At 45.8% G+C, this 253828-nt stretch overlaps 4 protein-coding genes across 5 annotated transcripts; 2 read left to right on the top strand and 2 right to left on the bottom strand.

The window, feature by feature from the left end:
* Window positions 1–41489: 41489 nt before the first annotated feature.
* On the bottom strand, window positions 41490–45847 carry LOC142830689 (uncharacterized). The gene is made up of 2 exons (XM_075937144.1): window positions 45609–45847; window positions 41490–42908 (listed from the first exon to the last, which is right to left on the bottom strand). Exons 1-2 carry the CDS (start codon window positions 45683–45685, stop codon window positions 41708–41710), a joined length of 1278 nt encoding a protein of 425 aa, XP_075793259.1. The 5' UTR covers window positions 45686–45847; the 3' UTR covers window positions 41490–41707.
* Window positions 45848–76938: 31091 nt separating this feature from the next.
* On the bottom strand, window positions 76939–227376 carry RGL1 (ral guanine nucleotide dissociation stimulator like 1). 2 transcript variants are annotated; one of them, XM_014575423.3, is made up of 19 exons: window positions 227287–227376; window positions 192809–192967; window positions 172583–172693; window positions 145733–145941; window positions 126575–126652; window positions 114558–114742; window positions 111163–111287; window positions 110024–110239; window positions 104935–105038; window positions 103342–103426; window positions 97877–97966; window positions 96293–96379; window positions 94023–94055; window positions 92312–92433; window positions 91586–91675; window positions 88046–88232; window positions 83083–83334; window positions 80796–80910; window positions 76939–78611 (listed from the first exon to the last, which is right to left on the bottom strand). In XM_014575423.3, exons 2-19 carry the CDS (start codon window positions 192851–192853, stop codon window positions 78424–78426), a joined length of 2322 nt encoding a protein of 773 aa, XP_014430909.1. In that variant the 5' UTR covers window positions 192854–192967; window positions 227287–227376; the 3' UTR covers window positions 76939–78423. The 2 variants fall into 2 exon arrangements, with proteins under 2 accessions (XP_014430909.1, XP_006126974.1); XM_006126912.4 differs by lacking the exons at window positions 192809–192967; window positions 227287–227376 and adding an exon at window positions 173715–173953.
* On the top strand, window positions 221635–223239 carry APOBEC4 (apolipoprotein B mRNA editing enzyme catalytic polypeptide like 4). Its single transcript, XM_075937113.1, is given in 3 exon segments — window positions 221635–221752; window positions 222382–222983; window positions 222985–223239. Coding segments are annotated over 3 exon segments (975 nt in total).
* Window positions 227377–227597: 221 nt separating the features above from the next.
* On the top strand, window positions 227598–233372 carry ARPC5 (actin related protein 2/3 complex subunit 5). The gene is made up of 4 exons (XM_075936786.1): window positions 227598–227837; window positions 229961–230033; window positions 231345–231521; window positions 232119–233372. The coding sequence occupies exons 1-4, from the start codon at window positions 227695–227697 to the stop codon at window positions 232179–232181; spliced, it is 456 nt and encodes a 151-aa protein (XP_075792901.1). The 5' UTR covers window positions 227598–227694; the 3' UTR covers window positions 232182–233372.
* The last annotated feature ends 20456 nt before the right edge of the window (window positions 233373–253828 follow it).

Consider the following 253828-nt stretch of genomic DNA (forward strand, 5'->3'; position numbering starts at 1 on the left):
ACACTGCTCCGGTTCCCCCCTCCACTGCACAACCGGCGCCAGCACCACTAGACCTCAGTGCTCCGAGCTCGCTGAGTCCTGCTCCACACTAGAGTTATTCTGAAATACTAAGCGGCATGTCCACACTCCCAAGCCTGTTATTTTGAAATCTGGGCTCCCGCTTTCCTCGGGGAACAAGCTTATTTCAAACTAGTTACTGTGGGAGTTATGATTTCAAGTTTAGTTATTTTGAAATAATTTCCTCGTGCAGCCAGGCCCTGGAACTCTCTGATCATTCCCATACGGGGGCTTTCCCTTCTGCAAACTGTCCTTCCCCTGGTGGTCCCTGCAAAGGCAGTGGTGGCCTGGAGGAGAAATGGCTATTTTCACAATGAGCAGCAAGCTAGTAGCAGCATTTCCATCTGCTTCCTGGCTGGGTAAGCCACTGCTGGGCCAGACCTGCCCCGGTTCTGAGGGAAGCATCTTCATGGCTCTGTTCACATCCCTAAGGAAGGAAAGGCCCTGGGTGCTTGCACAGTTTCCCCCTCCTTGGGGACTGGCCCAGCACTAGGCCCAGCTCCTTCCATCCTGAGATTTAGTTTCCCTGGCGCTCTCCCACTGAAGGCAGGCAGTGTCGCACTGAACACTGCCACCAGCTGGCCAGCCAGGCACAACATGGAGGTCAGTCTGTCCTGCTGGCTGCAGACCTGATTATGGGAGTTTTTCAAGAGGGAAAAACAACAATTAGTTTGCACCAGATCCTGGCAATTCATAGCCCTGGAATGTCTGGGTTTGTGGTGAATGTAAAGAAATTGCTTGAGTTCTAGCATCTCTTTCCTTACAACTTAAATCCTGCTGGAAACCCCTCCCCCGAGTCACTCACTATGGGCCGAGTTTCATGACTAAGCTACTTTCTTCACCCTGGGGGGTGAAGGATGAGCCACATGGGCAGCAGCACAGTTGTTAGTTAGGGGAGGGTCTCACAATCTGAAATGCAGGATGGATTTTAGTCCCTGTTGACATTTAAGTGCACGTGTTATAGATGTGACTTTTGTCCAGGGCTGGGCCCAACAGGTATTTCTCTCCTGCCCACCCAGTGGATTAGCAAAGACAGCAGAGGCAGAGTGAGTGTAGCACAATGTCTCTCTCTCTCACACACACAGACACAGACACACACACTTTCTCCCTGTAGCCCCAGCCCAACCCCTTCCTCCTGAGACCCTGCACCTTCTGGGAGGGCTAGAGCCAGCCTGCTACCACATATCAAAATTTGTGAACTGGGTCCCCCCTGAAAACTTATTTCCCACCATTGTGCCTTTTTCAACATCCCTTCAAAGATGCCCCAAAGCAGCATGGCAAGCCCCCCGTCCTATTCACCCGACATTCCCAGTCCAAGAGCTCTCTGGCAAAGTTCCAGGAGTCCAGCTTAGCACCATGCAAATTGAGACTATGCACAGCTAGTCAGCTTGCATCCAGTTCTATGTATTATCAGACCTGCTGACAGACAGTAACATGTCTTCTTTAGGAAAGAGCACAACGTTATCAGCAATTGTTAAAAAAAAAAGCCAACCACCCGCTCCAATGTACAGATCATTTAGAGGGTGGAAAAAAATCTCTTTACATTTCAGGCCAGGAAGACTTTTTTCCCCTTTTTCCAAAAATGTTGTGTTGTACAGTAAAGGGTATGCATGTGTTCATTCTAACCAACATGTGCTTTGGAAAGTAGGTGTGCATGAAGGAACAGCCTAGAAAAGACCAGGGGAGGGGAGTGAGCTCCACATGTGGAGTGGAGAAGTACAAGCATGTGACAAACAAAGCCATATATGGAAAGGTTAAATCTGATTGGTTTAGAGGTTTGTGTTATGTAACTTGTTATGTAGCCTCTTATATAATTGCCATGTGCTATAAAACAGCAAGGGGAGGGGCTCCTTGCTCGAGGGGCTCTGGCTGATTTTGTACCAGGGACTCTCCCTTTGTCCCAGTCAGTTGTCACAGTCTCATTGTCCCGGATCGTGGATGTCTCTGTGTCACTGAGGTAACCTGCTGCCCTGTGGAATGGGTTGGAGAAACAAGCAAGGGCTCTGCTGAGAAGGCTTTCAAGTCTCTGGGCTCACAATATTCCTTGTATTTCTCTCTAGAGAGTGTGGGGTTAAAAAAAAGAAACCAACAGCGATTAGTGTTATGCAGCAGCACAAGGACAACTATCTGGAAAGGATCGCACACATCCAGCTCAGAACACACCTGTATAAATACAAAGATTCTACACTGGGAATTGTGGAAAGACTTTTCTGGTGTAGGAACCAAATACCCATGGCCGAAAAAATTCACCCAGCCCCACCATGCTTGCTTTGCCTTTCCATGACTTATGAGCTAATCTGCTGAACTAGGACCAGTCGGTAGGGTTAGATGCTCATCATCTGGGCAAAATAACTGAAAGCTTGAGGTGAACTGAGCAGTGAGGATAGTATTAGTCCTTTTGGAAAATATATTTTTATGCAAGAAAAGAAAGGATCCCAAAGAATCACAAAGAAATTCAAAAGACACAAACTTTGCTCCCAACTAGAAAGCAACCAACTCTGCAACTGGACTGTCATGGCTTCTTCCCCACTCTGGGACGATAAATGCAGGAGTGGGAGTCAGGAAAAGTACCCAAAACCCTTATCTACCAGGCTTTGGCATAAAACTTCCTCCCAAAATCTTAAAGTGTACAGATATCAGATCCAGTTTCCCAAACCATATAATGGATTTATCTAAACTTTACCCTACTTACAGAAAGTGAAGAGTGAAAAAATTCCTTTGTCCCAATTTGAAATTCCTACCTACGTTTCCATTGGCTGCCTGACACCTGGTTTAGGTAAGGGACATAGTTAACTCCTTAATCCCCAGGATGCTGGCTAACCCTCCTGATCATGACAGAGAAATGCAGTTATTTGAACAGCATATTTACATAACAGTGTTTGGAAGCGTATCAGGCCCATCTGGAAATTCTCCTGGGACTGTAGACCCACGGTGACAGAGATTCCTGGGAGTTGGCATTCGATATGCCAATGAAAAATTCATTCTTCATTTCTGATTTGCACTAGTTGGGTGGGATTTTTAGAGGAGTTCAGGGTTGGCCTAACTCAGCAGCCACTGAAGTCAGTGGTAAAACTCCCCTCGTCTCCCATGGGAGCAGAGGTAGCCGAGAGATAACAGAGGTTACGTCCATGCCACCAGTTTTCTCACAATCTCCACCAGGCATCGGTTCCAGCACAGCTCTGCCAGGGCTCGCAAACTGGATACTGATGTTTCAAATGCCACAACTTCCAATCCCCTCTAGACCTGTTTAGGGCCACCCAGTGGTTACGATCACTAAGCCTGTATTCAGGACAAGATGACAATTGCCAAAAGGGACCCTGCAGTACCTGTTGGAAATAGAGACCAATGATGCTGCACCCCAAGTTCTTGTAGGGAGATGTCAGACTGGATAACTGGCCTCTTTGGGAACACAATTACAGGGAATTTGAGGAGAGCATTTAAAAACAGTTGGCTGGATTTGAATTTTGGAATTACTGTGGGAAAGCTAGCTTAATGAATAAGAATTTGCTGTGAAATTAGTGATGTGAGTTATTCTGTCTTTCGGTAACTAATCTACTTCTCCAAAATCTCATTTTGATTGTTGCATGGAGCCTTTTTGATATTGCAGCTACACAGCACTTGGCAGCTCCCTCTAACAGTTTTAATTGGTAGAGGCTAGGATTTAGGAACAAAAGAAAGATCTTGAGAGAGTCTTTAAAAGAGGCTGTTGGCTATGGGTGGAAGGAGGTGTGAATGATGTGCTGAAAAAGTAACACAATTTCCAGTTGCATTGTCCTTAGAAGAAATGTCTGTCTCTCTTTTTAGGTCTTTTTAGGTAATAGATTCCAAATGTCTAGAACTAGTTCACAAGGTTTTATCAAAGAGAGTGAACCGAAGATAATGGCCAAGTTTTATAAACAGCTACTGCAAGAGTGAGGAGTGCTTGCAGGAGATGGCAAAAGAGAATGGTGACTGAATAGTTAAGGAAACCAATTTATCTTTTAAAAACAAAAGAATAAAATCAGTGTTCTTTTCACGTACTAGTGCATGTCTACACTGGGGCGTTATTTCAAAATAACAAGGCGAGCATCCACACTATCAAGCGTGTTGTGGAATAAGCTTATTTCAATATACCTCCATTATTTCAAAATAGTTACGAGTTATTCTTCTTCGCAAACAGGAGATATTTCAAAATAATGTATTTCTAATTGACCTGGTATTGTAGACATAGCCACATGGACTAATCACTATCAAAAGATGTTGAGTGTAAATGACTGTTTTAAAAGGTAAAAAGCAGTTCCCCTATGCACCAAGGAGTTCAGTAGAAGAGCAGCAGGATGTGCCCTAGTGGGCTGAAAATACTGGTCGGTGCCAGAGTATTAGAAGCTAAACTACAATCCCTCTAATATTTCAGAGCTGTAAATGCTCCAGCCTTGCTCAAACTGCCTGTAGAGTTTGTTCTTGTGAACGTTTCCGGGATTATCTTTTGACATCTCTTGCTCTGTCAGACTTGTCTCCCCTTGGAGTACTGTTTTAACCCATCCTTCTTTTTCAGCAGTGTTCAGACTCTGGAACAGGGGACATCACAGCCCTCTCAGATGGTGGCATCCCAGCCTTCATTGGGGACATCGCAATCCTCTCAGGTGACGTCGTCGCAGCAGCCCTCTCGGGTGTCGTCGTCGCAGTTCTCCCAGGTGACGGTGCCTCAGCCTTCTCAGCTGTTGTGGCCAGACCCCTCTCTGGTGCTGGCATCGCAGTTCTCCCGTAAGTCAGTGCTGCTGTCCTCTCAGGTGGTGACACTGAAGCTTGCCCGGACAAGAGTGCTGCAGCCCTCCCAGGTGTTGGCATCCCTGCCTTCCCAAGGGACCTCCCGTGTGAGCGCTTCCACGGCTCCGCCGCCCGCTCCTCCTCCCCCCACACCCACTGCTCCGGCTCAGCCCTGCTACCGTCGCCTGTCTACCTTATCGAGCTGGAGCCACCGCCGGTTGCAGCAGAGCTCGTCTCTCCTTTGCGAGCACAGCACAAACGCGGAGACAGTTCCGTTCCACCTGCCCATCCCTTCTTTTTCCCGGGTGACATGGTTGCAGAAGCCATCCCAGAGGACACCGGGTGACAGCGCCACAGACCTCTCAGATGGAGGCATCGCAGTTCTCCAGGGTGGTGGCTTCGCAGACATCCCAGGGGACGTCGCAGTCCTCCCGGGTGGGAGCTTCCCTGGCCCCGCCACCCGCTCCTCCCGTCCCCACACCCACTCCTCCGGCTCAGCCCTGCTGCCGTAGACTGTCGAACTTATTGAGCCAGGGCCCCCGCAGGTTGCAGCAGTGCTCCTCTCTCCTTTGGGAGCGCATCTCAAGCCAAGAGAAAAATCTGTTCCACCTGCCCCGGGCGAAGATGGCTGCTGAGTCGGCGGGTGGAGCAGAGGGGTCACGCGGCACCGCCATGGCCCTACCGCCCATCCGGCCTCCCGCTGCTGCGGACTCTGGCCCCATCACCACCCATGCGCAGCCTAAGAAACAGGTGGCTCCGAAAAATCCAGCACTGCCTCCCGGGGAAAGAAATCCATGGGGGGCGCCTCAAGCAGGGACCGGCCCCTTGCCCAATTCCCACCTCTGCACCTCCCAGCAGCAGCAACAACAGCTACAACCGCAGCCACCGCAGCAGCCACGGAGGTCGAGCCCAACCCGTACCCGCGGCCGCTCCCTCAGGAACCCAGGCGTGGTTGCGAGGCCGGAGCTGGTGTCTGCAGTCCCCACGACGCAGTACACCATCAACCTCGCAGCCAAGGTGACCTGGCTGCTGATGCGCCGCCACCTGGAGAACCAGTGGGGGTGGATGAATCCCTTCGGCGGTACCGGGCTCCTACAGGACTCCCAAAGCAGGGCCGGCCTGGACCTGAGCTCATTAATGAAGATCTCGCTGGTGAACGCACAGAACCGCTATGACGACGAGGAGTACGAGGAGTATCCAGCGCCAGGGGTCGTGGACCAGGAGGTGGTGCGCAGGTGCATGGAGTGGCTGTGCAGGGTGGAGGACACGAAGAGAGAGGGCCAGCTGGAAACCCTGCCCCACCTGGATGACCCCTGAGAAGAGAGGGGCGGAGAACCATCTCGCCGCTGCTCCTCGCTGCAATAGCCGAGGCTGCCTGTGTGCTGTGCCTGGGAGCGGAGTTCACCTGGTCATGTGACCGTCCCATCCCACTCCACACGTTCGTGTCTGCAGACGTGTTCAGAAAAGGGTCCGTTCTACGTAAACTGGTGGAGTAGAGGGCAGAAAATAAATACATGTTCACCGTTGCTACGGCCTGTGTATTTTCATTCAAATGTTGTGGCATTTGGGGAGAGGAAAAATTGGAGCAGGCTAATAAGTGTTGCACACATGCTTCTCCCGATCCAGCTGCGATCCTGGATGTTTTTCATCTGAAAGCAGGAGCCTAGCAGGTTTAATAGATGATGGACAGGACTGGGACGTTAACCCCTGTACTTTGGGGGGTGTTTAAATGTGACCAAACGTGAGCAGAGAAATGTTCTCAGCGACTTAACTTACTGTAACACAACAGGGGCTTCATATTCATATTTTATTCTCTTCTGAGATTGAAAGATAAACAGTGATTAGAGAAAGATAAGGATGGGCCGATTAAGAGCTGGAGAATGTGCAGGTTATGTTGAATAACCTTCCTAGATTAAAATGTCTGGAAGATAGATAGCTCTTACCCGGACATACAGTTTGGGCAAGGGGTGGGTGGGAGAGGAAGGCATTGTGCATCATCAGTATATGAATGGTCTAGCACAGGGCTACTCAACATGCCGTCCATGGGCTGACGCGTTTATTTGCAGCCTGTGGTGCAGTTTTGGGTTTATGCGGGGCTCAACATGCGACCCAGAAGTGGAAGCCAAAACAAAAAAGTTAAAGAGAAGCTAGATAATTTCATGGAGGTTAGGTCCATAAAAGGCTATTAGCCAGGGGATAAAATGGTGTCCTTGACCTCTGTTTGTCAGGAGCTGGAGAGGAATGCCAGGAGACAAATCGCTTGATCATTGTCTTCGGTCCACCCTCTCTGGGGCAGCTGGTGCTAGACACTGTCAGTGGACAGGATACTGGGCTAGATGGATCTTTGGTCTGACCTAGCACGGCCATTCTTATGTTCTTATGTTATGTTCTTATTTTCTTAGTAGTTAAATTCCTGGGACTGTCATTGCTCATTAAAAGTGCATATGGGTGGAAATGGGGTAACTATTGCATTTTATGAATATCAGCAGAACTGACTTAAATAGGGCCTGCATGTTGTATAGTCTTGCTTTAATCTTTGTATTCATGCCTGTCAGTTTGAGAGAAGCTATTTGCATATGTGTATGCAACCACATTTCATTTGGGACCCTCAGCATGTGCTGTGAGTATCACTGTGGTCCCCAGGGTTTCCAAAGTTGAATAGTCCTGGTGTAACCCCATCACATTATGTCTAAATTAAATACTTTCCAATATGTTAAAGGGATCTTTCCTGGTTAAAAAATACATTTTAAAGTTGCTACACACTAAGGGTATGTCTACACTACAGCACTAATTAGAAGTAAACGAATTCGAATTAGTGCATCTAGACCTAAAAACTAATTCGAATAATCGTTTTGCTAATTCGAATTAGCATGTCCACAGTGAGTGGACCCTGAACCGAGGTTAAGGCTGGCCGGAAGCAGTGCTGGCAGGGCATCAGGTTAGGACTTAGAGTGTGGAGCTGCTGTCTCAGGCTAGCCGAGGTCTGTGCTTAAAGGGACCCGACCCCCACCCCAGACAGACAGTTCTCAGGGTTCCCCTCTTGCTTGTCTAACTCGATGAGGGACAGCAAAGCAGTCCTGTCTTGGAGTGCCCTGAGTGCCCGCACTCGGCGCATCGCAGCACTCAGCCATCAGCCCGGCTGCACTTGCTGCAGGCTGCCATCTGGGGGGCGGGGGTCCATCGGGGGACTGTCAGCATCCAGGTGGCCCTGCAGGAGAGCTTCCACCCCGAGGTGCCTGCAGAGCCACCCCAGTCTTCCCCATTGGGGGCTCGTGCCCCATTCCTCCCTCATCTTATACTTACCCCTCCCTAGTCCCCCTTTCAGATTTAAAAAATAAAGGACACGTGTGTTCAAAAATAGAAACTCTCTTTCTTTAACAAAACTGGGGGGAGGGGGATTTACCTCTGGGGAGACAGGGAAAAGGAGGTGGGAGAGGGGAAGAGAGAGGATGGGAGGGGGTAGGGGGAAACCTGGGAGGAGGGAGCTGGAAGGGAGAAGCCAGGGGAAGAAGGAGGAGGGGAAGCCATATCTTGAACACTGTGTACAGATGTGGTCTCCTCACCTCAAAAAAGACATTTTGGCCTTGGAAAGGATTCAGAAAAGTGCATCTAAAATGATTAGGGAACAGGTCCCATATGAAGAGAGGCTAAAGAGGCTGGGACTTTTCAGCTTAGAAAAGAGGAGACTGAGGGGGGATATGATAGAGGTCTGTAAAATCATGAGGAGATGGATCTCTCCCCAGCACTGACTCTTGCTCCCCCACCCTTGCTGTATCACTAGTCGACTATCCGATAAGCTTGTGTTCATCCTCTAGTCCACTAGTCACTTCTATCCCTAGCTGCCATATGAAGCGAGATTAACAAGGAATTGTCCTCTAAGAGGAGATGGGGTATGTGGAGATACGAGAGAGGTTCATCAAATCATGACTGGTGTGGAAAAAAGGAGCAAGGAAAAAGTCATGTACTTGTTCCCATAAGACAAGAACTACAGGTCACCAAATGAAATTAACAAGTAGCAGGTTGAAAACAGGTGATAGGAAGTATTTCTTCCTGCAACGCCCAGTCAACCTCTGGAACTCCCTGCCAGAATATATTGTGAAGGCCAAGACTTTAACAGGGTTAAAAAAAAAGAGCTAGATAAATTCAGGGAGGATAGATCCATCAATGCTCATTAGGCAGGATGAGTAAGAATGGCGTTCAACAAAACTCTATGCTAAAGACTTGTTTCCTGGTTTAATTCTGACACCCCTACCAGCCATACTGGGTCAGACCAAAGCTTCATCTAGCCCAGGAGTTAGCAATTATTTTTGAGCGGGGGCCACATCAAAAATTTTTGAAGTGGAACGGGCAGGGCCAGATCCTCATTGCTGTGGGGGGAAGGAACACATCGAGTCTTTGCACCGCCAATTGTTCACAACAGCTGGCTGATCCCTCTAGGTACCTGTGCCCCTGGCCGTGGGAAGAGACTTCATGAGCTTCCTCCAGATGCCCCCGAGTCAATCGGGGCCTAGGGGAGCATGTGAAGTCTCTCACTTCCTGCCCCCACCCTGCACGGGAGAACTGCTTAGAGTCAACTGCCAGCTGAGCAGCAGCTAGTGGTAGACTTTAAGATCTCAGCTGGAAACTCTGCCCCACGTGGATGACCCCTGAGCCTGAGGGGTGGAGAACCATCTCACCGCCGCTCCTCGCGGCAATAGCCGAGGCTGCCCGTGTGCTGTGCCTGGGAGCAGAGTTCATCCGTCCTCTCCGACACTTGGTCTTGTGACCGTCCCATCCCGCCCCACACGTTCGTGTCTGCAGACTGAGCCACGAGAGATCGGAGTTTCAGTGCCGGGTTTAACCTGTGAGGAAACGGACTCACTCTGCCCAGACAGAGGCGAGGGACAGCTGTCCGTGCGTAATGTGCTGGGACCCACAGGGCTCTGTTCTACGTAAACGGGGGGAGGAAGAGAGGGGACAAAAGAAATACATATTCATCGTTGCTACGGCCTGTGTATTTTCCTTCGCATGTTGTGACATTTGGGGAGAGGAAAAATTGGGGCAGGCTAGTGAGTGTTGCGCACATACTCTCCCGGTCCAGCTGAGATGCTGGATGGTTTTCATCTGAAAGCAGGAGCCATGAATTTAATAGATGATGGACAGGATCTGGAGTCCTTCCTTAGAGCTTCCCACTAGCTCCTGCCAAATTCCCAAGGAGCCCCTTGCCATTCCACACTGCTGCCTCTTTATCAGGCTGGAGCTGGGCTGCAAGAGTTTAAAAAACATCTCCCCTCACAGATCGGCTGCCTATCACCCTGTGCTGCTGCCTCAGAGAAAGAGGCTGCAGCCCCATGTAGGAGGGGCCCAAGCTTCCAGACCTGGTGTGAGCTGGAACTGAGCCAGACTGCTGCCCAGCTGGCTAAAAAATTTACTGGCAGGACTGGGGAATACATGTTGGAAGTGTCTAGACTGGCAGGATTTTGAGGAAATACTTTTAATGGAAAAGTTTTTCCGTTAAATGTATTTCCGCAAAAGCGTGTCTAGATTGGCACCGATGCTTTTGCGCAAAAAGTGCTTTTGCGCAAAAGCATCCGTGGCCAGTCTAGACACTATTTTGCGCAAGAAAGCCCCGATTGCCATTTTAGCCATCGGGGGTTTTTTGCGCAAAACAGTTTTTCTCTGTCTACATTGGCCCTCTTGCGCAAGTATTTTCCCGTTCAGGAAAAAGCAAGAGGGCTTTTTCCCGAGCGGGAGCATGAAAGTATTTGCGCAAGAAGCACTGATTTTGTACATTGCAAAGTCAGTGCTCTTGTGCAAATTCAAGCGGCCAGTGTAGAGCTGGAACTCAGCCAAACTGCTGCCCAGCCTGCTAAAAAATTTGCTGGCAGGACTGGAGAATACATGTTGTCTATAGCATTAACTTACAAGCTTTTGCTTATTGATTAATTGACTACACTATTGCATCCCTAATGGATAATAAAATGAACAATAGTTAAGCTCCACTTATCCACAGTTCGGGAATTAGTGATTATCCTTAATTTTGCTTAGTATTTTTTATGTCATGTCAGCATTTTTAATTGGGCTGCAAAGATAATTGATAAATGTTGGACTCCTGGACTCCACAATTCATTGCAAATGTCAAATGTTGTATCTCCATGTGTAACCTCATATGAAAACCTTAGCACTCCTATAAAATCTATGGGCACAATTGTCATAAAGAGTGCATAGATTAGATTGCATTTTCTGTATGCATGTCTATCCATCGTCAGTGCTGCACTGGAACAGTTGCAATGGTACAGTCAGGCCTTCCATCAGCATCCTGTTGTGCAAACTGCCTCACCAACCCCTGGCAAACTTAAGAGCTAGTCACTATGGGTATGTCTACACTAGTTCGACTAGGGTGGTTAATGTAGGCAACCGAAGTTGCAAATGAAGCCCGGGATTTGAATTTCCTGGGCTTCATTTGCATCTTGCCGGGCGCCGCCTTGCCAGCACAGACTAGGTGGAACGAGGTGAACTGGTAGTTCGGAATAGGAAGCCTAATCCGAACTACCTAGTTCGTGCCGCGTGTAGCCACGGGCACAGAGTCTGAACTAGCGGACATTTAAAAATGGCAGCGCCCGGCAAGATGCAAATGAAGCCCAGGAAATTCAAATCCCGGGCTTCATTTGCAACTTTGGTTGCCTACATTATCCACCCTAGCTCGAACAAAGGTGGTCGTGTAGACATACCCTATGGTCCACTGCAAAGTTTACATTCTCATATAGAGGTAGCCTTTAATATCGTATGTGAGTCTATGTACAAAACTAACTACAGAAGCTACAGCTACTTCCAAAGACACTTTACAGTGCTTTTTGAAAAAAGCACCGAAAAGAATGGTAAACATTTATGACACTTCAATTTTAAATATTTTCATCTTGGGCTGAACTACACCCTAAAATCTATTTCTGAGAAGTGAGGTAATGCACATTCAGCTAGGTCCCATACAATTTTCAACACACCACTTTTCCTATATTGAAAAACCATTTTCTGAATTGAAAACTGTAATTTGGAAGAAATTTGGACCGAAACTCTCAATTTTTTAAAAGAGAACTGGAAAATAACACGGCTTAGCCAAAGCAGCCTCTGCCTGCCACCCCACCTCTTTCTCCCCTCCCCACTACAGGCAGTGCCTGCGCTGGACGGGCTGGAGCAGCTCCTGCTGGTGATGGGCCAGAGTACCCTGCGGGAGCAGCCTCTGTTTATGGGTTGCCCAGCCCAAGGAAACAGTCTCTGGCTGTAGTTCCCCCATGTCCTGGAGGGCTGGAGCAGCCCCTTGCCTGGGGCAGGTGGGGAGCTGCTGCAACGCCCCCAATGGTTAAACATTCATGTCCCTAATGAATAGTATCAGCAGAACATGTAATAGGTTTAGATTTTTTAAAATGTTTCAAGCCACACAGCCCTGGTGCTGTAAATGTGCATGTGACTCATTTTACTCCTGTTGATCAGTTCCACTGATGAATACAGAATGTCTTGCAGGATTTTCACCAGGGGTGCTTGCTTAGATCCAGCTCCTGAGGTTTGGGGCTCCCCCCCCAGCTTTGAGGAGCTGCAGCGCACAATCTACTAGTCTGGACTCCCTCCCCCCCCTTTTAGTAGAGGTCATGTTAGAGTGGCCTTTTTTTGTTGCACTTCTCACTTGTGTACAGCCCCTGACTGACTTTTCTGTGCGTCTACTGCCCCTGACCCAGCAAAGGTTACAGATCCCTGAGTTTGGATCTTTAACAACACTTGCAAAAATATATCACATGCAAACGAGTAAATGTTTGTGCTAGTGTGTTTCCTAACTGAAAGAAAGGTGAGTTGCAAAATGGCACACAGCTATTTGAAGATCATAAAGCAGTTGATTGAGAGAGAGAGAGAACAGGAAGGTACCAGGATCTCTATCAACAACCTGTGCCACAGCACTGCTAGGGTATGTCTACACTAGCTCGTTAGTTCGAGCTAAGTAGGCAAATGAGGGCAACCGGAGTTGCAAATGAAGCCCGGGATTTAAATATTCTGGGCTTCATTTGCATGTTCCCGGGCGCCGCCATTTTTAAATCCCCCTTATTCCGAACTAATTGCCCGCGGCTAGACGCGGCAGTTAAATGTTAATTCGATCTAACTCCTTACACTACACACACTGTGGGCGGGACTGACATTTTTGGCATGTGCCCCTGCAGACACGCACCTCACAGGGAACTGGGGCCAAGGGAGCAGCTAAAGATCCTGGGAGCTGGAGGCCTTTTCCCCTGGCGCTTCACAGGCCTGTAACTTGCTTCACTGAGCCAGAAAGTTCTGGTGCAGTGAAGTGACAGTGTAAACCAGGCCTGGGCAAAGTATGGCCCACCAAGCCACCAGATCCAGCCTGCAGAGGCAGCAGGGAGCTCCGGGCAGGCTCCCCTGCTTGTCCCGCATGCCGCTCACAAACGCAGCTGCATGGCCCCATTTCCCTTTCTAAACTGTAATCCTGGAGGGGAGGGGAAGGAGTTTCAGGCGCTGCCCCCAACCCCAGCATGATCCCATTGGCCAATTTCTGGCGGAGCTGCCTGTTAGAACAACAGGCAGCCACAAAGCACTGTACTCCCTCTCCTCCTGCTCAGTTATTCACACAAGCACGTGGTGGGGAGGGCTGGCTGGATGGCTGAGACATGGTTTTAGCTCTGCAGGCAGGCTGGTTTGGCTGCTGGCTGGCAAGTCTCCTGCCTAGAGCCTGCCTCTGGTACCCCAGCTCTCTGCCCCCTGCTCCTGCCTCCCTCCTGCCCCCATATCCGTCCCCAGATGTGGCATCCCAGTCTCCTTCCCAAGGTCTGACATCCCAAAACCCTGCACCTCAGTCCCCTGCCATAGATCACAATTGCTTCCTTCACCCAAAGTCCTTCCCAGCCTCCATTCTTCCTCCTGCACCCTAATCTCTTACGCCAAGCTCCCTTCTGCACCCCAGATCCCAGACCCCGCACCTCCATTTATACCATGGAAGAGTGCAGCCCTTGACCACTTTCCAAAGTTTTAGAGTGCTCCCCCGCCAAAAATTATTGTCCACCTCTGCCTTAGACTTTAGTCTCTGAGGGTATGTCTACACTACAGAGCTATTTCGAATTAGTTTATTTCTAATTAGTTAATTCGAAATAAGCTAATTGGAAATAACGCATCTAGACCCAAAAACTAATTCGAATTAGTATTTTGCTCATTAGAATTAGTGAGTCCACACTGACTGGATGCTGGGTCGCATTTAAGGGCAGTTGAAACTGGTTCCAGCAGGGCATGAGGTCAGTAGTTGCTTTGTGTGGCTGCTGCCTGAGGCTTGTACTGAAATGGACTCCCCTGGACAGCCGATTCTCAGCCTTTTCACTTGCTTGCCTACCTCGCCGAGGGACAGCAAAGCATTTTCCTCTCAACCGGTCTATTTTGGTCATTCTCATTGAGGACACCGCTGCAGTTGGCACCAAGGAACCCGAGCTGGCCTGGGCATTCTGGTGCAGTTTTTGGACTTGTTGCTGCAAGCCTGGCCAATGGCTGGAGGCTGCCTGATGCCCTCTGGTACACATCAGACCCCTGCCCATTCCCCTGGCCTCCCTGGGAGCCATGGAGGAGCCGCAGCAGCACCCAGATACCAGCATGCCCCGCCATATCAGGCGTCTGGACACCAGCAGAGACTGGTGGGACCGCATCGTCCTGGAGCGCTGGGGAGACCAACAGTGGACCCAGAACTTTAGGATGAAGAAGGACACCTTCCTGGAGCTCTGCGAGTGGCTCACCCCTGTTCTGCAGTGACGGGACACTCGCATGAGGCCCGCCATTCCCCTCCACAGGTTGGTGGCCGATGCCCTGTGGAAGCTCTCCACGCCAGAGAGCTACCGATCTGTCGGGAACCATTCAGCGTGGGCAAATCCACCGTCAGAGCAGTGCTCATGGTGGTATGGCCCTAACAGGCCACTGGGCCAGAGGGGGAAAGGGGTGCAAGGAGGAAATCAGCTGCCCCAGGGAAAACAGAGGGGGGGGAGGAGGTGAAAGTGCCCCACAGGGGAGGGTTTGGTATGTCCTTTTCGTATTAAATGCAGCCCGCGGTGGCCAAGATTGCAGCGGGGGTTGCTTCTGGGCATGGGGCGTGGAGCAGTGCCAGGGAACGAACACTCCCAGCCACATGGCCACTCCAGTGATTCTCGGTTTGGTGTGTCTCTCTACAGGTGGTCAAAGCCATCAACTGGGTGCTGCTCTGCAGGGTGGTCTGCCTCACCGACCTGGATGTGCTCATACAGGGGTTCGGCGCCCTCGGCTTCCCCAACTGCAGGGGAGCGATCAACGGGGAGCACATCCCCATCCGTGCCCCGGAACACCAGGTCTCCCTCTTCATCAACAGAAAGGGCTACTTCTTGGTCAGCCTGCAGGCCATGTCTGACCACCGGGGCCACTTCAAGAACATTAATGTGGGCTGGTCCGACAAGGCACTCAATGCCAGGGTGTTCGGCAGCTCCTACGTTTGCCAGAGACTGCACGCCGGGACCTTCTTCCCCGACCGCCACATCAGGGTCAGGGACATGGACATGCCCGTGTGCCTGTTGGGGGATGTGGCCTATCCCCTACAGCCCTGGCTGATGAAACCGTAACGGGAAACCTCAACCCCTCCCGACAGGCCTTCAATGCTAGGCTCACCAGGGCCCACATTGTGGTCGAGGGGGCCTTTGAATGCCTGAAAGCCCGATTTAGATGCCTCCTCAACCGCCTCGACCTCGCCAAGCACAATATCCCTCCCATGGGGGCAGCATGTTGTGTGCTGCACAATTTATGTGAGCGGAAGGGGGAGGCCTTAGAACCACTCTCTAGCTTGATGGGAAGGGCACTTCCCCGAGAGATGGCAGATGCTGTTGAAATCCTTTCTTCCCTCGGGCAGAGGTGAGGATTTCAATGAGGGTTTCCTACACCCTGGATATCGGTCTCATACAGTAGGCCAGGCCTGGGCAAAATCCAGCCCAGCAAGCCACCAGATCCGCCCACAGGCGCTGCAGGGAGCCCCAGGCAGGCTCCCGCTGACTTTGCCCACCTGCATGCCACTCAGAAATGCAGCTGTCGAGGGGTTTTGCTTTAAAATCTGTGAGCCTGGAAGGGAGGGGGAAGGTTTTCGGCGCTGCTCCCGCCCCCCCACAATCCACTTGGCCTGTTTTTGGTCAGACGTTGGCCAGTGGGCGCTACCTGTTTCAGTGAGAGGTGGTCAAGAAGCACCATGCCCCTCCCCCTCAGGGGCTAGGTCACAGAACACATGGCTGCAGCCTGTGCAGGACGGGGCAGGCAGGGAGGCTGCTTCAGGTAAGTGCTGGGCTGCTGGCTGGTAAGTATCCTGGACAGAGCCTGTCTCTGGCACTGCAGCCCCTCCCTCCCCCAACCCTCTGCCCCCCATTCCTATCCCCTCCTCCTCTAACCGAATACTCTGCCCCCCTCCTGCACCCATACCTCCCAGATCTGGCACCGCAGTCCCCTGCCCTGGCTCACACCCTAAACCCCTGCACTTCAATCCCCTGTACCCCCTCCTGTACCCCAATTCCCTCCCTAGGTCACAATCCAACCCCCTGCAGCTCAGTGCAGTGCCCCACGTTACAACCACTTCCTTCACCCAAACTCCCTCCCTCGCCCCAAGCTCCTTTCTGCACCTAACCTCCATCCCAGACCCTGCACCTCCTTCATTGATATCACGGGAGAGTGTGGCCCTTGGCCACTTTCCAAATTCTTGGAGTGGGCCCCCATCAAGAATTATTGCCCATCCCTGCTGTAGGCTGAAGAGAAGGGAAGTTGTCTCCTTCGCAGGGGCGGATATACGGCAGGGCAAGCGGGGCGGCTGCACCGGGCTCCGTGCTGCAAAAAGCCCCGCGCATGCGCCGTGGCAAAGGGGGGCCCCGCAAGATTATGCTGCCCTGGGCCCTGCAAAACAGTCATCTGCCCCTGCTCCTTCGGGCCCTCCACACGCTATTTTGTATGACTTTGCCTGAGTGAGCCAAGGTGGTAGTTGGGAGGTTGCTCACACACCACCTGCTGGACAGGACAAGGGAATGTCTACCGTGGATTGTGAATGGCTTTGGGGAGCATGCAGCAGACAGATGACCAGACACCTATTCATAATTAGATAGCGCTGTGCGCGCTCAGGTAGGGGTTAGGCATCTGGATGCCAAGAATGAGGCTGCAGTGTGCATGCCTAGAGAAAAAAGTTTTTTTTGTCTACTGCACAATTAACGAATTTCATGTGTCTTAACATTTCTAGACTGGAGAAGTAATGCTTCAGAGCATGTTCATTTACCTGGTATTTACTTCAGAGACAACGCAATTGACTAAGGCAGTTGAATTGTTTTATACTTGCTAAGTGATTTCCCAATAAAATGATTAGTAATATAAAGCTTTGTAAATTGTTCAATGCTGGTTCTGAAATTTGGCTCATGTAATTACAAATAATATTTTTGTTCTCTTCTTTTTACTGTCTTGTTTATCTTCTGTTTCGTAACGTTCCGGTAGTGAACTGTAAGGGGACATGGCAACCAGCTTACAGCTTTATAAGAGGAGAACATTTCCTCCTCTTCTGAATAGTCATCAGCCGCTGCACTGTAGGAATCAGATAATCATTTTAAAAGATGTCGAAGTTGTGAGTGAAATACTACTTTAAAATGGGATAATTATTTGCATTCTGGGAGAATAGTTTTATTTAATTAAAACATGCCAAATACATGCAGAGAGTGACAGAGATCCAAGTGTTTTGGGACAATTTCAGTTGATGAAATCCTCTTGTCTATTGTGACTTGATATTGCTGTTTCTTTGTGTATTTCCTGTGAGGGATCACACGCCTCCGCCTGCCACTAGTTCAGTTGAGACGAAAATTACAAAACAAATAAGGAAGCAGTAAACTTCTAAGTAGCTGCTTGCTATCAAATACAGAATATTGGACGGGGAGTTAATTTTCTGCCCCAGACCCTTATATAGTAAGTTACAATGTTGAAGACCTCACTGGAGAGTGAGTTCAGTTGTCTCAGGCAAGTCGTTACTGGACATTCTTTCCTCCTAAAAAGCCACCTTAAAATTAATTGGCCATGACTTGGATGTAGCAGTGTACACGTTTAACTGATGGGCCTGGGGTCATAGGTGTGATGGACCGGGCCGGTTCTGGGCACAGCTGAGGGCATCCGCTCAGAGTGAATTGCTCAAATTCTGGGCTCTCTCTAGCCCCTAGACAGGAGGCCTTCCCAAATAAGCCACAAACAAGTCTCACAGAGCACTTCAGCTGCCTGCCTGAAGCCTCACGAGCAAAACCCCTCCGACATTGCACCAATATCCATTCCCCAGATGGCCAGGGGCCTCATACAAAGGTGAGGGGGTTTTAGAACCCAATTTCACCAACCCCAAACAAGTTTTGCCCGGTTCCAAGAAACCAGCCAGAGTTCCCAGGCCAGTTTACACTCTGGATCTTACCCACAAATCACGCTGAGCCAATCCTTTAGAATCTAACACCTAAAGATTTATTACTACAAGAAAAAAAAGCATGAGAGTAAGGCTGTTTAAGTATCATACATTACATGCATCGAATCTCACTGGCTTGCAGCAGAGCTGTTATAGCTGCTGGCTTAAAAGTCCTTGGTGCACATCCTATGCTAGGATGGGTCCACAGTTCTTTCCGGCTCATGATTCCCTGCGAGGCCGCATCTGGGTTCAGAAGCAGAGCTGAAGACCAAGATGGAGTCGGCCACATGGTCTATTTATACCTCCTTCCAGGTTTCTTCTAAGCTGGCTAGAGTCACATGGCCAGTGGCCAGGTGTGTCTCGCCTCCAGCGATCCATTGCTCCCTGGAGACTTGCTCATCAGTATGTCCATAGGCAAACATTCCTGTCCTATTACTCAACGACATACAGAGAAACTTCCAGTCTCCATACAGAGTACATATTAATAACTCCACACACAGAATTATGCACATATATGAAGAGCAAATACAGAACCAGTAAAAAGTAAGCTTTTGTTTGACACCTCACAGGGCCCGCTTTGTGCCACTTTTGGGGCTAACATCCTCCTCCCTCCCCTCCCCATGGGTGCAGCAGAGATCTGTCTGCTTCCCTAAACTTCAATAACGTGACATCCCGACCGCAAAATTGATGCAGGAAGTGATGCTAGTAACATCACTGATGGCATCACAGGCCTCCCCATGTTTTCACTCTGTGTCATCACATGTTCTAACCCAGTGGTAGAAACAACAGTCCAGCGCTGGATGAGTGTTTGAGAACCCAGTTTGCCTAAAACAGACTTCATTACTGCAAAGATGAAGGAAAGAGATGCTGGAACTCAAGCAGTTTCTTTACATTCACCACAAACCCAGACATTCCAGGGCTATGAATTGCCAGGATCTGGTGCAAACTAATTGTTGTTTTTCCCTCTTGAAAAACTCCCATAATCAGGTCTGCAGCCAGCAGGACAGACTGACGTCCATGTTGTGCCTGGCTGGCCAGCTGGTGGCAGTGTTCAGTGCGACACTTTCTGCCTTCAGTGGGAGAGCGCCAGGGAAACTAAATCTCAGGTTGGAAGGAGCTGGGCCTAGTGCTGGGCCAGTCCCCAAGGAGGGGGAAACTGTGCAAGCACCCAGGGCCTTTCCTTCCTTAGGGATGTGAACAGAGCCATGAAGATGCTTCCCTCAGAAACGGGGCAGGTCTGGCCCAGCAGTGGCTTACCCAGCCAGGAAGCAGATGGAAATGCTGCTACTAGCTTGCTGCTCATTGTGAAAATAGCCATTTCTCCTCCAGGCCACCACTGCCTTTGCAGGGACCACCAGGGGAAGGACAGTTTGCAGAAGGGAAAGCCCCCGTATGGGAATGATCAGAGAGTTCCAGGGCCTGGCTGCACGAGGAAATTATTTCAAAATAACTAAACTTGAAATCATAACTCCCACAGTAACTAGTTTGAAATAAGCTTGTTCCCCGAGGAAAGCGGGAGCCCAGATTTCAAAATAACAGGCTTGGGAGTGTGGACATGCCGCTTAGTATTTCAGAATAACTCTAGTGTGGAGCAGGACTCAGCGAGCTCGGAGCACTGAGGACTAGTGGTGCTGGCGCCGGTTGTGCAGTGGAGGAGGGAACCGGAGCAGTGTCAACACACCCAGCCTTGGATGCAACGTGCGTCACACAGGAAGATGCTGCTCCGGTTCCCTCTCTCTACCCCTCAATCCTTGGAGTCAATGGACGCCACCACCTGCAGAAACTGCATTTTTGGGGTCCGGTCAGTGCATTTTTTTTCTGATTAAATATTGGATGTGTAACCCCTCCTGTTGGCTAGCCCAGTGTGAGGTTATTCAGCATAGGGGAAGCTTGTGACTTCTTACACCACCCTGTGTGTGTGTGGATGGAGGTACTCGGGGGCAGCCTGCATAGCATCATCTGACGGGGCAGCTTGTTGCAGGCTATTTATCCTCTAGGCTGGCCCATGCATTCTACCCTCTACATTCCTCTCCCGGGCCAACTGACGCCGTTCTTCTTGCAACTGTCGGAATATCATGTCGTGAGGCTGCAAAGGTGCCAACCTGTTCCGCACTTCTCGGTCCCGGATGCCCCGCATGAACTGTTGTGTCAGTTTATAGTCCCGATCAGGGAAGGGTCGGCCCTGTTGCAGCTTCTCCTCTACTACCCGCAGTAAGGCTTCTAACTCGATGGCATAGGCTGAGGCTGTTTCTCCAGGGCGTTGGCATCACTCATGAAAGTCTGCCATGGGTCCAATGATAAATGACAGTCACTGTATTCTGCTCTAAGCTCTCCAACAGCTCGGGCTGGAAACTGCTCCTGAGGAGGCAGATTAAGGACTAATTTAATGGCTCTCCCACTTAGGTATCTGACAAGGGTGGGGAACTTCAAAGGCTCAGGAATGCCAATGGCTGCTAGCAGATGCTCTATATCTTTTATCCAGTTCTCAATGTCTACTCTGCAATCTGTGCCACCACTGAAAACAGTCACCCCACGGATTTGGTGCTGTGCAGGGAGGTACGGCACTGCTATGCTCTTCCCTAAGGTTACCCCTCCAACAGCTATATCCTCAGCCACAGGGATCTCTAGGCCACGACACCCATCGGGGGTCTCTACTTTCACTGACACCAACCCCGGGTCACCCGCTCCCCCACTCCCCCCCCCGGGATCCAAACTATGAGTCCATGCTGTCCTGGTGTGGCAGATTCCTAACTCTGTGCAAACTAATCAAGCTTCCCCTATCCGAGTCACGGCACCAGTAGCTAAAAAATGTAACCCCTCCTCTTGGCTAGCCAAGTGTGAGGTTATTCAGCATAGGGGAAGCTTGTGACTTCTTACAGCACTGTGTGTGTGTGTGTGTGTGCGTGTGTGTGTGTGTGTGTGTGTGAGGGGGGGCTAGGCCTGAGGCTACTTGGTGTGCTCTGCGTTGTGTATGTGTGAGTGCACCTCAGACCAGACCCACTCTGACAAATCACCAGGAACAGGCTTTATTTTGTAAAAAACATAGAAGAGGAAAACAGTTCAGCAGCCCCTTCTCTCAGCATGCAGTCTGTGTGCTGCTTCTAGCACAGTCCTTGCTGAGACCCTGCTGGGGGCAGAGGGCACATATCTGTTAGATATCATGTTAGATATCTTCTAACATGCACAGTTTTTAGTCCAGAACTTGTAGTTCCCAGGGCTGCTGCAGAAACACACTGGACCTTGGGCTACAGATACCAGCTCCCCCGCCCCCCCAACCTCAGAGGCTTATGACAAAACTCCGTGAGACTTCTGCACCTGTCCTGATGTAGCACAGTTGTGGACTGAATCAAGCTGGATGTAAAATCGCTTTGGCTTCATTTTAGCACTTGTCCCCCGCTTTCTCCATGAGAACACCAGAAACCCAGCCCACCACCCACGGATGCCTTATCCTGCCCAACTTCAGCATGGCACCCACTTCAGCCCTGGCCAGCTGGTGGTGGGTGTCCAGCAGTGTGAGGAAATGAGGAGTTTGGGGGAATCCAAGGGGGTGGTGTGCAGAGGGGGCACTCAGTGCCCCAGGATGGTACCGGTTACAAGTGACAAGAGGAGAGGGAGTGTGTTGTTGCAAAGTCCAGCCCAGAACTGTACAGCCCTAGTGACTGACCAGAGGACACAACTGGTCCTGACCAGACAGACAACGGGCAGCAGAGGGGAGACCCGGGCAACAGACCCAGCTGGTTCCAGCAAGGGGAGAACTATGGGGAGAGGAGAGCGACCCAGCCAACCCTGTTACCTGGAGAGAAGACAATGGGCAGGGGAGGGGCTGGTGCTGGGGATACTGGGGGCTCTGACGTTAGACTGTGAGCGCTGTCGGGGACAGACAGCAGAGCAGGAAGGACTCAGGTAGCTGCAGGGGAGACCGATGTGTAGGGCTGAGGGCCCAAGCCTAAGAGACGCTTTGCTGTCTTCAGGGCCGGCCCGTGGTATTCTGGTGTGTAGGGTAAACTGAGGCAGCCCATGGTATCTTGCTGAGAACTGACAAATTCAAATCTCAAGTCGCCAGCCCAGCCCTGGGAAGCATACAGTACAGCAGCTACTGGCACCCTGGTTCCCATGGCAACCACATTCCAAAAGGGCCTCACTTCGATAAGGCCGGGACCAAACGACCAAGCACCCGCGCAGGATTGTTTTTCATTGTCTGCTTTGTTCCTCGAAAATAAACTTGGATCCCAAAGATCGCGCCAAGGCAATACCACCCCCGCAGGAGACGCGTTATATTTCCAGCCCAGAAAATGACCATCAACTTGCCTTTGTTTATGTTGGCTTCTTTAGCGTGTTAGGAATAACGACCTGGATTAGTGATGACATGTTGAATTGGCAATGGGCGGAGATGCTGTGTAACTGGCGTAGACCATTGGCTTATGCGCATATCTCACTTCCGCTGCTAGAGCTATCAAATCTCTTCTCCTCCGTCCTTCTGCTACCTATATAATCTAATGTATGTTTTGGTTAAGTTAGTGCTCTTTGGGCTAACCCCCTGGTCCACACTCCACCAGCGCTGTGTGTTCAATAAATCCTCTGCTTGTTTTCATTTGCATCAAGTGTGTTCAAGAATCATTCCCACACTGGACACGGGCGTATGGCACCGACCCTGGGCATGCAGGTTTAACACAAAAGGAAGCTTTTCTTCACACCACACGCAGTCGACTTGCAGAACTCCTTGCCAGAGGAGATTGTGAAGACCAGCACTTTAATGGGGTTCAGAAAAGATCTCTATAAATTCATGGAGGTTAGGTACATCAATGGCTGTTAGCCAGGATCAGTAGGAATGGTGTTCATAGCCTCTGTTTGTCAGAGGCTGGGAATGGCGGACTGGAGAGCGATTGCTTATTGTTACTTGTTTTGTTCGCTCCATCTGGGGCATCTGGCATCCACCATTGTCAGAAGACAGGATACTGGGCTCCACGCACTTTTTGTCTGACCCTGTATGGCCCTGTGTTCAGACATTCAACCTGTAGCAAGTACTAACGAAAAAGATTAAGCACCACTGTAGTGAAAAGTGGTTCAGTTTAATGCTTTTCTACTTCAAAATACTCCTACACACTAACACCCTGGGGGTATATCTACACTACAGCATTAATTCGAACTAAGCTAAACTAGTTCGAATTAGCGTTTTGCTAATTCGAACTAGCATGTCCACATTGAATGTACCCTGAACCGAAGTTAAAGCTGGCTGGAAGCAGTGCCGGCAGGGCATCAGGTTAGGACTTAGCGTGTGGAGCTGCTTCCTCAGGCTAGCCGAGGGCTGTGCTTAAAGGGGCCCAACCCCCACCCCGGACAGACAGTTCTCTGGGTTCCCCGCTTGCTTGTCTACCTCGATGAGGGACAGCAAAGCATTTGTGTCTCAGAATGCTCTGCTTGTCCTCCCCTGGGTTACCACAGCACTCTGCACCATGGAACCAGACCTGCCCCCGGGGACTCTGCTGCGTCTTGCGGACACGTTGCCGGCAGCCTGGCTGCACTCTCTGCAGGCTGCCATCCGGGAGGACCACCGAGGGGATGTCAGGATCCAGGGGGCCCTGTGGGAGAGCTTCCACCCTGAGGAGTGCTAACAGTCTCCCCGGTCTGCCCCACCGGGAGCTCATGCCCCATTCCTCCCTCTCCTCCTTCCACTTCCCTAGCCCCCCTTCCTCATGTCAAGTAAAAGACACGTATTTTCAAAAATAACAACTCTGTTTATTGAACACAACTGGGGAGGGGGAATGAAACTGTGGGGAGATGGGGGAAAGGAGGCGGGAGAGGGCAGGAGAGAGGGTGGGAGTGGGGATGGGGAAAACTGGGAGGAGGGAGCTGGAAGGGGGAAGCAAGGGGAAGGAGGTTTGGTCCAGAGTGGCGACCTGGGGGAACCTGGGAAGGGCTAGCCTCCCACTAGTTCGAATTAAGTGGCTACACAGCCCTTAATTCCAACTACTTAATTCGAACTAGGCGTTAGTCCTTGTAGAATGAGGTTTACCTAGTTCGAATTAAGCGCTCCGCTAGTTCGAATTAAGTTCGAACTAGTGGTTTGCATGTGTAGCGCCTATTAAAGTTAATTCGAACTAATGGCTGTTAGTTCAAATTAACTTTGTAGTATAGACATACCCAGGAAGAGTTCGCCCTAATCATACACCAAAAATTAAAATGCTAAACCATTGTAATAGTTGACTGAGAGTGACACTTCCTTCTTACATTATTTCACTCTCTGTGGAAATGTTTAGTTTAAGTTTTAATTGGGATGTTAAAAGGTAATTTGGGCTGGGGGGCTAACATGTAACTGCTGAATTTTTCAGCGGTTACATATTTACATGTCAGGGGAAAGTTGGCTCCACAGCAGCTGGTGTGTGCGGAGAACCTATTTTTAAGCCAGCTTCCTGTGCACACTGGCTCCCTCCTTCCCTCTCCTCCCAACCCTGGAGCCTCTGATACAGAGGCGGGGGGTGGCTGGCATATAACAGTGAAGGTTAACAGTAAACTATCACATCCCTACTTTACAATTCTCATTTTAAAATATCCTCCCAGAATATCCCCCTGCGCAACCTAGATGACGATCAAGAGTAACTGCTGCAACCATTTGTCACTATTTAGTACTAAGCCATCCACTTACAATATTGTGGCATTCTAATTCATTTAAGAACATCTGACACTTTCAATCAAGTTAACAATGAAACTTTGCTTTGTTTTTCCAAAACAGTTTCCTAATCAATATTACATGAAGAATAAAAAAGTTATCAAAGCTACATCATCATGGAAAATATTGTCTTCTTATTCGTCAGTAGCTGCTTCAGTTCTTCTGCATTAAGAAATGATTAGGCAAAATTTTAAAATAGAAGATGAAAACCAGTTCTGGAACTTGTCTATAGAGTAAAGGCCATAATCGCTTTTCTGGTTGATCTTTTCTACGTACTGCAGAAAAACTCCATCTATCTGTTGGCATAGTCTATATGTAACAACTTAAGAGTAATAAATTTTTTCCTTCCCCAACAAATGGAAACAACATTTTGTTTGTTATGAGGGTCTATTCTGTTAATTGTATGGCTTTGAAGGTATTTGCACAAACCTAATTCACAAATGCCACAGTAACTTCATATTCCGGCAAAGAAATAGTAACCTATTTTACCTCTTCATTGGGAAGTGACTTAATGTAATCGCGCATTAAACCTGTAACAATACATGTTTTGATAAGACATTTAAAATAGAAAAGGCATACAATGCTTGGAGAAAAGAAATTCACTAAGACTTTTAGGGATTGGTACCGAGTCCCACAAAATATATTGGCTATATGGAAACACATTATTAGCTAGATTTTTGCCTCCATCCCCCAAAGAAACACTGTAACCCTCTCTGAGAAGATGTTTGTGTAATGTGTTTTGTAAACACTACTATCGACCACAACTACGTTCTCCATCTTAATTTTCCGATCAAATAATTAAGATGTAGACCTTGATGGCAATATTTCCAGGCATCTCCTTTCTGGAGACTGAAAGAATTGGTCTTTTAAAATAAATATCTCTCGTTTCCTTCCTGTCAATCTAATGTTAATATTTCCATATTGAAGTGGTATTATTTCTTTCAAATTTCATTGGCATTTAAGAAAAATTAATATTTTCAAGTTACTTTGCACTAAACAGAAATGGCTCATTTCGTTTAACATCTGAATCTGTCTCCAGTTCATTTGGGCAACCAATGCTAATAGTCTTCTTTTGGGCTGTTGCTTGCTCATAACGTATATAGCTTTATTAAGTCAGACCTCTGACATTTGGATTGCTTTTATTTATAGAAGTCTTAGTTTTAATACATTGAATATATAATTTACAGAGAAGGGTTGTGGTTTGATGAATTTTATAGTAACCTCCAAAATGCTAATATTTTAAAATATACGCCCCGGGGCTGGTCTCAGAGGCCCTGGGGTGGCGGAGACTTAGCATCCCCTGCACCCCAAGAGCAGCAGCAGCCGTGACGGGCTGACACAGTGAGCAGCCTGGGGGCAGGGGAACTTAGCAGTGGGAAAGTCTAGAGCCAGTCAGCAGAGAAGTGGAAGTGACCTCCCCAGGTCCAGCAAACTCCTCATTCAGGACCACGTATTAGATATTGAGCTATGCCTAGTTTCTCCTTACTGGCTATCCCGCCCTGGCGGTTAGCCTTCTTAACCTTGTTTTCTTTTTACGTATATGGCTTCAAACCTTTTATTATTGGTTTTAACTTCCTTTGCAAGATCCAGCCCTGCCTGGCTTTTGGCCGGCCATTCTTCTACTACACTTTCTAACCAAGGAGTTGGTTTTCATGCTGGTACATCTCTTTTCCCCTGCTCGCAGGATTTCTACTTTCTCTTCATAACATGCTTGAGATCTTGCTCACTCTGCTTGGTCTGCAACTTGGATTTAAATTCCAAACCTCTTCCACACTCAGATCCTCAAGTTCTTTGCTCCAGTCCACTTCCAATACTAATTCATATATGTTTTCAATTTAGTCCTTTTGAAATCAAGAAACGTAGTTGCACACTTATTTTTATTTATCCTTCTATTTCATTTCAAATAGCTCATGATCACTTCAACCAAGGTTTTCCTCCTATAACCAACTTTTCTATGAGGCCTCACTCCTCAATATCAAATTTAATATAGCACCACCTCTTCTTGGAATGGTGAGTTTTTGGTGAAGAACTTTGTCAGCTATCACACGTCCAGGAAAACTTGAGCCCTGCCATTATTAGGAGCACTTCTTCTTCATTCTCTATCTTGGAAATTACAGACTCCTATAATCCCCTTAGTGCCAGCAGTATCTATTTCAGTAAAGTATCAGAGGGGTAGCCGTGTTAGTCTGAATCTGCAAAAGCGATGAGGAGTCCTGTGGCACATCTGACGAAGTGGGTCTTTGCCCACGAAAGCTTATGCTCCTACACTTCAGTTAGTGTATAAGGTGCTACAGGACTCCTCGCCGCTATTTCAGTAAAAACATTAGAGATCTTTATCCAAATCCAAATCCGATCCTGGTGGTCTGGTAGCATAACCCAACCACTGTCCTTGGGGAACCTAAGGTAGCTTTCCCCCCTTCTTCCCTCTCTTCGCCCCCCCCCACTCCAAAGAGATTTTGACCCAGACTGTTTTATCGATTCCATCACTTCTAATTTCTTCACAATTTATCTTCCCATTAATACACAATGCTGCTCCACCATTTTTATCTTTATTTCCTGAATAGCACATGCTCTTCAATACCTATGCTCCAGTCATGACTACTATTCCACTGTTTCTGTTATCCCTATAATCACTTCCTGTGCCAGTAGTTCTAGTTCCTCCCGTTCGTTACCCACACATCTTTGTTGTTTCTGCTTGGCTTGCCCACATTCTTCCTCAGATTAGATTCAGTCATTCTACAGTCAATATTGCCTGTCTGTTAGTGCAAATGCCATTGAAGCTATCTTTCCTCTTAATGTCTGTTCTCCTACCCACTGCTGTTCCTTTTCTCCATTGCTATATTTTCTCTCTTGATTTTATTTCCAATCAATATTAGACTGAGATGACAAGTCTTCATGAGCATCTCCGAATTGTCTCTGGAAGAGGCCTTGTGTCAACACAGCTGGGAAGGAGATATTCTTAAATCTCAGAAAATATTGTTGGCATATGCTGCATGTACACTACAGGACAATGCCACCATAGTTTCCATAACGTGGAAATATTCCTACCATTTGCAGCACTGTGTGCTCGCTGTTGCTGAGCACATTCAGGGTGTCTCTATATAAGTTGTACTTACTGCTTTAATTTAGGGATGAAAGAGACTAGTTGAGTCACTACTGAACTAGTTGCTTCCCCCCCTCCCCTGGCTGCCGCTGGGAGAGCGGTGGAGGTAGAAGTGCAGCATGGAACTGGGCATGAGCTGGGAGTCAGCTGTCTCAGCTCCTACCCAGTCCCAGACCACTGGCTCTGCTTTTTAAATGGAAATTTCATCAACTTCTCAATTAGTTGATCATCCATAATTTAGAATCCCTAGTTTAATTATATGACATAGTTAAGTGATAAAACTGCTAGTGTGGGACAGTGAAAGCAATGTAATAGTGCTCTGTACTGATAAAGCTATTCCCACACATAAGAATAATCCAGCTCCTAATCAAGGTCCCATCCCATTAAACTTAATGCTATGCAAGTATGTAGGTATGTCACCTCTGCTCTGAACAGTTTATTCAAAGAAAAATGACAAAAGAGATTTTAAGAGGCAAGGAGGAGAGAACACGAGTAAAAAACTGAATCATGCAGTTACACAGATTAGGTATGTTGCAGCCTTGACACTCTAATCGTATTTCAATTTCACCTTTCCTGTAATTTCTCCACACCCAGCCTTCACTGCGACCTTGGAGAGAGCAGTAGACGTATGCGTGGAATGCTTCATTAACCCATAAGGGATTGCATGGACAGAATGGGCGTGTTTATAGAAGCAGACAAATCAGTCTTTACAATTTGCATGAGTTTGTTCCCCTACCTACTGCATAAATGAGTTAGAAAACAGGGATGTTACTTAACTAGTCGAGTAACCTCATGAATTCTTAGTGGTTAGTCGACTATTCGATAAGCCTCAGGGGCAGGGCCAGCAGCAGCACAGGGTGCCAGTCGGGAGGCAGTCTGAGAGAAAGCCAGTTTAAAAGCCAGCTCCTCTTGGGGACCAGACGCTTGTTACCCTGTGCAGCTGCGTCTGATAAAGAGGCAGCAGTGCAGGGTGGCCGCAGTCTCTGTCTGGGAGGAAGTGGTCTGAGCTCCCGGACCCAGCGTGAACCAGAACTGAGCCAGGCTGCCTGCCCGCCCGGTTCCTAATACATTTTAAATTCAGAGCCATAGTAGGGGTAGGGCCCGGACCCGGCTCAGCTAGGCTGCTGGCCAGCCTGATAACAAATTAATTGGTTAATCGACTACACTATTAAATCTATTAAATCCCTGATAGAAAGGGCCTTGAAAGAAAGAGAGAAAAAGCAGTCAGCTGGAGCAGACTCTATATCCATTTGCAGGATCTGGCCCTTCAGTGTTGAGCTTAGGACAGGGGTGGGCAGTAATTGTTCCCAGGAGCCACTTCAAAATGTTTTTAAATTTAAACAGCCCCAGGCCACAACTGGTCTGTATGTGGAGGAGCCCCGGAGCCCCGTTGCCCCCCTTCCCACTAGGCACCCATGCCCTGAAGAGGCTTGGCATGCTCCCCCACCCCCAGCACAATCATGGTTGGCCTGAGGGAACACAGGAAGTCTCCTCTGCTCTGCTCTCCCCATGGCACTGCTGCTCCTGGCAGGGCACAAGGAGGCTCCTAGCCTGTGGAAGCCCTTTTGCCCACACTCCTGGCTTAGGAACTGTCTGGAAAAGCAACAGCATCCTCTGAGGGGTGCAACCTCCATGTAATTCAGATAGTTACTTAAGAGTACACAGGCTGCCCATCTCCTAGAGCTGGGGAGGTCATCAAGTCCAGTCCCCTGTCTTCACAGCAGGACCATGTACCATCCCTGACAGATTTGCCCCAGAGCCCTAAATTGCTTCCTCAAGGATTGATCTCACAGCCCTGGGTTCAGCAGGCTAATGCTCAAGCCATTGAGCTATCCCTCCCCCACTCTTGTGCTGGGGAACAACGGACTCTTGACTAGGACAATTCAAGGATTCCAGCGGGATTAGGAAGACTGCATTCTCTTTATTTGGTACTGGTGAGACACCCACTGGAGTAGTCTCTTCAGTTCTGATATCCCACACTTCAGGAAGGATTTTGATAAATTGGAGCGGCTTCAGAGGCGAGCAGGAGAATGCTTGGAAAACATATTCTAGTGAAAGGCGGAAGGAGCTCAACCCTTTGGCTTAACCAAAAGAAAGTTAAGAAGTCGCTTGATCAGTTTCTAAGTACCCACGTGAGAAGCAAAAAAAGGGCTTTTCAATCTAACAAATGTATGACAAGAACAGAGAGCGACAAGCTGGTGCTGGACACTTCAAGCTAGAACGCACAGGGTACTAGTTTTAAAAACAGTCGGGGAATAACCATTGGAGGAACTTACCCCAAGCCCAGGTGGATTCTCTGCCATTACTGACAGCTCGGCTTCCCCATCAAATTATTCTAATTCTCACAGGAATTAATTCAGGAGATCATACTAGACCATCCCAGAGGTCTCTTCCAAATTTAGTGTGTGTGGGGGGGAGAACGAAAAGGGAAATACCTCCTCCCCTGGGGGGGGCCTAGTGTGGAGGGGGGATGAAAAGGGAAATCCCTCCTCCCCTGGGGGGGGGCCTAGTGTGGAGGGGGGATGAAAAGGGAAATCCCTCCTCCCCTGGGGGGTCGTGCGGGGGAGGGGGGAATGAAAAGGGAACTGACTCCTCTGGGAGGATTGGACTCGTGCCCTGGCGTTAGCAGCACCACAAAGTAAGGCCCTGAGCTAAGCGGCCAGCGGGAGGAAACGTGTCCCCCTTTTTCCATCCTGGCGAGCACAGTGCTCCCCGCTTCCCTCCCTCAGGCCTGGGCGAATGTGGCTCTGCTGCTTTCGGAGCAGTTTCTGTGGCATTTTCAAACCTGCAGCGGCCCGTGCCCAGAGGGAGCCGTTAGCACATGTGGCGCAGTTGGTGTCTGAGGCGCAGGCGAGGGATGCACCCGGCGCGCTGCTCCAGGACGCGACATGGGAGGGGGGATCAAAATGGGCCCGCGAGGGAACCCTTCTGGACACCGGAGCTGGAGAGAGCGAGGCCCAGGCTGCCGCGAGGGACAGTAGCGCTGGGAAGCTGCTCCACCAACTCCGCTAGCCGCATCCATATACACATAGCTTCTCTCAAACTGACAGGCATGAATACAAAGATTAAGGCAAGACTACACCATGCAGGCCCTATTTAAGTCAGTTCTGCTGATATTCATAAAATGCAATAGTGACCCGATTTCCACACTTATGCACTTTTAATGAGCAATGACAGTCCCAGGAATTTAACTACTAAAACGCATACCAAGAGCAGACCATTATATTGACTATTTTTTTGTTTTGGCTCCCAATTGAGGGTCGCATGTTGAGCCCTGCATAAACCCAAACTGCATCACAGGCCACAAAAAAACAGGTCAGCCCATGGACGGCATGTTGAGTAGCCCTGTGTTAGACCATTTACATACTGATGATGTACAATGCCTTCCTCTCCCACCCACCTCTTGCCCAAACTGTATGTCCGGGTAAGAGCTATCTATCTCCCAGACATTTTAGTCTAGGAAGTAAATTAAGGTTATCCAACATAACCTGTGCATTCTCAGGCTCTTAATCGGCCCATCCTTATCATTCTGTAATCACTGTTTATCTTTCAAACCCAGAACTGGATAAAATCAGATGCCTGCAACAGATGAACAGTCCCGTTCACAGTTCCCAAGGATCTGCTGTTGTAACACAAAAGGCTTTAATTATTTGTTCAAATAAATTAAAAAAAAATTTCTTTATGTGCAAATACAAAATCAATGGACCCTTCCTCTATTTACAAAGTAGTGTCTTCTAAAAAGGAAATCAGTACGTTTATCCTGCTTCAGTAACTGACCACTGTCTCGAGTCTCTGTACTGCAGAGAGGATTTTGTTTTCTTTTTGTTTCACTGCCCTTTGTTATTTAATACAAAGACACTTGTGTGATAGTTTCTGATAAAGGCTCTATAATTTTAACAAGTTTCTTCATCTTCTCCTCCCTAACCAGACCCAGAAATGGTAAACAATTCCGGCAAGTGTCAGGAGTCAGTTTTTGCTACAAAGAACACTGGCATGAATATGAAGCACCTGCTGCGTTACAGTAAGTTAAGTAGCGAAGATCATTTCTCTGCTCACATTTCATCACATTTAAACACCCCCAAAGCACAGGGGTTAACGTCCAGATCCTGTCCATCATCTATTAAACTCGTGGCTCCTGCTTCCATCTGAAAAACATCCAGCACCTCAGCTGGACCGGGAGAAGCATGTGTACAAGACTGAATAGCCTGCCCCAATATTTTCTCTCCCCAAATGCCACAACATGTGAATGAAAATACAGAGGCCATAGCAACGGTGAATATTTATGTATTTATGTCTGTATTTCTTTTCTCCCCCTCTTTATGTAGAACAGACCCTTTTCTGAACACGTCTGCAGACACGAACGTGTGGAGCGGGATTGGACGGTCAGAAGAGCAGGTGTCGGAGAGGATGGATGAACTCCACTCCCAGGCACAGCACACGGGCAGCCTCGGCTATTGCCGCGAGGAGCGGCAGCGAGATGGTTCTCCGCCCCTCAGGCTCAGGGGTCATCCAGGTAGGGCGGGGTTTCCAGCTGGCCCTCTCTCCTCGCTTCCTCCACCCCACGCAGCCACTCTGTGCACCTGCGCACCAGCTTCGGGTTCCTGATCCCCGGTGCCGGATCCTCCTCGTACTCATCGTCATCGTAGCGGTTCTGCTTGTTCACCAGTGAGATCTTAGTTAATGAGGTCAGGTCCAGGCCGGCCCTGCTCTGGGAGCCAAGCAGGAGTGGGTGTGGTTACAGGAGGAACGGGTGGCGGGGCCAGGGAAGCTCCCACGCGGGGGATTTGCGACATCCCCCGGGAGAGCTGCGGAGCCACCATACGGGGGAGATGCGATGTCCCCTGCGATGGCTGTGATGCCACCACCTTAGAGTGGTGTGGTGCCACCACCTGAGAGGTCTGTGGCTCTGTCACCCGGGAGAACTGCGATGTCCTCTGGGAGGGCTGCTGCTACATTGTCACCCGGGAGGGCTTCTGTGACGACATCACCCGGGAGGGCTGCGACGCCACCACCTGGGAGGGATGCGATGTCCCCAATGCTGGAGTCTGAACACAGCTGAAAAAGAAGGGATGGGTTAAAATAGTACTCCAAAGAGAGACAAGTCTGACAAAGCAGGAGATGTCAAAAGATAATCCCGGAAACGTTCACAAGAACAAACTCTACAGGCAGTTTGAGCAAGGCTGGAGTATTTACAGCTCTGAGGGTACGTCTACACTACAGCGCTAATTCGAACTAACGCGTCTAGAACTAAAAACTAGTTCGAATTAGCGTTTTGCTAATTCGAACTAGCAAGTCCACATTGAGTGGACTCTGAACAGGGCTTAAGGATGGCCGGAAGCAGTGCCGGCAGGGCATAAGAGGAGGACTTAGAGCGTGGAGATGCTGTCTCAGGCTAGCCGAGGGCTGCGCTTAAAGGGTCCCGACCCCCACCCCGGACAGACAGTTCTAAGGGGTGCCCCGCTTGAAAACCAGTCCTGGCTTGGATTGCCCAGAGTACCCACACTGGGCACATCACACCACTCGGCCATCAGCCCGGCTGCACTTGCCGCAGGCTGCCATCTGGGGAAAGGGGGCAATCGGGGGGCTGCAGGAGAGCTTCCACCCCCAGAAGCCCGCAGAGCCAGCCCAGTCCTCCCCATCGGGGACTCGTACCCCATTCCTCCCTCACCTCCTTCCACTTACCCTTCCCTAGCCCCCCTTCTTATTGATGTACAAAATAAAGATAACGTTTCTTCCAACATTGACTCTGTCTTTATTGAACAAAACTGGGAGAGACTGGGAAAAGGAGGTGGGAGAGGGGAAGAGAAAGGCTGGGAGACGGGAGGGCAACTAACATGATCAGGGGTTTGGAACAGGTCCCAGATGAAGAGAGGCTACAGAGACTGGGACTGTTCAGCTTAGAAAAGAGGAGATGGAGGGGGGACAGGATAGAGGTCTCTAAAAGCAGGGGTTTGGTGGAGAGGGTACATTCAGAAAAGTTCTTCATGAGTTCCCATAAAGAAGGACTAGAGGACACCAAAGGAAAGGAATGGGTAGCAGGCTTCAAACTAGTAAGAGAAAGTTCTTCTTCAGAAAGCAAATAGTTAACCTGTGGAACTCCTTGCTGCAGGAGGCTGTGAAGGCTACAACTAGAACAGAGTTTAAAGGGAAGTGAGATCAAGTCATGGAGGCTGGGTCCATGGAGTGGTATTAGCCAGGGGGTAGGAGTGGAGTCCCTGCCCAAAGTTTGTGGAAGGCTGGAGAGGGATGGCACGAGACAAATGGCTTGGTCACTGTCTTCGGTCCATCTCCTCCAGGGTCCCTAGGGTTGGCCGCTGTCGGCAGACAGGCTACTGGGCTAGATGGACCTTTGGTCTGACCCAGGACAGCCATTGTAAGCTCAGGGCTCAAGGTCGGGGTCTCAGTGGAACCCCTTGATTTTCATGCACACCTACTCCTGGGTGGCCAGGCTGGCAGCTCTCCTGCCCTAGACGGCCACTTTCCTGTGCCTAGTGCGGAGATCGTGGACGAGGTCCACGATGTCCGCACTAGCCCAGGAAGATGCCCGCCTCTTGCGGTCCAGGGCAAGCTCCTGGGAGCCGCCAGCCTGGTCCCGGGAAGAGGGGGTGGGCTGGGGAACATCGGGTGGGTGGCTCTGTGCCGTGCCAGGTGCAGGGTCTGCTCGCTGGGCGCTGGCAGGCTTGCACCTGGCATGGGCACCGTAGCCAGCCCGTGCCCCTTTAAGGGGTCCGGGGCCGGGAGGGGGGCATAGAGTTTCCTGGACTGCAACTGGGGCGAGTGCGCCACTTCCCCATCCTTGTTACAGCTCTGATGATCCCTTCTACATATTTTGTTGGTCTTTAAGGTGCTACTAGACTATTCGTTGTTTTTTAAGGTGAAGACCTGTAATCAATAACCCACACTATATGCAGAACAACCCTATTGAAGCCTTATTGGCACTCTGCTCAATCTATTTCTATCAGGCCTACATGTAACACTCTAAAAAACTAAAAAACAGCTTTCAAGCAATCCATGATGGGGCAGAAAATATGCCTCAATGTTTTATTTTTTTCCACAAATAAATGATTTTCCCGCACTCTATATTACACTCAGTCCAGAAAAAGTATACAGGCCCAGCACTGGCAGGAGTCTATTATGAGCCATTAAAGTAAAATAACTTGTCTCACTGAAGACCTGTGACTTTCCCTGTCCTAGTGCTCTGGTATCAGTGTTTCTAGCCTTGACACTTCACCATGTGCGAGTAATGTTGCCATTACAAAAGGGAATTATGGCCTGGATTTGTAAGTCTACTGTTCCTTTTGCAGCATACAAAATAAAACATCATAAAACAATATGTATGAATTACACAAGCAAAGGAAAGTCCTGAAAACATTCTAAACATGGTTACAAACCCTAATGTGGTCAGGGACTTGGAAGTCATTGTCTCGAACACCATGGAAGGGGGCTTTTAGAACTGGCAACTGTGCACTAAGAATCACTTCTAAATGACAGGGCTGTTAAAGGTTTCTTTCCAATGTTTAGTTGGGCTTCCTTTTGTAGTTTTGTGTTGTTTGCTTGTGTATGACGTATAACGCAGACCTGAAAGACTAGGTGATGCTCACTGGTAACCAGTTACCTGGTGCCCAGCCTGATCAGAGCAGCCTTGCCAGGCTACGCCACAGGGTGCAGTCCAGGCCAGCTGGGCCGAAACAAACCTCTTCCCGCAGTGTGGCAGGCTCTAAGCAGATGGGCAAGAGCAGCCTGACCAGGCCCACGTGTAGTTTAACCCAGTGTTACTCAAGCGGTGGGTCGCAACCCCCAGGGGGGTCACAAACAACTTAGAGGGGTGGTCGCAGCTGGATTTGGTTTTTCACTTGCGACCCCTCCCCCCGGGCCGTGAAGAGCGACAGGGCGGCGGAAGGCAGCTGCTGGCTAGCCGCGCCGCATGACTGTCTAGCCGCGCCAGCTAGGGAGGGCGGGGTCCCTAAGGCAGCGGGCTGGGGAATTGGGTCGGGGCAGAGGACCCAGAGGTAAATAAGGGCGTGTGGGGGTCAGAGGAGGAATCAGAGGAGACATGGGAGAGGAGTGGAGGACGGAGGAGAGGAGAGAGGGAAGGAACCAAAGAGAAACGGAGCGGAAAAGAGGCGCACAGGAGAAAGAGACGGGGGGAAGGGCGTTGAGGGCTGCAAACGCCTTGAAGGAAACCCAGGAGGGCAAGGAGTTTGGTGAGAAGGGGGGAAGAAGTGACCCAGGGCAGTGGGGGAGGGGGTCACACAAATTCATTGAGCCTTTTAGGGGGTCGTGGTATCAAAGTTTGAGAACCCCTGGTTTAACCAGTTAATATTTTCAACAGGATTTTACATCCCCAGTTTTACAAAAACTTTCCGATAACTAATGAACATTTTGGAGAATTGCACAACAGATCAGGACGTCCAAGTCAGAGCTGATTGATCTGTTTTCAGTCTGTTGGCTTTTGTGATGTCATGGCTTGAGTTGTCCAGTCATGACCATGTCTTCCAGGCTGAGAACTGAATTTCTTGGCCCTCTTCAAAGAAAAAAGAGCAAATGGGACAAACTCTTTTTTTCTTTCCTGGTAACGTATAGATAATAAGGATGTGAAATATCATTTAATTGAATAGTCAAGTACCCGCATTAATTTTTATTAGTTAGTCAACTAGTCTATAGTCCCTGGGGGGGCAGGGCTGGCAGCCAGTGTGCTCCTGCCACATTCCTAAGGATCCCCTTGCCATTCCACACTGCTGCCTCTTTATCAGGCTGGAGCTGGGCTGCAAGAGTTTAAAAAACATCTCCCCTATGGCTTCTATCAAAGATGATAGTTAAAGTCTCAGATATCTCCTATCAGCCCCTTTGAGTATTCTAGGATGTATTTAGTCAGTCCCTGGTAACTGGAAGACATCTAAGTTTTCTAAGTAATTTTTAACTTGTTCTTTAATCTTTAAACTTACCCCATTTCCGCATGTTAGGCATCCACCGCCATTAATCTTTTGGGTGAAAATCAAAACAAATGTAAGGGGACTGTTCCTCCTTACTAAAACTCTGTGGGAGTTTTTGGTTTGCCAGCTCCCAGTATCTGAAGGGGAAGAGTTCATGAGACTGACTGACCCCAGAGACAATGGAAAGCAGCCAACACTCCAGCTCAGCCTGATTGACAGATTGGACAGGCCAGTGAGGAAGGGGAGAGGCCAGGCCCCGTCCTCCCTGTGAGCTGGGATTGTTCTGGCTCTCTCTCTCTCTGAGCAAACAAGCGGTGTGCAGAAGAGGTCCTGCAAAGACAGAGAGCTGAAAAGAGCAGTGCAAGCTGTATGAAGAAGTCCTGCAAAAGGAACAGAGAGCGGAGACACTGCTAAGAGGAGTGCAAGCTGTGCTGAGGGGCAGTTTTTGCGGCCGCAGAGCCAGGCATACAGGGCACAAGGAATGCAGACCCTGTGTTGAGCAGCAGACTGGCAGGGCCCAGTGAGCAAAAAGGAGCAGAGTAGCAACGCAAGGAGCTGGAACTGGCCAAGCAGCACAGCCTGCAGCTGGATGTGGTGAGCAGCTGGGACCAGCAAAGTGTGGGGAAAGGCCCTGGACTGGGAGAGGGGTCTGGCCACTTCGAGCTTGAGACTGTGTGGTCACTACCAGAGCTAGCGTGTCCTGCCTGAAGCCCCCCCTGCAGCATATCCAGGGCCTCTAAGAAAGAGACTGTGGACTGTCCTTATACTCTGCAGGCTGATGTTTTGATGTCCCTGTGCTACAGAGCAGAGCTGTGTGTTCTCATTTAACCATTCTCATTTTTTTCTTATTCTTTTCTCTTTAATCCGTTGTTGTTTAATAAATTGTATTTGCTTTGAACCTTATGAAGTGATCACTGGGCCAAGAAGGCCTCCGGTGTAAAGAGAGCACCTCGGAGTGGGGACACCCTAACTCCTGCCCCTAGTGACTACAAGGTCAGGGATTAAGCCCCAGGAAACCTGGGCCCAGCCTTGTTGGGGTTTCAAGGGCTCTGCTACTCAGGAGAGTGGAGGGGGAGCCCTCAGGATCAGGGAGCCGTGGGGTAAAGGAAGTGGGAGCGGGGACTCAGATCCTTTCGCTGGTTCATTTCACCGGGGTGTATAGAAGCCAGGAAGGTTCCCCACAATAGCGGGACCATTCCCCCGCTTACACAAAGGTCATTAACACCTCTGTCATTTGCCCATTTCCAAGTTTTCTGTTGTTTCTGTCTTCATTAAGCAGTTGGTCTACTCTGTCCTGGGTCTTTCTCTTTAATATATTTGTAGAAGGACTTCTTGTTACCCTTGTCTCTAGCTAGATTGAGCTTGTTTTGTGCCTTCGCCTTTCTCCTCTTGCTCCTGCATACATGTGTGTTTGCTTATATTCAGCCGTTGTCAATTGATCTAGTTTCCATTTTTTATACGACTCCTGTTTGGTTTTTTTAGATCATATAAAATCTTCTGGTTGATCCAAGGTGGACTCCTGCCAGACTTTCTGTCTTTCCTACAAAATGGAATAGTTTGCTTCTGGACCCTGAGGGTATGTCTACACTACAGAGTTAGTTCGAACTAAGCTAATTCGAACTAACGCATCTAGAACTAAAAACTAGTTCGAATTAGAGCTTCCACCCCCAGAAGCCCGCAGAGCCAGCCCAGTCATCCCCATCGGGGGCTCGTACCCCATTCCTCCCTCACCTCCTTCCACTTAACCTTCCCTAGCCCCTTTTCTTGATATACAAAATAAAGGACAATTGTGGTCAAAAATGGAATCTGTCTTTATTGAACAAAACTTGGGGAGACTGGGAAAAGGAGGTGGGAGAGGGGAAGAGAGAGGCTGGGAGAGGGGAGGGCAACTACAATGATCAGGGGTTGGGAACAGTTCCCATATGAAGAGAGGCTAAAGAGACTGGGACTTCTCAGCTTAGAAAAGAGGAGACGGAGGGGGAACAGGATAGAGGTCTCTAAAAGCAGGAGTTTGGTGGAGAGGGTGCATACAGAAAAGTTCTTCATTAGTTCCCATAAAGAAGGACTAGAGGACACCAAAGGAAAGGAATGGGTAGCAGGCTTCAAACTAGTAACAGAAAGTTCTTCTTCAGAAAGCAAAGAGTCAACCTGTGGAACTCCTTGCTGCAGGAGGCTGTGAAGGCTACAACTAGAACAGAGTTTAAAGGGAAGTGAGATCAAGTCATGGAGGCTGGGTCCATGGAGTGGTATTAGCCAGGGGGTAGGAGTGGTGTCCCTGCCCAAGGTTTGTGGAAGGCTGGAGAGGGATGGCACGAGACAAATGGCTTGGTCACTATCTTCGGTCCATCTCCTCCAGGGTCCCTAGGGTTGGCCGCTGTTTTAGGGCTAGCCTCCCACTAGTTCGAATTAAGGGGCTACACAGCCCTTAATTCAAACTAGCTAGTTCGAACTAGGCTTAATCCTCGTAAAAGTTTGGGGGTAAGATTTCCCAAATGATCTTTCCCCTGATTTCTTTATCAACATTTGGGTGGTGGCAGCGGAAGTTTTATTCCCAAGATCTAGGTTTTTAAGATTTTGAGGGGAGTTTGATCCCAAAGCCTGGTAGATAAGGCTTTGGGGTACACTTGCTGGCCCCCACTTCTGCATTTATCATGCCAGAGTGGGGAAGGAGCCATGACAATAATATTAGGTGAAATTCTGGTTCCATTAAAATCTGAGATACAACTCCCTCTGACCACAGCGAAACCAGGATTTCACACACTCTATTTTATCGTTACAGCATATTTGATAAATTCACGTTAACATGTTCAATCAAATGTATTTCTTGTGAAAGAGGTTTGCCAGAGCATCTTAGAAAATTCATAAGTAAATACTTAAGATAGTGAATGATAGTATTGTTGTGGCAACAAGTAGTCGAGAAGGCTATTGAATCATCTTGTTTTCACACGCTTAACTTTCTTTAAACACTTACCCTTTCAGAGGCTGTACTGCCCTCCGAACCAGGAATATTTTGGGGCACCCCTCCAACACTAAGAAAGCAAATAGGGAGCCCCCTTGAGCTACTCAATCTGTGTGGATTGCTTATGCCTAATGCCAGCACTGCCAGGATTTCACACACTCTATTTCACTGAAACAAAAAACAGGACTATGTAGCACTTTAAAGACTAACAAGATGGTTTATTAGGTGATGAGTTTTTGTGGGCCAGACCCATTTCCTCAGATCAAATAGTGGAAGAAAATAGGCACGATCATACATACCAAAGGATACAATAAAAGAAATCAACACATATGAAAAGGACAAATCAAATTTCAGAACAGAAGGGGGATGAGGGGTGGAGTAAATGTCTGTAAGCTAATGATATTAGAGGTGATAATTGGGGAAACTATCTTTGTAATGGGTAAGATAATTAATGTCTTTGATCAGACCCAAGCGTGAAGTGTACAATTTAAGCGTTTTTTAAATTAAATACTGTTTTGCTGTGACTTTAGGTTTTTGAACAACATGGCACACAGAGAAAAGGTTCTCACTAACACTACAGTATGATTAGTGGGTAGCAACTTTAAACTGTCGGGTTTTTTTACCAGGACAGATCCCTTTTAACATATTGGAAAGTGTTTAATTTAGACATACGGTGATGGAGTTAGATGAGGGCTACTCAACTTTGGAAGCCCTGGAGGCCACAGAGATACTCACAGCACATGCCTAGGGCCCCAAATTAAGTATGGTTGCATATACGTATGCAAATAGCTTCTCTCAAACTGACAGGCATGAATACAAAGATTAAGGCAAGACTACACAACATGCAGGCCCTATTTAAATCAGTTCTGCTGATATTCATAAAATGTAATATTTACCCCATTTCCACCCGTATGCACTTTTAATGAGCAATGACAGTCCCAGGAATTTAACTACTAAAACGCATACCAAGAGAAGACCATTATAGTGACTACTTTTTTCTTTAGGCTCCCACTTGTGGGTCGTATGTGGAGCCCCGCATAAACCCAAACTGCACCACAGTCCGTAAATAAACGGGTTGGCCCACGGATGGCATGTTGAGTAACCCTGTGCTAGACTATTTATATACCGATGATGCACAATGCCTTCCTCTCCCACCCACCACTTGCCCAAACTGTATGTCCGGGTAAGAGCTATCTATCTCCCAGACATTTAAGTCTTTGAAGGAAATTTAGGTTATCCTCATTCTCCGGCTCTTAATCAGCCTATAATCTTTCTGTAATCACTGTTTATCTTTCAAACTGAGGAGTGAATGAAATATGAATATGAAGCACCTGTTGTGTTACACTAAGTTAACTAGCTGAGAACATTTCTCTGCTCACGTTTGGTCACATTTAAACACCCCCAAAGCACAGCGGTTAACGTCCCGATCCTGGCCATCATCTATTAAACTTGCTAGGCTCCTGCTTTCAGAAGAAAAACATCCAGCACCTCAGCTGGAGCGGGAGAAGCACTGACTAGCCTGCCCCAATTTCTCCTCTCCCCAACTGCCACAACATGTGAAATGAAAATACACACGACATAGCAACGGTGAACATGTATTTATTTTCTCCCCCCACCTCCTCCTTTCTATGTAGAACGGACCCTTTTCTGAACATGTCTTCAGATACGAATGTGTGGAGCGGGATGGGTCGGTCACATGACCAGCTGTCGGAGTGGATGCATGAACTCCGCTTCCAGGCACAGCAGACGGGCAGCCTCGGGTATTGCCGCGAGGAGCGGCGGCGAAATGGTTCTCCGCCCTTCTGTCTCAGGGGCCGTACAGGTGGGGCAGGGTTTCCATCTTGTTCTCTCTCTTCGCTTCCTCCACCCCGCGCAGCCACTCTGTGCACCTGCGCACCAGCTCCTGATCCACGACCCCCGGCGCCGGATCCTCCTCGTACTCCTCATCATCGTAGCGATTCTGCTCGTTAAGCAGGGAGATCTTCATTATCGAGGTCAGGTTTAGGCCGGCCATGCTGCGGGAACCCGGCAGTAGCCCGGTGTCGTCGATGGGATTCTTGAACCCCCACTCTTTCTCCAGATGGCGTCGCAGCAGCAGTCTGGTTGCGTCGGCCGTGAGCTTGATGTTGTACTGTGTCGCTGGGACTGCTGCCTTCGGCTCCCTCCTCGCCGCAGCACCTGGGTTCTTGACAGAGCGGCCGCGGGTACGGGTCGGGTTCGACCTCTGTGGCTGCTGCGGTGGATGTGGCTGTAGCTGCTGCTGCTGCTGCAGGGAGGCGCAGAGGCGAGAGTTAGGCAAGGGGCCGGTCCCCGCCTGAGGCGTCCTGCGCGGATTCCTCTCCCTGGGTGGCGGTGCTCGATTCTTCGGAGCCACCTGACTCTTAGGTGGTGCACGGGTGGTGGCGGGGCCAGAGGCCACAGCAGCGTGAGGCTGGATGGGCGGTAGGGGCATGGTGGTGCTGCGTGGCCCCTCTGCTCCGCCCGCCGACTCAGCAGCCAGCATCGCCCGGGGCAGGTGGAACGGAACTGTCTCCGCGTTTGTGCTGTTCTCGCAAAGGAGAGACGAGCTCTGCTTCAACTGGCGGTGGCTCCAGCTTGATAAGGTAGACAGGCGACGGTAGCAGGGCTGAGCCGGAGCAGTGGGTGTGGGGGGAGGAGGAGCGGGCGGCGGAGCCGTGGAAGCGCTCACACGGGAGGTCCCTTGGGAAGGCAGGGATGCCAACACCTGGGAGGGCTGCAGCACTCTTGTCCGGGCAAGCTTCAGTGTCACCACCTGAGAGGACAGCAGCACTAACTTACGGGAGAACTGTGATAGCAGCACCAGAGAGGGGTCTGGCCACAACAGCTGAGAAGGCTGAGGCACCGTCACCTGGGAGAACTGCGACGACGACACCCGAGAGGGCTGCTGCGACGACGTCAACTGAGAGGATTGCGATGTCCCCAATGAAGGCTGGGATGCCACCATCAGAGAGGGCTGTGATGTCCCCTGTTCCAGAGTCTGAACACTGCTGAAAAAGAAGGATGGGTTAAAACAGTACTCCAAGGGGAGACAAGTCTGACAGAGCAAGAGATGTCAAAAGATAATCCCGGAAACGTTCACAAGAACAAACTCTACAGGCAGTTTGAGCAAGGCTGGAGCATTTACAGCTCTGAAATATTAGAGGGACTTGTATTTTAGCTTCTAATACTCTGGCACCGACCAGTATTTTCAGCCCCTCAGGGCACATACTACTGCTCTTACACTGCACTCCTTGGTGTACAGGGGAACTGCTTTTTACATTTTAAAACTGTCATTGCCACTCGACATCTTTTGATGGTGATTAGTCCATGTGGCCTCATTCACACCTCCTTCCACCCAGAGCCAACAGCCTCTTTTAAAGAGTCTGTCAAGAGCTGCTTTCTTTTGTTCCTCAATCTAAGCCTCTACCTCTATCCACAGCAGCAAGTGGTAGAACACAGGCCAATCTTCCACAGAAATATTATGCAAGCCTGTTTCCAAAGGGTGAGCACACGACAGTGTAAAAATGTAGCCACCATGGTGTTTTCTTAACAGAACATGCAATCATCTCCCAAAGATCTGAGTTAACATGCACGTGAAGACACGCTTGTTTCAGCTAAATCTGGAGGAGACAGAGCTACTGCTGGTGGAGAGAGGGAAACAAAGAACTTTCAGCCACCTAAAAACTAGGACCTAGGCTGTCTACTCTGGCTTCAGGATCCTCATAGTCTTGTTATGCCTTAATCGCTGAAGTTGGTAAAAATGTTTCAACCACAGCTTGTCCCTAAAAATACTTTCACAGAAGCTAAGTACAGTATATTGAACATATTGCATATAGCAAATTCATTTACGTGAACCTCTGAGGAGCATTTTTTCAAAATACCAATAAAATTAAAGATACTTTAAAGCAGGGATGGGCATTAATTTTTGATGGGGAGGCTGTTCCAAGAGGTCAAGGGCCACAATTCTCTATGGAGGGGAGGTGGGATCTGGAACAGAAATTGGATGCGAAAGGGAGCTGAGGGTAGGGTTCGGGTGTGCAGGAAAGAGTATGGGCTGTGAGGGAAGAGGGTTGGGGTGCAGGAGAGGATTCTGGTCTGGAGGAGAGGTCTAGGAGGGGGTGCAGGATTTGGGAGGGACCAGGAACAGGAGGGATTGTGACCTAAGGCGGGGAGTTGGGGTGCCAGAGTAGGCTCTGGCCAGGAGGCACTTACCTAGGCGGTTCCAGGCTAGCTGCTAATGGAACCCTGTGCCAAGTTCCCTGCCTACCACAACCCCAGAGCTCAGAGTGGCTGCTCCATGTGTCTTTCTGTGGGGCACAGTGGGGGGAGGAGAAGGAGGCTCTACATGCATTGCCCAGGCCCTCCAGCTATTACTAGGGTTGCTAGGTGTCCTGTTTTGAACCGGACAGTCCAGTATTTGAGCTGTTTGGGAAACAAATTGAGAAGATGTAGATGAGAAAATATAAAATGTCTGGTATTTTCTAAATGAGATGTAATGGAGATTGTGATGTAATGTCAAGCGTGTCGGGTATTTTTGCTGAAGTCATCTGGCAACCCCTAGCTCTTACACAGCAGAGCCCCACTTGTCATGTCAAATTGGAACCTGGACCAAACTAGATGATCAAAAATTCAGATATTCAGGAAGGACACTCTCTAAATGACTTAGCCACCTGCATTCTGCTACAAAGACCTTTTACATCTGCACTTGAAAGGGAATCCTCTGAACTGTCATGCATGTTAAAATTCGACACTTGCCAACAAGGACTTAACAAGTCTTTGAACTTTCTCACCCATTACCAAGACAGTTTCCCCAATTATCACCTGTAATACCATTAACTCACAAACATCCCACTCTCCCTACCTTTAATATCAGCAATTCACAGACACTTACCTTCCTTCCTCCCCCTTCCCACCCCCCCGCATCCCCCTTCTGTTCTGCAATGTGATTTGTCCTTTTCATATTTGTTCATTTTTTTTAATTGTATCCTTTGGTATATATGGTTGTGACTACTTTCTTCCACTATTTGATCTGAGGAAGTGGGTCTGGCCCACGAAAGCTCATCATCTAATAAACCATCTTGTTAGTCTTTAAAGTGCTACATTGTCCTGCATTTTGCTTCAGGAGAGTAGGGAAGTGTGAGGCCACAGCGCCATCTAGTGGCCATGGGAGGGTTGCCTGCTGCTGGCCCTGCATGCGCTGGTTATTAGGTCAACATGGAAAGCTGCACAATGGAAGGCTGGAAAAATGGGGCTCTACTGCACCACATCATCTGTAAGGACTCCATCTAATAGGGCACCTCCTATTATACACTCCTGGCAGTGACACACACACACACATACACACACACACAGATCCTCAACCTCCTTAGCAACAGGGCAGATAGTTGGGTGGAACAATCTACTCCTGACAGAATCAGGAACTTCTCAGGCCCAACCAATGTAGAGAAGCTGAACAATTCCCCAAGCAGATGATACATTCTGGCTCATATGCTGGGTGTTAAAGAGAACAAAGTCCTGAGTCTTCTCCTTATCACTATCTCATCCACTCAACAGTGAGACTCTGGCAGGGCAGGAAGCTATGGGAAAAGGGAAACAAAAGACACAAATTCCACTCTCCCCAGTGGTAAGGAACAAAAATCCTAGGTGGGAAAAGAAGAGTTCCAGATAGGTCAGGCAGCACCAGCACCAAATCTATCACAGGCTCTTACCTTCTCCGCAGAGATGTGTCTCTTTTCTCAGAATTGGATTTGTATAACACTCCAAGAAGATTCTTCTTAGTGTTCATGTTCGAGGCCTGAGAGCACTCAAGGTAAGAAGACCAGACCTCGAGATGACTCCCGTCCGCAAAGCTACGGGAGTCTGAAATTGCCCCAGCCCCGCATCCTGTCCTACCTGGCCGTTGTCATGGAGTCTCTGTGAGTTCACCACCTGGCAACGTCCTTTAACCAATAAGCGGAGATGCCGAAAAAGGCCTTGTGATGTCACCTCCACACCCTGTCCTGCCCCTGGCCAGCCCCTCTGCATATTTGAGCCTCTCCCCCCTGCATTACCCCTACTCACTCAATGTTAGTGCTAGGAATCAAGCAGGCTGCACATGGAATCATCAGAGGCTGCTCAGTGCCACATGTACTTGGCAGATTGTAAGGCCACAAAAGACCAATCACCTAACCCAAGGGTGGACAATAATTTTCATCGTGGGGGGGGGGGGGGTCACTTTAGGAATTTTAATATGTGGTCACAGGCTGGTTTTGGGCCCCCTAGAAGGTTCAGGGACTCAGAGCCACAGAGAGAGAGAGAGGGAGTTAGGGATGTTAAATTTAAAGAGAGTTCAAAATGGCCACCCTTAAAAGGAGAATGCCTGCTCTCCTGATAAAAAGGAAACCTGTTTGTTTTTTTCCCTTATCTTCTTTTCCTTGTCCTTTTTGTTTGCTTAGTTTTCTCAACAACTTTTAGATAAGTAAATTATTTCCATATGCCTGAACATAGGTATCCTATCATTAAGATTTATATTATCTAACCAGTGTTAAAAATAGGACGTATACATCCTCCTCAAAGTGAACACTCCTTAATAGCGGTATTTTCTTCCAATAATCTTTTTAATGCACATTAAAACAAACCAATACAGAAGATACGTTATGCAATGCCACTTTGTAGCACCACGTAATAGCTCTGCCAATTACTTGTCTAAGACAGACAACACAGGAACCTCTACTTGGGATGACATTTTATACTAGTACATATTTCAGTTACCTGAAAAGGAATTAGGCTCGTACAGTATTAAAACTACAGGTCAAAATAATCATAGGCGTCTTGGGCTTTATTAAAGACATTTTTATATTATCTAATCCAAACTCAATTGAAACAAGTCAACTCATGTTTTACCAGATCAGCATTCAAATAAGGGAAAGGAAAAGCTGGGGACCAATAGAAAAGAGGTGCCGGTACTCCAAGTTCAAAGTTTTTGAGGGAAAGAAAACGGGTTAAAACATAAAATCAAAAAGTTGTTGAGCAAAGACATTGGGAGGCAAGCCAGCCCAGGAAATAGGTGCTGGTATGACAGAGGGGAATCCCATTTAATTAAAGTACTATCATCACAAGAAAGCACTGGTTCTGAATATATTGGAATGTATTTGCGCCTACTAAAACAGCAGAATGAATTAAACCGATTTGAACAAAAATAAGCCTGCAACTGAAACATGGCTGTGAACATTTAGAATGTTAAAAATCTGACTGGAGAAGTTGGGATGCATCAAAATTAAGAGAACGTCTTTTAGTATTTAATTTTATATTATTTCACTGCTTTCAGCTCTCTTGAGAACAGTCCCCCCGCTTGGGGCTCTTGTACGTTTCAAAAGCAGAATCACAGCAGAAGCAGCGGGAGTGGAGCCTGTTTCAGTCCCCGCTTCCTCTGTTTCCCGCTGTATCTCTACCTCCCCTGTCCCCCACAGAAACAGGACTGGAAAGAGCCAGCTTTTAAGCCAGTTCTCTCTCCCACCCTAGGTACATCACTAGTCGACTATCCGATAAGCTTATGCTCAACCTATATTCCACTAGTCACTTCTATCCCTAGCTGCCATGTGAAGAGAGATTAACAAGACTGGGAATTGTCCTCTAAGAGGAGATGGGGTATGTGGAGATACGACAGAGGTTCATCAAATCATGACTGGTGTGGAAAAAAGGAGCAAGGAAAATGTCATTTACTTGTTCCCATAACACAAGAACTAATAATTTTTGACCGGGAGCCCCAGGCTGCCCCAGAAGGGGCTGGGCCAGGACACTTCCCGTTTCCCCACCCACAGATCCTGATAGCTTTGCGGGGGGAAGGGGAAGGAGCACATAAAGTCTTTGCACCACCAATTGTTCACAACAGCTGGCTGTTCCCTCTAGGTACCTGTGCCCCTGGCAGTGGGAAGAGACTTCATGTGCTTCCTCCTGATGCCCACGAGTCAAACAGGGCCTAGAGATGGGGAGCATGTGAAGTCTCTCACTTCTGAGCTGCAGCTAGTGGTAGACTTGAAGTGCTGAGCCCCTTGCAGAGCCACAGGAGACTTCACATGCTCCCCCTCCCAAGCCCTGATTGGCCTGGGGGCGGGGGTGGAGATGGAGCAGTCTCTTCCGGCCCTGCAAAGAGCATCCCTGCACTCCTTGCAGGGTGGGAGGCAACTTCGTGCACTCCTGCAACCCCAGGCCCTGATTGGCCTGGGAATATGAGGAGCAGAAGGGCCTCTGTGGGCCTGGTCAGCTCACTTGGTGGGCCAGATCTGGCCTGCAGAGGGCTTTTTGCCCACCCCTGATGTAGCCCAATGTCCTGTCTCCCAACAGTGACCCATGACAGGTGCTCCAGAGGAATGAACAGAACAGGTAATCATCAAGTGATCACTCCACTGTCACCAATTGCCAGTCTCTGACTGACAGCGGCTAGGGACACCGTGTATGAAGAAATACTTCCTTTTGTCTGTTTTGAACCTGCTACTTGCTAATTTCATTCCGTGACCTCTAGTTCTTGTGTTATGCTGTTATGTTACCCTGGGACGCAGTAACAAATAATTTAAAACCCTAATTGGACGTGCCCTGACTTAGATTATGGATGGTAAATGTCCCAAGTCCCAGAAGAAGGGATCGCCTGAGGCCGATTACTCGTGGCGGTATCTGTCACCGGCGCGTGGTTTTCAAATAAAACTCCAAGTCTCAATTTAGGGCCAAACCATATATTGTCAATTTAAAATATAGAACAGCATGTAACAGCAACTCAATCCCCAATCCCCAGAGATAAAGCAGACAGTAAAGACCCCTAGACAAACAATAGGATTATACTTTACACGCACACTTGTGGCCTAAGATAGTTGAGGCGCTCACGACCTCTATGCCTTGATGTCGCAGGATCTGCCTTCTGGTCGGGCGGTGGATGAGGAGTGAACTATGGATCGAAGACCTTCCGCTCTCCAATGATAATCCAATGGGATCCGACAGGTTTCCCCCGGGAATTCTCCACAGGTAAATAAGAAAACCCCAAACACCCTCCACACTCACACCCACACTACACTGTCCAGGCTCACGCTCTCACACTCTCTCACTCCTCCAGCCCACCATCCATGCTACTACAGAGAGACATACACAGAACCAAATGCAATCAGGAACCCAAACAGAAAAAGGACCCCCCCAAACTGCTACTGAACGGGGGTATTTAAGCACTCTCCGGCGGGAAGATTCCAAAGGGGCTGAGTGCACTCTTTTGCGGGTGGGGTGAATAACATTCTGAACCGTGAGCAGCTATTTTGAGCCGAGTGCAGAGCAATTAGAATGGGGTGCAGAGCACTAGTACCGTGTGCAACTAGGGAAAAGGCGGGAACCCCCCTCTTATGGCAGGCTTCCTTAGTTCGAATTAGCATTGATAGTTTGATTCACTGCCTTAGGGTACGTCTAGACTACCGCGTTTTGTCGACGGAAGTTTTGTCGACAGATACTGTCGACAAAACTTCTGTCGACAATTTGCGTCCAGACACATGGAGTTCTGTCGACAAAGCGGCTTGCTTTGTCGACAGAACTCCATAGTCTGGACGCAGTGTTACAGGCAATAACACCTTCTGTCGACAGAGTTCTGTCGACAGAAAGTGTTATGCCTCGTAAAATGAGGTATACCAGCGTCGACAAAACCGCGGAGTTCTGTCGACGTTATGTCGACAGAACTCCATGGTAGTGTAGACGCTGGTATTGTTTTGTCGACAAAAGTCCACTTTTGTTGACAAAACTAGGTAGTCTAGACACACCCTTAGTCTGGTCAGGACAGCACTCATAGCACTACAATTTCCCATCCGCACAACCAATAAACATATAACATACAAACTGAGGTAACAGTTATGGGAACAAGTAAATAACTTTTTTCTTGTTCACTTTTTCTACACCGGTCACGATTTTATGGACTTTTGTCTTATGCCCCCTTAGTCTCCTCTTTTCTAAGCTGCAAAGTTCCAGTCTTAATTATAACCTGTTAATGGTAGACATTTCAATTCAAACAGTTACCCTCCGTCCAAAAGGTAAGATATATATAAAATATGGGGGCTACATCTGGCTTTTCAAAATTAGAAAGTTGAAAGAGTGTGATTTAAGAAAATTACACTTTTGAAAAAAATTAGGACTGAACTGACTAACTTATTTTTGTAGAAGGAGCTCAATTAATGGTGACTCATCTTGCATAAGGAATATATGAGAGACTATACCTGCAAAGGAGGAAAAGGTACTTAAAATTTGAAATGTTTAATTTCTTTTCTACATATCAATTCACTATGGCCGTGTCCAGACTCAGGAGTTTTTTCGGGAAAAGTAGCCTTTTCCCGAAAAAACTTCCCCTGCGTCCAGACTCAAGCCGCGTTCTTTCGAAATTATTTCGAAAAAACGCGGCTTTTCTTTCGATGGCGGTAAACCTCATTTCACGAGGAAGAACGCCTTCCTTCGAAAGTTCCTCTTTCGAAGGAAGGCGTTCTTCAATGTAAAGAGGCTGTCTTCGAAAGAGAGCATCCAGACTCACTGGGTGCTCTCTTTCGAAAAAGCGGATTTTTCTTTCGAAAGATCCGCCTGCAGTCTAGACGCGCTCTTTCGAAAGAGCCTCTTTCGAAAGATGCTTTCGAAAGAGGCTCTTTCGAAATAAGCCTGCAGTCTAGACATAGCCTATTTTTGTTGCTGTCTGCTATAATAAACCATGTAATAGGATTACATATTCAAATTATATCCACTTCACGAATTCTTCAAGAGCTAAGTGTACTGCCAAGAGATTTTCTTTTCTTTTTTATCAGTGTTGCTATATAGAACTTAACTTTCACTGACTATGAATTCTACTACAAAAGAGAATATGGAGATTTACTATCACCTAAGATTCTCAACTTGGATCCTGGAAGACTGATAACATCCCTATTCCATATAGTTGAGTAAAGAGGCAGGTATTTAACTAATCGAGTACTTAATAGAATTATTGACTACTTGATTAGTTGATAGGCAACGTGGCTCATGCCATTTTCTTCCCACTGTGTTTGTGAGTGAGGCTTTAGAGAGGGAGTTCTCCAGGTAAAGGAGAAGCAGATACAGGACTCTTGAGGAAGTGAGTGTTGTGTTTGGGGCTTTCTTGCTGTGTGCTGAGCTTGTGTTTGTGACTGAAGGTTGGTGTGAGGTTTTTTTTTCCCCATGTCCCCTTTTCCCTCCCCCTCTCCTTCACGGAGTGTGTGCTATGACTGTTAGGTGGAAACTGTTGGCTTCTAATTAAAGTTTGAATTCTAGAAGGCTCTGCTTATTGGCTGAGCCTTGGTAGGTGGAGGGACTTTGGGTCAGGACCCCACGCTGTCTAAATTTGTTTTTTGGTGTTGAGAGTTTGTTTGGGTAAAGAGCAGCTGTAATGAGTCAGCTACAGTATGAAAAGCTGGACAGAGAGGGTCTGGAAGTCTTGTGCTTGGAAGGAAGCATTGCATTTAATGAGGAAGTTTCTAATCCAGAGCTGGCATCTTTGTTAATGGCCAGAAATGCTGCAGAAGAAATAAGAGTGCAGGATCCAGTGAGGAGAATGCAATTTAAATATAAACAAGAAGTGGAGTTTTGTCTGCTAGCAGAACAAAGAAGACGGAGGCTAGACCGAGAATCTGCTGAAATAGAACAGAGGCTAGACCGAGAACATACAGAGAAAAAGGCAAAGTTGTACAGAGAAATCAGACAAGCTGAGGAAAAAGCTTCTGGATTTGGACTTCAGCCTAAGAAAACAGAAGCACAAAAGATTGATGTATATCCGTGTGGGTATGTTGTGTGACTATGACATGGCAAATGGTTTTAACCCAGCAAATAGTATAATGTTGTAAAGCATGTATGGGGGCTGTGAAGGGGGACAGGTGACTCTGGGAAGTTTTCTGGGGCTGGTCAGTCTTACTGTAACCAAGGGGAAAGTGTCTCCAAATGTTTGTCTGTGCAGGGGGGCAGTGAGCCGGTAAGTGAGGGCCTGTCTACTGCCTCAAAGGCGAGGCTGAAATCAAAACCGTGGTGGAAAAAGGCCAGACAACAGGGAAGGGTTTCCCTAGGGCAGTCTGGAGTGGCTGGCCAGAGTGGAGTTTTAGCTAAGAAAAAAGATAAAGTTCTGGAGAGTGGTGACTCATTGGCTAGGGATGCTTGTGAAGCTACAAGTTTGATACAATCACCTCTGGATTAAACAAAGACTATGAATGGCTTGCTAACTACAAAAGCAGCTTCTCCTCTCTTGGAATTCACACCTCCAGATCAGCTACTAGAAGTGGGCCTCATCCTCCTTGATTAGATCCACCTCGTCATCTCCAGCCGGATTCTGGCCTGCATATTTATACCTGCCTCTGGAAATTTCCACTACATGCATCTGACGAAGTGGGTCTTGCCCAGGAAAGCCTATGCTCCAACATTTCAGTTAGTCTATAAGGTGCCACAGGACTCCTCGCCGCTTTTGTCAGGAGCTGTACTAAACGACATATGTTATGTAAAAGGACATTGTAATGGTGCTATTTCATTATTAATGCATGTAACGGATCTTGGAACTTCTTACAGGGCAAAAAAGGTTCCAGCCAGAAGGTGTTGTGTGAGAAGGGAAACTGAGGCACACCACCATTTTGTCTTCATGGCTAAATGCAACGATGTCTACACTATTTGGGATAAGAATACTTGCATTCACACAATGTTAATTGTTCTTCAAAGAATTGCCAGAGCTGGCCTGGATAAATTCACTATTTTCCTCAGCTCTGGGCAAAACCACCTGACACACTTAGGGATCATGCTGCAAAAGCAGATCCAAGTAGCTGTGGTTCTTGCCAAGTTCTACCTTGGGTTGGTGCAAGGACATGTCTATCGCTAGGACAGACCTAGTATGGATGCTCGCTTTGTTATTTTGAAATAACGCCCCAGTGTAGACATGCACTAGTACGTGAAAAGAACACTGATTTTATTCTTTAGTTTTTAAAAGATAAATTGGTTTCCTTAACTATTCAGTCACCATTCTCTTTTGCCATCTCCTGCAAGCACTCCTCACTCTTGCAGTAGCTGTTTATAAAACTTGGCCATTATCTTCGGTTCAGTCTCTTTGATAAAACCTTGTGAACTAGTTCTAGACATTTGGAATCTACTACATTTAGGTACATTTAAGAGAGACAGACATTTCTTCTAAGGACAATGCAACTGGAAATTGTGTTACTTTTTCAGCACATCATTCACACCTCCTTCCACCCATAGCCAACAGCCTCTTTTAAAGACTCTCTCAAGATCTTCTTTCTTTTGTTCCTAAATCCTAGCCTCTACCAATTAAAACTGTTAGAGGGAGCTGCCACGTGCTGTGTAGCTTCAATATCAAAAAGGCTCCATGCAACAATCAAAATGAGATTTTGGAGAAGTAGATTAGTTACCGAAAGAAAGAATAACTCACATCACTAATTTCACAGCAAATTCTTATTCATTAAGCTAGCTTTCCCACAGTAATTCCAAAATTCAAATCCAGCCAACTGTTTTTAAATGCTCTCCTCAAATTCCCTGTAATCGTGTTCCCAAAGAGGCCAGTTACCCAGTCTGACATCTCCCTACAAGAACTTGGGGTGCAGCATCATTGGTCTCTATTTCCAACAGGTACTGCAGGGTCCCTTTTGGCAATTGTCATCTTGTCCTGTATACAGGCTTAGTGATCGTAACCACTGGGTTGCCCTGAATAGGTCTAGAGGGGATTGGAAGTTGTGGCATTTGAAACATCAGTAACCAGTTTGCGAGCCCTGGCAGAGCTGTGCTGGTACCGATGCCCGGAGGAGATTGTGAGAAAACTGGTGGCATGGACGTAACCTCTGTTATCTCTCGGCTACCTCTGCTGCCATGGGAGACGAGGGGAGTTTTATCACTGACTTCAGTGGCAGCAGAGTTAGGCCAACCCATAAGAATTAATTTTTCATTGGCATATCAAATGCCAACTCCCAGGAATCTCTGTCACCGTGGGTCTACAGTCCCAGGAGAATTTCCAGATGGGCCTGATATGCTTCCAAACACTGTTATGCAAATATGCTGTTCAAATAACTGTATTTCTCTGTCATGATCAGGAGGGTTAGCCAGCATCCTGGGGATTAAGGAGTTAACTATGTCCCTTACCTAAACCAGGTGTCAGGCAGCCAATAGAAACGTAGGTAGGAATTTCAAACTGGGACAAAGGAATTCTTTCATTCTTCACTTTCTGTAAGTAGGGTAAAGTTTAGATAAATCCATTATATGGTTTGGGAAACTGGATCTGATGTCTGTACACTTTAAGATTTTGGGAGGAAGTTTTATGCCAAAGCCTGGTAGATAAGGGTTTTGGGTACTTTTCCTGGCTCCCACTCCTGCATTTATCGTCCCAGAGTGGGGAAGAAGCCATGACAGTCCAATTGCAGAGTTGGCTGCTTTCTAGTTGGGAGCAAAGTTTGTGTCTTTTGAATTTCTTTGTGATTCTTTGGGATCCTTTCTTTTCTTGCATAAAAATATCTTTTCCAAAAGGACTAATACTATCCTCACTGCTCAGTTCACCTCAAGCTTTCAGTTATTTTGCCCAGATGATGAGCATCTAACCCTACCGACTGGTCCTAGTTCAGCCGATTAGCTCATAAGTCATGGAAAGGCAAAGCAAGCATGGTGGGGCTGGGTGAATTATTTTGGCCATAGGTATTTGGTTTCTACACCAGAAACGTCTTTCCACAATTCCCAGTGTAGAATCTTTGTATTTATACAGGTGTGTTCTGAGCTGGATGTGTGCGATCCTTTCCAGATAGTTGTCCTTGTGTTGCTGCATAACACTAATCGCTGTTGGTTTCTTTTTTTTTAACACCACGCTCTCTAGAGAGAAATACAAGGAATATTATGAGCCCAGAGGCTTGAAAGCCTTCTCAGCAGAGCCCTTGCTTGTTTCTCCAACCCATTCCACAGGGCAGCCGGGTTACCTCAGTGACAAAGAGACATCACGATCCGGGACAATGAGACTGTGACAACTGACTGGGACAGAGCCCGTTCCTGGAAGTCCTGGCAACAGGGCCAGATCCACAGCAATGCCCAGAACAAAGATGCCTTGGTCCCCCAGCCATCTCTCGATGCATCGTCCTCGAGGGATGAACTCTGACTGCCTCCCCTCCCCGCTGAGTGACTCTGACAGCAGCAGCCGCAGAACCTGCCTCACAATTTCGCTTTCACCTTGAAGCTTCTAGAGACATTAACGCGGTCGCCTTCTCGCCATCTTGAGCGGCAAAGAAAATTGGATCTCATGGAATTCAAGCAAATTGGAGCAGCAAAGTTTGGTTTAGTGCAGTTACAATGCTGTGCCTTAGCGGTTTCAGTTTTAATAATCTTTTAAAATCCAGTGTGCTTTTTAACACTGAGGCCATTTCTGTTTTTTTAATAAGAAAACCAGGAACATGTTAACGGTGTCAAGTCTGCTGTACTTTGTTGGACGGCTGCATGAGAGTTGTGTATTGCAGGACAAAAATGCAACTTGCCTTTTATAGCTGTTTTACTGTGACAAGTGATCTTACCCTGTTTTGTATGAGTTCCAGTGTACTCAGTATTGGGTAAGATGTCAGCATAGTAAACCATGTATGTAAGTGTCCTAAATGGCAGGTGATCTGGTTTGCTTTTAGATTTTTCTGATGTAGATTCAGATCTCTTTGTGTTGTTGGGATTTTGTGGTTCCCAGAGAGTCAGATGCTGGGCAGAATCAAGGGTCTTTGATACTTCAATTCAATTCAACAAGACTTTATTCACTGTGCACGAAGGGAGAGTCCCTGGTACAAAATCAGCCAGAGCCCCTCGAGCAAGGAGCCCCTCCCCTTGCTGTTTTACAGCACATGGCAGTTACATAAGAGGTTACATAACAAGTTACATAACACAAACCTCTAAACCAATCAGATTTAACCTTTCCATATATGGCTTTGTTTGTCACATGCTTGTACTTCTCCACTCCACATGTGGAGCTCACTCCCCTCCCCTTGGCCTTTTCTAGGCTGTTCCTTCATGCACACCTACTTTCCAAAGCACATGTTGGTTAGAATGAACACATGCATACCCTTTACTGTACAACACAACATTTTTGGAAAAAGGGGAAAAAAGTCTTCCTGGCCTGAAATGTAAAGAGATTTTTTCCCACCCTCTAAATGATCTGTACATTGGAGCGCGTGGTTGGCTTTTTTTTTTTAACAATTGCTGATAACGTTGTGCTCTTTCCTAAAGAAGACATGTTACTGTCTGTCAGCAGGTCTGATGATACATAGAACTGGATGCAAGCTGACTAGCTGTGCATAGTCTCAATTTGCATGGTGCTAAGCTGGACTCCTGGAACTTTGCCAGAGAGCTCTTGGACTGGGAATGTCGGGTGAATAGGATGGGGGGGCTTGCCATGCTGTTTGGGGCATCTTTGAAGTGGTGTTGAAAAAGGCTCAGGGGTGGGAAATAAGTTTTCAGGGGGGACCCAGTTCACAAATTTTGATATGTGGTAGCAGGCTGGCTCTAGCTCTCCCAGAAGGTGCAGGGTCTCAGGAGGAAGGGGTTGGGCTGGGGCTACAGGGAGAAAGTGTGTGTGTCTGTGTCTGTGTGTGTGTGTGAGAGAGAGAGACTTTGTGCTACACTCACTCTGCCTCTGCTGTCTTTGCTAATCCACTGGGTGGGCAGGAGAGAAATACCTGTTGGGCCCAGCTCTGGACAAAAGTCACATCTATAACACGTGCACTTAAATGTCAATGGGGACTAAAATCCATCCTGCATTTCAGATTGTGAGACCCTCCCCTAACTAACAACTGTGCTGCTGCCCCTGTGGCTCAGCCTCTTCCACACCCCAGGCTGAAGAAAGTAGCTTAGTCATGAAACTCAGCAGGATTTAAGTTGTAAGGAAAGAGATGTTAGAACTCAAGCAATTTCTTTACATTCACCACCCACCCAGACATTCCAGGGCTATGAATTGCCAAGACCTGGCACAAACTAATTGTTGTTTTTCCCTCTTGAAAATCTCCCATAATCAGGTCTGCAGCCAGCAGGACAGACTGACGTCCATGTTGTGCCTGGCTGGCCAGCTGGTGGCAGTGTTCAGTGTGACACTGCCTGCCTTCAGTGGGAGAGCGCCAGGGAAACTAAATCTCAGGTTGGAAGGAGCTGAGCCTAGTGCTGGGCCCGGCCTTATCGAAGTGAGGCCCTTTTGGAATGCGGTTGCCAGGGGAACCAGGGTGCCAGTAGCTGCTGTACTGTACGCTTCCCAGGGCTGGCCTGAAGACTTGAGATTTGAATTTGTCAGTTCTCAGCAAGATACCATGGGCTGCCTCAGTTTACCCTACACCCAGGGCGCCAGAATATCTCGGGCCGGCCTTGAAGACAGCAAAGCGTCTCTTAGGCCTGGGCCCTCAGCCCTACACATCATTCTCCCCTGCAGCTACCTGAGTCCTTCCTGCTCTGCTGTCTGTCCCCGACAGCCCTCACAGTCTTATGTCAGAGCCCCCAGTATCCCAGCACCAGCCCCTCCCCTGTCCATTGTCTTCTCTCCAGGTAACAGGGTTGGCTGGGTCGCTCTCCTCTCCCCATAGTTCTCCCCTTGCTGGAACCAGCTGGGTCCGTTGCCCGGGTCTCCCCTATGCTGCCCGTTGTCTGTCTGGACAGGACCAGTTGTGTCCTTGCTAAAGGTGCAATCCATCCCCTCATCCAGGTCATTAATAAAGATGTTGAACAAAACCAGTCCTAAAACAGATGCTCGGGGCACTCTGCTAGAAACCGACCGCCAACCTGCCATCGAGCCGTTGATCACCACCCATAACCAACCAGTTTCATCTCTTAACCGACCAATTTCCTCTTTTGTTACTGTCAAGGCCCCAATTTATAGCCAAAAAATCTTTGTTCCTCCCTGCACTGCTAAATTTCATTCCATTCCAGTTTTGAAGATCATCCAGACCTTATTGCATGATATTGCCAATATGGAGAAGGACCAGAATACCTCTCATCTTTTTACAAAATACAAGACTATGTAGCACTTTAAAGACTAACAAGATGGTTTATTAGATGATGAGCTTTCATGGGCCAGACCCACTTCCTCAGATCAAACAGTGGAAGAAAATAGTCACAACCATATATACCAAAGGATACAATTAAAAAAATGAACACATATGAAATGGATAAATTAAATTTCAGAACAGAAGGGGGATGCGGAGGATGGGGGGGGGGAAGGTAAATGTCTGTGAGCTAATGATGTTAGAGGTGATAATTGGGGAAGCTATCTTTGTAATTGGTAAGATAACTAGAGTCTTTAAGACCCCGGTATAAAGTGTCAAATTTTAGCATGAATGACAATTCGGAGGATTCTCTTTCAAGTGCAATCTTAAAAGGTTTTTGAAGCAGGATGCAGGTAATTAAGTCGTTGAGACAATGTCCTTTCTGGTTGAAATGGCAAGAAACTGTTTTTTCTTTGTGATCCTATCTAATATCTGTTTTGTGCGCATTGATCCTTTGGCGAAGTGTCTGAGATGTTTGTCCAATGTACATATCATGTGCCGAAAGTGTCCGTCTGCTAGCATAAATTATATTTCTGGATGCGCAGGAATATGTGTTCTTGATCTTATAATTCACTTGGTTAGGTCCAATAATGGTATCAGCAGAGTGAATATGTGGATTTTGTTTCAGCTACACCAGACTAGCACGGCTACAATTCTATCACTATTCGCATCTTTTTGTCATCTGCAAATTTTATGAGGATAGTCCCACTTCTTGTGCCACGAGCATGAATACAAATGTTAAACAAGATTGGTTCCAATACCCACCCTTAAGGAATTTCACTAATAACCTCACTCCAGCCTGACAGTTCACCGTTCATTATAACCCACAGGTTCCTTATCCATCTTTCAAGTCTCATTAATTCCCATCTGCTCCAATTGAATGATTTCCAATGTATCTATCAAATACCTTACTGAAGTCCAGGCAGATCAAATTTACTGCATTGCCTGCATCTAAAAAACCCAATCTTCTCAGACAGATCAGGTTGGTCTGGCACACCCTGCCTTGTGTAAAACCATGGTGTATTTTATCTGTTACCTTACACCTCAATTTTCTTAACTACTCTTTCAAAATTTGTTCCAAGACTCTGCATACAATGGAGGTCAAATTAACCATCCTATGGTTTCTTAGGGGACAGGGGAATTTAGCAGTGGGAAAGTCTAGAGCCAGTCAGCAGAGAAGTGGAAGTGACCTCCCCAGGTCCAGCAAACTCCTCATTCAGGACCACGTATTAGATATTGAGATATGCCTAGATTCTCCTTACTGGCCACCCCGTCCTTGGCGGTTAGCCTTCTTAACCTTGTTTTCTTTTTACCTATGTGGCTGCAAACCTTTTATTATTGGTTTTAACTTCCTTTGCAAGATCCAGCTCTGCCTGGCTTTTGGCCGTCCATTCTTCCGCTACACTTTCTAACCAAGAAGTTGGTTTTCATGCTGGTACATCTCTCTTCCACTGCTCGCAGGCTTTCTGCTTTCTCTTCATAACATACTTGAGATCTTGCTCATTCTGCTTGGTCTGCAATTTGGATTTAAATTCCAAACCTCTTCCACACTCAGATCCTCAAGTTCTTTGCTCCAGTCCACTTCCAATACTAATTCCTGTTTTCAAGTTCGTCCTTTTGAAATCAAGAACCTTAGTTGTACACTTACTTTATTTATCCTTCTATTTCATTTCAAATAGCTCATGATCACTTCAACCAAGGTTTTCTCCTATAACCAACTTTTTCAAGAGGCTTCACTCCTCAATATCAAATTTAATATAGCACCACCTCTTCTTGGAATGGTGAGTTTATGGTGAAGAACTTTGTCAGCCATCACACATCCAAGAAAACTTGAGCCCTGCCATTATTAGGAGCACTTCTTCTTCAATCTATATCTTGGAAATTACAGACTCCTATAATCCCCTTAGTGCCAGCAGTATCTATTTCAGTAAAGTATCAGAGGGGTAGCCGTGTTAATCTGAATCTGCAAAAGTGGTGAGGAGTCCTGTGGCACATCTGACGAAGTGGGTCTTTGCCCACGAAAGCGTATGCTCCTACACTTCAGTTAGTTTATAATGTGCCACAGGACTCCTCGCCGCTATTTCAGTAAAAACATTAGAGATCTTTATCCAAATCCAAATCCGATCTTGGTGGTCTGGTAGCATAACCCAACCACTGTACTTGGGGAGCCTATGGTAGCTTTCCCCCCCTTCTCCCTCTCTTTGCCCCCCCACTCCAAAGAGATTTTGACCCAGACTGTTTTATCGATTCCATCACTTCTAATTTCTTCACAATTTATCTTCCCATTAATACACAATGCTGCTCCACCATTTTTATCTTTATTTCCTGAATAGCACATGCTCTTCAGTACCTATGCTCCAGTCATGACTACTATTCCACAGTTTCTGTTATCCCTATAACCACTTCCTGTGCCAGTAGTTCTAGTTCCCGTTTGTTACCCACACATCTTTGTTGTTTCTGCTTGGCTTGCCCACATTCTTCCTCGGATTAGATTCAGTCATTCTACAGTCAATATTGCCTCTCTGTTAGTGCAAATGCCATTGAAGCTATCTTTCCTCTTCATGTCTATTCTCCTACCCACTGCTGTTCCTTTTCTCCATTGCTATATTTTCTCTCTTGATTTTATTTCCAATCAATATTAGACTGAGATGACAAGTCTTCATGAGCATCTCCCAACTGTCTCTGAAAGAGGCCTTGTGTCAACACAGCTGGGAAGGAGATATTCCTACATCTCAGAAAATGTTGTTGGCATATGCTGCATGTACACTACAGGAGAGGACACGAGTAAAAAACTGAATCATGCGGTTACACAGATTAGGTATGTTGCAGCCTTGACACTCCAATCGTATTTGAAATTCACCTTTCCTGTAATTTCTCCACACCCAGCCGTCACTGCATCCTTGGAGAGAGCAGTAGACGAATGCGTGGAATGCTTCATTAACCCATAAGGGATTGCATGGACAGAATGGGCATGTTTATAGAAGCAGACAAATCAGTCTTTACAATTTGCATGAGTTTGTTCCCCTACCTACTGCATAAATGAGTTAGAAAACAGGGATGTTACTTAACTAGTCGAGTAACCTCATGAATTCTTAGTGGTTAGTCGACTATTCGATAAGCCCCAGGGGCTGGGCCAGCAGCAGCACAGGGTGCCAGTCGGGAGGCAGTCTGAGAGACAGCCAGTTTAAAAGCCAGCTCCTCTTGGGGACCAGCTTCTTGTTACTCTGTGCAGCTGCGTCTGCTAAAGAGGCAGCAGTGCAGGGTGGCCGCAGTCTCTGTCCGGGGGGAAGTGGTCTGAGCTCCTGGACCCAGCGCAAACCAGAACTGAGCTAGGCTGCCTGCCCGCCCGGCTCCTAATACACTTTAAATTCAGAGCCATAGCAGGGGTAGGGCCTGGCCCCGGCTCAGCTAGGCTGCTGGCCAGCCTGATAACAAATTAATTGGTTAATCGACTACACTATTAAATCTATTAAATCCCTGATAGAAAGGGCCTTGAAAAAAAGAGAGAAAAAGCAGTCAGCTGGAGCAGACTCCATATCCATTTCCATTTGCAGGATCTGGCCCTTCAGTGTTGAGCTTAGGACAGGGGTAGGCAATAATTGTTCCCAGGAGCCACTTAAAAATGTTTTTAAATTTAAATAGCCCCAGGCCACAACTGGTCTGCAGGTGGGGGAGCCCCGTTGCCCCCCTTCCCACTAGGCACCCATGCCCTGAAGAGGCTTGGCATGCTCCCCCACACGCAGCACAATCATGGTTGGCCTGGGGGAACCCAGGGTATGTCTACACTACAGAGTTAGTTCGAACTAACTTTCATAGGCGCTACACTAGCGCTCCGCTAGTTCGAACTAGGTAATCCTCATTTTATGAGGATTAAGCCTAGTTCGAACTAGCTAGTTCGAATTAAGGGGTGTGTAGCCCCTTAATTCGAACTAGAGGGAGGCTAGCCCTCCCCAGGTTTCCCTGGTGGCCACTCTGGCCAACACCAGGGAAACTCTATTGCCCCCCTCCCGGCCCCGGACCCCTTAAAGGGGCATGGGCTGGCTACGGTGCCCGTGCCAGGTGCAAGCCTGCCAGCACCCAGCCAGCAGACCCTGCACCTGGCACGGCACAGAGCCACCCACCCGATGCCCCCCAGCCCTCCCCCTCTTCCCGGAACCAGGCTGGCAGCTCCCGGGAGCTTGCCCGGGACCGCAAGAGGCGGGCACCCGCCTGGGCTAGTGTGGACATCGTGGTTCTGGTCAAGAATATTCAGAGGCCTATGAAATTAGCCCTTGTTAACTTTCCTTAGCATAATGTTGACCAGGCCTTGTTTTTTTCTGGGCCCAATAATAGAGAAGTGTGGCCCTTGAACACTTGGAACGTCCTCCCTATCAATAATTAATGCCCATCCCTGCTTTAAAGCACCTTTAATTTTAATCGTATTCTGATAAAATGCTCCTCAGAGGTTCATGTAGATGAAGTGGTTACATGGAATATGCTCAATATCCTTTACTTAGCTTCTATGAAAGTATTTTTAGAGAAAAGGTGTGATTGAAATATTTTTTTCCAACTTCTGCTAGTAAGACATAACAAGACTATGATGGTCCTGAAGCTAGAGTAGACAGCCTAGGTTCTAATTTTTAGGTGTCTGAAAGTTCTTAGTTTCCCTCTCTCCAATAGCAGTAGTCAAAGAGGGTGAACTGAAGATAATGACCAAGTTTTATAAATAGCTACTGTAAGAGTGAGGAGTACTTCCAGGAGATGGCAAAAGACAAAGGTGTCTGAATAGTTGAGGGAACCATTTATCTTTTCAAAAACTGAACAATAAAATCAGTGTTCTTTTCACATATTAGTACATGTCTACACTGGGGCGTTATTTCAAAATAACAAGGCGATCATCCATATTATCAAGCCTGTTGTGAAATAAGCTTATTTCAAAATACCCCCATTATTTCAAAATAGTTACGAGTTATTCTTCACAAACAGAAGATATTTCAAAACAACTTATTTCTAACCGACCCGGTAGTGTAGACATAGCCACATGAACTAATCATTATCAAAAGATGTCGAGTGCAAATGACTGTTTTAAAATGTAAAAAGCAGTTCCCCTATTCACCAAGGAGTGCAGAGGAAGAGCAGTAGGATGTGCCCTAGTGGGCTGAAAATACTGGTCAGTGCCAGAGTATTAGAAGCTAAACTACAAGTCCCTCTAATATTTCAGAGCTGTAAATGCTCCAGCCTTGCTCAAACTGCCTGTAGAGTTTGTTCTTGTGAACGTTTCCAGGATTATCTTTTGACACCTCTTGCTCTGTCAGAGTTGTCTGTCCTTGGAGTACTATTTTAACCCATCCCTTCTTTTTCAGCGCTGTTCAGACTCCAGCATTGGGGACGTCACGGCCCTCCAAGGTGGTAGCGTCACAGAAGCCCTCCCGGGTGACAGTGTCGCAGCAGCCCTCCCAGAGGACATCGCAGTTCTCCCGGGTGACAGCGCCACAGACCTCTCAGGCAGTGGCACCACAGCACTCTAAGGTGGTGGCATCGCAGCCATCGCAGGGGACATCGCATCTCCCCTGTATGGTGGCTCCGCAGCTCTCCCGGGTGGGAGCTTCCCTGGCCCTGCCACCCGCTCCTCCCGTCCCCACCCCCAGTCCTCCGGCTCAGCCCTGCTGCTGTCGCCTGTCTAAGTTACTGAGCCAGGGCCCCCGCCGGTTGCAGCAGTGCTCTTCTCTCCTTTGGGAGCGCATCTCAATCCGAGAGAAAAATCTATTCCACCTGCCCCGGGCGAAGGTGGCTGCTGAGTCGGCGGGCGGAGCAGAGGGGTCACGCGGCACCGCCAAGCCCCTACCGACCATCCAGCCTCCCGCTGCTGCAGCCTCTGGCCCCGCCACCACCCGTGCGCAGCCTAAGAAGCAGGTGGCTCTGAAAAATCCAGCACCGCCACCCAGGGAGAGGAATCCGCGCGGGGCGCCCCAGGGAAGGACCGGTCCCTTGCCCAACTCCCGCCTCCGCGCTTCCCAGCAACAGCTACAACCACAGCCGCCGAAGCAGCCACGGAGGTCGAGCCCGACCCGTACCCGCTGCCGCAACATCAGGAACCCAGGCACGGCGGCGAGGCCGGAGCCGGAGGCTGCAGTCCCCACCACGCAGTAAACAATAAACTTCTCGGCTGAGGTGACCAGGCTGCCGCTGCGCCGCTACCTGGAGAACCAGAGTGGATGGATGAATCCCTTGGGCGGCACCGGGCTCCTGCCGGGCTCCCAGAGCAGGGTCGGCCTGGACCTGACCTCGTTAATTAAGATCTCGCTGGTGAACGCACAGAACCGCTACGATGACAAGAAGTACGAGGAGGATCAGACCTTTCTCCAGGACAGCAGGGATGGATGGCGATAGGTCTGCTGTTGTGACCTGCAGAGCGTGTGCCATGTTTGTCTTCCTCCCGGAAGAAAGAATGGATTTTAAGCAGGCTCCCTGCAAGTACCAGTTCCAGAGGAGCTGCCTGACCCCCCGCGCATCTACCTCTGATACAGCCTCCCCACCCCCGCGCTGCTGCCTCTGTATCAAAGACAGAAGTGTGGGGAGACGGGGGGACCAGTACATGCGAGAGCCAGTTTTAAATAGGCTCTGCCTGCATATCTGCTCCCAAAGAGCCGCCTGGCCCCTGCAGCCTCCCCACTGCTGTTTCTCTCTGATACAGAGGCAGCAGGGCAGGAGGTGGGGAGTCGTGCGTGTAACCACAAAGGTTAACCTATTATAACCAGATTCAGGAGAAGGACGGTGGAGCTAAGTTTGCAGGCAGAACAGCTGTGTGGTTCCTCTCTCCAGGATGCAGGAGATGGAAGTTAAGCTCCCGTCTCTGGACATGGTGGACACTCATAATCAATCAGGGTATGTTTCCACATGGAACTAGATATCCAACTCCCTGAGGGTATGTCTACACTACCCCCCTAGTTCATTTGCATAAAGCCGGCCGGCGCCATTTTTAAATGCCGGCTAGGTCGGACCCCGTGCCGCGCGGCTACACGCGTCACGGACTAGCTAGTTCGGATTAGGCTTCCGAACTAGCTAGTGGAACGAGGCGTACAACTAGTTCAGACTAGGAAGCCTAATCCGAATTAGCTAGTCCATGCCGCGTGTAGCCGCACAGCACGGGGTCCGACCTAGCCGGCATTTAAAAAGGGCGCCGGCCGGCTTTATGCAAATGAAGCCCGGGAAATTCAAATCTCGGGCTTCATTTGGAGCTCCGTATGACTACATTACCCCCCCTAGTTCGAACTAGGGGGGTAGCGTAGACATACCCTCAGGGATTTGGATATCTAGTTACATGTGGAAACAGAGGTTGGAGGTGGACAAAGGAGAGACTTGGGAGTCTACAGCTTACTGCTCTTCCCCCGCTGAGTGGGGGAAGGGGAGAATTCCAGGGCCATTGTGAGCCAGGGAGTCGCACCCAGCCAGCCCTTTGTCCTGGTCAGGCCAGAGGATTCAGGTTATGAGCCCACAGGACAAGGGGGAGGGGCAGGACTTGCTTTGGTGAAGACGACTCACAGATTAAACCTGAAAGGCCAAAACTGCAATGGTGTGGAGCCAAAGACGTGGCCTGCTGGAGAATGTTGTCAATATACACCTGATATAGGATTCTGCTTCTAACAGATGTTAATTCTTGTAACTGATGTATCATTATTGCAGAGAATTGTAAAGGTATACAACATGCATGATCTTACGGAAATACCATGTAATCTGTCAGGAGATGTACGAAATGACAGGTGGCATGTAAAAGGACATTGAGATGGTGCATCCATGGGGTGGGGGAAGGTATTAGCCCCAAATTGGCACAAAGAGGGCCGTGTTAGGTGTCAAACAAAAGCTTACTTTCTACTGGTTCCGTGTATGCTCTTCATATATCTGTATAATGTCTGTGTGTGGAGTTATGAATATGTACTCTGTATGGAGACTGGAAGTTTCTCTGTATGTCATTGAGTAATGGGTCAGGAATGTTATGGACATGTTAATGAGCAAGTCTCCAGGGAACAATGGATCTCTGGAGTCCAAAGATGCACCTGGCCACTGGCTGTGTGACTCTAGACAGCTTGGAAGAAACCTGGAAGGAGGTATAAATAGACCATGTGGATGACTCCATCTTGGTCTTCAGCTCTGCTTCTGACCCCAGATGCAGCCTCGTAGGGAATCACGAGCCAGGAAGAACTGCAGACCCATCCTGGCATAGGATGTGCACCAAGGACTCGTAAGCCAGCAGCTATAACATCTCTGCTGCAAGCCTGCATCGAGAACTGGGAGATTCAATGCATGTAATGTATGATACTTTAACAGCCTTACTCTCATGCTTTTCTTTCTTGTAGTAATAAACCTTTCGATGTTAGATTCGAAAGGATTGGCTCAGCGTGATTTGTGGGTAAGATCCAGGGTGTAAGTTGACCTGGGAACTGTGGCAGGTTTCTTGGAACCGGATAGAACTTGTTCGGGGTAGGTGAGATTGGGTTCTAACACCCGTCACCTGTGTATGAGGCCCCTGATCATCTGGGGCATGCATACTGGTGCGATGTTGGAGGGATTTTGCTCGTGAAGCTTCAGGCAGGCAGAGCAGGAGGTTCCAGACCATAAGGACAATGGTCCACGAACTGCAGTCCGCCCCTTTGACTATGGCGAGGCAATGCCTGAGGCTGATAGGCCATATGGCGGCGTGTACCTACATTATGAGGCACACCAGGCTGCAACTATGGCCTATGCAGGCCTTGCTGGTGAAGGTGTACAAGCCAGCTCGCAACTGTATAGACAGACTAGTCACCGTTCCTCCCGATGTCCCGTCGGCCTGGAACTGGTGGAGGAGAGAGGGCGAGGTGTGCAGCGGAGTTCTGTTAATACAGCCCCTTCCTGCACTGCAGCTGGGGACGGACGCCTCAGATGCTGGATGGGGAGCCCACCTGGGGGAGCTTGGGGCACAAGGTATGTGGTCCGAGGCAGAGAGGAATTGTCATATCAATGTCAAGGAACTCAGGGCATGAGGCTCGCATGCTTGGCATTCCTTCCCCATCTGCGGGGCGCCTGTGTGTCCGTTCTTATAGACCACATGGTTGCCATGTATTATATCAACAGACAGGGTGGTGCTCGCTCCTCTCCCCTCTGCAAGGAGGCGGTAGCCCTCTGGGAGCTCTGCATTGCACACGATGTCTTTCTGCATGCAACTTCTCTCCCTGGGGTTCACAATACACTAGTGGACCACCTCAGCAGGGCCTTTGCAGCCCACGAGTGGTCCCTCAAACAGGAAGTGGCCAGCTCGCTTTTCCACAGGTGGGGGACTCCCCTCCTCGACTTATTTGCTACGAGATGCAACAGGAAATGCCCCAAGTTCTGTTCCTATCGGGGGCTTCTGGGGGACGCCCTGAGGTTACGGTGGCCGAAACGTCTGCTGTACGCCTTCCCCTCCTTTCCCCTCCTTCACGAGGTACTCATAAGGGTCAGGCGTTACGGAGTGACACTAATCCTCATTGCGCCAGCATGGCCTCGCCAACATTGGTTCACCACCCTCTGGAACCTCCTCGTGGAGGATCCCATCCCGCTTCCCTCGGTCCTGGACTTGCTGACGCAGGATGTAGGGCAGGGCCTCCTGTGCCATCCGGACCACCGCTCCCTGCATCTCACAGCCTGGAAGATCAGTGGCTCAGCGGGGAGGAACTCCTATGCTCTGAGCAGATGAAGAGGGTCCTGATGGAAAGCAGGAAACCCTCCACCAGGGCCAACTATGGAGCCAAATGGTGCAGGTTCTCGGCTTGGGTTGCCAAGAAGGGTGGGACCCCGGAGTATGGTCTCACCCAGAGGATTTTAGACTACCTCCTGGACCTCAGGCAGCAACGGCTGTCCTCCTCCTCAATTAGGGGCCACCTGGCGGCTATTGCGGACTTTTACCAGGTGAGGGTGGCTGCTCGGTATTTGCCTTACCCATGGTTAAGAGGTTCCGCAAGGGGTTGGACAGGCTGTACCCCCACATCAGACAACCTATCCCTCAGCGGGACCTGAATCTGGTTCTTTGCAGCCTCATGAGGGCCCCATTCGAGCCAATGGCCTCCTGCTCCATATCCCATCTGTCATGGAAGGTGGCATTCCCGGTAGCCATCACTTCAGCCAGAAGGGTTTCGGAGTAACATGCCCTGTCCTCAGAGCCCCTGTACACAGTGTTTTCTAGGGACAGAGCGACCCTGCAGCCACGTCCGGCCTTCCCGCCCAAGATGGTGTCCCCCTTTCACATGTCCCAGGAAATCTACCTTCCGGTGTTCTACCCAAAACCATACGCGGACGGGAAAGAACAGGTCGTACACATACGAGATGTCAGGAGGGCACTTGCTTTTTATTTGGAAATAATGAGACAATTCCGTAAGTCCACACAGCTCTTTGTCTCCACAGCTGAAAGGATGGAAGGGTTCCCCAGTGTCAGCGCAATGTCTGTCCTTGGGGATTACTGCTTGCATCGGGGCATATTACGACCTGCAAGGGAAGCCAGCGCCCCCAGTTACGGTCCACTCGACCTGGGCATCCTCCACAGCCTTTCTGGCACAGGTGTCAATCTTGGACATCTGTAGTGTGGCCATGTGGTCATCGGTTCACACGTTTACTTCCCACTATGCCTGTAGTTCTCCACTGGTGGTCCATGGTGACTTTTTCGGTGGTCCACAGGAACATTATCCAAAGTCACACAGTGTGAGCAGGCGCCGCTGTTAGGCTGTTTTACGCCGTGTTCACAAGCACGCGGCACGTCATCCATAGCGACACCTAGGATGCAACCGCGTTGTGTCACCAGTAACTTCCGTCTGAGGCTCTGAGCATCAGTGTAGCTGCCGCTGTCGTGCTGAGCGGTTGCTGTGTCGTTCGTCCTGTGCTACATGTGCTGGAGGTGGTCCACGAAAATTTTTTGATTGGCCTGGTGGTCCGTGGACTGAAACGAGTTGAGGACCACTGCACTATGCAATCATGCAGCAGGCTAGACAGGATGTAGCTGTAGGGGTAGCAGTGCGGCAGTCCGTTTCTTGCTAGGTTTCTGACCCCACCGCCGTTGGTATAGCTTGAGAATCACTTGGTGGAATGGACATAAACAAGCACTCGAAGAAGAAAAAACTGTTATTTACCTTATAACTTGTTCTTTGAGATGTATTGCTTATGTCCATTCCATTCCCGCCTGCCTCCTCTTTGTCGGACTGTCCAGCAAGAAGGAACTGATCGGGCGTTGGGGCCAGCAGGACTATATATGCATGGCTATAGCGGCACCACTGTAGGGAGCTCCCTAGGCTGGCCCAACAGGTACTGCTAAGGGTAAAAAAGTTCCGGAAATCGTGCACGCAGCGTGCATGCACCTAGTGAAATGGACGTAGGCAAGCACTCGAAGAAGAGCTCTATAGATAAGTTCCACAACTGGTTTTCATGTTATATTTTAAAATTTTGCCTAATTGTTTCTCTATGCAGAAGAACATGGGTACCTACTGATGAATAAGAAGCCTAATATTTTCCATGATGACGTAGCTTTGATAACTTTTTTATTTTTCATGTAATATTGATTAGGAAAGTGTTTTGGAAAAACAATGCATATTTTCATTTTTAACTTGATTAAATGTGTCAGGTGTTCTTAAATGAATTAGAATGCCACAATATTGTAAGGGGTTGGCTTAGTACTAAATATTGACAAATGGTTGCAGCAGTTACTCTTGATTGTCATCTAGGTTGCGCAGGGGGATATTCTGGGAGGATATTTTAAAATGAGAATTGTAAAGTAGGGATGTGATAGTTTACTGTTAACCTTCACTGTTATATGCCAGCCACCCCCCGCCTCTGTATCAGAGGCAGCAGGATGATGGGGAAGGGAGGAGGGAGCCAATGTATGCAGGGAGCTGGCTTAAAAGCAGGTTCTCCGCACACACCAGCTCCTGTGGAGCCACCCTCCACCGGACGTGTAAATGTGTAACCGCTGAAAAATTCAGTAGTTGCATGTTAACCCCGCCACACCAAATTACCTTTTAACATCCCAATTGAAACATAAAACAAACATGTCTTCAGAGAGTGAAATAATTTAAGAAGGCTGTGTCCCTATCAACTTTCATAATGGGTTAGCATTTTAATTTCTGATATATGATTAGGGCTCAGACTTCCTGGGTGTTAGTGTGTAGGAGTATTTTGAAGTAGAAAAGCATTAAGCTGAACCACTTTTCACTACAGTGGTGCTTAATCTTTTTCGTTAGTACTAGCTACAGGTTGAATGTCTGAACACAATATGAGAAGGACCATACTGGGTCAGACCAAAGGTCTGTGGAGCCCAGTATCCTGTCTTCTGACAATGGTGGATGCCAGATGCCCCAGAGGGAGCGAACAAAACAAGTAACAATAAGCAATTGCTCTCCAGTCAGCCATTCCCAGCCTCTGACAAACAGAGGCTATGAACACCATTCCTACCGATCCTGGCTAACAGCCATTGATGTACCTAACCTCCGTGAATTTATAGAGATTTTTTTCTGAACCACATGAAAAGTCCTGGTCTTCACAGTCTCCTCTGGCAAGGAGTTCTGCAAGTCGATTGTGTGCTGTGTGAAGAAAAGCTTCCTTTTGTGTTAAACCTGCTGCCTATTAATTTCATTTGGTGAACCCTAGTTCTTATGGGAAAGAGTAAATAATGTTTCCTTATTCACCTTTTCCACCCCGGTCATGATTTTATAGATCATGCATCTCCTCTTTTTCTAAGCTGAATAGTCCCAGTCTTTTTAATCCCTCTTCATAGGGGACCCGTTCCAAACCCCTCAGGGTTTTTGTGCCCTTTTCTGAACCTTTTCCAATGCCAATACATCTTTTTTGAGATGAGGCGACCACATCTGCACATAGTATTCAAGATGTGTGTGAACCATGGTTTTATAGGGCAATAAGATGTGCTATCTTCTTCTCTATCCCTTTTTAATGATGCCTAACATTCTGTGGGCTTCGACTGCTGCTGCACATTGAGTGGATGTTTTCAGAGAATTGTCCACAATGATGCCACAATCTCTCTTGTGTGGTTAGAGCTAAATGCGCCCCCATCATACTGTATGGATAGTTGGGATTTTTTTCCAATGTGCATTCCTTTATTTATCCACATGAACTTTCATTTGCCATTTTGTTCCCAAATCACTTAGTTTGGTGAGATCTTTTAGAAGCTCTTCACAGTCTGTTTTGCTCTTAACTATCTTGAGCAGTTTAGTGTCACCTGCATATTTTTGCCACCTCACTGTTTAGCCCTTTCTCCAGATCATTTATAAAATAGGTTGAATAGGATCAGTCCCAGTACAGACCCTTGGATGACACCACTCATTACCTCTCTCCATTCTGAAAACTAACCGTTTATTCCTAGTCTGTTGCCTGTCTTACAACCAGTTATCAATCCATGAGAGGACCTTCCCTCTTATCCCATGACAACTAAGAACATAAGAACTAATTTGTCTAAAGAGCCTTTGGTGAGGGACCTTGTCAAAGGCTTTCTGGCAGGTGAACAAAGCCCATAGGTAAGTGAAAGACATCAAGACCTGGGAGATGGCTCAAATGGAGGGAGCAAGGGCTATAATAGCAGAGTAAGGAGAAAGAAGGCAGAACTGGGGGGCAAAAGTCAGATCAGTGTCTTAGGGTGTGTCTAGACTACTGAGTTTTGTCGACAAAAGTGGATTTTTGTCGACAAAACTATACCAGCGTCTACACTACCGCTGAGTTCTGTCGACATAACGTCGACAGAACTCAGCAGTTTTGTCGACGCTGGTAAACCTCATTTTACGAGGCATAACACCTTCTGTCGACAGAGTTCTGTCGACAGAAGGTGTTATTGCCTGTAGGGTTGCGTCCAGACTACGGGGTTCTGTCGACAAAGCAGCTTGCTTTGTCGACAGAAATCAATGTGTCTGGACGCTCTTTGTCGACGGAAGTTTTGTCGACAGATACTGTCGACAAAACTTCCGTCGACAAAACGCGGTAGTCTAGACGTACCCTTAGATCCCCATATACAAATGCAAGAAGTAGGGGAATAAGCAGGAAGATCTTGAAGTGCTAATAAACAAACAGAACTATGATATAGTTGGTAGCACCAACTTGGTGGGGCAATACACACAACTGGAATATTGATAGAGAAGGAGAAAGCTTGTTCAGGAAGATTAGGCACAGAAAATGGGAGGGAATGTCGCCTTATATATTAAAAATATATACACTTCGATTTAGGTGGAGATGGACACAGGAGACAGACTTGTTGAGAGTCTCTGGGTTAGGTTAAAAGTGGTAAAAACAAGGGTGATGTCATGCTAGGGGTCTAATACAGACCACCTACCCAGGCAGAAGGGGTGGATGAGGCTTTTTTTAAACAACTAAAAAAAATCATCCAAAGCACAGCATTTGGTGGTGATGGGGGACTTCAACTATCCAGGCATCTGTGGGAAAACTAACACTGCAGGGCATAGATTATGCAATAAGTTCTTGGACTGCACTGGAGACAATTTATTATTTCAGAAGGCTGAGAGAGCTACTGGGGGAAAGCTGTTCTAGATTTGATTTTAACAAATAGGGAGGAACTGGAAGACAGCTTGGGTGAAAGTGATCATGAAATCATAGAGTACATGATTCTAAGGAATGGTAGAAGGGGAAAAACAAAATAAAGACAATAGATTTAAGGCAGATTTTAGTAAACTCAGAGAGATGGTAGGTAAGGTCCCATGGGAAGCAAGAGTAAGAAAAAACAAGCAAAGAGAGCTGGCAGTTTTGTAAAGGGACATTACTAAGGGCCCAGAAGCAAACTATTCCACTGTGTAGGAAAGACAGAAAGTATGTCAGGAGACCACCTTGGATCAACCAGAAGTTTTTATATGATCTAAAAAACCAAACAGGAGCTATATAAAAAGTGGAGACTAGATCAATTTGCAAAGAAAGAATATAAGCAAACACACATATGCAAGGGCAAGATTAGAACGACAAAGGCACAAAACAAGCTGGCTGTGTCTACATTGGCACCCTCTTCCGGAAAAGGGATGCTAATGAGACCAGTCGGAATTTCAAATGCCCCGGGGATTTAAATATCCCCCGCGGCATTTGCATGAACATGGCTGCCGCTTTTTTCCAGCTCGGGGCTTTGCCGGAGAAAAGCGCCAGTCTAGACGGGATCTTTCGGAAAATACAGCCTTTTCCGGAAGATCCCTTATTCCTCTTAAAATCAGGAATAAGAGATCTTATGGAAAAGGTTTTATTTTCTGAAAGATCCCGTCTAGACTGGTGCTTTTCTCCGGCAAAGCCCCGAGCTGGAAAAAAGCGGCAGCCATGTTCATGCAAATGCCGCGGGGGATATTTAAATGCCCGCGGAATTTGCAATTCCGACTGGTCTCATTAGCATCCCTTTTCCGGAAAAGGGTGCCAATGTAGACACAGCCACTCAGTCTAGCTAGAGACAAGGGTAACAAGAAGACCTTCTATAAATATATTAAAGAGAAAGATCAAGGACAGGGTAAACCAATTGCTTATTGAAGACAGAAAATTTGGAAATGGGCAAAATGGCAGAGGTGCTTAATGACTTTTGCTTTGGTTTTCACCAAGATGTTTGATGGTGATGGGATACCTAAAATGCGAATGCTAGTGGAAATGGGGTAGATTTAAAAGTTAAAGAACAAGTTACAAATTACTTAGAAAGGTTAGATGTCTTCAAGTCACCAGGGCCTGATGAAATGTATTCTAGAATACTCAAGGAGCTGATAGGAGGTATCTGAGCCTTTAGCCATCATCTTTGAAAAATTATAGAAGACAGGAGAGATTCCAGAAGACTGCAAAAGGGCAAATCTAGTGCCCATCTATAAAAAGAGAAATAACCCAGGAGACTACAGTCCAGCCAAGATTAACTTCTGTACTAGGGAAGATAACAGAGCAAGTAATTAAGGAATTCATCTGCAAACATCTGGAAGATAAGGTGATAGGTAACAGCCAGCATGGATTTGTAAAGAACAAACCATGCCAAACAAATCCAGTAGCTTTCTTTGACAGGATATCAAGTCTTGTGGCAGGACCCAGTGCCGTCTAGGTCAGTGGTTCCCAAACTTTTTGGCATCACGCCCCTCTTTTTGATTTTTGAGAAACCCTCACGTCCCCCTTCCCCAAAAAATAGCAGCAAAACTTGGGGTAGAATTGATGGGATGTGTGTGGTTGGGTTGCCTCGCACCCCCCCTAGAATTTCTTCATGCCCCCAGTTTGGGAACCTATGGTCTAGCCCATCCCCGACAGATGCCTGTCTAACCTGCTCTTAAATATCTCCAGTGATGGAGATTCTACAGCCTCCCTAGACAACTTATTCCAGTGTGTAACCATCTCGACAGTTACCTAAACCTCCCTTGCTGCAGTTTAAGCCCATTGCTTCTTGATCTATCATCAGAGGTCAAGAAGAACAAGTTTTCTCCCTCTTCTTTGGAACACCCTTTTAGATACTGGAAAACTGCTATCATGTCCCCCCTCAGACTTCTCTTTTCTAAGCTAATCAAACCCAATTCTCTCAGTCTTCCCTCATAGCTCATGATTTCTAGACCTTTAATCATTTTTGTTGCACTTCTCTGGATCTTCTCCAGTTTCTCCACATCTTTCTTGAAATGCGGTGACCAGGACTGGACACAATACGCCAATTGAGGCCTAAACAGCGCAGAGTAGAGCGGAAGGAAGAATGACTTCTCGTGTCTTACTCACAACACTCCTGTTAATGCTTCTGTCATGATCAGGAGCAGTGTTAACCAACACCTGGTAACTAAGGGATTAACTCAGGAAGCTAGCAAAGGTGTCAGTTAGGGGAGGTTTGGGCAATCAGCCAATAACAATACAGGTAGGAATTTCAAACTGGAAAAGAGGGGTTTTTTTCTCTCTCTTTTCTTGGTATGAGATCAGAGCAGTTTCTCCCAGGTATTGAGGGAGATGGGAGACACTTTCTCTCTCCAAGAATGGACTTCTTGAAATGAGTAAGTAGGGAAAAGTTGAGATAGTCTGTCAAGGTTTATTGTTTTCCTTGTTTGGGGGTTTGGAAATCATTTCTGAGGTGGCTAATTGGTTTTCTCTTTTGTAATGAAGGATTACAGCCCAGGGACTTTCCCTGAGACTCTGTATTGCGGCTATTTTCCACAATGTATTATGCTTGCAACAGTAGTTTTGTTTTGATAATAAAAGAGTTTTCTTTTTATTCTAATTAACCGGGATTGGTTGATTGCTGTGTCATTAGGATTAAGTGCCGACTTACAAGGGAAGAGTCTTTTGTTGTCTGTGGATTTCCTCTGTTTACCCAACTCCAAGTAAAATGGAGGTTGGGGCAGGAGGGAGAGCTTTACCTTCGGGAGGGGACTCCCAAGTGATCTCTTCTCTGATTTTCTTGGAATTACTTGGGTGGTGGCAGCGAAGACCCAATCTTGTCTTATTTTTGTTTGTTTGTTTTGGATCTCTAGGACTGAGATTGAATAAGTTTGTCTCTGGGAATCACAGAGGCAGGTTTTGCAAAGGCTATCCTGCTAGCTAGCCCCCAACTCTGCACACAGAGGCTACGTCTAGACTGGCATGATTTTCTGGAAATGCTTTTAACGGAAAAGTTTTCAGTTAAAAGTATTTTCGGAAAAATCGCATCTAGATTGGCAGGATGCTTTTCCGCAAAAGCACTTTTTGCGGAAAAGCGTCCGTGGCCAATCTAGAGGTAGTTTTGCGCAAAAGGGCCAGTGTAGACAGCAGAGATTTGTTTTCCGCAAAAAAGCCCTGATCGCGAAAATGGCGATCAGGGCTTTTTTGCGGAAAACAAATCTCTGTTGTCTACACTGGCCCTTTTGCGCAAAAGTCTTTCAGAAAAAGACTTTTGCCCGAATGGGAGCAGCATAGTATTTCCGGAAAAGCACTGACGATCTTACATGAGATCGTCAGTGCTTTTCCAGAAATTCAAGCGGCCAGTGTAGACAGCTGGCAAGTTTTTCCGCAAAAGCAGATGATTTTGCGGAAAAACTTGCCAGTCTAGACACAGCCAGAGTGTCAGGTTGGGGAACTGAGCTGCGACAGCAACCAGAATCATGTTTGCTTTTTTTGCAACAGCGTCACCCTGTTGACTCATATTTAGCTTCTGGTCCACTATGACCCCTAGATCCGTTTCTGCAGTTCTCCTTCCTAGACAGTCACTTCCCATTCTGTATGTGTGGAACTGATTGTTCCTTCCTCAGTGGAGCACTTTGCATTTGTCCGTATTAAATTTCATCCTATTTATTACATCCTATCTTGTCTCACTGCAGAATGAAACAGATTCTTCCCAGCACACTTATTCCAAACTTCTTCACGAGCGGCGTGGGAACAGGAACATGCTGATGTGATGTTTGTTCCAACTTCCTTTATTAACCCTTTTCTCCCCCTTCTCTTTTGCAGTGGCTCGTTACTCTCAAGCAAACTGTAGACTGTAGATGCAGTTGTTTGTGCTTTGTGTTGATCAGAAGTAAATGCTTTTTGTAAAGGAGATGCAAATTTAATGCACTTGATTTTTGTTACACATATCAAAGAGGGAGAAAAAACTGCACCTGCCTGCATGTTCCATTCTGAATTCATAAGTCAAAAAATAGCTGACGCTAGTAACTTTTTGGAGAAATCACTTTTAAAACTGACCCTCTTAAACAAATGAAACCATTTTTACCCAACAGAAGTTTCTTTCTCTGTGAGAAAGGAAAAGACATGTTCAACAACAGAACCTTGGCATTATAAAGTCCAGATTCTGCAGCTCTCTCTATGTATTGTGCGGGTAAATGGCTTTACATTTCATTTTGTATAGACTTACTGCAAAACTCACCCCCACATTCATGCATTGCCTTCAATGAAGTACAAAGGAAACTGGATGTTAGCTTTGTTGCAAACCCTGACTCACTTCTAGACACATCTAAGACTCAATTCCAAACTTGGCCTACTCACCCCGGAAACAAAAATACAACTTGAATTTAAGATACCCAGACCACCAAGAATGAGTTAATTGCCTTTCAAATGGGAATAATAATTTTGTACACAGTAAAGATTCAACATCATTTAAGACATTTATTGGTACATCATGGCTGTTTGGTAATGGAATCTAGACCCAGCTTTGAAAATTAGTGCTACAGAACTGGTAAAACATGTTCTATATGCATATAAAATTCATTGTCTTGGTTTATTTAATCAACCCTAGCATTCTGAAAGGACAATCTATTCAGTGTGTGTTGCTTACAATCCAATATGTCATTTATGGCTTTTAATTAAAATCTTTTATGTGACCTTTCAATGATGCTTGTGTTCTGAAGGGAGACTCAGATCTTCAGAGTTAAGAAATGTGTTATTTAAAGTGTCAGAGAATAGCAGCTATGGGAGCCTTTACAAAAGGTTAAATTCTTTATTCCATCTGGAAAGATGTACCATGTCAGGAAAGTATTCAGATAACAGAAGCATATAAGAGAGAGTCATGGTTGAAGATTATGTATATAAATGCTACAAGTTTATAGGATCTGTGGTAATTCTGGGCACTGAATAATAAACATGTCTCTCTTATACCACTTTTTAAAAAAAAACAAGGTAATAATCAGTGTGGATGAATGAAGAGGGACTGCACATTACAAAGAGGTACATCAATGAATTTGGAGAACATGCAAAAGGCCTTGATTCTTGTTAAACAGAGTAGCTAAGCATAAGGAAGAATACAAGATAGTGGCAATAAGAGGAGAACAAAGCCCAGACAAGCAGTGTTGGTTGAGTTTACTTGTCTTGTTCATCCACAAAACGTGACATTCATCAAAAAGCAGCCATGGCCCATTTTCTTTGGAAAAAAACCAACATGTATTTTCTGGCTTTGCACAACTGCAAATAATGTTTGTCAGTTCTGTGAAACCAACCTACGTGCACACAATTGCATTCTTCCTTGTGTCTCTAGCCCAGCATTTTGGGAGGGTCTCGACCCTTCCTTCTTCACAGATGTGAATGCCTCCTAGAGGCAACACTTATCAAGACACAGTGAGGAACTAGCAGCCATCAACTCATCGACACCTTTTGGAAATCGGTGTTATCATTCAGTGGACGGCTGGTTGGATCCTCCCACTTGATTCAGGTGGAATTTAATTGCAACACAACAGTTTTCTTCTCCAATGTATAAAAATAAATTTAAAGTTCTGTTCTAGGTAATACTGGCACAAAGGAGAATCTGTTTTCCAAGGAGGCGATTTAGTTTACGTGGAATTGTTAAGACAAGTTTGGTGGTTCCATTTTTCCCTGTAAATGCGACCTCACCTTCTTAGGCCCATGTGCAAAATATATTTCCATAATGACTCTTCCATAAAAAAAAAATCTCTTTCTCTCTCTGGAGATGTTTATCTCTACCTGTATCTATGGTGAATGCGCTCTTTGCATTCCAGCCTTACATGTTTCCAAAGTCAAACATTGCTACATTCATCCTCCATGACTTGGTAATACTGGATGGTATCAAAGGTCTTTTCTTTTTTCCAAACGAAATCTCCTTTGTGTTAGCTCTTTCTCCTCAAAGTGTAATTTTGCTGTGTCTGTTAGTCCAGCACCCCCTTTTGGCAGTTCTGGGAAGCGTCAAGCTAGATCGGCTCCGCATCTTTACTTGCCCATCAAGGGAGTTTTTTTTCCGGAGGATGAAGTCAAAGTTCACCTGGCTGTTCATGGCATAAAATACATTAGCACTGTCTGGGATGACTAACTCTGTAAAGAGAAGAAACAAAGTCAGTGGTGAGGTGCTGTACTATTGAGACTAGCTGGTTGCAACGCTCACATGCTGCTTTGGTTTGGCAACAGTGGATTTTGTCCTCTCACACTTTCCCCTTATGAATATGTTATGAGAAAAAACTAAATTAAAAAAGATTTAGGTTGTAAAAAATCAAGCCAGTTGTACAACTTTCAAGTGCATTTACTAGTTGCTCATGTGTCTATATTTCAGCTCTTATGGAGCTATCCTGTGCACTGTGTGAACCAAGCCATGTGTATGTGTGTGTGTGGAGGCGGGGAGAAATAGGATTTGATCATGTAATTCAAGACAAGCATAATGCAGATGAACAAAGGGTCTGCATTAGGACTGCATAGACAACTGTAAATCTGACGTTTCCTAACTGACCAGTGCTTGGCTTTACGATCATAATGTGTTTTAATGCACTTTGTATGCATGCGGCTTGAAAGGCTTTGGGTCTGGGCATGTCTTTTGTGTTTTTATTAACAGAATTTGGTTTTTCCCTTTTACATGCAGCTGCAGCTGTGTTCAGTTATTTTGGTGCTCCTCTGTCCTCAACCCAGCCTCCAAAAAACCACAGACACTATTAGACTCTGATCCTGCAAGCGGTCAATGAGTAAAGTATGTGCACAAGGGAGTTTGTTGGACCTGGGCCTGGCTATCCCACGGCAGCTCTGTCTGACGACTGAAACTGTACTTTTCAGGGCAAGCACTACATCACCTTGAGCTGCTGCCACTCTCAGCACATATGGCCCCCACAAATGCTTTTCTCTGTAGGAAGATCTAGTGGACAAAGAGACCCAGGGAGGTGTCTCCGTGGGATAATATACCAAGAGGAAAGAAAACGTTCCAGGATGACTATGTTAAATTATGAAGAAAAGTCCCTATCGGCCTGCACCTGGTTTGGGAACTAAGGGGTGCCCATGTCATTGCTATCCTCTATTAGGCACAGATATAGGTGGTGATCGCCAGCGTGGCTGTAGATGTTGGATGTGGAGAAGATTTCCTAAATGCCATAACGTTATCCATATCCAATCCGGGAAAAATCACGAAGATCACAAAAAGGGCCATAACTCACTCTTTAATTTTGACCAACAATGGCAGAAAGCTTCAAAATAAACAAATAATGCACCAGTGCACTCAAAATAGAAATGTTTTGCCAAGTTTCAGCCCCAGATGATCTGTGTGCATTGTCCTGTACTTTTTTGCCTTCAGTTGAAGTAAAGGTCTGTCGTTTCATAACAGCATGAATCTGCTTGCACCACGTAATACCTGGTGGGCTGGGGATGAGCAATGTTTTGTTGTCTGGTATTTTAATGGAGCTATACAAATAATAAGACCTCTTACCTCCTAATTACAAAACATTTTTATATTATCTGCTCCGACAGAGATACAAGGCTAAAGTACGTGTGGCACAACATTAATGATCATCTATCACCGAATGCTCGCTCCTTCACGGGTCTGTATTATATGGAGAGGCAGGTAGGCTCCGCTCTGTTCCACCATGGAGGGAAATCAAATGGCAGGGAAGTTGGATGACCAGTAGGTGGGGGTGCAGGGCAAGGAAAACCTGCATGCTAACCCTCTGTGGGAGGCAGGCTTGGCTGAGTGAGGGGAGTCAGGCTCTCTGTGCTGTATACCAGAGAATTTTCATGGTCAACTGCTGCAGAGATCTCTGCTGTTCAAGGCAGGAGAAACTTACCCGCTGTGGCTTGTACATACCATTGACAAGGTGGGAACACATTTGTGGGGAGTCCAGCTCATGGGAAACTGCCTTGCTGTCAGTGGAGGGGCAGGGTGGGGTATGCTGCCAAGCAAACTGTGTGTCCAGGGATACCAGGGAAATGGCCACGTGCTCCCTGGGAAGCGTTGGGCAGCATACACGCTGCAGGCCGCATTCCCAGCTCTTTGTCCATTCCCATGTGGCCCTGACTTCAAACCTCTTTACACGCTAACACTGGGATCTGACTGTACATTCTCCCCATCTGCACATGCTCATGTCCAAAGCGGAAGCAAAGCCAGTCATGATCAGCGGCTCTATGGTAGATCTACCGTGGCTGTCAGAATTAAAATGCTCTGTGTTTCTGAAGTTGCTTCATAGTCACTTTCTTCCTGAAAAGTCTGAAGAACTTTTTAAGCAGCAAGCTGCTCTGCTTTCTTACCTTTGTCCTCGGCGATGACCTGAACAAGCTCATAATCCTCGACTGGATCAGCCTCTAGGTTGTGTTTTGACATAGCTCTCTGAATGACAGCTGGAGTTTTGTCTTGGCTGGTTAACTGGAAAAAGAATTTTGCAATGATGGGTTTTTCTTTTTCCCTTTACTCATTATCTAAACATTGTACCTGATGTATAAAAGTTTGCTTTGAATTAATCACTAAGTCTGGGGGTGAGTTTTGCAAAGCACTGAGAAACTATTGCCTCTTAGGAATGAAATAGAAGCAACTAGTGGGTAGAGATATGAAAGGTTAACCAGTTAACCGGTAAACATCACCCTGAATGGGTGATGCTTACCCGTTCCAGTTAACCACTGAGGGCTGGAGTGGCTCCCTACCCGCTGTGGGCAGAGGGCTGCTCCAGCCCCACAGGGGCTACTCTGGGTGTCTGGAGCAGTCCCTCTTTGTGGCAGCCCAGCCGCGGTAGGGAGCTGGGGCCAGAAGCTGGCAGAGCCAGCCCCACACTGGGGGCCAGAGTGGTGAGCTCCCATTCAGTCGGTTAACTGGTTAAAGGTTGGGTCAACCTAACATTTAACTAGTTAACTGATTAACTGGGATTTTACATCCCTACTGGTGGGCACTAAACTGTGCTACTTGTGACTTTTTTGAAAAGTCAGTTTTATTCAGGAAGATGAATAATGCACCCGCTGAGAGAGCAGTAAATAACATCACCAGCTCCCTTGAGCAAATGTGTTTGGAGATGAGATGTCATTTGTATGAGCCATAAAAATTCCACACAAATAATTTCTCCATCTGTTGCTCATAGACAGCAATTAATTGGGACTCTAATGGGGCAAATGCTTACTTTGAAATCTTGGGAATATTTTTTGGCCTTGTATCTGGTTTGCAGCCTGCCATGGAAGTGTCACATGGTCTGGATTAACCTAGGGCCCTGTCTGAAACACACTGAAATCAGCAGAAAAATTCCCATAGTGTTCAGTTAGATTTGGTTCAGGCCCATAGTTCAGTTTGCTGCTCCTGAGGGATCAATTCCTTTAAAAGAAAAAGTGTCCTGCAAGTGGCAAAATATTTGATTCACCCATTTAAGATATCGAATTTTGGAACTGTTATGGAATGAGGTTTAACTGTTAATTCGAACTAAGGGGTTTATCTTGGACGTGGGTAGTTATTCCGGGCTAGTCAGTTTCCAAAACGGCGACTGCCCGGGAACATGCTAATGAAGCACGGGATATTTAAATCCCGCACTTCATTTGCAATTTCGGTCGCCCTCACTAGCCTCCCTAGTTTGAACTAGGGGGCTAGTGTAGACGTACCCTAAGTCTTCTCAGTCCCTAGTATAAGAGACCACGATGAAGGCTGCTTTCTTCTATGTCTAGAGACGGAACTTTCCTCTCCAAAACCAACACTAGACTTGCTTATCATTTTTCATTTGGAGAAAATCTGAATGAAGTCTGGACATTTTTCAAAATGAAATTTTCCAAAAAATATTCTGATATTCTTGTTATTTTCCCATTTTTAAAATGTTCATTCTCAAGTTTCCTTTATTGTTTTTCATTGTTTATGATTTGAGGAGCATGGGGGTTCCATGTGTCATTTTGGTTTTCAAGCTTCAGGACTCATTAGCTCAATCATGTGGTGAGCTTTTTTTTCAAAATTGAAAATATTTATTTTTGAAAATTGTATCGTCTTTGAGATTGAAAAAAAATATTGTATTACAATTTTTGAAAACTGCTGGAGAAATTTTGATAAACTGAAAACAGATCACTTCCAAAATCCACACAACAAAATCCCGTTTGAAGTTTTCTCAAAACTTATTTTGATTTTTCAACCAATACTAATAAATACACATAAAACTTTAGATTTTGGGACAAAGATTATGATAAAAACCCAGATCTCATAATGGTGGATGCATGAGAAATAGAAGAGATATGGTAGAAGGTTATTGTATTATAACACCACCTTCCAATTACATGCCCTTTGAGAACTCTGTAGGCAAGTGCTAGGTATTAGTCATATAAGAGGGCTGCTGACCAGTGACGATTGCCCCAGTGCCGGGTGATTTACACAGCATTTTGGAACAAGCAATGAACTGGAGCTAACTGAAACCCCAGAGGGATTTCAGAAGATGGACTGTACTGGGAATATTGGAATGCAGGAATCAAAGGCATGACATGGCCCATAGCCCTTGGCAGCTTTGATTTGCACCACAACTGTTACCCTAAACAAAATCACATTGGTAATGACTAAAAGATTTAGCTCTTCCCCGTCACTGACCATGATGCTCTTGTACATGTTGCCATTGTTGTCTTCTATGCTGATCCGGATTATGCAGGTGTCTTCGTTCTGCTGGTTGTAAACGGGAGGCAACACTGTTGAGGTAATGGACGTGACAGAGATGGAGCGCTTGTGGATCTTGGGATTGGAAGTTAAGGAAGGAGGGGGTGAGATAGTGTTGGTTAAAGATGACACCCCTGAGGAAGACGTGTCCATGGAATGGATGGAGGAACAAGAAGAGGATTCAGAGAGCTAAATAATGAAAAATAAGAGAAAAACATACAATTAGAAACACAGTCGTGGAATATTCATTTCTAGGGTGGGGGCCAGGCAAGAGAGGCACAATCAGGAATTCAGTTACTGGAAAGTCCATGCCAGGTTCTCTAAAGTTCTTAGTGGCATTCTCACCTCCTCTGTTCACATTAACAACCATTCCCAGCCAGTCCTATATGGGTGCTGCTGGACTCCACTTTGACTATACCAAGGGTGACCAAACTTACATATGACAACCTGCAGAAGTCTGAAAGGCAGGCTGCACCTGCTGGGGCTCTGGCTCCATGGGGCAGTGGGCGTCAGCCCATGTAATGTCCCTCCGTGCAAGGAATGGGGACTTCCTGCAGGAGTCACCTGCTACTGTGGAAGCCCAGAGGCCCCTCTCCTGGGTGGGCAGCAATCAGAGGTGACGCATGAAGGTACATGTGAGATGACATGCCATTGCCCCCCCAGATTTCTGGCAGGCTTTGCTGACCCTGCTCAATCACATGGTGCTGCTGGGGCCCTCTCCCTGCATGGCAGCTTCTGGAGCCAGTAAGCCAGGACCTGCAGCCATGGGGAGAGGCTGCAGCAAACAGCTGAGAGCTGCAGGGAAAGTGGCTGCTTATGCTGCTGTCTCTTCTGGCTGAGCTAAAGCAGCAGCTCTGAGCCATTTGCTGCTGCCTCTCCATGCAGAGCTAACTCCTGGGAGGAGCTGCTGAGGGTAAGGCCAGGTCTATGCTACACTCGGCAGGTTGGCTTAAGAGACGCAAATCCAGCTGGAGACGGCATTCCTCATCTCCGCAGCGGGAGGTGGATGGGAGCTCCCATTGGCTTCCCTTACTCCTTGCAAATTGAGGAGTACTGCCGTTGATGGGTGGCACCCTCGGCATTCGGTTTAGCAGGTCCTTACTAGACTCGCTAAATTGAACACCAGCAGATCGATCTCTGTGCAGTAAGTAGAGACGTGGCCTGAGAGAGGGCATGCCTAGGGGAGCCCATGACTCAAGCAAGGGAGTTGAACCTTTAAATTGTCCTTCCCCCCTTCGGCAGGCACTTCTATCCGGCAGAAGCCACAGACCCCACGACTCTGCTACAGGGGATCAGCCTCAAGCTCTCCCCTCAAATCTCTTTGGCAGAGAAAGGGGTGCACGGGGGGCTCTGAACTAGCCATGTGGCTTGGAAGCTGCAGTTTGGCCACCCCTGCTATATACACTTTGGCTACGTCTACACTGGCATGATTTTCCGGAAATGCTTTTAACGGAAAAGTTTTCCGTTAAAAGCATTTTCAGAAAAACGCGTCTAGATTGGCAGGACGCTTTTCCGGAAAAACACTTTTTCCGGAAAAGCGTCCATGGCCAATCTAGACGCGCTTTTCCACAAAAAAAGCCCCGATTGTCATTTTCGCGATCGGAGCTTTTTTGCGGAAAACACTACTGTGCTGTCTACACTGACCCTTTTTCGGAACAGTTTCCGGAAAAAGACTTTTGCCCGAACGGGAGCAGCATAGTTTTTCCGGAAAAGCACTGATGATTTTACATTAGATCGTCAGTGCTTTTCTGGAAATTCAAGCAGCCAGTGTAGACAGCTGGCAAGTTTTTCCGGAAAAGCGGCTGATTTTCCGGAATAACTTGCCACTGTAGACACAGTCTTTACGTTTTCTGCTGCTTGTTGGCAAACAGACCAGCAGGTGGCAGCAGGTTTAACAAATCAAAGGGAGCTGTGGGATGCCAGACTGCAGAATGGAAGTGGCTTGGGAAGACGCCCGGAAGAGCAGGGATAGCACAGCAGAAATCTCTGGCATCACGCCTGGAGCACGGGCCTTCCCAAAGAGCAGTGGGCTCTTTTATTAGGAGAAACACAAACAGCCAAATAGCCCCCAAACAAACGTTTCCTCACTGGCAACTGAGGTGGCAGGCTGGTGCCCTTCTTGCTCTCTCGGATTAGCTGCTGTCATGTGCATGAACCTGGCGGTAGGGACTCCAGAGCTAACCACACACATGCAGTTTACAGAGGCCAGGAGGGTACCGTTTCTGGGCAGAGAGTGTTCCAACGAGCACTGCCCGCGGTAAGGAGAACTAGGGGATAGGGGCAGCTCTGCCCTCCATACTTGCACACAGCGGCAGGCGACAGCAGAGGGTGCTTGTGCCACACAGAGTGCTGCTTAGGGAAAGCAGTTCCGAAGGCCACACCCCAGGGCAGTGGTCACCAAGCGGTAGACCAGGATCGACTGGTAGATCTTGGCGCCTCTGACAGGGGATCCTGACTGGTTTGGCCAAGAGGCTGTCAGGAGCTGGCACTTCAGCTGCCCCTTCCCCCACTACGGCGCACCTCCTGCCCTTTGCCTTGGAGCTGCCCCCTCCCCCAACCTCTAGCTTGCTGGGTTGGGCAGGGCAGGGGAGGAAGAGAAGGGGGAGCTGATCTCAGGGTGCCCCTCTCCCACCCTGCATACTGTCTCTACAGAATGGGGGCGGGGGGCACAACAGGGCTTGGGATGAAGTTGGTTTGCTGGCTGCTTTTGGGAGTGGTGCAGGGCAGGGGTGAGCCTGCCTTAGCCCCACTGCACCCCCCACCCAGGAACCACCGGAGGCAAGTAGGGCCCAGCTAGAGCCAGCTCTGAACCCCGGCCCCAGTTATCAACCCCCTCTGGCACCCCAAACCCCTGCCCTACCTCTGAGCCCCCTGGACCCCAACTCCCTTACAGAGCCTTACCCTGAACCCGCTCCTGCACCCCAACTCCCTGCCCCAAGCTAAGTGTTCCTCACACTCCAGATCCCTTAGCCCAAGACCAGACCCTGTGCCCCAACCTCCGCCCCTGCCTGGTGGAAGGGAGGGAGGATGGGGAAGGGAAGGAGGATGCAGTGAGCAGGGGCAGGGCCTCGCAGAAGAGGGACAAAGGAGGCGGGGCCAGGCTATTAGGGTTTGGATTGCACTTAAATTCAAATACTGATCTTGTGCTTAAAAAGGCTGGAGAGCCCTGCCCTCAGGGCACAGATGCCATGACGGGAATGCACATGTACAATCACTCCAAGAACTCTTCCACTGAAATAAGGCTCCGTACGACTCCCACCAATTTCATTAAAGCAGTAGAGTTAAACCGGTGCAAGTTCTTGTGTTGACAACAGGCCCTCACTGTTGATTTGTTCCTTCTCCAATTCCTCTGATGGCTTCTCATTTTAATATTTTCTTCTCTCCTCCCGCTGGCTTGGGGGAGGCTCCCTGGGACCAATAGTATGGCCCGTATATACCCTATTGTGACTCAGATATGTTCCGACATTTACCCACGCCCATTTGTGTCACGGCTGCAACCCACTTTCCCGCATCCTCAGCTTCTACTGCACAATGCCTTAGGCCTTGTCCTTGCGGCCAAAAAGGGGTGTTTTTACCTCAGAATAGCACGAGCATTAGCTGTCCTGCTATGTTAACTGCATGGTGAAGAGGTGAGGTCACCACAGGCAGCAGGATAGCACTGGCCTCACCTAGCCTCCTCATGGTAAAAACTACAGAAGCCCTTCTCCCTATGAGGGTTTTCAGCCACTTAGTTAATGCAGATGAGCTCTCTCACTGGAAAAACTTGGCTTTTTCTGAAGGATGATCGGACTTTCTGCTAAGCCCCTGATTCGGCTACTGATTTGTCTCTTGTGGAAGCAGCTGCGTGAAAATGGCTAGGTCCTAAGAGCTCATTTAACCTGAGATGTTCTAGGCTCTGCCTCTCATTGCCATTTTCCTATTCTCCGGAATGTTGCAAACTATCTGCTATATGCACACACGCTTCACTTTGGTTTCCCAGCTATGGGACCAACAATCATCCCATACTGTTATATTACCATAAATATACCATTACAGACAGCTCAGTCACTCACACAACTGGGCTGGGTCTAGACTGGCCAGTTTTTCCGGAAAATCAGATGCTTTTCCAGAAAAACTTGCCAGCTGTCTACACTGGCCGCTTCAATTTCCGCAAAAGCACTGACTTCCTACTGTAAGAAATCAGCGCTTTTTGCAGAAATACTATGCTGCTGCCGTTCAGGCAAAAAACCCTTTTGCACAAAACTTTTGCGCAAAAGGGTCAGTGTAGACAGCTGAGATTTGTTTTGCGCAAAAGAGCCCCAATTGCAAAAATGGCGATCGGGGCTTTTTTGTGCAAAAGCGTGTCTAGATTGGCCGTGGACGCTTTTCCGCAAAAAGTGCTTTTGTGGAAAAGCGTCCGTGCCAATCTAGACGTTCTTTTCCAAAAATGCTTTTAACGGAAAACTTTTCCGTTAAAAGCATTTCCGGAAAATCATGCCAGTGTAGACATAGCCCTGGTGTCTTAAGCGAGAGAGATAGAAAGAGAGAGCGAGCGAGAGAGAGAGCAGTGTGTTGTTAAATGGACACATGATAGCCTAACCCCAACCAGATCCCCAAAAGAAAAGCTGATGCCAGGAAATTAAAAACTGTTCCCGTGTTCATACTATAGACCTGGGAACACCAAAAATCTACTGATAAAAGGAATCATGTAAAAAGCCTGACCTGGATCTTTTCTACTTTCATCACGTCTATTTTTAAGGATACTCCCGTTCCTGTAAGAGCAGTGCCTTGGTCAGCTATAACAGCAGACATGAGTGTGCAATGCACTTGAAAATTCAGCTATTGCTTATACTACAAGCATCAACAGTTCTTCAGGGGTGTTCCTGCTGCCTGCCTTCTGAACCAATGATCTAGACTGTACCTTTTTCTGAGGCTCATCAGGCGTGTCTATGGGGGTGATGCACACGTCTTCACCCTCAGAATGGTTCGACTCACACGAGGATACGCTGACGGAATCCATGCTTTCTCCAGAGCTCCCGCCGGGAGTGGATTTGGGCTGCTCTTTGGTGGGGGTGCTATTGGGGATCATATCTGCTCCCAGAAACAGTCTGCCAAAGAATACAAAATAGACCAGGTCAATAATACAACTACAGACTGTCATGGGACGGAGCAAAGAGAGGACACTTCATTCGAATGGCCCCATTGTGCCCCAGCCCCGGCCTCCCGCCTCCAGGCACCCTTTAGGGAGGGTGTGGAGGGAGGCTGAAGCTTTCATTAGGGAATAAGGGGAAGTGCTGTTTGCTGCATTCCTCGCTCTGGCTGGGGAGCGCAGGGGGCAGACAAACCTGGACCTACTCCAGCCGAGGGACAGACACCCCCCTCCCATGACTGTGCCCATTACAGCAGCCATGGAGAGGCTGACCCCAAACTATTGTGGTGAGAGAGGGCTGGGACAGTCCTCTCTCACACGGCCAGCCTGCACACTGAACCCCTCATGCCCCGCCCCACCCCAAAGCAAGGATTTAAATGAAGCAGGGACATTTCCATTTTATTTTCCAAAAAAGCAAAATTAATTGTGGAAAGGACCCAAGTAACACTGGGTAAATCTTCTAGTCAAACTCAAGGGTAATGTACTAGATCAGAGGTGGGCAAAAGGGCCTCCGCAGGCTAGATTCAGTCCGCCAATTAAGGCCTGGGCGCAGGGGAGTGTGCGAAGCCTCCTTCTTCCCTGCCAGGAGCACATGGTGCTTTGAAGTACCGCATGCTGCTCACCAGGCTGGGGAGAGAGCGAAGAGGCTTTGTGCACTCCCCTGCCCCCAGGCTAATCACGGTGTGGAGCTGCATGAAGCTTCCTTTGCCCTGCCCCGGCCCTGGAAGGAGCCTGCAGCACTTCAAAGTGCCATGTGCTCCTTGCAGGGTGGGAGGAGGCTTCGCGCGCTCCCCTGCCCCCAGGCCCTGATTGGCTTGGGGGTGGGGGAGCGTACCAAGCCAATTCCAGGGCAAGGGTGCTTAGTGGGAAGGGGGGGCAAAGGGGCTCTCCCACCTCCAGACCAATTATGGTCTGGGAGTGGGTAGCCCCTCCCCTTCCTGTTTAGGCCCCGCCCCTTCAGGGATGTCCCGGGGCTACTTCAAAATTTTTTGAAATGGCCCCCGGGGCAAAAATTATTGTCCACCCCGTACTAGATGGTGTAAGTTAGACTCCATTACACTCTTTAATTCCCTCAGCGCACATCTACATTGCTGGGAAGATCGATGCTGTGATGTTTGATCTTCCAGCGTTTGATTTAGGAGGTCTAAGGGGGACATGCTAAATCGAACACTGAGGGCACCACCGTTGACACTGGTACTCATGGCCATTGTGAGGCGTAAGGGAAGTCTAGGGGAGCATTTCTCTCATCAACCTTCTGTAGTAAGGATGGCACCAGAACTCAGCTTATGGTACATCGACTCCAGTACATTATTTACCTTGCTGGAATTGCGTACCTTAAGCCAGCGTTCCCTCATGGTGTAGACCTGCCCCTAGACTCACTGCCAAATGAGTGATTAGTGTGGTGTAACTTACTTCCCAACGAGCTGGAAGAAGGTGTAAGTTAAAGTAAGGTGCAGGCTACTTCAGCGCACACATTTCTACACTCTCCTGTTAGTTTTTCTTGACCTTCTGACCTGTGAATTACAACATCTTACAATCTTTTGCATGCAGACGGGCGGGAGGGGCAAATTTCAGAAATGAGTGTAAAGTTTAAGACACGTCAGTGAGTGGATGAGAGTCTAACCGAATAAAGGACTCACACTAAGTCTATAGAGACAAAATGAATCCCTTGTGTGACTTTAATGATTTCAACAGGGTTATACCAGAGATTAATTTCTCTCTACAACTCTAATCTAATTTAAATACAGAATGTGGAGGCCAGAAGATGCACATTACATTATTGTATATTCTTCAAGATTCACTTAGATTCACAGATTCACCTCAGAGTTTGGCTCTAAGTCAATCTAAGGAGTCTAGAAGAAATCCAATTTGGTATAAGAATGTGTTGAAGGGGTGAGGCAAATTAAGTTGGTGCTGAAATGACATCTCATCAGCAGACAGAACCCAGAAAAGTGCCACAGAACATCCAGCAAAGAATCATGCCAAGTACTGTTACAATCTTCATTTGCAATATATATTCAGATTGCAGGTACCACAAGCTTTACAAGAAAGACTGCACAGCAAACACACACATCTCACCGTATCTATCCTATGCTAATTTACAAGAGCTACAGTGGAATGTGGTGGGAAACGGAAAGAGAAGCTCAGCTCTCAACAGACACTGAGCATACACAGTCCAGGCAAAATGCCAAGGAGAAAGAATTAGACAACTTGATTCAGACACAGCAACTTCAGTCTCCTACTCTCCCATTCCCACACCTCTTCACAACCAATTCAAAGGGACAAAAACAAACACACACATCCTCCTGTCCAAACAGCTTCCCTGATCTTACCAGGACCAGAACTAACATACTCAGCCACCAAGTGTCTATTGTGGAGGATCCTAGATTGCCACAGAGCTTGTGTGGAATATATGGTTTGTTCACTGTTCTGAGAAACCCAGGGAAAGACCAAGGCAGGAAGGGAGGTGTTAATAGGCAGGTTTTAGTCTTCACATGCATTCTGATATTGGCTGTAAAGCTGATCTACCCTCTGGTCCTGACCATGTCATCTCTTCCGTGAATATTTTCCTGTCATCTCTCATATCACGCTCACCTTGGAGGCTCTACATTTTTCCTGAACTCCCTTGATTTCTGCTCCCATTCCCCCACTTACCCTGTGTTGCTTCCAATCCTCTCTCATTCTTTCCTTTCTCTAATCTTTGTTTCTTTTGTCAGCTCTCTGCTCCATGCTCTTTCTCCACCTCCCCATACCCTGGTGCTTGAATTGCTAAGCAACGCTGCACGCTCATCTGCGTGAATTAGACCGAACATCTGACTGGGACAATAGCACGTACCTACCGTATAGGCTGAGTTGCAGATTATTTAGATTACTAGGTGTGGTCCTGTTGTGGGTGGCTCTAATTTGCATGTTAAAACTCTGCAGGAAATTTTCTCTCATTCACTCTGCTTTTGCATCAGTGTAATTCCATTGTATTTGGTGACTTTATTCCTGACCAACATCAATGTCACCGAGGTTATAAGCGGGCCCTAAATGTGCTCCTTCTCCTACAACCCAAAAAGGCTTGTAATCATGGAATGATTTGTTTTTAAACTTTTTTAGCTATAGTCATCCTAAGTAATACTTGGAACAATAATCAGTAAACGGTTGCAGGCATAATTAGCAACTTTTAGTTTAGCAACAATGTCTTGTTGAAGAGATCAGATTCTCTGTCAAGTTCCTCGTCTGGTGGAATACATATTTCTTGTGATTTATTCACGTCATTTCTCTACTAATTTGCCAGATGCCATTACCCCCTTCTGCCATACTCACAAGCTGAGTCTTTTCACCATACTCTTCCGAGGTTTCGGTGACGTAGTATTAGTGTCAGCAGCTGCTTCTATCTCACACGAGAGGCTATAACTACACAACAAGGAAGATTTATTTATTTCAGGGAGTTAAATATCATTTTATCATCACTCAATATGGCCTCAGACTAGAAATAATTTAAACAGAGAGATATTCAGTTTCTCCAACTGCAATAATAGGTTATTGCAAGGCAGCACAAATAAACATTTTACCTTTTTTTACAATAGTTTCAAAAGAATTCAAATGGGTTTTTTGATCATATTAACCAGCTCATAAAAGCATTTTAAGAAAAGGGATATTCAGTGCAGCACAGGACTGAACACGATCACTGTGTCAGTTGAAACCAGTGTCCTTTGACAATGAAATTTACAGTGCTCTGAAGAAGGTATCATAGGTTCACACCTCTATGTAACACTGAGTGTGTACGTGAGCACATACATGGCCAACAGACAGATGGGTCAGATGCAACATGCTATAACATTTCAAAGTTGAAAACCAAATTTCCAATCTCAAAACTGCTATGTGTTAACTAGGTTTTCACCAGCTGTATGACATAAAGCACACGTTCATGCTGTTCCCTTGGTTTACAGTATATTTAAGATGCTGTGAGAATATCTTAGCCAGACACAGCTCACAGAGATGTGAGACTGGATGTGAAAAAAGCTCCCTTAGCTGTATTGACAGCCTCACCTCTCCTCTTCTGTTAATAGCCGCTGTCTCCGGAACCATCGGATGAATTTTTGGTCTGGCATCATGCAATAGCTATTACAGGCAGATTGCAAGAGCTTAATTTGGGCGATTACTTCAAACTCCTAAGGAAAAAAATAAGCAAATAGGAATTTTAATTAGAAATCACAACAAGGCCAAACACAGACTCATTCAACGTACAAAGCAAGGATAAATGGACACGACACATGCACCAATAATCACAGGACAAACTAAAGACTGCTTCATTCTTAACTGAATACCCAGGCAATTTTAGACAACTGTGACACAGTTTTTCAACGACAAAACCCGTCTTTTGTTTTCCCCAACAGGTTTTGATGTTTGAAGTTTTATCAAAGCGCCACAGATTATTACAATATGGAAAAACAGGACAATCCTGCCTTTCAGCGCGGTTGATTTTGAGAGAGAGACAAATTCTACTGTGAGTTTTGCACTGGCATAAGATGCCAAAATGACAGTGTTGCACACTAAAGTCATAGCCTCGAGCCATCATGGAAAACAGCATGAAAGTTTCCCTGTGTTGTCCCACTCACGCATGGCTGACCCAAATGGACCCCCTTTCCATTGAGAGTTCATTGTCTGTGCTTATTCGGCCCTTTTGTTGCTGAGACTACAAACGAGGGTGCTCACTAGTGCTGACAGTGATGAAGAAATCTGCCTTGTACAGTATGCAGCCAATTATATTTGTGAGGTGTGAGTGTGAAATTCCACCCCTGGTGCGCATGAGTTGAGAGCTCAGATTTGGAATTGTTTTACACACGCTCTGCTGCCACGTAAATTACAGCACAGGGGGAAGGTGGCGCACACTCAACACCTAGGAACTGGACTGAGATTATCAACCAGGTAATGGAAACAGCTTTCATTTATTACCAATCTGGACTTAGACCCAGGAGCTTTTGTGCCCCACTAAGCAATACCCTGAGCTGTCCAGTCATAACTAAAAGGCAAGTTTAAAATCTGGTTTATGGAACTGGGAAATTAGTTAAAAGTAGGGAAATGGGCCCTATCACAGCAAAATCGAATTCCGCACTGAGTACTGTGAAAGGAGATTTGCTGTTGGCTTGACTTTATGCAGACAGATGTGACTTTATGTAGACTGCTTTCTACATGGCTTTTCTTTTCCTCTTTCTGTGCAACCAATGCAGAGAAGACTGAATGGGCAGGCTGACAGCATTTATTTCTTCACCCCGTATCACCCCTTCATTCTCCTCTGCATCCATTTTTTGGCTCCAGTGAAGCAGAATAATGAAGCAGACTAAGGAAGTGGATGAGACTCATGCTATGCTTCTGAAAAGGCATACCTCACTTTCTAACAGGCCTGTCTGTTTTGAGACATTGGCTTCTGAGATGACAGACTTCTTCCACTGATGCTCATGGCAGTGAATGTACAGTCTTCATGCATAAATGTCCGATAAGTATACTGACTGGTGCACAGGACTTCCTTTCCCCCTGTACCATCCAACTAATTAATGACAATCCTTCCTTCACTGCTCATCCTCTTTAGGCTTGGGTGGGCTCTCACATACACTACCCATCCTTGCCGGTAAACTAAAGTTTATAGTTGTTTGGAATGCACCAGGCTAAATGAGTAAGTCCCTACCCTAAAAGTATAATAGAAGATTCTCTGCAAAAGGGTGGCAGTAAAATGCTAGTGGAGGAAGAAGTTCAGACTTACCCGTCTCCTCTTCTCAAAGTTTATCAGCCCACCCTGGATGCAGCAAAGAAAACAAGGACCAGTGTAAGAATCCAAAGTGCATATAGTCAATGGCAGGGTAATACAGTCGAAGATCAGAAATGCTGAATTCAAGCAGGTCCTGAGTTTTCTGGCCGGTAAAGAATTTGGGAATTGAACACTGGTCCCTGCAGGAGAACTGCCCTAGGCTGCCTAGCAGTCTGATTAAGAAGAGCATGTTTCACGATGTGCACTGACAGAGCTTTGTGTGAGAGAATTCTGCTTGACTTCTGCCAGCACAAGAAATGGCTCAAGCTAGTATTCCCAAATCTTGAGTTTGTTAGCACCATGTGAACACACACAACTGGCAAACAAACCTAGTCTGTGATTCTGAGTCACAGCTGCTTCCATTAGATCAGCCATGCAAAACTACAAGAAAGTTTACCAGCCCAGCCAAGAACTTTCTAGCCCATCTTTGCTACAAACACCAATAGCAAAATATTTAAACTTGAATACCGAAAGCGTAGCACCTAACTCCATATTTAAAGGATCCCCATAATGTGCTGATTTTCAAAGGTGTTGAGTACTTGCAGTTCCCAATGATTTTTCTAAAACTTCTGAAAATCAGGTCATTTTTATTGTTAGGTGCCTAAATACAGATTTAGCTGCCTAACTTCAAACAGCAAAGTTTCAAAATTCCGGACCAACATTGCAACCCATTTCCCCACGGTCTCTCTCATCACTCCTCTGACACACACGTCTCATTCACTCATAATTCACTTGCGATTTGCCCGTTTCTGACCTTCACATTTTCACTCTTTGAAATGCTATGGAGCCTCTGTTTCCTAGGCAGGATCTCTGGGGCCTGTCCTACACTAAGTCTGGCCAAGCTGAGGAGGAAGGGCCATGAACTAAGACCATGCTGAAGAACTTAACTACAGGCAGTCCCCGGGTTACGTTCAAGATAGGGACTGTAGGTTTGTTCTTAAGTTGAATTTGTATGTAAGTCGGAACTGGTACATATTGTAGGGGAAACTCTAGCCAAACATTTCTCCAGAGCTCAATTTTATTCTCCCACACCTCACTTCCCTCAGTCCTTTATTCTCAAGCTGAGGTGTCTGCTGAGAAAAGCCGCTCTGCGTCTCCCTGGTCTGCTGGGGGGGGGGGCGATAGCTCCGCGTCTCCCTGGTCTGCTGTGGGGGGGAGGCGCTAGCTTCGCGTCTCCCTGGTCTGCTGGGGGGAAGCAGCTAGTGCGGGGTTGCCTCACCCCGTTTGTAAGTAGGGATCCGATGTAAGTCGGATCCATGTAACCCGGGGACTGCCTGTACTCAAGTTGAAGAGCTGAATCTAAGACAGTGTTGTGGTGTGGAGTTTCCCAGCATGGAAGGAGGATGTTTATATTTTTCATAAAGTTTTAATTGAAATAAAATAATAAAAAAATATTTTTACTCTCATTAAGGTTTTTCAAACAAACCATAAATTTTGAGCATAAACCACCACACTTAAGAACAGGAGTGGGCAATCATTTTTTACTGGGGGCCACTTCAAAAATGTCTGAAGTGGCCCCAGGGGCGGGGCCAGGACACTTCTGTGCTTCCCCGTCCACAGACCCTGACTGGTCTGGGGGTAGGGGGAGTGCGTGAGTGTGCAAAGAGTGTGCGGTGCTTAGAAGCACTGTGCTCCTTGCAGGGTGGGAGGAGACTTCATGGGCTCCCTCCACCCCCAGGCCAATCAGAGCTTGGAGGTGGGGGAGGTGTGTGAAGTCTCCTCCCGCTCTGCCCCCATCCTGCAAGAAGTACACGGTGCTTCTAAGTCTCCTCCCACCTTGCAAGGGGCGCAGTGCTTAGAGAGTCAACCGCCAGGGATGACTCTAAGCACTGCACGTTCCCGGTCCCTAGGCCCTGATTGGCCTGGGGGCGAGGAAGCGGCAGGGCCTCCGCAGGCCAGATCAACCTGTTTGGCAGGCTGAATCCAGCCCGCAGAGACCCTTTTGCCCACCCCGTTTAAGAATGTCCTCATAAATAAGCTCCATTATTAAATTCAGTAGAGCTCCTTTTTTTCCTAATAAAAGCATTGTTCATTCTGTCCATCTACATTTTTAACATCACAAACTCCTCTCTCAGTTTGTCAATGCTTCATATGAGGTGGTGAGAAATTAGCAAACCATACAGGACCATCAGGATTTCTACTCAGTGGTGGCTAGTAAACTTGTTGGTCCAATTATCACAACAGCAGGGAGAGGGATTAGAACTCAAGAAGCTGCACAAACCTACCTCGATATAATCCTGCAGTGCTGTGTCCAGCATGGTCAAGTCTGTAAGAAAGGTGCCAAGGTAGGGGACCGTACCCTGCATGACTCCCTGCAGAAAATCAGAGCAGTCTCTGGTTAATTGTCAGAGAAAGGCTATGAATTCCAGCTGGTACATTTTGATATAAAATATTATAATGAGTAGTCAGCCAAAATCCTGCAGCAAAATTCTGGGCCTGATTCTGTTCCAGTTAAATCAATGGGGATTTTGCCATTGACTTCAATAACAGTGGGATAAGGGTCACTGTTATTCACATATCCATGGCCTATGCAACACTAACTCCTGCACGCAAAATCTTTACTGCCCTCCCACAGGCGGAATATGCCAGAAAGAGCTCAAATGCCAGCACCTCACAGCTTTTTTCAGACTGTGCAGCTGTCTCCAACACTCTGGAAACTGTCTTTTCTACGGCTCATCTTGATGGCTCTTTATTTTACAATGAAGTTATCAAATCACGTGACTGCATTCACATTTTTTAACTCTGAGCTGGCTATGTCTTCCTTGGAATAGTCACTGTGATCTAATTAACTCAAGACTCAACTTTTAATCTTCCTAAGCCTTCTCCATTGTTTGGAGTCTGAGTTGTTTCTACATCTGTTAGGAAAAATTCTCTCAGCTACTAAGACCAGCAAACAGCTTTGTATATTTTCCAGTCAACCAAAATGTAATTTTGGTCTCCATTTCCCCCAGTTTCCACATCTCTTCTCCTAGTCCGTTTATCTGAGAATACTATTGATCTGCAAATGTTCCACTCATTGTTTCACTGGGTAAAAAAAAGTTTTCACTGGCAAAAATGGAAACAGGCACGTCTTATGAAATTATCTCCTGTAAAAATCTGTGCAAATTCCATAAACATTTCTCAAAAATCCTGGGATTGCTCAAAAATCTGGAAGTGTCTGTGTTTCATGAGCTCACTGAAGTAATGAAATGTTCCCTTTGACTAGAACTAATTTTCCTATAATATTATCAAATGTTCGGGTTTTTTGCAGCACACATTTTACAGAGTGAAAATTGATTATTTTCACATAGCTTTGTTTCAAATGCAACAGAGATTGCTACGGGAGTCTGAGTACCTCTTCCGGGCTTGTCTCCCTAATATCCTGGGCCCTGACATGGCTATGACACCTCTGCATACCATAATGCTGTTGCAGTTGGCAGTTTAGCACATACCACACACACTGTAGTACATAAAGATGTATTACAAGCTCCAGTTCATGTTCTGTTATATACTGTAATGTCTGTTTATTAATACACAGAAATGTAAACAGAAAGACTATATGTGAAAGAGGACAGTGTTAAGGCTGAGGGTTTAGTCATCACTGTTTATGTTCCTTAATACTGTGTCCTTGACTGATCAACCTTGCTGTTGTATTAACTCTCAGGTTTTGCACGGGATAGTACAGGTTTTGCAATCTTTAAGTGTATAATGTGCCATATGCTCTATTTCTTAAGATGCATTTCTGGACTTTGCTTCTGTGTATGATTCATTAAAGACAGCATTATCACATGCATAATGTCCGAGCTTAGAGAACAGAATGCTGCACACACCATATCTTTCTGTAGCTGAAGCCGCCTTTGAGTCCTTTTCTGGTTCTCTTTCACGCTACTGTCCAGATTTGCAAACTTGGATGTTCCTTCCTATGGGGGGAACGCAAGGGCAGTTAATGGAGGACATAGTGCTAGGACTGAAATACACACAAATTCAACCAACCAAGCCCAATCCACACTGCCCTGAGATTCAGTAATGCATGTTTAACTTTTTGCTTGTTTAAAAAAAATGTTGAGGCTTCAGCATTTCTGGGGTTTATTGGAGACAATTGTACCACATTACCATAAGGGATTTTGTCTGCAAAACAGTTCTGGCCCTGGCAAAGCTCAGAAGAACCACAAATCCCTTGATATTTCCAAATTCAAGAAGCTTGAATACATGTCATACATTTGGATTCTCATTTGAATGCAGCCCCTGGGTCTTTTGTCCTTAGACCACTAACTTAGTTCACAATCATCAGTTTTGCAAATAAACATCTTCCCTCTGTTAGGTAACACACTGGTGGCTTTCTTAATTTTAACACAGTGACTCTATGATATGATGACTAACCTCTATGTTTTTCCGAGCAATACAGAGACATTCAGGAAAGAAAAGTGATGCCTAGCATAGAGAAGGTTGGTGCTGATTGGACGCCTAGCATAGAGAATGCTGGAGAAAATGAGGTAGGTTCAGAAGTTAAAATAGGAAAAGAACAAGTTGAAAATTACTTAGAAAAGTTTGATATCTTCAAGGCATTGGGGCCTGATCAAACGCATCCTAAAATATTCAAGGAGTTCGCAGAGGAGATATGAGAGTCATTAGCTACAACCTTTGAAAATTCATGAAAGATGGGAGAGATTCCATAAAATTGGAAAGCGTCAAATATAGTGCCCATCTATAAAAAGGGAAATAAGAACAACCCAAGAAACTACAGACCAGTCATCTTAAATTCTGTGCCAGAAAAGATAATGGAGCAAATAATTAAGGAATCAGTTTCCAAGCATCTGGAAGATAATAAGGTGATAAGTAGTAGTCAGCATGTATGTGTAGGGAACAAATTGTGTCAGACCAACCTGACAGCTTTCTTTGGTAGGATAACAAGCCTTGTGGATGAGAGAAAAGTGATAGATGTAGTATACCTCGACTTTAGTAAAGCATTTGATACAGTCTCGCATGACTTTCTTATCAATAAACTAGAAAAATACAACCTACACAAGGCTACTATAAGGTGGGTGCATAACTGTCTGGATAATCGTTCCCAGAGAGTAGTTATCAATGGTTCACATTCATACTGGAAGGGCATAACAAGTGGAGTTCTGCAGGGATCAGTTTTGGGGATTGCTTCTGTTGAATAGCTTCATCGATAATTTAGATAATGGCGTTGAGAGCATGCTTTTATTTTGTAGATGATATCAAGCTGGAAGGGGTTGCAAGTGCTTTGGAGGATAGGATTATAATTCAAAATCATCTGGATAAACTGGAGAAATAGTCTGAGGTAAATAGGATGAAATTCAATAAGGACAAAGGCAAAGTACTCCACTTAGGAAGGAATAATCAGTTCCACACATACAAAATAGGAAAGGAAGGAGTACTCTGGAAAAGGATCTAGGGGTCATAGCAGAACACAAGCTAAATATAAATCAACAGTGAGACACGGTTGCAAAACAAAACAAAACAAAAGCAAACACGATTCTGGGTTGTATTAACAGGACTGTTGTAAGCAAGACAAAAGAAGTAATTCTTCCACGCTGCTCTGCACTGATCACCCCTCAAATGGAATACTTTCACCAGTTCTGGGTTCCACATTTCAGGAAAGACATGGACAAACTGGAGAGAGTCCAGAGAAGAGGAAGAAAGTAATTAAAAGTCTAGGAAACATGACCTCTGAAAAAAAGATTGAAAAAATTGGGTTTGTTTAGTCTGGAAAAGAGAAGACTGAGAGGGGATAGTACCTAAAAGTTTGTTACAAGAAGAAGGGAGAAAAATTATTCTCCTTAACCTCAGATAATAGGATAAGAACCTTAAATTGCAGCAAGGGGGATTTAAGTTGGACATTCGGGAAAACTTCCTAACTGTCGGGGTGGTTAAATACTGGAATAAATTGCCTAGGGAGGTTGTGGAATCTGCATCATTGGAGATTTTTAAGAGCAAGTTAGATAAATACAGGCAGTCCCCGAGTTACGCGGATCCAACTTATGTCGGATCCGCAGTTATGAACGGGGCCCGTCTCCCTGGTCTCCAGCAGACCAGGGAGAGGAAGCAAAGCGGCGGAGCACGCGGGCAGCGGACAGCCCAGACGCATCTGGGCTGTCGCTGCCCGCGTTCTCCGCCGCTTTGCTCTGCTTCGCTCCCTGTCTCCCTGGTCTGCAGAGGTCTGGACTCGATGTGCAGAGGTCTGGACTCGATGTGCAGAGGTCTGGACTCGATGACCTCTTGAGGGTCCTTCTAGTTCTAGTATTCTATGATTTTATAGCCTTCTATCATCAAATCCCTCCTTAATCGTCTTTTCCATGCTGAAAAGTCTCAATCTTATTAATCTCTCCTTGTATGACAGCAGTTCCATACCCCTAATAATTGTCATTGTCCTTTTCTGAAACTTTTCCAATTCCAATATAGTTTTTTTTGAGATGGGTTACCACATCTGTACACAGTATTCAAGATGTGGACATAACATGGATTTATATAGAGGCAGCAATAAGATATTTTCTGTTTTATTATCTACCATTTCTTAATGAGGACCAATATTCTGTTTGCTTTTTTGACTACCACAGCACATGGAGTAGATGTTTTCAGATAACTAACCAAAATGACACCAAGATCTGTCTCCTGAGTGGTAACAGCTTATTTAGACCCCATCATTATATGGATAATTGGGGTTGTTTTCCAACATGCATTTATCAACGCTATCACCTGCCATTTTGTTGCTCAGTCACCCAGTTTTGAGAGATCCCTTTGCACATCTGTGCCATCTGCTTCGGACTTAACTATCTTGAGTAGTTTTGTATCATCTGCATATTTTCCCACCTCATTGTTTGCCACTTTTTCCAGGTCATTTATAAAAATGTTGAATAGGACTAGTCCCAGTACAGACTTCTGGGAGACATCTCTCTCCATTCTAAAAACTAACCATTTATTCTGTTCTTTATCTTTTCAACAGTTACCAATTCATGAGCGGGCCTTCCCCCTCTTATCCCATGACAGCTTACTTTGCTTAAGTTTCTTTGGCAAGGAATCTTGTCAAAGGCTGTCTGGAAATCTAAGAATGCTATATCCACTGGAACCCCTTCGTCCACATGCTTGTTGACACCCTCAAAGAATTCTTGTAGACCGGTGAGGCATGATTTCCCTTTACACACAAACCATGTTGACTTTTTCCCAACAAATTATGTTCATCTATGAGACTGACACTTCTGTTCTTTACTATAGTTTCCAAACAATTTGCCTAGTAATGAAATCAGACTTACTGACCTGTAATTGCCAGTATCACATCTAGAGCCTTTTTTTGTAAAAATTGACATCACGTTGGATAGCCTCCTGTCATTTGGTACAAAGGCGGATTTAAGGGATAGCTTACAAACCATAGATGAATTATTAATGCACATGGTGCAAAAAGATTTGCAGTGCTCTAAATATTAGAGATGGAAAAGAACTCTTGGTTGACCCACCATGCACTTTTGGGTTATTCCATATAGTATTGTGACAGAGTGCCGGGCAACAGCAGTTGTACCAGCACTCTGATCACTGGCCATCAATTATAGCAATCCAGAATAAACATGAGGGGCAGAACTAAGACTAATTGATAAGATGGGCTGGGCTGAGGAGAGTCCAAAAGGCTAATAAGCTAATTAGACTAGAAAATTGAAAAGGCACAGGAAGGAAAGGCTCAGGGGAGCAGAGAAAGAATGGCAGGCTTTTGCAAGTCAGAATCAGGAGAGATCTCGTCCCCTTCCTGCTCCTTGGCTGAGTGAGCTAAGGACTGTATGCTTGTAATCACAATACTGGACAAGTCTGTAATGGTGATGGGGAGAACACTAAATAAATTGCACAAGGTGTTTGAATAGAAGAAGGTTCCCAAACAATTTCTATCTAGAAAAGAGACTGGAGTGAGACACTGCCCTGTCAAATGTATATTCAGTTGTTTTGGTCCACTCCTGCTTTAGATGTCTTGATGGATTGGACACAACTTCCTTGGGGAGACTAGACAATGATGTCGCAGTCCTGACAATTAGGAAAGAGAGAAACTTCCAGGCTTCATCTGAAGCTCGTCTTGATGTTTTCATGAGTGGAATGAAGTTAGTAAAACAGCTGAGTGAGATCATCATAAGCTCACTTCATTGCCTTCAGACAGTTTGTAAACCTGCCTACAACAACTGCATAGTGGGATCTGACAGACACCAATTGGTCTGATCTCAAGGATGTTTAACATTTAGTTAACTGCTCTGGGTAGATATTGACTTCTCTCAATATTTATTACTGCTTCATCTTTTTGTTTTTTATAAATGGCTCATAAATAATTACAGGTCACTAAGTTTGAATATAATCAGCCACCACCACTGAATCTTTGCCCAAAACTCAGCACTAGACATTACAACGTTGAGGCGAATTTTAAATTCCTAGATGGACTAGATAGAGACTAGACAGAAATATAGAGACTAGACAGAAATAGATTGAATTGGAGCTTACAGAAATCTAACTGCACATTCCCTTAAGTTTCTAAAAGGTTCATACCAAAATGCTTCACTGCCAGTATTTCTCATTTAAGGGGCCTGTGAACGTTTGGGCTACATCTGGGTCTGACAGCAGGATTCTGAAGCTACTGAAACACAGACTGTTTTGTGGTGGTTTCTGACCACACACGTCGCAGGAAGCCTGCTCCTTCCAAATCCCCAGCCCTGTTTTGCAGTTCCAAAATGGTGAGGATATTTTGGACAAGAATCTTGGATTAAATCGCCAGCTGGAGTAAACTGGCATCACTCCCGCTGCTGTCAAAGGAGCTATGGCAATTTACAGCTGAGAAAAATTTGGCTTCTGAATTTTTTATGCTCATCCGTACAAACCTTATGATGCAAACCTTTCTAGATGAACTTGTGTGCAAGGCTGTCTAGGACAGCTGCATTTGGGGGAAGTACCTCTGCATCCTTTGCCGTTGTGCTATTTTGCAACTTCTTTTGACTGCAGTCCTCAGTGAAACCACAAGACACCTTCCATGGCAGCTGTTTGCGAGCAGACAAATCTATGACCCATCCCAACCTTCCAGATGTGTGTGGTCTCAGTGTCAGTGGAACCAATGCAATTCTGTTGGGCCAGTGGGCAGAGGTGTCACATAGGAAACAGGCATGCACACTTCCTGTGCGCCACAAAATTGTGCTCTATGAGGCTCCCTCTATAATAGAGCCTGGGAGGATGGGTTTTGGCAACTGGATAGGAAAAGGGCCGAGTTCAGCACTGACATAGATCATAACTCTTGCTCTCAGCTCATTCTCACCTTCATTAGCAGCTCTCTACTCGTCAGATAGTTGTCATGGTCTGAGAAGATATCAGATAGCTCTTCAAACATCAGCACCCTGTCCCTAGACAGAAGAGGAATTACCAGAAAGTCAATAATTGATTATGTAGCACCCCAACTCAACCCTACATCATTATTATCCAGTTTCCCAGTGATGAAGGATTAGACAACAACCAACCAAGTAAAAGGTGTGTCAGAATTGAGACCACATCTGTACTGACATGCTGGAGATTGTTCTTCTGATGTTCGATTTAGTGGGTCTAGTTAAGACCGGCGTCGGTACTCCTCGCAGTCGTGAGAAGGGAAGCCCCACTGTGAAGACGGTGCTAAGTTAAGCATGAGGTATGTCGACTCCAGCTATGTTATTTACGTAGCTGGAGTTGCATTCCTTAAGCCAAACTTCCGGGTCTAGTATAGATCAGAACTGAGGGGCTGAACCTCCCCAACTCCTTTTGCAGCTGGCTCAGTGTATGACTTCACAAACCTTTCTGTTGATGTTCTGTGTGGTACGGTTATTTGGTGCCAAAATAGGTACTGTTCATTGCTCCCCTGCAGCCTGGGAACCACAGTATTTCAAATCCACTATGTCCTGCATGTTGCTCAGAGTCACAGTCGTAATGGCCCCGCACACACAATAGGCTCCACGGTGGATTTTCCAGCTCCAAAACGATTGCTCACTGACCAGTAGCAATCCAGCATTTTTAAGTTTCCATAGAGTGATTGCTACTCGCTCCCTTGCTGTCAGTGCAGCTCTCATCTTGGTGTCCCTGCTCTGGTGGGCTGGGATGAGCATGGCGCACAGATCCAGGAACATGGCTTTGAGTATCAAAAGTTCTGCAGCCATTGCTCGTCATTCCTAGTCTGCATTACGATGTGATCCCACCAGTCAGTGCTTGTTTCTCAGGCTCAGGAATGGCACTCCACCACTGGCAGCTACTCTGTGAAAGCCACCCATCTCCTGGATTTGGTTTTCACTGTCCTATATCAATCTGCCTCCCAAGAAATCCTCATGTACCACATGGATTAGTTTTTTCGTCTGGCTCTGCAAATACCAGAGGATTGTACATTCTGTGCTTGCTACAAGGACTTATGACAGCAGTGCAGAGCTCCCTGCTTCTGCCAGAGATGGGGGAGAGCAAGGAGGGTCATGTGGGTTGGTGGGATTTTTAAAAAAGTCACGGAATTTATAAGATATAGATAACAGTATGGCACAGAGACAGATGCATGCTGGGAAACTGACCCCTCACTCCCAGTCATGCCTGTGTGACTCCCATCTGCCCCTTCGTGCGTTGCCAAAACTTCCCAAAAGACAGCACACTGGGTAGTGAGGGGAGGTGTCATTATAAACAATGTGCTTGGATATAAGCACTCGGGCTGAGTACGCCCACCACTAACACAAGAAGCCAAACAGGCACATTCCCAAACAATATACTAATTGCAGTAGCCTTACGCTGACATAATTTGTGTCGGCAAAAGACTGTGCTGTAGACATGCTCTAAGCATAACTGTACTTTGTTTTTGTTGTGGGCCAGTCACAGAGGAAAGGAGCTAAAAAGACAATGGGAAGATTACTTTGGAACAGATGCCCAGGTCTTCTTCAACCGGTAGATGGAGTTGGACTGCAGTGCTGAAACAATGGCCCTCAAGGAGGAAAAATTCTTCAGGATCCTACATTCCTATAAAGGGAGGGATTAAAAATAAAGGAGAGTTAAAGATCAATAGTGCACGCGAGCTGGCAATTTCCTGTTGTACTAATAGCACAGCTGCTGTGAATTCTTACTGCTAAATAGGCAGCTGTACAAATACAGAGCATCAAAAATGGCTCCTTCCTCTCCCCGCCTATCAAAACCTTTATAGGTTTTGGCACTCAAACCTTGTTTTCTTCACTTTCATATTTTTTTATAGCTTCCAGCTCTCCTAGTAAAAATACTAGTGGAGGTGGGTCTCTGAAGTCAAGCTAAAGAAAGCAAACCGTATCCTAGTAAAAAGCACTTTATAATTACCTTTGCCCCTTGACAGAGACTGTTGGGGCCTGCCTGTTTGTGAGAGGAATTTTAAGTGATAAACCTTGCCAAACTAAGTGACAATTTAAAAATACACACAAGGGATCAATATATTCAGGCATGAAAGTTGTTCAAGATAAGAGCTCTCAAGCCTCTCCAGAGGGTGAAGCACATCTGAATAGAAAGCTGGCTCCTAGACATTTTTCTCCCATCTTTGTGGCAACTATAACACAGAGGCTTACATGGAAGCAAAGAGGAGCTGGAAAAAGAGCAAGCAACCTGTGGCTAACTAGCTCTCCAAAGAACTCATGAAAGCGTGTCCACAGCCCAACAGTTCATGGATACAAATGCAAACACTACCCATTCTCCCGGTCTCTAGTATTAACATTAAAAGTCACATTTCAAAAACAGTCTCCAAAATTACCCTCGTGTTTGTAAGCATGAGCTGTGCACATCTTTAGATGCTTTTTAAGAATGTATCTAATAGTGTTTAATATTGGAGAGGAGCAGGGCACATAGAGATGGCATTTGGTCTAGGTTTGTACTAAGGTTGGTGTCAAAAGACTATAGTTGGGGCTAAAGCCATTATTCAAGTTCAGGGTTAGGCTGGATGAGACCAAAAGCTCAAAAGCTATTCTTGCAAGATTTCTCACAAACAAGCTTTTCCCACAAGGTCTTTGGCAACAGTAGAAAACAGGCTTCTGCTCTGTTTAGGCTCAACTCAGAACCCAAACCATAGAGGATGGTTTAGATCCAGAAATCTGAACCTGACACATTCAGCTACTAAATGTGAAAGGAGTTGGGATAATGGGTCCCAGCATGGACCCATCTTTAGCTTATAGCTTCCATCCTATTTAAGAAAAACACCAGGACTTCCGTTATGTATCCATGTTTTCAGAAGTTTATTTTATCCATTACATGCTAAACTTTAGTAAACATTATTTTTCTGTCTCCATTTTTTTAAAATTGCCTTTTTTTAAATGCCTCAAACATGAAATAATCAGATTTTTCTGTACTTTAAATACTCAAAAATAATCTTCATTTCAAAAAGGCAATTAGTGAGTCCTTTTATTTTATGTAGAAAATTGGCTGTTCTTGCTTAGTAAGTTTAGGTCCAAGGTGGCGTCTGAAGGGCTGGCAGCTAGAAAACACACACACACACACACACACACACACACACACCCCATATTTTGACTTTTCAACTTACCAAACTGGCTCTAAAGGCAAGGGCGCCATTTCAGGAGGGTGGAAGGGGCAGCAGCCATGAGCTCCTGGATGCAGGTAGCTTTTCATCCCAATCTCCAATGCTAAAGGAGTGAAGGGAACTCACCAGCCAGGTGTGAGAGGCATGCACGGAATGCAGGCACATTCCCCTCACTCCTTTAGCGTCGGGGATCGAGATGAAAAGCAAGCCACGTCCCAGAGCACACTTGTTAGTGAATAATTCCACTTTCCTGGTCAGATTCTCAAACACGGGTACCTAAATATGCAAAACAGTCATTTCTACCTGCAAATTAAGCAATTCCATTTAGAAGTAGGTAACTGTGCGCGTGACTAGCCATTCTGCCTGTGCAATTACTTGACCAAGTATGCACGTGCATTCTTCAACTAGGACTCAACTAAGGCAGCAGTATTTCATTTTGTATGTGAATTTATTACTGGTGAAAAATGCTGAATTGACCATCCTGGCAGCTGAAGTCCAAAGAGGAGTTACTATGTGGGCGGTGACAGTCCAGATTTCCCCTGCCACTCCCACGACCTTCTCAATATGTATCTCCTGCTCTTGAGGAGTGAAATGGGTAGTAGCTTAATGTCCTTTCAATCCTTGGCCTCTACGCATCCCAACAAGTGCTCAGTTAATACCTTTGGATGATAGTTTTTATGATGGACACCTGCATACTTGGAAACAAGACTGACACCATCAAAGCTACTTCACATGGGCCATCAAACAGAAGCTGGTCAACTACTGATTTAGGTTGAATTAGAACCGCCAAGGAAGAGGTGAAATACTCCCCATTAATATTACTTTGCCCTTATGAACAATTTTCATTAGTCAAGCTCAAAGTGCTTTAGAAAAGAGGGATCATTAACTCCATTTTACATATGGATAAACTGAGGCACAATGTTGACGCAACGTGCCCAGAATCAGCTAGCTGGCCAGTGGCAGAGTTCCATGAGCCATCCAGTCTCATCTGTTTAGGTCCGCGTTTCTCAAACTGTGGGTCCCGACCCCCCGGGTGGTCGCGAGCAACTTAGAGGGGGGTCGCGGAATCACAAAGTTTGAGAACCCCTGGTTTAGGTAATACTAACAAATTTGGTTCTAGAGACATGAAAACACATTAAGACTGGAAAACTCAATATTTGTCCTGATTCTTTAAGTATTGCTTATTTTCTATCTCTTTGCAAGAATCCATGATTCTTTAAAGCACATTAGATTTATTTTTAAAAGAACACTGAAGCACTGAAACAAAACTCTCTCAGTGCCAGCAGCCCAGCCCTCGTGAAATCAGTTCATGAAGCATCCGGCAAATAGAAGATAAATATAAAAAATTAGGAAACTAGGGTTGCTGAAGGAACTCAGAGAAGATGATATCATTCAAAAGAGCGAGACACATATGGAATCAATCACAAGGGAAAACAACTGAAGCAAAAAGTAAAAAGGAGTTCAAGAGACACCTGGGGTATGGAGAAAAAGCAGAGAAATAGGATTAAGATTAACTAAAGAAAGGGTAGGCAAATTGAGCCAGACGACCTTTTCTAACATTTCTTCTGTTCCGTTTGAGTAAATCTGTTGACTACACGCTAGTGAGCATGCTCAAAGGAAACAGAAAATGATAGAGTAAGCAAATATATTGCAGTGTCAACACACAATGAGCAATAATTTATTTTTTCTGCCTTTCTCTCATAATACTTTTATTATTACTATTACCAATTTTGTGACTGTAATCATTTACCTAAATCTCACCATTCACTTTACTCTGAAATACGTTTGTGTCGAAGAAAATATCTAGTTTGGTGATCTCATGTTTTAAATTCTAGTTTTATGGGATTTATAGATGGGGAAGGAAATAAATTACAATTACTTGTTGAAGACAAATTATTTCTAAGTGATTTTGTATTTCTGGTAGCAGATACATAGAATTTCACTTGCATTCGATCCCTTCAAAATACCTTCAATTTGCTCAAAAGCTCAATTTTCCATTTAGAATAGGAGAAATGTAAACTGGGATTAAAGCAAAGGGCACAGGAAGCATCTTTTACTGTTTTACTCGTATTTCTTTGGCCATCCCTTGAATATTGTGTCTAGTTCTGTTTGCCCCATCTTAAAGGATACAGTGGAACTAGAAAAGATTCAGAGAAGACAACTCAGATGATCACAGTTATGCAATGGCTTCCATACAGGGAGAGACTAAAAAGACTAAGGCTGTTCAGATTAGAAAAGTGATGACTGGGGGGATATGATATTGGTCTGTAAAATCATGAATGGTGTCAAAAAGTGAATAGAGAAGTATTATTTACCCTTTTATAGGATACAAAAACAACGGGTTACCCATTTTGTCAGGAAATGAGTGACAGGGGAGGGATCACATTAGGATTACCTGTTCTGTTCCCTCCCTCTGGGGCACCTGGCATTGGCCACTGTTGGCAGACAGTATACTGGGCTGGATGGACCTTTGGTCTGACCCCATATGGCCGTTCTTATGTTATGTTCTTAATTAAATGAATAGGCAATAGTTTTAATACAAACAAGGAAGCACTTTTTCCACATAACACAGTTAACCTGTGGAACTCATTCTAGTGGACACTGTGACTAGGGATGTAAGGGTACGTCTAGACTACAGGCTTTTGTCGACAGAAGTTTTGTCGACAGATACTGTCGACAAAGCTTCTGTCGACAAAGAGTGTCTAGACTACATTCAGTTCTGTCGACAAAGCAAACTGCTTTGTCGACATAACAGTGTAGATGCAAAGGACAGCGTAGATGCAATAACACCTTCTGTCGACAGAACTCTGTCAACAAAAGGCGTTATTCCTCGTAAAATGAGGTTTACAGCCGTCGACAAAACTACTGAGTTCTGTCGACATTATGTCGACAGAACTCAGCGGCAGTGTAGTTTTGTCGACAAGGTATAGTTTTGTCGACAAAAGTCCACTTTTGTCGACAAAACCCTGTAGTCTAGACACATCCTAAGAGGTTAACCGATAATCTGATGTTTATCAATTCCAGTTAATGGTTAAACTCCCTCTGAGCTGGCAGTCCTAGGCACCATCAATGCCCTTATTACATTCTTGTTACACTTTGCTTAGAAAACACGGCCTCATATGTCTAATTTTAAGAGGACCTCGACAGAGTTCTACTCCCTTCAAGAAGATTAATCATTTTTCTTTCCTGAGGAAAATGAATTGTTTGACTTTGCAAACCTTCCTCACCATAATAATAGTCCCAACACAGCACTTCCTATCTTTGAAACACATGGATCCACTCACAACACTGGGATAAGGCAGTGTTAACATCCCCATTTTAAAGATGGGACAATGCAAAATCTTGCACAAGACCACCAAGAGAATCAGTCTCAAAAATAACCTGTGGACAAAGCACATGACCCCCACCTCCCAAACAACCATTGACTGAAAGAAGACAGAGCAAAATGCTTTACATGTGCAATATGAATCCACTTTTCAATGATCTTGGCTCTATGCTGAGTTTTGAGGTCCTTGCCCTTCAAGATGGTGCTGACGACACATTTGGTAACTGCATTGAACTGGGAGATGGTGGCTCGTATGGTGGGTGCCAAGTGTTTGTTTTCTTTCTTATCTCTCCGAGACCAGATGCATCCCAAGCAGTGGTGGGGCACCACTTTCTTAAAGAGCTTCTAGAACAAGAAGAGGTTTGTAAATCAGCAGGACTCTCAGAGATCTCTCTTGCTAATATGCAGAAATGCACCTTTTAAAAGTATGTTGGAGCTAAAACTGACAATAGATAAATGCTCATTTCCTCGGATAGGAAAGTTTCCTTTGCTCTACATATACTTGACAACAAAAAGGAAATATAGCATGGTCAGCTAAAAAGTACTTAGAACATTTAGCAAAGGGCTGGTTCTCAGGGGAGGGAAAGCCAGGAAGTTGCCCTGGGTGCCTTCCTCCAGTGAAGGCACTGTACCACTGACGCTTTTAGCTGGGTTTTTCTCCCACCACCATGCTGATTGGTCAGCCCTCTTTTCTTCGGTTCACTGATTGGCGCGCGTGTGTGTGAGTGCGTGTATATATGGGGTGGTAGTTAAGTATTTTCCACCCTGGCAGGCAAAAAGCTAAGGGGGAGGGTCTTGTCCAAACACACATCACATATTATATATACAGTATGAACATATCTAGTGAGGCGTGCACCCCCCTGTATCTGCATATCAAAAGATACCAATATTATCCATACGAACAGACTAGTATGAGCATAGTAATTATAGATGTCTACGGAAGAGTGACACAGTCACAGCTGAGGAGGCCTCAAGTACCAGATATTAAACTAGTTCTATGTTATCCTTTATCTTTGCAAAAAGGCTATGAAGTAGCAATATATACATGCACCAGCAATTTTAAAAACACTTGGCCGAGTTAAATAATCCACCTGGCTGAAATAGGATCAGGTAGCCTAAAACAGTTGTGTGCTACTGCCCTGGTAAGCTTTATGGAACACTACACTTGTATTGGTTAACATGATTTAAAAGAAAATGAAAATACACAACACTAAGTACCCTGGCATTTTCCCCAGTAGTGTCTGCCCCTAAATGTACACAGCACTTACTGCATCCATGTATGTTAACTGCTCTGCCACAAGGTCTTCTGGGAAAAAAGAGAACTCTTCTGACCTTCCAGTCTCCATTTCGTCTTCCTCATCAAGGCTGAAAGTGAAGGTGCTGTGGAACCCATCTGTCCAGCATAGAAATTATAACATGACTTGAAAAAATACATGTGCAAAACAGTGCATTAAAGCTACTCTTTATTATTACCGTATTTATCTGTATTATAGTGGAGCCAACAAATCTTATCTGAGGTCGGGGCTCTACCATGCTAGGCATTGTAGTGACACACATAGGGCAAGAGAGTCCTTCCTCTAAAGAAATTACAACAGACAAGACTTGCAGGTATAAAAGTTTCTCCCTCCTACAACAGAACCTCATTAGTCCGCTGACCTTCGATTTTCAGGATGCTTTCTAACCTAAAAAAATCAAAACAGCAAAGGGCCACACTGCGTCCCACATTCCCTGCATAGGATATGCATTCAGATTTAGACTATTCTTCATGGAAGGGTGGGGTACCAGACATTTCCTTGTGGCAGCCCCGCCTTCCTAGGTCCCTCTAGACGTCCTGGTGTGGATCAAGCTGGGGAGGAGAGTAGCCCAATATGGTTCTCCTTCCCGCAAGATACTCCTTTTCAGACTCCTCTTGAGCAGCATTACCTAGGAATAGGGGCACAGAGCTGATGCAAGGACACAGGGACGCCATGCAGATGGCTCTGACAGTCTGTGACTCTCCCAAGGTGCACAAAGATCCTAGAGAACTCTCCAGGGTTGGGAGCAAAACCATGGTTTATTCCATCACGAAAACATTTCCCATCACTTAAGGATATGGGAGGGTCTCAACTCTCCATGAAGATATTTCATTCTAAGTCCCCCTCCCATGGATTTTTCTGCAGGAAGAGGAGACCCAGTCCAATAAATAAATAAAGGGTGGACTCTCCCACATCTCAACAAAGACTGAACAGCAAAGGGAAATATACATTTCAGAGTATCTCTTGAAGCATTTCATACCAAATCACGACTAAGCAATTCTTAAAATAAAGCAAAATGCAGGACAATGTAGCACTTTAAAGACTAACAAGATGGTTTATTAGATGATGAGCTTTCGTGGGCCAGACCCACTTCCTCAGATCAAAGAAGTGGGTCTGGCCCACGAAAGCTCATCATCTAATAAACCATCTTGTTAGTCTTTAAAGTGCTACATTGTCCTGCATTTTGCTTCAGCTACCCCAGACTAACACGGCTACATCTCTATCACTTAAAATAAAGGATATTACGTGATGGGTCTCCCCCGCAATGGTTTTTTTTTCTCCTTGTTTACTACTTTGCAAACTCCAGTAATTCACATCAGGTCTCCCAGTCATTAGGAAAAGACTCTACACTGTGACAAATTAAAACTACTGGAAGGTAGAAACCGGAATCGAGATACACCGATTTACTGACAGAGCTAAAAGAAGAATGTGGAAATGTCTGCTTCAGCCTTATCTGCAGATATTTTACAAAAATAAGCACATGAAAATGAATTTTCATTACAAATGTTTATGAAAATCACCTCTCTTCTTTTTTGACTAGACTTTCCCCCTCCTGGAATCCTCCTGCTGCCGGTCCGCCTCCTAGATCATCAAATTCAACTCCATGACCACAACAAGAGTTTAAATAATCTTGTCTTCAATTCTGCTTTCATTCCCTTTACCCACCTTCCTGCCCCTCCCCAGCCTTTTCCTTTACAGCCCCTTTATCTTCTTTACCCAATCTCATTTTGACACCTTCTGTCTTGCTGTTTTTACCCTTGAAGCAGTCACCCAGTCCCCATCTGTGAAGAATACTCTGCTCCTTCAAATCCTTCAATACCCATCTCTCTAATCCAGCTATTCTCTTTCCAACATCACTAATGAACTCGGTACACTCCTGCTCCTGAACTGCCATCCTGTGCTTGTCTGCTTGTGTCTTATTAAGTAGCAAGCTCTTTGGGACAGAGAACACATAGTCTCTATGGCTGCGATCTGGCAGTCTAATCCACAAAGCCCTACAGGAGTCTGCCCATATCCAACCAGATCTGGGTCTACATATGTAAAGTTCATGACAATTCATAGCATGAGCTAGCACTGAATTTATAACTATTATTATTATTATTATTTATTCAAATCTGAACTTTTGAAACGTATTATTGTTTCCATTTTGCCTAAGGTGAGCAGACCCAGAATGGACATGGAATAAAATGAGTGACCACTATGAAGCAGCTCTCATTTAAGTGAAGTGCCTGTGATTCAAATAGGAACCTTTTCAAGGGTTACTTCAGGAAACTAATGCAGGAGCCGAGTGCCTGGGAACTGCTTTTCCTTTTGGACAACAGTTAGAGCTAAAAATATTAAGTCTTTGGACTTCCATTGTTTGGCTTGCTGGAACTAAATCCAGGAAAGTACATCATTAGACACATATTAGCAACACTGTAGACTTGCATGTTTCTAATAAGGAACAGATTTAAATGAATAATGAATTCATTTGGCACTGTGTCTGGTTATGCAATAATTCTTCATTTCTGGAACATCCGGCAGATAATGGTTGTAATGCCACTTTTTTGTTGTTTGCCTTTTTCCCCTTTTATTCCATGTATCATTTCCTTTCACTCATCTCTCAAAGATGTTCACTGAAAGTGGTTCGCACATTGCACAAATTCCAGTAACTTTCTAGCTATGCTAATTATGTCACAGGAAATTTTTTATCTGGGGTACGGACTACATGCCAGGTTTGATACTATACGGAGCATCTGTGTGTTACTACAGCTCACTATTGTTTCAGTGGATCTTTGACCTGGTAAGGCAATTTTTTCCTCTGTCCTTGGACATCAGGAGCCCGCCACTCAAATAGGAAAAAACAGCCACACACATTTCCTTTGACATGGCGGTAGCAGGAAGAGAAGCCTTCATGACAAATAGGCTTGTGACTGAAGCTGCATTTGGTCCCAGCACAGTAACAGTTGAAGGGATTTTAAATTAATTAATTTATTTATTGAGAAAACTAATTGGAGAGCAGCTGTGGTTTTACTCTGAAGACAGAGAATGAAATGGCAGTTAACTATATGACTGCTGCAGCAACTTCTATGCCCTGGCAAAGTTCTTAGAAATGCTGGTGTTCCCAAATTTCTATCAGAATTATTAGACATACGATTCCACGCTGCATGTTCGTACTTCATCCCTGATGGTAACTACACTCCCTGTGAGATTCAACAAGCAAACAGCTAAGCAAAAGTCCAAAGGGCTGGATTCTAGACCAAATGTAACCCAATTGACCTCAGTGGAATTACTCTTGACCTACAATGATCAAAAATCACACCCCCCCGCTCTACAAGATAGTCTGGGAGAGTAGGCAGTAACAACATCAGTATAAAAATGTAACTTACTCTCATGTTTCACTTCTTGCTTCTGAAACTGCTCCAAGAGGTTTAGTGCCCTTTTCTCCGGGTCAGAGCCAGGCATGATCCGTTTAAGATAATCTAGCAGTTTCTGCAAACAAGGGTAACTGGGTGGCTCTCTGAAGTCTTCAGAGCATTGGTCAAGCCAGGCTCTCAAGATTGAGGCTATTGCACTGAACAGAAATTGGAAAAGGTTGATTGTCATTTATGCCAGCGTAAAGAGGGGACAGAATAATATGATATATTCCCACTGCTGTCAGTGAGCATGGAATTCTGAGAGGGGGGCATTTTTGCATGAGGCTTTATTCTAATTTCATTTACACAGATTTTACCTTTGACCACAGTGGAGTTATTCTGTATATATACCATTATAAATAGGTGCTCAATCATACCCCAGAAGGCAATAGCGAATCAGATCCATTATTTTCAGCAGCACCAAACCCCTCCTATCCATTCAGGATGTCTATCAAACAAGGCATAGGTAAAACAGTTCAGATAATAACAGAAACTGCCCTCCTTCAAGCACCACCTTCATCCAAAATGCAAACCAAATACTTGTTCTTATCTTATTAATAATTTCTTTGCACTTTTGTACTTCAGTGTTTGCATCGATTTGTGCAGTGTTTCTCTTTCAGTATAGCAGACACAAGAAATGCAGATTGTTTGGATAAGCTTAGCTAAGCATGCAAAATAAACCCAAATGCTTAAGCTTTACAGATTTGTCTACCACCCTCTGTTCCGTGTTCTAGCCATACTCCATTGTCTTTCTCCAAATAGCCAGTATGTTTTTAAGACTATGATGACTTGCTGTTTTACAAACATTTCTGTATTTTCAACTGTCTTTTCTATTTCCTTCTATAATATGGCAAGCAACCTGCTTTTTTGATCAGAAAGAGTGCTTTGAAGGTTGGCTGTAATATTACTTGGTTAGAGCAGCCAGCAGGAGTAACTATAGAATTACAGGAACAGAGCTGCACAAAATATTAACAACCAAGGATGAACACAAGCAAAACTCTTTTGGTTTGGGGCTTCATTACAAACTCAAAACAGACTGTACAACTCAGGTGGTTCACTTGGGGCCACATCCTCACTCAATCAACAATCCCTTTGATTACATACTGAATAAGGACTTCAGGATCTAAGCTTTTTGTGATAATCAGTTTTATTTTTTTTCACAGCTTCTTTCATTTCCCTAAACAAGCTCAGTCATTCCTCAGTAGGGGTATGTCTACACTGCCACCCTAGTTCGAACTAGGGTGGCTAATGTAGGCATTCAAAGTTGCAAATGAAGTCCGAGATTTAAATATCCCGGGCCTCATTTGCATCTTGCCGGGCGCTGCCATTTTTAAATCCCCCTTAGTGCGGACTCCGTGCCCGCGGCTACATGCGGCACAGAGTAGGTAGTTCGAATTAGGCTCTCTATGCTCACCTCGTGTACCAGTGGCTTAACTGAGTTTTACAATAAACAACTGGTCTGTTGAATTTCAGCAGCTATGGTAAATTGACCTTTCAAGTCTTCTGCCCATTTAGGAATGAATTGGAACTTGGAATGGAGAGCTCATTTATAGCTCTGAGAAGGATGGTAGGGTTTTTTTTAGTGCTAATACTACCCAACACATTTTTATATTTAGTGCTGTTTCCAGAGGCTTTGATGATGGGCGCTTTCATATACTGAAAAATAAACAGAGTTTAACACAAGCGCAGTCTCTCGGAGTGGAGTTGAAAAGTTCACAGCAGTTACAGACACTGATTTTGCCAGCAAAATAATTTCAGTCAAGAGGGGAAAGAAAAAAAAGTACATTGTACAGACAGCGGCTGTATCCCACTGACCTCCTATTGGCTGATTGTTTAATCAGTATATTAGGGAGGGAAGCATTCTGGAGAAAGGCTGGATACGTGCCCAATCTTGTAGCAGCTTTATGTTTGATGTCCCTGGGAAGAAACTCGCTGTACTTGATAGGCCAAGAAACAGATAGGAATGTGAGACCGCCAAGATCTCAGACAGGAAATCAACATCATAGAATCTGTTCTTCATGTGGGGATTGCAAGCCATAAATCTCGGACTCTCCCCACGTTATACAGTGTACGGCATATTTTGTGGGCTGCCATGGGATGCCTGATTTTAAATTCCTCTCTTGAGAGCCACGCAATGCAGGCTCTATTCTGTAATGCTTTCAAGCTGTCATTCACGAGCCTAGAGGTCTTCCTTGCTCAATGGTATAAACACCGTCCCTAACATTTTAAAATCCTCACACAGCCCATTGTGGGGTGGGCCAAGAGCTGTAGTTTTCTCGCCTGCCAAAATGGGTCCACAGGCCACCACTTATCACCTCATATTATGTCTTCCCCCAGCACGATGCAATATCCCAATGCTGTGCCGGACTATTAAGTTCGTGCAGCAGCCCCCAACGATTCTTTTATACCCAGAAAGCAGCACTAGTAGGACAGGAAGCATATGGACAGCCAGAAGGAAAGAGTCCCTCGTATCTCCTAACAGCAACACCATCACTTCCTTCTAGAGTGGCACTGACATGTTACAAAGTGAGCTTCCTCCTCCATAACGGGAAGGACAGCTATGATGTGGGGCCTTGATGGAGCGAGCGTGGATGCAGAAGTCAAGCCGTGGAATCCTTGGGTCCAGAAAGGAATTCTGAGGCCCTCTCTCTGCAAAGGCAGCTATGCAGCATTTGTCTTACCCCAACTGGCACTAACAAATGAGTTGGGGAACTTGGTGCCTTGGTTGGGGTTAAAGAACTCTGCTAAGTCCACAACTATTGTCCCCAGGATGAGAAAATTTTATGAGCCTTAGTTACACCTTCAACTCTGCACAGCACCAGTTATAGTTGCAAAAGGGATTATATGAGATGGCTGACTAGTTTCCTACTGTAGCAGCCAGCCAAACAGGAAGCATTTGTTCCTATTACCTCTCCTTTCCTAAATCCATGCTATAAACCAACCACTGAACTGTGCTTTGCGAGGGCCAGTCTCACTGATCTCTTTTCACATGCTTTCCAAGATTTCCCCTCAGAAATGAAGTCAACCCAATTTCTAGTGTATCAGTTTTATCTTTTCTAAAGTAATATGGGGACCATGTTGTTTGCTATTTTCAAATCCTTAGGAACAGCTCCTGAAGCCAGGGAAAACCTTGTACACATCAGCGACAGGTTCATAGATTTCCTTCCCATGGTAGTTGGTTCTTTAAGTATACCAAACCCTTCTATAAGCAATGCAATTGCTACCTGTAGAATATCTTGTTTCTTGGCCCTGCAAGACATTTATTGGGCAGGATTATTGTTGCTGGGAGATCCTCACCTTCTCCTTAAAAGACGGGTACGAATTCACTGACTGAACAGCGCTGCTGGTTCTTCTTCATGTTAGCTGAGGGTGCCTCTACATTTCTATTTGCACCTCTATCGATTTATTTTACTCGGTTTTCAACTCTCCCACTCCTCCAGACCTCCAGTTGCCTTCCATTTGACTCTATACTTCTCTTAACTACATTTGTTTCTGTTGACGTTTTTTAGCTTAATTGTCTTTCCTGGAATAAATGTTGATTGTACCTTCCCCATATGAATCTTTAATGCTTCTCACTATGGATTTCGCAGGCATGAGAAAATTCCAGCCAATTTTCTATCAATTGTCTCACATTCTTTCAACATCTGCTTCCCTAAAGTCCAGTGTTTTGGCATTGTTAAGCACCGTAACTGCACATGGTGCTTTCCAGCTGAAATAATAAGCTCAACAGGTAACAAAAGACAAATTCTCTGTCACAAACATCTAAAGACACAAAAAGGTCTGGATCAAATACAAATAGCCTACCCCATCCCCAAGCATTCTATAACAAGAGCCCAAAACTTTACAGCATTGGTATTGCGGGTTCTCGTGCTTTAGATAATTAACATGGAACACAGTAATATTTTATTAGAGCTGAACCTCTAGGAATGTCTCATGGTTGTTATTAGTGAGAGGCTTTGTGGAAGTCCCTGCACAGCAGGAGATGGAAGGGTTAGACATTAAATTGATTCATTTCCTGCATCAGATTCCAAGCTTCTTTTATAGTTCTAGCTAAAGAAGTTTCGATGGGGTTTGACATTAGCTGAATGAAGAAAGGCACCAAGCATTTGGAGGCATTTTGGTTCCCTTTCTCTCCCTATCGCTTGACAGATACAGAGGGGATGTCACAAACTGGTAAACTGAAACCAACTTATGAAGTAAAAGTACAGCTTTTCTGTTTCCATCTTCCTGGATGTGGCTTTAAAGGAATTCTACTGTGCTCCAATTCAGCTGGGATTCAAACCTCAATCTTGTGTCATGCTGGTGCAGCAGTAATGTCTAGGTTCCTGGGAGAAGGGAACTATTTGAGGGCTACAAGTGGGTTTGAAGCTCACTGATTCTTTGCACTACAAAAGCAAGTTTGTTTATTTCCCAAATCTCAGTTAGTCTGGTTGAGAAATGTAATGGCTTTTTCATAGCGCCCTTAATGTGGATTCACATGCTTCAATGTAAAATCATATAATTAAAATCACTAAAGCTAACTACAAGGCCTACAAAACATCTGATTCCACATTTAGGAGACTGATTTTCTGACTCAGAAGCTTTCTTTTCAGTATCTTTGAGAAACAGAACTTTGGACCAAACCTCTTAGTTTTACAATTGCAGCTCAAGAATATCAGTGTAAATCAATGGATTCAAATGTGATTCACCTTCTTTACTCTGAAACATAAATAAAACATTTCCATTATTACTGTTATTAGATTCTGTTTGATCTGTCTATTGATACCATTGGAGTAGTAATTTCACTGGCTAAATATATGAGGCATTTCTATGGATAAGTAAGAATATAACATCGTATTGTTTATAGGCAACATTCTCTGGCATCTCTCCAAATCAAATTACTCAATGAAATGCCTAACTGGATTCAGCATTTCTCTGTGGACATACACAAGTATCAGGACACAGAATAAATATGACCAAATGAGTGGCTTTGTGACAACCTATTAATATTAAACTACTGGTCCTCCTTTACTGCAAACATTGCAAATGAACCTCTACATTTAGACTAAAGGCTTCTTATCTGCAGTGCAGAAGCCTGATTCACCACTTCTATAAACTTTACTAGGAACCTTTCAAGTTGATGGCTACAGTCAAAGCACTTTTTGCTGGAGTGCATAATGTGCACTTACTGAGTACTCCCAGTGTCACAGCTCCAGCAGTGAACCACGGGCACATGGTCTCAGCACTACCTTGACCCTGACAACTAGTAAAAACATTCTCCAGTATCCATTTAAAGCCGATCTGCAACACGGACAAGAAGATGCAACACTTTGTATGGCAAAGGCTTTACTAGCCTGCAATCTACCCTGAATTAGTTCTGGCCAGCTCTGAACTCTTGCAGTCCTAAGTATGAGAAATGCCTCTTTAGCATATCTAGGAGTGCGCCCATATATCTAGGTTGTAGGTATTCGTACAGCAGTCTGACAGCACTAAAGTAGCCCTGAATTCAAACTTAAAACTATCTTCTTGGGCAGAGCTGGGAAAAATGGCCTTCCAGGCCACTGGATCTGGCCCATGGACGCAGCACGGAGCCTTAGTCACGCTCCCTGCCTGCCCCATCTCTCATGCCTTTCAGAAAAGCAGCTGCCAGGCGCTGTATGTCTTTGAACAGCTGTGACCCATGGAAGGGGGGGAGGCTTCCACCCACAGCCCCAATTGGAGCTTTGGGCCAATGGAAGTGGCCTGTTTGCCCCACACTCCTACCTCCCTACCTTCTACAACTCAAACCCCTGCAGCCCCTCCTGAGCCCTAATCGCCTATCCCAAGCACCGCATGAAGCACCCCTCCCACCTATTCCCTCAGGCTCGGAGCTATTCACAGACTCACAAAACCTTGCAGGGGAAGGAGAAACGTGCTGGGCTGCTGGCTAAGAATCACCTAGGTATGTCTCCCAGCCAGAGCCTGCCTCTGGCACCTCAGCTCAGTTTTCCCCCCCAGCTCTATGCCCCACACTCCTACCTCCCTACCCTACACAACCCAAACCCCTGCATCCCAATCCCCTGCCCCAGGTCACAACCCAAACCCCTGCACCCTCTCCTGAGCCCCAATCCCCTGTCCCCGGTCACAACCCTCTCCTGCCCTATGTCACAATCCAAATGCCTGCATCTCCGTCTGCACTCTGTTCCCTGCCCCAGGTCACCACTCACTGCCTCCTTCATCCAAACTCCCTCCTAGACCCCACACCTCCTCTTCACTCAAGACCCTTATCCCAAGCTGCCTTCTGCACCCACTCTCCATCCCAGAAACCACACCTCTTCCATTAATATCATAAGCTTCAGGGGGTAGCCGAGTTAGTCTGTACGGGATAAACTTAAAAAACAACAAATAGTCTGGTAGCACTTTATAGACTAGCAAAACATGAGCTTTCGTGGGCGTAGCCCACTTCTTCAGAAAGTGTGGCACTTGACCACTTTCCAAAGTCTTGGAATGCCCCCCCCCCATCAAAAATTATTGCCCGCCCCTGTTCTTGGGGGTAGATATGGAGAATGAGCTTCTTCAAAGATATTTGAAGAGAGTTACAACCTCTATCAATGCCAAGAAGTTGATTGAGGATCTGTACACTATCGCTACGAGACCTATTCTGTTATCGAAGGTCGTCTCTTGAAAACTTGGTCTCGTTTACCTTATGCACAATACACAAAGCAATTTCACAAAGCCTCTCCACAAAGTACTTACAAGAGGCCTGCAACGTCTCTTAACTTTCACATAACTTTTTCTTTCTAGTGTCCCACAGCTAATGCCACGGTAGCCTGGAGGGTCTTTGCACCAGATGTGCACTGGGAATACTGATACAGCAGAAAATGATGTGGAATTTTCCTATATATTGGTTACAAGGTCACAAGACAACCCAGGCACACACCTGAACTATACAGGCTAGCTGTCAAAAAGTAACTAGCCTAATGTGTGAACTTCTTGGCATTCCATTAATTCTATACTATCACCAGGGGAGCTGAACAGCCTGCGTGATGGGAGGTAAGATGGAGGGGGGCAGCTTCACACTCCCACAAGGGCGGAGCCTTGGGCAGCGGGATAGGGTCAAGGAGAAGCCAGCTCTCCATGCCATCCGGAACGCAGCGCTTCCCTCAGCCCTCACAGCCACCTGGAATGCGCCGCGTGGCGCTCCAGTGGCAATTTAAAGGGCTCAGGGCCCCTCTGTCTCTCCAACCTGTCAGTGGGCCTGACTATCATAGTGTTATACCTTTATTAAGCTCTCTCATTTCTTCTCTTAGTTCTACTCTTGCTACAGATTATTTGTATTTTGCCTTGCTTCATGTATTATTTTATACTGAACTGCCATACTCGTTTGCCCAACCATGTGGGACAGGGTTGTTATGACTTAGAGCAAACCTCTGTTTAAAAAATAACCATGTGATCTTTAATAGACATGAAGAGCAGACTGGCTCTTGTTTTTTAAAGTCTGATTCTAAAGTTATGATTTTAAAAACAACTCTTATGTAGCATATCTGCACAAAACCAGCGGAAGCGTGGTTTGACATTTTATGATGAAGTTCTAAAATCCCAGGTGCAACTTTGAATCTCTGAATTATCACACGAGGAGGCTGGTAAAACAGAAGAAAAAAATGGTTGATTATATGATTCCCTATGTGAGACTGTCCACAAAGAAATGTTGCGATGGGTTATTTCTAGCCACTAACACGGCTGCTTCTTCCTCTTATTTCTTTCATCCTTATAGAAATGTGAACACAAGATGTATTGGTTTTCTCTTCTAAGAGAAATGAGTTCATGAAATTATATCTGAATTAGAACTGTAAGCCAAGAGAAAGTCTGAGTCACCAGCACCACATGACACACAAGATGACCAGAAAGCTATTCTCTTCTTATAATTTATGATTCAGGTTAGAAACAAGTAGCCAAGGGAGACGCATTGGGAATGAATGGGAATTTGTAGTTATAAAGCATCTGTGTAAAGCATGTATACATCTTATAGATTTCATAATCAGCTGTGTTTTGTTATAATTTTTAGCATGAAACTTAATGTAAATTAATTTTAAAAAAAGAACATGGATAAAATTCAACCATGCTGTAAGAAGTTACCACTCCCATGGAGCTCTTGGGATCAAATTCGACAGTGCTGGAAATGATAATGTAAGTTACGTGATGGATGTCAATTCCTCAGAAGACACATTTAAGTACTAAAGCAGTGCAACTTGCACCAATTTGGAATTCAGGGGCTGTGTAAAAGAGCATTAATTACATATCGAGAGGGAGGAAGCTAAGGGTGTAACAGGAAAAGCAAATAGCAGGAGGGAGCCTGATAAAGTGTACAAGGCATTTCTGCTTAACACACACACACATGCTCCTGTTAATTGCTACTTCTCAATTTGCACATATGTTGAATGACAATAAGCAAAAGACACAATCTTACTATTTTCACCTATTTTCTCTCAAATTTACATCCAGGGTCAAATTTTACTCTTACACAGGTATAAATCCAGAGTAATTCCATAAAGCCATTGGGGTCCCTCTGCATTTATGGTGGTGAAAGTACCTTCTCCATTTTTGTTCTCTCCTCTTTTCCTCTCCTCCATTCAGTTTTTTTCCTTATATTATATTAGAAGATTTACCTGGCATTGCTCAAGTCCTTAACTCAAATAAGTTTTGTTTTTCTTCATTTAAATCATTGTTCGGGGTGGGGTTGGGGATGAGGGGTTCAGTAGGCAGGCGGTCCCAGAAAGAGTGACAAACACAATCCTCTCTCACCGCAGCAGCTTGGAGCCATGTGAAAAGCGTTTCTCTATGGCCGCTGCAGCTCCAACTGGCATACCCGGGGGGAGGCATACGTGTCCCCTGGCTGGGGGATAGACATACAAACAGACAAACTCTCTGAAATTATAGTAGATAGCCGTCCCTTTCTCCACCTCTCTCTCCTGCTGGCCCAGTGGGGTTATAGTTGTCCCAGACCCCATTTCTGGCTCCTTGCTGCCCCCGTGGTCATTCTGCAGTATACAGCCCTCCTGCCAGACCCTTTCCCTTCCAGTTTATGAAAAACAATCAAATTCCATGTACATCCCATTAGCCTGGCACAACCTAACCCTGACTTTGCTTTAACTGATAAAAGGAAGCTACACCCCAAATCTGAAGGTCCTAGTTCTTACTGTTTAGGAGGAGTTCCTGAACAAACAAACAGACTCACAGATGGGACAGACAGACAGATACATATTTTTAAAATATTTAGTAAGGTTTTTTTCCTTCTATCTCGGTATATTTTCCAATCACATTTCCAATATCCATTTTTCCTATGGGTACCGATAGTACATTTTAAAATTCATCACTCATGAGTAACAGCAGCACCTCAAACTCATGCTGACAAAAGCCCACATGCTACCCCACACCACTACATATTCCCTATATTTCACATATATATTTGGTCAACAGCCGTTTATTTTCCCATGAAACTCACTCAAATCCATCATCTGCATTGCCACAAGATCTTGCTCTCTCTCAAATTTTATGAAAGGGGCCGACCCAAATTCAGAGAGGTCAAATGGCTTGCCCAAAGTCGTAAGAGATTCAATGGCTCAGCTTGGATTGGAGCCCAGTATCTTTGGCCTTCAGCCATTTTTTCTACCCACCACATTTTACTGCCTTCTCTGTATTTCTGACATATTTAAGAACTAGCATGTACGCTTGGAAGAGCGCTTTATGACAAAATGTTTTCCCACATGCAGAGAGGAATCAGAGAGTCAAGTTGCTGTGTGAGCCCAGTACAAATGCCTTGACAGTATATTTCTTCTTCCAGACACACAACTCTGTCAATGGCTGGCTCTTAATTTCTGACCTCATTTATTTAAAGGTCATCAGCAAGGGTATAGCAATTAATATAGGATAATACTTTGACTCTGAGTAGAACTTCCTATTGGGGATTTCATCGTATTTTACAAACATTAAGTAAACACTGTAAGGTAAGTTTTGTTACTGGGGAAAGTGTAAGGCCCAGAGAGGTTAAACAATTTGCCTAAGGTCTCTAAGCAAATCAGGAGTGGCCTACACTACACAATTAGATTGACCCAGCTATGTTACTCCAAGGTGTGAAAAATCCACACACCTGAGCAATATAGGTAAGCCCACGTAAGTCCCAATGTAGACAATGCTAAGTTGTCAGAAGGATTCTTTCCCTCAACCTAGCTCCCACCTCTTGGGGTGGTGGATTTCTTAGGCCGACGAGCGAAGCCCTACCATTAAGCATAGGTACTGTTTATGTTGAAATACTATAGAGGTAGTGCTGCAGCTATGCTACCAGAGTGTTTCACATGGAGACACCCTCAGTTTCAGGGTGAGCATTAGAAGCAGGAAGTCTTGATTTCCAAAGCATGTTCCCTTAACCACTAAGCCACACTCCTTCCTTGTTAAATCCACACAGCACAGAGCAGCAAGGGATGGAGCCCGCCATCACAACTGAGTAGGGTTTAAACCACCTCAAGATTCACCAATTCGGCTTCAGTAAGATGCCCCACAACATGCTATGCTGTGACATTACCGTCAGCATAGAGAGCCAGCAGAGTAAGGAGCCGGCCTGGGGTGGCACTGGCATGTTAGCTGAGTGGCAGTATTTTAAAATATAATGTTGTTTTGAAAAAAATGATGCCACACTCTATTAAACACACGTACCTATGGTTTTAGGACTATACAAAGCTGAAATAGGGACAGGAAAGGAGTGTTGGACTTATTTTTTCAAAACAAACTGAAGAACTTGAAAGCTGTGAGGACTCCTTTCTTTTGTTATGCCACAGACAAACCAGCACAATGAAATTAAGAAGCTTTTAATAATGCTCCTATTAATGGAATTGAGAACAGCTTTATGGGGAAGCTGACAGCATTTACACTAGACAGAGTGGAAGAGCATCAAAGATCGTTAGGCAGGGCAATCAAATAAAATCATCCAGTGATTTTATGCTGCTGTTGCACATGCAAACTGTAGATCATGCAGAGGCCAAAGTACAAATGACATAAGATTAGTTGCACTCTTGACTTTTAAAGTTAAATAATATTCTACATACAACCAAAAAGGAAGACAACATACATTTTTAAATAGCCTCACTATTTTGCACCTGCATGCTATGCCACCAAAACTTTAAATGGCACATGCACACACTTGTCTCTGGAGGGGTAGAGGGAAGAAGAGGACCAAAGACACTACTATAATACAATATACAGGACTATGTAGCACTTTAAAGACTAACAAGATGGTTTAATAGATGATGAGCTTTCCTGGGCCAGACCCACTTCCTCAGATCAAATAGACTTCACTTGAAAGAGAATCATCTGAACTGTCATTCATGCTTAAATTCAACACTTTACACTCAAGTTTGAATAAAGACGCTAATTATCTTACCCATTACAAAGATAGCCTCCCCAATTATCACCTCTAATATCATTAGCTCACCGACATTTACCTCCCCCCCTCCCCCTTCTGTTCGAAATTTAGTTTGTCCTTTTCATATGTGTTCATTTTTTTAATTGAATCCTTTGGTATATATGGTTGTGACAATTTTCTTCCACTATTTGATCTGAGGAAGTGGGTCTGGCCCAGGAAAGCTCATCACCTAATAAACCATCTTGTTAGTCTTTAAAGTGCTACATAGTCCTGTTTTTTGTTTCAGCTACACCAGACTAACACTGCTACATTTCTATCACTATAATACAATATAAAAATCAGTAATACATAGTCATGTATTTTTGGGGAAAAGAAGAGCAAGGGAAACAAACATGCTTAGTTTCTCACTGTGTTGGCCACCACAAGATACATTGTCTGATCTGCTTCCCTGTCTCCCTCAGAGATCTGAAGTGTGTAGCATGTTAGAGTTAGGATAGAGTTACTGCTTTGTGTTATCAAAGTTAATACTGACTGCTGCATATTTTCAAAGGAAAAGAAGATTATGGTGACCACATCCTGAGTGAGGTTTTGCTGTACAGCAGAAAGCCACACTTACTTCCTGAGCACTGTTTTGGACTCTGGGGAATTGTGGCTCCCATCTTCTTCACAGTCTGATGTCTCCAGGCTTCCATACCTATACAACAAGATGGATATTTTAGGCTGTTATTAAAAATCAAGTTTAAATAATAAGGATTCAAAGGTAATAAGGCCTTAGTGGCCACAGAATGGAATATTGGTATATTACAAGTAGGGGGCTTGCCAACCCCCCTCTCTCTGGAGGCTTTTGTGGCCAGAGAGAGCGAGAACTACACTTGCCAACTCCCTCTCTCTGGGGGTAGATGTCTGGCCAGGGAGGAGGGGGGAGGACCAGGCTAGGGGTAGGTATCTGGCCAGGGGGAGGGTGCTAGAGAGGAATGGGGGTACAGGGTCTTGGTAGAGAGGGTTTATGAGGGGGGTGCGAGGTCACAGCAGTGAGTGAGCAGCGTGGGCATCTGGGGTGTCGGCAGAGGGTGTGTGAAGACACTGGGGTGCAGGGTCTCAGCAGGGCAGTGAGTGAGCGGGTTGGGGTGCAGGGGCTCGGTTTGGGGGTATGAGTAAGGGGAATAGGGGTGCAGGGTCTTGGTAGAGGGGATGAGGATATAGCGGGGGCGCAGGGTCTTGGTGGAGGGGATGAGGATGGGGCAGGGGCGCAGGGTCTTGGTGGAGGGGGATGAGGATGGGGCGAGGGGCGCAGGGTCTTGGTGGAGGGGGATGAGGATGGGGCGGGGGCGCAGGGTCTTGGTGGAGGGGGATGAGGATAGGGCGGGGGCGCAGGGTCTTGGTGGAGGGGGATGAGGATAGGGCGGGAGCGCAGGGTCTTGGTGGAGGGGATGAGGATGGAGCGAGGGGCGCAGGGTCTTGGTGGGGGGGATGAGGATAGGGCGGGGGCACAGGGTCTTGGTGGAGGGGATGAGGATGGGGGGGCGCAGGGTCTTGGTGGAGGGGATGAGGATGGGGCAGGGGCGCAGGGTCTTGGTGGAGGGGGATGAGGATGGGGCGAGGGGCGCAGGGTCTTGGTGGAGGGGGATGAGGATGGGGCGGGGGCGCAGGGTCTTGGTGGAGGGGGATGAGGATAGGGCGGGGGCGCAGGGTCTTGGTGGAGGGGGATGAGGATAGGGCGGGAGCGCAGGGTCTTGGTGGAGGGGATGAGGATGGAGCGAGGGGCGCAGGGTCTTGGTGGGGGGGATGAGGATAGGGCGGGGGCACAGGGTCTTGGTGGAGGGGATGAGGATGGAGCGAGGGGCGCAGGGTCTTGGTGGGGGGGATGAGGATGGGGGGGCGCAGGGTCTTGGTGGAGGGGATGAGGATGGAGCGAGGGGCGCAGGGTCTTGGTGGAGGGGATGAGGATGGGGCGAGGGGCGCAGGGTCTTGGTGGAGGGGATGAGGATGGAGCGAGGGGCGCAGGGTCTTGGTGGAGGGGATGAGGATGGGGGGGCGCAGGGTCTTGATGGAGGGGATGAGGATGGGGGCGCAGGGTCTTGGTGGGGGGATGAGGATAAAGCGGGGGCGCAGGGTCTTGGTGGGGGGATGAGGATAAAGCGGGGGCGCAGGGTCTTGGTGGAGGGGATGAGGATAAAGCGGGGGCGCAGGGTCTTGGTGGAGGGGATGAGGATAAAGCGGGGGCGCAGGGTCTTGGTGGAGGGGATGAGGATACGGCGGGGGCGCAGGGTCTCGGCAGGTTAATAAGTGAGGGGGCTGGAAGTACGGGGTCTTGGTAGGGCAGTGAGTGAGGGAGCTGGGGCTGTGCTGGGAGCCCACACTGGTGCTCCAGCCTTGCCCTCCCTCCTGCAGCCAAGACCCCGCACCCGACTCCCCCTCACTCACCACCCTGCCAAGCAGCAGAAAAAGCCTCCTTGAAAGATGCCCCTACACTGCTGTTCCTACAGCTGGGGGAGGGGCAAGGCAAGCAGTTGCATGTGAGCAGCCTTGGGGCTTTCTCCCCCCTGCAGCAAGACGGCACCGGCGCTCCAGCCTCGCCCCGCCCCCACGAGGTTGATGATGTGGGAAATTTCTCAATTGCTCCCCCCCTTGCCAGCCGCTGTCACCTATGTGCTGCAAGGTATGTTTGAGCATTATTGTCCATAATGGTATAAATGACTTGCTCTTCTATAGCACATTTCATCTGAGACAGCCAAAGCACTTTACAGATAGCAATGAGCTAAGTCTCACGTGTCAGGCAGGTGTAATCTCATCAGTCCTGTTTTACAGATGGAGAAACCAAGGCGCAGAGAGGGTAACTGAGGGTGCATCTACACAGTACTCTTATTTCGAAATAACAATGCAAGTGTCTACACAGAAATTCCGTTATTTCAAAATCAATTCAAAATAACGGATGGCTTAGTCTGACTTCTGTAAACCTCATTCCACGAGGAATAATGCCTATTCCAAAACAGCTATTTCGAAATAGCTATAGTGAGGATGCTTCACTACTGCTATTTCAAAATAGCACCCCACCAAGACCATTCAAACTAATTACTCCCCAGTGCCTCCTGGGGCTCTAAATCGAGGTAGCACGTCCACATTAGGGAGCCTGCCTCAGACTAATTTTGAGGCTTCCCTGTAGTGTAGATGTGCTATTTCAAAATAAGCTATTTTGGAGTATTTCTTCCAGAATCACTTATTTCCAAGTAAGTGCACCGTGCAGATGTACCCCGACTTATTCAAGTTCTCACAGCAAGTCTGTGACAAAGCTGGAAATAAAATCCTGATTTCCTGACCTCCGCAGTGCTTTACTCTAACTGCTAAACTACACTGCTTCTTACTCGAGGTCTACTCTACACCCATGTTCAGGGCCCGACAAACCGCTGAATCTACTCACCCGTGACGAGTAGATTTCAGCCGGTTGCTCCGTGTGCCCCATTCACCAGCGCTTCGCGCATGCGCAATGCCGGTCTGGCACATGCGTGGTGCGGAACTGGCGAGTAGCTCTCGCCAGAGTTTGTCAAGCCCTGCCCATGTTAGTGTTCAAACTTTCTGAAATTTCACCACTCACTCCACCTTTGAATGAGCCCTTAGACATCAATACAAGTGTATTCAGTTTTGCTTAGAACTTTCACGCTTTCATTGAACAAATTTGAACCTATCCAAAAAAATAAGCATGGCTAAACTGATAGGAGCAGAGTTTTACATCCTTACAGCGCCCCTGAAGTCTAGGTAACCATTCATGGAGCGTCACTGCTACTGGTGCATAATTTGATACATAACCTTTTTTATAAGTGTGTTATCTTTCTACATTTCTGGTATCTAAGACTGCCTCACCTACTTGGCCTCTGATAGTTCTCAGTGTTACCGTCAATCCTTGATTCCAGTATTTCCAGCATTTGCAATAACAACACTAATAACTCTTTGCTATGCCTCTTAATGATTTATTGTAGCAATGAAATAAGACCATACAAGCCTTACCCTAAATATATTTTAATTGATTCCATATTTTTTTTTAAAAGTAGGGGTAAAATTCAGCATATTAATTAACTTCAGTATAAATTTGATCCCATATCACAAGGTTACTACAGTGACTGTTGATCATTTGCACCACTGTTGTCAGTCTCAGCTAACCACCATGAAATGAGCTTAGAGAATAAGCTTTGCTCTTCCCTACCCTGAGGGGTCAGCCCTCTGGATGAGGGGCCAGGCACATTGATGTGGCAGTGCATAGCAAGCATGCTGTGTTTGCAGCCAAATTTCTGAGGATTTTACTCTTCCGTGTCATCAGTGCCCTACGCCAGCAATAAACTCACAAAAGAGAATATTTTAAAGGTAAAATGGGGAGGACTCCTGTAATAAGCAAATAGTTTACAAAAGCAGAAACCTTCTCTGAAAGCAGTAGCAAAGATACTTCAGTTCTGAACAGTAGCAAATGAATACCTACAGACATTGGTTTTTATAGTTCACCACTAATTCTTTCAGCAAAACTGAATACGCAGTAGAACAGTGTCATTATTCCAATACCAGAAATCCTCCTTATGTGAAATGTTAGCGAAATACTTGCAGAATGTCAGGAACACACATCTAAATCCCATTAGTGAGACAAACGTTGAACTTAATAATAGAATAGCAATACTAGCAGGCAGTTATCCATAACAAAACAGAACATAACATAATACTCTGCTGGTTTTCCAAAACCCAAATCACAGCCTGTCTCACTATGAAAGGGCTTTGGACGTACAACAGAACATTAAATATGGGTGAGGAGGAGTTTACAATGCTTCTAACATACAGAACAGCATTGCCTCAGACTTCCACTGCTCTGCCCTCATCAGGTCCTGCACAAAGATCTATTCACTGAATAGTGGTGTATGAATGCTTTGCATACAAAGAGAGACATGAGAAACAAAAGGATCCCAAAGACTGTGGAACTTTTCAGCCTTGTCCAGGGTTTGGAAGGTTATACACTTCAAGCAGAGGGACTAAATGAACAAATGACACCAGAATGTGAGTCACAGAATTTAAGTTTTAAATGCTGAACAATGGAATAAAAATTGTGGGGGGAAGAGAGGGGGCAGAAGTACTATTTAACCACTTATTAGTTAGGAAGTCATAAAAGTGTGGCCCTTAGTGTAGACCCCAAACATAAACCCATAATATGACATTAGTTATGTAAAGTATATTTTGTCACATGGATACTTAACCTATGAGGATAGGACAAGAAGTAATGGGATTAAATTGCAGCAAGGGAGGTTTAGGTTGGACATTTGGAAAAAACTTCCTGTCAGGGTGGTGAAACACTGGAATAAATTGGCCAGGGAGGTTGTGGAATCTCCGTCATTGGAGATTTTTAAGAGCAGGTTAGACAGACACCTGTCAGGGATGATCTAAATCAGGGGTGGGCAAATACCGGCCCCTGGGCCAGATCCGGTTCTGGTGGACCTCCACTGCTATATATACACCTGTGTCTCCTGGCCAATGGGAGCTGTGGGAAGCGGTGTCCCAGTCTGGACTGCTTCTCGCTGTTCCCATTGGCCAGGAATTGTGATTTGCGGCTAACAGGAGCTGTGATCACCAATACCTGCACAGGCACAGTTAAATTTAGCAGCGGCAGCCCTCCAGGGGGTAATCCTGGTGAAAAGCCACTGTTTTATTAACCCCCCTGATCTAGATGGTGCTTGGTCCTGCCGTGAGGGCAGGGGACTGGATTCGATGACCTCTCAAGGTCCCATCCAGTTCTAGTGTTCTATGTTTTGTTTGGGTTTATGTTTGGGATCTGCACTAAGAGCCACATTTTTATAACTTCCTAACCAATAAGCAGACATTGTATATCTTCTCTCATTCACTAAGGATCCTAACGTGCTTTCAAACGATTTAAATACTACCCTACTGAAATGCAGCCACTGAAGTGAAAGAAGGTAACCAGTCAGTATACAGAAAAACAATATAGAAGGGGAAGATATTTTGACACTAGGCCTACTCCCTTTTCTTAAGAAAAGTGCCATGGGATCCTTAATGTTCATGGATAAGGAGCAGTACCACAGGTTTAAGAATCTCAGAGATCCATCCACCATTTATTATTCCCATACAAAAAAGGTTATTAATGTCAGGCAAATGTCAATGAGATACTTACATACATATAACATTTCACTTAAGACCCAGACATTTGGATGAAAATACTACTGATGTGAAAATTCACCTAGCCCTTCCAATAAAAGCCTGAATCAAAGAAACACTCTGTTGGCATATCCATTACTGATGTATGGAGGGTTGGAAGAATTAGATCTTTATAATCAGTAAATGTTGGTAAATGTCAATTTCACTATAGACATGCAAAACAATGGAAAAAAATCTTTCTATTAATGATCATCAAAATGTATGCATACATAGTAAATAGTAAGAAAAATGCTGCCTGAGAACTCAGCTTGATTTTGATCAAACTGAAGCTGACTCTATATTTTGATACGTGACATTGACAGTTTGTGTTTATCAGTTCTCTCTCTCTACACACACTTTTTTTTTCCTGTGTGACAACAAAGTGACATCATCAAGTCACCAGTGTCACCTCGCCCCCAGCCGGAGTTTCACTCCAGGCAGCTTCTCTGGCCCCCCTTCCTTCTCCCTGGCGCCTTGGGGAGACGCGCGGCCTCCTGCCTCCTCAGTGCTATGTGCACCCCTGCTGTGTATGGTGCTTCTTGCACCCTGACCCCATCCTGGGGCAGCGGTGAATCGGTGCCTGCCTTAGGTGTCCGGGGGAAGTTTTAAACATGTCTGCAGCAGGGCAGGCTCAGGGTATGAACCCCCACTCCCCCAAGCCAAGAGCCCACACCCCCAGCTCTCTCACACACTGCCCTGCTGAGACCCCATCCCCCCAGCCCCATCACCCCTCCACCGAGACCCCCACCCCCACTCACCTCATTCATACCCCCCCAACCCAAGACCCCGCACCCCACTGCCCTCACTCATATCTCCCAGCTGAGACCCACATTCCCAGCCTACTCAATCACCACCCTGCCAAGACCCCGCACCCCTGGCCCCCTCACTCACTGTCCTGCCGAGACCCCACACTCTCAGCCCCCTCCCTCCCTTCCTTCATGGAGGCCTCGCACCCCCTCCCCTGCCACTCATACCTCCCAAGCTAAGACCCCACACACCCAGCCTGCTCCTGCACCCTTCCCCCTGGCCAGACACCCACCTCCAGCTAGCTCCTGCCTCCTCCCCTGCTCTTGCACCCTCCCCCCAAGAGAAGGGGGTTGGTGAGCATAGTTCTCACGCTCTCTGGCCAGGAAAGCTGCCGGAGAAAGGGGGGGTTGGCGAGTGTAGCGAGCAGGGGGCACAGCCCACAGTGAATCTAACTTTTTAAATCTGAACATCTACTATTGTTAAATAATTATTGTGTGACTCCTCTCCCAATTTCCTGCAACTGTGAAAATTTAAAATGACCAAAAAAAAGAAAGAAAAGAAAATGCTTAAAAATCCATAATTTTGCACAACTCTGAAAATGTAAAACGGATAAACACTGGAAAAGTGCATAAAAATAAATATTATTGTCCATTAAAATGATAAAAAATTGAATTCTCTTAAGCCAACCTATGTGTATGTTTTGAACCATGTAAGTGTAACCAGAGATGCTACACTGAAAAAGGGGGAGGTATGATTTGCAGGTTACTGGAATGCATAAGGCCAATTTTCACATCTATATTGCCAATAACCAGATAGATGACCTACCATCAAAGTCCTAGAATTTCCCGTAGAAAATATTTATCCATCCATTCTCTACATTACCAGGAAGTATAAGCCAACTGGGCTCCTCTCTTTGAGCGATTTAAGAGGAGTTGTGTTGTGTTTCTAAGTTTAATGGGAGTACAGATCCTAAATTCATTTAATTCACTAGCTTCTGCTGAGCAAACAAAAACTGTTCTGCTAGTTACCTGGGCAGAGAGTTTTAAAGCCATTTGAACAGTGTTTCCCAACTTTTTTATACCAGAACTGGCTTGCTGCCTTCCTAAACTGCATCAGGGAGATCTTAGGGACTGGCGTCAGTTCACACAGCAGTTATGGGGAAACACTGCTCTAGAGGGGTTAGGTACCTAAAACATTAATTTTAAGAGCTGGAACATCAAATTCCTTTTAGGTAGCTTTGAAAAACCAAAACATTGTTGTTTTTTTATTTTGTTAATGAACTTACCTAAGGACAAGATTTTGTTTAGAGCTACTTTAATCTAAAGTGTCACAGAAAAACTTTGGAAATATAAAAAAAAATTAAGACTTGAATTTATTAAATTTCTTCTTGAATTTCTAACACAAAACCTCCCTTGACCTCTTAAGTGTTGAGTGGATTTACAATTTATCTTCCAGAAAATATAAATATTACTCAAAGAATATGTGGTACAACCTTGGCTATGATTAATATTTATTTTGGTAAGGAGCCTAATGTAAAGCTTATTGAAGTCAGTGGCAGACTTTCCCAAAGGATTTAAACCCCGCTTCAGCTGAAAAATCAAAAACTGTATTATACATATTAAAATAACCTGAGATCTTTATTTCATCTGGAAACTGCATTTGTTTTAATGATAAATATTAAAAAGTTTTAAAGTTAGATCTGAAATGATCTTTTCTGACTGGTCTTGCATCCTGTGCAATGTTATTTATGTCAGCAGTGTAAATTGAGGCAGAATTTTCTCCTGAGTTTTTCTATGCTAATGTGCAAATGCAATCTGCCTTTGTTACAATTCAATTCCCCCCCCCCTTTTTTTTTTTTACATCTGATGTTTTCTTCCTTAGTCCACGTCCCACAGACTATTCAACATTTTCCTCCTTTCTCTTTGAACAATTGGTTCGGTGCATCTCTAAGGCAGCAGCACAAGTGGTTGATGCTGGAGTTGAAAACAGTCAGTGCAAACGTCATGTCACTATGAGTCTCTTGCCTGAGAAGACTGAGCCCATGTGTGTTTCAGTTTTGGGGGACCTTCTCCTGAGAGCAAGGTCCTGCTTTCCTATGTCATGTGGAGAGGATTAAAAGGAGCATAAATTACATGCGTCTCTTTGTGCATTCAGCCGTATATGAGAGAAAAAATAACCAAATCCCTCATGTTCATATATGAAAAGAAAAGCACAATGTGTAGTCTGGGAAGCCCTAGTAAGATTCTGTACAACATAATTGTTTCTTAGTGCTGTTAAGACACAGTTACAACCACATTTTAATCACTGGAGTGCTTTAGGAAAAGTGTGCGTTGGGAAAACAGGGATAAACCTGCATTTCTGCCGTTTCTTAGGGAGAAGATCACACAAAAATCTCACCAAGCGTCCGGTTGATTTAACAAAAGCACAAGTTATTTTGAACTTTTTGCACACATATCAAAACACCTTTTCTGACTTGTTGCTCTATGGCATCAGCTATCTTTATTGTTTTCCTATTCACAGCATCAAGCACAGCTTACAGTAGGGGTTTTCGGCATAATTAATGTGTATCATGCATGTAATACATCAAATATGATACCCTGCAGACCGTGTCTGATATGTGAATGTGTAGGGAAGCCTGCACTACCCTGCCTTGGCAATAAATGGTGATGTCTGCTTGGTCCAATGTGTGTATTTCCGGCCTGTCTCAGGTCTGTGTGACAAAACACGCAGGGCAAGGCCGGAGAGTCAGGAATTGTTTTGCATAACAATGCAGATAAAGCCTGGTACGCGAGACCACATTAAGGACACAGGACAAGCAGCCTTGTACTGGTACGTCTGTTTCTGATAAGCAAAAAGTACAGATGCAGCCATGAAACTGTTAACTGCGCACAGAGCAGTACCATTCTGAGCAGCGGGATGTACCCCAAATAGGGGCACTGGACTTCTAACGTATCCTACACAATACGTAATCAATTGGTAAATATTATTAGAGCGACCACGTCTCTCTCTGCTATAAATTGCTTTGAGTAAGAACAATAGGCAGAATTGATCCACACGTCCTGCTCCAGGTAACTAGAAGTGATTAGGCTCTTTACACTGGCTACATCGGTGGTGGCTAGGGTTGCCAGGTATCCGGTATTCAACCAGTCAGTCCAGTTTTGGGGCCCTCTGTCCGGTTAAAAAATTCAGAAAATACCTGACATGGTCAATGTCTGGTATTTTCTGGTTTTCTGGCTGGGCACCCGACAGAAGCCTAGCGAGGGCGGAGGGAGTGGCTGGGAGGCGGGGCACGATCAGCACTGGGAGCCCTTAGGAAATGCGGGGCCCAATTCGAACAGTTTGGGCCCTACCCACCCAGGATTTTTTGTTGAGCAAAAAAAGAAAAAAAAAAAAAACAGGGCTGTGTTTTCCAGCGCCAAGTGCAATGAGATTGGTGAAAAGGGTTTCTAGGTGCTACAACAGGGGTCCCCAACCTTTTGGGGCTGCCGGGCACCCCGGGGCGGGGCCATTCACATGCTGGGCACTTGGAGACGGAGCCGCACACAAGCCAAGGGGCGGGGTCGCACACGCACCCAGAGGAGGGGCAGGGCCACTCATACGCCATGTGCTCAGTGCCTGCACCACCCATGCGCCGCACTCCCGGGGCTGGCGCTGCTCCTGTGCCGCACGCCCAGGGGTAGGGCTGCCCATACGCCATGTGCCTGCTGCAGGTGCTGCTCCTGTGCCACGTTCCCAGGGGTGGGGCCACCCGTATGCCACGCACCAGGGGCTGGAACAGCCCATGCACACCGCGCCCAGGGGCAGGGCCACCCATATGCTGCATGCCGAAGGGCCGGCACCGTCCATGCGCCACGTGCCCAGGGGCAGGGGCAGCCCCGATCACTTGGCGGGTGCACAGAAATGGCCCGGCGAGCGCCATGGCGCCCACGGGCACCACTTTGGAAGGAGGTTTCCACTGTGTTCTTCACCTTAGCTAAAAGCAGTGACTATGGTGTTAGAAACTGGGCTGTAGGTGGCCTCTCCTAATGGTCAGGGGAGGAGACTGACCTAATGGATGGAAGAGATGTGACCAGGCCTTGAGGCCAGACCCTTGATCAGGAACCAAGTTGCCAAGTAAAAGGAGTGAGTCTGAGCAAGAGCCAGTAGCCAGGAGTCAGCGCCATGGTCAGAGGCCAAATACCAAGTCCAGGGAGCGAGATGGTGCCAAGAGCCAAGAATCAGGAGCCAAGGCTCAAAACCAGAGTTTCATCCAGAGCAAGAGCAGGCGTGAGGAGCAGCAACTAGGAACTGGACGCCAGGAACAAGAAGCTGGAGGCAGGAGCAGAAATCAGGGACAAAAGCCAGGAGAAGCAAAGAAGGACCTGAGAGCAGGAGCTAGAGGCAGGACACAGCTGTGGGAGTGGAGCAATACTGCACAGCCAGGGCCCCAGGCTTCAGCCAGCTAGTCATTAGCTGAATCAGCAGAGGCCAGTGAGCTGGGTCTGGGTTCAGCTGTAGGTCACTGACAATAAGGGGCTCATTTTTAGAAGTGGGCTCCAATGATGCATAAGCACTTAGTTTCCCATGCTGCATATCTAACTATTTGAACAGTCAAATGAAAATCGGGACCTTTTCAATGGAGGTCACACAAAATGCACATTCTCAAATTTAAAAGATGACAAAAGATTTAGCCCTGTATGCAAATATATTCTTTAAACTCCCCTTCCCCCAAGCCTTCCTCCTTTTTTGTACTCTTTGTACTGAAGTATGGATGAGTACATTTCAAGTGGGTGGTATAAAATATACTACTTACACAAGAGCACTGATCAGTCTAATATTAAAATTGAATTGTCAAAAACAAGGATATGAAAATATTAAGGACTTTGCAGTAATGTTAACTCAGCCCTAATGCACAAACTGTTCAATTAGGGGATAGGTTTAGCAATAAACATTAATATATTAGGCTGGGATTTTCAGGGAACGCTTGGGATTAGGTACCCAGTGGAATCTGGGTATCTCACTCCTTTAGTCAGCTTTGAAAATTCCATTTATAAGAGATTTACAAAGCCACATAGGAACAGAAACGACAATCCTTGATCTGTTACGTTTCCAATGGGCCATGTCTACACGAACGATAAAATTGAAGCAGGCACAGTCAATCTTCCAGGGTTCAAATTAGTGGGTCTAGTGAAGACACGCTAATTCAAACTGAGAGGGCATTTCCATCAATGCTGGTAGTCCAGCTTCTTTGAGAAGTAAGGGAAGCCGAAGGGAGAATGTGCTTCCTTCAACTTCTCTCAGTGTGGATGGCGCCAAAAGTCAAGTTAAGATTACTTCAATTTAAACTACGCAATTAACATAGATGAAGTTGCATATCTTAATTCAAACTTATCCCCTAATGTAGACCAGGGGATGATGACGTTATTTTTTTCTATTTTCTGACCTTTGTATATCTAAAATCATAACCTCAACATTACATTAACATGCACAGTTTAGACTTTTAATTTCCTTGGGTCCATCTTCCCTCAGGAGGAAAAAAAATCCAGAGGAATCTGAGAGACCCTAGAACAGGACTACTCAACATGTGGCTCATGGGCCGCATGTGGCCCATGCCCTGTTTGTTTGCGACCCGCGGTGTGGTTTTGGTTTACGCAGGGCTCAACACGCGGCCTGTGGGTGGGATCCTTGGACATGGCCTCCACTGGGAACATGCACCACAACGGCAAGGCAGGGTGAGCACTGAAAGACGCAAGTGGATGGGCTGGCTTAAACAGATGTGTACAAGGTGTCAGCGTTTCTCACCCCCAGGGAGGAGGTGCCGGGGCACTGAGGGAAGTGCTTTGTATTTATTCCCATCAGTGTGGAAAGCTATTTGCATATATTTGCATATATATTTGCATGTATATGCAACTACACTTAAGTTGTGGCCCTCGGCATGTGCTCTGAGTATCATTGTGGCCCCCGGGGCTTCCAAAGTTGAGTAGCTCTGCCCTAGAAGATTCCCTGGCAAAGCAAAAGTCTCCAAACGATTTTCGTGACGCCATTAAATAAATGTAGCTTATCTGGGTTTGGTTTTTAACCCTAAAAATCCTGAACACCCCAAAACGTCAAGCATCCACCCGAACCAACCAAAACCTTGCTAACCTTTGGTATGGATAATTGCAAAGAATTATCACCCTCCTTCTGTCCCTCAACTTAGAGTTCTTAAATCCCCAGCCCCAAAGCATTAATTTTACTGTATCTATTTTGGTGCTCACAAAAGTGCTGGAGTGACAACTTGGGAGCTCGATGTTCTCTACTGAACCACAAAACAGGAACCGCATGAGCAACTGCAGTGCAGGCCTCCAACCCTGCTAATGTGCCTCCAGGAACCCTGACTTAACCGCCTCCCCAGGGATGATCAGTTCTTGGTCCTTTGGCCAACAGTGCAAACAGTTGTGGCCCTTTGTTTTAAGATGTAAGAACTCATGTCGTGGGAAAACACAGATAGTGGCTTATAATGAAAAACATATCCTTAGCGGTGTCCCCCTTCTACAACAGTTTCCTAATGGATGGACTGTCCTTACTTGTTCCTTTTCCATAGTGACCTGTGGCATGAATCACAAGAAATTGCAGGGAACGTACAAATCTAGCAGAGTGCCCAGCAATAAGGTTCTAATCCAGCATTCTTCGATCTGGCCTTAGACAGTGGCAGTGGAACAGAAGCATTTTTGGCTGCAGAGGGACTGAAACTTGATATTGGCAGGCTACACATGGCAAGCACAACCCATGCACTACCAGTCCTCAAGAGCCCCCTGTAACAGACAGAACAAGAGTTACTGTAAATTCTCAGGCAGTACATAAGGATCTGCCGAGGTTACTCCAGCTACCAGCCTGTACTATTCTCCAGAAAGTTGCACTGCCGCCTGGAGCGGATTCCTTCCTTCCCACCCCAAAACATCTGCTCAGCATCCGGTCCAGTCTCCGAAGTATGGCAGTGGGTTCTGGACTTGCTCCTCAGAGCACAACTGTTTTTGCACATTGGCAAGTTACAAATGCGCAGCATGTGAACTGGGAGGAGATTGACAGCAACGTTCTGAAGTGGAAAGCCAAACTTGTATTCTTGTTCCCCGGTGCGGCTTCTCTTTCACCACTCCAACATGCTACATGGCTTTTATGCTCCCACTGCTCTTGTACTGAACAACAGTATTATGTATCCTAAGAGTCACACTGGGCCTGCCTTCTAAGCATGTTAGCATCATTATTAATGAAGTCGCACAACTGCCATGTGAGATATGCCTTCAGAGCCAGACTGAGGCATGGGCGAGCCGGGCAGCTGCCCAGGGCGCCAACAAATGGGGGGCGCCTGATGGCATCTGTAAGGGGCGCATGGCGTCCCTTATAGCTGCCATCAGGTGCCGCGCGCCTGGCTCCCGCAATGCTGGCCCCTCCACCCCCACCCCGCGGCGCAGGCCAGCAGCGCCCTTCCCCCCATGGCCGCGGGGCCCTGCACAGCCCGGCGCACGTGCCAGCAGCACAGGCTAGGCCAGGTTGGGCAGCGCATATGCCATGCACCCCAGGGGGCGGACCCTGGGCTGCGCGCCAGCAGCTGTGGCCGGCTCGTGCATGCGCCGTGCGCCCCGGGGCACCGAAAGGACTCGGGCCGGCCCTGTATGCCTTATTATACTCATTTTCCAGAGGGAACACACTCAAGCCTAGAGGAAAAGGTGTATGTCTTGCCCGGTACCACATAAGAAGTCAGTGAGATAGCCGAGAATAAAAAAATCAGGAGTCCCAACTCCCAGCCTCCTGTCTAGACTATGCAAGAGCTTTTGCTGTACATCAGCAGACTTTGACAACATGCTAACTAACTAAGCACAAGAAATAAGACACCCCTATTAGGGAGCAAGGGGAAAGGGCATAGCCTGCTGCGTTCCTCCTCTGCCCTCCCCTGGGCAGCCAGGAGAGAGAGGAATGCAGCAGGCTCTGCACTTTCCCCTCGCTCCCCAGTCACAGGAAGCAGGAAAAAAAACAAAGACCCAATAGTTGTGGCTGCAGCCTCCACACCCCCTGAAATGGTGCCTTTGCCCCCCTGCACTCACTCCTGTATATACCTAGCCCCCTGCCCTGACTCCCCACACCTCAACCCCCTGCCTTGAGTCACTCCTCACACCCCCAACCTTGACTCCTGCACCCCCACACTCTCAGCCCCCTGCCCTGAGCCCCTCCTCATACCTAAAACCCCAACCCTTGCATCCCCCACATCCCCAACCTTGACTCCTGCACCCCCACTCCTCCAGCCCCCTGCCCTGAGCTCCTCCTCACCCCCAAGCTCCTATCCTAACTCCTCCTATGGCCCCCCCACAACCTCCCTGCCATTAGCCCCCCCACTCCACTTAAATTTCTTACAGGTATTGTCGCACTGCGTGTCCCCCATCATCCTGCCCTGAGCGTACCTCCATGACAACAGTATCTATAAGAAATTAAGTTCCTTTCATCCCAGCTAAGACCCCAAAATGATTACACGGTGGTGATGTAAGCAGCTTAGTGTACTCCTAACAAAAAAGCCATTCCTAACTTACAAGCCAAATAAAGAGCATGGGATATTACAGACTGATAGCTGATGTCTGTTGTGTATGGACCAATCACCCTTTCTAACTCCACCTAAACCTGGATTCTTTTGAGGTTAAATGGTTTTCTACCTTAGATTTTGTTTTCTGAAACCACAGAACTCTCAGAAAAAAAAGTGCCTCTCTCATGGCTTTCCTCAAAAATCAAAGAGGCCAATCTGCTGTCCTTCCAGGACAGGAGATAAGGATCAGTTTTCCGGAGTAGTGTAGTGAGCTATGGAATAGGCTTCTGTGCTCATGCTTGTACACTCCATGTCCTGACATGCCAGGGCCCCCTTCTGTTCAGCATACATATAGGAAACTAGGTGTGGGAGTACTAACCATAGAGTCATAGAATCCTAGGGCTGGAAGAGACCTCAGGAGTCATCGAGTCCAGCCCCCTGCCCAAAGCAGGACCAACCCCAACTAAATTATCCCATTCAGGGCTTTGTCAAGCCGAGACTTAAAAACCTCCAGGGATGGAGATTCCACCATCTCCCTAGGTAACCCATCCCAGTGCTTCACCACCCTCCTAGGGAAATAGTTTTTCCTAATATCCAACCTAGACCTCCCCCACTGTAACTTGAGGCCATTGCTCCTTGTTCTGCCATCCGTCACTGCTGAGAACAGCCTCTCTCCGTCCTCTTTGGAACCTCCCTTCAGGAAGCTGAAGGCTGCTATCAAATCCCCCCTCACTCTCCTCTTCTGTAGACTAAATAAACCCAAATCCCTCAGCCTCTCCTCGTAGGTCATATGCTCCAGCCTCCTAATCATTTTGGTTGCCCTCCGCTGGACCCTCTCCAATGCATCCACATCCTTTCCATAGGGGGGGCCCAGAACTGGGCACAATACTCCAGATGTGACCTCACCAGTGCTGAATAAAGGGGAATAAAAACATCTCTAGATCTGCTGGCAGTGCTCCTCCTAATGCACCTTAATATGCCATTAGTTTTCTTGGCTACAAGGGCACACTGTTGACTCATCTCCAGCTTCTCATCCCCTGTAACCTCCAGGTCCTTTTCTGCTGAACTGCTACTTAGACATTTTTTCCCCAGCCTGTAACAATACTTGGGATTCTTCCGTTCCAAGTGCAGGACTCTGCACTTTTCCTTGTTGAACTACATCAGATTTCTTTTGGCCCAATTCTCCAGTTTGTCTAGGTCCTTCTGGATTTTATCCCTACCCTCCAATGTATCTACCTCTCCCCCTAGCTCAGTGTCATCTACCATCTTGCTGAGGGTGCAATCTTTCCCCTTATCCAGGCCATTAATAAAGATGTTAAACAAAACTGGCCCCAGAACCGATCCTTGGGACACTCCCCTCGAAACCAACCGCCAACCAGACATCGAGCCATTGATCACTACCTGTTGGGCCCAACAATCTAGCCAGGTTTCTATCCATCTTATACTCCATTTATCCAATCCATACTTCCTTAACTTGCTGGCAAGAATATTGTGGGAGACCGTATCAAAAGCCTTGCTAAAGTCAAGGTATGTCAAATCCACTGACTTTTCCATATCCACAGAGCCAGTTACCTCATCATAGAAGCTAATCAGATTAGTCAGGCACGACCTGCCCTTCGTGAATCCACGTTGACTATTCCTGATCACTTTCCCCTCTTCCAAGTGCTTCTTAATGGATTCCTTGAGGATCCCCTCCATGATTTTTCCAGGGACTGAGGTACGGCTGACTTGTTTATAGTTCCCTGTATTGTCCTTCATCCCCTTTTTTAAAGATGGGCACTACATTAAATTCGGATCCATGAATTCATGTATGTGCTGCTTTTCTAAATAGTTCTTAACCTGTTCTTTCTCCACTGAGGGCTGCCCACCTCCTTCCCATATTGTGTTGCCTATTGCAGTAGTCTGGGAGCTGACCTTGTCTGTGAAGACAGAGGCAAAAAAACCACATTGAGTACTTCAGCTTTTCCCACATCATCTGGCCCTAGGTTTCCTCCCTCATCCAGTAAAGGCCCCACACCCTCTCTGATCACCCTCTTATTGCTAGCATGCCTGTAAAAACCTTTCTTCTTACCCTTCACATCCCTTGCCAGCTGCAATTCCAATTGTGCTTTCACCTTCCTGATAACTCCCCTGCATTCTCAAGCAATATATTTATACTCCTCCCTAGTCATCTTTTCAAGTTTCCACTTCTTGTAAGCTTTCTTTTGGGGTTTAAGCTCACCAAGGATGTCCCCAGTAAGCCAATCTGGTCGCCTACCATATTTGCTTTTCTTACTGTGCCTTGGGATGGTTTCTTCCTGTGCCTTCAATAACGCTTCTTTTAAAATACTGCCAGTTCTCCTGGACTCCTTTCCCCTTCATGTTAGCATCCCAGGGATTCTGCCCATCAGTTCTCTGAGGGAGTCAAAGGCTACGTCTTCCTTCTTGCACAAAAGCTTATGCAAATGAAGTTCATATTGCTGTGCTTCATTTGCATAATTAATTAGGGGCCGTTTTTACGCAGAGGCATTTACACAAAAAGGAGCGGTGTAGACGACTCCTTTTTATGCAAAAGCCCCCTCTTGTGCAAGAGCCGTTCTTCCTCGTTTTTTCAGGAAGACCGGCTCTTGCACAAGAGGGGTTTTTTGCGCAAAAAGGAGCCATCTACACAGCTCCTTTTCGCGCAAAAGCAGCCCCTAATTAATTATGCAAATGAAGCATGGCAATATGCTAATCCATGCTTCATTTGCATAAGCTTTTGTGCAAAAAGGAAGCAGTATAAACACAGCCAAAGTCTGCTTTTCTGAAGTCCCGGGTGTGTGTTTTGCTATTCTCCTTTCTTCCTTTGGTCAGGATCCTGAATCGACCATCTCATGATCACTGCTTCCCAGGTTGCCACCCACATCTACTTTCCCTCCTGCTTCCTCCCTGTTTGTGAGCAGCAGGTCAAGCTGTGCATGGCCCCTGGTCAGTTCCTTCAGCACTTGTATCAGGAAGTTATCCCTAACATTCGCCAAAAACTTCTTGGATTGTCTGTGTCCTGCTGTACTGGTCTCCCAACAGATTTCAGGGCGATTAAAGTCCCCCATGAGAACCAGGGCCTGCGATCTGGAAGCTTCTCTTAGTGGTCTGAAGAAATCCTCATCTATCTCATCCACCTGATCTGGCAGTCTATAGTAGACACCGACCACAACATCACCCCTGTTGCTCCTCCCTCTAACCTTAACCCAAAGACTTTTTGCCCTCTACATACGGGACCTCTGAGCAATCTTACTCTCTCTTGCATACAGTGCAACTCCTCCTCATTTTCTCCTCTGCCTGTTCTTCCTGAATAGTGATAGAGATTACATTGTCCTGCATTGTTCTTCCTGAACAGTTTATACCCTTTCATGACAGCGCTCCAATTATGTGAGTCATCCCAAGTCATCTGTTATTCCAATCAAATCATAGTTCTTTGACTGTACCAAGGCTTCTAATTCTTCCTGTTTGTTTCCCAGGCTTTTTGCATTCGTGTGCAAACACCTTAGATAACTAGTTGAAAAATATCTTGAATCTGGTTACAACGCTCATTTTGCAATCTATTTGTTCAGTTATTTGGGATCAGTTATATCTAGAGCCCTGTTATAGTCCCAATCATAGGATTTTAAAAAATAATACATTCCATAAATCTGAAATGTCATGGACCCAGCTCTGAAGTCATCAGTGGAGAAGTGAGGGTGGCATGCTAAGGCACGAACGCTCCTACTTCCGTGTTGGGGCTGTCTGGGGGCTGCGTCCAGAACTGAGCGCTCGGCCAACAACCACTGCTCTCTGGCTGCCGAGCTCCGAAGACAGCACAGAAATAAGAGTGGCATACTGCAACCCCACTAAAATAAACTTGCAACCCTCCCCCGCAAATCCCTTTTGGGTCAGGACCCCCATGATATAGGCTAAAAGCACCAAAAAGACCAGATTTCATGGAGGCAGGCCAGATTTGTCCATTCTGTGGTTTTTTTTCCACGGGTGTGAATTTGGTAGGGTCCTAGTTATACCACTTTCCCTTAAGAGTGGTCAAAATTTGGTTCTTTAGCAGCTCAAAATAGCCAGCTTTCTCTGTTGACAGCCATGTGTTATAAAGTACTGGGTTGTGAGAAGATCACCCATTAGGGAAGCTGAAATACTGGAATTTTCAAGCCTCTAGGAATCAGCACCAATGCCGACACATCTAAATATCATGTAGCCTTTCAAATACATCTCCTTCAATAGATGCGAGGTAACTCCTTGCAATGTCCCGTGTCATGTACAAGACATGATAGTTTCCCACATCATTATTTTCTCTACAGCTGTCTATTCACATACCTGTCGAGGAGACGTTCCAGTACTTCTTTAGTAGAGGCAAAACCCCTGTACGTTGACAGAAAAATGCTGACGTAGGTAAAGTCATTGTTCCCAAAAGCTGTCAGCAGGTTCTCCACAAGTTTCTCCAAAGTGCCAGCTTTTATAGTTCTGATCTTACATGTTTCGTACTGGCTGACCGTATGTCCTGGAGGCAATTGGTCCCCTTCAACCTATGAAATAAAGGATCAAAAGCATGGGAGACTCCAAATACCCCAAATGAGAAAAATCACCATAACAAACAACAAGTTAAATTATGTTTTGGGGTAAGGAATAAATGACAACATATCTTCAACTCCTTTCTGTCATTTTTGATGGCTATTAAACTCTAGAAGATGGGTTTATAGATGCGACACTTTAGAATTGTTTATCCTTCTTTGACATTCTTCACCTAATGTTTCAGTAGCTGACAGAAGTCAAATCACCAGATGTTATAACGATGCCATTAGATCTTAGTATATAAACCAGATGACTATTTGGACAACAGACCTATAAGGAACAGCTAAGTGTGAGAGGAAATAATACTGGCGATTCAGTATTTCTAAATCAGTATTAAAACCAATACACACAACTGGGTGTTTGCAGGGAATAGGGTGGAAATTATGCTGCTGAAGGTGACAATTTTAGATGACACGTAAAACTGAGTGATGTCCTGAACACTTATGGTCATTCAATATTCCATAATACTTTTCACAAGAGGAAGGTGTTAATGCTAGCGTCCTGGTCAAACTCCAAATGTATCATTACATTCTGTCACCATTTCTTAGTTTCAATTAGGCACAATATTTCTCATCATGTCTAAATTTTTGTACAATGATTTTATCCATGGTTTAGAGCCTAATCTAAAGTTTGCTGAAGTCAATGGAAAGAGTTCCAGTGGCTTTTCGATCCAGCCTTAGAGGGCTGTCATTACCACATTATATTTCAGTAATGGAAAATTATTCTTGTGAATAGTTCATATAGAGATAAAAATGCTATATAGATGAAACTACAAACACACACGCTAATAAATAAAATATAAAAGTGACTCCATCGATTTGAAGAGAAGTTGCCCCTTTTGCTTTTAAATTGCCCAATTTTATTCAGAACTATTGGGATAAAACGGCAGAGATTGGGCAAGAGAGATTTCAGGAAGAGTGTACAGTTTTTTCTTTTTTAAAGAAGTGCCAATGTTACTTTAAGTACAGGCAGTCCCCGAGTTACGCGGATCCGACTTATGTCGGATCTGCAGTTACGAACTGGGTTAGCTGCCTGTCTCCCTGGTCTGCTGGAGACCAGCAGACCAGGGAGACGGGTAGCAAAGCCTCTGAGGACGCCGGCAGCGGGACAGCCGCAGTGCGTCTGGGCTGTCCGCTGCCCGCGTGCTCTGGGGCTTTGCTCCACGTCTCCCCAGACCAGGGAGACGGGGAGCAAAGCCGGGGAGCACGCGGGCAGCAGACAGCCCAGACGCGCCGCGGCTGTCCTGCTGCCGGCGTGTTCCGCGGCTTTGCTCCCAGTCTCCCTGGTCTGCTGGAGACCAACAGACCAGGGAGACAGGGAGCAAAGCCACGGAGCACGCGGGCAGCGGACAGCCCAGACGCGCCGCGTCTGCTCCCCTCCAGCAGACCAGGGAGACGGCTTTGCTCCCCTCCAGCAGACCAGGGAGACGGGGAGCAAAGCCGCGGAGCACGCGGGCAGCGGACAGCCCAGACGCGCCGCGTCTGCTCCCCTCCAGCAGACCAGGGAGACGGCTTTGCTCCCCTCCAGCAGACCAGGGAGACGGGGAGCAAAGCCGTGGAGCATGCGGGCAGCAGGACAGCTGCAGTGCGTCTGGGCTATCCCGCTGCCCCCGTGCTCCGCGGCTTTGCTCCGGACGCCTGTGGTACAGCAGCTGGGGCGCTGCCGGTTGGTCCCGTAGCGCCGCTCTGGGCACTACTGGACCAAGCCGGCAGCACCCCAGCTGCTCTGCCCCAGGCGTCCTGATTCAGCCACTGCTGGTCAGTTTCAGCAGCGGCTGAATCAGGACGCCTGGGGCAGAGCAGCTTGAGTGCTGCTGGGTTGGTCCAGTAGCGCCAAGGAGCGGCGCTACTGGACCAACCCAGCAGCACCCAAGCTGCTCTGCCCCAGGCGTCCCCAAGTCAGCCGCTGCTGAAACTGACCAGCACGGACTACAGGAAGCCCGAGGCAGAGTTGCTCTGCCCAGGGCTTCCTGGAATCAGCCGCTGATCAGTTTCAGCAGCAGCTGACTTGGGGACGCCTGGGGTTCTTAAGTTGAATCTGTATGTAAGAACTGGCATCCAGATTCAGCCTGTTGAAACTGATCAGCGGCTGATTCCAGGAAGCCCGAGGCAGAGCAACTCTGCCTCGGGCTTCCTGTAGTCAGCCGCTGGTCAGTTTCAGCAGCGGCTGAATCTGGATGCCAGTTCCAACTTACATACAGATTCAACTTAAGAACAAACCTACAGTCCCTATCTTGTACGTAACCGGGGAACTGCCTGTACTGTAGATTCAGCTTGGGGAATGCATACTGAAACGCTTCTCCTCGGTTATCTTGTAATGAATAGTGTGTGCACTAGGGATGTAAAAAACATGTTTATTTTGGTAAACATGTACCCACCTTCTCCCCACTCTGATATACAGACAGCAGCATTGGGGAGGGGGTGGAGAAGGAGTTACCTGTAACCATTTACACGTTTACACTATCAAATCCCTACTGTGTTTAGGCCATTCAGCATATCTACTGCTAATACCAATAAGCTTTCCATGAATAAAAAGAAAAAGCAGATGGTTCATACTTGTCTGGGAGAGTCTGCAATCCCAGGTGAAAAAAAAAAAAGTGTGTTAACTCCCTGAAAGCAACATGATCTGATTTGTGTACATTAACAATTGAAATACAGTTTGCAGAAATGAAAATAGTTCTTTTGAAGATAAAGTTACTTTTACAGAAGTGCAAGATGCATACAATTTAGGGCAGGAAAATGCATGTATTGATTAATGAATGAATGAATGAATGAATGAATGAATGAATGAATGAATGAATGAATGAATGAATGAATCATGCAAAGGGAGACTTAAGCTATCTAGAAACTTTTCTTGACCAGGTGGTCTATTAGACTGCAACATGACCTCCCATAGGAAGTGGTGGAAGCCCCATTGTTAAGACATTTTAATTCTAATTTAAAATTACACTGCATAGAACACTAATGAATATGCTGTAGGGAATAGCCCTGCACTGACCCAGGGTGGTCTAAATGATCTAATTAGTCTTATCTATCATTAATTTTTCCTATGGGCTCAAGATAGAATTGGAGGATTTCAAGCCATTTCCTTTGCATTCTAGCATTACAACACTGAACAATCCATTTTCCGGTGAGCTTTCAGATGTAAGCTTACACCAGATGTTCCACCGAAACGGAAACTCCAGCTCCATCTCTTTTGCCCATGCTCAGCCTCCCTCTCTCCGGTAGTAATGTAGTAGTGCCTAGAAGCCCCAGTTAAAGGACTAGGACTCCACTGTCCTAGATGAAGTACAAACACCAAACAAAATGATAGTTTCTGATTTAAAAGTGTCCACAGGCAAAGTTCCACTGATTTAACTAAATCTAACTTTAAAACACACCTTTAGTTAAATCAATACAATTGTATGTGTAGACAAGGCCTGGCTCACACAAGCAGTCCTGTTGGCTTTACCAGGACTACTTGGGTAACCAAGTCATGATTTGGAGACTAGTCCAACTCCCTTTTATTTTAATGGTATGCTGAATCAGACCTTTATCTGCGACCCTGGTGTGGTGATCTTCCTCCTATAAGGCTCCTGAGTTAGCCTAATACTTGAGTTCTCTTCTTGACTGCTTCCCAGTCAGATCATTTTTACAGGGCTCTTGACTGCGGACACAACTTTGTACAAGTATTGGTTACATAGCGATAGATATCAGTGGAACTTCATTCACTTCAAGAAGAAACTCCTTCCTTCTTTCTTGGTAGCATAACTGGTAAAGAAGGAAGACTGTTGTCTGGGGGTGAGGACTGGAAAGCGGGAGTTAGGGCTTTATGTCCTAGTTCCAACTCTGCCAACGGTGCATGGCTAAGGCTAGTCCATAATGGACAGACTGTGTCATTAACCCCTCGCTTGGGGGAGACATAGAGCTACTGACTCAGTAGGAACTGTGGCAGCTTTTGTATCTCAGGGTGGTACAATATCTCCCAGACTTCCCTGGCATGGGAGGAGAACTTCTGCTGTGCATTCTTTTCCATTTATAATAAGGGATCTAACTAGCAATCTTTCTTAGTCTTTAGTTCTATTTTTGATATAGGTTTGGTCACGGTCATGTTTTAGACCGGAGATTAACAAAACATTTTAGATATATTTTACTTCAGTAACTTAAAACAGTCCAGCCAGTTTGAAAACTTACTAATGATGAACAATCTCAAAAAGTGGTAAGAAACCAACTTCGGGAAAAACTGTGGATTTGTATCATTCAGTAATAGGTGAACGCAGGCTTAAAAGATAACTGCAAATCCTTTTGTTAGCTAAATTTCCCTTTAAATGACTTTTAATTCCTATCTGCAAATCATTTTTATATTTATATTACACTTTTTTTTAATATGAATCACTTAAACAAAATCTTTCCTCCAATTTGAGAAAAGGATTGTTATCTGAAATTTTTAAAGCACCAGCATCTAACTTGTAAATGAGGACATCTCTTTTGTTTTAGTGTAAGCACTATATAATAATGCCTTCCTCACTGCATTAAAATATCATTAGCTGTTCTTATACAGATGATGCAGGCAGGGAACCAAACAGCAATGGGCAATAGCTTGTGCAAACCTAAAGTCCATGGGAAATTATTTATTATCGTCATTTATTTCCAGTAGCATCCCACAATGCGCTACGCTTTTTAAACTGCAAAGAAAGCACAATCTTTGACCTAAGGAGGTCGTAATCTGAGGCCAAAATCTTGCATGTTGCTCCTTGTGGCTGGATCACCATACCACTGTAGAAATCCCACTGATTTCTACCTACTGGGAGCAGCATACAGGACTGGGGCAATAAAAGAGCAACCAAGGATGAGAAAGGATACAGCAGGTAACTAGAGGGCCAAGGGCTTTAATAACCACATCTTTACATCACATAAAGTAACGTTAACATTATAAACAGATTAGAACCTTACCATGAACTCACTGTCATGGAGTACCTGCCCCACGGATAGAAGGTATGGGGTCAGAACCTGATCTCAGGTATGCCAAAGCAATCCCACTGAAGTAAATGGAGCTACACCACTTTATTTTATATTTATTTATTTTTATTACAAAAATCTTAGAATTGCCACTTGTTAATCTTTTCTGTTAAAAAATATATAATTTGTCATGGCACTCGACAACCCCACCAGAAAAGGCATAAAGAAACACGTTGGCTGTGTCTACACTAGCATGAATTTCCAGAACTGCTTAAAACGGAATACTATTCCGTTTTCAGTTTTTCCGGAAAAGGAGCGTCTACATTGGCAGGCTGCTTTTCCGGAAAAGCCCTTTTTCCGAAAAAGCGTCTGTGGCCAATGTAGACGCGCTTTTCCGGAAAAGAGCCCCGATCGCCATTTTCGTGATCGGGGCTTTTTTCGGGAAAAGACTACTGGGCTGTCTACACTGGCCCTTTTCTGGAACAGTGTTCCGGAATAAGGACTTATGCCCGAGCGGGAGCAGAAAAGTTTTTCCGGAAAAGCGGCTGATTTTCCGGAATAAGTGGCCCAGTGTAGACACAGCCAATGTTATTACTAATATTATTGTTGTTGTAAGTAAAAAGCTTTTTTCTAAGCAATGCTTAAATTTTGTGACTATACTAAACCAATAAATTTGCATGTAAAAAGTTGAACTTCATTTCTGACACTTCACTGTTAAAGTTTTGATTTTCAAATCACCTAATTATTATATAACACAGGTCCCTTCAATTCGTTAAAGGGAAAATGTGCTTCACTGTATTTAATTACATTTTTTTCTGAGGCATTAATTTAGGGCCATAGTCTACTCTTGTTCCACATGCAAAACTCCCATTCACGTCAGCATGCAGATGAAGGGGAGAATTTGGCTCTAAGATTGAAATGCACACAAAAATACACTTTAATTGTAACTTGCTCAAGGCATCATACTGAGAGAATGCTAACAAAAAACCGCTGACAACCCAAAATTGAGTTTGTCAGCAAAACAGCAAGCTGCTAAAAATCATTTTAAGCGACTTTTAGGAACCATTTTTATTTGCATTATTTCAGCAACTCTGCCTTGAAGTTTAAAAGGAAAAAAGACTTGGCAGACAAGAGTTGAATAACACAGATTTACAGAATAAGACCTTGTGGGCTGATCTAGCACGCTAACAGGAAACTCCTCAATCTGGATTTAATCAGAGACCTTCTCTTTACTGACATGAGTAGGAACCCAAAAGCAAGAGGAGTTTTCATGTTTGCTTTGGACCAGCTATTTGCCTAGGAGAATCTACTGCTTTTTAAAAGGAGCCTTTAAACCTCTTGGACAAGTTTTCAGAGTGCTACACAGCGATTGCTGACACATAACACCCATTAAAGTCACTGGAGGTCACATGCCATTTCCAAAAGCTTGGTTCTGAAAAGTTTACCACCAACATTTCCTTCAACATGGATGTCTAATGATTTGGCTTTCAAAGATGCTGAACACCTCCAGCTTGCATTGACTTTGCTGGGATTCACCGGACTGCAACAACTGTGAAAACCAGGCCAACTATCTCAATTTCACAGTGACTTCCTCCAATCAAAAGAATGCCAGCACAGATATTCTGTGAGCTGCTTAATGAGCAAACAGCTTCCGACTAGGAAAGGAGAATGAATCAACACCTGATGAAATTGTGTAAGAATAAACTGAGGTATATGCATACCCATTGTTCATCAGAATAGGTAGCTATTAAACTGACATGTTTCTAACCATCTCTTTCAACCACCTCTACTCTGAAGGGCCAATCCCATTTTAATATTGCACACTTAGCGGTGTATAGCATGCAACTTCATCCATATGTACAACTCCCCCCCCCCCCACACACCAATGGTGCTCCATGTGGATTGAAAGTCCCTTGGATTAAGATCCTGTGAGATTCTGAACTCCCTCAACTCACAGGGACTTCAAAAAGAGTAGTACAATCAGGCTAGGTCTAGCCTGCATTCCTGTCTCGAAAGAGGAATGCAAACGAAGCGGATCGAAAATTCAAATGAAGTGCAGATTTGCAAATCTCATGCTTCATTTGCATAATCGCATCCTAGCACTTTTTCGAAAAACGGTTTTTTGAAAAAACCCACAGTCTAGACAGTGTTCTTTCGAAAAAGCCTCCACCTTTTTCAAAAGAACCCGTACACCTCATTTTCTCAGAAGTACGGCTTCTTTCGAAAAAGGGTTTGGTTTTTTGAAAGAACCCTGTCTACACTGCAGGGTTTTTTTCCTAAAAAACCCTTTTTTGAAAAAGCACTTGGACACGATTATGCAAATGAGGCACGAGATTTGTAAATCCATGCTTCATTTGAATTTTTGATGTGCTTCAGTTGCATTCCTCTTTCAAGAGAGAAATGCAGACTAGACAAACCCTCATCACAGAACAGCATTTGGTTTCATAGTAACTTGCAGGTTCAAGGCCTCAGCTGTAACTACCATCAGATGGAGCCACACTGACTTATCTGAGCTCTACGTAGATGCAAAGACCCATCGCATTGCAGGATTGGGGCCATAGACTGTAAACTCTTTAGGGCAAGGGGAAGGACCTCAGGATGTGGCCCCTGGCTCTCCTGAATCCAGCCCCACTCCTCATCCCCCGTTGGAGGCAGCAATGTGGGGAGCCAGGCGAGGCTGCTCTCCCAGCAGCCCCCGTCCGCAGGGGGGGGCCCAGCGGGGAACTGGAACCCCCACAGACAGGAGCTGCTGCGGTGAAGCAGTGAGGGTTTGGGTTGTTGTTTTTTGTTTTGCTTCTCACTTGTGTGTGGTCAGCAGCCCCCGAACATAAAAAGGTTCCCCAACCCCAGCCTTAGGGCAATGAGTGCACCAGTTCCTCTTTTAGCATAGAACTCAACTTACACTTTCTGAACTCAATAAATAAACAAGCAAATAAATAAATAAATACAGAACTATACTCAGAATGTCCCTACTGGCACAGCAGGAAAGTAAAGGAAAATGTGACAGCCATTATGAATTCAATAACAGAACATGCAGTCTTTCATATTACAGCCTTTCCCAGCCCTCCCACCGCCATTGAGGGTAGTGGCCAGGAGTCTGAGGTTATCTCCTGCTCTTTAAAGAAAATGCCAGAGAAGCTTTTAATTTCCACAAAGACACACAGAAAGGAAACAGCACTAGGCTATCCCAGTCCACTAGTTTAAGCACTCATTATGTGCCCAAGTCATGGCACAGGACTTAAATCCACAAACCTGTGAGCCAAAGGCAAGAACGTTACCCATCAAGCTATGGCATTACAAAGGGGTGGTGTGTAGGTGTCACTCTGTTAATGGTGTATCTTAGTAGTAGGGACTAGGGATGCAAGAGTAGTCGAGTTGACTACTTGCATTCTCCCCTCACCCGCTGCCTCTATATCAGAGGCAGCGGGGTGAGAGGAGCAGAAGCCGGTGCTGGGGGGAATTGGCTTAAAAGTTGGTTCCCACAGCACCATCCCCGCAGTGCCCACTGCCCCACCCCCTGCGCTGAGAGCCAGGCAGGGGCTGCTGGGAGAGCAGTCTCATCTGCAGGGAGGCCCAACAGGGAGTTGGGACTCCCCCCCCCCCCCCGCAGACAGGAGCTGCTGTGGTGAGCCCCTGTTCATGAGGGGGTCCCAACTCCCTGCTGGGACCCCCACGAACAGGGGCTGCTGCTGGACCCGGCGCAAGTGGGGACTGAGCGAGCCCGGGTCAGTCCCCCAGTTCATGCCAGGACCAGGAGCTATTCCCGCTACAGCTCTGCAGTTTAAATGTACTAAGTGCCGGGCTGCCTGCGTACCCAGCTTTTTCTACAGTTAAACTGCAGAGCTGCAGCGGGGGTAGCTCCTTCTGAGCACCTTCCCTTATTGACTAATCGTGTAGTCTATATAAATTGTATCGATTACACGACTACCCTGTTACCCGCCTCTTAACATCCTATATGATTAACCCTTAAGACCTATTTACAACAGCCTTACATAAGAACCTAAGTGTCACTGACTTGAGTTGAGATTTAGTGTATTAAGTACCTACAGCACTTCTGGAAATGGGATTCAGATGCTTTTAAAAATTTTACCCATGACCTTTAACTTGACAGAATAGCCAACACATTTCTGCATAACTACTTCCATCTGTAGAGATGTTAAGAATAAATCGTTCCACCATTTTCTTTAAATTATCACAAGCACAACAGTCAGAAGTACAAGCAGACCTGCCACCCATCTTGGGAGAACAAAGGAAATCTTCATAGACAGATTCATAAATTCATATACATTGCTCAGAGAAACATGAAAAGGAAACTACAAGGATAAATACAGCTTTGTAAACTATCATGAAAAGAGATTAAACCCAAGACAAGTGTAATGAAATAATAATACAACTGAATTAGCAAAGAGTGTCAGAAAAGGCACCTCCCACGCAACTATAACTCTAACAGTGTTCAAGGTAAACCACACACCTCACTGTGGTCAATTTTATTATAAAGAATTGCTTTAAAGATAATTAATAACAAGAAACTAACATTTACAGTGTTCTTCATACTAAATATGCTTCATAAACTGCATATTGAGTTGCTTGCCCTCTGAAGGTTACAGGTATGTAGTACATGCAGGACTACATAAGGGTACGTCTAGACTACCGCGTTTTGTCGACGGAAGTTTTGTCGACAGATACTGTCGACAAAACTTCCGTCGACAAAGAGCGTCCAGACACATTGAGTTCTGTCGACAAAGCAAGCTGCTTTGTCGACAGAACTCCGTAGTCTGGACGCAACGTTACAGGCAATAACACCTTCTGTCGACAGAGTTCTGTCGACAGAAGGTGTTATGCCTCGTAAAATGAGGTATACCAGCGTCGACAAAACTGCTGAGTTCTGTCGACGTTATGTCAACAGAACTCAGCAGTAGTGTAGACGCTGGTATAGTTTTGTCGACAAAAGTCCACTTTTGTCGACAAAACTAGGTAGTCTAGACACACCCTAAGAGGCAGCAGCGTGGGGGGAAAGGTGGTTCCATGGGAGCTGGCCCACAGGGGGAGCTGGTTTGAAACACAGCTTCCTGCGTGTACTGGCTCCTGCCTGCCCCCTCTGCCTCACGCTTCTGCCTCTGTATCAGGGTAAGGGAAAAGCCCTCTTTTACCTGGACCAGGTGGAGCAACACCAACTCTCCCACCCATAGTTAAATAGCAGATTGTGTCATGAGCAGCTCTGGGCATTATGCTAATTGCCTCTTTCCTGGGGGATTTCCTTCCCAAACTTGGCTGCTCTTAGGATTTCCTTCCAAAACCGTCTCTAATTCCCAGAACCTCTTTGCCCCCTTGATATGTTTGTAGGAGCCAGTATGATGCAGCAATAACTAGTCTAGATCTTTGCACTGGATGTTAGCATGTGAGCGATCTCAACAAAAGAGCCCTGAGTTCCTACTGAGCTTCAGAGTCTGCTACTGCTACATAGAATCATAGAACTGGAAGAGACCTCAGGAGGTCATCAAGTCCAGCCCCTTGCCCAAGGCAGGACCAATCCCAATTAAATCAACCCAGCCACGGCTTTGTCAAGCCGAGACTTAAAAACCTCTAGTGACACAAAAGACTGATTACAGAACGCCATCATAACCCTTCCTGAAAGGATGAGAAGGCAGGTCAGGAAATGGGGATACAGTAAAAAGGCCTATAAAGAGGCAATAGCACAAATCCAACTAGCCCAAAAGAACAAAAAAATTAACTGTCAAAACCATATACTTTTAATATAAAATATTGGCCTTTGCCCCCACCGTCATAGTGCTTTTTCACAATACACTTAGATATGTATGTGCTGCAGAGGCATAGCTAGACAATATATCATGTGGCTAACTAAGCAAAAAGGTTGCTTAAATGGCTAACTGCTAATCTGGTGCAATTTATATGCAAGTCCAACTAATGTCCATTACTAGCAATCTTTCTATTTGACTTGAACCAGTTATACAGCTTAGTCTGAAGAGCAGATCTGAAAACACCAATTATCCTTATTCCCTTTTGGTTTTCCAGAACCATGTTTTCTGTGTGTATTAGGAAGATCCTTATAGGCAGAATTATAGAAGCTACAGACAAATACCAGTTAGCTAATCTAACCATACGCCTATTACGGCAGCTTAGTTTCCCACGATATGTTTTCTGTGTTGTATCTAATCTAGTTTTAGAAGTCCCATGATAGAGCTTCAAGACATCCACATCACCACTCACCAATCTGTAGCAGGGGTGGGCAAGATACTGCCCACCAAACCTTGGGATCCCGCCCGCTAAGCCCTTGCATCTGGCCTGCGGCCCTCACCAACAGGACCCTCAGGCCAACTCCCATTGGCTGGAGGGGAGCTGCCATGATTGGCCTGGGGGCAGGTGCAGCATGCAAAGTCCTCCCCGCTCATCCCCAGCACATTGCACAGAGAGGCACATGGAGAGAGCAGCCAGACACTTTGAGTGGCCTGGGGCTGTGGCAGGCAGAGAGCCAGTCTGAGGTTCCTGCTGGACTGCTGGGTGGGAGCAGCTTAGATAGAGGCCTACTGGACTGAGCCTGCATCTGGCACCCTACCCCCTCCCACACCGCCAATTCCCTGTCCCAGGTTACAACCCAAATCTTCTGCACTCACAACTCCCTCTCAACGCCTCCAGCCCCTTCTATACCACTCCCCAAATTCAGAATCCTCTCTTGCACCCACACACCCTCAAACACTCTGTACCTCTCCTCCCCCCGTCCCAAGTCACAACACCCTTCCAGACCCTGCATCCCACCCTACATTCATTGCCCAGGTCAGAATCCTCTCCTGCACCCATAACCCCTCCTGGACCTTGCTCCAATGTTCCCTCTAATCTTTTCCATCCGCACGTGGATTTTTTTCCATTTGTGTGCAGAATAATTTTTTTCTGTGCACTGAGGCATGTACAAATGTGCACCATCAGTAGAAACAAAAAACTTAGCTGTGAGCGCTCTGCTAATCAACTGGGCAGCATCTGAACCTCTCCTGAGTGGCCACAGAAGTGCACCGCTTACAGGGAACACTGCCTTGCACCCCAATCTCCTGCCCCAGGGCACAATCCTCTCCTTCACCCAAACGCTCTCTCAGACCTTATACCCTCTCCTGACCTCAATTCCTTACCCCAAGCCCCCTTCTGCACCCAACCTCCATCCCAGACCCCGCATCTCGTCCATAGAAAAGTGCGGCCCTTGACCACTTACCCAAATGTTAGCGTGGCTCCCCGTCAAAAATGATTGCCCCTCCCTGCTATGCAGCATGCAGCTGATAAAATGATCTTTGTCTGTCAATCTGCTTGTGCCGAACCCATCTTTGAAATTTTACATCAGCTTCCCCTTCTCTATCTCATTTGGTTTTTCTTATCCTCGTTTAGCAATGATGCCAGCTTCGGTGCCCCATTTGTCCGCTTCTCCCTCAGCTATCCCTATCTCTTTTCCTGTATCACCCCATTCAGATGAACTGCCCTTCTGGAGTTCACCCCTTGGGTGTGTCTAGACTACATGCCTCCTTCGACGGAGGCATGTAGATTAGCCAGATCAGAAGAGGGAAATGAAGCCGCGATTAAAATAATCGCGGCTTCATTTAAATTTAAATGGCTGCCCCGATCTGCCGATCAGCTGTTTGTTGGCAGATCGGGGCAGTCTGGACGCGACGCGCCGACAAAGAAGCCTTTCTTCATCGGCACAGGTAAACCTGGTTTCACGAGGCTTACCTGTGCCGATGAAGAAAGGCTTCTTTGTCGGCGCATCGCGTCCAGACTGCCCCGATCTGCCGACAAACAGCTGATCGACAGATCGGGGCAGCCATTTAAATTTAAATGAAGCCGCGATTATTTTAATCGCGGCTTCATTTCCCTCTTCCGATCTGGCTAATCTACATGCCTCCGTCGAAGGAGGCATGTAGTCTAGACACACCCCTTGAGACCACACTCAAATCCCTCCTGAAGACTCGTTTGTATCTTGCCACAAGAAGTGAGTCAGCTTTGCCATGCTGGGCACATGCCTTTCCTAACTACTATCTTACTATATTGTTTTCTCCCCCTCTCTAATCTCCACCCGTTTGTTTTGTCATTCCTTCATTCTACCATTGTCTCAAAATAGACTGGAATTTTTTGAGTGTCGGGATAACGCCTTATCTGTATTGTGAAATACCCAGCACTCTACTATGTGCTGTAAAATAATAAAATAAGTAATCCCCTAGCTCATCAGCAGTCCCCTACCCCCTCTGTTTTGGGGGGAGCCTTCATTACAAAACCTGGCAAGAGACTGATCGGCTGTGCTACTCCCACTGATTTTACCAGAAGAGAGGACAACATGGCCTTATGCGTCATCATTTCCCAGTGCAGGCTTTTCTGAAATCCATCCCCTTGTCCGGCTGCACGCTATGAACTCACGCCTTTCCCAAGTTGCCTTAAGCAAACTCATGCTCTGTGTTCCAAAGTTCTCTATAATCCTCACCTTCTCGACCTGTTCAGACGTGGCAGGTTACAATGATTACATGGTGCGTGCAGAGTGGAGCGGTTCCAGGGAACGATTCTGTTCTACTTACTCACGCAAAGCTTCCACTGCAGGAGCCTGCGTACAACGTAACATGCAGAAACAGAAACTAAGGCTATGGCCATTGGCAAGTGTAGATGCTCCCATGGTTTCCGCACAAAAAAAGAGAGAGACTTTTTCCACTTTAAATAGCAAGCATAGACATGCTCTAATTTGTCAAAGTAGAGTTCTAACCTCTTAACCACACTCAACATTTGCTTGCAGGGATAGTTTCCTCTAGATCTGCACTCTCCTGTTTGGACACAGGAATTATCAATACAGCAAATATATTCAGATAGCTTTAATGTGGCAAGAATCACTTTGTTGTATGAATATACAATGTCAGCATCAAGAGCCAGATGTAGTCAAAGGAAGTAAGGACGTTAAGTCCTTACCTTAAGTAGTAGTTATATTTTTGGGCTCTCAAAACTGCAACATATTCCCCCATGAAAAGAAAAGTTACAATATTTTTCTTTCCAGGAATGTGATTTAAGGTAATTGTTAAGCTAATAATCACTTCCTAATCACTTGCTAGAAACAAAGAACTACTGTGGGAGACAGTAAACAATGCTGCTGAACTTGAGAGGGATTTAAGATGCTGCAAGTAGGAATTCTACTGCAGAACTGCTGCATATACACCTATTGCATAAGTCTAAATAGCTTTCTTTATTTACCCTGATTGGATTTGTGGCTTTGCTTTCAGATTACAAAGCTTATTTAAACAGTGCATGGCATTGTACAGCACAGAATGAAAAATAAAATGAAAATGACTCAAGAAATCAGGGAAAACTGCTATTGTACCCAAATAAACAATCATGCAGGTGTGATAGATTTTCACTGAATGGAGAGCAGGAAAACAAAACTGTAGCTGGGGTGGTTTTGAAAGAGAGTTGTGCAAGGACGTATTTTAAATTAAACTGAACAGGTAAGGTAAACGATTATGTTGAGAAAAAAGGTAAAAGGAAATGTCTGACATGTTTTATATCAATTACTCAATGCAAGGTCTATCATGAGCCTTTATAAAAAAAAACCAGGTCAGCATTAAAGAATTTGCATAACTAAGCATAAATAAAGGATCTGTCCATTTCCGCGGCTTTTTCTTTTACTGCCCTGTATTTTGAAACGATGAGTGATTTCTCAAGGGTGGGGCCACAGCAGAGAAAGTAATAAGATGATGTTATTACCCAATACTAAACATTATCATCTTCAGAAATTCTTTAAACATAGAGTCCAAATATACCTGTTTACTTCTCAAGAGAATTAACATGATCAAAATGCAATTAACTACTGTTAGTCACACGAGATTTGATTATGCACACGCGAAAGATTGTTTCCTCACAAGATGTGGCTCAGGGGCCAGATCTGGCCCACCTAATGCTTTGATCCAGCCCGCAGACTGTATCCGGCTGCTCTCTATTTATATCTTGCTTCTTGTGCCACCGAATTTCTAGGCAGTGGCTCAGGCAGCAGGATCCTATTTAAATGGCTCCCAGCTCCTGGTCGCAGTGCCACCCCAGCAGAGGCCAGAACCGCGACCCCTTTAAATAGCCACAGCAGCCCCCGGTGGCTGCCAGGCAACGTGATAGCGGCGGGGCCGGGAGCTACGAGCCCTTCCTTGTGTTTTTAATTGAAAGCCTCCAGCCCCATACAACTCCGGGGTAAGTCACCAGTCCCATCCCTTCCACCCTAGGTCCTGCCCCTCCCAGGGGTGGAGCCAGCCTGTGACCATGTACCAAAATTCATTAAGTGGCCCCCCTGTGAAAACTATTGCCCACTCCTGATATATAACACATATATCTTCATATATGTGTAGGTAATATCCCTGCTCTAAATGTTGAAGGATTGTGGTACATTGCACAGGCAGGTTAACAAAGAGAGCACTTATCTGTGCAAATTATAACATATCCATGACTGCATCACTTACCCACTAATCCAGGGGTAGGGAACCTCAGGCCCCTGCCTTGCTTGGATTCAGCCCCTGAGGCTCATGCCCACCCCAACATTGGGGAGCCCAGGTTGGTGCTCCAACCCTCCCCCCCACACTGCAGGACAGAAGCACACAAAATCTACTAGGCTGGGCCCCCCTAAGCTGTGGTATGTGAGGGCAATGTGGGGAGTATCTTTCTCAGTCAGGGGCCACATCAGTGAGGGCTTGATTTTTGGTTTTGCCTCTCATCTGTGTGCAGCCCCTGACTAACTTTTCTATGGGCCAGCAGTCCTTGACCCAATAAAGGTTTCCCACCCCTGCATCTCCTCAAGACATAGGTCTCGTCTACATGAGAAAATTGCACTACTTAAATGTAAATTGGTTAATTTGGTTTAGGCAGTGCAGAACGCTGTGTAGCCACTTATTTTAAAAGTGGCTTATTTTACTTTAGCTCACAACACTTAAACTAAATCACGTGATAGCATTGAACAGGGATGTAAAACAAGTAGAGCTACATGAAAAGCAATTTGCATGAGGATGCGAGACAAAGAAGGTGGTCCCCCACGTTCTTACATCTTCCCATTATAAACATTTTTAATATTTCACAACAGGAGTTGACACTCGTCTTCCTCTCTTCTCTAGCTCTTTTTGCCCACTTCTAAACAGAGAATTGTTTTCGCACAGGGAAGAATGAAAGTCTCGTTAAGTGCACAAGAGTTCATTCACATTTTGTACACTAAATGCAGCCAGCATGCTGATGATGCAGCCAGCAGCAATGTGGAGCACTCCATGGGAGAAGAGAATTGGGATTTAAAAATGCAAGGAACTTGATTTCCCAATGGCGTGCATTATTAGTACTTACTATTTGTTTCCCACAGAACCCACATTAGCTGCTGTATCAAAATAAAAGACACTGTCTCTGTGCTGGAGAGCTTCCAGTTCGAAAAGACAAATAGATAAAGAGTAGGAGTATGAGGTACAACGTAAAAAGAAAGCAGACAAAGCAATGAATGGCTGTATCTTCACAATTAAATATTGGTGGTGTGTATTTTACTGGATACTTAAACTGTCCTCCAACTGCCTCTCTTGCATGCCATTATTCAACACATGTTTTATACACATCAAGGAAGTAAGGAAACTGTGGAATCTGGATTAATTCAGAAATGTACACAGAATTCTCATCTGCACTCAGATAACACTGCAGCCCAAGAGTTTCATCAGTTCCTCTAATGACGTTATACCCAGGTGAATACAACATACAGTTGCCTTTTGGAGCAGCTTAGTTGAGAGACTCTAGTCTGGTCTTAAGTATCGGAGGGGTAGCCGTGTTAGTCTGAATCTGCAAAAGCGACGAGGAGTCCTGTGGCACCTTATAGACTAACTGAAGTGTAGGAGCATAAGCTTTCGTGGGCAAAGACCCACTCATGCATCTGACGAAGTGGGTCTTTGCCCACGAAAGCTTATGCTCCTACACTTCAGTTAGTCTATAAGGTGCCACAGGACTCCTCATCGCTAGTCTGGTCTTAGTATCATAGGGCTGGAAGAGACCTCAGAAGGTCATTGAGTCCACCCCCTGCCCAAAGAAGGAAGAATCTCAACTAAATCCCAACTTAGTGTATGTGACAGTAGTTATTATGTAAGCTTTAATGCTGGGGTAATGGGCATTGAGGCTCTTTGAAAAGTTGACATAGGGGCTCTACAAAGTGGGTTGACTTATGCCTACTTTTGGGTACGTGCCTATTACGAAGCTTAATTAATGCTGGTAAATAATTTTGAGATCCTTGAATGAAAGATGCTACTTTATATAACTGAAATATATAACGTTTGTTATTCTAGTATTTATTATAGATAAATAAAACCTGAACAAACAGAACTATCCAGGAACTATCCAAGAAGGAAGAAAGAGTTACAGGGTATGTATCTCAAACTAATGGAGAGGAGAGAAGAACAGGCACGAGAAGGGAACCTCCAAGGAAGGTCTGTAATATATAACAAAGTGGGGAGGGGGGACCTTAGAAGTTAAATTATTCCCCAGAGCAAAGGGTGGGAAGAATGTGAAAAGGAAAAATGGATGGAAGAGTGGAGTGTAACAACACTGTCACACAGATGACATGTTTGAAATGCCCGACACCTAATTGGTGTCTTTATAATTCAGTGGGTAGCATTCTTGGCTCTAGCCAATGAGGCTGAGGGTACAGGTCCCATGCGAACCCACAAATGCTGGTACAGCAGCCCACTGTATATGTATATATAACATATATCCTGTATATGTTAAACTATGCCATTATCTCTACTCTGGTGGGGTCTGCGTGGAAGTCGAAGGGCTGTTTCTAGAAACAGTGGGGGGATCAACACCCAGTGTCTTTGCCAAAAGTCTTTCACTTAACAAAACTGGTTTTAATATTCAATACTGTCCCTGTGGGTGAGCTTTTGAGTGTATTTATCTATGTAGTCACTGCATTATTAAAGTTTCATAGTGTGGATCTCTGTTCCCTGTAAGCTGCGGGGCAGCACAGCTTCACAGGTGATTAATCAGCCCTTCCCAGTCAGAGGCTCAGGGCTCCCTTGCACGAACTGCTTTGTTGTAACACATGTCCTATATGAGACTTTTTTTCTGAGGCGTGTACACTATGCCACGATAATAAAATATAATATTTTATTATATCCAAGGATCTCGAAGTAGTTTACAAACATGGACAAGCCTATCATATATGAAGAAATGAAAGCACAGCGAGGTCAAATAGCTTGTTCAAGGGCACCCGCTGAGTCTGTAGCAATTGGAAACAGAATCTGTGTCTCCTGACTCCCAGATCATGATGCATCTCCAGCTTAGAGATATGTTTCAGATAGTCATGTTCTCCATAGATGTGCACAGTTAATAAGTAAATAATATATTATGTATTCAAGAATGAAATAGTTTATTCTTAGTGAACACTGGTAATAATTATCTCACATTATTTTACAACTCATAGGAGATGTAAAGACACAGAAAGGAGTGTTTTGGAATGGCAGCAATAAACTCATTTGTGCCTCAAGCCAGCAATAAGCACCGTACTAGTGCAAAATTCTGCCCACACAGAATCAGAATGAGGAATCGGGGCTTAGTTTGTACATCAGTATCACACTGGGACCAACAAAATCTGTCAGGCCTTAGCCACAGTTATTTGATGGAGCAAATGCCTGACCACAGGTCAGTGCTACAATGCAAAATAGCAGACCTTTTCACACCCAGGTGGGAACTACCAAATTTGCCAATTTCACTTTACTTTCAAAAGCTGTCATCAAAATCAAAGGGCAACCACATCCTGATGAGTTAGGAGAATGGGCAACAGATGGCTTATGCAACTAAATGTAGAGAAATGTAAGAGGCTAGCTTGGAAATCTGTCCAAAGTATTACCCTCAAAGGTCATGCTCTACTGAACACAGATCGGAGGATGGATAGGAGGGGGTGAGAGTGGGCAGAACATTAAATCTTTCAGCACAATGCTTAGAAGCAGTAACAAAAAGCAAACACAATTCTGCAGTGTATAAATAAAGGGTATTGAACACAAGTCAAAGGACATTATTCTTCCACTGCGTAAGGGCCTGATGAGGCCACATGTAGAGTGCTACGCTCAGTTCTAGCTGCCTTTTTTTAATAAGGGCTATTATAAAGCTGGATAGAGGAAAGCAAAGAGCAAGCCACATGATTCCTGGATACACACAAACCCCCACAGAACAGTATGAGACACAGCCTGTTTGCAGAAAGAAAATAATACAGGACCTAATGTCAGTGGAGCTGGGTACTCACAGCACGCACTGACTTGAAATGAGGCTGCAGGTGTTCAGCAGTTCTGGAAAACAGGCCCACGGAGCAATCAACACGTAAGTTATAACAAGGTCCTAACCAGGGAAGTAAAAGGATAACTGGTTAACCAGTTGAGGCTGGAGCAGCTCCCTGCCCGCCGCGAGCAGTGGGCTACTCCAGCGCCGCAGGGCCTGCCATGGAGAGGGGCTGCTCTGGTCACCCTGCAGTCAGTCCTTAGTGCCACCTGGACCATGGCGCTGGCTCCCACCCCCAGCCCTCAAAGCCATGTGACACACTTGACATGGCGCTCTGGCAACAATTCAAAGGGGCCAGGGCTCTGGCTGCCTCTGTTGCCATGGGAACAGCGGCGGCAGCCGGGAGCCCCAGGCCCCTTTGAATGGCCAGGCCCCAGGGCAATTGCCCCCTTTGCCATCGCCCATCAGCAGTCGGCACCAGTGAACGAATGGCAGTTTTGCCTCTGAATTTAATGGGCTCTGAACTGGTCCCCGATAGGGATGTTAAATATCGGTTAATTGAATAGTCGATTAACCTCATGAATTCTTGCTACTTACTCTTCTATAGTGCACTCCGGCCCCACCCCCAGGATGTCCCCTGCTACTCTGTGCTGCTGCCTCTGAAACAGAGGCAGCAACATGGGGTACCAGGCAGTTGCCAGTTTAAAAAATAGCTCCCATCGCAGTCCGTCTGCCTGTCACCGCACATGGGGTGGCAGCAGCCCCTGTCCAGCGTGGAGGGTCTGAGCTCCAGGATACAGCGCGAGCCGGAACTGAGCCAGGCTGCCTGCCTTTCTGGTTCCTAATACACTTTAAATGCAGAGCTGCAGCAGGGGGAGGTCCTGGACCTGACGTGAGACAGGACTGAGCGGGGCTGCTGATCAGCCTACTAAAAATGTACTGGTGGGAGAGAAGGGGAGGAAATGTGTGTAGTCTACAGCATTAACCTATAAGCTTTTGCATATTGGTTAATCAGTTAATCGACTGCACTATTACATCTCTAGTCCCTGATGGATCTAATGTTCAGAACCTCATAAGTATTTTCTGGTGTTTGGAGACTAGAACTATGTTTTAAGAATTAATTTTACAAATTCTAGCATAGTTCTTAATCTGATGACAAGTAGTGCTCTAACATTTGCTTACTGAGGCACCCTCAGGAGCTGTATTTCCCTCTTGATTTCTGACTGTCAGAATACTTTTGTAGTAGAGTATTTATTTAGCAAGTATATTTCTAAAGCAGCAATGAACAATACACGTTGAAAGTCTGCATTTCTAGGTTGTGTCTGAACATATTTTTAATCAACTTTACAAAGACTAAATTTAAAACTAACATACCCAGTGTACAACTGCCTGTTCCTCAAATGAAAACATCCACAAATGTAAACTAATAGTTACTCCAGAACTCCTCTCTTTACAATGTCTCAATGCAGCTCATATGTTGCCTCTCTGAGGCTTTCCAATGACACATAACCACACTGCTTGCCAACACTCCTTTAACCCTAACAGTGACCTACATTTTATAACATTCAGAAAGAAAATGGAAATATCCTTTCACAATAAACTAATTTATTATTTCTCCTGTTTATCCGATCCTGAAAGAAATGATATCATTTAATTTTATCCTGCTAGTTAACAGCACCGCAATTATTTCTGCAGATCACCCAAGACAGACACTGCAAGTAGGAGAAAACTTCTGATCCCCTGAGAATGATGCACGTAGGCAGGTGAGCACCACAGACTTCCTGAGAAAGATGGCATTCAGTTATAGTGTAAGGTGCTGTTATGTTCTTGTACATCCCAGAAGTATGTCACAAGCAGTTCCCTCAAGTCAGATCTCTAACATAACTACCAGACCTTCTGTTGCAAGATTGGAAAATGACCAAAGCTCAGTAAGAAATCATTCTGGATGGTGGCAAGATGTTTATTTTCTTCTTTTTGATGGCTCATTCTTGAAGGTGATGGGAAGGGAAGAAACAGGAAAGAGTACCGATAGTCTTTGTGCTCCCCAGTGTACAGGGAGCAAAGCTACAGCAGGTGAGAGATGTTCTTACAGAGTCAGACAAGGAGGATGGGGTCCTGCTCATCCACAAAAGAGTTCCAGAGGAAGGAAGGTGGAAGGTGAAAACTCTCTCACTATCGTATAGACGGTAACCAAGCATGATTTGTGCTGGGATAATGCCTGCCAGGTCCTCAGGAACTATTCTGATGCTTTTGCCAAATACATCATTAGAACTGCTCCCACCAGTTCCTGCCTTCAATTGTGCGGGGGAGAGGAGGGACACACCACAGGAATCTGAGCTGCCTTTATCAGAAATGGCCCAGATGTAGCAGTAAGCCAGGGACAGAAGAAATGCCAAGCCAAGCCAAGGGTCTTTAAGTTCTAGATATTCCTGAAGTTTTGGTGGCACAAGGCACCCTGAAGTCTTAACCCACCTCTGGCAGGCAGGGGCTGGAAAGACAAAAACCCAGTCTAAGATATAACATGTTTCCCAGAACCCAATAGGAGGATTGCTCAGAAAGTCAGATTAACGTTCCAATGATATTTTTCTGAGCAAATTACACAATATAACCTCAGTAGAAATGTCTGTGAGTGCAGTTATATTTAGGAGCCAAGCACAGCATAATATCCAGCTTTCTTGTATGAGGCAATTGTTCATAATCCAGTTTTGAAACAAAAATATGAGATTCTTAGAAAAGATATTTACCAAAATACTCCACAGCCCTTCAGTGCCAACACAAAACTGGATGTGGCCAGCTCTGTAATTAAGGTACCTTCCTCCCACTGCCATTGAATGTTTATCTCATTTATATATTAGCATCTAAAAGAGGAGCATGGCTCAACTCTATACCCAATCCAACAACATCAAAGAGACCTCCAGACAGGTTGATCCAAATGATAAAACCCTGCTTGAATGAACCCCACAGGACAAGAGCCAAAAAAACAAAGCAAAAAGAAATATCCACATCTCCGAAACCTCACACTTTGGAAATAAACAAAGTCATAAAGCTAAATGAATTAGACTGAATGAGCCAATGAAATTGATCTCATTGGCGAGCTATATATTTAGCAGGAACTCTGTCTTCTTAAGCCACAACTGAGATCCTTTGTAAGAACCACTGGTGCAGTATGCTAGTCTGTATCTCCCATCAAAAATGGAGACAATATGCTTTGAAGGCTGTCTCTCAAAGCTTAGACACCATTTGTAAGGTGAAGGAAATCAGCTTCAGATAGTTTCTATCTTAAAGCACCAGAGAGCCACTCCTGTTCTAAAGTGTTCTGCCCCTCTCCCAACCAGATCTTTTGAGGCTGGAGCATGGCTTCCACTTGCCCTGGAAATCCTGTCCTGACTCCTGCTCCACCTCTTGTCCTCTATTTTACTTTTCTCCTTAACCTCTCATGCTTGAATGGCTCTTTCAATTGGCAATACAAGCATATGTTAATCTTTGCCCACCCATGACCCCACCTGCCTCTCCATCTGCCACCCCTTTCCTCTCCAAGCTCTTGAGCAGGTTGTTTACAGTTGCTGCCTGGCATTCCTCTCTCCACTTCCACCCTAGCCATCATCTGTCACTGACTATTGAGAGCTTGACTCCTGCCTCTAAGAGGTCTCCCTCACCCACTTGTTACATTTTCAAACAAGCATCTTCATGTTTTCTCATACTGCCTCTTATGCCCAGGAGGACCTCCCCATAAAATAGTTAAGCTGCTGGTACGCAGAAAGTATCCTGCAGACCAACACAGTCTCATTGTTTCCTGGTACTTCCCTCCCCTCCCCTCCTCTCTGCTTCTCTGTATCCATCTATATAGAGACAGAAAGCTCTCTGGGTGAAGAGCAAATGTTTCTACAGCATGTAGCACAACAGGATCCTGATCCTTTGGCCCTACAGTAAATAATTAATAATAAAAAGCTATATGTTTTAAGACCACTTAAAACTAAATCTAGTGGATCAAACAGATGTTCTTATGAAGATTTACAGAATTACAGCTAGCTTTCATACCATTCCTCTGATGAAGGATAGCTTCTTACACACAGTCTTCTGCTAAAACAAAAGCTGACTAGTTGGATGTTTATATACCAGTCTTCTGTTTTATTACTGCTCTACAGATTTTTCCCTTGGAAGAACTTTGCTTACTCAGCCTCAGCCAACGAGCCCTTTTATTATTATTACAAAAATTTGAAACACCAAAAATTAGAGTTGTAGGGATGCAAAACGTTAAGATGCTTAAATGACACCCTCTGACCTTTTTGTGGACTGCTCAGTTGTAATGGGTCCAGTGGGAAGAGTGTCACTGGATACTCTCTTAGGGTGGGATATTTTGGGCTTTTTTTTTTAAGACGTTTAAACATGAAAGACTGAAACAGAGCAAATGGACTAGATTCATACATGGTCCCACTCTGTTGTTTTTTGTCTCTTTATGAAGGAATGAATTTGTCTAAGATTTCAAGCCTGTCAGTACTCAATGGTACTTTGTTAAGCGTAAAATTTGGACATAACTAAAATAAATAAGCAGATTTCTAATTCACCTACATTTTCAGTATGAATTCTGATGAGTTCTCTACAACGTGGGAAACAATCGTTTACATTTCTAGGTAGTGCCTTTCCTATAAAAGGATTACAAAACACTTTGTACACACAGCACCACTGAAAAGCAGCTATTTTTGGGTCACTGGGTCAAAGCACTACTCAGATGAAAAATGCCACAGGATATTTAATATCCATACAGAGAGTAGACAGGCCTTCGATTTTTAAAATCACAAAGGAAAGACATCTCTCTCACTGCAATAGATTACAAGGAACTCAATTTCTCTGTCTTAGAAGGATGAAAGATTGCGTAGACCTTTACAGGATTTGCATCAGTAGGTCCAGGGAACCTCTAATCATAAAGAGTTCCTGTATTTGCCTGCCTTTATTTACCAAACTAAAGGCCCAAATCCTGCTGTCCGATATGTATGCAATACTCTCCCTTTGTCTTCAATTTGGCCCCAAATCAGCAACCCATGCAGGCAGGATTTACAGCATCATTAGAAAGAAAGAGAACCAGCACTGGAAAACCCAATGACTTTTGGGTAGGAATTCATTTTATAGAGTGCTATGAATTACAAACCACTGAAAAAGTTGACTACGTAGAGTAATAAAACCACATCAACTCCAGATTTCAAAGTAAAGCAAAACAAAACTGATGACACGTGTAATAACAGTTCTGCTTTTCTAGGCAGAAGTGCTGATGGTCTGCACATTAATTACCAATGCTCTAGCAGAAGGGCTGTTTATTGACCCAGGGGACCAGTCCTGCTTCCACTAAAATCAACCACTAAAGCAGGGGTGGCCAACCCACGGCTTGCGAGCCGCATGCGGCTCTTGTCCCCCAAAAGTGCGGCTCACGAAGCCGCTCCTGTGTGCCCTCCCCCAACAGTCCTCCCACCCCTGGTTCCCCCCTCCCAGCCCCCGTATGCTCACCGGGGCGGCGATTCAAAATGGTGCCCAAGATGGCAGCCGTCGACGGGCGCCTGATATGGCCAAAAAGCCTAAGCTTGTTTCTTAAAAAGGCAGTTGCCTTTTTTTGCTTGACAATTCGGGGGGGAGGGGCTTTCCTTTTTTTTTTTTTTTTTTTTTTTTTGTCTCTGTCTCGACAATTCTGGTGCTGCTCTTCGCATTTTTTCCGCTGTTGTTTCGGCTCTCTTTGTTAAATGGGTTGGCCACCCCTGCACTAGAGCATGCTCAGGCCCCATGTGCATAAAGCCTTAAGGGCTTAAAATATTTTTAGTTCTGAAGTGCTTCAAGTTAACAAACAGGTTGTGGGACTGTTTGTTTTTATTTTAAAATAATTGCGAGGAATTATTGCTCATGAAAGGGGCCAGCCTGACAGCTCAGGAGACCGAATGTATCCACTTAAGAATAGAACAGCTTCAGACTTTCTGACATGCTGACCCCCTGCAGACAAATATACCTCAACTCTGACCTGGAGGGACCAATTCTATCCAACAGTAAAAGGCTAATTCATTTTCAACACTTAGTCCTTGCCTTTCCCTATAATCAAAATAGCATACCGATTCCAGCCAATTGTGGTGGTGGTCTCTGTAACATGGACTCTTGTCTACCTATTACAGGTCTGAGAAAGGTCTGCCAATACACAGATGCTACTAAACAGACGCGACTCCAATTTGAAAAGTGCTTCCATTGTGATGACTCCGTCTGTGGGATACACTCTCACTCAAAATGGTTTTGACCTCTGGCAAAATTACCAGCTGGGCAATTAACAGGATCTCAAAATTACAGTCAGATATTTTTCCCCAACCCTGCTATAAACAGGAGGCAGAAATGGGAAATCTGCCACTCATCAAAGGAAGCAGATTTGAAAGAATCTGTTCTGCTTAGAACTCTGTGTACTTCTTGGAAATATGGAAAGGGGAAAATCTGAACACTATCTGAATGGAGGGCAAAGTTTGCTTATCTTCCATGACTGTTTTCAGTGCTGCTGTCTCACTGGATGCTTTATGCCATGAAACTTGACCAGAAATCTATTTGATTTAAATCTCAAGGTAGCTCTAAGAGTCTTTAAATTATGGATTTTTCATGAATTGAGAGAAGATGTTTTTCAAACTAGGAAATAAATCTGACCTAAAATATGTCTTTCATTCCAAAGGAAATCTACAAATAGATAAAGATATGGGCCAGATCCGCAGGTGGCATACTGGCATAGCTCCATTGGCTTTAATGGAGTGATAGCATTTGATACCAATGGAGGGGATGACCTTATGGGAGTTGAGGGTACTCAGTACCTTGCAATATTTGGCCTTCTATACAGGCCTTGTTTCACTTACCACGAAAAGGCACATGTCTTTAGGATGAAACACAGCACTTGTATAACAGCACACAGCAATGCTGATGAATGTTGTGCAACTGACAAAGCGGTGGGAATTATAGCCCGGTTCTGCTCCCATGTTAATTAATGAGAGCTTTTTCATGCACTTCAAAGGGATTTGAACAGGCAGAATGTAGGTACTGTAGTTAAAATGTGGCCAGGTCCAGGGACCTGAGCCTAGGGGTATTGCACACACATAACTCATACTGAAATGACAGAATGCTCAGTAATTTTCTGACTCCGGAGTAAAATCCCTACTCCTGCAAAAAGTACTATGGGATCCATGACCACAACTGATCAACTCCTAGTTTTATATATCATCCAAAAGGGAAAGAGTTAAACACAAAAGAGCTTTTTTTCAGACAACGCAGATATCTAGTTATTCTTTAATGCTAAAACCAGTGTCTGCTAAAAGTTAATACCATAACTGTTCTGTGGAATTCAGCTCTTTGAACCAGGGCTCCAAAGTCTACAAGTAATCATTCAAGATGCCACTGTGCTGGTTTTACTCACCCCTAGCCATCTTGCTCCTTTATTGGCAGCCTGTTGAATCTGCACTCTTTTGAGGGTGACATGGTAAACAGCTCCTTCCTCTACTTCTTCTCCCCCGTCCTGAATGGAGCTCTGCCATGGAAGGGGGTGGGGAGAGAAAGAATAAAAAAGGTACATTTTTCCCCTTCTCTGATAACCATAATATGTCCCAGGTGCTGTACTGCTTATTGCAAAGCTCAGGACACAAAATGGGCTGTGCAAAGTAAATATAAAATCAAAACAATACAGGACACTTTTCGATTGAGGGAATGCTGAAATATTCTTGGCAAACTTCCCTTTCCTGTGGTACCAGGATACCCTGACTTTCCATTTAGTTCTTTTTCCGCTACTTGTGCATAATTTAAAGTCTTTTTGAAGGAAATGATTCAGTTTTGATAAGTAAACATTTTTAAAAGCAATTCACCTCTTTGGTTTTCCTTTATGGAAAGAACTGTGCTTTAAAACAGAAGTTTTACATAGGTTGAGATTATTTAAACTCAGAAACTAAAACATATTTAAAAATCAGTTTATCTATTTCTTTTTACATGAGGGACTAAAAGCTACTCTGTTTTGGTTTGGTTTTCAATATTTATTTCAGGCTACAAAAAGTTCACTGGGCTAAGACTTTGAAAATTACAAATATCAGAAACCAGAAATAGCACCATAATATCACACTAAAACTTTAATTGAAACACAACCTGAAATAATTCTCCATTTTAAATTTCCTAATTTAAACAATATATAATATAAAAACAAGAACAAACACAGTATTACTGAGCCAGGAAAAAAAATTCTCAATTCATCCTTAAGGATTCATCTAACTTCCCCTTCTCAAATGTTTTCCTCTTCTGTGCCACTCCACAAAGACACACAGAAAGGCAATTACTTTGCAGATAAGCATCATTTTAAAAGCAGTAATGCACACCGAGGTAATAATACAGAACAATGAGAAGGAGACTTTTAAAGTGAGTCTCAAGAGATTGCGGACACAAAAAAAGTTGCACGTAAATATGTCATCAGTGTGCCAGATGCACGCAGAAAGAGTACAATCCAGCCCTGAAACAGGGATTCTCCATCTAGGAAGTCTTTAAAGAAGTAAGGGAGCTCTAGTTACCATTTTAGCTTTCCAAAGCAATTTCATTCTTAGTTTCCTCTTCAGGACATCGCGGAGACATGATGGATCCTGTTCTGATGCAAAAAAGCTTTTACAATCCTCTCACATCCTCTCTCAACTCAGTAGACTCCACTCTGCCTCTATTGCTTGGGTTCTGCAGTCCAATTCATAACCACAAAGAACTCTGAGTGGTGTGCAGAGACAGAGAGGAAAGAGACTCCTCCCCCACCACACATACACTGTGATGTAAGGTTTTCCTGTTTATGCTTATGAGCACCCCCCCCCCCCCCCCGCTCCACTACATATAAAAGTTACTATAATCTTTCAATGCTTAAAGACCCTTCAGCACTGTGCTAAGGCTCTGAAGTTTAACTTAGTTTCCTCATAGATATTAAGTACCAAAGTAATTTCCCCTCCCCTTCCTTAACTATAAGAGACAAAGAGAGGGGAGTGGAGAAGGGGGAGGGTTAAATAAACTGCTATTATCCACTTGCGTAGACTTCTTTGAGTAATTAAATAGACTTCTTTGAGTAATTAAATCACAGTGACTCCAGCCAGGCAATAACAATGTAAAGCTGCAATACCATGAGGAGTATGTTTATCTTTCAGAAAGACAAAAATGGTACCTCAGTATTCTAGAAGCCTTCAGAATTGAAAACTATTATAATCAAAACATGTAAAATGTGTTTAATAATGCACTGATCTGCTGGCAGAACAGAAGATCATTACTTTCTGAAAATTTTACTTAAAAGATTTACACGTAACATGTTCTTACTTCAGCAAAATGAGAGCTAGGAGAGTTTCCATCAAACAAGAGAGGTTATTTTTTCCCTAATAAGAAAACTCAAAAGTTTTTCAGTGATGATTCTAGAAACAATCATGAGAAACCTGCGTTGTACACAATGAGTGTATAAAGCACTTTACAGAAAAAGCATAAGATGACAGCCTTGCACAGAACAATGTGATACACAGTGCAGTTCTCTGGACACCAAGAAGATGCAGAATCCTTATGGACAGAAAATTAAGCCAAATTTAGAGCTTTTGGGCTAAATTGTTTCTAATTATGAGATGGTAAGAATTGCCAGGAGTCCTTTTGGAGGATCACACCATATTAGTTCTTCACAAATACAGAAATATTTGTAGTCCATTTTCAAGATCAGTAATGTTCATGGAAATGTCACAAGCAAGTCACAAACATTGGGTTTGCTTTTTAAACAAAGGAGGCCAATTTCTATAAGCATCAAAAGCTCAGGTAGTCTGAAGAGTTCTGGTTGTGAATATATAGTCGTGCCACAAGGGGAGAAACTAGCCAAGTGTTCTAGTTTCAGAAACAAATAACCAAACATTAGCACATTCAAAGCTAAGTTTACATATTCAATATTTCCAGAAGTTTGAAAGCATGACTCAAGATAGCTCAAACTACAGTTAGTATGGATGATATACCAGGTACACTTGACCTAACAAGATCAAAACTTATTGTTATGCACTATATGTCTTCAGCCTTTGCAACATAAACCACCCACTCCCATGACCCATGTTTGACACACTAATGCACACCAGCCACCCAACACTGCAGGTAAGAGCCATCCATCCCCCAAAATCAGCTCTAGCTCTTTCAATTCACCTTCTCTTTTTAAGCCACCTTCCGACTCTTAATCAAGAAAACATTTTTGCATCCTACTCTCTAGATACAATTTATAAACAACATTGACTCAAATCTACCAGAAACCCTAACTACCCTCACCACCTTCTCTATATAGATTAGAAACCCCTATTTATGATTGGATTGTCATGGTGCCTAAGAGTGCTAGTCGTGAACTGAAAATCCCTTGTGGGTAGGAGCTGTACAAACGCTACTTACTTTTCTTCATAAGGGGGGGGTCTTAGACACCTCACCCTTCACATTCGATCAGATATCAACTCTGAACATTTTCACTATACAAATACTAAGCAAAGACATGAATGTGCCTCATCTAGGGTCTCAAGCACTTTACTGACAGTAATTAAGTTCTCCTCAGACCATTTCAGTGAGACAAGTAAATAGTATTTCAGATCAATAAACTCAAGCATACAGGAACACTGAGACAGTGACAGAGCCAAGGACGAATAGAAGTGCGGAGACCCCCCTGCTCTAAGAGCCAGCAGATTTGCGTATGTATATTATTACCAGTTAGGGCAACTATAGTACTAACTTAGGGAGACTATCATTTGCAGCTGCTAACAACAGGAAATAAGAAATATTATTTTAAACTATGAAACTAAGAAAGGGGTGCATTGCCATGGTTGAGTTGATCTGACTATTTTCCAGACTGTATGTGTGTTTATTTTTCGGTTGTATAATAACAAATAATAATAATAACAAAATGATCCATGATAGGTTCTGTCCTAGATCAGATCATATCCTTCTGTGTGCTATACCGTTTTCAGCTCAGCTCGCCTGTAAAACTGCACCTAAAATTCTGCATGCTGAATGCTGGCACCTAATTTTTCTCATTCACATTTTTCTACATGCGAACACCTGGATCTGTGTTGAATACACAAAACTAAGTCAGCAATTTTATAAACTGTTTCTTAAAAACTGTCTCATTAAGAAGCAAAATATAACAGGTTATCAAGTGAAGAAGAGAGAATTCTTTCTGCCAGGAATAGAAAGCTAAGTCTTGGGGGCTAATTTGGCTACGACAAATCAGGAAAGAGATCTTGGAGTTATCGTGGACAGTTCGCTGAAAACTTCCACGCAGTGTGCAGCAGCGGTCAAAAAGGCAAATAGAATGCTAGGAATTATTAAGAAAGGGATAGAAAATAAGACCCAGAATATCTTACTGCCCCTGTATAAAACTATGGTACACCCACATCTTAAATACTGTGTACAGATGTGGTCTCCTCACCTCAAAAAAGATATTTTGGCCTTGGAAAGGGTTCAGAAAAGGGCAACTAAAATGATTAGGGGTTTGGAACGGGTCCCATATGAGGAGAGGTTAAAGCGACTGGGACTTTTCAGTTTAGAAAAGAGGAGACTGAGGGGGGATATGATAGAGGTATATAAAATCATGAGTGGTGTGGAGAGGGCCGATAAAGAAAAGTTATTTATTAGCTCCCTAAATAGAAGAACTAGAGGACACCAAATGAAATTAATGGGTAGCAGGTTTAAAACTAATAAAAGAAAGTTCTTCTTCACACAGCGTGTAGTCAACCTGTGGAACTCCTTGCCAGAGGAGGCTGTGAAGGCTAGGACTATAATAGAGTTTAAAGAGAAGCTAGATAATTTCATGGAGGTTAGGTCCATAAAAGGCTATTAGCCAAGGGATAAAATGGTGTCCTTGGCCTCTGTTTGTCAGAGGCTGGAGAGGGATGGCAGGAGACAAATCGCTTGATCATTGTCTTCGGTCCACCCTCTCTGGGGCACCTGGTACTGGCCACTGTCGGCAGGCAGGATACTGGGCTAGATGGACCTTTGGTCTGACCCAGTACGGCCATTCTTATGTTCTTATGTTATGGGAAATTATTTATTATAAAAAAAAAGATAAGGTTTTGGTCAGCTGTCCAGTTTTCACTGCAATGAAATAGGATAGTCCAGCATCACAGCTAGCCGTCACCAAAGAGATAATTACTTCTAATCTATTGTGTTGCCATAGCAAGAAGCTGGCAATAAGTTGATACAACTTCAAGAAAACACCCCATATCTGACCATATTTTTCTCCAAATTCATTGATTCCCAGTGACAACCATCGGGGCATTTGTGATTGCCCCACCTCTGAAAGTCAAACTCAGCACACTGCACTCAAAATAGGGTATAATCCCTGCTCCTGCGCATATCTGTGAATCCTATTGGTTGCCAATATCTGAAAGAAATGGAGGTTGCGGTAAGGCAGGAACATCAGTTAACACTTCCACATCCAGATTAGTAGGTGGGACAGGCAGCCACCCTTGTAACTGATTCAACTGGCCATTATTTATTTGGTTATCATTTTGACAGATCCATGGATTTATTTAATAGCAGGAGTCAAGATGGACATTCTATTAGTGCAGAAGGAGTTGTTCAATGAAACTTTAAAGGGCTTGCAAAATTGACTATTTTGTAAATTGTTATTTTTAATGATGTAATGTGCCAAGGTGGCATGGATATACATAAATTTTAAACCTACAAGCCATAAAATAAATAAATCAATGAGTAGAAGGGAGGATAATATTCAAGCATGCATTTGCTTTTTATAACAGCAATTTGCATTTATACCTCAACTTTCATCCCAAAGGACAGCAAAGTGCTTCGGTAACTATATACTAGACAAATTGCACCACAGAAATGCCGCCGCCTCAGCAGCAACACATATAATGCAGACAGAACACTTCACAACAGTGTGGGAAAGAGAAATTTTTGGTCAAGAGCAGCAGAGCGTCGTGGGATCTAATATCAATACAAAGTTGACAGAAGCTCTATTTTAAGGACTGATTCAAAAAAATCACCACACCATAATCTATATAAAACTAAATTTATCTAGCTTGCAAGGATGAAGGATTAACTGGACTCTCCTAGGTTTGAACCTGTGATTTCGCAGAGTCTAAGTACAGTATGTCAGATTTATTATCAGACACAGCTACTTAGGCTATGTCTAAGAGACATTCCTCTTCCGAAAGAGGAATGTAAATGAGCCCGATCAAAAATGCAAATGTAGCGCAGATTTACAAATCTCAAGCTTCATGTGCATAATCACGTGAGTGCGCTTTTTTTAAAAAGGTTTTTTTGAAAAAGTAACCACAGTTTAGATGGGGTTCTTTCAGAAAAAAAAAAGAAACCTTTTTCAAAAGAAACCTTACACCTCGTTTTTTCAGAACAGGTTCTTTCAAAAAATGGTTTTTTCCCCCCCGAAAGAACCCTGTCTAGACTGCGGTTTCTTTTTCGAAAAATTCTTTTTCAAAAAAGCACACTCATTCAATTATGCAAATGAACGTGAGATTTGTAAATCTGCGCTACATTTGCATTTTCGATCAGGCTCATTTACATTCCTCTTTCGGAAGAGGAATGTAGTGTAGACATGCCCTTATTTAAGTAAGCATGTAAGAGTATGTACCTATCATACCAATACCCTTCTATGCCAATCTTATTCTTTTCCCAATGAGGCAGGGAATACTGAAAGATTGAAATCCAGTTCTTTCCAGCATTTTCCATCTCTCAGTACTAACTTCACTCATAATTAAACATATTTTAAAAGCAGTAGATTTCTGAGTGAGTCGTGGAGGTGAAGTGTATGCAGCCAAAAGGAAGTAGGGAATAGGACAAAGCTTGTTCGGTCCCTAGTGCCCGCCGTCAGCTAATCCTGAGGGGAAGTGTCAGCATCAGCTTGGAGGAAGAAGTTAGATTCCACAGTAAGAGTTATTGCTTCATAGAGAAGAGGGGAAATGGAAAACAAGATAAAAATACAATAGTCTTATCTGGAAATCTTGAATGTTTACATGATCAGAATTGAGACTTAAAATTAAACTTTTGTTTACCTAGCTCCTTAAATCATTGTAGGTCATTCTTTTTAAATGTTTAAAGTTATTTCCCCACACTAGTACAGTAGCTAGGAAAAAATTAAAATGAACATGGCCAAGCCTAATCAAAATGTAACATGGAGCCTGGGATAACCAACTCATTTGAACTTAACTGTGTCCCTACCTGGGGCACCAATTTAGCAAAGAATTTAAATATATACATAAAGTTAATTACGTGTTTCACACCTAATGGTGGCCTATGCGTAAGTATTTTGCTGAACTTACTCCTATACCCTGAAGTCAATGGAACTGAGAGAGCTCAACACTTAATGGGCTTAGACCAGGGGTGAGCAAAAGCCTCTCAGCAGGCCGAATCCAGCCCCACTTGGGCTCTGATCCGGCCCGCAAGGCAAGTCCAGGCCCCACCCCCTAACCAGTGTGTGCTGCGGGGGAAGGAGCTCGGCCCCACCTCTCCTCCCCCCGTGCAGCCTCTGAAGACGAGGCAGCGCTGGAGCTAAGGCTCCTCAACTGGGCCAGCCCCGGAGGTGCCGCTACCATAGCCACACAGTCTGGGCCTGGCCCAGGAGCCTAGAGGTGCTGCTGCCACAGTGCCTTCGGGGACAGCTCCAGGCCACATGGGCGCAGTAGCAGCACCTCTGGGGCCGGCCCCGGGCCATGGTCACGCATCTCTGGGTCGGCCCCAGGGTGCGTGGGCATGGTAACAGTGCCTCTGGGGCCAGCGTACCTCTGGTTTTTGGGGCGGCCTGGGGATGCATGGTTTCGGTGCCTCCAGGGCTGGTCCCAAACTGCGTGGCTGCGGCTGTGGCACCTCTGGGGCAGCCTGGGGCACCTCTGGGATGGCCTGGGGTGCCTCTGGGGTTGGCCCTAGGCCGCATGACCATGGCAGCGGCACCTACAGCCTCTGGAGTGGCCTGTGGCCATGGTGCCAGCCCCTGGACTGTGTGGCTGCGGCAGTGATGTCTCCAGCCTTCAGGACTCCGTGGCTGCGGCAGTGTGACTGTAGCTGTTGCTGCAAAGGGGCAAGAAGCCAGCAAGTAGGATAGGTATGGGGGTGCAGGATTTGGGGGTGCAGGATTCCCCCTCATGCCCAGACCTCCCCTACCCCAATCCAGTCACTTTCCTCCCCTCCCCCCAAGACCTGGCACCCTCACTTGCTCCGACACTCTCCCTTGTTCTTGCACCCTCTCTCCTGGCCATACACTGCACCCTCCCTTGTTCCTGCTCCCTCCACCTGGCCAGACACGCTACTCCCAGCCTGCTTCTGCACCCTCCCTCCCTCCCAAATCCTGCACCCCCATACCTATCCTACTTGCTGGCAGCCCTGTCTCTTGCACTGTGCCCCTCATTGTTGTCCCTACCCCAGAGCCTAACGGGATCCATAAAATCCACTAACTCTAAAACCCCAGAAAAGTAAATCTGGTCTATGGAAAGCCCTGAACCTCAGTTCCCTCCTTCCCTTCCCCTCACCCTGTGAGGCTGGGGCACCAGAGGAGTGAGGTGTCTCAGTTGGGGCCACATCAGTGAGTGTTGGAGGATTTTGTTGCTTCTCACTTGTGTGGTCCCCAATTGATTCTTTTTGGGTCAGTGACCCCACCCAACCCTGACAAAGAAAATATTGAAACCTTTTGTGTTGGACATGATATTTTACTTTATTTAAAATTAAGTTTGATAAACTAACATGAGAGTTAAAACGCTTCATCTATTTCATAATTTAAATTAAACGGTTCTCACTAGCAGCAGCTGGTTCAGAAAATAAGGTCACCGGACCCAGCAGGGTAGTTCTCAACCCCATCCCTTCCGCCTGAGGCCCCGCCCCTTCCAGGTCGGCCCACAACCACTTCCAAAATTTGTGAAGTGGCCCCCCTTCCAAAATTATTGCCCACTCCACCTTAGACCCTCTATCCACCACAATTACATCAGTTATATTATTGAACAATGACCACACTTTAAATAGACTGTAAAAGCCAACTAAGGGATCTGGATGCCTAATTAAAAACTTAGTGTCCAACTCTCCTAGTCAGCTTGAAAATTCTCTGCTTTAAACTTCTATTTTGAGAGATGCTGGGTTGCTGTGGTGTTCTCCACATTAAGTGCAGGAAATTTCTCTCAAACCAGTAGCATTTTTCATGAGGGAGGAAACATTTAATCATGGCCACTGTACAGGCTATAAATCTAACTAGTAGAGTTTAATAGAGACAATTGTAAATGTTGTTCTAGCAATTAACTCATTTTACTTTAACCTTCTAGTAACCACACAGTCAGTGTCTGCTGAAATGTAGGTACATAAAGACCTACCTGGTATATGAACACTGAGGTTCAATACAGAGAGATGCCCAGAGCCCCTTATAAAGTGCTACAAGGAAGATTTCTCTTCTGCTCATCTAGGAAATTATAAGACCCTCATCACTGTAGTATCTGACAACCAAGATGAGAAGCAGAGATCAGAAGGTATATACAATACTAAGAGGATCCAGGCTCTGATTAATATAAAGGATGTTCCATAAAGATCTCAGAAACTGAAGGCAATACAAAAAATAACTATTCTGAACAAGCTGCAGCTTGGTTTATAACAACTAATATTTTTTATTTCTAGCAAGGGTTAATAATGCTTAGTTAAACAAGATCTGCCATGGTCTGTACTGGTTGGTTAGCCAGGATCAGTGTTGTGTTAGCTAATCTGACTCTTCATAATAGTGTTGAAACACAATAATATTTTCTAGTGAAGACAAGTCCCATTATGTTGTTGCCACTTCTGCCATACAAATTATATGTGCGTTCTCTTTGTGCATTCTTTCATCTTTGCAAGGAGAACGAACTATAAATCCATATGTGAATACAAACTCACCATCTTCACTGTGTGACACTATAAAATATCGTTAACCTTGGAAAGTTCCCAAGCTGTGGACCATGGATCACTGGCATGTACCTCATGGAACACTTACGGATGGTCCACAGAGAACTAAGGTAGCTACAAAGGGCTGACCCCACTTCATTTTTAGTTGTTGCCATAGCTAGTATTCAGATTCTTCACTGAAAAGACACGTCAAAACACCTGTAACAGCATCCGAAAACAAGGAGAAACCAACCTTGCTGCCTTATAGAGGCCACTCCTGCCAAGCAGGAGGACAGGGAAGTGGTTTATCCTCAGGGGCTAGAATGACCTGCCACTAGCACAGGGTGGGGAACCTTTTTTTGGGTCAGAGGCCACTGACCCACAGAAAAATCAGTTGGGAGCCGCACACAAGTGGAAAGCAAAAAAAAATAAAAAATCCAAAATCCTCACTGACGTGGCCCCCAACTGAAAAGCAGAAAAAAACTCCACATTCTCCTCACACACCAGAGCCTAGAAGGGCCCAGACTAGTAGATGTTTTGTGCTCCAGTCCTGTGTGGGGTTGGGAGCTGGAGTGCCAGCACAGGCTCCCCAATGCTAGGGGAGGAGCCCTGAGCCTCAGGGGCCAAATGCAGGCAAGCAAGGGGCCTCTGGACCCCACCTCTGCAATAGCAGAAGAATGCCCAGGAGGGTAAGGGAAAGAGGAACAAGGTTGCCAGACTCTAAGCAGCAGGTGAAGGGCAGGCACTTAGTGGCTAGACAGCATCTGCAGGGGAGAAGGGAACCAAACACCAGCAAAACATCAGCACAGGGAGAGAAGACACGGACCAGACTGCAAAGCAGCACATGCAGGGAAGCCTTGGTCAGAGTTCTATAGAATTCCTGAGACTGAAACCATTTTAAAATAAAGTTAAATAAATGTGCACAAAAGATGATTTGCAAGTTTATGAAGATAGGTAACAGAATCCTTCCAGTCATTAAAGAATTCCCTAGCGTGATTGCATTCCCGTTGGCATTTTACAGTATATATTCCCTATATAAAACTATGCAAACAGAAAATTAAGGATGCATAATTAAAAGCTCTAAAGCAGGAAATACGAAAGTTAAGAATGAGCATGCAACCATAGCTCTACCACTTGTGTATATTTATGTGCATGAGACTAGAGTTACATGGAGTTTAGAGTGAGACTAGGATCCTCATGCAGCACACAGTCAACCTGTGGAACTCCTTGCCAGAGGATGTTGTGAAGACCAGGACTGTAACAGGGTTCAAAAAAGAACTAGATAAATTAATGGAGGTTACGTCCATCAATGGCTATTAGCCAGGATGTAGGAATGGTGTCCCTAGCCTCTGTTTTTCAGGGGCTGGAAATGGATGACAGGAGAGAGATCAATTGATGATTACCTGTTCTGTTCACTCCCTGTGGGGCATCTGGCATTGGCCACTGTTGGAAAATAGGATACTGGGCTAGATGGACCTTTGGTCTGACCCAGTACGGCCATTCTTATGACATATATATATTCTCAGTGTACATAATATAATAGGATATACTTTTCCTGCACGTGTAGCACCTAAGGAGTTTCACTTGTAAGCCTCTGAAACAAAGCTGCTTGCAAAAAATAAAGAAATAAATAAATAAATAAATAAATAAATAATGGAAACAACATTGGTAAACTTCATAATGTGTAACAGTACATCTAGAAATACTGGATTATTCCATTCTATGCACTTTGGGAAGTACCTAAGTTTAAGTCCCTCTCCTATCAGCCATATAAATTATGGAGCTGCTCAGGTATGTCAGCGGGTACATCTACACTGCAGCATTTTTCCAGAATAATGGCCGTTAGTCCGGAAAAACAATACTTGCGTCCACACTGCAATAGCATTATTTCAAAAAAACCTGAAATAATGGAGGGCTCTTTCCAACGGCGGTAAACCTGATTCTATGAGGAATAAGGCTTTTTCCGAAAAAGTAAGAGCTCTGACAGGACTATGCCAGGGCCAAGGGTGGAAAGCATGGTCCCTGGGCACCTTTGAGTCCCTGTGAGGCAGGGCCCGCTGTCCAGGCCACACATGGCCTTGCTCCCAGGACATCACTGTCCTCTGGCCCGAGGACTGTTGCCCTCACCTCGTTGATGAGGGCAAGGCCTCGGGGATAGGGTGTCCATAGATGACTGACCAAATCTCTTAATTCTCCCCAGCGGGACCAGCTGTGACTGTGGGGGATCATCACCAGCTGAGCCAGCCACCTGACTCCGAGGGAGCCGCAGGTGCCAGAGGGTCCATGAGGACCTAATGAGGGAGTACATGTCCACCCTCTGGGACATGCAGTAGATGCTGGCCCAGAAGGTCTGGGATGATGCACAATGGCGGGCCCAGATGCGGACCGAGCTGCTGCAGCAGGGCCACAACATCTGATGGTGTACCCAGCTCCTGTCCCTGCACCCCCCATCCATGCCTGTCTCTGCCCCCCATGCCAGCTCCTGCTTCCCCTCCCATGCCAGTCCTTCTCCCCCTGCTATGCCTGACCCTGCACCAGCCTCCCCTCCTGCCTATCCCACTGTTCTCCCACCCCCAAGGTTGCCGAGGTCCCCAGATAAGAGGTTTAACTACCACCCGAATCACATACCAGTCTCAGCCACAGCTCTGAGCCTCCCCTCCCCATATCCAGGTTCTCAGCCCCCGCTCCTCCCCAGTTACCTTTATCACAAAAAAACAAAGACTTATTTTTTTGAAAACAAAGCTTGTTTTTATTGCGTGTTCAGGGAAGGGTGGGGAAGGGAGGAGCTGTGGGAAAGGCAGAGGGGCAAGGCACGGGCCCCTAGTGGGGAGGCTCTGGGGAGAGTTACTGGGGTCCTTCAGAGAAACTCGTTCTCAGGGACTCCCGGATGCGCACCCCCACTTGATGGGCTTGGTGGATGGCAGCTGTGTGCAGCTGCTAAAAGGCACGTCCCTCCCCACCGGCCTCTGCCCCCCACTCTGAAAGGACGGCCTCCCCCTTCCTCTCCACAATGTTGTGGAGAACATAACGTGCAGAGATTACCTGGGGGATGTTGTGCTCCCCCACATCGAGGCGGGTGAGGACCCTGAACCGCGCCCTAAGGCCCAAAGGCGCATTCTGCCTTGATGCAGGCCCTGCCCATGCAGACATTGAAACAGTCCCTGCTTGGGTCCAGGTGGCCGGTGTACGGCTTCATCAGCCACGGCATGAAGGGATAGGCTGCATTCCCCCGTGCACAGAGGCATCTCCATGTCCCAGAGGACATGCGCTGGGGGAAGAATGTGGCAGCCTCCCGCTTCTAGTAGAGGCTGGAGTTTCTGAAAACCCGGGCATCGTGCACCTTCTCCGACCAGCTAAAGAAAATGTCCCTGAACTGTCCGCAGTGGTCGATGAGGGCCTGCAGGACTATCGAGAAATATCCTTTTCTGTTTACGTACTGGGCGGCACAGTGGTCGGGGGCAAGGATGGGGAAGTGGGTTCCATCTACCTCACACACAGACACACACCTTCACAGCTGGGGAAGCCCAGGACAGGAATTCTGGCCGCGATGGGTTCGAGGTCTCCCAGGTGGACAACCCTGGGCAGGAGGACGGTGTTATTGGCCCTTCCCACCTGCAGAAGGAAACAAAAACACGACACAGAGAATCAAAGGGGATGCCTAAGCCCTTGGGAGGTCCCCAAGACCTCCCCCCCCACCTTCTACAAGCACCCCAGGAGCCACTTCCTTTGAAGATTCCTTCCCCCTGCAGGGCTGTGTGAGGATGAAACTGCAGAACCCCCCAGGCACAGGGCTTCCCTCCACCCCTTCCAGCCCACCCCCCAACACTCCATTCCCCCTTTTCCTAAGGTCCCCCTTTCCAGTACTCCTCCCCCCACTCCCAGGGACTGCAGCCCGAGAGTGCCTTACCTCCATGAGGAGCGCCCCGACGGCGGACTTTCCCACGCCAAACTAGTTGCCCACAGACTGTTATCTGTCTGGCATGGCGAGCTTCCAGATGGCGATGGCAACCCAGTTCTCCAGGGACGTGGCGGGCCACAGGTGGGTGTCACATGGATGGAGAGCAGAGGCAAGCCAGGCACACAGCTCCATGAACGTCTCCTTCCTCATTCTGAAGTCGTGAAGCCACTGCTGGCCGTCCCACCGCTCAATCACCAGCTGGTCCCACTAGTCGGAACTGGTATCCAGCCTCCAGAACTGTCTCTCTACCATGGGGTGCGGTTGCAAGGGGATTGCTGCCGCACACAGACAGAGGTTCTCAAGGATGAGCTCGGAGCAGAGCTCATGCAGGGACACGAAGACAGCAGGAATGCAGCATGGCAGTATGGGGCCATCGCGTGTCCAGAGGCAGCTCCGGCACCATGGCAAAGAGTGCTGTGGTGTCCTGAAGCAGGGCAGCCAGAGCATGCACGACAACTGCTTTGCTGTCCTCGGAGAGATAGGCAAGCAAGCAGAAGAAGCTGAGAAAAGAAGCTTGCAGTCTAGACGTAGCAGAGTGTAACTCTGTCCAATGGATATTACAAAAGTGCACAGGAATCCTCTCTCACCTCCGCCACTCCTTACAAGAGCCACAGAACTGCTCCCCTGCCATGCCAGGACTTAAAGTATCTGTAAGAGCAGAGGGAAGAGCTCCAAGGAGCCCTTGTGCAGAGTGGCTGAGATGTGACAGAGTTTAAGAATCTTCCCTCAACCCCTCTGACATATGAGGTCTGCAGCCCTTTCTCCAGCTCCAGGTAGCCCCTATCTCTTTCCAGCAGTATCTTTCTCTAGTGTTTATGACCTAGCTGGTCATGACATGCATTTACAGCAAATCCCCTCTCCGCTGCAGCCTTTACAAGCTTTAAAGACTGATATAAAGTGCATACCTTTATACATGATTTTCTAAGGCTCATTATTTGATCAGGTCAAAGCCAAAAACTCATGCACTTAGCCACCATTAAGGCTATTTCCATGCCAGATCTTAGCGTACAGCTCCTCCCCCCCCATCCCACCCGCCCCGCCACTTAAGTTGTAAAGCTGTTCAAAAGAAGGAAGTAAAAAGTATTTTTCTCTCCCCTCGTACCCAAACGGATGAAATGTTTTGCTCAAGTTTTCATAAAAGAAAAAATCTGACCAGAGAACTGATTCTCCTCTCTGTTGCACTATTTTAAAAACTCAATTTGTACTGTGCAAACTTTTAGCAGATACCAAGACACTGTTACATTTCTGTTTGATTATAGGTAACTCAATTGACATCAATGGAGCTCCTTTCAATTTACATAGCTGGGGGATCAGAATCCATCCTAATAACAGGAAAACTCCAGCTACTCAAAATTAATATTGTAATCTGGAAACCTTTATATCTCTTTAGCAACAGTGGTCACTGCCATTCCACTGTTACCTTATAACACAAAGCAAAAATGAACAAGCTCCATTCAAATTAATTTCTTTGTTAAAAAACGGTTGTTTTCAAAAGAGGTTAAAAATGTTTCTCTCACGAAAGTCAGCGGTTTTGTGAAATTCCAAACTGTTAAGACAGATTTTCCTTTTTAAATATCTTTGGTCAAATTAGTAGATTTCTGCCCTTGTGAGATATTGATAACATTGGACCAACACCTCACCCAACAACTCTCTGAAAGAGAACATCTAGACATTAAAGAGAGAATCACACCTAAAGGGACTTACAAATTCTTCAGTCTTTGTCAAATCTAAACTAGCCAGAAATTATATACAAACATATCATCTTGTTTGCATTTCATACTCAGGTTAAAACAGATTATATAGTAATATTTGCTAGCATTTCTTAGTCATGTTATCTGTTGCTTTTGGGAGATGTTCAAAATCCTGCATTTAAACATCTTGGCCCTCCTGCCTTAGTTTTATTTGGTTCTTGCTCTTACTTTTCCTCCAAAGTTCCATATCACAAATCTCTGCTCTGCATTTTTGTTATCTTCAATTATGAGCTCCATTTCCCTCAATGTCTCTTTTCCGGATACTCACTCTTCCCTCCCTTTCTGATTTATCCTCTTGTTCTTTTTTTAGTTGTTGGGGTTTAGTTCCCATTGGTTTTTATTTCTGCAACAATATTTCAGCCCACTCTGTACACACAATCTTCTCATTTCATGCGGACCAGGTTACAATCTGGTTTCATACGGGGCTTTTCTTACCCTGAGTATCCCAAAGCAAAGTGCTAGACACTTCAGGTCAGATCCTTGCGACTATCATTTCTTCCCCCATTTCTTGGGGGAAGACAGCAAAATATGGCTCTAAGTCTTCGTGGTTCACGGATCCTTGAACAACCAGGCTGGTGCCAAAGAGTAGGCTCCTCTCGTTGCCACAGCCTCCAGAGTCATTCCAGCAGCCATGGATTGGCCATACCCCCTTTTCTCCTAGTTATACTGCATACAAGTTGGACTGTGAGGGAACTACAGAAAAGTAGACAGGTTCTAGGATACTGGAGGATTCCTCTATGCAGTGGGAGGACTGAGCTTATGTCTTAAGCTAGCTTTAAGTCTGCTTTGTGCTGCCAGAGTAGCAAAAAGCAAATTTAACCACACCACGGATTTAGCCCAGTGACTGTTACCACTTTGGGACCATCCATGATTTATAGATTTATTGTACTTTGGAATAAAGTTCCTTTTTCTCTCAAAAGTATAATAATCTACAAATTGCTCAAATTTTCAGAGACCATTTCCCCAGAAAACAACAAGAGAGCCAATAATCCACCCACCCTCTCCTCATCTCACTACTGACCCCAGATGGGAGAGCCAGGTGTGGATTGCTAGAGAAGGAAAGGGAGCTTTACTCATTTCTCCTCCTTTCTTTTGGAGGAAGAACTGGGTTCTTCATCCTCTTCCCGAACCCCTTAGATATCAGAAAGGCATGCAAACTAGATTTCCTCCTCCATTACAAACAAACAAACATCCTATTATCAAGTCCTACACAAAAAAACACCTTAATGGGATAGCATGCTACTGAGAAAGAAATATATTTTTAATGGTGAAGCAAGCAGTTCCTTCTTTTGCTTGCAAAGTTGAATTCAGGGGAAAAGAAAAACAAAACAAAAAACAAAAATGCTTATTCATGGTTTGAAACCCAAACTAGACTCTGGTACAAGTACCCATTTAAAAGTAACTTCCAGTATACTTTTAAATGGGTCATCTGAAGAAGTAGGTGTTGCCCACGAAAGCTCATGATACCATCTACATGTACTATAGTGATAGAAATGTAGCCGTGTTAGTCTTGGTGTAGCTGAAACAAAATACAGGACTATGCAGCACTTTAAAGACTAACAAGATGGTTTATTAGATTATGAGCTTTCGTGGGCCAGACCCACTTCCTCAGATCAAATAGTGGAAGAAAATAGTCACAACCATATATACCAAAGGATACAATTAAAAAAAATGAACACATATGAAAAAGACAAATCAAATTTCAGAACAGAAGGGGTATGCGGGGGGCTGTGAGCTAATGGTATTAGAGGTGATAATTGGGGAGGCTATCTTTGTAATGGGTAAAATAGCAAAGGCTTACAAAGGCTATTTTTGTAATGGGTAAGATAGAAAGGATCAATGCCCAAAAAACAGATATTAGACAGGATCACAAAGAAAAAACAGTTTCTTGCCATTTCAACCGGAAAGGACACTGTCTCAACGACTTAATTACCTGCATCCTGCTTCAGAAGCCTTTTAAATCTGCACTTGAAAGGGAATCCTCTGAACTGTCATTCATGCTAAAATTTGACACTCTATGCTTGGGTCTCAACAAAGACTCTGGCTATCTTACCCATTACAAAGATAGCCTCCCCAATTATCACCTCTAATATCATTAGCTCACAGACATTTACCTTCCCCCCCTCCCCGCATCCCCCTTCTGTTCTGAAATTTGATTTGTCCCTTTCATATGTGCTCATTTTTTTTAATTGTATCCTTTGGTATATATGGTTGTGACTATTTTCTTCCACTACTTGTTCTGAGGAAGTGGGTCTGGCCCACGAAAGCTCATCATCTAATAAACCATCTTGTTAGTCTTTAAAGTGCTACATAGTCCTGTAGTTTGTTTCATCTACATGTACTGTTATTCTTTAAGGTGCTACTAGACTATTTGTTGTTTTTTAAGTTTGTCCACTATACTGTTTCCTTCTCTGTATACCACCATTAGGATTTTCCCCCCTAACTCAAGTAATTGTCAATACAGGCAGTCCCCGGGTTACATGGATCCGACTTACATCAGATCCCTACTTACAAACGGGGAGAGGCAACCCTGCACTAGCTGCTTCCCCCCAGCAGACCAGGGAGACATGAAGCTAGCGCCCCCCCCCCCCCCCCCCCCAGCAGACCAGGGAGACGCGGAGCGGCTTTTCTCAGCAGACACCTCAGCTTGAGAATAAAGGACTGAGGGAAGTGAGGTGTGGGAGAATAAAACTGAGCTCTGGAGAAATGTTTGGCTAGAGTTTCCCCTACAATATGTACCAGTTCCAACTTACATACAAATTCAACTTAAGAACAAACCTACAGTCCCTATCTTGTACGTAACCCGGGGACTGCCTGTACTATAATCAGGATCAGGCACAAACATATTCACTGTGGTGAAAACCACGACAAAGAAATGGTTAAAATCTTTGCAAATTCCTCATCTTCCTTAATTGCTCCCCTAATTCCCTGGTAGTCTAATAGACCCACAAATTCACTAGCAAGCTTCTTATTTTTGGTATACACACAAAGTTGGGGAGAGGGTTATGTCTTTGGCTATTTACTTCTCAAACATCCTCATAATTTCCATCTTAAATGCCATACTTTATGCTTTCTGTTGGCTCTCTTCTGGTTTGATTTCCATTTTCTAAAGGACAATTCAGTCTGAATAACCTTCTGAAACTTCCTACTTAATCATGTGTTTCTTCTTGCTTTCCTGCTTACCCTTTTTTACTCTATTAGGGCATGGCTAAGTAGTATCCATGCTGACTAAAGATTTTAAATTTCCTTAATTTTGATTCTAGGATCTGTTTTATTAGCGTCCTAATTTTTAATGTAATTCCCTTTTCTAAAATGTAATGTGCAATTTAATGATTACATTGTGGGCTCCCTTATTTAGTGGCATTATCAACAATGCTCCTTCTAATCTCTTCCATCTGTATGTGGAATAATTTTTATGTGCACCAAGGCATGTGCGAATGTGCACCACCAGGAGAAACAAAAAACGTAGCTGTGGGCACTGCGCTAATCAGTGGGCAGCATTTGAATCTCTCCTGAGCAGCTGCACAAGATCACAGCTTACAGGAAACACTATCAGTATCTTTCACTATATCTGGGGCCTCTCTCTGCTCTGGAGCAGACTTTTGCCAGCTAGCTCTGCCTTTATATCTTACCTAGTTCAAAGCACAAGGACTTTGCCCCTCCCATCCATTCAACTGCAGTCAGTTAGCTTGTCTTTAGTTTGACTCATTCACTTTGAAGAGGCACAGATTTCAAAAGAGGCCAACTGAATAATTTAGTTTTATTACTTCTCAAAAGACTAGTCCAGAGATTAGTTTTCTTACATGCCCATAGAACAGCTACTACCCTAAGAAGTAGTCAGTAGCTTCTGAAATATCTATTTCAAAGATCAGGATTTAAATCCCCAAATTAACTCTGCACTTTTGGTTCAAAAAGTTTAATCACAGCATTAAAGTATCCACTTGTGAACTGTGTAGGTGTAAGGACCAGCCCAGAAACTGAGCCAGTTGCTGACACCACCTTCTTATTCCTTAGATGGCAGGAATCAATACTTCAATAATGGTGAGCAACCAGAGGTGACAGTAAAACAGGTGTGCCCTGGAGCGCAGCTCTGGCAAGAGCCAGCAGGGAGCTATTTAAAGAGCTGGCATACACCTGGGTTGCAATAGGACAGCACTTGTAAGAAATTTTAAGTTACTTTCACCGCCATGAGCAACTGCTAATCAACCTTTACGTTATTCGGTGGTTCTATTACAGCTAATAGAGAGTTGTGTTGGTTTTTTTTAGTAGAGACCACACCGATTACTTCCAACAGGAAATAAACAGTTTGCTTCCTGGCCAAGCATTCAGAAATGCAGCATTTTGAGAGTGCTGCCAGCTGGCAATCTTTAGAAAAATAAGAGGACATCAAAATGTCCAGAAATGTAGAGCTCTGCAGTTAGTTTCCTTAACCTTCCCCGCATGTCACCGAATTCTTAACATGGGCCTAGAAAGCCTAATTCTGTTCTCAGTTACCATGGTGTGAATCCAATGGAATCTCACTGGTTTAACTGAAAGCAGGATTTAGGGCTCAGTCCAACTCTCCTTGAAGTCAACAGCTGAATTAGAAACACATCGTTTCTTTTTCTTAGAGTTCAACCTCAAAGCAGCAACTTCTGCTTCACCGGAACAAAGTGGAAAAGTGAAGAAAGAAATTCATTACCTATTGGTGTCCCCCTGTGGATCTATTTTGCAACATTCATTCTACCCCATTTCATCCCAGTCTGTATAACTTTATTGCCTCCTTCTAGCCCTGCTCCAGAGCTGAACACAACATTATACACCTTTATATCAGAGCTCCCTTCTCTTCACAATTTTCTTTCAAGCGCTGCTCCTTGCCCTCTCCTTTAAATCTAAATAATGGAAATAAAAAGACATACAGAATAACATTTAAATTAATACACTGCTCTCTATAATTACATATACTTATCATTTCTTAACAAATGTCAGGGCTTTATTGATTATCATAATTCAGAATAGAATTATAGATCTATTAAATTAGACAGGGCAAAAAGGGAGCAGCCATAGCAATTTGATTTACCTCATCCATCTCTGAAGTATCCCATAATCGGGTATAGTGGTCCATACATCAGTGCTGTGTACTCTCCAGGCTTAGTGGCAGCTTTGGTTCTAGATGCTGCTTGTACAGTTGTCTATTAAATCTCTGTAGAAGCAGATGCCGGCAGGAGGAATTCTGTATCTGTGTGAAAAGAGTACGGGCGATATGTTTTAAACACAAACAATAACATACTTCCCTTACTTGAAGGCTTATCCAGCATTGCTTTGGTCCTTCAGGGCAGGGGGCTAGCAATGTGAGGGGGCAGAAGTCAGGGTTGGGGTTGAGAAGGGGCTCAGGCAAGAGGTGAGGGTGCAGGAGTCAAGGCAGGGGGTTGGGAGGGGAAGCTCCGAAGAGGGTGTGGGGGGCTCAGGACAGGAAGTGGGGATGGCTTCTTATTGGAGCTAGTGTGGGGCAACTGCACACCCTGCCCGACAGCTTCTCCCTGGGATGTGGTGGGGCCATGTAGGCTGACCGCTAGTGTTCCCCTGGGCCGAAGGGGCCGGTCTGCTCCCTGAGGCAGGCTGGGGTGACAGGTGCTGCCAGCCAATGGCTGCTCAGTGGGGCGCTTGCTGTCCTCCTAAGGCCATACTACAATAAAGTTGTTCCTCTATCAGACCCCCTCCCTTTCCATTTTGTGAGAAACCATAGAATTCCAGGCACATCCCATTCTGGTACAATCAAATCCTGACCTTGCCTTAAGTTATGATAAGAAGCTGACTACCAAATTTGAGGGAACTAGCTCCTACCATTTAGGAGTTCTTGAACAAACAGACTCACAGATGGATGGACAGATAGACAGATGCACATTTCTAAAATACAGAGTAAGGAAGATATGTTCTCATGGTCTCTTTCTATGAGATTACTTCCCTGAATACAGTCATTGTGTAGATAAGGAGGGAGAACCATGTATATTTGTTAGTTACATGGAAAGCCACTGGTCAAGAGTTGATGGCATAGTGGATTATGTCTCAAATCTCCATTTCCAACCCTACAAACTCCCTTCTTTCTCTGTCATTGCTGAAGGCATCATTAGCCCCTTTGTCGCTAGGGCCAGCAACCTGAGTGTCATATCAGACATCTCTTTCTTGCTTGCACCATACATGCAAGATTAAGGTTGCCAACCCTCCGGATTGGCCTGGAGTGTCCCAGAACATCAACCTCCCTGGCATCAACCTCCCGGTGACTATGGAAAGCCATCTTGGAGATTGTAATAGGATACTTTAAGAAAATGACATGACATCATGGTGGGGACAATAGCTCCCAGAATAGCCTCAGAGTTGGCCACCCTACCACCTATCTTCCTGTTTCTTCCTCCACAAGGATACATCTAGACTAGGAAAAATAGGTTAGGAACACATTCTCACATAAAATCTTATCTAGACTAGGAAGGCAGGTCAAACACCCATCAGGTCCACCCTTCTCTTTCTGCCCACACTGCTAAAATTACAAGCCTTTGTCTCCCGTCCTACCTCTGCAATGTTCTCCTTTCTAGTCTCCTTGGCAGCACATATCACTCCTCTTCCAGTCCATTCAAAATGCGTCTGCAAAAATGGTCTTCTTTGGTCACTGTTCTAAACACATCCCCTCCCTGGATCTCTCCGCTCCCATTTTCTGCTGCACTGAATTCAATCATCTCACCTGTAAACCCTCAAAATTCTGCTCCCCCCCAACTTATTTGCTCTTTTTTTGAGCCTTCCCACTCCTGCAGCCTCATCCTTTCTACCAACGATGCCAGGTTTGCCCTTTGATTGGTCTGCTTTTCCCACTACACCTACTTTAAACTGTCTTTTCCTCCATTGGATCTCTTTTCAAGATCTCCTTCTCTTGTGATGTCTACAAGAGATCACCAATTCACTGTGGCTAAGTACAGGGGCAGCGAGGACTGCTTTATGCTTATTTATGTTAAAAACAAAAGTTGAAATGATTTAGAACCACCAAGTTATGCATCTAGGCTATTTAAATGTATGTTCTTATTTCTGCTACCATGGTTCTCTGTCCCATATCCATTCTCCTATGCATTCTTGCCACATCTTGCCTTTCATTAGAGTGACAGTGTTTTAAGATAGGGATTGTGTCTTCCTAGATATTTGTAAAGATTCTAGCACAATGAGGTCCCAACCCTGACAGGGACTTTGGGTGCTACCTCAATACTTTTAATAAATATGGGGTTAAATCCCATCAACTCAATCTTTTGCCCTTCTGATGTAAGCTAACAGAATATTATGCAGTCCAATGAGTTTGGATCCCTGGATGAGACTTTACAAACTTTGGTCCCATATGATTGACTAAGCTATTTACAGATCTAACTGTATTTTGGGGAAGAATATGCCCCAGTGTCCTTCACCAACGTTTTTCTTGTCGTCACTTATGCCTCTTTGCTGTTTGGCAGCCGCATTACAGTTCTGCTGCAAGTACATACACAAGGCCAAATCTGGTTCACATTTTGTACACAAGTACTACTATGGACTTCAAGGGAATTATTTGAAAGTGGCAGGTTTTGAACCACAGTTTGTAAACATTTAGGGTCCTTTGGGATAAAGTTGTTTTATTATTTTTGACACATTTGTATTTGTATGACAAAATATTCATTTGAGGATGCTAGATTCTATTTCCAGCCATCTGACCTCTATTATTTCCACTTTAAATAAAGACACACAGTGACAAAAGACAGGAAGGTCCACAATGCTAGAGACACCCTACAATTACCGGAAGCTGACCAGGCTTTGAACATACACTTTATTCCTGAATGGTTGATGCCTCCTTAAGATCCAACCAAAGGCCAAAAGGAAAACAAAACCAAAAACAAAGTGCAATAGAAGGAAATCCTTCTTTGTTCAGATACCTTGATGATGGAAGAAGTTAAAGAGAACCCAAATCTGGAACAGGCAGTAGCACCAAATATGAGATATAATAACAATTTAGGATAAGAATAGAGGGATAGCTACATGTAACAGAAACAAATACTTCAATTCACTACATCAAGAATTATTGTCTGACTATTAAAAAAACTAAAAGCTATAAAATACTCTAATATATTATAACAACATAAGAACTGCCATGCTGGGTCAGACCAAAGGTCCATCTAGCCCAGTATCCTGTCTTCCACCAGTGGCCAATGCCAGATGCCCTAGAGGGAGTGAACAGAACAGGGAATCTCCACTTGATCCCTCTCCTGTCACCCATTTCCAGCCTCTGACAAACAGAGGCTACAGATACCATGTCTACCCATCCTGGCTAATAGCCACTGATGGACCTTTTTCGAACCCTGTTAAAGTCCTGGTCCTCACAACATCTTCTGGCAAGGAGTTCCACAGGTTGACTGTTCGCTGCAGGAAGAAAAAAAACTTTCTTTTGTTTGTTTTAAAACTGCTACCTATTAATTTTAAACGCTTGGCACTAAAAAGGACAATGGCAAGTATCTGTTTTAGGTATTTTCAGCATGCCTGTTGCTGTCATAGGCAAACATGGTAACAGAACATTTCAGGTAGCTGAAGTCCCAAAGTGATCTGGTGAGGAGTGCCCTTTGGATTTTAAACATATATTCAAAAATAATAATTACTAACCCCACCAGTGTTAGCAAGAAGTTCAAAAAAAATATACAGCATGAGACAATTCATAGTGTTTTATGATTATTTGCACAAGCAGCAGCTGACAAACTAAGAGAACTAGCTAGCAAATCAAACCCTATTCTCAGGACTGATAAGACATTAATAAATATATGAGATGAAATCTAGAAAATTTGTACATAGGTAAAACGCCCGCTGAAGTCAATGAAAGTTTTGCTTGAGTAAAAACTTGACTACCATCTTCAGAATCTGGCCCATCCTGGTGATCAAAATGCATTAAAATAAACTATTATTCCAGCAGGTTAATGATAGGTGTTCCATCTACTATATATTTGAGAGAGTTTGTCTGTCTGTCTGTTTGTTCAAGAACTCCTCCTAAACCAGGGATGGGGAATCTGAGGTCTGGATGCGGCTCTTGGCTTGTCTGGATCCAGCCCCTGAGACTGAGGGCTCCCCCGCCAACATTGGAGACCCTGTGCTGTCATTCCAGCCTCCCCCTCCTCTGCCACCCCACAGCAAGGCTGAAACCCATAAAATCTACGGGGCTGAGTTCTCCATCTTTCTCCTTATCGGGTGGGGCCACGTCAGTGAGGGTTTGGCTTGTTCTGGTTTTGTTTTTTTGCTTCTCACTGATTTTTCTGTGGGTCAGTGGCCCCTGACCCAAAAAAGGTTCACCACCCCTAAACAGTATGAGTGAGGAACACTACATTCAGTATACAGCTTCTTTTTATCGTAACAAACTAGCAAGGTAAGGGTTCAGTTGTGCCAGGAAAATGGGATGTGCCTTGGACAAATGACCAGGGAGGGGTTTAAAGGTATAGCTCGAGAATGCCGGGGGGTTATCAGGAAGGCAAAAGCGCAAATGGAATTGTGACTGGCTAAGGATGTGAAGGATAACAAGAAAGGTTTCTACAGGCATCTTAACAAGAAGAAGGTGATCAGAGAGGGTGTGGGGCCCCTACTGGATGAAGGAGGAAACCTAGTGACAGATGATGTGGGGAAAGCTGGAGTACGCAATGCTTTCTTTGCCTCTGTATTCACGGCCCAGGTCGGCTCCTGGACTAATGCGCTAAGTGATGCAACATGGGATGAAGATGGACAGCTTTTGGTGGGTAAAGAACTGGTTAGGAACTATTTAGAAAAGCTAAACGTACACAAATCCATGGGTCCGGACAGTGGTGGATATAGGGCAGGGCGAGCGGGGCGGCTGCCCCGGGCCCCGCTCTTCAAGAAGCCCCGCACATGCACCGTGTCAAAGGGGGGGGGCCCCCCACGAAATTGTGCTGCCCTGGGCCCCGCAAAATCCTCATCCGCCCCTGGATCCGGACTTAATGCATCTGAGGGTACTGAGGGAGTTGACAAATGTCATTGAAGAGCCTTCAGCCAATATCTTTGTAAAGTCGTGGAGATCGGGTGAGATACCAGATGATTGGAAAAAGGCAAATGTAGTGCCCATCTTCAAAAAAGGGAAGAAGGACGATCCAGGGAACTATAGGCCGGTCAGTGTTACCCCCGTTCCTGGAAAAATCATGGAGGGAATCCTCAAGGAATCCATTTTGAGGCACTTGGAAGAGAGGAAAATGATCAGGACTAGTCAGTATGGATTCACAAAGGGCAAGTCGTGCCTGACCAATCTGATTAGCTTCTATGATGAGGTAACTGGCTCTGTGGACATGGGGAAGTCAGTGGATGTTATATACCTTGACTTTAGCGAGGCTTTTGATACGGTCTCCCACAATATTCTTGCCAGCAAGTTAAGGGAATGTGGATTGGATAAATGGATGGTAAGATGGATAGAAAGTTGGCTAGAAGGCCGGGCCCAGAGGGTAGTGATCAACGGCTCGATGTCAGGATGGCAGTCGGTTTCTAGTGGAGCCCCAAGGTTCAGTTCTAGGACTGGTTTTGTTCGATATCTTTATTAATGACCTGGATGAGGGGATGGATTGCACCCTCAGCAAGTTTGCAGATGACACTAAGCTGGGGGGAGAGGTAGATATGCTTGAGGGCAGAGATAGGGTCCAGAGTGACACAGACAAATTGGAGGATTGGGCCACAAGAAATCTGATGAGGTTCAACAAGGACAAGTGCAGAGTCCTGCACTTGGGACAGAAGAATCCCAAACATTGTTACAGGCTGGGGACCAACCAGCTAAGTAGTAGTTCTGCAGAAAAGGACCTGAGGGTTACAGTGAATGAGAAGCTGGATATGAGTCAACAGTGTGCCCTTGTAGCCAAGAAGGCTAATGGCACATTAGGGTGCATTAGGAGGAGCATTGCCAGCAGATCCAGAGAAGTGATTATTCCCCTTTATTCGGCTCTGGTGAGGCCACATCTGGAGTATTGTGTCCAGTTCTGGGTCCCCCACTAGAAAAAGGATGTGGACGCATTGGAGAGGGTCTTGCGGAGGGCAACCAAAATGATTAGGAGGACGGAGCATATGACCTATGAGGAGAGGCTGAGGGACTTGGGTCTGTTTAGTCTGCAGAAGCAAAGAGTGAGGGGGTATTTAATAGCAGCCTTCAACTTCCTGAAGGGAGGTTCCAAAGAGGATGGAGAGAGGCTGTTCTCAGTAGTGACAGATGGCAGAACAAGGAACAATGGTCTCAAGTTGTGGTGGGAGAGGTCCAGGTTGGATATTAGGAAAAACTATTTCACTAGGAGGGTGGTGAAGCACTGGAATGGGTTACCTAGGGAAGTAGTGGAGTCTCCATCCCTAGAGGTGTTTAAGTCTCGGCTTGACAAAGCCGTGTCTGGGTTGATTTAGTTGGGATTAGTCCTGCCTAGAGCAGGGGGCCAGACTTGATGACCTCCTGAGGTCTCTTCCAGCCCTATGGTTCTATGATTCTATGAGACAGAATCTGCAGGCAGGTGAAAGGGGCTGGTGGAGAGTGCACCCCCACCCAGGACTATCCCAACCTTGAGCCTCCCATCCCCTAGGCGCAGGGGGCTGAAGCTCCTCCCTTCCCCCTCCCCCCCCCCCCAATTCATAAGGGAACGTTGCTGGTTGTTCCCCTTCATCAGGGAGTGAGGGGAAAGTTAACAGTTTGCTACATTCCTCGCTCTTGCTGGGGAGTGCAGGGGGCAGATGATTCTGACCTGCCTCAGTCGGGGAACATGCACCCCTCCCCTGGCTGCACCTGCTGGAGTTGTGGTGGCCATAGAGAGGCGCTTCTCACCTGCCCCAAGCTGCTGTGGTGAAAGGGCTGGGTTTGTCCTCTCTCCCTAGGGCAACCTGCATACTGAACCCCTCATGCCCTGCCCCACTCCAAAGCAATGATTTAAATGAAGAATGTACATTTTAATTTTCTAAAACACAAAAGTGAATTAAGGACCCGAGTCACACCAGGTAAATCTTCTAGTACAGGTTGCACCACTATAAACTGGAACTCTCTAGTCCAGCAACATCCATGCTCTGGAAGAACCACAGATGTTCCAGGATCACAGAGTCCCAGCACACTGCAGGGCAGGTGAGGGGACAACACATGATCCAGCTGCAGGGGGGACTGGGAGCTGGCACAAGGGTCAGCTGGGCTGGGGGAGAAGGGGAGGGAAGTCGGTGTGTGGCTTAGCTGGACTGCGGGGGGTGAAGGCCAGGAACTGGCATGCAGTTCAACTGGACTGCAGGGGGAGAGGGTGGCCAGGAGCCAGGTAGCCCAATGGGAGGGGGCCAGAAATGACTCCCCTTGGTCTGGAAAAATCCCTCATCCAAGACCCATCAGGTCCCAAAGGTGCCGGACCAGGGAGGTCCAACCTGTACTGATATATAGGAAGTATAGGACTTTTCACTTTTTTACAGTACTGTTGAACAGAGCCAAATTAGAGTCCTTGAAGGCTTAAGATCTAAAGTCACAGAAAAGATACACAGCACAGATTGCTGCAATGCAAGCTTCACCATAATATCTTGCCAATATTCCTCAATTCTTACTTGCCCTCAATCTCTCTGCTGAGATTGCCAATAAGTATGCCGAATAAGATTACCAGTAGTGATACAGGTATCACTGACAACTGCCCACCGAGGACTTGAATTAAATCACCAAATTCATTTCACACTAGCTACAAAACTGCTATTACGTGGTAATAGCTTTCAGTCATTACCGAGTTGTTCTGGATTAAAACCAGGAAGCTAGAGGTGAAGAGGCGCAGTATCCCACTGTAAACACCATTCAATTACTTTTTATGGTTTGTTTTCTTAACCTTTATTTGGAAAGCAAGGGAGAAGCAAAGAAATCACTGCACCTTTTTGCTTTAAAAGCTTGTTTAAGACACACACAGCACACCAGGACCAGATGTGCATTCATCGCTCTAAACGTAGCCTGATGTGTAAGTCAATAATTTGGCAACCTCCTTAGAGAAGGAATTTGCTTATTATTTGTTCCACTAGCTGATCCAAAACCATTTCCAAAGTGGCACAATCCTTCTCCAAGTTAATTTCTCTGTTGAGAAGCACGAGTCAAAATAGAGATGGAGGAGCGAGAAGAGGAGGGCAGAAGCAGGTCTCTTCTTGTTATGGGATTAAATGTTAAAAAGCAAGAGTTTAGATGAGAAAAACCACTCTGTACTGCTGATTTCTGAGGCAGGTTTCTTTCTTTTCCAAGTGGACTCCAGTCTTTTTGCATTCCTCTGCTTCCCCCCACCCTCTCCCCATGATAGTATTTGGCAGGAGCTTTTAATTAAAAAACAGCCAGACAGCGTTTGTGCTACCCCTATGAACCTCTCTTGGGAAATGATGTTCTTTGCTCAGCAATTCCTGCTCAGAGCGCTGAGTGCCAACAAAAGGAAAACAGCTGGAATGACTTCCTATCCTTCCTATTCTCCATTCAGGCCTGGTGGCCTAGTAACAATTTTTATTTTTTTATTTTTTTCAAGACTGGGGCTAAAACAACAAGGATTCATTCAGGGTTCAAAGAAAGCCGCTCAGTTTTTTTGTAAAACATTGTTTATGGCTCATTTATTAAATAAACAACACATTAAAAATCTAATGATAATACAGATCTAATGGATTAAGGGCCTGATTCAGCTGCCCTGGAGTCAATAGGAAGTTTCTGGTCAACTTTAAGAGGATTGGATTGTGACTTTAATGACAGACTGATCAATTAGTAAACAGGATAATATCTTTGTTTGTGTATGATCAGCATCTAGCACCAAACCTGACAGGAGTCTCTAGGCACTACTGTAATGTAAAAATTAAACAATGATATCATGTGACCTACCAAGCACTATGTCATCACTGACTTACAAATCAATGCTGCAGAGACACAAAATAACATAGGACTGTCACATGATATTGTTTAATGTTTTGTCTGACGCAAATCTGAATTACTAAGATTATATATGTGTATATATCTGTTAGTAATTCAAATTTGCATCATACAAACCACTAATAAATTTTCAGTGCCATGTTGTCAAATTTCACAATTTTATTGCCTGTGTCATATCTCAGATTTTCCTAGAAGTCCCAACTTATGGAACCATGTTCTGGCCTAAAAAATTATAAAAAAAAAAAAGAGAGGGAGAAGATTTCAGACCTCATGAGAAAAATTTGAGAACATGAACACTGAAGACACCCACATGAGAAAGCAAACAAAAAAACGTAACATACAAGCAGTCCCCGGGTTACGTACAAGATAGGGACTGTAGGTTTGTTCTTAAGTTGAATCTGTATGTAAGTCGGAACTGGCATCCAGATTCAGCCGCTGCTGAAACTGATCAGTTTCAACAGCGGCTGAATCTGGACGCCAGTTCTGACTTACGTAGGATTCAACTTAAGAAACCCAGGCGTCCCCAAGTCAGCTGCTGCTGAAACTGATCAGCGGCTGATTCCAGGAAGCCCGGGGCAGAGCAACTCTGCCTCGGGCTTCCTGTAGTCAGCCGCTGGTCAGTTTCAGCAGCGGCTGACTTGGGGACGCCTGGGGCAGAGCAGCTGGGGTGCTGCTAGGTTGCTCCAGTAGCGCCGAGGAGCGGCGCTACTGGAGCAACCCAGCAGCACCCCAGCTGCTCTGCCCCAGGCGTCCTGATTCAGCCACTGCTGAAACTGACCAGCAGCGGCTGAATCAGGACGCCTGGGGCAGAGCAGCTGGGGTGCTGCCCGGTTGGAACAGTAGTGCCAAGGAGCGGCGCTGCGGGACCAACCCGGCAGCGCCCCAGCTGCTCTACCCCAGGGGTAGGCAAGAAAAGCCTGGTCTGCTGGGGGGGGAGAATGGAGGGCACTAGCTGCACCCCCTCCCAGCAGACCAGGGAAACGCGGGTGGTGGGACCGCCCGCGTCCTCCACGGCTTTGCTCCGTCTCCCTGGTCTGCTGACCAGGGAGACGGGGAGCAAAGCCTTGGAGCATGCCCGCAGCGGGACAGCCCAGGCGCGCCCGGGCTGTCCCGCTGCGGGCGCGCTCCACGACTTTGCTCCCGGTCTCCCTGGTCTGCAGGGAGACGGGGAGCAAAGCCTTAGAGAATGCCCGCAGACCAGGGAGACCGGGATTAAAGCCGCGGAGTGTGCCCGCAGCAGAACAGCCCGGGCGCGCCCAGGCTGTCCCGCTGCGGGCGTGCTCCAAGGCTTTGCTCCGCGTCTCTCTGGTCTGCTGAGGGGGCTCCCCCCCCCCAGCAGACCAGGGAGACGTGGAGCAGCTTTTCTCGCCCCGGAGGACGGGGGCGGCGGGACTGCAGCGCATCTGGGCGTCCTGCCGCTCCAGTCCTCCGGGGCGAGAAAAGCCCCGTTCGTAACTGCGGATCCGACATAAGTCGGATCTGCGTAACTCGGGGACTGCCTGTATATAATTTTTAAGGCAATCATGTGGGTCAAAATGCTTTTAGAGAAGAAAAGTAACAGACCTTTGACACAGAGATTGGGGTCTTCTACAGACCTCCAGAATCCAGTTTGGATACGGACAGAGATCTCTTTCCTGTTTTCTCATTCCCATCTCCTACTCTGAACGCCCCCGCCCCCCCCCGCCCCACACACACAATACCCTGCTATGAGTCCCACCTCTTCGAATCACACTTACATTTCTTACAGGTACTGTCGTATGTAGGGATGTTACATTTCAATTAATTAACTAATCAAATTGTCAATGGGATTTCCATCAACTATTAGAACTTCTGCGTTTTGCCTTTGAAATGTACAAGAGCCCCAGCGGGTCCTGAAGTATATTTCAAAGCAGAAGCACCTGCATGGAGCCTGGGGTCCATGGGGGACTCCCCGCTGGCCCTGGGCTCCACGTGGGGTGCCAGCCTTGAAATGTACAAGAGCCCTAGTTGGGGGGGACTCATACATTTCAAAGTTGGCCGCTGCTGCATCCTTGCCCCCTCTCACAGAGCTGGAGCTGGAGGGAACTGGCTTTTAACACCCACTCCTCTTCCCCCTCTTGCTGTCTCTTTGTGATAGAGGCAGCAAGGGCGGGAAGGGACTAGTTGAGTATCCTGTCGACTAGCCAATAAGCTTTTGCTCTTCAGACAGTCAACTACTTGATTAGTTGCTTACATTCCTAGTTGTATGGCAACCCCCTAACCTCCTGCCCTGACCCCCCCCCCCCCCCAGAAGCAGTGCAACAAATCATATAGGAAATGTAAATTACTTTCACCCCCGAACATATAATCTCTCTGGATTTTAGTAAAGCATTTGATACAGGTCCACACAGGAAATTATTTAAATTGGAGAAGATGGAGGATTAGTACAAGAACTGAAAGGCAAGCAAACCTGTTAAAGGGGAGACTGCAACAGGTCATGTTTCAAGGTGAATTGTCAGGCTAGAGGCAGGTTTCTAGTGGAGTTCCACAAGAATTAGTCTTGGGATCAATCTTATTTTTTCAGTTGTATTAATGACCTTAACACAAAAAGTGATAATGTGCTAATAAAAGTTATGGATGACACTAAGTCAGGGGATATCGCCAATACAAAGAAGGATCAGAATATCATACAAGAACATTCGATAACCTTGAAAACTGAAGCAATAGAAATGAAATGAAATTTAAATAGTATACATTCGTGTATTTAGGGACTAACAAGAATTGTTGCTATAAGCTGGAGACATATCAACTGGATATGACAGAACAGTCACATAAGGACTATGAGCCGCCAGTGTGATGTGGCCATGAAAAAGGCTAATGCAATCCTAGTTGCATCAGGTGGTATTTCCAGGAGATATAAGGACGTGTTGTAGGTTGAATCCCTCTAGTCCAGCACCCTTAGGACTTGACAGGTGCTAAAGCAGAGAATTTACCGAAACATGGGAGGTCTATCTTGTAGCAAGCAGGCCTCTTTATTTTTATTTTGTTTAGGGGAATAAATGGAATAATTGTTGCAGTGCTACTTAAAAATGCATGACTGTACGGATACACTCTATAGAAGCCTACTAGCAGACTTACCTGGTGTTGCCCGAGTCCTTCAGGGCAGGGGGCTGGCAGTGGGGGAAGGGGTGCAGAACTCAGGGCAGGGCTTTGGAGAAGGGGGGAGTGCAGGAGGCTGGGTGCTAGAGTGAGGGTTGGGAGGTGAGAAGGGGCTCAGGGCAGAGGGCAGGGTTTCACCTTTTCTCTTCCCCCAGTCCCCCTCCTCCCACTTTTCAGGGGTGTTTTCTATCCCCCAGCCTCCCTCCAGCGCCTGTGGTGTTTTTTCACCCCCCCCCCCCCCCCAGCATCTCAGCCCCCAGGGGCCTTTTTTCTCCCCTCTCCATCGGTGCTGTGGCCAAGGGCTAGGAGTGGGAGAAAGGGTTTGGGGCGGGGGGCTACTATCTTGGTGTGTGGGCAGGCAAGATGGCAGATCCCCAGCCCTGCTGGCCACTCCTTTGGTGGTGCGGCTGCCTCCAGTGACCACTCTGCAGGATAGTTCTCCCCTGAGGGGTCGCTGCCTCCAGTGGCCACTCTCATATCGCATCCCTCTGAAGAGCCGCCACTCCTTTTGCATGTTATGGAAAACTGTCCTTTTCCTGGGACTTCTGCTTGTCCTTGCACAACCAAACCCTGACCTTGCATTAAGTTAGGAGAAGAGGAAGCTAGCTAGCTAGCTACCTACCTACCTCACTGAGAGCCAGGACTGGCGGTTGTAAACAAACTCGGCAGGAAACTTGGCCACACTCATGATGAGTTGACATCCAGCTAATCAAAATCATTCCAGACCACGGACGTTGTCAGACCAGAGAGGTTCAATCTGTATTACTATTATACAAGGTACTGACAAGACTTCATCTGGAATACTGTGGTCAATTCTGAATTTCCATGTTTCAGAAAAATTCATTCAAAGTGGAGCAGGTACAGAGAAAGACTACTAGGATGAACAGAAGAATGGACAACCCGCTTTTATGAGGGGCAGCTTAATAGAATTGATTTATTTAGCCTAACAAAGTAAAGGCTAAGGGGAAATACGATTGCACTGTATAACAACATCAGACACATTATGCAATTTAAGATCCAATACTGGCCCAAGAACAAATGGATATAAATTGTCAGTCAACAAATTTAGGTTTGAAGGTTTCTAACCATTGGCCATGTGAAGTTCTGAATTAGCCTTCCCAGGGGAGTAGTGGGGCAAAAAAAATTAACTAGTTTTAAGACTGAGCTTAATAAGTTTATGGAGTGGACCACATAATGAAATTTCCTACAGCAGCAAATGACCCAGACTTGTCAACCTAGCTGTGGCTTTTTAAAGATCCGCTTCAGGGCTGTTATTCTGCATTTGTGTTCAGACCCTAAACAGGAGGGAATCTCCTTCTGTGCTCTCTACTCTTAGGGTGTGTCTAGACTACATGCCTCCTTCGACGGAGGCATGTAGATTAGCCAGATCGGAAGAGGGAAATGAAGCCGCGATTAAAATAATCGCGGCTTCATTTAAATTTAAATGGCTGCCCCGATCTGTCGATCAGCTGTTTGTCGGCAGATCGGGGCAGTCTGGACGCGACGCGCCGACAAAGAAGCCTTTCTTCATCGGCACAGGTAAGCCTCGTGAAACCAGGTTTACCTGTGCCGATGAAGAAAGGCTTCTTTGTCGGCGCATCGCGTCCAGACTGCCCCGATCTGCCGACAAACAGCTGATCGGCAGATCGGGGCAGCCATTTAAATTTAAATGAAGCCGCGATTATTTTAATCGCGGCTTCATTTCCCTCTTCCGATCTGGCTAATCTACATGCCTCCGTCGAAGGAGGCATGTAGTCTAGACACACCCTTAGACACCCAGGCAGGGCTAGGCACAGTGTTCTTACTTGTATCTATTATTTGTATTATAATAGTGTCCAAAGGGCACAATCAAGCTCAACGTCCTTAGTGTTAAGCACTGTCCAAACACATATGACAGCATGGCCTCTGCCCCAAAGAGCTTACCTTTAATGTTTGTGGAATGCTCTGTAATGCAAGGGCAGAAGGTACAGAAGATACCAAATTATTATTATGAATTGTAGGCTAAAGAGATCTTTTTTCTTCCAGACAAATGAATTATTCTGCATACAGAACACAACTACAGCTACTGCAATTCAAACCATATTCTGGGTGGGAAATCTAATTTATCTATGACTCAGTGCATGATACCTGATCCGTAGCAGAATAAAGCTACACACTTGTAATAAATTTAATAGCAGATTTATGTTTGCTATCAATTCATGTTTATAGGCATGGTTCACTTTCACGTATTTGTATTTTAATCAGTCATTTTACTTAACCAGTTGAACTTTACTTGGCAGTGTTTCACTGTACCACAAAGAAAGAGATTCCATGTGCAATTTTGTCTGCCAAATCCAGATGAAGGAAAAGGCCTCTCTTCAAAGGCTGCAGGGTTGGATGAAGAGAAACACTGTCAAGGGCTGGTATGGTGGATTATGGGAAAGGGCCCTTCATCAAAAATCTGCTGATGTGGGTGGAAGGGAAGAAATACACATAACATTTTTTAAATGATCTTACCCCGCGCAACCCTGAGGCGAGCAGAACTGAAATCGTGTGTCACCGTTACAGTGATACAGAGCAGGAATATCCTCTGTCTTGTGCACTGGAAGTAATAAACCATACTGTGCAGACTAGGAAACTGAGGGACAGCAAAATATTCCATCGGGTGCATTCCAGACTGGAACCAAAATGGAGACGCTGTTTTTCACAAATTGAGCGATCACACGCTTGTATATAAAAAGAGAGATAAAAGGGGCCAATTAGAGAGCAGCCACATCTATCAAAACTTTAACCCTTAACCTAAGGAAAACATAAGCTAGGATCAAACAGAGACACACACAAGTCATTCTGCATTGCCTTTGAGAATGCTGTTATGGCTTATCCAAGTATTATGAAAAGCTGATGAGAAATCCAGACACAGTCCTGCTCAAGCATTTGAAATCTTAAGGAAAAAGAAGTACGTTCCAGTTCTTTAAGCATTTAACATATCACAGCTAGACCCTTCTCCCATACCTAAGAGGAAAACAGTCCTGGCTTCTTTGCAGACAGTATGAGGTGACTGTCTAGCAATTTTTTATCAAATCTAGGTTAGTTTTCCTTGGAATGGAATTTGGTTTTACACGGTACTTTTCACGCTGCAGTGTATCAAAGCACCACGTACAGAGCTCTGAATTACATACCGTACAGTTATCCACTGACTTTGTAGGCAAGCCACCACAACACAAAGCACTCCCCGTGAACTAATGCACAGTCTGGACAACACACCTTGCTTTATTTTTATAATTAATAATATTAAGCACTTCTAAGATACCTTTTATTGGACGATTGCAAAGCGCTTCTAAAGCATTATTAGTGAATTAAGCTTCTGGCCCCTCATGAGAAGTATAGATGTATTTAAGTTCACGGCAGGTACGTATCAATAGCTATTAACCACTATGGTCAGGGATGCAACTCCATTACTTTGGGTGTCCCTAAACCTCTGAATGGCAGAAGCTAGAACAGGATGATGGGGGCAGATCACTCAACAATTCCCTTGTTCTGTTCATTCCCTCTGCCAGAAGACAGGATACTGGCCTAATTGGACCAGTGGTCTCATCCAGCATGGTCCTTCTTATGTAGCTCTCTAAAGAGCATGCAGATATCCAGTCCTGCTTCTTGCATGGGGAATACAGGAGGGCTGGAACAATTTGTATAAAGGTGGTGCTGAGAGCCATTGAACCAAAACTGTAAAGCCTAGATATAATGGAAACCACTTCAAGCCAGGGGGTGCTGCAGTGTCCCCCCCCCCCCCACACACACACACACTCCTAGGTTCCAGATGTGCTCCCTGCTTTCCCTCTCCATTTTGTGGGGTAGATTTAGCAGGCTGTGCTGCATACGCACAATAGTGAGAATTATGAATTTGGTTTACGATGCACTGCACTGTGAACAAACCCCGGAAGCTGCAGTACAATTGTCTGGAGGGAATCAGGCTGTGTATTTTGTACACAAATCACTGAAAACATGTAATTACAGGCTGAACCTCTAAAATCTGGGACTTTCTGATCTGGCAACATCCGTGGTCTGGCAGCAGCATGGATATTGCTGGACCAGAGAGCCCCAGATGGCCAGGTCCAGAAGCACAGCCTGCTCTGGGCTAGAGGTGGGAAGCGTATCCCCACTGGCGCTGGTGCGTTAGGGATCACAGCCATGGCCAGGACTGACAGCAAAGAGCACAGCCCCAGCCAGGGCTGGAGGCAGTGGGGTCAGCAGCCAGCATGGCATGGTGGGAAACAGCCTTAGTCAGAGCTGGGGGAGGGGGGGGAAGCCGCAGCCCCGGTTAGGGCTGGCCCTGTGGAGTGCAGCCCCAGCCAGGGCTGGAAGCAGCATGGTGAGCAGCCAAGAGCACAGTTGTGGCTGGGGCTGGCAGCAGGGTGCGCAACCCCGACTAGGGCTGGAATGAGCGGGACTGGCAGCTAGGTACACAACCCAGACCGACACCGTAGGAGCACAGCCCTGACTGGGGCGAGAGGCAGCAGGGCTGGCCCAGTGGGGGAGACAGCCCCGGTCACAGACGGCACGGTGGAGGCCCAGCCTTAACCTCCCCTTGTCTGGAAAACTCTGTGGTTCAGGACCACTCAGGTCCCGAGGGTGCCAATCAAGGGAGGTTCGACCTGCATAATAAACAGTGGAAAGCATCGTGTTGATTAACGCAAGACTCACAAAAAGCCCATGGTGGTGGGGGCACATGGTCTGAGCACATTGAAAACCAGAACTGTAGCAAGCAGGATTAGTGAACTTTATCAAGGATTAGACACTTATATGAATAAGAATCATACCCGCCTTACACTAGCTATACTGAAAATGATATGAACTATCAACGTTCCTGCTTCAGGACAGTAATGCACAATCCAGTGAATTATGAAAGGCAACGGGCACCTTTGAAACATCTAACACTGGTCACTGGTGGAGATCTGATATTGATCCAGACTGGCTGTTGATTAGTTCTGCAATAACTGTTCTTATTTCCCAAAGGCCAAACTGGTGAGCAGATAGGAGGGTAGGATGCCAGCGAGATCTGCATCCTGTATCTACTATGAGCACCTATTCTGTAGAATTGCTCTACGGACCCAGGCAAGGATAAGAATTGGTCTATGGAAGGACTTGCATTCTGTATGTTTTGGGGCAGGGTAGTCTTATGGTTGACACACAAATCTGGGAGTTGGACTACCTAAGTTCTGCTCCTAGCCTAGTCACTAACTCACTGGGCAACAAATATTTGCAAGGCTATGAACTTGTGCCTCAGTTTTCCCCTGTAAAATGAAGACAAGGGGGCTTGATTCTCAATTATTCTAAGCATCTTATCATGGCTCAGAGTGGTATAAAGGGGCCTTACTATAAATGAACATCAGACCTAATGCATGTGAGAAATTGAAGAAGGTCCAAGAAGAGCAACAAAAATGATTAAAGGTCTAGAAAACATGAGCTATGAGGGAAGACTGAAAGAATTGGGCTTGTTTAGCTGGAAAAGAGAACACATCATTTGTGTTCCTTGCATTGGCAGTGTTCATCCACACCAGGAGCACTTGTAGCGTAGTGCATTGCAGAACAGCTCATGAGATCCCATAACAGTCAGTATACACAATGCAGTGTCTACTCTGCATTGACCTGACAACACCGACCTTGATTCTACACAGCCCATGGAGGTAGAGTTAAGACAGCACAGCACAGCAGTTATGCTAGAAGGAGTGAAATTTAAGTGTAGACCTTAGGTCAACCTAACTACGGTTTAGACCATATCTGAGATTCATTGGAGATCCATTGAGTAACACCAGCTAGGTGTGTGACCCCAGATTTTTATTTTCTTAATTATTTTTTCTAGTACTCAGGTATGGCTCATTGGTTTTCATGTCCCAGTACCACCTTAGCACCTTCACACCCCTTTTTAAAATAGAAGAGTGATACAATGGTAGCAGCTCTCTTTTCTTAGTTTTCAGTTTCTTTGCTCTTTTGTTGTTTCACATGAACGGTGTCTTTTTTTAATCATTGATTTTAATGGGAGCAGGATCCAGCCAACAGAGATTACCGTGGTTCCTGCTGCAAACAAATTAAATATTCTCCAGGTCTCTATACGCCCTAGGTGCACTGGGTTATCATAGGCAGAGTGGGAAATCTGATTTAACAAGGTCAGTTTCAACTAAGCGGAACATCGATAGCATATATTCGTTAGGAGGAGAAATGCAGAAATTCAGTTTTTCTGTACATCTTATAAAGTATTTGACCATATGGGACAATTTGTGCCTTTTCATTTTACCACTCTCTCCAAGCTGGAACACATCTTCCATTTCCTTAGGTTGAATATCTGTGCACAGCCAGAGGGAATTGCCAGCTATTTGTTTAAAAAGTCTGTTCAATGCTGGAAGAGTAATGAATAAAATCATGTGGCAAACACAGTTTCAGCTCAGCCAATAATTTTAATATATTTATTGGTTTGTATAATGTGCTCAATTACACATTTCAGAGCACATATACATAACTCTAAAAACTCAGGCCAGATCCTGATATCAGAGTAACTCCATCAAGTGAGCTATTCCACATTTTGCCTGCAGTGGCCAAAATCCGAATATGGCACAAGCAAAAGCCAGAGTAAAAAGAAGAGCCTTGCACGGTTCGATTTATGAGTCCATATTGTTTCTACAGCATTTATTATACTTGGCCAGAAATAGGACACTGACAAATAATTCATCAGCTTAGCACTTGGGCTCTCACGCAACTAGCATACTTCATTGTTCAGCAATCCCCATTTAAATATGTTCAGTAAATTCTTTGTACAGATTTCAATTGCTGTGATTTCATTTTAGATTGGCTAGCCAAATAGATAGTACAAGACAGCTTTTTTGTAATGTTAAAACAAACAATATGTATCCAGAGTTCTGATCTTTACCAATCATGGATGTGACATACAGAGCTGGCCAGAAAACAAACATTCATTTTCACAAAAAATGTTGCGGTTTTGGCATTTGTTGTCATTGTGCAGCAGAACAAAACTTAAACCTTTCAAAAATTTAAAGTAGAGAAATAGTCATCCCCAGAATAGCCAATTCTAGCGATATAAAATCCCATTTAGTTGGTTAACTGGTTAACCAATTAAAGGGGACATGAACGGCGGGAGGGTGCCGCTCCAGACCGGTTGAGCTGGAGTGACCCCTCTGCTCACTGTGACCAGGTTGGAGCAGCCCCTACACCATGAACAGGAGTTGCTTCGGCCATCTGAAGTGCTCCTGCCTGCAGCAGGCCCCATGGGGCTGGAGCAGCCCCCTGCATGCTGTGAGCAGGGAGTTGCTCCAGTCCCCACCAGTTAACCAGAACTGGTAAGCCTCACCCATTAATGAGTGAGGCTTACCAGGTAGCTATTTACATCCTTAGCTAGTATGCCATTGGTGAGACACTTATCTAGGATGTGGGAGATGCAGAAGAGAACAAGATGAGCACCCAAACAACCCAACAATTGGCTATTCTGAGGGGAATGAAGGTCTCTGTTTTCTATCCAGAACCCAGGAAGCCTTTCTGACAAAATCTGGGTTGAAACTAATACGTATCCATAAAAAGTTTCAGATTCACCAAATCAGTATCTTCTGTTGAAAAATGTCCAAGCAGCTCTGGTGACATCACTTATGGACACTGTTCACAATAAAAAGAAAGCAGAATATCCTAAATTAATACATACATATGGACTGTTAAGGCTAAGCAACACTTTGGTGGCACACACTCAGGATCTGATTCTGTAAGTCTATTGACTTTAATGGAGTTATTCTTGATTTATACCTGGGTTAGAAATAAGAAGAGAATCAGGATCAGGCTACGTCTAGACTGCATTGCTTTTCCGGGATTCTGGACGTATCCTGGAAAAGCAATGCCGTGTCCAAGGAATGAGTCCACTTTTCCAAAAAAGTTTCCGAAAAAGCGAATGTGCTCTTTTGCCATCCCTGTAAACCTCATTTTACAAGGAATAAAGGATGTGTCAAAAGAGCAGTTTTTTCCAAAATTTGGCGCCATGTAGAAACACCAAATTTCGGAAAAGCCTCTTTCGACAATAAAGCGGAAATTTCAGAAAAGACTTTCGACAGTTAAGTGCAAAAAGATACACAATTGTGTACCACAAATTGTGTTTCTTTTTCTGATTGAACTTTGCAGTCTAGACGTAGCCTCTGTTTTTCTAGTGATGTGAAGCAAACAGCTCTCCCTCTCCTCCGCTGGAAAGCTGGGACTAGATCCTCAACCAAGTCATTTAGAAAAGAAATTATATAGACGTGCATTTGCCCCAGATACATAATGTGCCGATATCACAGTGGGGAGGATAAACCAGTCTATATAGCAACAGATCTTCCAGCCTCACCTCCCTTACACTGGTATACAGGCAGCCAAGCTGGAGTTGACAGCGTGAGAGTAGCAATACACCACCCACAGTGTGGAAAAAGAAAAATGCTGGCAAATCCTTAACATTACAGAAATATCACGGGCACTTTAATGTTCATACAGCATGGAGAGGGCTAAGATTTTTAAGCTCTGGGTGGTTTGTAATGTGAATGCCGCAAGTCTCACATGTTTTGGTGCTTTTGTTAGAGTCCTACCTGGTGGAATCAGGTTACTATGTAAGAAGCTCAGCTTTCCTTAAAAAACAACAACAACAAGCAACAATAACAAACCCCCCAAAAGGTAGTTTTCTAGCCCTCGTGGCTAAAGAGAAAAGCTTGAAGATGTGAAGCCTAAGTGTACCAACACCAGAAGGCAAAGAAAGCACTGTCTTCCTCCCCCCCAGGCATTTTTTTTAAATCTTGTGATTTTTCTAGTGCTTAAGAGTGGCAATTCTGCCAAAGCAAAATGCACACACTAAATTTATTTATGTTGAGAAGACGCAGAATCCTGAAATTTGAACTTGTGATTCAAGGTATCTTGCCTCTGGCTTCCATTTACACATATTGAGCCAAATTTATCTCTAAGTATGAATTTGGCTAGCTCTCTGCACTATTTATTACTGCTCTTAGAGGTCTGTTCTCACCTCATGTACAATTAACAAACCCCCTTTAGATGGCATTACTACTTTTGTCCCATATCCTGCAAAGACACCTGTGCTTAACTTTATTCACGTGAGCAGTCCCAGTGACGTCAACAGGAAAACACACATTTGTTCTTTTGTAGGAGCAGAGCCTTAATCAGAATTTTCATGGGAAAATAAAGCGTACTTAGAAATAGTGATTTCTTCATTACACTGAATTACAAATTTATCTAGACTGAATTCTTTAGGCTCCCATTTTCCACTGTGCCCTCCACAGTAAGCTTTGGTCCATATATTCATATATTGTCTTTTCCAAGCCTGAAGGGCTACAGATCTCTCATATTTTTGTATTTTCTCTCAAGAGGACAGAACACAGGGTAAAGGGAACAGCCTAATTCTTTAAGGGGAAAAAAATTTAGTGTAAATTGTACAAATAGTAACATGACCTGATGATTTTAAAACTATGTTAAAAAGGTAGTTATACAGATTCTCCCCAAAAAGCTAAATTATTTGGAGCCTAAGGGCATGTCTACACAGCAAGGCTAATGCCAAAGCTACACAACAAGAGCTACGTCAATTGCGTAGCTTAAGTCAAAATAGCTTATTTCAGCTTTTGGCACTGCCTACACAGCAGAAAGTCGGAGAAAGAGCACTTCTCTTCCGACTTCCTATAACTCTCATTTTATGAGGAGTAAGGGAGTCGGGGTAAGAAGCCCTTCACCTCGACATTATGTCGAAATAACTGCTTGTAGTGCAGACGCGGTCTATGTTATTTCAGAATAACGTCAGTTATTCCTAAATAACACTGCTGTGTGACGTACCCTGCGTGGTGCACTGCACCAGCCTTTCATTCTGAGTCTGATTTGCAAATCCTGGTTCAGTTTGTCAGTAAAAATGTTAGTAGCTCGACCCTAGTCTCCACTATCAATTTCATAAATACCATTAGCACAGTCTGCTCAAAGGAGCAGCACTGAAATATTTGGAGCAGTATAGGTGAGCATTAAGAAGCTTTGGCATTCCTGATTCAAAACCAGAGCATTTTCCTACCTTTGCATGCCCTACGCACTCTGGCTTTCACTTTTCTCCAGCCCCCAACTATATTTTCATTAACTGCCTATTGCTGCTGTTATAAACATCAAAGAGATGCCATCTCATCTTCCCTTAGTTACAGCTTCCACTGTTCACCATAATATTTGGGTCAGTGGGCTTGATTCTGATTTCATTTATTGCTGTGTATATTGGGAGCGACTCCCCTGAAGTCATTGTAACCTGTGTCAAAACACAACAAGCATCAGAATATATGGAACTTGAGGGCACACAGTACTTTGCAGCACTAAGTCGCCAAATGAAACTAAACCATTAAAAAAAACCCCAGCTTCAGATCACATGCTGCTTCTTTTCCACTCCTCCTTCTACCTTATATTTAAAGTCTAAATTGGAAACTTAATGTTTCTGTCCTATCTTGCTTAAGGACCACATGACCCTCCTGTACTTTGAACCCAGATAAACTTATTACTGAATGAAGTCATGTGTAAAATGCTTTCCAGTGGAGATTATTTTGAACCAGGCAATGCTAAGAAATTTCAATTGTCAGAGATTTCAGCAGTTTAAAAAAGAACCATTCTTGTACAAAGGGCATTACTTAGAGAAGGAACACTAGATACCCTTTTGTAAGCGTAAGTATATGCGTACTAAAGAAAGCAGACAACCCTTCGGCTAATTAACGAAGAAAAATCACTACCACACTTCTGGAACTCATTATATTAAGAGATAAACTTTTGCCTACTTCTATAAACTCTTAATCTTTAATGCAAAAAATGTCTTGATAAACCACGTGATCCTTATTTTAAGTAAATAAAACCAGTATCAGTCATTTCACTGAAAACTGGCAAATTTAAGATAGATTGACTATAAGGAGGTTCACAGATTCTAGAGAGATGCATGACTGCATCTAGTACCTGGAGAAGATGTGGAAGTGAGACCAGTAGGTATATTTCCCTCAAAAATAAGTGATCTATGGTGTGGCCAAATTTCCAACTTGAGTAGTTATATTATGACTACTGAAATTCCTCCTGTTGTTTTGACTAAATATAGTAATCCTCTTCACTTCCTTTCATAAAGGGTTGCATAGTGGTGTTGTGCACCATTAAATGGTAGCTACTTTCTGCCCTGGAGACGGCTGCATTTCAGGGATAGATAAAGGGACCCCTCTATATACAGAATAAATGTTTGTGTGATATGATTTAAAGGTTTTATTGGAATGACTTTTGGATGCCTAGAGTATATCATGCCTATCACTGTACTTTATGCAATGTAACCACATTGCATGCAACATGATTTTTAGAGACACTTGCAGACTTGTTTTCTAAAACCAAGACCCACTCCTTACACCACTGCAGCCCAAAAATCCTGTGTGCCTACTGTGGCTAGAAAACTTCCCCCTTTCCCCACCACCAATACAAGATTAAATCCATAAGGAAACTGGATAAACAGAAGAGAGGGTGCTGCAGGAGCATTTTATTGGACACCGGGGCAGCCAGACAAAACAAAACAAAAGACTTCTGATGGCTCTAATTGTTCCCTAAGCCTGTGCATCGGTTAACTGTTCTGAATAAACAGAAACATAATAAAATATTTAGATTTCTACAGCATTATCTAAGGAACTCAGAGCACTTTACAGATATTAATGGGTCTCACGACTCCTCACCCCTGCAAGGTGCTGTGTATAAGTACTATAACCCTATTTTATAAAAGAGGAAACAAACACAGAACTATAGGGCCAATCCCTGGCATTTTAATTGGGCAAAAATCCAACTGGAATCAACATCGTTTTCCCTGAGTAAAGATGGCAAAATATTGCATTGAGGCTAATAAAATTGATCACGGACTGGGAGTTCCTCAAATTGAATGTCCAATTTGATACACACTGAATCTGATTTTCAGAAATCCTGGGAACCCACAACATCCATTAACTACAGCTAGGCTGTGTCTAGATTGTCAGTGTTCTTGTGGAAATCCAAGCAGCCAGGGTAGACAGCTGGCAAGTTTTTCCGCAAAATCATCTGCTTTTGCGGAAAAACTTGCCAGCTGTCTACCCTGGCCGCTTGGATTTCCACAAGAACACTGACAATCTCATGTAAGATCGTCAGTGTCCTTGCGGAAATACTGTGCTGCTCCCGTTCGGGCAAAAGCCCTCTTGCGCAAATCATTTGCGCAAGAGGGACAGTGTAAACAGCACAGTACTGTTTTCCGCAAAAAAGCCCCCATCGCGAAAATGGCGATCCGGGCTTTTTTGCGGAAAAGCACGTCTAGATTAGCCACGGACATTTTTCCGCAAAAAGTGCTTTTGTGGAAAAGCGTTCTGCCAATCTAGACGCGCTTTTCTGAAAATGCTTTTAACGGAAAAGTTTTCCGTTAAAAGCATTTCCAGAAAAATCATGCCAGTCTAGACGTAGCCCTAGAGTTTTAAGGTGCTTGGTATATACCAAAAGAAGAATGAACAAGCCACAGTATCTCAACTCTGGTTCCCAGAATCAGAAGCCACTTCTGACATTTCCTCTATAAGCAATCTACCCCAGTGGCACACACAGGCTACGTCTAGATGGGGCCAAATGGTGGAAAAACTTCCAAAAAAAAAGCGGAAAAAACTATGCAAATGTAGAGTGCATTTTGTGTAGCTTTTTCCACAAAAACACCACAGTATAGACCTAGCCTCAGAGAGGCAATGCTGGGAATAGTTCCCCTATAAGCACAGTGTATTTTAACCTAGATCATTTGCTAATGTTTATAAAGCACTGTGAGAATGAGATGTGCTAGGTAAGTGCTTAGTTTTATTGACGACAGCTGTACACTTGACAAGGATTTCTTTTTGTGGAGAGAGCTCCATAAGGTCACTAGCTGCTTTATGCACCAGACCTGGTATTTAAGAAAGTTATATAGAGTTTGTACAGCTACACTTGCATCTAGCCTTTCCCCCACCCTTTTTTTTGACCATTAAAAAATCGGGGCACAGAAACTGACTTCCCCTCAGGACTTGCCAAGTGCTCAGTTTTGTTCCATTTTGCTTTTTCTTTCCACCCTTCCTCTTTTGACACACAATCCTCTAATATGAAAATAAAGTATGTGGCAAATGAGAAGCAAAGCTCTGCGGTGGTCACTGATTCCTTTGGATTCCGCTTCCCTGTCAGTTTTGTTCTAACCTGGCAGGGGATTTAAATTGATGAAAATGCTACAGCTTGAAGCACTACAGTGCAGAATCCTTGTCAATTTAAGCCCCTGCAGGCTCACAGGGACAGAGCTGGCAGGGAAGCAGAGGGCTAATGAACATATGCACTCAAGTCACATGCACACATGCCAATTAAAACCAGAGCCCTTGATGCATTTCTTTGGGGTTCCCAGCTCTTCAGTTAGAATACTGCAGCACTAATCTGGGAGGCTGGAAGATATGCTGTTGCTGTATCACACAGCTACATTGAAATAAAAATGCAAGTTTTAAGGGGAAAGATCAGAGTAAAGGTCTTTTTTGCAGCATCTTGTTAAATGTTGTATAATAGTTACAAGATATGTGTAGTTTTATCTTTTTTTTGGACTATAACAAATACTAATTCATCTATAGTATCCTGGGACCAACCTGGCTGCAGTAGCGCTGCATACACAGAATAAAGTTGACATGGCTACAACTCTGCAAACAACACAGAATAAAGTTCAAACCACCCTGATGGTGAGTATAAAATGCCGATCAGCACATGTGTGCTTTGCTGCCATCTTGTGGCCAATCTGGGTGCTCATTGAAGGCAACAGTAAAGCACACCTTTGTCCAAATGTTTCACCTTCTTTCCATGTGCTAGTATTGACAAACTGCAGGAGGTCTTGTGGACAGGTGAAGATAGGCCTCTCAACAGATGTTTCTCCAAACGGAAGATTTTTTTTCTTCCTCAGAATCACCCTTTTTCATTTTGAGTTCTATTTAAGCACCAATGTGCACATCAATGTAGAATGTAGACAGATACAGACAGTCCTTGTCCTGATTACGGTGTTCCAGACTGAACACAAAAGGACACTCTGAGTGAATACTGTTAAGATCACAAGGACGGTGTTCATGGGCTTCAAAAAGAGACCTTTTAGGAGAAGCAGATGAGGCCTGCTTCAGGAAGTTATTCCATGCACAGAAAAGAGCAAGGAATTTGGCACAAAGACAGGAGTGGGACATGGAAACAAAAGCAGTAGTGACAGCACAAGTCAACAGAGCAAAGAGGATTTGCAGGAACACAGTAAGATCCAAGATGCAGTGGAAGGAGGATAGTCAAGCGAGGCCTTGAAAGCAATAATAGGAAATTTAAACTTGAATTGGTGGGAAAAGGGGGAGCCCACTGGAGTTCCCCCTTTCCAGCTGATTAAGGAAAAAAAATTGCCAGAGCATCTTTTAAGCCAAATCTTGCTTTCCTTATGGAAAACTCCTATTAACTCCAATTTGGAGTTTTCTGAGAGTATGATTAGCATGATTTCGCCCACTGTGTACCAGAAATATTTATTAGAGGTCCAATGATCTTACACCTATGCAAGGACTTTAGCAAAGTCAAAATTGAAGCAGGGACTATTTTGTGTTATGTGTGTATACAATATCTAAAACGATGGTGCCCCTTTCAATTTCGCACTACAGATAAATAATAACTTGGTATTGATGTTCCCTATGAAGTCACCACCGAACAAGTCAATATTTTGGTTTATTCTATCAAAAAAATCTTGTACTAAAATATCTGGAAAAAATTAAAGGAACTTAATAATGAAAGGGGAAAATGAAATGCTGAGAGGCAAAGGAAAGAAAGCTACACCCAACAGACTGTTTGAAACACAAATGAAAGAGAGAGAGAGAGAGAGAGAATGTGTGTGTGTGTGTGTGTGTGCGTGTGCATGCGCACCCTAGCATTTGCCACTGGCAAACAATAAAATGAGGTTGCCTTTAGAGTCTTCACCATGACTATATGTCAGCCGACGGTCAGGGCAGTGTGTGCGTGTGTGTTACACCCAAGTCTTCAACTGCTGAGACGCAAGGTCTCGTTGCAGTGGGCAGCCTAGGAGGCTGGAGGGCAACCCGAAAAGAGTCTAACGTCCGTGACTTTACTGCTAGGACCGGGGTCCCGTCGCAGAGGGCAGCCAACAGGCTGACAGATGCCCCGAGTTTATAGGAAGAGCTTATTACATCTCAGATTTCAGCTGGTAGGATACAGGATCCCTTCGCAGCGGGCAGTCTAGGGAAGACTGAGAGATGCCCCAACGGATCTGTCACCTGGGAGTGACACGATCCAAGTGCCCAAGTTCTTCCTATACCTGTCCCTTACAACCGGCTAAAGTTCTTTTAAATTGTGCTTGGTTCTGTTACAGCAACTGAAGGAGTCAGGTTAAAGCTTAATCAGTTACAGGTTTATTAAAGAAGCTTATAAATCATATGGTTACAATGGCTATTGCTCTCTTTCTTAACTGCTAGCAAATATAGTTCTTAAAAAATGGTTACACAGAAAATAAAGATAGAAAATAGAAATAATGTTACCAAGTGACAGATTAATCTTTAAAGAGCTCTAAGTCTATGTGTACACTTAAGACAAAGGACCACATCCAGGTACAATTTTTACCCCCTTCTGTGCCTTTTGACTCCAGCGTGTCAGGCCAGGGCCAGTCCCTCAATTCCTAGGAAAGACGAAAATACGAGGTGGGCATCCCCGTGGAACCTCGGGAGGTCAAACACCTAACCCGACCAGCAGGTAGATTGTAGATTGACACTCAAAGTGAGTGTGATGCTGGACCCATCTTTATACCCATGGGGTCACGCATATCTCTTTCTTATCTGTGATGCCAAATGATGCTGGTCTGTCTTATGACACCAGTTCTTACAAGGGAGTTGTGAACTTAATTTACACTTGTAAGAGAGATAACTAAATTGGAAGTACTGGAGATTCTTTTCTCAGTGGGAGATTCCTCTCCCAGGGACAACTGTGTGTGATCATATCAACATGGGTGCCAGCCGGGGCAGTTCTCGCAGTCTCGAGGTCAGCTTATTGCCTTAATCGCTCTTTTCTCATATCTATGTTTTCAGCTTCTCAGGAACAGATAAGCCAGCATAGACTATGCTGATTTTATTGCTCCTTCTCTGCCCTGTATGCTTCAGGAACCTCAGAGAGACAAATAAGATGGATGTGGGGGGGGGGGAAGTTTGTCTGGCTACACTATAGCAGGGTTGCCACGCCTCAGCAAAGTTATACAACAAAACTACAAGTTGGTAGATAGGCGACAAGAACAAGATTTTTCCTACATTGAACAAATTATCTAACCTCTCCCCACCAAAGTTTACAAATTGATTAGACTAAAATTGGACTCAATAATTGGTCCCAGAAAAGACTATGAAGTGGACTACATACAAATTGACGACTATCCTGGTCTGGCGATGTACTGATGGTAATTATACATTTTAAACTATTCGATTTTGCATAGATGTAATCAGGTTGTATATGGAAAACCTAGTGATTCAATTTCTGAACAGTATGCAATGCTTTTATTACATACTTTGCACTTTTATGGGACGGGGGTAGTAGCAGGTAGAGACATTTTCTGTTATGTTTTGGGTTTTTTTTTAAACAAAGAAGGCAGGCCCACAAAATCAAGGACAATCTTGGATCTTATGCTTCCAACTTTACCTCTCTTAATTTGAGACTGCCATCCACAAAGCTTTCTAGTCTCTACTTGAGCAGCAGTATATTCAGAGGAGAATATGCATTATATTAGCAGTGTACATGTAAAGGAAATGGGAGGGATAAATTATGAGTTTCTTTTTTCTTCTTTCAGGATTGTTAATTACAGAAATATGAACCCAGAAAGGCAAACTTTTTTCCAGGAATATCTGACAAATCAAGGAACAGCAGTAAAGTCCTACTACTGGCAGACACAGAGCTGTGCTAAATGCCCCTATCATATACGGACAGGTGAAGAAGAAAGAGTCCCTTATGTGGAATTTCATATGGCCTTTGGATTCCCATATGGGCTACTGAGTCCTCAAAACAAACATCTTATATTCTATGAACTGAGGAGCTTCTCTGGGACATAGGGTTACCAGGTGTCCAGTATTCACCTGAACAGTCCAGTATTTTCTGATTTTTTCCCTGGCCAGGATGCAAAAATGCTGGGCACCTGGCAACCCTACAAACACTCAGCACCTGGCCTTCCCCCCCCCCCCGACACCCCCTCTCCCCGGCTCCCAACACACCCAGCCCCCCCCCCCCCCCCCGACCCCAGTCCCCATGCTTACCTGGTTCCACAAGGCTGCCTGCACAAAATGACTGCCGACCAAGGGGAAGCAATGCTTCCACTGGGTCTTAGTGCTCAACTCCTCCCCTGTTCCTATCCCTGCACTCACTCTTAAAGGGGACATGCTGTTTTAATGCCGTTTTATTTTATTTTATTTTTTGCTCAACTACTTTGGTCTCTCCCCCTCCCTTTTTCCCCCCCTTCAACAGAATTTTTTCCTGGTGGTTTTTTTTTTTGGGGGGGGGGGGGGGAGAAGAGTGTTCAGAATTTTTGTTTCAACCATCTGGCAACCCTACTGGGACACTAGTCCAAAAGGGCCATGCAACCAACTGCCTTAAGTGTAACATCCATCCAGAGTCTATGTTGTTTGAGATGTGTGGTTATCTGCATGTAGTTACATACGATTATGACGGCATTGGGTATATAATTCTTTATTCAAACTATTCTCCTTGTAATGAGGCTGAGCACTGCTGCATAAGCAAGATCTACAACTTCTTGACAAAGTACCGAGACATTATCTTCTGTATTTATTTCTCTCAGCTTTATTACACTGAGGATGATTTCCCTGTGTCCATATGGAACTGTGAAGCTTTACGAAGCCTTGCCAGCTTATGGCCTTATGTGACTCTGAACCCATTATGTGGTAGGATCTGACATTCCCTCCTTTGCAATTTTGTGAGTGGTATGCCAGAAGCAACCCTTTACTATCCAGTTTTACCTGCAAGAGCGTTAGCTGATCATCAAAATTCACATACAATTAACAACATAACAGGAATGAAATCTTATTTCATGAAAGCATCTCCCCAGGCAACATATATGAAAATCAAAAAGATCGGTAGAATTTGCAGCAAATATTATTTTGCTCACCCACCTTCAGCAATGATGGATGGCAGATTGCCACCACTTATGACTGACTCACAGCCATTTGGTACCTTTTGCAAGCAAGTTTCTGCCCTTTGGAGGGCAATATTCAGATCTCAAACCTAACAATATTGTAAGGCATTTAAAAATGTCTAAGGGGTTATCTAATGATACCAGTCATTCACAAACCTTTTCCCATGGAAGACCGATTCAGATGGTAGAAATCACTGAACGACTTTTAAGTAGTAAGACTACAGATATCAAAGGGGGGAAAAGAAGTAAAGGCATCTCTTACGAAAGTTAATATACAAGCAGGGGGTCTAGATGGGTCAGAAAACTGATGTTGTGGATCTGGAAACTTTTACCTTTTGAATACTCATTTAAATCCAAACTAGGCCAGTAATGATGAAAATTCAGGACCCACTAATGACTTTTAGTGATGTACAAAAAATGGAATTGACGGGTCTCAATCCGATTTTCACCAGAGAGATATCCACATTATACAAGACACCAGCATAATTAATATCTTTATTAGAAGCATCAGCATATGGCAAAGATGAAATGGACAATATGGCCCAAACTCTACCTGGATCTGCAGAAATGATTCCTTCAGCTAAGAGTGGGCATAACCTGGGAAATACTATGCTCTCAGTACCGATCCTGTGAATAAAAAAGCCTTCACCCTCCAAGGCTGCTACCTCTCACCTCCCAGAAGTTCACATAGTATGATTTTTAAGTTATATTTAAAAATATAACAGAATTATATGAAACTTTTATATAAAGTTTGAAAAGGTAGTGCTGAAATTATATACAGTATGAAGCTTAAATTATTACAATACTGAAAGCACTATACAATTATTTGTTATTAATATTTAATGTTATAAAATACTGCAACTAAAGAAAAGTTGGTAACTCCACTTAGCTTCTCACTTTTCCATGCAACATAGCAACACAAATTCTGTATCCAAGAAATGCACACTATCCCCTCTGATGCTTGATACTGCAAGTTGCTGAGTACAGTAGACTTCCGATAATCCGGCACCCTTGGGACCCAGGTGGTGCCGGATTATCAGAAATGCCGGACTATCAGGAGGTACTCTGGCAGGGGCGGGTCTCGTCAGAGGGGAAGCGGGGGAGGGGGCGGGGGTGTGCCAAACCCTCCCTCCTGCTGCAGGGAGGCAGAGCCTGCGAGTGGTGGGAGAGGAGAGGCGGTGACAGGCAGGCAGCCGCATTCAGGACGTTCTGGTCAGTTACAGTCACTCCGGCTGGATCCACAGCCGACACGCAGTTAATGTAACTTTCCTCTCTACTGCCGGGAGGAGGGGGGGGCAGGGGAAGGTAGGGGTCGGTGGGAGAGGGACCCCTGCCCCCCCCCCATCCTCCCCCCTCCCAGCAGTAGAGAGGAAAGTTACATTAACAGCGTGTTGGCTGTGGATCCAGCCGGAGTGACTGTAACTGACCAGAACGTCCTGAATGCGGCTGCTTTGGCACACCCTCGCCCCCTCCTCCTCCCCCACCGACCCCTACCCCCCCCCCTCCTCCCGGCAGTAGAGAGGAAAGTTACATTAACTGCGTGTCGGCTGTGGATCCTGCCGCAGTTAATCAATTACTCTAACAACTTGAAGCAACTGCCAGAGCACTTCCGGGTTGCAGTTGGTGCCGGACCATCAGGCATACCGGACCACTGGATGCCGGACCACCGGAGTTTTACTGTACTTTCACTTCAGTTGTACAATATACTTGAATGAAGTCAAGCATGTTCCGTAGTCTGGGAAGGGTTAGGGTCTCAGTATCAGAACTCCCTAAGGATGGTAAGATGCGGTTAATGGCTAATCAAGTAGTGGACAGAATTTTTATCAACTACTTGATTAGCTAATAAAGAAAGGCAGCTCGGCCCAGTTCCAGCTTGCACCAGATCTGGGACCTACCCCCTCTGTGGCTCTGCAGTTTAAATGTACTAAGAGCCAGGTGGGCAGGCAGCCCAGCTCAGTCCCGGTTTAAGCCAGGTCTGGAACCTACCCCCACTGCAGCTCTGCATTTTAGATGCAGGAAGAGCCGGGCTGCTTATCCGCTTGGCTCTTAGTACATTGAGGCTATGTCTAAACTGCATCCCTTTTTCGATAAAAAGGATGTAGTTTAGACATACCCTAAAATGGCAAAGCTGCAGCAGGAGTAGGTCCCAGACTTAGTGGGAGATGAGAATGAGCTTGGTTGCCTGCACGGCCAGAACAAAATAACCGGTAAACCTCGCTGTATGAGGAATAAGGGTTATTTCAGAAGAAGGGTTTTCTCCCGAAATAATCACGTCTACACAGCGTTTGTTATTTCAAAATAGGGTAATTCAAAATAGCGGCAGACTGCGATAATGCAAATGAAGCATGGGAAATTCAAATCCACGCTTCATTTGCAATTTCGCTCAGCTGCATTTGCATCCCTCTCTCAAAAGAGGGTGAAAGTGTAGACAGACCCTCAAAAAGGCAGCAAGGGGGAAGAAGCAAGTAGTCAACTAAATTAACCAATAAGCCTAGGCTTATCTGTTACTCAACTAGTCAACTACTTGCTTACATCCGTAGAACTCCTTGCTTCTATATCTTAACAACGTTAAGTGCTCCGGGGCCTACTTCAACTCCCACTGACATCACTTAATTGTATTTTTAAAACATGACAAAATACAGTTAAGGGAACATGTGATAAAATATTTTGAAAGATTTTTTTATATATTGGCATTGGAAAAAGTTCAGAAAAGGTAAGCCCCTTATCATTTTGGTTGCCAATGGCTGCCATATGAGGAGAGATTAAAAAGACTGGAAAAGGAAGACTAAGCTTAGAAAAGAGAAGACTAAATTGGGATATGATAAAGTTTTATAAAATCATGACCAGTGTGGAGAAAGTAGATAAGGAAAAATTATGCACTTGCTCCCATAATGCAAGAAAGGTCACTGAATTAAACTGACAGATTTAAAACAAACAAAAGGAAGTGTTTCTTCACATAATGCAGTCAACCTGTGGTACTCCTTGCTAGATGTTGTGAAGACCAGGAGTTTAACAGGGTTTAAAAAAGAACTAGATAAATTCATGGGGGATAAGTCTAGTTTTGGCTATTAGCCAGGGTGGACAGAAATAGTGCACTGAGCCTGTTTATCAGAAGCTGGGAATGAGTGACAGGGGAGAAATCACTTGATGATTACGTGTTCTGTTCATGCCCTCTGGGACACTTGGCATTGGCCACAGTCAGAAGACAGAATACTGAGACAGATGGACCTTGGGTCTGACTCAGTCTCACCGTTCTTATGTTATTAATATCGAGGGTTTTTTTTAAAATGTACTTTTCACTATTTCTATATTACTTCACTCTCTGTACTTCCTCAGCTTGCACTGTAAAAGTCCATTTCACTTTCTCCTTGTATAGCATTAACCTAATGCTTTTGCGTTTGGATTCCCAGTACCACGGGACAACGTTTAATCTGCTAAAACAATGTATGTTTTGAGTATTATGCAAGTATCATGATTCGTATTAGATTCTGCAAAATACTTTTTGTAAACTCAGATTTTTTACTCACATTTACTAATGTCTATTTTACATACAATACTAATATAATTTATACTTCAATTCAATCTGATCTTCATAGGCCTCAAAGATCATTTAAAGATGTTTATAGCAATATAAAGACGGGGATTACTATTTGCAGAAAAAAGCAGGAACCGGGAGTCCAGATGCTTGGGTTTTAGTCTCAGTTCTACCACTGATTCACCACGACCCACTCACTACCACCCACATTTCCAAAGGGGCCCCTTCTTGTGGGCACCTAATTTATTTATGAGCCTGGTCTGGGGCACGGTGGGTGAGCTTGCCAGCGAGGCTGAGCGTGCCCGCACCGAAAGGAGACGAGTGACACTGAAACCTGCCCACCTGGAGAAACCGCGGCAACCAGAGACATGGGGCAGCGCTCAACGGTTGAGCCTCTGTGCCTCAGTTTCCCCATCTAGAAAACGGGTCTGCGAGCGCGAGGCCTGCTCCCGGGGGCTAGGCGGGGAGTCCGCAGGGGAAGCGCTCGGGCCGGGAGCCCCACTGACCGGCGCTGGGAGACAGACCTGGGGGGCGGCGCGCTCGCCCCTGAGCACGGAGGGGGGCAGGGGGCTCCCGGCGCGTCCCCGCGCCTCACACCCACGTGTGGGGCAGCGACTCAGCCGAGCGCGGCGGGGCCGGTAGCGGCGCTTCACACCCCGCCCGCCACGACCCACCCTACTGCGAGCGCCCGTTAGCGACGGGAGGCCGCTCCCATGGAAACGGGCCCCCTTCGGCCCAGGAGAGCACGTGACCACCCCCTGCCGACCAATCGCAACAACTCACCTGCTCCTCCCCGACCCTGCCTTCCTCCGCCCACTTGCCTGTTCTGCGTCTGCGCTCAAGGGCCCGCCGGCTGCCGCAGAGGAAAAAGGAAGTCCGTGCAGATCGCATGCGCAGAGAAGAAGGGGTGCGGTTTTAAAGTGCGCGTGCGTTTAAAAAAAAAAAAAAAAAAAAGAGAGAGGCGGCATTGCGAGGCGCATGCGCTCACCCACGAGTGTCAAGCGCGAGCGGCTAAACCGTAGGAAGAGAAAGTCGCTCGAGCGACTTTTTCCTAGTGCGCATGATCGGAAGTGAGAGGCGGAAGGAGCGCTGTGCGCTGCGCATGCGCGCTGCTGCTTGCTGCGGGCAGCAGGGGGCGGGCACCGCCCTGCGGAGGGGAGCGGGCGGGAGGCGCCGGCAGGTTCCGGGGCGATGGCGAAGAACACGGTGTCGTCTGCGCGCTTCCGCCGGGTGGACGTGGACGAGTACGACGAGAACAAGTTCGTGGACGAGGAGGAGGGAGGCGACGGCCAGGCCGGGCCCGACGAGGGCGAGGTGGACTCCTGCCTGCGGCAATATCCTTCCGCGGGCGCCGGGGAAAGAGTCCCGGCCTGGACGGGGGAGGGGCGCCCAGCCCTGTCGCGAGCCCGGGGGACCCGAGGGCACAGGCGGGACGCTGCGCCCCCGGCCCTGAGCCTGCCGGGGCTCTGCGGCGTGGACAGGGGCGGCCTCCTCCGTGCCCCCGCCGCGTCCCGCAGCCCTGCCTCTTAGCTGCGCCCCCGGGAGCAGGCTGCGAGCGGGGCCGGCCCGCCCGGCCCCAGAGAGTGACGTGCAGGGCTGGGGGGCGCTGACAGCCCAGGGGTGCTCGGTCCTCACCCCCAGGCCCGTCTAGGCAACTTGTTACAAACAGCCTTCAATTCCCCGGCCTGCCTGTGTCTAGGCCCTGGGGTGAGCGCCCTGCTGCCCAGAGAGACCGTTAGACCTGTATGTAAGTTCATATCCGCCAGCTCTTTGGTTCCCAGTTTTCATGGGCATGCATGCGCTGGAGGATGTGGTCCTGTCTGACCTCACGAGAGCAGGAGGGAGGGCCAGCGAAAGAGCCCTGCCCCCAAACCCCTCTTGCACTGCAGAGTTGGAGGAAGTGTGTTCTCTGTGAAGTTTTCCTTTTATGGGAATAATTGCACCTAGTCTGTGATAATCTAGTTGCTTTTTACTTCCACATATTAGTGCCTTTAGCTTCAGATGTGCCCTTTCTGGGTGAGGCTGCGCTTGATAAGGTTAGCTTGTAAGTGGGTTTTATGGTTTCAAATTTGAGGTGAGGGGAAAAACCTGGAGGGGAAAAAAAACAAAAGGGAAATGTTTGCTCAAAACCATAAGACCCTTTAAGAAAATTCAAATGGGAGCTGCTTAGTATCCTTTTCTGTACAATCTGCCGGAAGCCTGAATTAGCTGTGTTTCTAGAGCATGTTTTGTTCTAGTTCATGACAATAATGGAGGCAGTCTTGGGATCTCATTGTTCTATAACAGGGCTACTCAAGGCACACGCCCCGTAGGCTGCATGCAGCCCGTTTGTTTGCGCTCAGCGTTGCGGGTCCTTTGAACAGGGCTTCCGTTAGGAACATGCTCCACAACAGCAACTCCATATAATGGTCTTCTGTTGATATGTGTTAGTAGTTAAATTCCTGGACTCTCATTGTTCATTAAAAGTGCTGTCGTATGGGTGAAAATCTGCTGATATTAATAAAATGCAATATTCACCTGAACTGACTTAAATGGGACCTGCGTGTTATGTAGTCTTGCCTTAATCTTTGTATTCATGCCCGTCAGTGTGAAAGAAGCTATTTGCATATAAATTTGCATGTATACGCAATCACGCTTAAGTTGCAGCCCTTAGCATGTGCTGTAAGTATCATTGTGGCCCCTGGGGCTTCCAAAGTTGAGTACTCCCCTCTGATACCCAGGGCTCGACAAATAATACAATCTACTCGCCCATGGTGAGTAGACTGTAACCTGGAAGGCCCATGTGCAGATCACCAGACAGCGCAGCTGGCAAGCAGGGCTCGCCGCAGTTCGGCGAGCCCTGGTGATACCCATTAGTTGTGTCACTTAATGCACTACTGGGAGGTTTCTAGATGATGCAGTATAAGAATCTTAATAGAAAACTCTTCTGAATCATAACCAACTACAGTGTGATGAATTGACTGATAGATTGAACATCAACAGGAAAGGAAAGGTCAATCTGAGGCCCTAACTGATGATATTTTTCCGATGTATGTACAAAGTATGTTCTCATTCACCAGCTTGTTTCAGCAATCACATCTTCTTTTCGTGTGTGTGTGTGTGTCAAACAGCCATGTTATAACTTGTTGCATGATATTTTGCCAATCTGTGTGGAGTTTGAAGATAAAAGGGGTCAACTTAGAATTATTTATATTTGGATCTTTGTTGTGTGATTTGGTGCACTCTGATGCTGACAACTGTACCACCTTAGTATTGATCCCATTGCTTTAAATGACTGGGTAATACTTGCTACTTTGAACACTTCAGTAGGTGCAACAGTATGGAAAATATTCTCTCCACAAATCCATGCTTGATATTCCCAGTAAGAAACAGGTTACTTGTGAATCCCACTCTATTGTGACTATCTCTGCTGCTTTCTATGTCCTTGTTTCCCCATCTTTCCTTAACTCATGTTTACAGGAAACATGATGGCTGCATTGCAGGCAGCCCTAAAGAATCCTCCAATCAATACCAAGAACCAAGCAGTAAAGGTGAAGTAGTTAATAACTCACATTCATGTGCCATGCTGTAAATTCTTTCCTAATTCCCTAAGACTTCTACAGATTGCTCACTGTTCCTCTCTGAGGTGATTAAGCTCTTCCTGTATACTCAGCCCAAGTACAGGGCATCCCTCATACACATCCATTCTGCACTAGTCATTTAAGCTTGTAGGAACAGAGGCATGATTAGTCCTCTCATTTCCCCGCTCTTCAGTTGTGCAAAAAAAAAAATGCACAAATGAAAGTCAGCTGGAGGGGGAGGGGGAATTCCCTGCTTCAAGTTGTTTTGCTATAAATCCAAGGTTTTTTTGTAACGTATCTTGGACTTAAAGCGATACATGGCCCGTGAACTTACCAAAAAAATCACCTCAGACTAGTAAGCACTGACTGGCTGTGTCCAGTCCATAGTTCTAGCTAACAAGGAATTTTTAAGCTGGCTTCCCATGCGTACCAGCTCCCAGGGAGCCAACTTCCCCTCCATGCTTCCCCTCACCCCAGGCCTGGTGCTGCTTCCTCTCTGGCAGGGAGGAGGGAAGAGGGGTCCAGATGGCAGCCACCTCCCCCTGCATGTAACTGCTGAAGTGTTCAGAGGTTATACATTTACCTAAATAAACACATTTTAACTTCCTTAGTTATAATACAGTACTCAGTGAGGGAAGAGAAAGATAATGCAGAGTAAAAATAGATCTCAGCTGAACAGAACTCCGTGCTCAGTAGAAATACTTCTCCTTTAAGATCTCTTTTGGCCCACAGAAGTGCTGTCCATCTAGACAATGTAAAAATAAGAGGTTGCTTAGTTGGTGAGAGGGAAGCCAATCAGACCTGTAATTTCCGACGACTTTTGAACTGTCCAGTCAAGAGAGAAAGTTCAGTACCACCCTTATGCTATGGGTGGAGTCCTGCAAACAAAAGCTAGTCTTAATAAGCAAAGATAGAAACCTAGAACAAACTTGTTACAAATGCAGTGACGAGAATGAGTCTCTTGTTTGAGACTAGCTTCTTTCACCTCAGTGGCGATGTGCTGCCCTTTAATTTATCTAAAACTTGATTTCAAATTAATTGCATATGTTAACTGTAAATTGAAATTTATTTAGAATTAAATGGCTATAGCAAAGTCCATGGAGGTCATACTGTCGTAGGGCAGAGGTGAATGTCTGTTGAACAGTATGCTTGACAACTTGGTATGTGTTCGAGCTGCCTTGGCTTTTTGAATTAAGAATAAAGCTTTACCTCCTGGGAGATCATTAACATTTGGCTGTCTGTCATGTTATTCCAAGTTATGACTTTTCCCCTTGTTTACAGGATCGTGCAGAAAGCATCGTCCTAAAAGTCCTCATCTCATTCAAAGCCAATGATATTGAAAAGGCAGTACAGTCTCTGGACAAGAATGGAGTTGATCTGCTAATGAAATACATCTACAAGGGGTTTGAGAGCCCCTCTGACAACAGCAGTGCTGTGTTATTGCAGTGGCATGAAAAGGTGTGTGAAGTCTGTTGCTTTTGGCTGGATAATTGCATGGACAGAGACTCTGGCATCCAGGATTCTGTCTTGAGTCCAATAGGAATCATCCTTCTTTCCCTTAAGTCTATTATTCATATTACAACAGTTGGGGTGGAAAGGACATGGTACCCTAGAGAACCATGTGAAATTAATGCACACTTCCTATTATATATTGATTCACATAAACTCTAGAGATGAAGTTTTATTGTGTATTAGATACGAATGAAAATGATCCATTGTACATTTCCTAAAAGCTATACTGTCTCCGTACAAGAGCACACTAATCTAAAGGTTAAAACAGGGAACGTAGCTAGGAATAGAACCCAAGACTCCTAATACCCCCAGTGACTGACTTATGCAAATTATCTAATGCTTCGGTCCATTTCCCTATATAAAATGAATATAGTAATGCTTCCTGATTGAAGAAAGCTGATCTTTAGTATCTATAGAGCACACTGCAGTGTTCAGATGAAACTCACTGAAGTCCAGGTAGTAACTGTTTCCATCTGTGGTTATCATGGCTTGTATTAACTATTACTTCTCTTTTTTTTCTTTCCTCCTCCTCTCTCCCTCCAGGCTCTCGCTGCTGGAGGTGTAGGGTCCATTGTCCGTGTCTTGACTGCCAGAAAAACGGTTTAAGTCCAACAGCCAGTGACTGCTTGCTGTGGGTGTGCAAAATGCTGGTACAATGACCAAAACAACCAAATGCCACTGCTGCCCTGGGGGTAGGGTCTGTGTCTCAGCTTGCCTTCTTGCTTCCTCTTTCATATCTGACAAAATATACATATCTGATTTCCTGTTGTTGTTTGGGTAACAAGAGACGCCATTTTATTTCTAATAGGAGTATTTGGTGTACTCAAAAGATTTCAGTGACACATACAGAAGTCTTTGTTTAGGATGACTTGCATTCATGTATAATCATGGCAGATTTTGACCTGACTTTCCAAGCAGTTGCTGAGGGACTCAGGGCAGTGTCTTAATTCTTTGGCTAACCAGGCAGTGTTCATTGTAAGCTGTATGTTCGAGAAGATGGTGCAGCTATTAATGGAAACTGGACCGTGCTTCTCCTGGTCAAACTCTGAACCCCACAGCAGCAAATATGGTAGAAGAGCAAGTTTTGGCTCAAAAATCAGAATATCCATCCAGTGAGTTGAATATTTTTTTCCTATGTCACATTTACGGTTTATCTTGGTTTACTTCGATCATTCAAGTCCCCAATGGGAGAGTTTATGCTGTAGAATTGTCTAAACTCTAAGGCATCACAACACAGTCATATGACGCATGTAAGGATGAAGTGAAGCTTTCCTGTTTTGGACCTGATATTTTGATGAGGAAAGGTAGAAAGGGCTGTATAGTTAAATCCCGTTGTAACCTATTGGGGCTGAGGAGAAAGTGATTGTAGCTATCGCAATATAATAGCTGCCTTTTGGTAATCGGAGAAATGCAAACTGGGGCCTAATGTGTTCATTGCAAAGCTGCTTGATCCTTGTTCAGGTACATGGGATCCAGAAGAGTAATTTCTGATCCCAACAGGTACACATTCCATGTTATATTTCAGTACAAAGTGACTTGGATGAATCAAGTCAAGTCCCCAAAACAACACAGGTGCTTTTTTAAATTTTCCGAAGGCCCAGTGCATCCCACCCCAGGGATAACCTTGAATGTGTATGACCAGGAGCAAAGCCAACCTGTGTCTTGCATTCACATTTTATACCAGTTCAGCTGTGTAAAACTGGTGAGGAACTTGTGAAAGTCTTTGCTGTTTTTTGATACCTGCTTTTTTTGTAAACTGATAAAAGATCAGATAATAAAATTGTCACTGAATATTTACCTAATGTTTCAAATTCCTTGGTATTAAGTGTTCTGAAAACTTTATTCCTGAACTTGGAAACTCCACATTGGATTGAGGAAGGAAAAAAAAGCAGAAATAGTCACTCAACTTCTGCCCTTCATCTCTTTTTCCAGCCACAGTTGTTTCTGCAGCAGCACTTTGCACAAGTAAATAATTGTTACAGGAAGATTCAGGCCTATAGCAGTCTTGAATGTCCACATATCTTGATTTAGGTGGAACATCAACACTATTTAAAAATGTGATTGGCCTTTCCAATTTATGAACTTTTTGGGGGGGAGGCTGACATGTCAGTAAGAACTATGAAGATCTTTTAAAACACATCCCCACCACTCTCTTACCTAATCACCATCTTTCATAAGGAAAAAGGGAAAAACCAACAGACTCTTAAATCTCACTCTTTAGCTCGCTTTTTTTTTCCTTGCATTTTTTTAACTACTGAAAACTTTGTAGCTACTTCATGTCTAACTGGGTCTATTTGACTATTTCATCCTACCCTAACTCCTAAAGAGATACTCCATCATTGACTGGTGGAGTACACTCCGTGCAACCTTGCGCTGTCACTTTCAAGTAGGGATGTACTGTAGTTGCTCTGTGAATAGGACTCAGTCATTAGTCACTGAAATGACCTATGGGTGTATCCATTTTTATTTTTTTTTTTGGTGCTCAACTTGATGGCCTTTAAAGGGGTCTTATTTAGACAGACACTAAGAACATAAGAATGGCCATACTGGGTCAGACCAAAGGTCCATCTAGCCCAGTACCCTGTCTGCTGACTGGACTAGATGGACCAATGCCAAGTGTCCCACAGGGAGTGAACCAAACCAGTCGTGATCAAGCAATCTCTCTCCTGCCACCTATCTCCACCCTCTGACAAACAGAGGCTAGGGCCACCATTCCTTACCCATACTAGCTAATAGCCATTTATGGATTTTTACCTCCATGAATTTATCTAGTTCTGTTTTAAACCCTGTTATAGTCCTAGCCTTCACAACCTCCTCAGGCAAGGAGTTCCACAGATTGACTATGCGCTGTGTGAAGAACTTCCTTTTTTTGTCTTAAACCTGCTGCCCATTAGTTTAATTTGGTGGCCCCTTGTTCTTATATTATGGGAACAAGTAAATAACTTTTCCTTTTTCACTTTCTTCACACCACTCATGATTTTATAGACCTCGATCATATCCCCCCACCCCTTAGTCTCCTTTTTCCACTTTGACAGTCTGGACTTCTATATCTTAAGTTAGGCTACCAAACTTACTAGTCACTTCTGAAACTTATGCCTAGAGTCTCTGGTTTTCATACCAATATTTCCCAGCAGTACTAAGTTCACATTTAGTTGTTAATTGGAGTTTGGGGCTGCCCCCAGAAGGGGCGGGGCCTTAGAGGGGGTGGGACCAGGACATTTCCTTTGATTAATTGCCCATAGACCCTGATTGGTCTGGGGGAGCAGGGGTGCATGAAGTCTCTGCCCCCAACCTCCAGGCACATAGAGAGAATTGCCAGCTGTTCAAAATAGGTGGTGGTTCACTAGGCACTGCATGCCCCTGGCAGAGCAGGAGCAGGAAACGAGGGATGGGTGGAGAACATAAGAACGGCCGTACTGGGTCAGACCAAAGGTCCATCTAGCCCAGTAAACTGTCTACCGACAGTGACCAGCACCAGGTGCCCCAGAGAGGGTGGACCGAAGACAATGATCAAGCGATTTGTCTCCTGCCATCCCTCTCCAGCCTCTGACAGACAGAGGCCAAGGACACCATTTTATCCCCTGGCTAATAGCCTTTTATGGACCTAACCTCCATGAAATTATCCAGCTTCTCTTTAAACTCTATTATAGTCCTAGCCTTCACAGCCTCCTCTGGCAAGGAGTTCCACAGGTTGACTACACGCTGTGTGAAGAAGAACTTCCTTTTATTAGTTTTAAACCTGCTACCCATTTATTTCATTTGGTGTCCTCTAGTTCTTCTGTTATGGGAACTAATAAATAACTTTTCTTTATCAGCCCTCTCCACACCACTCATGATTTTATAGACCTGTGTACTTTTATAGAGACTTTGTGTGCGTCCTCTTCCCCAGGTCTCGATTGGCCTGGGGGGTGAGGGAGTGGCAGGGTGGCCACAGGGCCACTTACCCTTGCCTTAAACAAAACCAAAACGTATTGACAAATTATAAAAAGAAAACCACAAACAAGGCTAGACGCAAAATACCTTTGGCTAGTCGAACGCTACAGAAGGCTTTGGTAGTCAAGGCCCGGTTCATATTACACAGCATTAAAGGTAAAAGTCAACTGGGCAAAATCAAGTTTCTCTCCCAGGCTAAAGTCTTTCATTTTCCCTGTTCAGTGTTTCTCAAAGAAAAGGTATTAAGTGAATCCTCTCACAACTTATGGGGAACAGTTCTCTGCCCTATTTACTGTCCACAAAAACCACTCTCCTAGCAGAATGATCTATTGCATGTTTTATCTACAGCTTGTCCTAGCCCCAACCCTATCTGGACAATAGAAATTCCCACTTCCACTAAGTCATGCAGTGGTAGTCTCTTGCTCATTTTAATGGTATTAGATAAGTTATTTAAGAATGACTGGCAGTACATTTGATTCATAGACACCGATAAATCAGGTGCAGTTCTAGCTGTCTTTGAGGTACCAGTGAGGAGTTGGGTGCGGAAGCTTGTTACTGAAAGAACACTGCCCTTCTGAGGGCATGGTATTAAAGAGGAAAAAACTCAATATTGAAATTATTCTGCCTTTATTTGAATGGCTGAGAGAGAACAAGGGTGTAAGGCGTAACAAGGTCACCCAGGTCCTGACGTGCAGAAGATGGCTACAACATGTCAGCTGTACTCTTGAATAATAAGAGGGTGTGGGTAAGAAATGACTGGTTCTAATGTGAAATCAGGCTAGGATAATTCACAGCATGTTGCTCTGTGAGGCTGTCAATGCTGCTCTGTTTGAAAAAAGATACGCAATTTGAGCTACGCAAATTCCATATCTTATTTTGAAATAGCTTATTTTGTAATTTGGCGCTGTTTACGCAGTGCCAAATTTTGAAATAACCCACTGTTTCGAAACATCCCTTACTCCTCATGGAGAGGTTTACAGGGACGTCGGAATAGCGAGCCGGAAATAATGAGCTTGCAGTTAAGATACAGGATAGCTATTTCGGAGTACTCTGAGATCCCAAAAGAGCATTGTAGTTTAGATGTAGCCTGAATGGCCCCAAACCAAGCTCTATTAATAGAGAAAAGATGGCATCATTTGTCTCCTTCCTATAATGTTCAGTTTTTCTTGTAGTGACTGTCTGGTAACGTGCACTACTTACCCTCTAAGGAACCAAGGCCTTTCACATTGCCTTATACACAGTTTTTTTTCTAATGGGATCTTCCTGTATTCCTACAACATATCCACCTTTTACAAAAGACAGACCTAGCCTAGCAAAGGGGGAAACTTGTATGCATATTCATAGGCTTTTAGGGTTGCCACGTTTTCAGCAAGGTAAATACAACTCAAACCCAGTTCCTTAAGGGAAAGCTCATTCTTCCTTCCCAAAGTGTCATTAAAATCATTCACCTGTACAAAGTTAATAGGCAGGCTCCTCTCTCCTAATATGTCATCCTCCTCACCTCCTATTCCCTCTGACCCTTGCTCACACTTGTGCTCTTCTGGCTAGTTACCCTCACTAGATGCTTTTTCTTCACTATCCCTCTACACACACCCTCTCTCACAAAAGTCCATCGTACCTGACTCAGCCATTCTTCCTTCTAGTCAATGTTATTGGTGCCTCCCTTTCCTCCATCCTAAATTCAGGCAAAGACCTGATGAAAGGGATGGATCTTTATACATAACATTGTGTAAACACCCAACTTGTCTCATGAGATTCACACGCACACATCTACTACAGCAGCACCTAGAGGAATATGGGAGATACTATCCTGGCAAGCAGCCACTGTGAAAAAGATTTAGTGGAGCCATTGTAGATAATCAGTTGACCATGAGTTCCAAGGGTGATGCTGTGGCTTAAAGAGCAAATGCCATCCTTGGGTACCTAAACAGGAATCTTGAGTAGAAGCAGAAAGGTGATTCCTCCTCTGTATTTGGCACTGGTCTGAATGCTGTGGCCAGTTCTGATGACCACAAGTGGTGAAGGTTGCTGGTAAATTGGAGTGAGTTCAGAGAAAAGCCCCAAGAATGATTAAAGGAACAGAAAACATGCTTTAGAGTGTAGACTCAAAGAGCTGTATCTATTTAGCTTAAAGAGAAGATTAAGAGGTGACTTGATTAGGCTGAGTATCTGCCTAGGGACCAACTATTTAGTAATGGGCTCTTCAGTCTAACAGAGAAAGGTCTAATACTATCCATTGGGTGGAATTTGAAGCTAGACACATTCAGGGTATGTCTACACTACAGAGTTTTGTCAGAAAAACGGCCATTTTTCTGACAAAACCTGAGTTACATCCACATTGCAATCGCATTCTTCCTAAAGTAAATCAAAAGAACAGAGGTTTTTCCGGCATTGGTAATCCTCTTTCAACAAGGAAGAACCCTTTTTCTGAAAGAGCTCTTTCGGAAAAAGGCATGTATGGATGGGGAAGAGGGAGTTCTTTCGAAAGAAGAAGAAAGGAAAAAGCACAGGTGCTCTGCTGGCCACTCCATCTATAGTAATCACAACTTAAATGCGAGATAGCCTCCATTCAGTGTGGACACTATCTTTCGAAAAAGCAGATCGCTTTTTCGATGCGCTTTTGTGTGTGGACACTCTTTCAGAAGAAGTTTTTTCGGAAGATCTCTTCCAAAAAAAGTTTCTTCCGAAAGAAGCCTGCAGTCTAGACATAGCTTCAGTGTGGAAATAAGGTGTAAATTTATCACCGAGACTAATTAGCCATTGGAACAATTTACCAAGACTTGTGAATTCCCAGTAACTCACAATTTTAAAATCAAGATAGGAGTTTTTTCTAAAAGATTTGCACTCAGAATTATTTTGGGTACATTCTAAGGTTTGTGCTACACAGGAGGTCAGACGAAATGGTCACGCTTGTCATCCTGGCCTTGGAAGCCGTGCACACATCTTTAGAATCAACTTGATGCTAGGATATATTAGCTACCTCTAGATGGCACTAGAAGTAGCTGTCCTTTCTGCCTTAGACCATGTAGGTTCCATGGATTGGTTGCAAAGTGGGATGTAAATTACATGCATTCTATAAATATCTATGTGTCTTCTGTGTTGATGTATTAAGAGAAGATGTGTATAGACGTGTGAGAGCGCGGGATAAACATTAGTTAGGGCTCCAAAGTTCTAGTCATCAGAAAAAGGGGGAATAATCTCAAATTTTAAAATAGATATTCCTGGTGTCCTGAAACAAATAAGAGAATCAGTTGATTCAGAGAAGAAAGAATCTGCTAGAATCCAACGGAGGAAATAAGGTGTTTTTTTTTTTTTTTTTTAGAAATTCTATAGTAATTTTTAACTTCAGCAACATGTTCTCACTACTAAATGACGGTTGAGGCTTTATTAAGACATAGTGTATACAATGATCACTTTGTGCACCACTGAAATGCAGCCACCTCTGAGATGAAAGGCAGCAGCTGTTAACAATGCAAAGCAGCATTTTTTATAGGAATACTCTTGTCTACTGAAATTACAGAGGGTATTTAGCTACATACAATATTATTAACCTTATAACCTAAGAGAATGGGTTTTATCATTCTCTGCTCTTAAGCCTAAGGAATTAAAACAAATAGGATATTTTAAAAACTGAGTTGGCACTTCAGAAATAAAAATGTTGCTTTGAGGAAGATTCTTGGGTGTGTCTGAAGGGCTCTTTGTTTTCTGGGATCCACAGCTGAAATGTTTGCAGGCCTGAGCACAACTCAAATATCAGATATCAGAGGGGTAGCCATGTTAGTCTGGATCTGCAAAAGTGGCGAGGAGTCCTGTGGCACCTTATAGACTAACTGAAGTGTAGGAGCATAAGCTTTCGTGGGCAAAGACCCACTTCGTCAGATGACTACATGCATCTGACAAAGTGGGTCTTTGCCCACGAAAGCTTATGCTCCTACACTTCAGTTAGTCAAATATCAGAGTTGAATTTGCTGCCTGATTTTCCCATCCCCCAGAATTCAGCCGTGTTCCCAAGGGCCTAGGCAACAGCCCTTCCATCCATCTCTGCAAAGGACCTGCCAGAAGCCTTTCACAATGGAAATAAGAGAAGGGTGCTCCCTCAGCACCCCGGGCTTCAGGCAAGATGGTTTGTCATTCAAACCCCAAACAGTTCCACCCCCTGCTCATACAGTGTAACCAACTTGCCAGCTGTGTGTACAGGCCTCCCTCCCACAGGACAGCATCAATGTGAGAACAAGAGGCATCCCAGCACGTGTACTCTATAGCCCAGTGTTGGCACACAGGGTTGGTTAGAAGGCCCAATGACAAAAACGCCCCTGGATGGATGAAGTGGTGCTATTTGCTCCCTTTGGCTTGGTCATCTCCTTTTACTACACATAGATATTAATGAGGATCACCTTACCTGAGCATGTCTGAATGGTTTTGGATGCAATTGTTGGGAACAGACGGTCACAGCCCTGAATTGTCAGGCAAGCTACAGATATCGACCAGCTCTTCCCAATACAGTGGCGAGGGTTTTTTCAGAGCGGAGATCGCAGCTGCTTCGCATGGTGCCACATCTGGGGAGGAGTAGCAGGAAGAAAAGGGCAACACGCACCAGATTAGTTGGGGCCTGACAGTAAACATGCAGATCAAACTGTTCTTAGTCGGACAAGCTGAACCTTTCGCCGTCTCTGCTGGGATCTCTTGCGGAGGCCAATTTACTAATACAGCACAGGGAGTGGATGGCCAGGACCTCTTCCTATGACCCATGTGCACCCTGGGAACAAATCAGAACCTGAGTTCTACGGTGTGGCCTGGCTCTTCATCTCGTCGATGGACCTGCAATCTGTAAAGGCCACACCAGGAGCGGGCACACTGCAGCCTGTATCTGGCCGCTGGGAACTTTTAATCTGGCCTGTGGGATTACCAGTCCAGGGGGGCAGTGGGGCTAAATCCGTAGTCCCATGCTGCTCCCAGAAGTGACTGGCTTGTCTCTGCAGCATCATCCACAGCACCTCCTATTGGCCAGCCCCAGAAAACCACAGCCAATGGGAGCTGTTGGGGTAGTGCCTGCAAACAGCAGCAGCGCACAGAACTACCTGCCCTCTTCCCCTTCTCTCTACTTCCCAGGAGCCACTGCCACATAGGCTGGCCACTTCCAGGAGCCATGCGGAGGCAGGGAACCTGCCACCCTGGAGCTGCTCAAGGTAAGCGGTGCCGGGCTGGAGCCAGCAACCTCTCTTGCACCCCAACTCCCTGGCCTGGCCCTACATTCATGGACAGCCATAATATCTCCCTACCAGTTGTGGCCATCTGTTGACTCCTGGGCTGAAAGGTCAAGCAGGCAGTGTATTCACTTGAGCTTTGGAGGGGTTGAGCATTGGCCTGCTAAACCCACGGTTGTGAGTTCAACCCTTGAGGGGATCACTTAGGGATCTGGGGTAAATCTCTCAGGGATGGTACATGGTCCTGCCATGAGGGCAGGGGACTGGACTCAATGACCTCTTAAGGTCCCTTCCAGTTTTATGAGATACGTATATCTCCATATATATATATATATATATATATATATATATATATATATATTAACTGAAGGACACCTGGCGCATGCTGGAGCTACAAGCCATATTGCCCTGCAGTCTGCATTCTAAGCAAATTCAGTGTGATCTGGGGTCCCTGGCAAGTTGTTTAATGTGACCTTTGGGCATGCTGTGCACGCTTGCTTCCTGAGCTGTGGAATTGTTGGGCTTTATGCTTGCCCCATCATGCACCAGGAAATGCCTGACTGCTTACCAGTAGTATTAGAGCCTATTAAGGCTCCTTTTCCCCTCCAGCAAAGGCAGAGCTCTACTGCGTCAAGCCTGGTTGTGAGGGAAAGGGAGAGAACACATGCTCTATGGGTCGCAGAGGCCTTCCATCAAACCTGCTAATCAAAATGGAAGAGGATGGGAGTAATCCCTTTTTCAGCCAGTCAGGATATTAGTGGGGGCTGGAGGCCTGCAGGCTGTGTTATTAGATTGGCAGCACAAGCACGGAGGGAAATGAATTGAACAAGTGATTTAGTACTGGAAGAATTGCTCAGTGTTACTCAGGTCCTTGACTCAATTAATTTGGTGGTGGTTTTTTTTTTCATTTAAATCATGGGTCTGGGGTAGAGCAAGGGATGAGGGTTCAGTCGTGGGCCAGATTGGAGCCAGATAAGTACCTCTCCTTGGTCACTGACCTGCCAGCCAGAAAAGAGGTTCAAGTCTCCCAACTGGAAGACAGACAGGTAAGCGGACTCACTCTGAAATATAAAACTTGCTGTCCATCCACCCCACCCCTGTCCTCTCCCTCCTTCCCCAGCTGGCTCGATGGGGTCATAGTTGTCCTAATCCCCATCTCTGGCCTTTTACTGCCACCCTTTTGTATTCTGCAGTATCACTCCCTCCTACCAAATCCCTGCCTTTCCATTTTATGAGAAACTATCAAATTCCAGGCACATCCCATTGTCCTGACACAACCAACCCCTTACGTCGCTTTAAGGTATGACAAGCGGAAGCGGCCTACCAAATTTGGTGGTCGTAGCTCTTACCGTTTAGGAGGAGTTCTTGGACGGACAGACGGACACACTCATAAAATAAATAGTAAGATTCCTCTTGTGGTAGAACCTTGGAGTCCCAGCCATGGAGCAGAACTCCACCGTGGGAGGCTCTGTGCAGACACCGAACTAAAAGAAGGCCCCTTCACCAAAAAAAACCTTACAATCTAACAACATTTGGCAGGAAATGGCTAGTTTAGGGGATTTGGGGCTATGGAGCCTTTAACTCTAGCTCACTACATCAGTCCAGGTCAGTGGTTGTTACAGTTTACTGGCAGTTTGAGGATAAGTCTGACATAAGTTTGTGAGATTTCATCCCAGTTCTTAGTGGACGGGCATCCAGACCAAAATCCTTCATCATAGCGTGACCCCCTTCTGGACAGAGCCTCCAAGGACTGGAGGGGTCATGGATACTGACCATGTTCCTCCAGTCCCCTCTATAAATATTCCCCTCAAAACAGGTTGAGATACACAACTGGTGGTCACAGCTAGTGGTCAGCTGCCACTGTCCCTGCTGTGCCTCTTCTCTGGATAAGCACAGGGCTTCCCATTTCAAGGCTGTGCACGTGGCACCTTTCATAAGCACTGAGTTCACTGTAACATGAACAAGATGCACACTTTGTATCAGGGACCCTGCACAGAGTAGTTGTCGATAACAAAGCCACGAACATTTTGGTTTTGGGAACTCGTCGTTGCACCCAGGTGGTGCAGATTAAACCGGCTGGCGTGTGCCTATCATGAACTTCTCTAACAGCAGTTACAGTGAGAAAGTGAGAGAGGCAGGAAGCAGTGAAGAGGCACAAAGGGCTGCTATATATAACAGCTGGAGTGGGAGTAGATTCACTGGATGTAGGCAGGGAAGCAGGAGAGGCAGGCTGTGAGATGCACTTTATCAAAGCAATGGAGAAAACCTGAAAGGGGAGGAGGGAGGGAAAACAGCAAGAGGAGGAGGCAGGGTTGAAAAAACTGGAAGCCAATATAGTTTTGGTTTTTGAAAGTTGCTTTGGTGCCTTTTTACACCTCTCTTGAGAAATATCTTGTGTACCGCGAGCAACTTGGATCATTTTTGACATCTGGGGCACACCTGTGGCACAGAGCCTGCCTGCTGCCTGATTCGCATGGCACCAGATACCCTGCAGATTCTGGCAGGGGCACTTCCTACCCTGCCTCAATTGGCCTTGGTATGTTGCAGGAGTCCCTTATCTGCTTCCCAGCCCTCTTCTGCAATGGCAGAGCACAGACTGCTGAAAGCCACTTTACTATCACTTGGAACAGCCAATGAGAAACTTCTCTACCAACTGGTTCCTCATAAAAACATAAGAACGGCCAGACTGTCTCAGACCAAAGATCCAGCTAGCCCAGTGTCCTGTCTGCCGACAGTGGCCAATGCCAGGTGCCCCAGAGGAATGAACAGAACAGGGAATCATCAAGTGATCCCTCCACTGTCACCATTCCCAGCTCCTGACAATTAGAGGGTAGGGACACCTCTAATAGCCATTGATGGCCATACCCTCGGTGAACTTTTCTAGTTCTTTCTTGAACTCTGTTAAAATCCTGATCTTCACAATATCCTCTGGCAGGGAGTTCCACAGGTTGACTGTGCATTGTGTGAAGAAATACTTCCTTTTGTTTGTTTTAAATCTGCTCCCTGTTAATTTCTTTCAGTGACCCCTAGGTTTTGTGTTATGGAAGGAAGTACATAATTTTTCCTTATCTACTTTCTCTTAGAGATGTGAATGACTAGTCGACTATCTGATAAGCAAATTGACTAGTCACTTCCCCCCCCCCTCCCCTTGCTGCCTCTATCAGAAAGAGGCAACAAAGGGTGAGGGATGAGGAATGGGTGCTTCAAAGTGGCAGTGCCGCGTCGAGCCCAGGGGTAGACCCTTGGCTCCATGCTGCGCTGCCGCTTTGAAATGCCGTGTGGAGCCTGATGCTGGGCTTGCTGCCGTGTTTCAAAGCGGCAGTGCCGCATAGAGCCCGGGGTACTCCCCAGCTGACCTTGAGGTCCATGTGGCGCTGCTGCTTTGAAACGCTGCAGGGAGCACGGGGCCAGTGGAGGACAGCGTGAGTCTCCCGCTGGCCCCGTGCTCCCTGCAGCGCTTTTGCCTTTGAAGTGTAGCAACGGGCCTGGGGCGCCTGCAGAATCGGAGGCGCCCTTAATGACTAATCGAATAGTTGATGCAAATTGCATTGACTATTTGATTAGCCAATTAATCTAAATTTAACATCCCTACGTTTTCCACACCAATCATGATCTTATAGCCCTCTATCATATCCCCATTAGCTTCTTTTTTCTACGCTGAAAAGTCCAAATCTTTAATCTCTCCTCATAGGGCAGCTGTTCCAGACCCCTAATCATTTTTGTTTCTCTTTTGTGAACTTTTTCCAAAGCCAAGATATCTTTTTTCAGATGAGAGGCCCACACAGTAGTCAAGATGTGGGCATACCATGGATTTTTATAGAGGCAATAAGATATTCTCAGTCAAATAAAAATAAAAACACTCCATGCCTTTTACAATTATTTTTAAAATTCTGATGGCTTTTTCGACTGCTGTTTCACAGTCAGTGGGTGTTTTCAGAGAACTCTCCACAATGATTCCAAGATCTCTCTCTTGAGTGATAACAACTAATTCAGTCCCCATTATGTTGTATGTATATTTGGAATTCTACGTTCCGATGTGCATTACTTTGCATTTCTCAAGGTTAAAGTTCATCTGCCATTTTGTCAATGTTGCCACCTCGCTGTTTACCCCTTTTTCCAGATCCTTTATGAATGTGTTGAATAGGATTGGCCCCAATACAGATTAGCGATGTAAAATCCTGATTAATCAATTAACTGATTAAACTTTACATTTAACTGGTTAACCGGGACCCTATTCCCTCCCCACCCTGTGCATGATGCTACTACTGCCACTCCCCTCCTGCGTGGAGAGAGGGGCATCAGGAGCCACCCACCCAATGTGGAGGGGGTCTCTTGGCTCCCTCACGCATGGGCAGCCAGCTTCTGCTGACCCTGGGCCAGCTACCCCAAGGGCTGGAACAGCCTGAGTACCCATTAACCCGTTACCTGTTCACATCCATAGTACAGACCCCTGTGGGACTAGGGTTGCCAGGTGTCCAGTTTTCGCCTGGACAGTCCAGTAATTGAGTCTTCTGTCTGGTTAAAAAAAACAAAAACAAAAATAGTTTCTGTTTTTCTGGGACAGAAGGCCGGAGGGGACATTCTTCCCCTGTTGTGTCTGGGGAGAGCAGGGAGTGCGGGAATTTAAAGGTGCAGTGTCCTTTTTTTTTTTTCTCTCTCTCAAAAAGTTTGGTCCCCTGTTTGTTTTTTGTTGGTGGTGGTGTTTTCTCAACCAATTTTTTTCCCCGCCATGTTCAGGATTTTTTGTGAAAGGATCTGGCAACCCTGTGTGGGACACCACTAGTTACCTCGTCCATTCTGAAAACTGAAAAATTCCCCTAGCAGTTCGAAGGTGGAGGAGGGCCAAGAACTTACTGAGCGTCTTGAAGTACCTTGTATAGGGCAGGGGAGGACGCTCTGACATTTACTAGCAGGAAAAAGGGCTATGCTAGGAGCGCGGCTCTGACGATGGCAGGAGTCGGACATTGGGCTGGGCCCTGTGTGCTCAGACAGCCTGGGCTCCTGCTGTTGAGAACCGAGCATCACCACCCACGTTTTGCTTTGAAAACTCCAAAGCAACCCCAGAAGGCCGTGTCCCCCTGCCGGTGTTTGAACAGCTGGCTCCCTCGAGGCTTGCAGCCATATCAGCATGAGTCAGGAGTGTGGGTCAGAGGCTGCGCCTGCCCACAGCTGCTGCAAAGAGAGAGAGAGCCATTTCCTTCTGCAATCCCTCCTACAGAAGCAGAGCACCCAGTCTGAAGCTTAACCCGTGGCCCTCATGTTCAGCCAGGCCCAGCTACATCCCACTGTTACCAACCCCCTCCTTGAAGTGGGGAAATGGAGTTGTGGGGAATTTGCCCCACTTCATTGCAGAAGAAGCAATGCAAAGCAGAGGGAAACTGGGAAAGGCCTTCACCTGGGAGCTGTGATTCCTTGATACTAAGGGGCTATGTCTAGACTGGCAAGTTTTTCCGCAAAATCAGCTGCTTTTGAGGAAAAACGTGCCAGCTGTCTACACTGGCCGCTTGAATTTCCGCAAGAACACTGACGATCTCATGTAAGAAATCAGTGCTTCTTGCCGAAATACTATGCTGCTCCCGTTCGGGCAAAAGTCCTTTTGCACAAAAGGGCCAGTGTAGACAGCTCAGATTTGTTTTGAGCAAAAAAGCCCCGATTGCAAAAATGGCGATCGGGGTTTTTTTTTTTTTTGCAGAAAAGCGTGTCTAGATTGGCATGGACGCTTTTCCACAAAAAGTGCTTTTGCGGAAAAGCATCCGTGCCAATCTAGACGCTCTTTTCCGCAAATGCTTTTAACGGAAAACTTTTCCGTTAAAAGTATTTGCAGAAAATCATGCCAGTCTAGACGTAGCCGGGAGTGTCAATGATGGCTTTGGTGTACAGGTGTCGGGCCGACAGAGCAAACTTCCTGTGGCTGACAGAGCAGACTTCCTGTGGATGTGGGGCTGCCTTGGAAACACCATGTGTTGGCTTCCAGGCTGCCTGCACAGGCCTGCCAGCCTGTCCCCATGCTGAATCTCACTGCGAGGGGACGGAAAACCTGCCCCTTAGATTCTAATTCCTTCTAACGGTTTATATGAGCTTGGTGCAACGCTGCCAGGCCCACCAGGAAGGGAAGATTTTGCCTGAAATGGAAATGCCTTTTCCCTCTAAGTCACTTCACCAACCCTTTCCTGCAGCTTCTTACCCTCGCCCGTCACCGTGGCACCTGCCGATCGGACAGAGACCCGTTAACCAACGTGACTGGCATCAGCCAAGTGCAAAGTGGAACGTTTGCTGCCAGAATTGAAGCACGCGGGCCATGCGCTTGTCTGGCAGACATGAGGGTAATTACTGACATAAGCTACAGGTACAAGAGATGGTCGTGTTAAAACATTCCTTTCAGCCCCAGCTGCTCATGTATCTCATTCAGCAGGGCTGCCTTGTTGCCTGTTCAGTATCTTCATTCCGGGTTGCTAGATTCTCACTGGTCACCGTTACTTTAAAGCCATCTCCTGGGGTAGTGGAAGGAGACCCTCTAATAGACTCCAGCTTGACATGCCTGGCTTCCTTAAAGCTATCCGATAAAACTGTGGAAGGCCTGGCCCTTTCTGACTCAGCCCTTCCTGATGCAGATCAATTGTGTTTCATGTCAGGTGCTGTGTATGTTTCAGGTGTGTCCCATCTGCCCTGACTAAAGGTTGAAGAGCCCATTGTTTCGTATGAGAACAAAATTATTAGCCCAGGTGTTCATGGAAAAATCCTCCCCTTCCCTCTCTGCCCCCCCCCCGTGCTTTGCGCTGATCGATTTTCTTCCCACCTGAGAGGTAGCTACATTTCAGTAGCGCTGCATAACAACGATTCAGTGAGTTCGTTTGGCCGGGAGGAGTTAAGAGCCGTAAAACAGGGAGCTCCTTCGTGACCCTAGGGGGGTAGGTTTGGGAGTGAGGGCGGTACGGAGTTTGCCAAGTGCTTTGGCCCAAAGGGTTCATGCTAGATGTGGGATGTTAGTCATCACATCTTGGCAATGATAACGGCAGTGCCCAAATAAGCAGCCGTTGCTGTGCAGCCAACAGGCCTTGCCCCAGTCCCTCTGAGTCACCTGCTCCCAGGGTGCTTGCATTATTCTTGGCCCCTGCCATCATGCTCCTTGCATTGCTACAGCGGAGGAGCGTTTGTATTATAGGTTCAGGGTTCCCTGGGGGGAGATTTTAGCAGTATAGCCTGGCATTTGACAGGGTTTAGAAAGTGCAGACTATACATCTGGAATGACTCACTCGTATTCAGAACCACTGCACCTGTACCCGCCTGCCACGGGGGTGCGCTAGGAAGTGCCATGCCACCGAGTCCCTTTCTGAGTTCCCCCCACAACAAGGGTGGGCAATAATTTTTGACAGGGGGGCCACTCCAAGATTTTGGAAAGTGGTCGAGGGCTGCACTCTTCCATGATATTAATGGAGGAGGTGTGGGGTCTGGGATGGAGGTTAGATGCAGAAGGGAACTTGGGGTAAGGAAGGGCGTTTGGGTGAAGGAGGTGGTTATGACCTGGGGCAATGGACTAGGGTGCAGAGGGTTGGACTGTGACCTAGGGCAGGGAATTGGGGTACAGCAGGGGATGCAGGGGCTTGAGATGAAGGGATTTGGGTTGTGAGCTAGGGTAGGAGGGGATTGTGATCTGGGGCAGGGGATTGAGGAGCCAGATCTGAGAGGGGATATGGGTGCAGGAATGGGGCAGAAGATTTGGTATGTGGAGTAGGAGGCAAGAGTGGGGGGGGGCAAAGGGTAGGGTGAGGGTCTGGGGTGCCAGAGGCAGGGTCTGGCCAGGAGACTTACCAGCCAGTAGCCCAGTACTTTCCTGAATCAGCCTCCCCCATCCCCGCACAAGCTGCAGCCATGTGCGCTGTGAATAACTATGAGCCCCGGAGGTGAGGGGCATGGAGCTTTTTGTCTGCCTGTTATTGAAACAGACAGCTCCCATTGGCCAGTTTCTGGCCAAAAACCAGCCAATGGGATTGTGCTGGGGGTAGGAGCAGCTCCAAAAGCCTTCCCCCTCCCCTCCGGGCTGACAGATTTTTAAAGTGAAACCTCCCTGCAGCCCCATTTCCGAGCGGTGTGCGGATGCGGCGAGGCAAGTGGGGAGCCTGTCTGGGGCTCCCCGCTATGTCCACAGGCCGGATCTGGTGGCTTGGCAGTCCAGATCCGGCCCACAGGCCATATTTTCTGCAGGTCTGCCCCACAATATACCAGCCAGCTCCTTCTGTTATTTCACGACCAGCTTCCCTCACACCCTTCACGTCCCCTACTAGCTCTCACTAGCCCCTTCCCCATTCCATTTCCTCCCCCAAAACCTCTTACAACCTTACTAATTACGGGTGCCTCCCTGATGGGCCCTGCACTCCCCAGCTGAATGAACAGGGCCCAGTCCCACTAAACTCCTATGCCCTGGGAGAGCCCATCAGCTTTGGCAGGTAGCCCTGGGTGAGCCTGCACAGAATTCAGCCTGTGGCGTAAGGGGCAGAAGCACGACCTCTCCTCCCCAAATCAACCCAGACACGCTTTCGTTGCGGCTCAAGGGCTGAGCTGAGATGGGTGCAGATTCTGAAGCAGGCCAATCCAGCCTGTCAGTCCTTAATACCCAGCCTTTGGACTTGGCCCTGACCTTCAAAGGGTCCGTGGGATGAAAGTCAGTGGCTGTACCAATGACGCAGCTGGGTGCACCTATCACTGCTCTCTCCACCCTGGAGGTATCCCAGGGATCCAGGCTGCACCATAGTGTCTGCTCTGTCCGCTTGCATCTGCCAGGCAATGGGAAAGGAGAGATTCCTCAGAAAGGCATCATGGCATGGACGTCGAATCTCCCCAGCATGCAGCAAAGTAGTTGCCACGTTTGCTTCAGGATGGATAAGCACCTGTCAGGAACAATCTGGTTATGTACGTCTGCCCTGAGGGCAGGGGACTGGACTAGACAGCCTCTCGCATTCCCTTCCAGTCCTACACTGTCATTCATGTTAAAATTCGACACTCTCCAAAAAGGAATGAACAAACACTCGAACTATCTTACCCATTACCAAGATAGCTTCCCCAATTATCACCTCTAATACCATTAACTCACAAACATCCCACTCTCCCCACCTCTAATATCATCAATTCACAGACACTTACCTTCCTTCCTTCTTCCCCCCCCCCCCCCCCGCATCTCCCTCCTGTTCTGAAATGTGATTTGTCCTTTTCATGTGTGTTCATTTTTTTAAATTGTATCCTTTGGTATATATGGTTGTGACTATTTTCTTCCACTATTTGATCTGAGGAAGTGGGTCTGGCCCACGAAAGCTCATCACCTAATAAACCATCTTGTTAGTCTTTAAAGTGCTACATTGTCCTGCATTTTGCTTCTCCTACACTCCTGTGAGTCTACGATCATCCCTAGCAGATAAAACTCATGGCACACAAAGCGCTTAGCGGAAGGTTTCAGTGTCACTGCTCTGCATCCCTCCCCCCTTACCAGTCTGAAAGGTAAAACTACTCAGCTATTGTGTATTGCACTGTGTACACAGAAAACAGCTGCATTCTAGCCCCAGAAGTGGCTGCATTTCAGGAAGGCCACTGTAGCCTACGCTGTCTCACAGGGGTGCTGTGAAGGCTAGGCTACGTCTACACTGGCATGATTTTCTGAAAATGCTTTTAACCGAAAAGTTTTCCGTTAAAAGCATTTTCGGAAAAGCACGTCTAGATTGGCAGGACGCTTTTCCGCAAAAGCACTTTTTGCGGAAAAGCGTCCGTGCCAATCTAGACGCGGTTTTCCGCAAAAAAGCCCCGATCGCCATTTTCGCGATCGGGGCTTTTTTGCAGAAAACAATACTATGCTGTCTACACTGGCCCTTTTGCGCAAAAGTCTTTCGGAAAAAGACTTTTGCCCGAACGGGAGCAACATAGTATTTCCGGAAAAGCACTGATGATTTTACAGGAGATCGTCAGTGCTTTTGCGGAAATTCAAGCGGCCAGTGTAGACAGCTGGCAAGTTTTTCCGCAAAATCGTGTGATTTTGCGGAAAAACTTGCCAGTCTAGACACAGCCCCAGTGTTTGTAGTGGATTTTAGGAAGCAAGATGTTAGCAAATGGAAGTGCCAGGTTTTCTTGAAGTTTACCACCTCATAGAATGAAACAATTACATCAAATCAATTATGTCAAGCAGGTACCACGAGGAAGACACCCGCTCCAGCACTGAAAGTCGAGATGAATACCTACCTGCTGGGGTTGGTCGTTTGCTTAGTTTTTGTTTTAATAGAGGGAAAATGGATGCACTAGGCCAGGCATGGCCAACCCGCAGCTCGCGAGCTGCATGCAGCTCTTCCCCCCCGAAAGTGCTGCTCACGAAGCCGCCCCTGCACCCCTGAAAATGGCCCCCGGCTCCCTGTGCTCTCTGGAGAAGGAAGCCATCGTTCCCTGTGCTCTCTGGATCAGGGGAGCCGTCCAGCATGGCCATTCAAAATGGCATCTTCAAGATGGCGGTGGCCAGTGGGAGCCTTTAAATGCGTTTCTTAAGGGGGCAGTCCTTTTTTTTTCCCCCCAACAACTTGGGGGGAGGGGTGTGGAGGGACTTCTTTTTTTTTTCTTTTCCTCAACTATTTTGCCCTGGCTCTTCGCGCTGTATCCACTGCTATTTTGGCTCTTTGTCCGGAATGGGTTGGCCACCCCTGCATGTACTGTACCTTTCAGATGCTCTCACCTTTCTGTCAGCTGATGTGGCATAAGAAAAGCTGCTGCTCTCATGGATAAAGCTCTGGTCCTTTGGAACGAAAGGTCTTTGTCTCTCGTATTGATTTTATTTCTATTACCGTGGCAGCCAGCAGCGCCAGCTGAGCGCAGGGCCCCAGGCACTAGCAGAGCTAACCACCTACACAAACTGACGGGAGGGGAAGCTGGCAGACAGAAGTGAGGTGAAGCAACTTGACCAGCGTCACAGGGCCCAATAACAAGCTGCTTTGCATGGCGAGCCAGAAGATGGAAGGAACAGTCAGGAGGAAGTAAGCAGCAGCTTCGCTGCCGCTGAGCATTTAAATGTCTATTTTAAACACATTTTAAATGACTCCTGCACAAAAGGCGACCACGGGCCCCACAGAGAAGAGTTTCCACACTCACACGGAGTTTGTTTTCCCACCCCGTTCCTTCGATGCCTCTTCACCCGTGCAAAGGCGCTTTTCCGGAAGCAGGAGATCATAGTCCCCAAGCTGTGCCTGAGTAGATGCTGATGGTGCTGAGCTTGTTACCTAAGAGCCAGAGAGAGAGAGAGAGAGCTTGAGATGCTCTGTATTGTATTTCTGATTACAAATGAGTCACCGTTTCTCAGGAATACAGATTCCCCCGCCACCCACGCAAAAGCAGAAATCAGACAAAAGAATTTCTGACAGGTTTATCCAGGGCTGCATGAGAGTTACTTAGGATGTAGCCACGGTGCTGGAGTTTTAACAACAGTTGCGTTCCCCGATCTCACACTATTTTAGGAAGGAAGGTGAATATAAATATCCCTATTTTAAACATGGGGAAACTCAGGCAGAAAGGGGCAGTCATTTGCCCAAGAATACAGGGCTCCAGTGCCAAGGAAAGTAAGTGGCAGATCTGGGAACAGAGCACAGGTTGCTGGACACCCAGGTTAATATTCTCTGCACTGGTCTGTGCTGCCTCCTGTCAGGTCAATTTAGTGCTCGGAAAAAGGGTCAAATTCACAGCTTTTGAGGACCAAAATCCTCTGCAGGCTGGTTCTTATCTTGTGATGGAAACTGTAGGCCCAAACAGAGCTGGGCCCTGAGCCAGGAAGAATGCAAGGCACAGAAAAGAGAGGAAACGGTTCTTCTCACAGAGAAAGGAGTTGCCGGAGGTTGAACAAAGCCCTCAAAAGATCCAGCCTGTGCTGCTCGTGACAGATAGGGTGGCCAGGTGCACGGTTTTGAACCGGACAGTCTGGTATTTGAGGGTTCTGTCCAGGAAACAAATTGAGAAAATACCGGACGTATAAACTGTCTGGTATTTTCTAATTCGGTACGTTTGATTATTATTAGGCGTATCAGTGTGTAGTTGAGAACTGCCTGGCTGTAGACACGTTCACGCTGCGTGAGTATGTCTACCAGCCAGGCAGTACGAAACTACACGAGGGGGGCGCGGGGCCAGGACGGGAGGGAATCCCCGGGGCCAGACTTGCTCGTACTTCACCGGGACCATGCGCGGGATGGGCAGCGCCCTGGGATCTGCGTGCAACCGGATCAGTCCCGCTCCCTGCTGGCCAATTCTCTCCCCACACTTCCTCCCCGGCCAGCCCCACTCTCCCCACTCCCCTCCCAGCCAGCCCTGCTGGTCCGCCCCTCCTCTGATCTCCCCTGCTTCCCGCCGGCTGGTTCTCCCCCCAATCCTCCTGCACTCCCCTGGCCAGCTCCACTCTCCCTGACCCCCTCCCGGCCAGCCCTACTTCCTCCCCTCTCCGGTCTCCCCCGGCCAGCCCCACTGCCCCCAACCCCGCCAGCCCTGCTTCCCGCTGGCTGGTTCTCCACCTCCTCCCAGCCAGCCTCACTCCCCTCCTGGCCGGTCCCCCTCCCCAATCTGAGATGAAGTGTGTCCGGTATTTTTTTTGGAAGCCACCTGGTAACCCTAGTGACAGAACAAGTGCACTTGAAGCACAGGCCAAAGGAGCGATGGAGTCATGATACTGTGAAAAACCAGCATTAAAGCAGGACAAGAGCAGGAGTTTTAGCATTTTCATTTCTGGGGAGAAGCTGTTGCAGGCTGAGTTCAGCCAAAGTGACAGGCCTGGTCCCACAATTGCTGCAAACACACCTTGGCATTTCAGCCTTGTTTTAAGTCACCTCAGCCTGCTAGATGGGTTGCACTTCCCCTCCCACACCTGGAGGGCAGTGAAGAGGATGCACCCAGCACCAGAGGGCGGCTAGGTGCTGCCCTGGGGAAGCCGTGGGGACATTTCAGGCTGCCTTTCAAGGGGCCCTGGCATTGATGCTCCGATTCCTCCAGGCTGCATTGTCAGTGCGCTGTGACTCAGCCACGACTTCAGGGTCACACTCACTATGACAAGCACAACCCCCCAAGTCACAACCACCCTCTGACAGATGTGCATGACTTCAGCTGAAGATCCCT

Source organism: Pelodiscus sinensis, chromosome 9, assembly GCF_049634645.1.
Source record: "Pelodiscus sinensis isolate JC-2024 chromosome 9, ASM4963464v1, whole genome shotgun sequence".
NCBI lineage: Eukaryota > Metazoa > Chordata > Testudines > Trionychidae > Pelodiscus > Pelodiscus sinensis.

What these genes read in the sequence shown, in the direction of transcription:
- LOC142830689 (XM_075937144.1), bottom strand. Translation starts at nt 45,685, where the DNA reads ATGAACACTAAGAAGAATCTTCTTGGAGTGTTATACAAATCCAATTCT. An exon ending in GACACATCTCTGCGGAGAAG is followed by an intron (nt 42,909 to 45,608) that starts GTAAGAGCCTGT and finishes CTTCTTTTTCAG; the next exon opens with CAGTGTTCAGACTCTGGAAC.
- RGL1 (XM_014575423.3), bottom strand. Translation starts at nt 192,853, where the DNA reads ATGGACCACTATACCCGATTATGGGATACTTCAGAGATGGATGAG. An exon ending in TCCAAAACAGTGCTCAGGAA is followed by an intron (nt 114,743 to 126,574) that starts GTAAGTGTGGCT and finishes ATTTCTGTTCAG; the next exon opens with TGCAATAGCCTCAATCTTGA. An exon ending in ACATGTACAAGAGCATCATG is followed by an intron (nt 80,911 to 83,082) that starts GTCAGTGACGGG and finishes TTCTTTTTCCAG; the next exon opens with TTAACCAGCCAAGACAAAAC.
- ARPC5 (XM_075936786.1), top strand. Translation starts at nt 227,695, where the DNA reads ATGGCGAAGAACACGGTGTCGTCTGCGCGCTTCCGCCGGGTGGACGTG. An exon ending in GTGGACTCCTGCCTGCGGCA is followed by an intron (nt 227,838 to 229,960) that starts ATATCCTTCCGC and finishes ACTCATGTTTAC; the next exon opens with AGGAAACATGATGGCTGCAT. An exon ending in TATTGCAGTGGCATGAAAAG is followed by an intron (nt 231,522 to 232,118) that starts GTGTGTGAAGTC and finishes CTCTCCCTCCAG; the next exon opens with GCTCTCGCTGCTGGAGGTGT.